We start from the raw sequence: 288,358 nt of genomic DNA on the forward strand, positions 1-288,358 counted from the left end.
GCTAGAGTGGTAGGTGCTGCAGGGTTCTGTGTCTTGGCCTGGTTTCATGACTGGCGCCCAGTCATATAACCCGAGGCCAGTGTTAAGGAAGATGGGGAAATGTAGTTGTCCTGTGTGTAAATCAAGAGAGCCATAATGATTTGTTGCACATATGGCATTGTCTTTACCACCAATGGACAATTTGAATGAATGAATAAAGGATTGAAAAAAATTGCAAATAAAGTTCATGCATGGGGGTGCCTGGGTGGCTCAGTGGGTTAAAGCCTCTGCCTTTGGCTCAGGTCATGATCCCAGAGTCCTGGGATTGAGCCCCACATCAGGCTCTCTGCTCAGCAGGGAGCCTGCTTCCTCCTCTCTCTCTGCTTGCCTCTTTGTCTACTTGTGATCTCTGTCTGTCAAATAAACTAATAAAACACTTTTAAAAAAAAAGTTCATGCACGGTTCCATCACACAAACAATCGTAACAAAATTGTGGGTGTGTGTTTAAAACTTACCTGACTACAATAGTGACATGTTCTTGGTGGATTTGGAAAATAGTTGAAAGCACAAAGAAAACAGAAGTTGTATATGTTCCCTACCAATAACTTAACTGTTGTTTTGTTGGTTTATTTTGGTGTGTACATTCCTTATCTCTCTACTGTTCTATAGTCTTTAGCCTCTGTTACACATCATAGACACTTTTATGTATCATTGAAAATTCTACGTTTTAAAGGCTGCATTATATTTATGTAGGTGCACCATAATTTTTTAATTTAATTTAATTTTTTTATTTATAATTTTTATTTTATTATTTTTTATTTTATTTATTTATTATTTTATTTATTTCATTTTATTATATATTATTATTATTTTATTTATATTTATTCCTCAGTGTTCCAAGATTCATTTGTACCATAGTTTTTTAATGCGTATTCTCTTACTGATAATTTTGACATTTTTGCCAATAAAAACACTTTTAATAAGCCTTTATACATATATCCATGACTATTTCGATCTGTTTTTGCAATTTTTCCTTTTCTATTTGATCTTCAAAAAATTATTCAAGTTATAGATGCAAATAGAAATCAAGTACTATTAAAGGAACTTAAAGAAAAAAAAGAGGCAGTCTCCCGTCTCCTTCCCTATGTCCAGATCATACTCTCCTGTTAATTCTGATACTGATTTCTATTTTTCTCCTCATAGGAGCTTTTCCACTCTCCAGTACAGGGCAAAGATGTTGCCTCTCACCACCTCTTCTCAACATCATACTGAAGTCGTCATTAATACAAGGAGACAAGAATAGGAAATAAAAAGTACAGACTGGGAAGAAAAACTTAAGAGATATTAAAGATAGCATTACAAGTATGAACATTTACATATATATATATATGTAAATGTTCATGAGAGTTGTGTTGCACATGGGGAGAAAAAAAAAATTTCCAAGCCCCAAATTCTTCCCTGGCTGAACTTCTGTTCACCACTTAACTGTTTCCTAACCTCTGCTTCCTGGTTTGGTGAATTTCATGTGATCTGATGGCCCTGCTAGAAACTGTCCTCTTTCGGCCTGTTCCCACCCCCATTCCCACAAGCAAGACACTGAGTTAACTCCCACTCATCCTTCAGATCTCAGATTAAAACATTTCTTCAAAGAGGCTACCATACTTCTTTCTTTTAACTCCCATGTTGCTTCATTATCTGTCTCCTGAAACCTTCTGTGAGACCTAGCGAAGTTTGTGCACCACTCTTTTCTCTACCTGGCACATAATAATAGGTCTTAACATGGAATGAAAAAACAATTATTCATGGTCAGCTGTAGCTAGGAAAACAAAAACAGTTCAATATCCACTCATTAAAGCCAAAATATTTATTTTTTGGCAGAGGATCTTCAGCACTTGAATGGGCCATGTTCAGTTAATAATGTGCTACGTTTTGTGGATCAGTTCATTCAGCTGGTGAGGGCTTTACTTGGAGGCTGCTTCACCCTGGTGGGCTCACGGTACAGACACAGCCTTGTCCTAGATAAAATGTGCTATGAGGGCCATATTAAGGTTTTGTAGGATGGAAGTAATAACACACTATTTCTCCTCAAATGTTATAAACCAAGATTGTTTTTTTCCATGCCATGTCATTCCATGGAAGTTGAGGCCAGATTCTTCCATCTTCAAAAGGATACCAACATGATTTTTGGCCCAGTGGTTACCAAAAGGGGTTAGAATTAAGTTTTTTAAAGGTGGGCCAAAAAGGAAATAAATAAAAATAAAAAAGCAGGCACACTGCTTGGTTGTCACTGGAGATAGGCTCTTTGTATTTATTGGGTGGGGTCACAGATGCTAAATGACTTAAAAACACAGCAAAGTATTGCCTTGCCTAATTAGTCAATTATACCCCTTCTGGGAAGCACAGGATATTCGAAGAGTTTCTTGAATACCGGGGATAAAGGCACCCATTAAGCCCTTGAGTCTGTAAAGCAAAACATAGTTTTCAATTTGGGCGTGAATATGGCGGTTTCTTCAAATATTTTTTTTTTTTAAATAACAAAACATATAATTAGCCAAATACAAGTTTAATAGCTAAACTCCACATATCTAGTTTTAATCAACTCCAGAGAATATTACACTCTAGCCAACCCATAATTACCTGATACCTAACTCCTGTCACAAATCCAGCTGAGGCATGAGGGAGCGTAAGCCTAGGAAATCTGAGAATCCTCTATTTCTTGGGAGTGAGTCCAGATTGTATCTCTGCAGCCAGGGCACTCTAGAAAACCGAATACCTTCCTTTAACTCCCTGTAGAAATGCCTTCATAGAACCGTAACTCAGTATCATCCTCTTGACTTCTGTTGAGGACTGACAGAAAAATCAACCAAAAATGGTTCTGCTTTTATGGAAGTCCTAGTGAAGGTATTATGTAATATCTAGTGTTTCTTACCTAAATACTCTTAAATTTGGTGTTAGGAAAAGTTTTCTCTTCCGATACACAGTAATACTAGATAATAGAGCCAAGCAGTTTGTTTCCCTTTTACATTGGTGGCTGGGAAACTCAAAACAAAACTTAGATTTTGCTTTTAGCCTAGGCTTTCCTGTTATATAACCTTTTCAGTAGCTGGCTCATGTTTTGTTGCATGTTTTAGATAGAATTTACATGTGATAAAATGCACATGTGTTCAATGAGTTTTAATAATTTTGTATGTGTTAACAATGATCAGAACTTTTTCGTCACCCCAGAAAGTTTGCTTGTGCCCCTTTGCACTCAGTGTTCACTCTTGCAACTACTTTATGGTTTCTGCGGCCATAGGCCAGTTTTTGGCTGTTCTTGAACTTTACTTGAATGGAATCATTTTAGTCTGGCTTTTTCCACTTGATATTGTTGATATTCTGTGCAGTTGCTTGAATCAGTAGTTCTATTTAATTACTGAGTAATAGTTAGCTTTTAAATATACTTAAATTTGTTTATCACTTCTGCATATGGATATTTCAGTTTCCAATATTTGGCTATTAGAATAGTTCTTTTGAACATTCGTGTGGATTCTTGGTAGACAGCTCATACTCATCTTTATGAGAAGAGTGGATAAATTATAATACATAACTAAAAACACAGCAGGCTCCTATGATTAGATTTATAGTCATTAACTTATAACACTAAAAAAACCCTGCAAATACCAACTTCCCATTGTTTTTAGTATATGCGCTGCCAAAGTGAGCATGATCTCCCATTGTTTTTAGAATTGAAGGCCAAGCCAGATACATAACTTATCCCTTCAAACAAACTTCTGCAGTTTGGATAACTTCTCATTTAGATCCCTTATAAAGTATAGGTTGCTCAGTCTTTTCATTCAAATCCCCATTTCCCTTGTCCGGTAGTCATACTAGACACCGTATTGAAAGCCAAACTTGATTTCCTTCTCTAAACCTAGCCCTCCATGGCTTCCTCATCTCAACTCTTTTTTCAGTTGCTCAGTCAAAAAAAATGTCTCATTCCTGATGGCTCTCTTTCATAAACATCACATGGAATCCATCAGCGAATCTGGTGTACTCTGCCTTCAAAATGCAGATTATTAGCCATGCAGCTTCTCACTCTTCCTAACGCTAACATGCTAGTCAAAGCCACAATCATTTCTTGTTTGTATTGGTGCCATAGACTCCGAACTGGTCTTCCTGCTGCCATCTTTGGCCTCTAGAGCCTATTCTAAACAGCTGGGAGGGATTCTTACTCAATCTCGGTCACGTCAGCTATGCCTGCTCAAAACCCAACATGCCCATTGAGAATAAATACCAAAGTTCTTACAGTGAGAACCTCTCCTCACATCTCTGACCACTCTGCCCCTTTCCTGCTCCCCTCCAGTCACACAGCAGCCTCATTTTCTTTTGCACTGACCAAGAGCAATCCTCCCTTAGGCATTGCACTTGTTTCTGACTCAGGATTCCCGCTCCCCTCTAGCCTCTCCATATATCCCAAGGCGCAGTGTCTTACTCTGTTCTCTGGACTCAATGGTCTCTTTATTCAATAAGTCTTCCCTGATCACCTTTCTTTTTTTTTTTTTTTTTTAGATTTTATTTATTTGACAGAGATTACAAGTAGGCAGAGAGAGAGGAGGAAGCAGGCTCCCTGCTGAGCAGAGAGCCTGATGCGGGGCTCCATCCCAGGACCCTGAGATTATGACCTGAGCCTAGGGCAGAGGCTTTAACCCACTGAGCCCTCCAGGTGCCCCCCCACCCGATCACCTTTCTAATGTGAGTCCCACCTCCCACCCCAAAGCCAGCTGTGTTTATCTGTATTACATTCTTATTTAGCACCCCCCGCCAAAGCCAGACCTTGAAGACTGCTTCAAGTTTGAGGATGGGCAGAAATGCTGATGAGAACTTGGCCCAAGTTTCCTGAAGCAGCTACTACCCAATGCAAAGAATAACAGAGTGGTTGAGGATACTTTCTCATAGCCTCCCTTGTTTTCTCATGGAGGTTCCTCTGGGATTTGATGGTCTCCACAGCCCCCACATGGAGTGAGATGTCCACCAGGGTAGGGAAGCATAGAACTGCGGGCTCCGCCTTGTCCCTTCCCTCCCTCGGAGCTGTTCAACAACCAGAAACAACCAGTTCTATCTTACTGTGCTGCACAGGGAGTCTCATCAACAAGGCCTTGTAGCTACGAGTCCTTTCGGCTTTGACAATCGCCCATTATCTATGCCTGCACTCCAGTAGGCTCTAAGAGTTTTGCAGTCTGCCCCCTTACGGCCACTTTTGGCCATAACCTACCACAAAGCCTTATTTTCTCCATGGTGCTTATCATTATCTGACCTATTACAAAATTTATATTTTGTACTTGTTTATTGTCTGTCTCTCCAAGTAAAATGTAAGTTCCCTGAGAACACAGACTTTTTGTTAATAGAATAGTACCTGACACATAAATACTTGCTGAATTAACTTTTGTTCAATGTATTTAACGTGGTTTTATGTAGTCTCTGTCTAAAAAATTGGCATCATTTTATATAGATTTAAGTGACTACTAATGTCAGACTAAACCAACCTTCCCTTTTTGCTTTTCTCTTTACTTTTAGTTTCAGAATCTTTCTTTTTTTATGATTTTATTTATTTATTTGACAGACAGATCTCAAGTAGGTGGAGAGGCAAAGAGAGAGAGAGGAGGAAGCAGGCTCCTGAGCAGAGAGCCCAATGTGATGCGGGGCTCGAGCCCAGGACCCTGGGACCGTGATCTGAGCAGAAGGCAGAGGTTTTAACTCCCTGAGCTTCCCAGGCACCCCTTAGTTTCAGAATCTCATTTAGAGGTTGGAACGGCCACGGGAATGCAAGTTGCATATATCTCAGGTTTAGTACAAGTTTTGTTGGGGTGTTAAAGGGAGCTGGGAATTGTGTTTTCAGTAGCTGGAGTAGAAAAAAAAAAACCCAAAACCCTAGTCTTATGTTAATATCTGAAGTTCAAATTCCCTCTAATGTAGGGATCTCTTGAATGTGATAATGCTGAATCACAACCAGAGAATAAAAGATAGCAAAGACTGGGTTGAAATTCAGATTGATTCACAAGTAAACACCTCTTGGAAATAACATTCTGAGGAAGGTCCTGCTTCTTTGAAAATCTGCATGTTTTGGGGTCTGGATGTGTGCCTTGTACTGAGATTTGAAATAGAAATTGTAGATTTTTATTAATTTGTTCCAATAAATAATTTGATCAAGTGTTTAGAATATCAGATCCCTCAAATATGTAATCCTAATTGTGATCTGTTTTTTCAAAAAGTCAACATTGTTTCCATAGTAAAATATTTTCTACTAGATGACCCGGGAAATCCAACTCCCTAGCGGTCAATAAATAATATTCATTGAGTGCCCATATGTACAGATTACAGCACTAAGCTCTACCCTAAAGCAGTTTGCAGCAGTTTGCAATTTCTGTCTGCCCAAGGGTCTTAGTGGTTGAAAGGAGAATTATAACTAAGTTTAACTCTTTCTCACTAAGTCTCACTGTACTCTCTTCCACAGTAAGTCTCACTGCTTCCAGTGGAAGGAAGAATGTTGACTAATAAACTTTTCTAGGTCATTTTCTTTCAGTAATGTGGAAATGATTAAAATATGTTTTGCAAATTTTGAGAGAATATTTGATACTGACATAATATCAAACTGACTATCAGTATGTCAGCTGGGTTTGTGGTGGAGGGTGGGGCTTGTGCTTGGGAGGGTTGCAAACCTTCTATTATTCTCCCCCAATACTCAAAGACCATGGTCAGGAAGATGGCGACTATGACTCCTGCAAGAACAAGGGCATTCCACACCAAATTCTGGTCGGAAATAATAACTATGGAAGCCATAGTAATCACCTTTTAAAGAAGACACATATACATAAAAACAATCTACAAAGACAAAAATTCATGTGGTTCCTGTGAATTACTAAGTTAAACAAGTTTGGTTTAGGACTATGCAATGAAGCCTCTGTAAAACCCAAAAAGACTAGGCCCAGGAGCTCTCTGGTTGGAGAACACGTGGAGGAGTAGGGACAGTGGCACCTCTGGAGAGGGCATGGAAGCTCTGCATCTTTTCCCCACACCTGGCTCTACACATCTCTTCATCCAGCTGTTGATTCCTCTTTGTATTTGTTAACTCTTAGTTTGGCATTTCCCTGGAAATTCTGTGGGAAAACCAGCTTTAACATTTGTAGTTGCTTCTCTCCAAAGGTAGAAAGGAGGTTGGCAGAGGAGTAGGGGATCCTAGGTTCATCTGGTCCCTGGAGTTCAGCTAGATAGCGATCAAATCATTCTGAACACCTGTGAACTCATCTGGAGATTTAAGAAAAGAATTGCTGCAATTCTACAAATAGAAAAGCGACTGCTTTTTGCAAGAATGACAAATGGAAAAACTAAACTCGAAAAAGAGAGCAACAAGGGACCTAATCATTACAGATATAAATAAGAGGTTGGAACTAGAGGTCAGAATAACGATTATAAAGATAATAGCTAGGCTTGAAAAAAGCATAAAAGATAGAAGAGGATCAACTTCTGGAGAAATAAAAGAACTAAAATCTAATCAGGTTGAAATAAAATAGGCTATTAATGAGATGCAATTAAAAAAATGGAGGCTCTTCCTGCTAGGATAAGAGAAGCAGAAGAGAGAATCAGTCATATAGAAGATAAAATTATGGAGAATAGGTACCCCTGGGTGGCTCAGTCAGTTAAGCATCTGCCTTTAATTTAGGAGTTCATACCCCCTGGCTCCACCATTCTACCATTTGCTGAATGAAAAGATGGGTCTTGTGTCCTACAGAATTACCCAAACTTTTGTTTTTTTCTGATTGTGTTTCCATGATGCCATTTAAAATTTTTCCTGTATGCCCCGTATTTTTTGTAAACTGATAGTTAGATCTGGAGGAGGAATTCAGTTCAGGTGACTGACTCATTGATTGATTGGTTGATTGATTCAGGCAACAATACTCATTGGCTAATAGCCTTCCTATTGCATCTCATTAATAGAAAGAGATATTTAGCTTGATTAATGGGTTCAGCTAGATTTGTATGTTTATTTAAAATTCTTAATTCTGAATATAATATATTCACTGTAGAAAAACTGAAAAATACAAGAGCACCTGGGTGATTCAGTTAGTTGAGCATCTTCTGCCTTTGGCTCAGGTCATGATTCCAGGGTCCTAGGATCGAGCCCCACTTTGGGCTCCCTGCTCGGTGTCTGCTTCTCCCTCTTCATCTGCCTGTGTCTCTCCCTCACTTGTGCTCTCTCTCTCAAATAAATAAAATTAAAAAAAAAAAAAAAAGAAAAACTGAAAAACACAGCAATCTAGAAGAAAATAAAAAGCAAGAGTATTCCTACATTCTAAGGAAAACTATTATTTAAATTTGGTGTACATCTTCCCTGGTTTCTTCTGTTTTGGTTGATGAGTCTTGAAACTTTCTCCTTTCTCTCCTTTATTGGACTTATGCAGCTTTTACAGTATCATCCAGTAAGTAAGTCCTTTACTTAAGTAAGTAAGTCCTTTTGTAAGTAAGTAAGTCCTTTTGTAAGTCCTCCAGTAAGTAAGTCCCCAAATATTTTGGGATGCCTGTTATGTTTTTGTGATACTAGAAAGAAAGAAGAGAGGAAGGTAGGGTGGGTGCCATTTGAGCATCTGCTATATGCAGCGGTTGCTTGTGCATTAGTTTTTACATATCTTCCCAATCACCTTTTCAGAGAGGTATTATATTCCTATTTTGTGAAAGAGGACATCAAGAAATCCGTGGAAATCAGACCACTTGGAATCTGTAACTTTGAGTCCAAAGAGTCTTAAAATCTGTTGATTCCAAATCCAAAGTTCTAACATTAATTTTCTTCCCGAATTTTTTGGGAACTGGTCAAATAGGACCATTCTGTCTAATTGGTTAAGAATGTACTTGATGGTCATGAAAAAACTTCTTAGTTGCTTAAAATCTCAAGAGATTTTATTAGAGAGTCACCAAGGCAAACTCAATTAGATGTATGAAAACCAAGTACAGAAAGTTCTCCATTTTTCAGAGATTATAAAATAGTTCTACAAGTTTTCCATGTTCCATTTCATCTTTACTATTTTTCTTTTCTTGGTGTACTGGCATTTAGTCTTTAACTTCATATAGGAAAAGGAATGAAAAAGAGGACAAAAATCTGTGTTGGAGGAAGTTAGGGTTTTGGCTCTCTATAAATTCTGTGTCATATCAATTCTTCATTGCATGAATTAATTAAAACAAGCACAGAATTTTAGACCTGGAAAGTATTTTAAAGATAATCTTCTAGAACATTCTCAATATTAACGAAAAGTCCAAAGCCCTAATGGGTTCAGTGCCTTTCCTCAGGTGACTCAACTACTTTGATATCAAGGCATGGGTTGAACTCAACAACTTTGACCTTCAGTTATACATTGCCATTATGAGAGAATTTCCCTGGATGAACCAAAGTAAATGTTTAAACCATCCTTTTGTTATGCTTAGAGTGAGTACTGATTTTATCAGACTCAGAAGCATGTCCTACAGTCATAAAATATGTGCCAAGAATGGTTTCCTACTATTGTTAGAGCTGAGGGCTGGGTTACAAAGAGGGACTTCAGACAGGGAGAGAAGACACATTTGAAATAAGGCCGTGATTATATTTTCTAGAATTTCTTTAATCCTCTGCAGGAACAATTTAAATAATTGTATCTTTTAGAACCACTGAATAGTTTCATTCCAAAATAAAGGTAGGAGAATAATAAGCTTGTTTGTAATATTACTGGTCATGCTTTTTTAAAAGTGGAAATACTTGCATATAGAAAAGTACTAATATGTAAAACTCATTAGGGAAAACTGAAGCAAAATCTGTCACTATGCTAACTTAAAATGCATATATAAGAGTCAGAAATAAATGGCAGGAAAGAGCTAATTGTTCACTGAGTAATAAGCCCTTGGGACAACGGTTTAAAGCAGCTAGATGATGTGTTTAGTATCCAGTTTCCTACCATTTTGTACAAGCATTGCTTCTCTATTTCCTTCGTGGATAAATTTAACCTGAAAATCAGTCTCAGTGTCTCCAGTGCTGTCCTGTTTGTAGGGCAATAATCAGTCCACAGGTTTTTGACACTTTGTGGCTGACAGGATATCCTTCAGCAGACAGACATGTGCATTAGTCATCCATTTTCTGATGATATTTCTGGACTGCATACAGGGACTGATGGTGCCATGTGGTATATGGCTATTTATTCTGGCTTCTAAGCAATTGGAATGCAGGGAACTATTTAGTTCCATGGTACTTGACAGAAGGGAACAGATTTGCTAGACAAGGTTGAAAACAAGCATGTCACTGTGGGCTGAGAATAAATTGGCATAGATGTACTATCCTTCCTATATGCATAGGGACTAGTAAAGAATACTATCAGATACCATTCACATTCAAGCCAAAGGCATCTTTAAAAAATACATAATGGAGGAAAAGGAACTCTGAAGCACCCATCAGTTAACCTCACAATTATCAACAGATAACTAATCTAGTTTGTTCCTATCTACTCCTTACCTCTGACTATATTAAAGCAAATTCCAGATTATCAAATTATTTTATCCACAAATATTTTAGTATTTATCTCTAAAAGACATGGACTCTGTAAAAAAAAAAAAGAAAGAAAGAAAGAAAGAAAGAAAGAAAGAAAGAAAGAAAGAAAGAAAAGACGGGGTGCCTGGGTGGCTCAGTGGGTTAAAGCCTCTGCCTTCAGCTCTGGTCGTGATCCCAGGGTCCTGGGATGGAGCACCAAATCGGGCTCTCTGCTCAGCAGGGAGCCTGCTTCCCCCTCTCTCTGCCTGCCTCTCTGCCTACTTGTGATCTTTCTCTGTCAAATAAATAAATAAAATCTTAAAAAAAAAAAAAGGACTACCACTCTACCATATCACATCCAACAAATGGATAAAAACAATGTAATTCATTAAATACACAGTTAAGATTGAAATTCCCCAGTGTCTCATAAGTGTTTTTGTTTCTTTTATTTTTAAGTTTGTATGTTTGAATCAGTATGAATCAGTATCTGTACATTGCCATTGGCTGTTTATGAAATCTTCTTTTTAATTAACAAAAATTTCTAAATTTAACTGTGGTAAAATTCACGTAACATAAAGTTTACTACCGTAACCGTTTTTCCATGTATAGTTCAGGAGTGTTAAGTACCTTCCCATCTCCAGAACTCTTTGTATCTTGCCAAACTAAAACTTTATGTGCATCAGACAACAATTACCCCATTCCCCAGCTCCTTGGCAACCACCATTCTACTTTCTGTCTCCCTGAATTTGATCACCCTAGGTACCTCATATTAGTGCAATCATACTGTATGTATTCTTTTGTGACTGGCTTATTACACTCAGCATAATGTTCTCAGAGTTTTTCCATGTTATAATATGTGTCAGAATCTCATTCCTTTTTAAGGCTGAGTAATATTCTATTGTATATATATACACCATATTTTGTTTAGCTAGATATCTTGTTGGATGTCTCTTGATTCCGCCTCTTACTTCCTCCTCTTGGTTGCTGTGTAATGCTTCTATGAACATGGATGTACAAATATATTTTTGATACCTGCTTTCAATTATTCTGGATGTATATCCAGAAGTGGAATTACTGGATAATATGATAATTCTGTTTTTATTTTACTTTATTTTAAGGAACCACCATACCATTTTACATTCCCTGCAACAGTGCACAAGAGTTCCAGTTGCTCCACAGTGTTGTCAATTCTTGTTGTTTTCTGTTACTTATGGGTTTTTATTTGTTTTAATAGTAGCCATAATAATGGGTGTAAGGTGGTATCACATTGTGGTTTTGTTTTGCATTTCCTAGTGACTAGTGAAGAGCATCTTTTCATGTTTGTTGGCCATTTGTATGTTTTCTCTGAGGGATATTCATTCAAGTCCTTTTGCTCACTTTTTAAACAGGTTGTTTGGATTTTGTTTTTATGTTATAGGAGTTCTTTTTCTTTCTTTCTTTTTTAAGATTTTAATTTATTTATTTGTCACAGAGACAGAGCAAACAAGCAGGGGGAGTTGGCAGGCAGAGGGAGAAGCAGACTTCCCACTGAGCAAGAAGCCCGATGTGCAGGACTCGCTCCCAGGACTCTGGGATCATAACCTAAGCCAAAGGTAGACAGTTAACCCCTCGATAGATAGAGGGTTAAGACTAACATAAGGATGAAAAGGCCAAGTACCACCCACAACATGCACACACACACACCTCAGCATAAAAATAGCAACACTACTATCAACAACATGATTATTGAAAACAGTTCACAAAATATTTTCATAGTTCCCTTGTCCTTAAAGTATATCTCCCTAGTGTGGAGATTCCTCAAGAAACTAAAAATAGAGCTTCCCTATGACCCTGCAATTGCACTCCTGGGTATTTACCCCAAAGATACAGATGTAGTGAAAAGAAGGGCCATCTGTACCCCAATGTTTATAGCAGCAATGGCCATGGTCACCAAACTTTGGAAAGAACCAAGATGCCCTTCAACGGACGACTGGATAAGGAAGATGTGGTCCATATACACTATGGAGTATTATGCCTCCATCAGAAAGGATGAATACCCAACTTTTGTAGCAACATGGACGGGACTGGAGGAGATTATGCTGAGTGAAATAAGTCAAGCAGAGAGAGTCAATTATCATACAGTTTCACTTATTTGTGGAGCATAACAAATAGCATGGAGGACAAGAGGAGATGGAGAAGAGAAGGGAGTTGAGGGAAATTGGAAGGGGAGGTGAACCATGAGAGACTCTGGACTCTGAAAAACAATCTGAGGGTTTTGAAAGGGCGGGAGGTGGGAGGTTGGGGGAACCAGGTGGTGGGTATTAGAGAGGGTACGGATTGCAGGGAGCACTGGGTGTGGTGCAAAAACAATTAATACTGTTAGGCTGAAAAGAAATTTTTAAAAAAAGTATATCTCCCTAAGAATGTACAGTTAAATCGTTCAACTTGTCTAACTTTCAAGTAGCAGCTTTGTTGAGATAAAATTTGCACATTATACAATTCACACATATCATAAAATTCAGCAGGTTTTAGCATATTCACAGTTGTGCAACCACTGTAGCAAAATAATAAATTTTAAAACATTTTCATTATGCCGAAAAGAAACCCTGTATCCATTAGCAGTCAGTTGCCCTCCTGCCTCTAGGTAAACACTAATCTACTTTCCATCTCTATGGATTTGCCTAATCTGCATATTTTACAGAAATGTACAATATGTGTTATTTTGTGTTTGACTCCTTTCGCTTAACATAATGTTTTCAAAGTTCATCCATGGTGTATCTATTAGTACTTCATTCCTTTTTATTACTCAATAATCTTCCATTGTGGTTATACCAGATTTTTATGTACCTATTCATCAGTTGATGGACGTTTGGGTTGTTTCAAATTTTGCCTTGTATGAATAATGCTTCTATGAGCATTTGTGTATAAGGTTTTGCATAAACATATGGCTTCATTTCCCTAGGGTATATACCTAGAAGTTGAATTTCTGGGCCATAGGGTAACTATGTTTAACTTTCTGAGGAACTGTCAGAATGTTATCCATAGCAGCTGTATCATTTTATTTCCACCAGCATTGCACAAGGGTTCCAATTTCTATCCTTGTGCTAACACTTGTTATTATCTGGCTTTCTTATTTTAACCATCTTAGTGATATTTTATTGTGACTTTCATTTGCATTTCCCTGGTGGCTAATGCATGGTCTAAGTTTCATTTTTTCTCTTCCAATATCTGAAGGTGGATGTTTAGGTTTTGGCTTCAGATTTTTATTGTTTCTTTTCTTCTTCTTTTTAAAATATAGGCATGTAAAGCTATAAGCTTCCCTCTAATCACAGCTTTTGCTGCATCCCATAAATTTTGGTATGATATGTTTTCATTTTCATTCATTTTAAAGAATTTTCTAATTTTTCTTATGATTTCTTGATATATACACACACACACACACACACATACCTTTGACTGGTATTGTTTAATTTTAGCATCTTCAATTTCTTTCTGTACTGATATCTATTTTCATTCCATTATAGTTGGAAGACAGTTTATGTGATCTCAATTATTCTAAATTAATGAGTTTGTAGTATAGGGCCTAGAGTATGATTCTGTTCTGTGTGCTCCTGAGAAGAATACATACTCTGTTGTTGGATTGGATTCTATAGCTGTCTGTAGAACTAAGTTGGTTTACAGAGTTCTTCAAGTCTATTTCCATCCTGAGCCTCTATCTAGTTGTTCTATTTATGCTGAAAATGGAGTAGTGAAGACTCCAACTATTATTGTTGAGTTGATTAGGCCTCCTTGTAATTCTGTCAGTTTTTGCTTCATGAATTTTGGGGCTCTGTTATTAGAAGCATACAGGTTTTCAATTACTAAATCTTCCTAATAGATTGACCCTTTTATCATTATAAAATTATCCTTTTTATCAATAGTGAATAATTTTGGTTAAAGTCTCTTTTGTCTGATACTAGCATAACCACCCCAGCTTTCCTGTGGTGGTGGTTTGCGTGATGTATCTTTTTCTATCCTTTTACTCTCAGCCTATTTGTATTTTGAATTGAAATTGTCTTGTGGACAGGGTTTGGCTGAACTTTGATTTTTATCTGATCTGGCAGCCTCTACCTTTGACTAGTATAGTTAATCTACTCACATTTAGCATCATCAATATAGTTGGATATACATCTGCCATTTTATTTTTGTTTTCTATACATCTCATGTCTTTTTCCTTCTTCTGTTCCTCTTTTACTACTTTCTTTTGCATTTAATGTATATTTTCTACTGTAACATTTTAATTCCTTCAGTTTTTTCACTCTTTTTTTGAGTTATTTTCTCAGTAGTAGCTCTAGTGTTTACATATCCTATTAGAACCTACTTAAAGTATACACTAGCTTAATTCTAGTTCTATAAAATACATAAAGATATAAGACATTACTCTTATAAAGTTTGATTTGTTCTCCCATTTGGGCTATTATTATTAAACATTTATTATGCGTGTTACAAATCCAGTGGTACATTGTTATAATCATTACTTCATATGGTTTTATGTCCCTTAGAGAAGCTCTCATTTACTGTTTCTGGTTCTTTTCATTTATTCCTTTGGATTCAAGTTCCAGCTGGTGTCATTTCTTTACTCCCATACACTTTGCTCCTACCCACCTCCTCTGTGATGTTACTGTCAAGTATATTTCTGTGTGTTATAGACTCAACATTATATTCATATATATATTGCTTTATGAAATTTTAACTCAAGAGAGAAAGGGAAAAGAGAGATAATTCTGTTTACTGCTACTTTTTTTTTTTTTTTTCTGTGTGGATTTTAATTACTGTCTGTTGTCACTTGCTTTCAGGCTGAAGACATTTTTTTTTGAGATTTTATTTATTTATTTGTCAGACAGAGAGAGAGTACAAGCAGTGAGAGCAGCAGGCAGAGGGAGAAGCAGACTCCCTGCAGAGCATGGAGCCTGATGTGGGACATGTTCTCATGACCCTAGGATCATGACCCTTAACCGACTGAGGCACCCAGGCGTCCCTCAGCCTGAAGACATTCTTTTTTTTTTTTTTTTTTAAAGATTTTATTTATTTATTTGACAGAGAGAAATCACAAGTAGATGGAGAGGCAGGCAGAGAGAGAGAGAGAGGGAAGCAGGCTCCCCACTGAGCAGGGAGCCCGATGTGGGACTCGATCTCAGGACTCTGAGATCATGACCTGAGCCGAAGGCATCGGCTTAACCCACTGAGCCACCCAGGCGCCCATCCTGAAGACATTCTTTAGTATTTCTTGAGTGGTGGTCTGTTAACAAGGAATTATTTCATTTTTACTTATCTAGAATTGTCATTAATTCGTCTCCATATTTGAAAGATAATTTTGCTGGATATAAGATCCTAGGCTCACATTTCTTTTTTCTTTCAGCACTTTGAATACGTCATCCACTACCTGCTGGCTTTCAATCAGCTATTAATCTCATTGAGATTCTTTTGTATGTGATGACTCATTTTTTCCTTGCTGCCTTCAAGGTTTGTTCTGTTTTTGGCTTTCAACATTTTGATGTCTGGGTGTGTGGGTCTCTTCGTATTTATTCCACTTAGATCTCATCTGAAAAAATTGTTAAAACATAGACCACCCCCAGAGTTTCTCATTCAGTAGGTCTGATGTGGGGTCTGAGGATTTGCATTTCTAGTAATTCCCAAGTAGTGCTGATACTGCTGGTCCAGGACTATACTTTGAGAACACCTGCCATATAGCTTTGAAGATTTGGGAAAAATTGGGTAATTTTTATCAAATCAAAAAATAATAGAGCATGTGCTGTTACTTTAATTTTACTAAGTTTATTTTAAATAACAGATGTGTAATCTAAAAATCAAACATAGAAATATATACTCAATTGATGTTTCCTACTGTTATGCATGTACTTATTTATGCTATTTGTCAGACAATCATTGAATCAGGAGTACTAATAGCTACAAATCAATTCATGGTCTTTGTGGAAGGAAAAATTTAAAGGTCCTTTATCTCCCTCTAGCCTCTAACTAAAATTTTGCAGGCTGGACATTTGCCAAAAAAAAAAAAAAAAAAAAAAAAAAAAAAAAAAAAAAAAAAGGCAATTGCAGAGATTCTTAAAATTTAGCATTGACTTATGGGGTAGAAACTAAATAAAAGGCCATTTAAACACATAAATATAAAAGCTGATTCAAATGTGGTACATATTAGGGAATACTAAAGCACCTTGAAAGGACCCAGGGAAGGAAATTAGACAGAAGAGTTCATTGTGTCATCTATTCCATCCCCCTTCTTGATTTCACATTTAATTGAGTCCTCAGTAACAGGTGGGTTTTTAGAAAGGTGTTGATCTCTTTTCTAGATTTTGGGTTTTATCCAAATACCTACTAAGTAGATCTCTTTTATTTTTCAAAACAGCTGGTGTTTTAAAGTGGCTAATCCAGTTGAGTCTGGAGGGTAGGCATGGAGAATTAAAATAGTTTCGTGTTTGCTCAAAGTCCACCTTTGCTCAGACTGTTCTGTAGAACTTGTCTCAGACTGTTCTGTAGAACTTGCTTCTTGGATAACAGACTGCACGTGCCACTTGCTTCTCTCTATCATACTTCTCTTTCCATACTGTCCACTCCTCCTTCTTGCTAGGACTTATGCCATTTGCTACATCCTAGGTTTCTCCTGGATAAAACTGGAGGGTCTAATCACATATCTAGGTACCCTACATACTGGAAAAATCTCTTTCACACAAAGAAAAGACTTGTCGCCAGGCTCGATGGTTTTGACACAAGGCTTCCCAGCTGATCCACTAACAACTAAAAACTATGGAGAGTTCTAAGCAGTTGGATACTCCCAGATTCCTTTATTTAGCTAACAGGTGGCCCTGTATCCTACAGCTGTGGCCAAAGCCTCACATATAATTAGTCTTCTGTTGGAGTGAAAGGAAGATTGTGGGCTGCCTATGGACATAACTACAGCCCCTAATAGAGTGCTTTGCTTAGGTTTCTCAAGAGACTGATAAACGGCCCATAGTTTCATTCCCCAACATTCTATAACTTCCGTCTGCACCCTAACAGAGGTTGGCACAAACTTTACTATGTGAATAATTTTTAAATTTTATTTTATTTTTAAAGATTTTATCCATTCACCCGACAGAGAGGGATCACAAATAGGCAGAGAGGCAGGCAGAGAGAGAGGAGGAAGCAGGCTCTCCGCCGAGCAAAGAGCCCAAAACGGGGCTGGATCCCAGGACCCTGAGACCATGATCTGAGCCAAAGGCAGAAGCTTAACCCACTGAGCCACCCAGGCGCCCCCTATGTGAATAATTTCAGGAGTAATTCATGGATCCCATCCACAGCAGTGACAGTGACTCCCCAACTTAACCAGGCAGTGAAATCAGCTAGAGGGAAACTTTGATATCAGTTCAAGTTTCCTTCATTTAAGGATCTCAAGTACTCAAGACTGATATTCCTACCCCTCTATCTCCAAGGATTCTATCCGTTAAACCTGACACCCAGGATTGAGTCAGTAGAGCCCAGCACCATCTCTCAGAGGAGGCCCAGCTGTGTCTCTATCAAATGGTCTCAGCTTCACTTACAGGAGTCCCTATCTTATTTCTAGCCATTTCATCTTAAGCACTGCATTTCCTATAATCCATTAGCAGAACTCTCGCATCCCACACAATTCATCAGAGATCTGAGTGCACCAGGGGACTTCATTGTCCTGCAAGACTGCCTGCTAGTGAGTATAAGGACTGACCTGGTGTCAGGGGGAATCCCCCGAAGAACTTTCTCCTGCTGAGGCCATACTCCATACGTTGGTATTGGAAGTCCAGATGAGAACACAAAGATGCTCTTATCACATCTTTTAGTTCCTTGAATGCCATGTTCCCTTCTGCCTTGAGCTTCTCCATATGCTGTTCTCTTTGACTCTTCAACTTACTAATTCCCACTCATCTTTCCAAGCTTGTTCAAATGTCATTTGCTCAGGAAGCTGTCCTTGAAGCCCCAGAACAGATGCACTCTCCCATTATTTTCTTTATAGCTCTCCATCCCATTCATTCCTCATTTATAATACTGAATAATCTTGAATGTCTTCCTCCTAACTGGCTTGTAAGCATCATAAAGGCAGAATCTATGTCTGTAAATGTTTCCCCTAGATCCTGAGTACCCAAATGGTAGGGGCTTAATAAATATTGACTAAATAAATAAATTAATGGAAATAAACATGAAATGTTTCTATCATAGGCTCCAACAGCTTAGGAGTACAGTTGTAGTTCAGTAGCTTCCTGCACTTTCAGTAGTTCTGCCATATGTGTAATACCTGAGAATTTTTTTCCTTCTATGTGACATATAAATATTCTCTATGACAGCTGCAGGAGTAGGCATCTGGATTCTTCACATCCAGGTTCTTCTCCCTCAATCTCTCTCTTTTTTGCTCTAGCTTACCTAAAATACTCACCAGATGTGTGTGGACACACACCAACATACACACACGTGCACACATACACAGGTATGCACACAACTTTCACACAGCATATAACTGGCAAAGGTAGCTTTAGAACTCTGGATTCTTGAATTCTACAAAAATGTTTTTTTTCCACCTTATTTATTTAGTGAAATCTATTAGTTGGCCTGGTTCTTTTTTTTTTTTTTTTTAAAGATTTTATTTATTTATTTGACAGAGAGAGATCACAAGTAGGCAGAGAGGCAGGCAGAGAGAGAGAGAGGAGGAAACAGGCTCCCCGCTGAGAAGAGAGCCCGATGCAGGACTCAATCCCAGGACCCTGAGATCATGACCTGAGCCGAAGGCAGCGGCTTAACCCACTGAGCCACCCAGGCGCCCAGTTGGCCTGGTTCTATTAAAACATTATGTTAGTCAGAAAATAACCTAACCCTTCTTTAAGATTCACCAATTTCTCAAAAGTCTCATTTCCTAGGGATCTTAATAAAAACTTCACACCACCTGGATTATTTTCTAACAGCACATCTTTCACTCAAAGTCCTTACTGGCCATTTAACTTTTCACTTATGTCTACATTTTGTTTTCTAAAAAGATCATAAGCTACTCGAGAATAGAGTTTATGGGTCTTCTGCTTTATGTTATCCCCAACCCATATCAGTACATAAAAGTGCTCAGCGCAGAAGGAGGAAAATGGCGAAGGAGTAGGAGACCTAAATTTCATCAGGTCCCAGGAGTTCAGCTAGATAGTTCTCAAACCATTCTGAACACCTACAAACTCAACAGGATATAGAAGATAAGAAGAAGAGCAATTCTAGGAACAGAAAAGCAGCCACTTTCTGAAAGGTAGGACGAGCAGAGTAGTGAATCTGAGGCAACATTTGGGAAGATAGACCATAGGGGGAGGGTCTGGCTCCCAGCAAGCAGTAGAGCAGCAGAGCACAAAAACCAAACTGCCAGCTGCAGAGATGGAGCCGAGGAGGGGGCTCTCAGGTTGGGGTTACCTTAAACTGTGATCTGAGGGACAGTCGGGCAACTACTCTTCAGGCAGGGACCTCTCAAGTAGCAGACCTGGGGAGTCCTCTTCCTTCTTCCTCCAGGAGAAGCAGTGCGGGAGTGCCTGGCAGGAATCTGCTGGGTTTGGAGACTCCAAATGGGGCCGTGCACCAGAGATAGAAACAATTGGTCACAGGCTGGGTGAGCTCGGAGTGCAGCCAGAGACCAGGGAGACAGGACGGGTTGCCTGCTTTTCTCTGAGGGCACACTGAGGAGTGGGGCCCGGAGCTCTCAGCTCTTCTGTGATGGGGATTAGGAGGCCACCATTTTCATTCCCGCCCTCCAAAGCTGTACGGAAAGCATTCAGGGAACAAAAACTTTTGAGAGCAAAACCGAGCAGATTACTTAGCATGGCCCCTGGCAAGGGCAGTGCAATTCTGTTTCAGGCAAAGACATTTGAAAACCATTGCAACAGGTCCTTCCCCCAGAAGATCAACAAGAACTTCCAGCCAAGACCAAGTTTACTGATCAATGAGAACTGCAGAACACAAGTGTTAGGGGAATACAGCACATAGAATTCATGGTATTTTTCCCATAATTCTTTAGTCTTTCAAAGTTAAATTTAAAAATTTTTTTTCTTATTCTACTCTTTTAAAAATCATCCTCTTTCCTATTTAACCTCTTTAACTATTTTATCTTATTAATACCTTTTTAAAAATCTTAACTTCCTTTGTTATATTCTATCCCCTCATTGTATTTAACCTTATTTTTTGTATACATATAAGTTTTTCTTTCTTTAAAATTTTGGGATAGAGTTTCTTTTAACAGATCAAAATATACCCTAAATCTAGCATTTGGCTTTGTTCAAGGCTCCAGCCTGATCACATTCTCTCCTTTTATTCTTCTTTCAGCCAACTTCTTATCAATTACTTTTTAAAAATATTTTTAAATTTTTATCTTTATAGTAATATTCCATCCCTTCATCATGTTTACTCTTATTTTGTATATATATATATATATATATATATATATATATATATATATTTCTTTCTTTAAAATTTTGGGAGACATTCTCTTCTAACAGACCAAAATACACCCCAAATCAAGTGGGGTGGCTCTGTTATATTCATATATATATATATATATGTAATTTTTTCCCCTTTCTTCTCCCCCCAGTTTTGGCTCTCTTCTGATTTAGTTAGAGTATATTTTTCTGGGGTCATTGCTACCCTTTTAGCATTTTGTTCTCTCATTCATCTATTCTTCTCTGGATAAAGTGACAAGGCAGAAAAACTCACCTAAATAAAAAAAAAAAAGAACAAGAGGCAGTACTGACACCTAGGGACCTAATCAATAGATACATTGGTAAGTTGTTAGAACTAGAGTTCAGAATGATGATTATCAAGGTGCTAGCTGGGCTTAAAAAAAGCATGGAAGATACTAGAGAATCTGTTTCAGGAGAAATAAAATCCCTCTCTGGAGAAATAAAAGAACTAAAATCTAACCAAGTTGAAATAAAAAAAGCTATTAATGAGGTGCAATAAAAAATGGAGGCCCTTACTGCTAGGATAAATGAGGCAGAAGAGAGAATTAGTGATATAGAAGACCAAGTGATGGAGAATAAAGAAGCTGAGAAAAGGAGGGATAAACAACTACTGGACCATGAGGGGAGGATTTGAGAGATAAGTGATACCATAAGATGAAACAATATTAGAATAACTAGGATCCCAGAAGAAGAAGGAAGAGAGAGGGGGGCAGAAGGTATATTGGAACAAATTATACTAGAGAACTTCCCTAATTTGGGGAAGGGAGCAAGCGTCAAAATCCAGGAGGCTCAGAGAACCCCCCCTCAAAATCAATAAAAATAGGTCCACACACCATCATCTAATAGTAAGACTCACAAGTCTTAGTGACAAAGAGAAAATCCTGAAAGCAGCTTGGGACAAGAGGTCTGTAACATACAACAGTAGAAATATTAGATAGGCAGAAGACCTATCCACAAAGACCTGGAAGGCCAGAAAGGACAGGCATGATTATTCAGGCTGAGAAAAATATGCAACCAAGAACACTATAACCAGCTAGGCTGTCATTGAAAATACAAGGAGAGATAAAAAGCTTCCAAGACAAACAAAAACTAAAAGAATTTGTAAACACCAACCAGCCCTACAGGAAATATTGATAGGGGTCCTCTAAGTCCTAGCCTCAGCAATCATACAACAAAAAGAAATAAAAGGCATTCAGATTGACAGAGAAGATGTCAAGCTCTCACTCTTTGAAGATGATAGGATACTTTATGTGGAAAACGCAAAAGACTCCACTCCAAAACTGCTAGAACTCATACGGAAATTCAGTAAAGTGTCAGGATATAAAATCAATGTGCAGAAATCAGTTGCATTTCTATACACCAACAAGACAGAAGAAAGAGAAATTAAGGAGTCAATCCGATTTATAATTGCACTCAAAATCATAAGATATCTAGGAATAAATCTAACTATAGAGGCAAATAATCTGTCCTCAGAAAACTATAAACTACTCATGAATGAAATTGAGGAAGACACAAAGAAATGGAAAAAGCTTCCGTGCTCATGGATTGGAAGAACAAATATTGTGAAAATGTCTATGCTACCTAGAGTAGTCTATATATTTAATGCAATTCCTTCAAAATACCATCAACTTTTCAAAGAAATGGAACAAATAATCCTAAAATTATATGGAACCAGAAAAAAATCCCAAATAGCCAGAAGAATGCTGAAAAATTTGGCATCACAATTCCACATTTCAAGCTCTATTTACAAAGCTTTAATCATCAAGACAATATGGTATTGGCACAAAATCAGACACATAGATTAATGGAACAGAAAAGAGAGCCCAGAAATGGACCCTCAACTTAGGGTCAACTTATCTTCAACAAAGCAGGAAAGAATGTCCATTGGAGAAAGACAGTCTCTTCAACAAGTGGTATTGGGAAAAATGGATAACCATATGCAGAAGAATGAAACTGGACCATTTTCTTACACCACACACGAAAATATACTCAAAATAAATGAAAGACCTCAATGTGAGACAGGAATCCATCAAAATCCTTGAGGACAACACAGGCGGCAACCTCTTCGACCTCAGCCACAGCAACTTCTTCCTAGAAACATCACCAAAGGCAAGGGAAACAAAGGCAAAAATGAAGTATTGGGACTTGATCAAGATAAAAAGCTTTTACCTGGCAAAGGAAATAGTCAACAAAACCAAAAGACAATCGACAGAATGGGAGAAGATATTTGCAAATGACATATCAGATAAGGGACTAGTATCCAAAATCTATAAAGAGCTTATGAAACTCAACACCAAAGAACAAAAATCCATTCGAGAAATGGTCAGAAGACATGAACAGACATTTCTCCAAGGAAGACATCCACATGGCCAACAGACATGTGAAAGAGTGCTCAACATCATTTGGCATCAGGGAAATACAAATCAAAGCCACAGTGAGATACCACCTCACACCAGTCAGAATGGCTAAAATTAACCAGTCAGGAAAGGACAGGTGTTGGCGAGGATGCAGAGAAAGGGGAACCCTCTTACATTGTTGGTGGGAATGCAACCTGGAGCAATCACTCTGGAAAACTGTATGGAGGTTCCTCAAAAAGTTGAAAAATAGAGCTACCCTATGACCCAGCAATTGTACTGCTGGGTATTTACCCTAAAGACACAAATATAGTGATCCGAAGGGCACGTGCACCTGAATGTTTATAGCAGCAATGTTCACAATAGCCAAACTATGGAAAGAACCTAGGTGTCCATCAACAGAAGAATGGATATTCCATTGTGTGTGTATATATATATACACACACAATGAAATACTATGCAGCCATCAAAAAATGAAATCTTGCCATTTGCAACAACATGGATGGAACTAGAAGATATTGTGCTAAATGAAATAAGTCAATCAGAGAAAGACAACTATAAGGAATTCGAGATATAGGGATATAAGGAATATAAGGATAATATAAAGATATAAGATTATATATAAAAGATATATATAAGGATAATATAAAGATATAAGGATAATATAAAGCTATAAGGATATAAGGAATTTAAGAGGCAGGGCAGGGATGGGTGGGTCGTGGGGGAAAAAGAGGGAAAAATGAAACAAGATGGGTTCAGGAGGGACACAAACCATAAGAGATTCTTAATCTCAGCAAACAAATTGAGGATTGCTGGGGGGTGGAGAGGAGGGTTAAGGTGTCTGAGTGATGGACATTGGGGAGGGTATGTGCTATGGTGAGTGCCGTGAATTGTGTAAGAGTAATGATTCACAGACCTGTACCCCTGAAGCAAATAATACATTTTATGCTAATTTAAAAAAATTTTTAAAGTACTCAGCACATTTCTCCCAATTGTTTTCAGAAAGAGAACTTAAATTGAAAAGGAAAAGAAAATGAACTAACCCTTCAAACTTATTACAAAATTGTACATTCTCTAATTGTATTTCATGTCCTGGGACAAAGAAAAATGAACACTGTAGGCAACAAGGTAAACCTGTATTCTAGCTGGTTGAAAGAAAAGCCATGTTAACTGAGAAAGTAAGTTACTGTTCATAATTGGAAAGAAGAGAAATTCAGAAATTATCTTTTTAATGGAAAATTATTTTCACAAACTGCTTTGAATTAAAAAGTCTTTGTGGCTTAAGCATTCTATAATGGCCAACTTGAACTCATATATGATTAACATTTTTTAAATTATCTCATTGAATTTTATATACCCTGTGAGGAGGTCTTAGGGCATATGCAATTGTGTAGAAGCAGGTAATATGAATCAGAGAAAAATTTCCTGACTTCAGATGCAAGATTCTCTGGGTTGAGAGGAAAGGACATATCCAGATGGCAAATGAACAAGAACAGCACTTATCCTAGCAGATCACTGAACAGGGAACTGATCTTGCCCTACTGGGGAGAAACAAACTGACAGAAGCACCAGGTAAGTTTGTGGGAACTGAAAGGAGAGACAATCTAGATGTGTTCTTAGATAGAAGCTCACGGAAACCCAAGATCTTAGGGACTAAAGCCTGCATGGCAGGTATGACTGTCGGACAGCTTTCAGAGTCCCACGTGTCACAATGTGGCCTACAAGCAGACCGATGGATCTGTGGCCTGAGTGCACCCCACTGCACGCCAGTTTCCAAGACTCGGCCTGGCAATGGGATGAATTTTTGTATACCCCAGAGTCTATACAGAAATTAAAATATTAGTTGTCAAAACTACAGGGGCCTATTTAATGGGATCGTGGGGATGGTGCAGCAGTCACCTGTATGTAAACAAATATGAAACAGGATGAGGGGCTAAATGAAAGCCAAGATGAGGACAGACAGTCAAGGAGCAGACGTCACATCTCCCAGTGCTTTAACCCTCTCCAGGCACCCCAGAAATTAAATGTATTCCTTTGGTATATATTGACTAAATTTATAATTTTTACCATTTAGAGGGCAGGGTCTCTAAATAGAAAATAAGGTAAAAGAAAATAAGCTTTCTGTTTCTTACATAGCTGGGGTTGTGAGCTGAAAGTGAAACCCAAACATAAACCTTTTGAAATGCCAATGTCCTGCATTCACATACTGTAATGTTTCTTTGTTTCATAGCCATCCCCTCACCTGGTTTTGAACTAGCAGGAGAATATAAGGTGTTTGGGAAAGGAGAAAGGAGGTAGGAGGGTCATTGTGAAAGGCCTCTCTTTCTAATGGGAGGAGAAAAAGGGGGGAAATTAAGACAAAAAGAAAGAGAAGAAAACAGGCAAATGAATATCCAACATCTCTTTTGTTGTCCTTATGATATTCATACTGAATTTTTGTGATTTTCTGTTTCTCTAGCATTTTCACTAAGGACACTTTAACCCTGGTTACTGAAATCGTAATGGTATATGAGGTGTGAAACAAGCAGTGCTGCTAGGTTTAATATCACAACCCAGATTTGTTTATCACTTGTGTGTGATAAACTTGTGTCACTTGTCACTTGTGTGTGACTTTGGACACTATCTTAACCTATTTGAACTTCCTTTTCTTCTGTTGTAAAAAGGGTTTTAATATAATACATCCCATTGAGTTACTGAGAGAACTGAGTCATTGCACATGAAAGAGATTTGTAAATGGTACAAAACTGCACAATGTGGGGCATCATTTTGTGGTGGAGAAGACAATGGGGAGAAATGATGCAGGGGGAGAAGGCTCGTGGAGCTGAAGGGTGCTATTCTGGAATCTCGGAACAAACAGTTCAACACAAGGACACCAGGCATACTGGAATAAAGAGATCCAGAAGAGAAAAAGGAGGAAAGGAGTTACATAGGCATCAAAGACGAACCCAGATATCCTGGCTGGACGCTTAATAATGACATCAAACTCTGTTCACTCACCCTTAGCTGTAGAGTCTCTTGTTCATTTGCCTTAGAGATCTACTTGTAATAACTATAAGGTAGACTGTACTTTGAGTTCCAGAATGGGACAATCACTTCTCACACCTTTAATATAAGAAATTAATGGAAATTGGGAAGGGGAGTGAGGGGATGGACAAAAAAGGTGAAGAAGAGTGGGAGATACAGTCTTCCAGTAATGGAATGAATAAGTCATAGTATAAAAGGTACGGCACAGGGAAGAAGTCAATGAAGTCAATGATATTGTAATAGTATTGTATGGTGACAGAGGGTAAGCACCGCATAATATAAATACTTTTCAAATCACTATGTTGTACACCTGAAACTTATGTAAAATTGTGTGTAAATGCCACTTCAATTAAAAAAAGAGAGAGAGAGAGAAAACAAACAAACAAACAAACATAGTAATTGGGGCTTGAGGAGCCAAGAATTAATCTTTCAACCACTAGAAATCCTTCTTAGGTGTTGTCCTTACCAAGAAAGCTCCTGGATATTATTAGTTCAGCTAGTTGTTCTAACCTTCTGACATCTCTGGAAGTTTTGCACTTCTGAGCGAAAATCTTTGTCAGTACTCTTTGAAAGCTGAGAATTAGGAGTAGGCTTTAAATCTCGCTTCAGATGACATGCAGAAAAGTCTGAAATAGCAGCAATCTTTTTGATTTAATACAGTGCTTGAGTTGTGAAATGAGATGAAAATTCCATTCCATAGAATTCTTTTGAAGTCGTGCTTGGTAGGAATATTTTGTTATGCGGCCTAGGCTGTGGACAATATCCCATAAACAGCTTGGTTGTACATGATGGTCACTAGATTGTCTTCTCAGGAGTGTAGGCCCAATCATCTAGAGCCCTCTGGGTTTCACTAAACAGTTTGGTGGGTTTAGGATTGTGAATTTGGGTGTAGAAGTCAAGAAGAGGTAAATGCTTTGTATAAACAGAGGAAATGTATTTGAAGTGGAAGAGAAAGACAAATCTTGTGTCAAACTCCAGATCCATCAAAGATGGAGCAGTATAGGGAAGGAGTATTAGAGAGATCTCTTTTACTGGGGAGTCAAGGGGGGGATGCCAGAGAACGGATATGTTAAGGGAGAGTCCCACAAACGTTTTATTTTGAAAAATAGCAAAACTTTAGAAAAGTTGCAAGAATCGCACAACAAACACTGGTGTACCCCTTACTTATACATATACATGTATACAGAGGGACAGAGAGTATACTTTTTTTTTTTTTAAAGATTTTACTTATTTATTTGACACAGAGAGAGAGATCACAAGCAGGCAGAGAGGCAGGCAGAAAGAGGAGGATGCAGGCTCCCTGCTGAGCAGAAAGCCTGATGCGGGGCTCGATCCCAGGACCCTGGGATCATGACCTGAGCCGAAAGCAGAGGCTTTAACCCACTGAGCCACCCACGTGCCCCAGAGAGTATACTTTTATGAAAGTGTATTGACATTTTGTATATAGATAGGCAGATTAGAAAAAGCAGATACAGAGAGAAATGTGTGTGTGTGTGTGTGTGTGTGTGTGTGTGTGTGTGTGTATTTTTTTTTTTTCCTGAACCATGTGAAAGTTGTTTGTAGGCATTGTGAAACTCTATTGCTAAATACTTCAATATGTGTCTCCTGAGAATAAGGCCATTCTCCTATAGGACCACAATACAACTATCCCGCTCAGGAACTTAAGCTGGATATAATACAATATCTAATACTTAGTGCATCTTCAAATTTCCCCCACTGTCCCAGTGATATCCTTATAAATCTCCAGTTTAAGGGGGATTTTAAAATTCTTTTCTGTGTTCAACATAAATGCCTTTTCCATTTTCCCCGCAAAATCATCAGAAACAACCACATTTTTTGTCAGTAATTATGGGGGGAACTTACAGATGTCCAATGTCCAGATTGGCAGGGAGTGAAAATAGAAATAATAGCAGCTGCCAGAGGAAAGGTTGGTTGGCATGGATTACCTCTGAGCCAGCTATTTGGAGGAGAAGAATGTTGGAGAGACAGTAAGTAACAGAGACAGACTGAAGCCATCTAGACTGTTCCTAGGATGCTGCCCCTTTTCCTCCCACCCATGTTTTGAATCTGTCCTCTCTTAGTTGTTAGTATGCTTCTCAGATCCTACCATGTACCTTCAGCTTGCTCTCATAGGTCTTTAAAAACAATAGATTCAGAGTACCTGGGTGGCTCAGTGGGTTCAAACATCTGCCTTTGGCTCAGGTAATGATCCCAGGGTCCTGGGATCGAGCCCCGCATCGGGCTCTCTGCTCAGCGGGGAGCCTGCTTCCTCCTCTCTCTCTGCCTGCCTCTCTGCTGACTTGTAATCTGTCAAATAAATAAATAAAATCTTAAAACAACACACAATAGATTCTATTTTTAGAGAAGTTCTACATTTACAGAGGAATTGAGAAAATAGCAAAGAGCTCCCATGTATCCCCTCTCCCTCTGCACACAATTTCCCCTATTAATTAACATCTTGGGAGGGGCTGGGTGATTCAGTCAGTTAAGTGTCTACCTTCAGCTTAGGTCATGATCCTGGATCCCAAGATTGACCCCTGCATTATGCTCTGTTCTCAGCGGGGAGCCTGACTCCTCCCTCTGCTCTCCACTGTTTGTGCTCTCTCACTCTCTCTCTCAAAAAACAAAAAACAAAAAACGAAAAACAAAACTTACATTAGTATAGTATGATACACCAGTATTCACACGTTAGGATTAATGAGGGCCATACTTTATTTTGATTTCCATAGTTTCGTGTTCTTTTTTAAGATTTTATTTATTTATTTATTTGTTTGTTTGTTTGAGAGACACAGCGAGAGAGGGAACACAGTAGGGGGAGTGGGAGAGGGAGAAGCAGGCTTCCTGCTGAGCAGGCAGCCTGATGTGGGACTCCATCCCAGGACCCTGCAATCATGACCCAATCTGAAGGCAGATACTTAACCGACTGAACAACCCAGGCACCCCAGATTTCCATAGTTTTTAACCTAATGTCCTTTCTGTTCCAAGATCCCATCCAGGAATCAAAGTTACATTTAGTTGTTATTTCTCCTTAGACTGACGGTTTCTCAGACTTTCCTTGTTTTGTTTTTTCCTTTTTTTTTTTTTTAAATGTTTATTTGACAGAGAGAGACACAGCAAGAGAGGGAACACAAGCAAGGGCAGAGGGAGAGGGAGAACCAGGCTTCCCCACTGAGCAGGGAGCCCCATGCAGGCTCCATACCAGGACCCTGGGATGGTGACCTGAGTCCAAGGCAGAGGACTTAACGACTGAGCCACCCAGGTGCCCTCAGACTTTTCTTGTTTTTTATGTCTTTGACAGTTTTGAACTCCTAGGTTTTTTGATAATTTAATCTCCCCGACAATGCTTGGCAGTGCACCACAACAAATATTATGTTGAATTAGGTAAAATCTCTGATAATTGGTGAAGATCAAATCGTGTTTGAAGTGGCTGTATGATAAAGATGATAAAGTTATTTTAGCAGCCTTGTTTGTTTTGGGTCATATTATGACTACTTATTGATTATATATGGCATATAGAGTTCACAGCATTCATTGGGTTGGATGGTCTTCTTTGGGTGGATTGAGTCAATGAAGATCCAAGCGCAAAGATCTTCTGAGAGAGAACCATGCAGAAGGTGCCTTTTCCTCTGGAAACGTGTGTTGTTACAGACTACACATGGCAGATATTTTATGCTTTTCTTTATCTTTGTAAGAATCATGGGGTAATTTTCCTTGAGACATATGCTATCCTTTACCAAGAAAGTATTTCTCTTATCCTTAAATTTTTAAAAAATCAAAGTATAATTTATATATGGTGATAGGGCAGGGATACCAGAAGGCAGGGATTAAAGGGGACCACCTTAAGAATATGTGTATCATATACGTCAACCATAAACAAATGAGTTTTGGTTGCTTCTCATCTTTACCAATATTTGCTGTTGCCATCTATTTAATTTTAGCCATTCCAGTTGTTGTAGAATATGCCGGTGTGGATTATTTTTATTTTATTTTGTGAGTATAGTTGACACAATGTTAGTTTCAGGCATACAACATAGTGATTTGACAAGTTTGTATGTTATGCTCTGCTCACCACAAATGCTGTCATCTGTCACCACAAAATGCTGTTACAATATCACTTACTATATTCCCTATGCTATGCCTTTTATTCCCATTGTGGTTTTAATTTGCACTTCTTTAACGTCTAATGATACCAAACATTTCTCCATGAGCTTTTTGGCCAATCATACATCTTCTTTTGCGAAATGCCTTTTCCTTGTATTTTGCCCATTTAAAAGATTGTGTTGTTTGTCTTTTTATTATTGAGTTGGAGGAGTTCCTTATATATTTTGGATAAAGGTCCTTTGATAGCTATATGTATTATAAATATTTTCTCTCTGTCTACATCTTGCTTAGGTTTTTCTTTTCCTTAGCAGTGTCCTTTGATGAGCAGATAGTTTTAACTTTGATGAAGTTTAATTCACCAGTTTTTCTGTGATGCTTAGTGCTGTGCTGGTAAGAATGTTCCTCTCTCAGTAATTGATAAAATGAGTAAATGGTACATTTTTAACATAAGTTGTGATCCAAAGAAGAAATCACAAGGGAAATAAAATACCTTGAACTGAATGTTAATAAAAATACACCATATTAAACCATCTTATATTTGTGAGATACAGCAGCTGAATCATTGCATAGAAGGGAACTTATAGTCTAAAATGCTTACAATTCAAAATAAATTGTTGATGCTTCTACCTTACAAAGCAAAAGGAAAAAAAGAAAAGTAAATTAATCCAAAGGAAGTTTAAAAAATATGAAAAATCAATAAAATAGAAAGTGTATCAACCAATTAGTTCAGGGAAAATTGGTATAGCCAAAATTTGGTTCTTATAAAAGAACTATGGAGGCAATAAAGCTCTATTTAGACTGATCAAGAAAAAAAATGAAAAAAATTAATAAAATTTTAAATGAGTAAAAAATTCATTGATATAATACATTGATATAATAATAATATATTATCCTGGAGAGAAAAAAACCACATTATTACCTCAATAGATACAGAAAAAGCATCTGACTAAATCTATTGCCCTTTCATGACAAAAATACTCAACAAATTAGGAATAGAAAGAAAATTCCTCAACCTGATATGGGCTTCTGTGAAAATTCCCCCAGAGAACATGACACTTACCGATAAAAGACTGGATGTGTTCTACTAAGGAACAGAAACAAGACAATGGTGTTTGTTCTCACCACTTCTATTAAACATTGTATTGAAGTTTCTAAACTGGGACTTTAGGCAAGAAAATAAAATAAAAGTCATCCAGATTGGAAAGGAAGAAATAAAATAATCTCTATTTCAAATGATATGATCTTGTATATTTAAAAAAATAGCCCTAGGAAATTCATTAAAAACAATGAACAATCTAAAAATAAAATAAGGAAAACAAGTCCATTTGCAATATATAAAAAGAATAAAATCCTTATAAATAAATTTAACTAGATAAGTATAATATTTAAATATTTTAAGAACTGTAAGACATTGCTTAAAGAAAATAAAAGGGGTGCCTGGGTGGCTCAGTCATTAAGTATCTGCCTTAGGCTCAGGTCACGATCCCAGGGTCCTGGGATGGAGCCCCACATCAGGCTCCCTGCTCAGCGGGAAGCCTGCTTCTCCTTCTCCCACTCCCCTTGCTTGTGTTCCCTCTCTTGCTGTGTCTCTGTCTGTCAAACAAATAAGCAAAATCTTAAAAAAAAAGAAAGAAAGAAAATTAAGAAGGTTCATTAAATGTAAAGACATTTCATGTTTATGTGTCATATGATTATGGCAAAGTTAAGATGGAAATACTACCCAAATAGACCTACATATCAAAGCAATCTCTATTAATATCTCAACTGGCTTTTTTTGCAGACTGAAACTGACAAGCAGATCTAAAATTTATATGTAAATGAAGTTTCAGAATCATCAAAGAATTCTTGAAAAATAAAGAACAAAGTTGGAGCATTCACACTTTCCTACTTTAAAACTTACGGCAGAACTATAGTAATCAAGATACTGTGGTACTGACAGGGATAAACATTTAGATCAGTGGAACAGAACTGAGAGTCCTGAAATAAACCCTCACATTTCTGGTCAGTTGATTTTCAACAAGGGTGCCGAGACAAAATCAATAGAGAAAAACAAAACAAAACATTATTTTCCACAAATGGTGCTGTGGCAGCTAGTATCCATATACAGAATAATGAAGTTGGACCCCTACCTCTTTCCTAGCTAGATAAAAACTAGCTCCTTTGGATCAAAGACCTAAGTGTAAGAACTAAACTACAAAACTCTCAAAGCAAAACAGGATAAAACGTTATGATCTTGCATAGGCCTTGACTATTTTCTTCACTATGCCACCACAATACAAGCTACAAAACGAAATTAAACTTTTGTGCTATAAGAAACACAGTCAATAGAGTAGAAAGAGAATTTATAGAATAGGAAAAAATGTTTGTGAATCATATATCTAGAACACATGAAGAATACTTACAATTAAAGGAAGAGGTAAAGAACTTGAACAGACGAATAACCAGCAAAGAAATTGACTCCAAAATAAAAAATCTCCCAGCAAGCAGAAGTCCAGGACCATATGGCTTCACAGATGAGTTCCACCAAATATTTAAAGAAGAATTAATACCTATGCTCCTCAAACTGTTCCAAAAAACAGAAATGGAAGGACAACTTCCAAACTCATTCTATGAGACCTGCATTACCCTGATACCAAAACCAGATAAACACTCCACTAAAAAAGAGAAGAGAACTACAGACCAATATCTCTGAAGAACATGGATCAAAAATTCTCAATAAAATGCCAGCAAACAGGGGGTGCCTGGGTGGCTCAGTGGGTTAAACCGCTGCCTTTGGCTCGGGTCATGATCTCAGGGTCCTGGGATCGAGTCCCGCATCGGGCTCTCTGCTCAGCAGGGAGCCTGCTTCCCTCTCTCTCTCTCTGCCTGCCTCTCCGACTACTTGTGATTTCTCTCTGTAAATAAATAAATAAAATCTTAAAAAAAATACCAGCAAACTGAATCCAACAGTATCTTAAAAGAGTCATTCACCAAGATCATGTGGGATTTATTTCTGGGCTTCAAGGGTGGTTTAATATTCAGAAATCAATCAACTTGATACACCACATTAACCAAAGAAAGGATAAGAACCATATGATCCTTTCAATAGATGCAAAAGAAAAAAAAAAAAAAAAAAGCATTTGACCAAGTACAACATTCATTCATGATAAAAACCCTTAACAGAGTAGGGTTAGAGGGAACATACCTCAACCTAATAAAGGCCATATATGAAAAACCCACAGCTAACATCCTCAATGAGGAAAAACTGAGAGCTTTTCCTTTATGGTGAGGAATGAGATGGGGAGGTCCACTTATCACCACTGTTATTTGTTATTTAACAGAGTGCTGGGAGTCCTAGGTACTCTAACTTGATTTTGAAATAGAACAGACGAATTTGCATGGTGTTTGCATGGCAATTTATGTCCATCACTTTAATTTAGCCGTGTCTTCGTATTTAAAGTAAATCTCTTATAAATAGCATATTATTATGTCTTGCTTTTTTTAGTACTGCCTTTCAACTGAAGTGTATTTTCTTTTCAGTTATATCTGCTTCCAGTTTCTTGGAGGTTAGTTACTATAGTGATTATAATATGCAGATCTAATGAATTGATATTAAGCAACTTTACATACAACATAAGAACCTCACAATAGTGATTGTATACATTTTTAAATTATAGATCATATCATTTTTTTATTACCGAACACCATACATAGTACAATTTTACAAACCTAATTTATTGTGTGAAAATAAAATTAATGAGGGGAAACTATCTTTGCATTATTCATCCTTTGCAACCATTTTCTATATGTGTATGCACTTCACTGCTCCTTCTGTGAACCTGCCATCACTCAGTATGAAATACAATTAATTGCTTAGTCTCGAGGGAGCATCTTTCAAGAGGTAATATAAGTGACCATTATCGCAGAACAAGCTTCTGAGAAGAACAAAGAGAATTTAGATCCCCTTGTCAACATTTTTCCTCATGGAAGTTGAATCCCACACATTTCTGGGTTGTTCATGTGTAAGTACTGGCAGGTCCCGCAGCATCTCATTAGTCTTTTTCCAAAAGAAAAACTCCAGGGCAGGAGGTGAGACATAATATTGTTTGGTTATAAGGTGAGCTAACCATCCAGTTGTGCTAATGTGAAGTCTCTTGCCATAGCAGAACAGCCCACCAGGTGTTGGCTGTCACACGTTGGCTGGGACAAAACAAATGGCTACTAGTCCTGAGGCTGATGAGGCCAAGAGCATTAGAGTACAATGTTTGATAAAATGCATCTTTTTCACCACTCATTTTCATTCATGCTTCCCATTATATTCACCCGTATACTGCAATAGAAGCACCGATTTTTGTGAGTAGATCATTCCTTCACTTCCTCCCTCAGGGGGAAAGAACAAGTTCATTTCGTCACAGAGTCCTGTTCAAGATGATATCCAGCCACCATCTCTGGAAAGACTTAAGGCAAGAAGGTTAATGACACAAGGTAAAGTCCCTGCTGGTGAAGATAATAAGGTCATAATTGAAAGTCTTCATGTCTCTCTCCTCTACTCTTTTGTGCCCTCATGTCAGTCTATCACTGGCCAGTGTCTGTCAGCGGCGGGGAGGGGGGGTAGGGATGGGGGTCGATGTCATAGATGAGGCAGCTTTTTGGCTAAGGACAGTTCTCAGTCAATACTCACAACAGCTGGGGGATGAGTGTGTGAGTAGGTAAAGGACATTTAAGCAAAGCACCAACAGCACTCATCCACTAAAAGGGGTTAATCCTACCTCTATTCTTTTTTCCTTGCCCCCTTATATTCTAGTTGCTGGGGAACATAGTACTATATATTAACTGTTGGTTCAGGGCATATACCATATTGTGGAGGGCATTCCTCAACTTTGCACTGTCTGGAGTATTTTGTTATGGGACAAAATCTGGCTAATACAGATGAGTTACGAGGTTAAGACCATTGGCTCCTGTGTTTGTTGTTTCCTCTCTTTTGTCATAAAAGATATTCTCTGGTCTGAGCCATTATTGTGAGAGAAACCATGTCAAAATCTTAGGCTTCCATACATTCTTGAATATTGGTCCTGGCGCTGAGGACAAGGAAGGCAAATTCATGACTAGGTTAGGTACCAGTTCTGATAAGGATGCATTACTGCCTCCCCCAGGGTAGAAGTGTTCCAGTGTAATCAATCTGCTATCAAGTGGCCAACTGGTCTTCTCAAAGAGCAATGGCAATTAAAGGCTCAGTTTTGGTATCTGCAAGTGGCAAGTTGGGAATTCAGCAATGGCCATTAATCTAGCTAGATCAGAATTTTCTGGCCCATGCAATACTTCCATCACTGCCACCATGACGTCTCCATTCATAGATCCTCATGCTTGCTAGTTGATACCACAACACAAGTCATGTCGTTTACCTGGTGCCTGAGAATGCTCTCTTGGGAAATTAACATGAGACACAGAGATACTCTCATCTCCTCAGATCCATTCAAAATTTGTTTTCCAGACCAATCTGTCCCCAATATTTCAATCATTTTTTTTTTTTCAGGTCCTGAATCAATTAGCCAAGCCATTTCGCTCTGCCTAGAAGTTCCTGTATATCCATATCTATATCTTAGACAACTTCTTCCTAAGAAGTCAACAATCAAGGGTATTGCTCACACATCTTCCCAAGGGAAGATTTCCCACCATCACTGTACTGTGGGCACCAGGAGTGCATTTTTTTAATAACACTTACATCTTGTACCAAGCCAAGTGTAAACCAGGTCCAAGTTCTTTCCTTATCCATCTGTTGGTCTTAGAGAATCCCCTTAGGCCAAAGGACTGAACTGAGAGAGAAGTGTCAGTGCAAGAGAGGTTGGTGACATAAGAGTTTACATCATTTGTTTACACTTACTCATGACTTCTTAGTCCCTGCTTGCCTGATCCTGGATGTACCATATCCATTGTATAATGGGTTGATGCTGACAGACCTTATAGCTCAGAGAATAATAATCAGCTGGTGACAGGCTGCTTCTATTGCTTAGGCACTTTGTCTCCATTTGGGTCCTAGTAGAACAAACAGCTGATTTTTCAAAGAGAGGCTAATTCTCTGTTGCAGAAGGTTTCCTTGCTATAGAACCTTAGGTGTATACCACCTATTGGGGCTCGCTGGAGACTCTATGTGTTGCTTATTCACTACAAACACCTCTCATACCATTGGATCTGCTGAATCATACAGCTTAAGTAGCTGGCCAGCTTGTACTGCACTTGGATTTCTTTCCTTTTTCTTTTTTAAAGATTTATTTATTTATTTGAGAGAGAGTACATACACACAGAGGAGGAAGGAGAAGTAGGCTCCCCGCTGAGTAGGGGGTTCAGTGCAGGACTTGATCCCAGGACCCCCAGATCATGACTTTAGCTGAAGGCAGATGGTTAACCAATTGAGCCATCCAGGTGTCCCCAGCTTGGATTTCATTTAGAGATGTCTCCTAATTTGGCACCCACTTGCTGTCTAAGTCACCTGATAAATGGGCTGGGGATATATTCAAAAACCAAAGAAGTCCACTAAGTGAAGAGTCTCTCTCCTAGTGGCAGGAGGTGATATTTTTACATTAAAGGTGATGTTTCCTGTGTTCCCATAATTTTGGAATGCTAAAAATGTCATTGACGTGGCATGTCCTTGGATTGCCTTAGAGTCTATCTTCCATTCTTCATCATGCATGTTTTACAAGACCATTTAGACTAATATTCAAAGTGGAATCTACAGACTGCTGCTGGTTGGTTAACTCTTGGTTACTGGTTCTTGCAAGATGAATCATAAAATTGAAAATCTGTGTTTAGGACATTTTATAGCAATTGACATTGCTGTGACATCCAAGTACATGATCAGAAGCCTCATCTCATTAAGCAAGGTATTGATCATTTTAGCAACTGTCAAACTTGTGTGGTGATTCACATGTGCAGCAAGGTACTTACCAGTCAAATTCAGTGGTGATTTCCAAAAATACCGCTGCAAGACAGATTGGAAAAACAAACAAACAAACAAACAAAACTATGAGAAGCAATGATTTGGAGTACTTGGCCCTTTGTGCCCACTAGGACAGAGAACAGATGGGTTAAAATAGCCCTGAGGCAACTGCCTCTCTAAAGACAAAGTGCTTTTGATCCTTTCTAATGATAGAAATTCGGAAAAGCACATTAACCAGTTAATACCTATATACCAATGCCAAATCTATGTTGATCTGATCTAATGAAGAGACTACATGTAGTATGGAAGCTTCTACTGGGGCTTAATTTATGGTGGTCTACTATCACCTGCCACGATCCCATTTTTGTAAGGGTTAGATAGAAGAGTTGGTTGAATAGAGATATAAAAGAAACCACAAACTCTGCATCCTTTAAATATTTGATAGTGGTATAAGTCTTTGCATTTCTTCCTAAGATGCTGTCATGGTTCTGAATTACTAACCTGACTGAGGGTAATAGTGGCAGTTTTAATACCCTCTATATGGTCCATCCTACATAATGGCAATTGCTCCACAGGTCAGGGGACCAACATGAGGATTTTACCATCTGTTAAGGTCATCTGTCCTAATTATACAATCATTGATTTAACCACAGAATGTGTTCATAGACCTACTGGACTCACAATAAGTTGAAGTTGAGGCAAAACTTCACTGGTTTCCATTCTAATTAGAGAAATATGGTGGTGTCAGTGACAGTTTGGACACTGTATCTAACAATTCTTTTTTTTTTTTTAAGATTTTATTCATTTATTTGAGAGAGAGAGAGAGAGAGCGCTTGAGAGAGATCAGGAAGTGGGGGCGGGGGCACAGAGGGAGAAGCAAACTCCCCAATGAACAGGGAGCCTGATGCAGGACTCAATCCCAGGGCCCTGGGATCATGACTTGAGTCAAAGGCAGACACTTAACTGAGCCACCCAGGTGCCCTGTATCTAACAATCCTTGAAGACTCTGAGCATTTCCTTTTTTCCAGTGCACAGTTACCCTGGCTAATGGCCACACATCCTTTTGGAGAGCCACTTGCTTCAACAGTCTTTGCATGATTTACAGGCAAGAGAAGACTCTTTTCCTCTGGCAAAGTGGAGGTGCTGATTCCGGAGCCAGAGGGTTCAGGTTACTGATAGGTTGGAGCCAGTTCATACCAGCTTATAGGAGCCAATTGTGGGCATCACTTTTTAATTCTGTGTTCAGTGACATTATGTTGGTAGTCTGAAAGCGACTAAGGTGGGAGTGTTTATTCAATAGAAATTGGCTAATGCTACAAATCATGGTCCTTCCCTGCCAACCCCTCCCCTGAGAACTGGCTGCTAATCTTTTCCAGTATTCCACAGGTTCAGGGGAGAATTAGGAGATTCAATATTCTCAGACTCATCCATACAAATATCCCATCCTGGGTCTTAGATCACTTTGCTCCTTCAGGGACCAGATGTGGACATAGGAGACCTTGTAAATCTATGCATTTTGTTGCTTTTTCAGCTCTGCTGCCTTCACAATCAGATTCTGGGCCTGATTTTTAGTATAGTTTGCTCTAAGCTACAGGAAATCAGTCTCTTACTTATTTTTTTTATTGAAGTACAGTTAACACACAATATTACATTAGTTTCAAGTGTATGACATAGTGATTTGACAGTTCTATACATTATGCAATGCTCACCATAAATGTAGTTACCATCTGTCACCATTCAACATAATTACAACAATACTGACTATATTCCCTATGCTGTACTTTTCATCCCTGACTTATTTATTTCCTAACTGGAAAGTCCGTATCTCTTAATCCCCTTCACCTATGTTGCCATCACCCCACACCTCTCCCCTTGGGCAATAACTAGTTTGCTATCTATATTTATGAGTCTGTTTTTTTTTTTTGTTTTTTTTTTTTTTTTGTTTGTTTTGTGTTCTAGATTCCCAAAGAAAAAGGTTTCAGGGTTTTCTATGCTGTACAAAGAAAACCCTAAAGACCTCACCAAAAAAACTATTAGAACTGACAAATGAATTCAGTAAAATTATGGGACACAAAATTAATATACATAAATCTGTTGTTTCTATACACTAATAATGAACTAGCAGAAAGAGAAATTAACAAAACAATCCCATTTACAATTATATCGAAAAAAATAAAATACCTACGAATGAACTTACCAAAGAGGTGAAAGACTTGCTGCATCTGAGACACTGATGAAAGACACTGATGAAAGACCAAATAAACAATTGGAAAAGATGTACTATGCTCATGGATTGGAAGAATTAATATTGTTAAAATGTCCATGCTATCCAAAGCAATCTACAGATTTAATGTAATCTCTGTCAAAATACCAGTAGTATTTTTCACAGAATTAAAACAAATAATCTAAAATGTGTATGAACCTAGAAAAGACTTCAGATAGCCAAAGCAATCTTGAGAAAGAAGAACAAAGCTGGAGGTATCACAATCTCAGATTTCAAGCTACACTATAAAGCTATAGTAATGAAAATAATTTGGTACTGGCACAAAAATAGATCACTGGAACAGAACAGAAAGGCCAGTAATAAACCTATATGGTCAATTGCCTGTGCCATTTAATGGTCAATTAATCTACAATTTATATGGTCAATTAATCTACAACAAAGGAAGAAAGTATATACAATGGGTAAAAGTCTCTTTAATAAATGGTACTGGTAAAACTGAAAAGCTACATTCTCCCCTCGCCCCCCAAAAAAGGTTGAACTGAATCACCTTCTTAAACCATACTCAAAAATAAACTCAAGGGGCACCTGGGTGGCTCAGTGGGTTAAAGCCTCTGCCTTCGGCTCAGGTCATGATCCCAGGGTCCTGGGATTGAGACCCACATCTGGCTCTCTGCTCACCTGGGAGACTGCTTCCCTCCCTCTCTCTCTGTCTGCCTCTCTGCCTACTTGAGATCTCTGTCTGCCAAATAAATAAATAAAATCTTAAAAAAAAACCCCTCAAAATGCAGTAAAACCTAAATATAAGACCTGAAACTGTCAAACTCCGAGATGAAAATCATAGGTAGTAATCTCTTGGATAGTGGCCTTAGCAACATTTTTCTGGGTATGTCTCCCTGGGCAAGAAAGACAAAAGCAAAAATAATTTACATCAAAATTACAATCTTTTAAAAAAACTGCCAATGGAAGACTTCTGCCTTTCACAGCATGCCTTAAGGTGACAGTTGCCTGCCCTGAGGTATCATTTTCTTTTACAAAGGGTACATTTCCGGTAACAGAATCTACCCCAATCCCCAGAGTTATTATCCCCATACTGCTCAAGCATCACAGCCACGACACATTCCAATGTTCCACCTTCTACGTGCACGGCATCCTGATTAGCACAGGTGGGAAGCCTCAGTAGTTATGATCCCACTGTGTGGCCCCACTTACTACCTACATACCATGCTTTGTCTTTATTGCCATAAGACCAGTGATTAAGCCAACTCTAATATCCCATCCTGAATGTCTTCAGGACACTTTGGAGTCAAGTGTTTTAGCTTGGATTCTCTAGAAAATACAGACTGAATGCAATTTGAGAGAAATAGGAGTGAAGGTAAAGGGGAGTGGGCAGGGAAGGAGGCGAAACTAATACAATGATATCATTCCAAACTGGCACCACTTGGTATCAAGGCCATTTGATTGCTCAGCGTCATGGGTACATGCTAGGTATGAGGACACCCTAGCTAGCAGAACATATATAGATCTATTCTCAAGGACATGGCTGGCAGGTGAGCTATGCAGTTCTATAAGACTCCATTTAGAAAGGCATTGAGCTTGGTTTAATGTTCCACACTCACTATCTTGAAAATCTCAATAATTTGTGAAAAAGGGGCCTTGCATTTTCATTTTTCATTTTGCGACTAGCAAATTATGTTATCTGGCCCTGCTAATGTAAATTATAGTTTAGTAGGGGAACCAATCTATAGTCTCTCTCCTGAGGAATGTGAATTAGTGACATGGAGAGGGGATCATTGTGGCAGGAATTATAAAGAGATGAAAACTAACAATGTTCACAGAGGCAGGAAGTATGGGAGTCAGCTAGTGGATGGATGATAAGGTACAGGAGTGTAGCAGGAGGGACTCTTTATTTTTTAGTTTTTTGTCTCTTTTACTCCTCCCCTAAACTAATCAATAATCCTAAATAATTAAGGTAAACAAAATGGATCTCTGTTTCTTGAAATCTGAAAGAATCTAAGAGCATACACATATGGGGGTGATTTAAATCGTGGAAATAAAATACAGCAAATGGAGAAGAGAAGTGAGGACCTCTTAGACCAGTGTTATCTCACACTATCTGTGAAGGGCCTTTCCTTTCTTTTTAATTTCATGAATTGATACTTCTGAAAAATGAAACTTTTTTTTTTCCAATTTTATTTAATTTAACAGAGAGAGATCACAAGTAGGCAGAGAGGCAGGCAGAGAGAGAGGGGGAAGCAGGCTCCCTGCTAGGCAGAGAGCCCTATGTGGGGCTTGATCCCAGGACCCTGGGATCATGACCTTAGCTGAAAGCAGAGGCTTTAACCCACTGAGCCACCCAGGTGCTCCTGAAAAATGAAACTTTTAAAAATACTTTAAAATGAAATGAAAATTAGAAAGGCACACCAATTACAGACTCACATTTTAAGTATTTTAAACAGATACAAAATTACATTTCAAAAAACATAGAACAAAATATTACATAGCATTAAAGAAAAAACTACAAAAACTACTTTTTTCACTGTTAAGTGTGCATATAGGTGATTAATATAAAGAGTTACTAATACATGGTTAGTTTTTAAATAATCCCATAGTCAAAAATCAAAAAGCTGGTAGTGAAGGAGTAATTTCCCATATTAAATGCTATATTTAATATTTAAAATTTGTCGGTAGTTACAGATTTTAACACAAATGAAAATATTTCTTGCCTGTTAAATTATCTTAGCTAGGTTAGAGTGCCGACAATGCCTCTAGCAGGAGATACTGTCTATCTAAACTGTTTTTATGTTTTACTCAGTAACACTCATAGTAGAGAAATTAGTCTCTCCAGGATATGTTTAAGGGAATGGAAGTGATTGGAAGACAATTTCAGCAAGCTGAGGACATTCACTTTTAATTTTTATCCAAAATAGAACAAATACTGTTTTAGTTTCAAAATTCATCTTCCTTATCAGTAATAGTACCGGTTTTTCTTATCAGTTCTAAAAATGTGTCCTATTAAGCTAGAGTTGCATTTAAAGTATACTTCGATTAAACAAATGGATTCTGGGGGCACTTGGGTGGCTCAGCGCTTTAAGCCTCTGCCTTCGGCTCAGGTCATGGTCTCAGGGTCCTGGGATTAAGACCCACATGGAGCTCTCTGCTCAGTGGAGAGCCTGCTCCCCCCCCGCCCCCCCGCCTGCCTCTCTGCCTGCTTGTGCTCTCTCTCTTTTTGTCAAATAAATAAATAAATATTAAAAAAAAAAAAAGAAATGGATTCTGGATCCATGAATTCCCTATGTGTGGAGATTTTTTCATGGAAAATAAAAATGCTACATGTTTTATCAAACTCACAATTAGTTTTCTTATATTTTATATATGAATGCTGATGAATTTTGATGTCTGATGCTTCATCAGACAATTATGATTTTAGTACTTTACTGTGAGTTTTGGCTATGGACTCAGTAGAAGGGGGATGCTACTTCTGAGCAAAAATAGTAAAAACACTTGGATCTTTAATTCTTTAGAATCACTTCTCTGGCCATTGTTTGGGTTGCTACTACTATTACTAACATAGTACTGACACGTGTCTTTTCTTGACAATAGGACAGTAAGGTTTATTTCATCACCTATAATTTAGGGCTAGAAACAAATGACACAAATTTAACTTCCCTAATATAGCTATGAATTTCAAAAACCAGGCTTGATTAAAAATTAAAATGACTGTAAATATAACAAGTTAGAAAAGTAAACAAATATTTACACTTTCACAGATTTGTATTCACTTTGGGGTTACAGTTAATGAACTAACTTTAAAATTTTATTCCTTATAACGTGGTCCTACTGCACAGACCAAGGACACAGCTATGCCACCTACAATCACATAAGTTGCAAAACACCTGAACTGTTCCATATTCTGTTTAATGAGAGGTGTTCAAAGATCATGTGCCTGGATATAGCTGAAATATTAAATTGCTGAAAATGCTGCTAAGCACTTACTCTTAATTTCTGTGCTCATTTCCTTGTAGATGAGACATAAGCAAACTGGCAGTGGTCCAAGGAACACACGTTGAGTCATGCTGCTCTAGGGAAACTGCACTGAAGACAGGGAGAAAACCAGGGAGGAGTTTATAAAGGAACAGAAGGGAGGAGGAAAAAAAGCGACCATGGATTTATGGAAGACTAGGGAAGTTTTAAGAAAGAGGATGTGGTTAACTGTGTTAACTGCAAGAAAGGTCAAGTAGAGTGAACATCAGAAAACAGTCACTGAATGAACAAGTAGGACATGGGTAACCAGAGAAGCTGTTGGCCTGGGCATTTGGAGGTACCTTCAGGCCAGGCTCAGCAGGGGCGTGGGTGTTATCCACCTTCCGGAAAGGAAAGGAAGGGCTGGGTGGTGGCCACCACTGAGCCGGGGCTGGGCCTAAGGGGAGAGCTGGTGCCATCTGCCCGGCTGGCTTGGAGCCCGAGGGCCCACCAACTAACTGCGTTTACATGACTTCAGTGTTGAACCCCGATTATAATGTCTGTGATTTCACTGTTGGAGGAAGATCGGGAAAAGAATCTTTTAATAATCTGTAGAATTTCTAATATTTCTTTGGTTGTGCAACAGAAAGCTGTGTGTGTGGGAGGGGATATAAAACTTCTGATCGACCCAATTGTTCCTGAGTTATGTGTAAGGGTTTTAAATGTAGTGGAGTACATAGTTAAATTAATCCATGATAACGACACACATCCTTTTATAAATTGAGAAATCTCTCTTTGATTTATCACAATTGTGGCAAATCCAGAGGTTGATAACCTGAGCTTAAAGAAAGTCATATCTACATACAGAGTTTACTTCAGTTTCCAGAATTTTCCTCTGCTCTTCTGGCCTCTCTACTTTTAGCAAACAAGCATTTACTGCGTGGCTAACACTTCTGGCTACTATATGTCTACAACGATGCCTAATATTTGGTCTCCACCCTGAAAGGGCTCATTGGACAAATATTATCAGTCATAATGCTTTCTGGTGTAAACAACTGAAAACTCCAGCTCAGTTGAGGTCACCTCCATCATTGGTCAAATCAGAACTGATTTGTCACAGAGGATGCAGATGTTTTGGTATTACTTACTGTAACATCATTAACATTTCTGCCTTATCCTCAGGTCAGCTTGTCTTAAGTCACAATGGCCAGAGTAATTGCTTCAGTGTCACATTCTCATGATAACAGTTAAAGGAAGAAGAACTGTGTCATCTCTGTATCTCATTTATCAGGCTGCCAGCAGACAATCTTTGATCTTGCAAAACTGCATCCTGAGCTCCTGCCTACACTAATCCCTGGCAAGGTGAAAAGGATTATCACTTTGATGCTATTCATTCTTTGCAGCTGGGCTGGGTTTGGGCCCTACTTCCTGACAAACTTTAGGCCCCCAAGAGATGGTTTCTGAATGTAGGACAGACTGGCTGTTGAGTAGGCCAATGACAGCCAACCCTTTTCACATCCTGACATATATATCATGGTATATACAGAAAATGGTAATCCATTGTACAACTGGCCAAGATAAACCCAAGAAGTTTGCAGCCCTGACTTGACTGAAGGGTCCTGCTGCCTCAACCCTGGTCAGCTATTCCAAGGATGAGGGGGTTCACATCAGAACACAGCTATGTTTTATTCACAGTGCCTCAAGTGGCAAGTTCTGACTGGGCAATCCACTGGGTCTGCCGAAGAGAGAAAAACACGTTTTCACACTAGACAATCTATTATTATAGTAAATGTCATGAGAGAAGAGACACAGTTTCTAAACCAATGTTGGATGGTGTTAAGCTCTTCCAGCAAGCTCTTCTCAGAGGTCTTTGTGCCTTTGCGCATGCTCTTTTCTTGGTGCATTCTTCTTCTTCTTTTTTTTTTTTTTTTTAAGATTTTATTTATTCATTTCTCTCTCTCTCTCACACAGACACCCACCCACACACAGCACAAGCAACGGGGAGATGCAGGCAGAGGGAGAAGCAGGCTCCCCGCGGAGCAGTGAGCACTACGGGAGGGGGGCGGGGCGGTGTGTGTGTGGGGGGGGGCTCCATCCTAGGACCCAGGGTTAAGATAGGTAAAATGGCCAGCACAATCCCTGGTACATAGCAAGGCAAACTTGCTATGTACATACCTGGCAAAGTTCTATTCAGGAGCCACGGCTTCTCTGAAGTTGTCCCTTAGACATTTCGACGGTGCTTCCCCTTTTTACACCGCTATTATAACATTTATCAACACTATAATTTTTTCTGTACCCATTCCCCCACTCCCCTTCTGTAAACAGTGACCCTAAACGGCAAGTAATTGTTCTACACCTTGTATCTCCCAGTGATCGTCAAAATTCACTTTTTACGAGGTGTTCCACGAACGTTTGTTTTTGTTTTGGCCGATTCTGCCTAACGGATTGGGCGGGAGGAGCGTGGTGGCGAGGGAGGGCGCCGCCCACGGAGGGAAAGGGGCGTGCCCGCCCAGGGTGCACACGCTTGATATTCCCGGCGGGGTCCGAGTGGCGGCCCCAGATCAGCCCACAGATAAAAATGGGGCCCAATCTCACCCCCCAGACTGTGCGGTGCCCCGTTACCGGCACCCAGGCCTGAAGAGGAGAGTTTCGAGTAGAGACACGTCCGGGCGGCGGCGGCTGCCGCAGGAAGGCTGTCTCGGCCCAGGCCGGGGGTCCACGCCCAGCCCCGCCGACCTCGCGCCCCCGCCCAGCGCACCGCTCCGCGCCCCGGTTCCCTCCCGACGCCGGCGGGCCCGGGAGCTTCGCGGACGTGACGCCGGGGGCGGAAGTGACGTTTTCCCGCGGTTGGACGCGGCGCTCGGTTGCCGGGCGGGGGAGGGCTCGTCCGGTTTTTCTCAGGGGACGTTCAAATTATTTTTGTAACGGGAGTCAGGAGAGGACGGGGCGTGCCCCGACGTGCGCGCGTCCTCCTTTCCCGGCCCTTCGCCACCAGTCACTGGCTCCTGCCCTGGGGGGGAGTCATGCCGCCCAAAACCCCCCGGAGAGCAGCAGCAGCAGCAGCCGCCGCCGCTGCCGCCGCCGCCGCCGCCGCCGCCGCAGCGGCCGCCGAACCCCCACCGCCGCCGCCGCCTCCTGAGGAGGACCCCGAGCAGGACAGTGGCCCCGAGGACCTGCCTCTGCCCAGGTAAGCGAGCAGAGCCCCGGCGGCCGCGGCTAGAGAAGGGCGCCCCGAGAGTGCGTCCGGGCTGGCGCCCCGGCGTCTAGGCGGGGGCGCGTCTCCGCCGGCGGCCGCGTCCGAGCGAGAGGAGGGTGCTCCCGTGTCCCCCACCACCGCGGAGCGCCTGGAGGAGGGTGACAGGGGTCTGGGTTCGGGAGCGAGGAGAGGGAAGCCGGGGAGGGTCTGGGCTCCAGCTTGACAGGTGTCGGGCGGGTGGGGCTCGGGTCCCTGAGCAAAGTGACAGGTGCCGCCTTTCCTCCTTTAGGCGGAAAGGCTTGCAGGCGGCGGGTGATTTCGAGGCCCCATGAAAGGCAAAAAAAGAAAAACGACTGACTAGTGTCTGATGGAGAGTTTGTGTCCTGTTGAGATTTGTAGTTTTTCGGTGGCCGTTTGACTTTCTGTTTTGGTCTACTGCGATGCAACAGCTGGAAGTGTTTTCCTCTGGGCGTGCACTGCATCCGAAGCCCCGGGCTGAGAGAGGCCAGCCAGGAAAGCCATCGGACGTGAAGTGCAGGGTCCTGCCTGTCAGTTGCCCCCAGGGTATTCGGCTGAGGTGTTTTGTGGCGCTCCCTTTTAACCGTGCTTTGGGGATTCAGAACCATCCGTAGTTACTGGGGGAACATAACTTTTGAGAGGAACTGGTGTATGGGAAAAAGTTTTGTAACTTAAAAGTTCCTCAACTTTTTCTTTTATCCCCATTGTATAAAACTCTTGTATATTATTAATCTTCAGGATTTTTCATTTTTGCTTTCATTTTGCCTTTGAGCCAGGAAACAACTTTGTGTCCTCTCGTTTTGTTTTGTTTGGGTACAAAGTTAGTGATGGTCTTGTGCTCACATGACACAACCCCCCCCCCCACCCCTCCACAAGTGGTATCTAAATTTAGGCGAGTCCATGATAATGCAGTAGAACATGACAAGGGGGTATTTATTCCATTGCAACATTCTATTTTTCTTGATTGCGATACTTTTTATGGTTAAGAAGCTAAGATTAAAAGAGTATGATTGCTATTATTATTGTCCGCACTGGTTCTACTTTGAGACTACATATCGATTTCGGGGAAATGGGATTCATTTCTGTCCTTCACCACTTCCTCCCCTGTTCTAGCCCATTACCAAGCCCTGTTCTTTCAACTTGCCAGACACTAACAGAGTTCAGACAAATTGTAAAAAATTGGAATGATCTTTGGGATGGCCTGTGAAAGGCTATTAAAAATACATATATTTAAATGGGTTGTCTTGTGGATTAGTTAAAAATCACACTCACTAAGAAAAAAAATGTCTAGGATGTTCTGGGAGAAGACAAATTTAATTTCAGATTAAACTGTGATGTATCCAATACTTGAAAGTTTTCATTTGGAAAAAGCACTAAATCTACTCTGAAGAATTCCATCTTATCCAGTTATTATAAGGTAACCAGAAATACTGAAATTTTGGCCATCACCTGAGAAAAGAATGCCTTTCTTCCCCACCCCAACATTATGTTATTTACTTGTAAATGATGGAACTATCAAAAAATCTCCTGTAGGTCAAAAACCACACAAGATACCCTCTACTCTTGATTATTCATACCCACAAAAGGTTTCACTAGTATGGGCAATTGAACTCTGTAGATTAGCTGCTTAGCAAGAGTAAAAACTAGTGCCTGGTGATCCAAAGCCTAGCACTTGCTTAGGGATGGATTCAGGGCCCACTCCACCTGCACTTTCAATGACAGAGTGTGTTTCTACTTTGACAGCTGAGATCTTTTTTCTTTTGCATTGTATCTGGCCTAAGTGGTGAAGTTGGAAGGAAAGCCTTCCCTAGGAACAGCATTTCACCTTCATTGTTGACATAATCAAAAGTTAATTATATTTTGAAGGAGGGTTGGCAGTCTGCAATAGTGGTAAAGGGCATGGATTATGGAGTTAAACTGTGGGTTTCCCACTTACTGGCCATGACCTCGAGAGAGTACTTAAGCTTCTCTGATTTGGTACTTATCTGTAAAACAAGGGTAATAAGAGTACTTATCTAATAGGCTGATGTACAAATTTCACTGAAACTATGCATCTAAGGTACTTTGTACAGACAGGGTCAGAGTAAATACTCAAAAATTACTCAGTATTCCTCATATTATTACTATTAGGTATGAAATAGACATTAAATGAATGAAAAAGAATTAGCCAACAAGAAATTATTGACTACCTGTCCTGGGTAAGGAGGACCAAAGGGAAAATCTGATATAAGCATAGCAGTAATTTGTATTAAGTTAATCATCATGTGAGACATTGATAAGTTGTAGACTGCATTTTAGCAAACTCACTGATACTAAATTGAATCTGTAATGTTATATATGGGCTTTCTTCTTTTTGCTGTTATTGTCATCCCAATTTTTCCTATACAGCTTTAGCTATCATACTTTTACAAAGCTATTTTGCTGTTCTGAACCGTATGTGATTCACCAGGCCAGAAACATCTTTCACTGTGTTGTATTTTTGTTGGAAAGATTTTGAGAAAGATAAACATGTTTAAATTCTACCTGTAATTTTTTTCAAAAATAAATAAGATTTTAAAGTATTTATTAATGCTTTTTTCAGGACAGCACTGTTATACACAAACCATTGAAAGAAATGTTTAATCAGTTTGATTTATAAGTCTGTCCCTATTACATGTCTATTTTTATCTGGTAGTCTCGTGTTGGAAGAAACCGAAGAACCTGATTTTACTGCATTATGTCAGAAATTAAAGATACCAGATCATGTCAAAGAAAGAGCTTGGTTAACTTGGGAGAAAGTTTCATCTGTGGATGGAGTATTGGTAAGGATTTCTTTAACATTTTTTGAAAAAAAGTTTTCTCGTTATTTATTTATTTATTTTTAAAAAGAATTTTTTAAAAAATTAATTATGTTAGAGGGAGAGAGAGAAAGAGCCTGAGCACAGGGAGGGGAAGAGGGTGAGAGAGACAGAGAATCTTAAGCAAACTCTGCTGAGCACAGAGCCCAATACAGGGCTCAATCTGAGGATCCTGAGATCTTGACCTAAGCCAAAACCCAAGCTTGGGTGCTCAATCAACTGAGCCACCCGGGTGCCCTCCAAATTTTCTCATTTAAAAAATAATTTGAATTACTCTAGATAATTTGAAAAACATAAAGAAAAGAAAAGCAAATAATAATTTTGTTACCTAGAGGTAAATAATGTACATCTGATATAGCATTAAAAATTTTTAAAAATCTCCACATGTAAACCCCCCAAAGTATTTTACAGTTTTTTAAAAATTTGTTAATTTGACAGACAGAGAGATCTGTCAAATTAACCAGAGATCTGTCAGAGTAAGCAGAGAGGCAGGCAGAGAGAGAGGAAGGGAAGCTGGTTCCCCACTGAGCAGAGAGCCGGACGTGGGGTTCATCCCAGGAACCCAGGATCATGACCTGAGCTAAAGACAGAGGCTTTAACCCACTGAGCCACACAGGTGCCCCCAAAGTATTTTAATGCAAATCTTAGCTATCACATTTTATTCATACATCCTTCACTTGGATACAAAGACTTTTTATAAAACAAAGCCATACCTTATAATTTTTAATATCTTATAATATGTAGTGTTTAAAATTCCTGATTGTTTCAGAATTAGTTTTGTTAGAATGTAGAATCTTTGATAGCTTTGGAACATTTCTTTCCTTTTTTTCTTATAAGTATATGTGTGTATATGTAATATTACTACTACTAATAACACCAGGAAATAATTACTAGGGCTTTATATATACTGGGGGATATTATAAGCACTTAAAAAATAACTCATTCAACAATCCATTGAGATATGAAACAAAAAGTCTCTATTTTACATGTAAAATATAAAATCTTGATTATTTTTTAGAAGATACTGAAATAGAGTGAGGTTAGGTAACTCGATCAAGGTCCCTGGTTCGGTCATTTAAAACAGATTTGGGATCATACATGTAACTTGATGTAACTATAGTTACATGTAATAATTTTGTATCTTGTTTTAAAATTTTTTAACATATCATGAGTATTTTATTATGTTACTGAATTTTTTGGTATTTGATAATGTTTCCAATGGTACTATAATATTTTATACATTAGATATATTTTAATTTGCCAAAAATCTTACTATTATTGGACATTTTTTCACCACAACTTTTTGACACTATAAAATGATGTGATAAACATCTCTCTTCATAAGAATAATGCCTGGCACAAGGTAAGTCCTTGATAGTTTGTTAAATAAATTAATGAATGAATCTGATTTTTGGAATACATTTTTACAAGCTGAATCACTGAGTCAACAGCTATGAACATTTATAAATCTTTTGGTAATTATTGATAAATTGCACTCCAGACAGACACTTTTAATAAATTTACTTTCTTATTAACATTAGCACTATACTATTGTACATGTCTGTCTGTTTTTACTGATCAGATTAACACAGCAAAATATGTTAATGTACCTCCCATGAAAATGTTTAAAACCACTAAAAAAATTCTGGCATCTTAGTCCATTTGGGCTATTTTAACAAAATACCAGACTGGGTGGCTTATAAACAACAGAAGTTTGTTTCTTACAGTTCAGGGGGCTGGAAAGTCCAAGATCATGGTGCTGGCAGATTCTGTGTCTCTGTGAGGGCTCTCTTCCTCCTTCATAGGTAGCATCTTGTCGTTAGCTTTACAAGTTGGAAGGGGTGGGAGTTTTTTCAGGCCTCTTTTATAAGGACACCAGTCCCATTCATGAGGACAGAGCCCTCATGACCTAATCACTTCCTAAAGGCCACAACTCCTAATACCTTTACAATGGGCATTAGGTTTTAAGCATATGTATTTTGGGGGCACAAGCATTCAGTACATAGACTCTGGTAATAAAAAACAGAAAATGAATCCAATTTCAAAGGCCTGAACATAATCTCGAACTCCTTACTTAAAACGAGAGGAATACTGAAGGATCTTGGATGAATGACTTTGGTATTATCTTCCCAAAGTATCTAATGTATACTTCCACTGATTCGGGTACTTCATGTTCAGACCTGTTTTTGTGCATATGCAGTTAGAAGGAGTCATAGCTCCTTCACCTCTTGCTCACAGATGCTAGGCTTTTAGTTTTCAGAAAGTTGGGAAGGAGTTGTAGATTATAGAGAGTGTTGGTGAATACGGGTAGTTTCCAGTTTATGAGTGGGTTATGTTCTCAATCTCTTTGTAAGTACAATATGGTAGTTAGGGTTCCAGGCTGATTAATACAAAACTGTTTTTGTACTGAACTATAATTTATATTATACTGAACTATATATTATACTGAATTATATTATATATAGTATATTAATATATTATTATATAATAGTATGTATTATGTATTTATATTATACTGAATTATATTTGAATGATAATTTATAGTTTTCCTTGGTTGTGGAGGCCGTTTAAGGCTTCAGACTTGACTACAAGTATGAATAAATGTTACTACTTTCTTATTCTATGCTTTTATCCTGGCTTTGTCCTTACCTTCCATAGGAACTGGCACAGTTTAAGTCTTATTTCATAATGGAGCTCATGATGGGACTAGGGGATATGAATTCATTCTTGGTTGTGTGCTGGAGGAAGAAAAGGAAGGAATTACATGTTACCTTTGGGATATTGGGTACCTATTTTTTGCAGGATATGGTATTGTCCTGTTATAATTACCAGAATGTTTATCTAGAAATATTATTTTAAGTGATATTTAAGTTTTTGAGGATTGGCCTGAGAATTTAACCTCTGATTATACAATCATTCCTAAGGGAGAATGTGACAGCTTGTGCAGAGAAGTGAATGTTATGACAAAATGAACTCATTTCTGATGCAGCTTTTCCATTCTAGCTCTTCTAGATAATAGTTGGCAATCTTTTTTTAAACAAGAAGAGAAATGTAGTAACTAAGGTAACTCTTTTTGACAATTGAAAGTAGATGATGTTTATTGGAATAGAGGGTGGGTTAAGAGCAAGGATTTGTCATCAGACTAGACTGACTCAGGTCTTAGTTTTACCATTTACTAGCTTCCTGATTTTGAACAAATTACCTAAAATTTCCAAGCCTCAGTTTCATTATTTGTAAAAGTGACTAACAGTAATTTCTGGATCTTGGAATTAATAGTGTGGATTAAATAACTTCATGCACATAAAGCACTTATTAGTGTAAATGAATATCTATATTAGATCATACAACTAGAATAATTTGACTTAAGAACTACCCTGGATGGGGCGCCTGGGTCGCTCAGTAGGTTAAAGCCTCTGCCTTCGGCTCAGGTCATGATCTCAGAGTCCTGGGATTGAGCCCTGCATCGGGCTCTCTGCTCAGCAGGGAGCCTGCTCCCCCCCCCCCCACCCCGTGCCTGCCTCTCTGCCTACTTGTGATCTTTGTCTGTCAAATAAATAAACAAAATCTTTAAAAAAAAAAAAAAGAACTACCCTGGAAAACTTTATATTAATATAATTTTTAGAAGAACTTGAGAATCAGTTAAAATCCTTGAATTTTTAAAAGTTACTTAAATTCCTGTTAGTTGGTTAATATACAGTGTAATGTTAGTTTCAGGTGTACATTGTAGTGATTCAGCATGTACAACACTGGTCCTCATCACAACAAGTGCCCTCTTAATCCCCATCACCTGTATCTCCCATCCCCCCATCTGGTAACCATCACTTTGTTCCCTAGAGTTAAAATTCTTTTTCTTGGTTTGCCTCTCTTTCCTTTTTCCCCTGTGATCGTTTTGTTTCTTAAATTTTCATATGAGTGAAATCACATGGTATTTATCTTTCTCTGACTGACTTACTTTCCTTAGCATAATACCCTCTAGCTCCATCATGTCATTGCAAATGGCAAGATTTCATTCTTTTTTATGACTGAATTATATTCTATTGTATATAGTCCACACCTTCTTTACCTGCTCATCAGTCAGTGGATACTTGAGCTGTTTCCATAATTTGGCTATTATAGATAATACTCCTATAAACATTGGGGTATCCCTTTGAATTAGTATTTTTATATTCTTTGGGTAAATACCTAGTAGTGCAATTACTGGATCATAGGGTAGTTCTATTTTTAACTTTTTGAGTAATCTCTATGCTGTTTTCCAGAGTAGCTTCACCAGCTGGTGTTTTCACAAACAGAGCAAGAGGGTTCCCCTTTCTCTACATTGTCTCTAATGCATGTTATTTCTTGTGTTGTTGATTTTAGGCATTCTGACAGATGTGAGGTGATACCTCATTGTAGGTTTAATGTATATTTCCTTGATGATGGGTGATGTTGAGCATCCTTTCATGTATTTGTTGACCATCTGTACGTCGACTGCATGTCATCTGTGTGTTCTTTGGAAAAATGTCTATGCATGTCTTCTGCCCATTTTTTAATTGGGTTATCTGTTTTTGGGGTGTTTTATAAGTTCTTCATATATTTTGGATACTAACCCTTTATCTGATATGTCATTTGCAAATAACTTCTCCCATTTCATAGGTTGCCTTTTAGTTTTATGTTTCCTTTGCTGTGTAGAAACTTTTTATTTTAATCAAGTCCCGATTGTTTATTTTTGCTTTTGTTTCCCTTGTCTCAGGAGACATCTAGAAAGGAGTTGCTATGGTCAGTGTCAAAGATGTTACTGTCTGCATTCTATTCTAGGATTTTATGGTTTCAGATCTCGCGTTTTAGTCTCTAATCCATTTAGAATTGATTTTCATGTTTAGTATAAGAAAGTGGTCATGTTTCATCCTTGGCATGTTGCTGTCCAGTTTTCTCAAGACCATTTGTTGAAGAGACTTCTTCCACATTGGCTATTCTTTCCTGCTTTGTTGAAGATGACTGACTATATAGTTGTGGGTTCATCCCTTGGTTTTCTATTCTGTTCCCTTGATTTTTGTGCCTATTTTCATGCGGTACCATACTGTTTTGATCACTACAGCTTTGTAATATAACTTGAAATCTGGAATTGTTATGCCTCCAGCTTTGCTTTTTAAGACAGAATAAAAACTGTATGGTCGGGGCGCCTGGGTGGCTCAGTGGGTTAAGCCGCTGCCTTCGGCTCAGGTCATGATCTCAGGGTCCTGGGATCAATACCCGCATTGGGCTCTCTGCTCAGCAGGGAGCCTGCTTCCTCCTCTCTCTCTGCCTGCCTCTCTACCTACTTGTAATCTCTCTCTGTTGAATAAATAAATAAAAATCTTTAAAAAAATTTAAAAAAAACCAAAACTGTATGGTCATTTCAATAGATTAAAAAAAACCATTTTACAAAGTACAATATCCATTTATGATAAAAACCCTCAACAAAGTAGGGCTAGAGGGGACATAACCTCAACATAATCAAGGCCATATAAGAAAAACCCACAGCTAATATCATCCTCAATGGGGAAAACAGCTTTTCCTCTATGGTCAGGAAAAAGACAGGGATGTTCACTCTTACACTGTTATTTAACAGTACAAGAAGTCCTAGCCACAGCTATCAGACAACAAAAAGAAATAACAGGCATCCAAATCAGGAAGGAAGAACTAAAACTTTCAGTATTCACAGATGACACCTGAAAGACTGCCACAAAACTGCTTAGAACTAATACATGAATTCAGTAGAGTCTCATGACACAAAATCAACCTACAGAGATCTGTTGCATTTCTATACACCAATAATGAAACAGCAGAAAGAGAAATTAAGGAATCAATTCCATTTACAATTGCACCAAAAACAATACCCAAGAGTAAACCTAACCAAAGAGGCGAAAGACCTGTATTCTGAAAACTATAAAACACTCATGAAAGAAAGATGACCCCAAGAAAGACATTCCATTCTTTTGGATTGGAAGAACAAATATTGTTAAAATGTCTTTACTACCCCAAACAATTTACACATTTAAGGAAATTCATATCAAAATACTAACAGCATTTTTCACAGAGCTTAGAACAAACAATCCTTAAATTTGTATGGAACCACAAAGGCCCCAAATAGCCAAAGCAACCTTGAAAATAGTTGAATTTATAAATGTGTGTGTAATGATTCTGATGTGGTAATTTTTCTAAAATTTAAGGAAAGGTCTGTGGTGTTCTGTCTAGAAAAGTGTTTTTTTCCTTTTTGTATAAATGTTTAATAAGTGTGTAATATGTAATTGCTGTCATTAGATTAGATGCTATTCATACTGCATATAGGATATAAATAAGGACTTTCCATTAAGAAATTGGCCAGGAGTACTGTTCATGTTGTGACTTACAATGAATCAGTTGTTAAAATTTTGGTTTTCTTTGTGCATCTTAAATGGCTGTATAGAATGGAAAAGCCTTGGACCTGGAGACAGGAAACTTTTGATGATACTAGTTGCATTTTAGCTATAGGATTTTAGGTAAATTGGTTAATTCTCCAAGTCTCAGTTTGCTTATCTATAAAGCAGAAATGATGTCTGAATGTCAGCCTCTTAAGGTTTTGTGTGTGTGTGTGTGTATATATATTCAAGAACTTTGAAATATATTGCCCTTGATAGAAGCATTTGTTTTTGTGATATGGATCATTATGTTTAGGAAGATAGTTGAAAGGCATCATTTGGAATTGGAGTAACACTAGGCATTCCATGTAAGTTACACAGTACTACAGACATATGACAAGTCTTCATGCAGGGTTCTTCGTGCAGGGCTGAAATTCTTCTTTTGCAAATAACTTCTCCTTTGCAAAAGGTTCTTCTCCACACTCAGTGCACAGCCTGCTGCTGGGCTGAATGTTATGACCCTGAGTTCATGACCTAAACCAAAATCAAGAGTCAGATGCTTAACCAACTGAGCCACCGAGGTGCCCCCAGTGACAGTTTGCTATTATCAAATATCCCATATTCAAAATTTTTCAATTACTTCATGAACTTTTTTTCACATGTTCTAATCAGGATTCAAATAAGGCTCATGTATTATAATTGGTTGACTTGTGTCTTAAATATCTTAATCTATAGATTTTATCTTTTACTTCTGTCCCCCATCCCTTTCTTTTCTTACAATTTATTTGTTGAAGAAACTGGATGGTTTATTCTGTAGAATTTCCTACAGTGTTTACTTTGCAGATTGTGTCTTCTTCATTGTTTAAAATATTTGTCTAATCCTCTGTATTTTCTGGAAATAGATCAGGCCAGAGGCCTGATCAGATGCTGGTTTGATATTTTCTGGAAGAAATATTTTAGAGATATTTTTGTGAATGCCCATTGGGATGCATGTATCTTGTTATGTCCCTTTTTTTGTTCTAAGCAACTATTGATGACCATTGACTGAATCCATAGGGGTTGCTAAATGGTAATATGATACTTTATCATTCTTCTTTCAATTATTAGTTGTAATTCTGTAAAGAGAAACTTCTCTTCATTAACTGTTCTTATTCTAAAGTATAGTTCTTTCAGGAAAGGAAGGATAAGTGCTTTATGCTTTGCTTTTATTGGCTAGTTTTTAAACGAACATATTTGTTTTGTAAGATCCCCCAAAGATGACCAATGATTGTAATCATCATTCCAAATATTATGTTGACAGTACCAGTAGACCAGGTTGTCTATACATATTTAATAAGATTGTTACTTAATAATAATGTGACATATTTTGTAATTTCAAGAATGTTATCTAAGTGGGATTTTACAGTATTTAACCTTTGGGATTGGCTTTTTTCACTCAGAATAAATTCCCTGGAGTGAAACTGTTATCAGTATATCAGTTTGATAGGGCTGCCATAACAAAATACTACAGATTGGGTCGCTTAAACAACAGAAATACATTTTGTCATGTTTCTGGAGACTAGAAGGTCCAAGTTGAGATGTCAGCAGATTTAGTTTCTTTTGGGACTTCTCTGTTTGGCTTGCAGATTGCTGCCTTCTCCTTGCATTCTGGAATGCTTATCCTATGTGCACATATCCCTGGTGGGGTGTGTGTGTGTGTGTTGTGTGTGTGTGTGTGTCCAAATTTCCTGTTCTTATAAGGACACTAATCAGGTTGGTTTAAGGCTTACCAAATGTCTTCATTTTAATGTATTGTTCCTATGTGAGGCCCTATCTTCCAAAACAGTTACATTCTTGGGTACTTAGGGTTAGGACTTCAGCATTTGAGTTTTCAGGAGTTGGGCAGGGGCACAAGTTAGCCCATTGCATTTTGTTGTTATTGTTCAGTAGTATTCCATGGCATGACTGGACCAGTTTGTTTAACCTTTCACTCATTGAAAGACATCTGCCTCATTCATAGGTTTTAGCTGTTAGGAATACAGCTGCTGTGAATATTTGTGTATAGGTTTTTGTATAGATATCAGTTTTAATTTTTCTGGGGGAGTGCAATTGCTGGTCATATGGTATAGTCTATATGTGTTTAATTTTGTAAGAGCTGCCAAACTTTGTTCCAGCTATTCCATTTTATATTCCTACCATTAATATATGGGTGATTCAGTTTCCTTACGTCTTTGCCCACTTTTGGTGGTGGTACTATTTTTTTAAATTGGCCATTCTTCTTGGTATGTAGTGATATTTCAGTGTGATTTTAATTTACATTTTTCTGATTGCTAATTATATGAGATATTTTTAAAATAGACTTTTCTTTTTAGAATAGTTTTAGGTTCACAACAAAATTAAGCAAAAGGTACAGAGAGTTCCCATATACCCCTTGTTCCACACATGCTTAACCTTTTCCATTATGAACATTGTCACAAGAGTGCTACATTTGTTACACTTGAACCGACTCTGACACAACATTGTCACCCAAAGTCCACAGTTACTGAAGGTCTTCTAAATGTGCTTATTTGCCATTGTTTATCATGAACAGTGTGTTATCTTTTATGTTTTTTTTGCCCGTTTTTGAGTTTTCATAGATTTCCTATGTGTACAATTATGTCAGCTTTATTTCTTCCTTTATAACATTTTTCTTTCTTTTCCTTGCCTGTTGCACTGGCTAAGATTTCAATACATTGTTGAGTAGAAGTGGGAAGAATTCCTGCTGTTAAGGAGAAATCATTCTGTCTTTTACCAGTAAGTGCAATGTTAAGAGTAGATTTTTTCTTAGATTATCAGATTCAGGCTTCCTGCTCAGCAGAGTCTGCCTCTCCCTCTCTCTGCTCTTCCCTCTGCTTGTGTTCTCTATTTCACTCTCTATCGTTCAAATAAATAAATAAATGATTTAAAAAAATTGTAGCTTGGCTTTTTCCTGCCAAGTTCCATTGTATTCTAGCTTCCATTGTTTCCGAAGATAAGTCTGCTATCATCCAAATCTTTGTTTCTCTGTATGTAAAATGGTATATTTTATAATACCTTCTCCCTAGTGAATATTTAATGCTAGACAAGTAGTTTGTCTATTTTTAGAGAGAGAAAGAGTGTTACCTTTTCTTTCTCTTGCATTAAGTGTTTTATCAAATGAGTTTGGATTTTGTCAAATGATTTTCTGTGCCTATTAATATAATGTTATATTCTTTTTTTCCTCTCTTATTGGTATTACTTTAATTGATTTTCAGATCTTAAGCCAGAATTGCATTTCTAGGATAAGTCTTACTTGATAATGGTGTATAATCTTTTTTATATGTTTGTGAATTTGGATTGCTAGTATTTTGATGAGGATTTTGGCATATACTCATAGGAGATTTTATCTCTGTTTTCTTTCCTTGTAATGTGTTTGTCTGATTTCAGTATCAGGGTAATACTGGCTTCTCACAGAATAAGTTGGGAGATCTTCCCTTCTAAGAGGTTTTTGTGGAGGAATTTGATGAATTGTTACTAATTCCTCTTTAAGTATCCGGTAGAATTCACCAGTGAAGCAATCTGGGCCTGGACTTTTCTCTGTGGGAAGTTCTAAAATTACTGTTCAATTGCTATAAGTCTATTCAGATTGTTTCTTTTTGAGTCAGTTTTGGTAGTTGGTCTCTCTTAAGGAATTTGTCCATTTCAATTGTTATAAGCATTCATGCTATAGTTTTTTTTTTTTTTTTAAATTTCTGTAAGGTTGCTCTTTATGTCGTTACTTCATTCTTAATTTTAGCTAATTTAAGCCTCTTTCTTTTGTCTTGGTCAGTCAAACTAAAAGTTTCTCTATTTTGGTGATCTCTTAAAAAAATAGATTTTGCTTTCACTGATTTTCTCCATTTTTCTATTTTCTTTCTTAATCTGTTTCTTTCCTAAATTTCCCATCATTTATTGATTTATACTTAATATATATATCAGATAACATTATTAAAGTTAATCATGAACTTTGATCATGAAATACTCATATAGGTCTCACATATAATTATGTGTAGTGTAATTATAATAATATATATATAATTGGGCTGCCTGTTTTAAAAATTGCTTTTCCTTCATAGCAGTTTTCACGGTTGGCCAATATTTTTTACTGCAGTTTACTTTCTTTTTCTGGAGAACCCATACAAGGAATTTAACCTTCATCTTTGAATGAAGAGCCATTAGGCTTCTTCTGAGAACTAACTTATTTAACTTTGTGGTCACTATGAATCTTCTAATTGAGTATTTATTATTTTGGATGCTTATATCCAAAGCATTATAGCATGCATTTTTTTAGATACTAACATTTTTCCTGTTTTTTTTAAAATTATCATTTTTATATTTTGTTTTCAAAAGTTCAGAGAAAAATATATATTCAAAAGTCAAATATGCTTCTTTTTAAGAAATCACATTTTATAGTAATAAAAAATGAATATCCATTGGCTTCTTTCTATTTCTACCTCTATAGAGATAACCATTGTTAAGTTTTCATTTGCTCTCTACCTCCAATCCTTTCTCCTCCCACCTCACCATATAGATCTAAGGATTTTTGTTTTACCTAATTGAAGTCTTATGGATTGTTTTAGAAGTATAAATAAATAATTACTATTATTATTACCATTTATTATTATTGTAATAGGCAATAGATTCATGTGGTTCAAGATTTAAGAGAAATAAAAATTAAACAATGAAGTTTCTCTCATTCCTATCCTCCAGACACATACTTTTTCCATCCAGAAGCAACTAAGAAAAGTTTCTAGTTTTTGCATTATTCTCTACTTTGCTTTTCTCATGTAGCAATGTATCTTGAACATCAACTCATCCTCTGTGTTTAGCTTGATATTTTTAGTGGATGTATTTTCCATTGTATGGACATATTATTTACTTTGTACTCCCCTGTTAAGAAAGATTTAGTTTATTTTTGAATATTTTATACTACAAACAACTGCAGTGAATATCCGTATATCCACATTTAATGCACAAGTAAGAAGATGTAGTGTAGTCTAGAAATGGAAGCTCTGGGTCAAAATTTAATGGATTGTGTCTTTGTTCATAAAATAAAAGTCTGCTCAAATCTCACTCTACCAATGAGATCTACCACCCTGTTTAATACTGTAATCTGCCCTCACTTCTCCCTCAAATTCTCTATCCACTTTACTCTGTTATTTTTGTAACAGTGTATAGTTTACTTATTTATACTGATTTTTGCTTATTGTCTTTCTCTTCCCCCTAAGGTGTCAGCTTCAGGAAACAGGAATGCTTATTTTGTTTACTAATGTATTACTAGCAGTTAAAATAGTGGTCGTTGCTGTAGGCATTTAATAAATATTTATTGTTAATTGAATGAATAAGAGAGGGGTGCCTGGGTGGCTCAGTGGTTAAGCCTCTGCCTTCAGCTCAGGTCATGATCTCAGGGTCCTGGGATCAAGCCCCACATTGGGCTCTCTGCTCAGCAGGGAGACTGTTTCCCCATCTCTCTGCCTGCCTCTCTGCCTACTTGCGATCTCTGTCAAATAAAAAAAAAATTAAAAAAGTTAATAAGAGAATAATGTTCAGAATTATGCTTCCCAGAATGCCCAAGTTCTTTATCTTATATTTTATATTTTTTCTTTAATTTTATTACATATAGTTTCATTAAGATTTTTAAAAAAATTCCTTTCTAGTATATTTTGGGATACAAATTATTGAAAATCAACCATAATGAATTTCTTTTTGAAAAATTACCTCTGCCCCACAGGGTGCCTGAGTGGCGCAGTCAATTAAGCCATTAGCTCTTATTTTTGGCTGTGGTCGTGATCTCAGGGTTGTGAGATTGAACCCACATAGGGTTTTGCACTAGCTCAGAGTCTGTTTCAGATTCTCTCCCTCTGCCCCTCCCACTTATGTTCTTTCTCTCTCAAATGAATAAGTAAATCTTTAAAAAAATTACCCTCCCCCACAATTCCCCACAAACATAGAGCCAGATCTGAATTGTGTCCCACCTAATTAGGAATAGATACCAGAAGGATATATGAAATACTCTTCCATAGGATTGAAATGACCATTGAGATTATTATGGGCTTCCAAGTGTGCTAGGTTGTCAACAGGAGTTGCTTTGAAATAAATGGTTAAATAATCTGTCAGCAAATTACTATTTTTCCTTATTTATACTCATTTTAATTTTAAAGATGTGGTATTCATAATTATTGATGTTCAGGTTGGTAGTTATTTCTCTCTTTTATATTAAGCTATAAACAGATAATCAAGTTTATATGAGACTTAGGTATTTAGGAGAGTTTTGAAGTGAATTATTTTATCAAACATTCTTTATCCTAGTCCTGCTTTAATTTATCTCTTTTATATGTGCTTTGATTTTCTCATCATGCAAACTATTTTTTTAAGGTTAGTTGAATCAGAATCATATTGCACTCAAAACTACCAAACATTAATTATTAGCTTCACCCACCTTGGCTCTGTTTCAGAAAGTCTACCAAACTTTTTAAAATTAAGTTTGTTTATTTTTCCTAATTTTATTCAGACATAAAAGCCAACAGCCAATGCTTTTTATCAACATAAAGGTAAATTATGTTACTATGCTGCATTGAATTCTAACAAAAGTGACAAATGCCCATTCTAACAAGTGTCTTCCTCACAAGGGCATTGTGTAACTGGATGGCTACTTTATTAACTGAGGCTTTATTGAGAGTAGACATATGGGTTTTCTTAAGTTTTTTTAAATATTGAAAAATTTGCCAGATTATCATTTTATGACTTGGAACCCTAGAAACTCCCAGACATAGGACTTTGATGATCAGTGATCTCTTTTGGTTCCCTTCCAATTTGGGATTCTTTTATTCTAATGCCAACTCATTTATTAATTTGATGTTTTCCTTTTTTCAAGTAGAATATGCAGTATTGGAAGAAGGAGTTGGTATGCAAACTTTGGAAGATACCTTTTATCCATAAAATTCAATCTGAGTTGTCAGAATGATCTCTCTTCTCAGTGTATTTTAACCTTGTTCCTAAGAGTGGTAGATATTAGTTTCATAGATCTTTTACAGAAAAGCCAATTAATTAATAGCTGTTTGCATTTGATGGCGGTTTTCTCTCCTATATTGTTATGTCTTCTCGGGATCATCTTTGGGGCTTTGACTCAATAAACTAAGCAAACAGCTTGACCAGAAACCAAGTTCCAGGTCAGTCATCTATCACCTGTTTAGAAAATGAGTTCTGTAGTATCATTTCTTTGTGTGAGTTACTCTTGCTTGTACTCATTAGTTGTTACCAATGTATGAATGGGAGTTGAAGAAACTATAGTAGAACTAGTCTTACCTTATACCTTGTATTGGTGATTGAATTGATGCTTGTTTTTCTGAGCGTACTAAAGGGGAAAAAAAGCTATTCCATTCTATATTGGGGTATAGCTATTAGTACTGCTTTTAAAAAAGAAATACATACTTAATGCCAAGTTAGTGCTGGATACTTCACTAAGCTCTTGGGGGTATAGCAATGAATTAGGTAGAACTGTTTTACCTTCCAGATGTATATATAGACTGGTTGAGATATGGACAAATAAATAAGTAAATCACAGTTCAGTTGAATGTTTAGATATTCCTATCCACTGAGTTCTGTAGAAATTCTTAAGGGAGGAAGCCCCATCTCTTGGGCAGTGGGTCAGGTAAATCTGAACTTGTTAGGTACTTATTTTTCTGGTAGTGGAGTCAACTCTCTCCTCACAAGGGCATTGTGTAACTCCATGGCTGATTCACCTGTTGTTTACTCCTGTGTGTTGTATCACAAATGTGATTGAGTATAAGTAAGATTAGCTTTTGCATTCCTTTTCTTGGCTAAGCCACTCTTGATTTTTACTTCTGAGCACATCAAAGAACGTATTTAACACTAACTGCTGTCAGCCATTATTACACAAGTGAGAGAGGTGGGATTTTCTGACATATTGGTCTGTTATCCCTTTGGTTCCTACATATAACCTTGATGAGGAGGAAATCCAAGAGTAGAAGATAAAGACAGCTCTTATTGCCTCCAGTCCTCTATTATATTATTATATTCCTGTAATATATTTAATTTGTAACCTTACTGTTAATCACTGGTTACAATCCTATGAGTCAAGAGTAAGGACATATCCTACTGACTGTGAGTTAGAAAGTATATTTCTTTTTTAAAAAATATCTTATTTCTTTATTTGAGAGCAATAGAAAGAGAGGGAGTGAGCACACACAAGCAAGGGGGATGGGCAGAAGGAGAGGGAGAAGTAGACTCCCTGCTAAGTGTGAAGCCTGAAGACACCCCCCCCCCCCATCTCAGGACCCTGAGATCATGACCTGAGCTGAAGTTAGATGCTTAATTGACTAAGTCACCCAAGTGCCCAAAAGCATATTTCGTATAGCTTATTTTCATCTTGCCCATGGCTAGTATTTTTTTTTTAAATATTTTATTTATTTATTTGACAGAGAAATCACAGGTAGGCAGAGAGGCAGGCAGAGAGAGAGGAGGAAGCAGGCTCCCCGCTGAGCAGAGAGCCCGATGTGGGGCTTGATCCCAAGACACTGGGATCATGACCTGAGCTGAAGGCAGAGGCTTTAACCAACTGAGCCACCCAGGTGCCCCAATGGCTAGTATTTTTAACTTTCAAAATTCAGTTTAAGGGCGCCTGGGTGGCTCAGTGGGTTAAGCCGCTGCCTTCGGCTCAGGTCATGATCTCAGGGTCCTGGGATCGAGTCCCGCATCAGGCTCTCTGCTCAGCAGGGAGCCTGCTTCCTCCTCTCTCTGCCTGCCTCTCTGCTTACTTGTAATTTCTCTCTGTCAAATAAATAAATAAAATCTTTAAAAAAAAAAAAATTCAGTTTAAATTCATGTTAAGTTACGGTAGGTAAGATAATTTTCTGATGCCACCAAGATGATTTGTGTTACCACATGGTGGAGCTCTTTTGTAAGTTAGTGCATTTTAAAGCAAGTACGTGCCATCATCAACTGGGGGTTATCATTAGGGTGGTTCAAGTGCACTAAACTAAATGCTACCTTAATAGGTAGCCTTTTCAAATGTTGATTGTAGATTTTGATTTAAACTGTAAGATAGGTAATTAATGTTTTAATATCTTTAAGATTTTTCTCTTTAGTATTCCTACTTTTTCTGTTTATTGCTTTGTATAAATTTAGCACTTATTTATTCATTTTTATCTAATTTATTTATTTTTAAGGTTTTATTGATAGAGTGCAGGTGTGAGCACACAAGCAGGGGGAGCAGCAGGCAGAGGGAGAGGAAGAAGAAAGCACCTTGCTGAGCAGGGAGCCTGATGCAGGGCTCAATCCTAACACCTTGAGATCATAACCTGAGCCAAAGGCAGAGGCTTAACCGACTGACCCACCCAGGTGCCCCTAGAACTTTTAAATTTTACTGACTTTCCTACTATAATTGTATTAATTTAGAAAATGTATCTAGGAATAATGAATAAAATGAAAATCATTTGTAATCCTACCATGTAGAGATAATAATTAGCATTTTGATATATTTTTGCTTTCCCTTTTTAAAAATTTTCACAAAATTATAATCAAAATATACTCAGAATTTTGAATTTTGGTAGGGGTTTTTTTCCTCTTAACATATCTTTGACATTTTCCTGTTTCCTTATAATCTTTGAAATATTTTAAGGGTTTTAGATCATTGTGTGATAGAGCTCCATTACAATTTATTTAAATATTCTATTTTAAGATATTTAGGTTTTCCCACTAATTTTGTTCTTACAAATAATTCTTTAAACTCTATTACACTAAATCTTATTTTCATAATTTTTATTTAAATTTTAGTTATTTAACATACAGTGCAGTATTGCTCTCAGGAGTAGAATTCAGTGATTCATCACTTACATACAATACCCAGTGCTTATCACAACAAGTGCCCTCTTTAATACCCATCACCCATCTAGCCCAATTCCCACCCACCTCCCTATATCAATCCTGTTGGTTCTCTAGAGTTGTTAAGAGTCTCTTATGGTTTGTTTCCCTCTCTCCTTTTTTCCTCTCCTCCAATATGTTCATCTGTTTTCTTTCTTAAATTCCATATTTGAGTGAGATCATGTGGTATTTATCTTTCTCTGACTGATTTATTTCTCTTAGCATAATGCACTCTAGCTCCATCCACATTGTGACAAATGGCAATATATCATTTTTTGATGGCCAAATAATATTCCAGTGTGTTTGTATGTGTGTGTTTGTATACACACACCACATCATCTTTATACATTCATCAGTTGATGGACATTTGGGCCCTTTCCATAGTTTGACTATTGTTAATAATGTTGCCAAAAAGATCAGGTTCATGTATTCCTTTGAATCTGTATTTTTGTATCCTTTGGATAAATAACTAGTAGCACAGTTACTGACTCATAGGGTAATTCTATTTTTAATTTTTTTGAGGAGATTCCATGCTGTTTTCCATTTTATATTACCACAAACAGTGCAGGAGGGTTCCCCTTTCTCTGGATCCTTGCCAATGCCTGTTGTTTCTTGTGTTGTTGATTTTAGCCATTCTGACAGGTGTGTATCTCATCATAATTTTGGTTTGTATTTTCCTGATGATGAATGATGTTGAGCATCTTTTCATGTGTCTGTTAGCCATCTGGATGTCTTCTTTGGAAAAGTTGTCATTCATGTCTTCTGCCCATTTTTTTTTTAAAGATTTTATTTATTTACTTGAGAGAGAGAGAGTGAGAGAGAGCACGAACGAGGAGAAGGTCAGAGAGAGAAGCAGACTCCCCATGGATCTGGGAGTCCCATGCGGGACTCGATCCCGGGACTCCAGGATCATGACCTGAGCCGAAGGCAGTCGTCTAACCAACTGAGCCACCCAGGCGTCCCTTCTGCCCATTTTTTAACTGGATTATTTGGTTTTGGGGTATTGAGTTTGGCAAGTTCTTTATAGATTTTAGATACTATCCCTTCATCAGATATGTTGTTTACAAATATCTTCTCTCATTCCATAGGCTGCCTTTCAGTTTTTTTTTTGTTGTTGTTGTTGTTTCTTGCACTGTGTAGGAGCTTTTTATCTTGATGTAGTCCCAATAGTTCAGTTTTGCTTTTGTTTCCCCTGCCTCTGGTGATGTATTATACTAAATCTTGATTAAACTCTCCAGATACTTTCATTGGATAAATTCTTAGATATAAAACTGAACTCCTAAGGATCTTGATCATATTATTAAAATGTCTTTCAATTGTTACTCTTTTAAGGTTCAGTCTTTTCAAAATATGTTTGTTGGAAAGTAGCATTTTTTTCTTTTGCAGAATGCTTATTCCTGTCCTTGCCCATTTATTTTCTTTTGGCTGGGTAAGAATTATTCTCTGCTTTAACCATTTTTGATGTCCTCTTCTAAGCCCTTTTCATAATTATCAACTAAATTTTATAGAAAACACGTAGGTTACAGATTTTAGTTGTAAATTGCTATTGGAAAATAAGCTGTGGATCTTGAGAGAGCAATCAGGGCTGGAAAGCAGGATAAGATATGCTAATCATTTGTATGGAAATGGTAGGGTTTGCTGTGGAAGCAAATGAGATTGCTGAGAAAAACACAATATGGTGGAAAAAAGTCTTTGGAGTTGGGAAACACTGAAAAAGTTGTGAGAGAGAAAGAAATGAGAATGTGGATATTAGAGTGTTTTAAAAGGTAAGAGAAAAAGTTTCATTGCATCAGTGTCAGATGCCACATAGAGGTCTTTGTGGATAAACCCAAAAAAGGCCATTTAGTTTGGAAAGACAGATCTTTGAAGACCTAGAGAATAGCCTCAGTATAATAGTGCCTGTGTAGTTAGCATATGTGTTCAGTGGATGTACTGTGTGTGTCCTGTGAGAGTGTATGGTGAGTGGGTGTGTGAATAGTGAGAAGGTAAAAGGATTGTATGTGAAGGGAGGATGGTAGCTTGATAAGGTCCAGACGTAGAGATATGGGTCATTTTTGTTTTTAAGGTGATACAGGCTTATTTGTAACAAAAGAGAAAGAAGCTTTTAGAAGGAAAACTGTTAGAGAAATTACAAAAGATAGAGGGAGTAATGAAAAAGCCACCAGCTCTTGAAGGAGATGAGAGGCAATGAGATCTGAAAATAGGTGGTAGAAAGACCTTAGAGTTGTTAATTTGAGAGTGGAGGAGAATGTCCATTTGTAAAGATCAGAAGAGAAGAGGAATTTAGAGATGAAGATGCAGAGACATTTTGAAGACTGGGAGATATGATAATTAGAAAGTATTTGATGTAGAGAAGAATGTTGAAGCTTTAGGTATTGTGATTCTTTAACCTTCTAAAATAAAATAAAAATCAAGAATACAGAATAGTAAAATAATTAAGAATACTCTTGGTGGGGTGATAAGATTAAGGATCTCATACTGAAAATGTTAGGAACATCAATGTAGGAATATAACAAGGAAATATTCTCAAAGGAATGGAGCAATACTAAATTGAGTGTTAGGAAACTTGGGTTTTAGTTCTGTGGCTTTGACTGGCTGTATTGCACAAGTCTCAGTTCCAGTCTTTAATTTCTTAATTTGCAAATGAGAGGTGAATCAGGTGACCTTTTCAGATTGGAAAATCCTGAACCAAACTAAAAAAGAACAAAACATGTAAAACCACATTAGTCAAGACATTATAGTATTGTTGAAAAGAAAGACAAGCTGGGCAGTAGAACAGACCAGAGGATCCATAAATAGAATCCACACATATATGCTCAGTCTTTGTATACAAAGGTTTGAAGGTAATTCAGTGTAGGAAGACTATCCCTCTCACCAAGTGATGTTGGAGCAACTGAATGGATATTCACATACAAAGAATGAACTTTGATCTCTGCCTTGTAACACTTATAAAAATTAACTTGATTTAGAGACCTAAACTTGTAGAAGATGACATGGGATATATTTGTTTGGAATTTAAGAAAGAAAACAGATGAACATATTGGAGGAGAGAAAAAAGGAGAGAGGAGAACAAACCATAAGAGACTCTGGTTAAGCAGAGATTTCAAAGATAATACCACGAAATACCAAGATAATACCATGAAAACATCATCCATAAAAGAAAAAATAAATTGAGCTTCATTAAAATGAAAAACTTATGCTTTTTGAAATACATTGTTTGAGAAAATGAAAATACAAGTCACAGAACAGGTGAAAATTTTTGCAAAACACCTATCAAAGAATTTGAATCCAGAAGTATAAATAATTCTTACAGCTTAATAAGACAAACAACTGAATAGAAAAGATTGGAAAAGACCTTTTACCAAGGAAGAGATACAGATGTTAAGTAAGATTTGAAAAAACAGTCAATGTCATTAGTCCTTGGGAAAATGTACCACTACACACATATTAGGATGGCTAGAAAACCAGCAACAAACATTGGAAAAACAGTTTGTTGGTTTTTTATAAACTTAAACTAACATTTAACATAGAACTTAGCTGTTCCCCAACTAGGTATTTGCTCAAGAAATGAAAACATATATCCATTTAAAGACCTATAGTTGAATATTTAGGGTTAAGGTTAGTAGCATTATTTATAACATATGTACTCAAGTCTTAGAATGGATAAACAAATTGTGGTATATTCATACAATGGAGTACATTCAGAAATTAAGTGGAATAAATACTGATAGATATAATAGGATAGATAAATCCTCAGAAGCTTGCTAAGTGAAAAAAGCCTGACAAAAAAGACTACAAACCATATGATTCCATTTGTATGACATTCTGGAAAAGGAATTAAAATCGGTTCAGTGATTGCCTGGGGCTAGGGGTCATTAAACCTTATTTCCTAAACGTACACACACACACACACACACACACACACACATCCATTATTCCCAAGGTTGGATATTTATGGTATAGAGAAGATCAAATAGTGAGTGGTATTGAGACCACTATGGTGTAGTGGAATGAGTGCTAGATTCACTGATAATGGTAATGCTGCTGCTGATAATTAATTCTGATTCAGTAGGTACAATGCCAGGCACCAAACATTACTTAAGAGCATTCTCACTGCTAATTTTTGTGGTGATTCTATGATCAGACACTATTACTGTCATTACTATTTTCATAGAAATTGAGTCTTTATTGGATTTAAACAAGTTGCCCACAGTTACACAACTCAAATATGCATTCAAACTCTTGAGTGTTTGACACCAAAATCCATGTTCTTAAATAAGAGAATGTAAGTTCCAGGAAGATACAGAATTTTTGTTTTTGTTTTTGTTTTCACCATTGTATTCCCCAGAGTCATAACCATGGCAGTTGTATAATGAATATTTCTTAAGAAATTTTTAGAGATGTCAAAATTTGGAGGATACTAAAAAACAAAAAGGAAGTATAAAGAAGCCTATATGAAGGTAAAGATGATTTTAGTGTAGTTTAGTGTTTAAACTGATGCTTTTCATTTAAGCATTTATCATATCAAATGACTTTGTGTTAAATTGTGGTGTCTATGTCCTAATATAATCTGCTGTTTTAAAAAGTGAACAAAGTAATTATAGAGTAGGATTCTGTAGTTAATTCTAATCTTTCTGGCTTTGTAAATTTTTTCCATCTAGCAAATCTCGGTGGCAGCTAGGTATAAGATCAGACTAAGTCAGTGTTATTGGTTATAACTAAACAGACTAAGTCAGTGTTATTGTTTGTACCTGTTGGGGTGGGTGTGTGTGAGTCCAGAAAGTCTACTTCTAGGAGTCTTCTATTTGGAAACTGATCATTTGCTTTGCATAGATACACAAAAATATTTGCTTATAAATGAATAATCTAATTCATCTCATCTGTTATACGGTTCTCTCTGACATATTTAATATTTAATGGTCTGAAGTTTAAAAGTAACATTTATTTTTCTTCCATAGATAAATGTGTATGAAGAAGAAAAAACACTTTATCCAAAAAAGAATTAATTGAAATGTAGCTAGAACAATAGCAACAACAGCAAGCTTTACAAATCTCTCTGAAATAATAGTCATATGTTTTGCTTGTAGGAAAATTCCTTAGGTCCTTAAAAATCCGAACCTATTTATAGAACATTTCATTCAGGCATTTTATCATTTCAGTGAATGTGTGTTGAATTGTGTTGGCTATGTCTTAATAAAATCTGTTGTTTTTAAAAAATGAGCAATGTTCTCCTTTTAATAACTTTACTTCATTTCTCAACTTTTAAAACATTTAAAAAAAATTACAGTTCCTGGAAGTACACATATTGAGGGCAGTTAGGTTTAACAGGTGATAGCCTGAGAGCAAGGAAGCAAACCAAAAATCTAAGAAATTAGCACAAAAAATTATAAAAAGTAATGTAGTGTGGGGGTTATTTATTATAGGGACAAACAACCTTTTACCTCTTAGTTGTTTCTGAGAAATTAACCATATTAATATAAGCACATACACAAAAGTTGATGTTCATTTTATTAAAACATACTTATTAGTCATTGTAACAGTTGAGCTATATAGACTTTGTTCATTTTGAAATAAAGTTATTTAACATAGTTTCAAAAATCAAATTTATTGAAGCATAATTTACAGATACTAAAGTCAACCAGTTTTGAGTGACTAGTTCATTAAGTTTAACAAATGCATTCAGCCATGTAATTACCACCATAAATTAAGATATAGAAATGTTTGGTTACTCCAGAAAGTTTTCTCCTTCTCCTTTGTAGTGATTCTTCACACACCTCCATTCCTGTTCCTATGCAGCCACTGGTCTACTTTTTGCCATTAAAAATTAATTTTCCCTCTTCTAGAATTTTGTAGGAAAGGAATCCCACAGTATACAGGATGTACCCTGTTTTCTCTGGCTTTTTTTTCTCCATGTAGTAATTTTGAGATTTATCTATGTTGTGTTTATTTGTACTTTTCCTTTTTATTGTTGAATAACATTCCATTATATGGATATACCACAGTTTATCTGTTCACCTGTTTTTGAATATTGGGTTGTTTCTAGTTTTTTGGTTTTTATGATTGAAGCTGCTAGTAAGATTCATGTACAAATGGAAAGAATTCCACTTCTCTTGGGAGAAATCCGTCTATCTGGGAGTGGTATTGCTAAGTATTACGGAAAGTGTATAGTTAATGGTATAAGAACTTGCCAAACTTGTTTTTCAGTAGGGTTGTACCATTTCACATGGTCACCAGCTGTGTCTGAGTATTCCTTGCTCTACATCCTCATCAAACTTTGATATTGTCTTTTTAAATTAATAATTTTAGTGGATGTATATTTATAAGTTTTAAAAGATTTGTATAGAAATGCAACAGATATCTGCATATTGTGGAATTTAAGAAACAAAACAGGCAAAGGAAAAAAAGAGACAACCAAGAAATACACCCTTAACTATAGAGAACAAATTGATGGCTACCGAGGGAAGGTAGGTGGGGGGCTGGGTGTGAAATAGGTGATGGAGATTAAGGAGTGCCCTTGTCCTGATGAGCACAGGGTGATGTGTGGAAGTGCTGAATCACTATATTGTATACCTGAAAGTAATATAGCATTGTATGTTAGCTGTATTGGAATTAAAATAAAAAATAAAAATATTTTATTTTTTAAGTAGCTAAAATTAAGGAGAAGTTTAGAGTTGGATAATGATAAACTTTTTGTTGTCAATGAAATTTGATAATCCAGGAACGCCTTGGTGGCTTGGTTGGTTGAACATCTGCCTTTGGCTCAGGTCATGATGATGGGGTCTTGGGATCCAGGCCCATAATGGGCTCCTTGTTTGGCTGGCAGCCTGCTTCTCCTTCTGCCTCCTGCTCTCCCTGCTTGTCCTCACTCTCTCTCTGATAAACAAACAACTAAAAATATTTTTCAAAATTTGATAATCTAGAATAATTTTTTAAAATATTTATTTATTTATTTGAGAGAGAGAGAGAGAGAGACTGTGAGCTGGGGCGGGGGGCAGGGGGAGAGGGAGAGAGAGAATCCTGACCCTGATATTCTGACTTGAGCTGAAACCAAGAGTTGGCTGCTAAACTGACTTAACATCTAGGTGCCCCAGAATAATTCTTTTCTTAAAGCTTATGTATAATTGAGATTTCAAAACAATGTAAATTTGTATCACATACTTTTCAGTTCTATTATAACATCCAATTAAGAGTAAGCAAATTGTTCCAATTTTGTAATAGAACATCAGATAATTTGGTATTTCTTTTATTTTCAATTTAATGTAATCAAATTTTATCTATAAAACATACATATTTAGAAAGTAATACATATTTTTAGGGGAAAAGGTAATGATAGTGAAATTATAATAAAAGTATTTTAATGATAATCATAGCTACCACTCATCAAGTACTAATTATGTCAGGCATTATGCTAAGGGCCTTATGTTGTATAATTACATTTAATTCTTACTAAGTGAGATATTTATTATTATTTCCACTTCACAAAGAAAGCAATAATGGCACTGAGGGATATGAATTTCACAAGGTTAAAAAATACCTGAGTCCATAGATTATTTTAAAAATGAATGAATCAGGGGTGTCTGGTTGGCACAGTGAGTTAAGCGACAGACTCTTGATTTCTTCTCAGGTCATGATCTCAGGGTCCTGGGATTAAGCCCATGTTAGGCTCTGCCATCAAGAGGGAGTCTGTTTGAGGATTCTTTCTCCCTCTCCTCTGTCCCTCCCCTGCTCACATATCCACATGTGTGAGCTCTCTCTCTAAAAATAAATGTCTTTAAGGACACCTGGGCCCTAGTAGCCTAATGGATAAGGCATTGGCCTCCTAAGGGCACCTGGGTGGCTCAGTCATTAAGCATCTGCCTGTGGCTCAGGTTCTGATCCCAGCCCCACATCGGGCTCCCTACTTGGTAGGAAGCCTGCTTCACCCTCTCCCACTTCCCCTGCATGTGTTCCTACTCTTGCTGTGTCTCTCTCTGTCAAATAAATAAATAAAATCTTAAATAAATAAATAAATAAAATAAAAATAAATGTCTTTAAAAAATAGAAGTAAATCAGAGCAAAAAGAGGATAATTATATAAGAGAGTAGCCTTGTTTTTTAAAAAAACAGTATATATAATAAACTCGAAAATCTTTTAAGTTGGCTATGAGGACATTGGATTATTTAAAAATGAAAGTGTTGGGGTGCCTGGGTGGCTCAGTGGGTTAAGCCTCTGCCTTTGATTCAGGTCATGGTCTCAGGGTCCTGGGATCGAGCCCCACATCGGGCTCTCTGCTCAGCCGGGAGCCTGCTTCCCTTGCTCTCTGCCTGCTTCTCTGCTTACTTGTAATCTCTCTGTCAAATAAGTAAATAAAATCTTTAAAAAATAAGATAAAATAAAAATGAAAGTATTTACTTCAGAGAAGACCCTAAATTTTTCACCGTAAGTTGTAATTTAACTTTTGTGATCTTTTTAGTATTTTTTTTATTTACAATGTAAAATTTAAGTGTTGTTGATTAGTTTAGAATTAAATGCTTTAGAGTATATGCCATCATAAGGATTTAAAAACATTTATTTATATTGAATAAGAAAAAAATTATCATATAGTACAATTTTAATATGGTATCCAGTGTGTGAATGATTAATGAAATATTTGAATTTTTTTTTTTTTTTTTGTACGCAGGAAGGTTATGTTCAAAGGAAAAAGGAGCTATGGGGAATCTGTATCTTTATTGCAGCAGTTGATCTAGATGAGATGCCATTCACTTTTACTGAGCTACAGAAAAACATAGAAACCAGGTAAAATTTCTTATATCAATATAGGCCTCTGCCATCAAAGAAAAGTATTTCTGAACTTTCCTCTTAAATAGAATTTAGGGAACTAGTGAGAAATGCTAAAATTAAATAACACTTAAAGGACTTAGGTCAACCTAAGTCTCCTTCAACCTAAGGCTCATGGAGCCTTAACGAATGTGTTATTTATGATATAGTTCCTCAAGAATTTTGTATCCTGGGAAATTTTTCTTTTTCTTTTCTTTTATTTTTTTTAATCCTGGGAAATTTTTCATCATGTCTCCCACTCTCTAGAACTTTCTAATTGTAGCTATTGAGGAAGTGGAAAAAAAGAGCAAGGGTTTGTAAAGTAGGGTTATTAGATTAAAATTTTTATAAAAGTTGTGGGAGTCTAGAAGAATTTAGTTAACATTTATTAATGTTTAATATTACTTAATGTAACACATGCATAAGTATATACTTTTTGAGACTGTATATCCAGTTGAGTTTCCATAATTACTCAAATAATTGTTGTTGAGCTTATAAACCTTATACTTATAAGAAGAATTTACTAATTTGTTTCCAATAATTCCTGAATGTTATCTTGAGCAGCTTTGTGCAACATCTAGTCATTTCATTTGCAGCATTTTACAAAATGTAACAGTAAATAATTTTACTAGAAAGATAGTAGTATATATTTCTTCTTGGATAAAATTATCTAGAATTAAACATAATTAGTATTTTATTTAAGTGAGGTAAATTGCTGCATTTTTCAGTGACTCTTTCTTACTACCTCTAAATAAAATGTGGAAACAAAGAACTTGTATAGTCATATTTTAGCTTACTGAATTAGAAATAGAATCTCAGAGATTTCATTAAAATTTATACAAGTAATTATATAGGTAAATTTCTGCGTTAATTTATATTATATGTTATATAAGTAATTTCAGTAAATCCTTTTACTGAAAATTATATAAGTAAATTTCTGCATTAATTTATACATTCATGCAGTAGATGTTTCAGTGGCCCAGAGGACTGAAAATGATATGAATGTTTTGGTTAAGATGGAGCGGGTTTAATGGGTATCTGTTGTTTTATAAGCTAAATGACCTAGAGCAGATGGCTTAGCTTTATTGTTTCAGTTCCTCATCTGTGAGCTACTTTATAGAATTATGAGAATTAAATGACTTATAATGAATAGAAAAGTAAGTAGTTCATGTAATCTGTGCTTATAACTTAACCATAGGTACTGATGAGGTCTTGATCTCTTTCCTAGTGTAGACCACCCCTCCATGCCCTTTCCCTGCAAAAAAAAAAATAAATAAATAAAGGAAAGAAAACTTATAGAGCTGTTAGGCTCTGTGATACTGTGCTAGATTCTAATGATATAGAGGTGAGAAAGAGTCTCTGACTTTAAGAAACTCATTCCAGTGGGAAGGGTAAAATTAAACAGATGTCTGTAATACAGTGTTACAAAGCTATTTCTAGATTACTAAATGAATATGACAGAAAGGCTATTACATCTTTTATTTCTAAGATGAAAGAATTTTCCTGGCAAAGTTTTTCCTGAATTTTTTTTCTGAATGGAGCAACAATTATAATTGGGCATGTCATAAATAATCTCTGTACAATAAATACAATAATATATTCATTACAGCTTTTTCTTAGGTCATCTCTTTGTTCTAATAACTATCCAGGAATGGTATCTAGACCACTGCTGCTTAAATGTGCTTTAGTAAAGGACTTTTTTTTCAGTATGTCATGGACTGACATTTAAAAAATAAATAATATAAATTAATTACCAGAAAAATGAAAGAAAAAAATTATACTAACTGCAGGACCAAACTTTTTACTATTATATTCAGCAGGCACGACATTAGTGTTAAATTGCCATAAAAGTTTTTAAATGCTTACTCTGAATTTCTGTACTTACTTACTTGTGGACGGATAATAAGACATATCAATCCATAGAGCAGTACTGTAGAATAAGTAGTTATTTTAGATTTGCGTGTCTTAATCATGGCTTTTTATGCCTGCCTTTCCTCTCTGTAGCCTTCCCTCTTCTCTTCTTTCCTTCAGAGGGGGGCTGCAGAAGGAATAGAGTCTCACTTAAGTTACCCCTAGAAAAAGGTGACTTTGTAGTAATAATTCAGTTTACATGGTGTCTCATAGGTATTGCCATATATCTCATAAAAACTGGAACTGAGCGTGCTTCTTGAATAGATGCTTTTTTGAGTTTTTTTTATTTTTCTTTGAAGGTATCTAGACATTTACTCCATTCTCTTTTCTCTTGTGAGCAGCATCATGAACATCTACTCCATATCATTTCTACTTCTTTATTTGCTGTTCCGTGTAGCTTGTCATGGCTGCCTCAGTCCCTTCTATGTCACAAGTACTTTAACAACTGTCTCTTGGGTTCTTTGTTCACTGCTGATTAGCTGAAGCTTCTATTTTTACAGTTCTTGAGATGAATGTCTGAGTGGTCCCGCCCATTTTTTAGAATGAATCCTATAATTCATTAGTTGCTGGAGAGCATATGGGAGGGTCTGGTGACTACCCTTGAGTTCATTTAGCTGTTTTGGTATAATTCCAATTTGTGTGTGTGTGTGTGTGTGGTGCAGTTGATGATTGCTGTGTTTAGTGCCCTATTTTTTATTAGCAAAAAATGGATGTATTAATATTTCAAACAGATTGATTTTTATAGAAAACAATAAAAAATGATTTAAAGTCATTATTTAAACAACCTAAAAATTTTAATCAGTTTTTCTTTTCCCTTCCCCAATAATTCAGCCCTAAAACCATTAGTGGTTGAAGAAAGTACGTATGTGCATCTGTGGTAGGAGAGAGCATGGGGTGCAGAGAAGAATGTTAGAGCCCAAGTGTGATGAGGAGGGCATTCATATGGATATGGTTGGGGATGAGGGCCCTGAAATGGCCTGTTTGGTGTACAGTGCCAGAGACCAAGCAGGGTGTGTGAGTAGCCAGACCATATGTGAAGTGAATGCAGTCTGGGCTGGGGAGTCAGAACACTACTAGGGTGAGGAAGCTGTCCATATGGAGGGGTCGGGGCAGTCTAGGATGGGGAGTCAGTCTGAGCAGATGAGAGTGCCCACGTTGGAGAGTGGGTAACTTCAGAGATGGAAGGTAGCTACAGGCAGGGTGATTAACTAAGTGAGTAAATAAAGATAAATGGATCACAGCTTTCTCACTGACAAAGAAGAGTTATAGATTTGGAAAGGGAAACAGTATGTTGGAATTGGATAAATTGATGTGAACTTATGGTTTTCAAAGCATATAGGCAGGTGTAGAAATAAATATGTATGTATGTGTCTATCATAACAACCTTTTTTTTTTTGGTACAAATAGATGTAGGCATAGGTATACACATATAGGGTTGAAGGTAGTTGATTTTTACTCTTCAAACTAGTAAAATACAAAAAATAATTCCTTCCAAAGAACACAATAGTGATTTGGTATGGAGCTAATAAACTTCTGGATTAAAATGTCTATGCTTTGAAAATGAAATGAATTTTTTTCAGTTACAGATTCACTTTTTCTATTCCTTTCTTTGTAGTGTCTGCAGATTCTTTGATTTACTAAAAGAAATTGATACCAGTACCAAGGTTGATAATGCTATGTCGAGACTGTTGAAGAAGTATAATGTATTATGTGCACTCTACAGCAAATTAGAAAGGTAAAGTGAAAGTTTTATTAGGATTATGCCCCAGTTTTGCATGTTACTGTCAATTAGATTCCATCTGGGAAATATAGTAAAGTTATTGGTTATTACCTCTTAGATTTGTTCCTTTTGCTATTAGTTTTTTATTGGTTCTTAGCTTTCTTATTTATCTAATCATATGCATTCTGAATGTTTCCTCCAAAATTTTTATACTGTCCTTTCGTATTTCTCATTTGTTTTAACAAACTTTAAGACTTTAATCTTCTCTACCAGAGACTTCCAGTTTTCAATGGAAGAGTGACCTAAATGTAAACTTCTTCCTAATGGAGTTACTTAGTTCAGAAAAAGGAAAGCGTGCTGGAGTAGAAGGTATACACGACCTATACTACCAAGCTATGATTTGTATTCTCAGTGGTAGTTTAGGAGACTTTTCATTACTGTTTAACTGGGAGAAAGATGAAATTCAGATAAACTTGGGTTAGGTTTTTTTTTCTTTTTTTTTTTTTAAGGTTTTATTTATTTATTTGACAGAGAGATCACAAGTAGGCAGAGCTGGGGGCAGAGAGAGACAGGGAAGCAGGCTCCCTGCTGAGCAGAGAGCCCAATGTGGGGCTTGATCCCAGGACCCTGAGATATGACCTGAGCCGAAGGCAGAGGGTTAACCCACTGAGCCACCCAGGCGCCCCAGGTTAAGTTTTTAGTACACTTTTCATCCAGTTCTCCACTGCCACTGGTAAAATGCCAAGTGTGGCATGTGGCTGTTACTTTGTTTATTTTGGAGCTCATTTCACTTGGTTGAGAATATATAAGATTTAATACTTTAGCTAACCAAACAATTGTAAAGAGAGAGAAGAGAAGAGGCATGTCCTTAAATATTCTGGGGAGAATGAGTATGTAGACAGAGCTGGAGACATATACATACATATCCTTCTCAGAAGGATGCTTCTATTTTCCCTTTGCTTCTTTTTGGTTGGTATGCCACTAAAACTTCAGTGGTGTGACAGAGGATAAGAAAAGTGAGAGGAAAAAAATCAAGATTGGCCTAGGGCTTTTGAGGGAATTTTTCTTATTCCTCATTTTTAATTGTAATAAGGTCATATTGGCCATCATTATTTTATTTTGTCTTTTCTTGAGTAAAGTCTATTTGCACAGGAAAAAAAGGATTTTTTTATTATAATAAAAATTAATTTGTACAAGAAATGTAGACTAATTATAAAGCACCTGGAAAATACAGAAAAGCGTATACAAAATATGAATCATCCTAAATTTTAGTACTGGAGATAACTAGTTTTCATGTTTAGAATATTTCTTTCTTTTGGATATTGTTTTATGTAAATTATGTGGTATATATAATTTTTTCCTTCTTTCTTTTTTTTTTTTTAAACCTAACTGGAACTTTTCTGAATGCTTTTTTCCCTTAAAGTTGTTTATGGCATTTTAACTCATATCTTGGAACTTAATCCTAAGAATGTTATCTTAAATACAAAAACACTTTAGAGATTTTTTTTCACAATATTACTTAAACCAATGAAAAGCTGGAAACAACCTATTTATACAGTAAAGAGTAAGATATAAATATAGTCTAAACACTAAGTATTATAAAGGTAAAATAAAATTTGCTGAGGAATATTAACAATCTGCAAAAATGGTTATAATATTAAATATAAAATTTGATGAGGACTAGAACAGTATGAGAAAAATGCTTCTAATGCTGAATAAATAAAGCAGGATATACTGTGCTTATAACTGCAGAAAGAGGTTGTATTTATTGAATAAAGTAATGTATTGACACTAATGTTTTGAATGACAGTAACTAGAAAAGAAGTAAGTACCAAAATGTTAACCATGGTTTTGTATGAGTAACTTACATTTCTAAAGAGGATATGTTACCAGTATAATAAATTAAGCAAAACTGTCTCTAAGCCAATATTTAAAAAAAATCTATTCTGGGGGTGCCTGGGTGGCTCAGTAGGTTAAAGCCTCTGCCTTCAGCTCAGGTCATGATCCCAGGGTCCTGGGATCGAGCCCCGCATCGCATCGGGCTCTTTGCTCAGCAGGGAGCCTGCTTCCTCCTCTCTCCTCTCTCTCTGCCTGCCTCTCTGCCTACTTGTAGTCTCTGTCTGTCAAATAAATAAAATAAAAAATCTTAAAAAAAAAATCTATTCTGTAAAGACTAGTACCTCAAAATCCATTATCATCAGGTTATTTCTAGATACAGAATTTTAGTGAGAATGACTTGGAGTACAGTCCTGATTTTTTTTCCCTGCTGTAATAATTTTAATTAGATACTTCTAGGTTTTTTGCTTCGCTATCTGAGATCAGAAATCTACTTGGATATTTATTTCTGTTTTACCTCTTTACCCTTCATACTTTCTAGTGATACATTGTATTTACAATTCTTTTGGGGGCTAAAGGAAGTTAGAAAAGAAAGAAAGTCAAATATTATATGGGTAATTCTGAAGTATTTGAGTTCTTCCTATCCCCTATGCCCTATGTTTTTTTCTTTAGACCAGTGTAAAACACTGGCTATTTCAGATTAGTAAGTAGAGTTCAGAATTAGAGTTCACAAAAATTCTCTCTACAACAGTCTAGTATGATGCCCTACCAAAAAAGAGCGGCTCTAGTACGGTTTAATGTTGAAGAAAAAGGAATCTTTTGAGTCCGACAGATTCGTATTCTACTCTGGGCTCCAACATATACTGTAAGATCTTGGACCAAGTGAGTTACCTAACTTTAGTGCTTAGTTTTAGTGCTTAGTTTTCTCGGGTGTTAACTGAGTTGATAATGGTGCCTACCCTGTTACATTTTTTAATGTACTAAATGAGATAATGCAGATGGTGCTGAGTCCAGTACCTGTAATAAACAGTAAACTTTCCACTAATGTTTACAGTTTTGTTTTTCTTAAGTAAGCTGTGTGCCCAATGTGGGGCTTCAACTCTTGACCCAGAAATCAAGAGCCACATGTTCTACCAACTGAGCTAGCCAGGTGCCCCTCCAGGAATGTTTATAAAACAAAAAAAATTTCTGGCCCAGTTTAGGAAAATTTACATACTATATCCCCCCTTAAAAATCAGACTGTACAAGAATAAAGAAGCTGATCAAAAGAGGGACAAACAGCTACTGGACCATGAGGGGAGAATTCGAGAAATAAGTGACACCATAAGACGAAACAACATTAGAATAATTGGGATTCCAGAAGAAGAAGAAAGTGAGAGGGGAGCAGAAGGTATACTGGAGAGAATTATTGGGGAGAATTTCCCCAATATGGCAAAGGGAACAAGCATCAAAATTCAGGAGGTTCAGAGAATGCCCCTCAAAATAAATAAGAATAGGCCCACACCCCGTCACATAATAGTAAAATTTACAAGTCTCAATGACAAAGAGAAAATCCTGAAAGCAGCCCGGGAAAAGAAGTCTGTAACATACAATGGTAAAAATATTAGATTGGCAGCTGACTTATCCACAGAGACCTGGCAGGCCAGAAAGAGCTGGCATGATATTTTCAGAGCACTAAACGAGAAAAACATGCAGCCAAGAATACTATATCCAGCTAGGCTATCATTGAAAATAGAAGGAGAGATTAAAAGCTTCCAGGACAAACAACAACTGAAAGAATTTGCAAATACCAAACCAGCTCTACAGGAAATATTGAAAGGGGTCCTCTAAGCAAAGAGAGAGCCTACAAGTGGTAGATCAGAAAGGAACAGAGACCATATACAGTAACAGTCACCTTACAGGCAATACAATGGCACTAAATTCATATCTCTCAATAGTTACCCTGAATGTGAATGGGCTAAATGCCCCTGTCAAAAGACACAGGGTATCAGAATGGATAAAAAAACAAAACCCATCTATATGTTGCCTCCAAGAAACACATTTTAAGCCCGAAGACACCTCCAGATTTAAAGTGAGGGGGTGGAAAAGAATTTACCATGCTAATGGACATCAGAAGAAAGCAGGAGTGGCAATCCTTATATCAGATCAATTAGATTTTAAGCCAAAGACTGTAATAAGAGATGAGGAAGGACACTATATCATACTCAAAGGGTCTGTCCAACAAGAAGATTTAACAATTTTAAATATCTATGCCCCCAACGTGGGAGCAGCCAACTATATAAACCAATTAATAACAAAATCAAAGAAACACATAAACAACAATACAATAATAGTAGGGGACTTTAATATTCCCCTCACTGAAATGGACAGGTCATCCAAGCAAAAGATCAGCAAGGAAATAAAGGCCTTAAATGACACACTGGACCAGATGGACATCACAGATATATTCAGAATATTTCATCCTAAAGCAACAGAATACACATTCTTCTCTAGTGCACATGGAACATTCTCCAGAATAGATCACATCCTCGGTCCTAAATCAGGACTCAACCGGTATCAAAAGATTGGGATCATTCCCTGCATATTTTCAGACCACAATGCTCTAAAGCTAGAACTCAACCACAAAAGGAAGTTTGGAAAGAACCCAAATACATGGAGACTAAACAGTATCCTTCTAAAGAATGAATGGGTCAACCGGGAAATTAAAGAAGAATTGAAAAAAATCATGGAAACAAATGATAATGAAAATACAACGGTTCAAAATCTGTGGGACACAACAAAGGCAGTCCTGAGAGGAAAATATATAGCGGTACAAGCCTTTCTCAAGAAACAAGAAAGGTCTCAGGTACACAACCTAACCCTACACCTAAAGGAGCTGGAGAAAGAACAAGAAAGAAACCCTAAGCCCAGCAGGAGAAGAGAAATCATAAAGATCAGAGCAGAAATCAATGAAATAGAAACCAAAAAAACAATAGAACAAATCAACGAAACTAGGAGCTGGTTCTTTGAAAGAATTAATAAAATTGATAAACCCCTGGCCCGACTTATCAAAAAGAAAAGAGAAAGGACCCAAATAAATAAAATCATGAATGAAAGAGGAGAGATCACAACTAACACCAAGGAAATACAAACTATTATAAGAACATACTATGAGCAACTCTACGGCAATAAATTTGACAATCTGGAAGAAATGGATGCATTCCTAGAAACATATAAACTACCACAACTGAACCATGAAGAAATAGAAAGCCTGAACAGACCCATAACCAGTAAGGAGATTGAAACAGTCATTAAAAATCTCCAAACAAACAAAAGCCCAGGGCCAGACGGCTTCCCGGGGGAATTCTACCAAACATTTAAAGAAGAACTAATTCCTATTCTCCTGAAACTGTTCCAAAAAATAGAAATGGAAGGAAAACTTCCAAACTCATTTTATGAGGCCAGCATCACCTTGATCCCAAAACCAGACAAGGATCCCACCAAAAAAGAGAGCTATAGACCGATATCCTTGATGAACACAGATGCGAAAATACTCAACAAAATACTAGCCAATCGGATTCAACAGTACATTAAAAAGATTATTCACCACGACCAAGTGGGATTTATTCCAGGGCTGCAAGGTTGGTTCAACATCCGCAAATCAGTCAATGTGATACAACACATCAATAAAAGTAAGAACAAGAACCATATGATACTCTCAATAGATGCTGAAAAAGCATTTGACAAAGTACAACATCCCTTCCTGATCAAAACTCTTCAAAGTGTAGGGATAGAGGGCACATACCTCAATATCATCAAAGCCATCTATGAAAAACCCACCGCAAATATCATTCTCAATGGAGAAAAACTGAAAGCTTTTCCGCTAAGGTCAGGAACACGGCAGGGATGTCCATTATCACCACTGCTATTCAACATCGTACTAGAGGTCCTAGCCTCAGCAATCAGACAACAAAAGGAAATTAAAGGCATCCAAATCGGCAAAGAAGAAGTCAAATTATCACTCTTCGCAGATGATATGATACTATATGTGGAAAACCCAAAAGACTCCACTCCAAAACTGCTAGAACTTATACAGGAATTCAGTAAAGTGTCAGGATATAAAATCAATGCACAGAAATCAGTTGCATTTCTCTACACCAACAGCAAGACAGAAGAAAGAGATATTAAGGAGTCAATCCCATTTACAATTGCATCCAAAACCATAAGATACCTAGGAATAAACCTAACCAAAGAGACACAGAATCTATACTCAGAAAACTATAAAGTACTCATGAAAGAAATTGAGGAAGACACAAAGAAATGGAAAAATGTTCCATGCTCCTGGATTGGAAGAATAAATATTGTGAAAATGTCTATGCTACCTAAAGCAATCTACACATTTAATGCAATTCCTATCAAAGTACCATCCATCTTTTTCAAAGAAATGGAACAAATAATTCTAAAATTTATATGGAACCAGAAAAGACCTCGAATAGCCAAAGGGATATTGAAAAAGAAAGCCAACGTTGGTGGCATCACAATTCCGGACTTCAAGCTCTATTACAAAGCTGTCATCATCAAGACAGCATGGTACTGGCACAAAAACAGACACATAGATCAATGGAACAGAATAGAGAGCCCAGAAATAGACCCTCAACTCTATGGTCAACTAATCTTCGACAAAGCAGGAAAGAATGTCCAATGGAAAAAAGACAGCCTTTTCAATAAATGGTGCTGGGAAAATTGGACAGCCACATGCAGAAAAATGAAATTGGACCATTTCCTTACACCACACACAAAAATAGACTCAAAATGGATGAAGGACCTCAATGTACGAAAGGAATCCATCAAAATCCTTGAGGAGAACACGGGCAGCAACCTCTTCGACCTCTGCCGCAGCAACATCTTCCTAGGAACAACGCAAAAGGCAAGGGAAGCAAGGGAAAAAATGAACTACTGGGATTTCATCAAGATCAAAAGCTTTTGCACAGCAAAGGAAACAGTTAACAAAATCAAAAGACAACTGACAGAATGGGAGAAGATATTTGCAAACGACATATCAGATAAAGGACTAGTGTCCAGAATCTATAAAGAACTTAGCAAACTCAACACCCAAAGAACAAATAATCCAATCAAGAAATGGGCAGAAGACATGAACAGACATTTCTGCAAAGAAGACATCCAGATGGCGAACAGACACATGAAAAAGTGCTCCATATCACTCGGCATCAGGGAAATACAAATCAAAACCACAATGAGATATCACCTCACACCAGTCAGAATGGCTAAAATCAACAAGTCAGGAAATGACAGATGCTGGCGAGGATGCGGAGAAAGGGGAACCCTCCTACACTGTTGGTGGGAATGCAAGCTGGTGCAGCCACTCTGGAAAACAGCATGGAGGTTCCTCAAAATGTTGAAAATAGAACTGCCCTATGACCCAGCAATTGCACTATTGGGTATTTACCCTAAAGATACAAATGTAGTGATCCAAAGGGACACATGCACCCGAATGTTTATAGCAGCAATGTCCACAATAGCCAAACTATGGAAAGAACCTAGATGTCCATCAACAGATGAATGGATCAAGAAGATGTGGTATATATACACAATGGAATACTATGCAGCCATCAAAAGAAATGAAATCTTGCCATTTGCGACAACATGGATGGAACTAGAGCGTATCATGCTTAGCGAAATAAGTCAAGCAGAGAAAGACAACTATCATATTATCTCCCTGATATGAGGAAGTGGTGATGCAACATGGAGGCTTAAGTGGGTAGAAGAATAAATGAAACAAGATGGGATTGGGAGGGAGACAAACCATAAGTGACTCTTAATCTCACAAAACAAACTGAGGGTTGCCGGGGGGAGGGGGTTGGGGAGAAGGGCGTGGGATTATGGACATTGGGGAGGGTATGTGATTTGGTGAGTGCTGTGAAGTGTGTAAACCTGGTGATTCACAGACCTGGGGATAAAAATATATGTATATAAAAAATATATGTTTATAAAAAATAAAAAATTAAAAAAAAAAATCAGACTGTACATTTGCAAACCAGGGTTCTTAAAAGTTGTGTATAATAAAATATGTTGAATCTGTTGAATTTATCATTCCCTAAATTATTAGACTACTAATATATGTATATATGTATTTGATATCAATTAACTTCTGGAAATATTATTTTGTAGAATATTCCTTCAGCAATTTTAGGCTAGCTATTAGCTGTTACTGCAAATAAATTAAGAAATTACAACAAGCATTTAACTAAGTGACTCAGCTATATGTTAGTGACATAAAACATCTAGTGACACTATGATTATAGTAAATATAGCAACTAAATTATGTTTTTTAATAAAAATAATGCAGTGATGCATGTGATGCTCTATTGTAGAGGATTCTGTGTGAGAAATAGAAATTATATAGTGTGCAAAATACTGTGTGTGTTTAAGGGCAAGAAGGGTTATTGTGGGGTGCTTTTTTTTTTTTTTAAAGATTTTATTTATTTGACAGAGAGAGAGAGAGATCACAAGAGAGAGGGGGAGAAGCAGGCTCCCTGCTGAGCAGAGAGCCTGATGCGGGGCTCGATCCCAGGACCCTGGGACCATGACCTGAGCCGAATGCAGAGGCTTAACCCACTGAGCCACCCAGGTACCCCTGTGGGATGCTTTTGATCAAGTAAAAATTTTAGGAGAAGGCAGTGTCTGAACAGGTTTAAGGATAAAGTCACCAAACAAAATGTGGAGGAATTGGGACTGAGCTTTCCAGGCAGAGTGATTACATGTGTCCAAAGGCAAAGCAGCAGGATGATGTACTTTGATATTGCTGATGGCTGAAAGGGAGGAAGGGATCCGACTGCTAGGGAGCTTGCTCTTTGTCCTGTAGACAATAGTGACAGAGAGAGAGAGATCACAAGTAGGCAGAGGGGCAGGCAGAGAGAGAGGGGGAAGCAGGCTCCTTACTGAGCACAGAGCCTGATGCAGGGCTTGATCCCAGGACCCTGAGATCATGACCTGAGCCAAAGGCAGCGGCTTAACCCACTGAGCCATCCAGGCACCCCTGAATTTATACACTTTAAAATTAATATAACTTGTTATATGAGATAATTTAGTGCTTATTGGCCTTAAAGTGAATTAGCAGAGTTTTTTTCTATCTTATTTGTACCTTTACTGAAGAACAGTTAGGAAATTTAACTGTGACATCAAAGCCTGTTCATTTCAGAGCAGACTGTGTGTGTGTGTAGATAGAGCAATATGCCATAGTGATTATGGTGACTTTAAAAAAGCTAAACAGATCTAAGTATGAGTATTCAGTCACTTACTGACTGTGTAAGCTAGGGAAATGTTATTTAATCTCTCTAAACCTCAATTTTAATCTAAAATATAGCCAGTAATACTCTCCTTCTAGGGTAATTGTGAGAATTAAGTAAGACGATGTTATTGGTTAGCTCACCTTTCGACACATACTAAGTGTGTAATAAGAACTAGCTTTTTAAGTTTTTATTTAAATTCTAGCTAACACGTAGTATAATACTGGTTTCAGGAGTAGAATTTAGTGATTCGTCACTTACATGTAACACCTAGTGCTCATCCTAAGTGCTCCCCTTAATGCCCATTATCCTGTCTAGCCCATCCCTCACACCCCTTCCCTCCAGCAACCCTCAGTTTGCTTTCTATCATTAACAGTTTCTTATGGTTTGCTTCCCTCTCTCTCTCTATCTCTTTTTTTAATATCCCTTCCCTTAGTTCATCTGTATTGTTTCTTAAATTCCACATAGGAGTGAAATCATATGGTATTTGTCTTTCTCTGACTGATGTATTCTGCTTAACATAATACTCTCCAGCTCTATCCATTTCATTGCAATTGGCAAGATTTCATTCTTTTTGATCGCTGATAAATGGTAGCTTTTAAAGTTATTTTTAGGTTCATTAATGCTGTCACAGAGAAATATAATAACATAAGCCATGAATTTTAAATATTTTGGTAGCTGCATAACAAAAAGTTAAATAAGTGAATTTTATTTTAACATTTTAACCCATATATCCAAAAATATTTCAACATGTATCATTCACACAAAAATTTGAGCACTAATATTTATAGCAACATTATTTATAATATCCATGCTGTAACATGGATGAACCTTGAAAGCATTAAGCTAAGTGAAAGAAACCAGACACAAAAGGCCATATAGTTCATTGTATGAAATGTCCAAACGGACATATCCATAGAGACAGAATGTAAATTTTTAGTGATTGCCAGGCATGGGGAGTACTGCTGTTAAGTATGGGTTTTGTTATGGGGGTGATGGAAATATCTGGAATTAGATAGTGATGGTTGTAAAACAAAGTCAATATACTAAAAATTACTGAATTTATATATTTTTAAGAAAAATTTATTTATCTGGCATAGAGAGTGAGATCACAAGTAGGCAGAGGGGCAGGCAGAGAGAGAGGGGGAAGCAGGCTCCTTACTGAGCACAGAGCCCGTTGCAGGGCTTGATCCCAGGACCCTGAGATCATGACCTGAGCCAAAGGCAGAGGCTTTAACCCCTGAGCCATCCAGGCACCCCTGAATTTATACACTTTAAAATTAATTTTATGTCATATGAGTTTTATTTTAATAAGAACATGAAACTTATAAATGAAATATTTTACTTTTTTTCTCATACTAAGTATTTTTGAGTACTTTGGTGTGTAATTTACATTTATAGCACAGCTACATTTGCAGTAGCCACATTTTAGGTGTTCAGTAGCTGCAACTGCTTGTGGTACCATTTAAGCACAGATTTATAATGAATGCAATTATCTTTTACTGTATGACAGCATTTTATTATGAGTTACATTAAGTTATAAAATAATTTAAAACTGCATCAGACATTAAGCATCTTTTCTATTTAAAAATTCTTTATTGATACTATAAGCTTATTATAAGGTAATTTTCTTCTTCTTTTTTTTTCAGAAGATTTTATTTATTTATTTGAGAGACAGTGAGTGAGAGAGAGAACACTAGTAGAGTAGAGGAGCAGGGGGAGAGAGAGAAGGAGACTCCCCGCGAGCAGAGTGCTCAATGTGGGGCTCTGTCCTAGGACCCCAGGATCATGACCAGAGCCAAGGCAATTGCTTAACTGACTGAGCCATCCAGGCACCCCTAAGTAATTTTCTAATACAAATTTTTAATTTACATATTTTTTGTGACTGGCCCCTTTCCTTAGCATGCTTTTGTGGATCATCCATATTGTAGCATGTTTCAATCCTTTGTTACTCTTTATTATGGAGTAAACCATTGTGTATGGTTTACCACATTTTGTCTATCCATTCATCGGTTTATAGATATTTCCGTTGTATCTTATAAAGTAATTGAGAGTATAGAGGAAAGTGAGTGTATATTTATAGAGTTTGTTATCTTAATTGTCTTATTACCATTTCTTGTTCTTTTCCTTTGTTACCATGGATTTGGTTTACCATCTAGTGTCCTTTGTTTACTCCAATACAGCTTTGATCTTGACTACCTCCTTTGGGCTGGTATTGTCAAATACATCACATTCCTATATGTTATAGGCTTAACAATATAATTATATACATATTGTGTTATACGGTTGCTTTTTACATAATTAGGAGAAGAAAGGAGAATATTCAATTATGCCATCTTTTATCATAACATAATTACCTTTTCCAGTGCTCTTTGTTTTTTCATGTGAATATGAATTACAGTTTTGGGTTACTTGTTTTCAGCCTGAAGAACTTTTTAGTATTTCTTGTAAAGTGAGTCTGTTACCAACAGATTCTCTGCTTTTGTTTGGAAATGTCATTATTTCATCTTCACTTTTTTTTTAAAGGGCATACTCTTTTTTTTTTTTTTTAAGATTTTGTTTATTTGAGAGAGAGAGCACAGGAATAGGGTGAGGGACAGGGGAAGAAGCAGCCTCTCTGCTGAGCAGGGAACCCAATGTTGAGGCTTGATTCCAAGACTCCCAGATCATTAACTGAGTTGATCAGGTATGATCAGGTAATAATCAAGTCAGTTGATTAACCAACTGAGCCACCCAGGCGCTCCTCATCTTCACTTTTGAAAGATAGTTTTGCTGGATGTGATTCTTGGTTAACTTTTTTTTTCTTTCAGTACCTTTAATATGTAATCCTACTGCCTTCTGATCTTCATTGTTTCATGAGAAGTCAGCCGTTAATGTTATTGGGTTCCTTTATACATATTATATCATTTTTCTGTTGTTGCTTTCCTGATTTTTCTCTTTGTCTTTAAACAATTTTACTGTGATATATCTGGGTGTGGATTTCTTTATATTCATCTAATTGGACTTTATATTTTTTGGATGTATAGATTAATGTTTTCATTAGATTTGGGAAGTTTTCAGTTCATTCCTTAAATATTTTTTCTGCTCTTTCCACTCCCCAGCACCTCCCCACCCTCACCCCCAGATCTCTTTCATGTACTCCCATTACACATGTATTGGTGTATTTTTTGGTATCCCACATTTCTGTGAACCTCTTCATTTTTCTTTTCTCTCCCTCTTTGTTCTTCATGCAACATAATCTCTTTTGACCTATCTTCAAGCTTAGTGTTTCCTCATTATGCCAGCTCAGATCTACTGTGTAGCCCATCTAATGAATTTTTTATTTTTGTTATTGTACTTTTCAACCTAAATTTCCATTTGATTCTTTTCAAATAATTTCTCTTTATTGATACTCTCTATTGGATGAGACAGTGTCAGAATACCTTTCTTTCTTCCTTAAGCACGGTTACCTTCAGTTCTTTGAGTATATTTACAGTAGCTCTTTTGAAGTCTCTGTTGAGTCTGGTGCCAGAGTTCTCTCAAGTACAGTTTTTTTTTTTTTTTTTTTTTTGCCTGCTTTTTTCCCATGTAGAGGTCATACATTCCTACTTCTTTACGTATTTCACTTATTTTTGAAAACTGAACATTTTTGATAACACCGTGGTAATTCTAGGTACTGATTATCCTTTCTCTTGGGGATTTCTCTTGTGGTTATTTATTTGTTTAGTGACCTCTCTGTATTATTTCAGTGAGGTCTGTTTATTCCATAGTGTGTAGCCTCTGCTATTGCTCTTCAGTGTAGCCATTGGGTATGCAGCAGTTACTCTGAGGTGAGTCATTTTCAAGGGGTTCTCTTGACAGTCTTGTCCCCTGATCTTATTTATTTTTTTTAGATTTATTTATTTATTTAATAGAGAGACCCAGCAAGAGAGGGAATACAAGCAGGGGGAGTGAGAGAGGGAGAAGCAGGCTTCCCACCGAGCAGGGAGCCCAATGTGGGGCTCCATCCCAAGACCTCAGGATCATGACCCAAGCTGAAGGCAGATGCTCAACAACTGAGCCACCCAGGCATTCCCCCCTAACCCCTGATCTCTTATTAATACCTAGCTGTTACCTTGCACTAATTGCTGACTATTCTGCTGTTTATGACAATACCCCACGTTTGAAATTGCTTCACAGTCTGATCCAATTAAATTTGGCTCCCTTTGCAAGAATAGTCTTTGAGGTTAGTCTTGAGGCTTGTTCTTTTTCCAGGAGAGCCCTTCTTAGCTGTTACTTCCCCTTGTTCTCTCTTTGGTGGTCTGGAATTTAGCTTGTTGCTTTCATAAAACTGTTAGCTTCCTCTTAACTTGCTCACCACCAAAATTTCCATTGTTTTCAATAGCAATTAGCCTTGAAAGTCCCCACACTATGTTCCAAATAAAGTTAATTACCTTGGAGAGAGCTTCAGAACTCCTTTTTCTTGGGTTGCTTGGGTGGCTCAGTTGGTTAAGTGTCTGACTTCGCCTTAGGTCATGATCTCAGGGTCCTGGGATTGGGCCCTGCATAGGGCTCAGTGTTCCACTCTCCTGCCCTCTTCCTCTGCTTTCCTTCCCCTCTCCCCATTCTTGCTTTCTCTGTGTCTCTCTCTTGAATTAAAAAAAAAAAATTCTTATCTTTTTTTTTTTTTTTTTAAATTCTTATCTTTTAAGACTTGCCTCTCCCCCTGGCCATCATTTCTGTGCCACTGCTTGGGAGGTCAGCATGGGGACAGTGTCTTCTTCTTTTGTAATGTCACCCCTGCTTTAAGAGTCTCATTGAGGGGTTGCTTGGGTACTCGTATTGTTAAGCAGCTGACTCTTGGTTTCAGCTCAGGTCATGATCTCACAGTCATGAGATCCAGCCCTGTGGCTGGCTCTGCACTGAGTCGAGCATGGAGCTTGCTTAGGATTCTCTCTCTCTTCTCCCTCTGCCCCTGTGCATGTGCACGTTCTAGCTCTCTCTCTCTCTCTCTCAAAAAATAAATAAATAAATAAACTTAAAAAAAAAAAAAGAGGGGCTCTTGGGTGGCTCAGTTGGATAGGCATCTAACTTTCACTTGGGTCATGATCCCAGGGTCTAGGGATCAAGCCCCGAGTTGGGCTCCCTGCTCAGCAGGAAGTGTGCTTCTCCCTCTCCCACTGTGCCTATTTTATTTATTTATTTATTTGACAGATCACAAGTGGGCAGAGAGGCAGGCAGAGACAGAGAGCGGGGGAAGCAGGCTCCCCACTGAGCAGAGAGCCTGATGCAGGGTTCAATCCAAGAACCCTGGGATCATGACCTGAGCTGAAGGCAGAGGCTTTAACCCACTGAGCCACCCAGGCGCCCTGCCCACTGTGCCTATTATCTCTCTCTCTCTCCTGCTCTCTCTAAAGTTAAAAAAAAAAAAAAAAGTATCACTGAGGAGAGGTAATAGTCTCTGGTTTTCTCAGATTGCCTTTCATGTCTGAAACCTCCGTCCTGTGAATTGACTGGAGTAAGAGAAGTGAAGGCCCCAATATTGATCTGCTGTGCCTGGAATAGAACTTTTGCTGTATACGTGGTAGCTAAGTGGAGGATGGGAGCCCCAGACCTCTCAGCTCCTCCTGCCTGGGATAGACTTTCTACAACTCAAAGCTCGGGGTGATTAGAGGTGCTAGTAACCTTCCTTTCCCAGAGTGATGGTCCTAGGCTGGGAGCAGAGGAGAGAAGGAGTCCTGTGTCTTAGCTGCACCTGCCCAAGTAGAGCTTTATAATGCTGAGCTGGAGAGGAGGAAGTGAGCTTTGCTTTGAATTCCACAATTTTTGTTCTTGCCAGGAGTTAGTATATTTTCTTGAAAAAATATTTCCTTTTTTGCTGTATGCCCTTAGGAGAATTTCCAGAGACTTTAAATGACTTTTTAAATAATTTCAATGAATTGTAGTTATTATACTGGGAAGCAGGTCTGCGAAGATTCTAATTCTGTCATTGTCCTAAACAAATAGATTTTATAGTACTTTTAAGTTGAGTTATTTTAGTGAGGCTACTAGTTAAGTAAGCTTTTATGACCTGATCTGGGATTCTAACTAAATCAAGATTTAATTACAAAATGTATTCTGAGTTACAAATGCACATATGAAATTCAGTCCTTTTGTAATTAGATATTACAAAATGTGTGATATTACAGATGTGTGAAGTGTCATGTATTAGAAAAATTTACTTTAACTTTTTAAAATAATTCTATAATTTAAAAAAAAATGTATACTTTTTTAAAAAAGATTTTTTATTATGGAGAGAATGTGCACATGAGCAGGGGGAAGGGCAGACGGAAAGGAAGAGAATCTCAAGCAGACTCCCTATTGAGCTTGGAGCCCAGTGCGGGGCTCCATCCAGCAACCCTGAGATCAGGACCTGAGCCAAAACCCCAAAGCTGGACACTCAGCAGAGCTACTTGGGCACCCCAAAAATGTATACTTCTTGAAATAAGATGAAAAAAGCATCATAAGATTGATTTTTACATTATGAAAAAAAATTTTAAAGTAACTTTTAAAAAAGCCATAATGTTAATATAATTATTTCTTTGTTTTAGGACATGTGAACTTATATATTTGACACAACCCAGCACTTTGTAAGTAGTTCAGAGCAAGTTAATTTTATCTTTTTGGCGTTTCAAAAGATTTTTCTGGAAGAATCCCAAACATGTTGATAATGCCAGGGTTAGTTTGATTGATTATAGCATGCTACATCATAAATTAAGGTCATAGATTTAAAACCCTATGTAGATTATTTATCTTCTCACAAAGAAAATTGTATGAAATATGTGCCTTTTACTACAAGGAGAACTAATAGGGTGGAAGTAGATTCAGTGCAACGTATCAACAGTTCTGGAAAAAACGTAAATTCACTGAGTTAATCTTTTTTAAGTATCTGTTATTGACATTTTATTAACTTTATTAAGACTAAGAACATAGTTTTTGTGTAAGAGTAAATGTGACAATGTATATTAAAATTTCCAAATTATTTTTTTTAATGTATGATACATGCTCCAACAGTATACCCATGTAAGAGCTCTAGAGGTTTTCTTTGGAAACAGAATGTGTAGTATAAGAGGTTTTCTGCCCCACTGACCTACTACTATTGAAGGTGATTGATATAATGGGAAATTATGTGTTTATTCATTATATTAATCTAGTCCAGTTGTTAATATCAACAGGTTATCAAGGCATAGTATTAAATTGGTAGAGTTGTCCAAACCTCTGTTTTTCTGCTAAAGTGTTGGTTTTAATTAGAAAGCAAGGAGCAGAAAAGTATTAAGTAATTGGAAGCAAAGTACATCATAGTATATAACTTCTTGTGCATATTTTTAGTTTAGAATTGAAATATTCAATATTTCCTTCACAAGATATATACTGTTCTCTGGGCTAAATATAAATATCTTGGTGAAAACACTAATTGAGACAAATTGAGTTACTGTGTAAATTACGCCTTTAAAATTGATTGTATTCTCTTATGCAGTCAGTTTAGGCCTATAATTTAAAACAAGCAAAAAGAAGAGATAGTTGGAAAATTGTCAGTATAAAAATTTTTTCCTGCTTTCTATTTGTTTACTAGGATATCTACTGAAATAAACTCTGTGTTGGTGCTAAAAGTTTCTTGGATCACATTTTTACTAGCTAAAGGTAAAGTCATTATGTTTGTTACATTGTTACATGTTAATGTTTCAAATGTAATAATTTTTTTGGACTAGGTTCAAAAAATTCTTTTCAATTTAATGTTCTTCTCCCACACTCTGCAGTTCTCTGTGCAGCTTTTTAACCTATTGACAAGTTGTTATGGAAGCAACTTTGGAAATGTCTCATTTCATTTCTGTTTGTAGTACCTCTTATCCTTCTTTTCTTTTTTTTTTAAAGAATAATGTTACTATTTTTATAAAAATGGTACATATTCATGATACAGAATTCAAATAATACACCAAATGCGAAGAAAAATTATGCAAAACCTACCCATAAATAAATAATCATTAAAATTAGGTGATTTTCATTTGAGATACATTTTTGTGCATAAAATCTGATAAAAAAAGAATGGAGAAGTGTGCATCCACAAACAGATCTAATTTTTTAAAAATAAAATCATAGGAACGCCTGGGTGAATGAGTTGGTTGGACGACTGCCTTGGGCTCAGTCATGATCCCGGAGTCCCGGGATCGAGTCCCGCATCGGGCTCCCAGCTCCATGGGGAGTCTGCTTCTCCCTCTGACCTTCTTCTTGCTCATGCTCTCTCTCACTGTCTCTCTCTCAAAAAAAAAAAAAAAAAAAAAAAGGAATCATATTACAGTGTAACATGTAGACATAAAAATTAATTTTACTCAAACTTTAAAGAAGAAAATAAATAAGAGAAATGGGAGGAATTACTTAAATTTAGATAAATGTTTTGTCACTTAAACAGTATTATTTCCTAAAATATTTCTCTAAGATTATGAAGAAGCACTTTTAAAAAATTAAGGTTAGAATCTTTATTTTACTTAACTTTGTGTTAGGTTATTTGAGGTTCAGTACCTTAACTAGAATATCTCTTGATTTTTATTATTCCATATTAGTCTTTCTTTCAATACTATATCTCTTTTTATTTTATTTTTTTTTTAAAGATTTTATTTATTTATTTGTCAGAGAGCGAGCGAGAGCGAGCACAGGCAGACAGAGTGGAAGGCAGAGTCAGAGGGAGAAGCAGGCTCCCTGCGGAGCAAGGAGCCCGATGTGGGACTCGATCCCAGGATGCTGGGATCATGACCTGAGCCGAAGGCAGCTGCTCAACCAACTGAGCCACCCAGGCGTCCCCTATATCTCTTTTTAAACTGAAGGTTTTGCTCTTCATTTCAAAGATATCTTAACACACTACATTTTAAAATATTATTCTAGGGGTGCCTGGGTGTCTCAGTGGGTTAAAGCCTCTGTCTTCCGCTCAGGTCATGATCTCAGGGTCCTGGGATTGAGCCCCACATCGGGCTTTCTGCTCAGTGGGGAGCCTGCTTTCCCCTCTCTCTCTCTGCCTGCCTCTCTGCCTACTTGTGATCTCTGTCAAAAAAATAAATATTTAAAAAATATATTATTCTATTCAGGTAGGTATTATTTTTATTCTGTTATGTTTCAGGAATTTAACCGTCTTTAAAAAAATTTTTTTTTCAAGATTTTATTTGAGAGAGTGAACACAAGTAGGGGGAGCAGCAAGCAGAGGGAGAGGGAGAAGCAGGCTCCTCAATGAGCAAGCAACCTGATGTGAGGCTTGATCCCAGCGCCCCTGGGATCATGACATGAGCCAAGGGCAGATCCTTAACCAACTGAGCCACCCAGGTGCCCCAGGAACTTAATTATCTTATGTTGAATTATTTTTGTCCTCCTTCATATTCAGTTTCTTTTCTTGTATTATTCTGATCTTTGGTCTTTTTCTTATGTATTAACTATTTTTGGCTCAAGCCTTTCTTCTCTTTTGAGCTAACCTATGTTTGTAATGGTGTTATTTGGTCCTCACTTTTCCCTTAGCTTTTTATTATTGTTGTTTTTATATAATTTGTTTTTTATTTCTTAGTGCAAGAAGTCATAGGGCGTTTTCTTTTTATAGATTATCTTCTAGATCAGGTTCTCTCTCTGACTTTTCCCCTTCTTACGTAGTGACTCTATTTTTTCTTTTTCTTTTCAGTAGTATGTTTGCGTAATCTCTGGGCTTCTCATTCTCTATCCCCTCCCCATGTTACTAAGACTTAGTAACAACTCTGACCTGGTGTTCTGCTTTCTTTGATGTGGCTGGGGTGTGATGTTCTGTTTTCTCTGATGTGGTATGAATAAATCTCTTTTTACTCTCCTTGCATTTTATCTTTGGCTAGTTGTGTTCCCCAAAGAGCTACAATATGAATACAGGCTTTTTATTTTACTTACTTTTAGTTAGGGGGTGAGGGAGAAAATGGAGAATTCATCTGGAATGATACAAGTCTTTGTCCTTCTGAGATTTTTGTTAGAATAAATTCTAAAATAGAACACTTATAGTGGTAAATACATCCTGTTTCCATAATGGGATTGTGTTGGGATTCATTTTGGTCCCCAATTCAGCATAGAACACCAGAATCTCTGTGTTTACCAGAAAGTTAGCTATCAAAAAAATAAAAACAAAACAAAACAAAGCAAACCCCCCAGAAAAAAAAAAGTTAGCTTTTGTATATTTCCTGTGTTTTACCCTTATCCCATCATCAGCAATTTCTCCTCCCTCCAACTCAGAAGAGGTGGCGAGGGATACTCTCAGTCAGTGTCTCTCAAATCTGTTGTTGGTACTGACACTTAACCAGTACAGTTTTTCCTTTTGTTTTATTGGGTATTGGAAGAGAATTGTTTGATCTGGCTCTACCCTACTGATTTTAACTATAAGTCCTTGATACCATTCTTTACTTGTATGATGTTTCTTTAATTACTTCTGTTACAAACATATGTTTGCACTATACCTATGAGTATTAAAAAATCTTCCTGATGCAGAGTTACTTGCTTTCTCACATAGTTTCTATAATTCAATATTTGTTGGGATTATCAATGGTTTAGCAGGCAGATACCAAGAAGATAGAAAGTGAGCCGAATTAAACTTTGAGAACAACAAGCAAATATATCATAGCTATATTTGATTATGATTTGTATAGCTACACTGTTTTTTTCTCAGATATTTATTATATGCATTTATTTCCTCACAACACTCCAGTTGTATATTTTCTGTACTAACTTTTTAAGATTTTATGCTAAAGAATTACTTTATAGATGACTTTTCAGTTATATGTTAATTTTGTTATTAATGACTTTGGTTATGGTAATATTTTGGAGGGGGGTTAAAATTGAAAATATATGAAGTTTCATAAATAAGTAGAATTAAAGATTACCATGTAGCATACTTCAAAATTACTTTCAGAAGTAATAAATTCTATAACTCTTACCAAAACCAGAAATAAGTTTAAAAAAGCAACAAACAGAATGAATTTAGACATAGGGAATGAACTATAATAATAATTTCTAGATGTCAGATTCTCATGGTAGACTTATATGTCACTGATTTCATAACTTCATATTCTTTTATTTATACTTTTATGTATTTCAGATCTGAGTTTTTGCAAGGCAGAAAAAATGTTAAGTTCTTTAACATGCCTTTATTCTTGAATAAATCAGTATATGCATATGCCCATACTCACGATATTCCCTGATTTAAAGATCTCAGTCTCTGATCTGTTACTTTACATTGTAAACCTATTTTATTTTCAGGGGAAGTGTTGCAAATGGAGGATGATCTCGTCATCTCATTTCAGTTAATGCTCTGTGTCCTTGACTATTTTATTAAACTCTCACCTCCTGCATTGCTTAAAGAACCGTATAGTAAGTATTTTAAATAATTTATGCATCTTCTATATCATTATTCAACAGTTTTTGTTTAATGAATCAAATATGTTCTAGAGCTGAAGGAATGATAAAAAATAAATCAGACATGGACTCTGCCCTCAAGTAGTATAGGATATAGAAGTAGAGATAAGACAAGTAAATAAAGAAGTAGTATATGGCCATTTTCTCAGTGGTCTGGGCCAAAATACAGTAAATGCTATGAGAGTTCAGGAAGCGAGAAAGATTTTCAGCTGGGGAAGACCAAGAAGACCATATAAAAGAGGTGGATTTTGAACTGAGTATTGAAGAGTAGATAGCATTTGAGTGTTTGGGGAAGTTGGAGTAGGATGTTTCTGGTAAAAAGAAAGTTAGGAGGTAAGGCACAGATATGAATGAAACTTGTTGAGAAAGAGTAGCCCATTTTGCTGGAGAAGATCACCTAATTTGTATTATTGGATGCTATGATTATTATGTGACTCATTTTTTTTTTTTTGTATATGAATTGTAATTGATCTACCTCAAGGGGTGATGTGGTTGGAAGTATTCTTAAATGAAAGTAACCGTTTCTAAAAAAAAAATTAAACATAAAAAATAAAAAAATAACTTGCTGAAATAGATAGCATTAAGCAGAGACAAATATATTCCTCTGAGAATGGAATTGCTTCTTTTGGTGCCATCAAGAGTAGGATATCAAAATCACTTATATCATAGAAAAATGTAAACTTAACTAAGGCTGAATTGATTCATTGGTCCTAAAATGATTAAAGAATTAATAATACTAAAAATAATAGAGGACAGATCAAAACATGGAAGTCTCAGTGTTGGAAGTGCCTGAGAAGCAGAAGCCTAATTAATCCTTTTGAACAATAGCTTCATGGAAAATGGAATTTGGAGCAGAATTTCCAAAATGTGTTGAACATGGTTTGACAGAAAAAGGTCACAAGCAGAAACCACCTATAGAACAGGAGAAAAGAAATAGAAAACAAATATATTTTTAAAAATTCCGAATCTGTAAAGATTATATATATTTTTTTCTTCACTTTTTTCCATGTTACAAGTTTAATAAATTGATGTAGGATGTTAATTAGGTTGATAGGCATTGTTCTTTTGAATCATTGGAAAGTACATTTAATTCTCTAAGTGCTGTGTTAAAGAGAAACCAGGATGAGGTGATAAATTGGCTGAGTAAGGTAAACTTATAATTAACTTTTTATTATGGAGAATTTAAAGCATCTACAAAAGTAGACAGTAGTATAATAAACCCCCTGTACTTAAAGTACCTACCTTCAGCATATGGTCAGTCTGTAGCCCCATCTGCTGCCCAGTTGCATCAACTATATTATTTTGAAGTACATCTTCGCATACCATTTCATCCTTATGAATTTTAATATGTGTCTCTAAATATAGTCTTTTTAAAAAGCATAATAACTACCATTATCACACCTAAAAATCACTTAATAACCTACCACCAAGTATCTAGTAAATGTTCAGACTTTCAGTTGTCTAATAAAAGTGATTTTAAAACTTTTTTACAGGTTGACTAAATCAGAATCAAAGATCTATACCTTATGACTGTTTGATACACTTTTGAGACTTTTAAAAAACTTCCTTCTCCATTGGTCTTTTTTTCCTTATAATTTATTCATTAAATAATAGGTGGTTTATTCTGTGGGGTTTCTCATGGTTTAATTTTTTCTGATTTTGCATCCTGTTGTATAGTTTAACATATTTCTGTATTCTCTGTTTCCTGTAAATTGTTGGTCAGCCCTGGAGGCAGTTAATACTTTTCATACTTAGTCATCTGTTATCTCTTTAATAGCTGAATTCATTTTCAGTTTGAATTGGGAATGCTCAAAATAATACAGGAGATTTTTCAAAAAATCACCCTTTATCACATAATATTTAAATACTTTTTTTAAAAAAATTATTTGCTATGATATTTGCTCAAACTTTTAAAATTTATTTAATTTTATACCATGTCTAGCAATTGAGTCCATAATTTTTTTTACTTTTTTTAAGACTCTTTAAGATAGAAAACATTTTTTCCCCTTACAGACTCAGTAGGATACATTTAAAATTAGTTTATAAGTTGGCTATTTCTCTTGCCTTCTCCGTATTTGCCTAATAGCAAAAACTATTATCAGTACACAACTTAAAATAGTCAATAAATAGATGAAACTGTTAGCCTTTTAATGAAGCCTAGTAAATAAAAGTAGCAGAATGTTACTAAGATTATTTCTGATCTCCCAAGTTAGAATACTTCATTATTTTATACAGTGGAATGTGCAATTGTTCTTATCTAATTTACCATTTTTACAGAAACAGCTGTAATACCTTTTAATGGTTCACCTCGAACACCAAGGCGAGGTCAGAACAGGAGTGCACGGATAGCAAAACAACTAGAAAATGATACAAGAATTATTGAAGTTCTCTGTAAAGAACATGAATGTAATATAGATGAGGTAATTTAACTTCATGATTTCTTTAAAATGAAGTAGATTTAGATGTAAGTTCTTCCTATCAGTACTTCTTTCATGACAAGCTTGCTTTCGTACTTAGTGCTAATTCTTTTGCAGCAAAATATTTAGAAAAAAATTTATTTTTCATGGTCAGTTACTTTGATTTTAAAGAGAGTAGCTCCCTTACTCAGGAATCACTGAAAAGTTACATCTTTATGGCAGTAGGTTTCAAGTGAATTTGTTCTTTGATTCCTCTGTGGTTACTAATAACTCCTAATGTTTTAAAATACCCTGCTAAGATACCCTTGTGTTTTGGTTTGATGATAAGTAATATCAGCATTAGATTTCTGTTCAGCCTATATGCTCATTCCAAATATTACACCAGATGTTAATCACTGGTAGAGAATACACATGAACTCCCTGGAATTGTTTATCTTGTTCATAGAATCCAGAGTGTTGGAATTGGAAGGAGTCTTAGGAATAGTGTACTCATCTTCCTCTTAGTAATGAGTAAATGAACTTCTAGAAACTAATAGCTAATACTGAAAGGCTAGACTTTGGTAAATCTGCCACCAGTTGCTCCTTTGAGTGTATGCTATTTCTCTCATAGATTGTTGTCCACAGTTCATTACCACCAGATAGCTGTATGAAATGTTGCATCTTTGAAACTTCTCTGTCATCTCTGGGAAGGAATGGAGTATGATCTCAAAATCTAGTTTAAGAAGTGTTGGAATGATTTATCAGGATATCTTAATGTTAACACTGTGACTTTTGTCAGTTTCAATAAATACATAGATATACACCTGTGGTTCTAGATGTATCAACCTAATACATATGTTTACTTTTTTATTTTTCTAGAACCACAAATAATCTTTGCTAATAAGTTCACAGGTATAGTTGATTTTTTAAAATCCAGTCTGTTGCTAAGTCCTGCAAGATAATGAATATACATAAATTCAGTTTTCTCATTCTTGGTTTTAATTCTCTGAGTTTCATAACTACTTGCAAAATTTCATTTCTAAAATCAGGAATAAGTCATTAAAATCTTTTTTCATTTTAAATAACTCTTTATAATTTAGAATCTTTATAGGAATGATTTTTAAAGTACAGCTTGTTAAAAACCATGGTAGTAATAGACATTAATTGACACTTGATTATTTAGATACAGCATTTTTGGTTATATAACTATTGGTTAGTTACATTAGTGGCTATATAATTATTGTTTAATTAACACTAAATGGTTAACTAGAAATACCTACCTTATAAATACTCCAGTTAAATGGGAGTTAGTTAGAAAACAAAATTAATAAGTTACAGAAGGCTCATTTTTGCAACTTATTTTGAAGAAGATATGAATTGATATTATTTCCATCTTACTAAATGTAGACTTCAAGTTTGGAAAACTTAAATGAAAAAGTAAGTTGTTTAAAATTTTGTAACATATCACAAGTGTAGAACAGGCAGGAATATAACTCCAGATTTCCTGATTAGTCTTTATTATCTATATTAAATAAATGTAAGGTGCTTTTGTATGAAACTACGTCATTTTACAAAATACTGTTACCTGATTTTGGATTGAATTACTGGGTATTCTTTATTTGTGTGAAATTATCTTCTTGTAAAAACAAGCTATTCTGCTGAGTTTATGCTAAAATAATTGCCTTGATATTTCCTAAGCTAACTATCAGCTGATGAGTGTGAAGTGACCTAAAAATATGCTTTAGGGTGAAATTGGAAACAGTATGCTGAAAAGAGAAGAGATGAGTCTTGACTGTGATGATAGATTGGGTTTTAATTCCAGTGCTGCCACTTCCTAGCTATGTAGCTTTAGTCAAGTTGCTTAATTTTTTTGAACCATCTTTTCATCATCTGTTAAATGTAGGATATTGAAGTTGGTTTCAATGGGTTTTCTTCTTATAAATCCTATTTCATTAATAGTTCTCTCCTCCCATTCTAAGACTTGAAATCTGCCTCACATAAATTAAAAAGAAAATAATGTAAATCATAGATCAAAGTATCAGTTAACACTGATGTTAACACTATGTAAATCATAGATCAAAGTATCAGTTAACACTTTCATTCTAGTGTTAATAGTGACAAAGATTAAGTTTTTTTATTTTAATGGCTATGCTGTAACTTTATCTTTTTCAGGTGAAAAATGTTTATTTCAAAAATTTCATACCTTTTATGAATTCTCTTGGAATTGTAGCTTCTAATGGACTTCCAGAGGTAATCTGAAAGAAAACTTAATTGGTAGAAGTTAATGTATTTTGGGACTTCTGGGAGGGAAGAGTAGCTGTCTAATTTCTTAAAATTACTTTTTATTAAATGTTTTTTGCTCAAAGAAGAAAGCTAAGTAGAATTTTGGTGAACCAGCTTTATATAAGTAAGAGAAAAACCTTTTGAATATATTCAGATGTATAAATAAGCAGCATTTGTAATTTGCATTAAAAATTGATTTTTACTGAAATCTTTCAAAAATCAAATTGTAGGCTTTTGAATTTCTGAGTGCCATTATTTTTAAGTATAACTAAATATGCACAATCAAATTTGATTCTAATTTGCTGTGCATCCTTAAGCATAGGATACATGGATTGATGCCATCAACATAATTGGCATTTCTGTATTGTGGAATGTCTCTTTTGAACATTTAAACTACTTAATTGAAAATAAATTCATTCGAAACAGCTATGATTATATTGCAGAAATGTTTTACCTTAATGGTGTGCCATCCATCTATCTGTTTCTTTTCGCATTTTGCCTCAAAAATCTTGCTTTTCAATGAGAACAGAACAACTGATATGTGGTAAGATGAAATATGTGGAGGGAAAGATACTTAGATAAATGATGAAGAACAAGTACTCAGGGATAAAGCAGTGTTTTAGAAGCACCTGGCATTAGTTACCAAGACCAAAAGACATGAAATCAGATAGGTAGTTTGCTGATTCTGTGACCTGAATTGGTGGCTAGTCCTTGAATAAATAAACTTACCCATCCAAAAATTATTTATTGAATGCTTAATATTTGCCAGATATTGTGCTAGATACTATCCATAAGAGCGTTAACTCACAGTCATTTTTGTAAAGTGTTAGTTGGAGAAAAACAAAGAGAACGCTACAGGAGTCTGTAAGGGTCTGGTAGAAGTATACACATTTGCTGTGTCATCTTAGAGGAGGGCCACCAAATTCAGTTTGAGAACAGATGGAAAACTGTTGGAGGTGTGATTTCTGAGATGAGTAAGCTTTATGAGAAATGGGATTTCCAGTGTTAGAAATTATAGATTCACAGGGACAGTGATATGTGATAGTGTGGTCTATTCAGTGAACTCCAACTGATTCATTAAGATGGGGACACAGGGCAGAACACTGGTAAGATAGACTAGAGAGGCAAGAAAAGGGGCCAAATGTTGTATTACTGAGTTTTCTTAACCACTGTACCAAAAAATGGGCTGTTCACAACTCTAAAGAACCTTGGACACTCACTGTAATTCTCTTCCTTTAGAAAGGATTATGGTTTTAATAGCAATCTTAAGATAAACCTTATATTTACCTCTTCATTTTTCATATAGTATTAATGGCTGCCCCAATAAATGATTGATAATTCGTGTCTCACTAAGATTGGGCAGAAACAATGACTAAATTCAATCAATGTGAGTGACTGTTTTAGCTAAAAAACTTACACAAACAAAAAATTTACATTTAACTGGATTTCTTCCTGCCTCTCCTTTTGAAATGCAATTTTAGTTCACTCAGGTTAGAAATCCTCAGACTTCAAAAGTCATAGTAGAAGTCATGCCAAATAGTTGTCTGTTGGGCATTAGTTTTTAAATTATGATTAGAAAATTATGAATCAGTACTTGTAAAAGACTTATAAGTTCTAGCAAATGTAGAAGTATCTGAGATTAGGAAGACATTATGCAGATGTGTTAAGTGGGCTAATTAACTGAGCTAATATTCTTGTCCAAGACACTTAACTAAAGGGAGTTATAGTACCTCAAACAATTTAGAAAAGGTAGAGAGAATATATAACCGAGAGGATTTGTTATATTTGAAAAATATTTTTATATTGATAAGCATAGGGAATGATTAGAAGTGAGGGATGTATGGGATATTTGGAAGATCTTGGCAATTAAATGGTCATAATAATACCTACTGTTTTTTGTTACTGGTGATCATTGTCTACATAAAACCCTAATGAATGGGATGCATGCATAAAATTGGTTTAAAATTAGAGTTAAAAAGTAGCATTTTTTAATAGCACTTTCAGGTATGCTTTATTTTTATTGCATGTGAACTCAGTATATTAAAAAATGAAGTGTATGCACAAAGATTCTTTAAATATGTATTTCTATGGACTGAGAGATGTAATGATATGAAAAAGATAATCAGTAATTTTTTCTTCTGAGGTGGAAAGTCTCTCTAAACAATATGAAGAGATTTACCTTAAAAACAAAGATCTTGATGCAAGATTATTTCTGGATCATGATAAAACCCTTCAGGCTGATCCTATGGACAGGTATTGTACATGGTCTAATTTTATTTGTTGAGGTACTTCTGCTATAGGTTGATTTAATATAGATAGATTAAATAGGTTTTTATTTGACTTCATGATCTTTAAATATCATTTATAATAAGTTATTTCAAATGCCTTTCTATAAACCTGATAATAAGATAAACAGTATTCTAAGCATATAATATATAAACAAATAGAGATTTAATATGAAGTGTCCTCTATAGCAACTATTTTTTTAATTAAGCTGAATTTAATTTTAAAACTGCACTAAAAGAAAATTGTTGAAGTAATTAGTTTACTTAAGTAGTGGTCTCTCTTTTTCCCCACCCTTTTATCTGCTATTACTTGCTTGGTTCTTTTTCTTAAGAATGTTAATACAGAAGTATATTCTCAACATCTAAAGATACAAACTTAATACAAAAAACAGAAGAAAACTTTAGAAGTAATGTAATTAACAACTTTATAGAGATACAGGAGGAGGTTACTAATATAAAAATTACCTTCCAGAGGTGTTGGGTATAAAAAACTTAATAGATGTTCTGAAGAGCAGCATAGACTGCTTGAAGAAAAGAGAATGGACAATCTAGAAGAACGTATTGAAGAATTCTCTAAGCATACAATGCAAATGGCCAAACAGATAATAAATAAATAAAGATCAAGAGACATAGATCCAGAAGTTCAACATCTGTTTGATAGGAATTTCAGAAAAAGATAATAAAGAGAATGAAGTAGAGGAAATAATTAAGGAAGTCATTGAAGAAAACTTTACAGAGCTAAAGGATGCAAGGGTTGAGGTTGTCGCTGCTTACTGAATACCTTGTAAGACTGATGAGAAGATACTCATTCTTCGACACATCTGGTGAAATTTGGGTATTCCAGTGATAAAGAAAAAATCTGAAAGGCTTCCAGAAAAAGAGAAATAACTTATAGAGGAGCAAGAATCAGATTGACCACAGACTCTCGATACTCTAGATGCTAGAAATCAGTGGAGCTATGTCATAAAAGTTCTGCAAGCAAAAGGCTTTACACCTAGAATCCTTTACCCAGCCAAACTGGCATTTGATTTTGAAGGAAAAACAAAGACATTTTTTTGATACTGAAGAATTCACAAAGTTTGTTTCTTGCATACCCCCTTTGAAAGAATTACTGGAAGATATACTTTAGCAATCTAGGATGACTATAAACCATACACACAATATATATTATCTTCCTCCCACAGCAAGAATCAAAAAGGAAAGCAAAATTAAAATGCCACATTTCTACCTAGGAGGATGGACTGTGATCAGTATACTTGGGGAGCAGGTGAAAGGAAGGTTACACATACTACTTAAATGTTGGTGAAGTTAAAGTGTTAAAATTAGTGTTTATCACTCTAGCTTTTGCAGGAGTAGGCTTTCTACACTACTGGGGAGAGGGCGAGAATCTGTCATTGTAACCATAGACAGGGAGAGGTGGGGTGAAAGTAATAGAAAAACACAGGAAAAAAGATGGCAAGATAAGTTAAATGGGAAAAAAATGCAAAAGTTGAACTTTTATCATAAGTATTCAATTTTAGATCATTTATCATGATGTGAATCTTGAATCTCTACATTAAACCTTTTTCCTTTAGAAAAAAAAAAAGAAGTGCATTCTCTTGAATTATCATATAGAATTCTAAAGTAGGAATGATTGAGAGTAATTATAAAAAATTTGAATGATTATAGGGTAATTACAAAAAATTTGAATGATTATAGGTATATTTAATTTTATATCTTTAGCATGAAATCTTTTAATATGTAACTGATAATATATGTAACTTGTAGGTTAAACACAAAATGTTTCATATTTTATTTACATCAAAGTAAGGTTTTGGAAGCCATAATGATTGAAAATCTTGAGCTTTGGTTTGTTTTTTTTTTTAATACTGAAGAGCTTGCTTCGTAATACCATCTAACATCTAGAGATAGCATTTAACTTTTACTTTTAAAAAATTGTTAATGATTGGAGTACCTGTTTTTCATAAACCTAAAAGAAGAAACCCAGCTGAAAAACAATGATGAAAAACACAAAATTTTTATTATTTAAGCAGCTTTTGGATCATCAGTTTCTTATCACTTCTGTTATTGACTTACCATTTTGTATAATGGTAGGAGGCAACAAGTGATATATTGCTCTTTTGACTCATAAAACACAAATAGTGCATTTTCAATATGAATGTCTTTACTTATCATTATTTAGTTTTGAAATGCAGAGAACGCCACGAAAAAGTAACTCTGATGAAGAAGTGAATGTGATTCTTCCACAAACTCCAGTTAGGTATGCATTTTCTCACTTTTGTTTTTTATTGTAATTATTTATTCAGTGACTTCTTTTACTTTAAGTTTGTTCCTTTGTTCTGTTATATATTTATGTATACATACAACCAATATATATTGAGTGCTCTTTGCCTGCCAGGTATTTCACTAGTTGCTGAGGATATCATTATCAAATCTAGTTTTGTCCATCCTTAAGGAATATAACCTAGAATGGGAATGTATTTCATCTCAATAAATAAAAAAAGAAAAAATGTATCATTACCCTTTACTCTGCATACAACTAAAGAAGATAGTTTTTCTGTCCTTTTCCTCACTTCCTGCATCTTACCTGCTAGTAAGTTCTGTTGAATCTACCTTTAATATATCTCTAGTCCATCTCCTGTCCTCCATTAGCACTCTCACCAACTTTGTCCAGATCTCCTCCTCTTTGTTTTGGATTTTTTTATAGTAGCCTACTAACTGATCTTGCTGCGTCTAGTCTCCTCACTATTCCTCTCTCCCCACCACCAGATATTTTCTCCAAAGAGTCCCAGAATAATATTCTAAAAATGTAAGTCAGATCATGTTCACTTTGCTATCAAACTTTTTGACTGCTTCTTTTGTTGCAGTTGAAATACACACTCCCTCACAGTGCTTACAAAACCTTATATGATCCAGCTCTGTTGTCTCTCTAACCTCATCTTGTTTTCCTGCTCATTGTGTACTAGCCAGTTTCCTGAATACTTGAGGCTCCTCTTTTGTACTTGAGGACTTTCACATTTGCTTTTCCCTCTTCTTGAAACTTTTCCTATTTTTATTTTTTATTTTTTTCTTCTGAATTACCAACAGCTGCTCTAACTTTAGGTTCAGGACAAATATTACTTTTTAAAAGATTTCTTTCTGAAGTACTTTCCTTTATTCTTCTTTCCGATAGTATCCTGTTGTTTTCCTTTATAGCGTATATCCCAATTTGTAATTAAAAATTAATTTGTGTGTTTGCTTGTTTTTACCAATACCCATAATAGCCTTTAAGCTTGATACTATTGTGGACCATGACATTTTTGTTCACCATTTAATAATTATGACCTAGGGTAATATTTGGTACATAGTGGGCTATCAGTAATATTTTTCAAATGACTACATAGACATATAAAGATACATTTCTGTATTAGTGTAAATTATAGTCATAAACTTTTGACAAACTAATGAGGTGGCACAGAAGGGACATTATGAAGGGATTTTATTGAACTGAACTTTGAAACATGAAAGTCTGTGACACAGGAGACTGGCATTTTAGGGAGTAGAAATAGCATGTTCAAAGGCGTGGAAGTATAAAATAACAGTTTGTCTGGGGAACTATTAGCAGCTCTGTACTGACTCCCTAAGTGGGAAGATGAAATGGCAGGAGAGGAGGGTGAATACTAGATCCTGAAAGGCCTAATACACTGTATCCATAAGTTTGGATTTTAGCTTGTGCGTGATTTGGCCTGCTGTTATATATGGGTGTTAAATAGGGATAAGGATAAAATTAGACTTGATTTTTTGAAAGTTTATGTGATAGTAGTTTGTGAGGGGATGGACTAAGGAGGACATGGTAAGAAATAGACCTCTCAGTCTGTCACAGTGATTCTTAACCAAGGGTGCAAATTAGAGTAACCTGAGGAGGTTTTTTTCTCAAACTACAAATGCCTAGACCCTACTACCATACACATAGTCAAAATCCCTGGACTGCTCTATTTCAGTAATTCAGTTGAGAAATGCTGAAGATCTGAACCAAGAGTAGGCAGTTGGAATGAAGGAACAAGAACAGGTTTGATAAATATTTAATGAATTCATACTTAGAATATTATTCATGAGGCATTTATGGAACATGAAGAAGTAGTAACTTACAGATTTGAGAATTATCTGGGGAAGTTAAGACCATAAAAATAGATGAGTTTGCCTGAAGTAAAGGTATAATGGCAAGAATGGCTGGCTAAGTCCTAAAGAATGCTAGCATTTATTTATTTAGTTAGTTAGTTAGTTCAGTTAGTACATCATTAGTTTTTGATGTAGTGTTCAACAATTCATTAGTTGTGTATAACGCCCAGAATGCTAGCATTTAAATATTAGATAGAAGTTAAAGAGAACGAGAGGGCACCCAGAGAATGAAGCCAAAAAAGCCAAGGGATGGAGGGAAATTCAGAAAAGAGTAGGTGTTTGAGTGTCACATGCTTCAAGGAAATCAAGTATCAGAACAATTGAGAAAGAACTTTTGGTGTTAGCAGTTAGTTAGTTATTTGTGGCTTTAGTCATTGTGGGCTTAAGCAGATTAGAAGATGTAAAAGTAATAAAAACAATAATATTTTAAAGATGAGGAAGGATATCAGTTGAGAGAGGTATAATAGTTTGGTATAATAATAATGAAGATAGAAAAAAAAATATATCAGTGATGTTTGTCATCTTTTTTCCTAAATGGGAACTTTCACCCAAAGAGGTTAAAAGACTTAAAGCCAAGTTCTTTTTCCAAACTGAACAAATGACATCGATTCTAATTCTTACTGATGTTACAAAAAAGAAAAAAAAATGCTCACTGAACGTGTTTGCTAAGTAATATTTAAGGACTCTTTAAGCCATAAACATTCTATAGTTCTTTGCATCAATAAACCATACCGACAGTAACAATGTACTGCTACTCCAAAATTGGAATGTTAGTATTTACTATACAACACACACACACACATATTGTAAAATTACAGAAATCTTAAGGGACTGACCCAGTTTTATGCTTTAACACTGATGACTTCTAAAATTATGTATGCTTTCATCTCAAGGCCTCTATAAAGAAAAGTCACATGCTGCTTCATTTGAATTACAATATATCCTATTGGTTTTATTTGAAAAACTTTAATGTTTGATTGTAATAATGTTTTCTTAAAAAATTATCATTTTAATACCAGTTTATATGTTTTTTAAAATATCATTAATTTGACCAATTAATGTTTTTGAAATGTAGTTTTATTAATAAATAGATGTAAAATTCTTCAACTTTAAACTTAGTGATTATGAACATGTTCTTTCTTAATGGTTTAAATAAAAGGTAATTCCCTTTTGCAACGATGTGGTTGGAACAAGAGAGTATTCCAAACAAAGTAAGTCCATCAGAGAAAGACAATTATCGTATGATGTTACTGATATGTGGAATTTAAGTAACAAAACAGAGGATCATAAGGGAAGAGGGGAAAAAATAAAACAAGATGAAACCAGAGAGGGAGACAAACCATAAGAGACTCTTTATCATAGGAAACAGAGGGTTGCTGGAGCCGAGGGGAGATGGAAGGATGGGGTAACTGGATGCTGGGCAGTAAGGAGGGCACGTGATGCAATGGGACTGGCTATTTATTATATAAGACTGATGAATCACAGGCCTACTTCTGAAGCCAATAATAAATTGTATGTTAATTAAAAAAAGAATGACAGGAAAAAAATTTAATTCCTTGTAAGCAACAGTATACTGAGGGTTTTGTAAAGTCTTATTTCAAAGAACTCTTTAAACAGAAAATAGGTGAGTTTGAAAGATTCATTTAACTTGTGAAATGGATATATTTTGTTTGTTTTCCTTCAGTGCTTAATATTTCTTCCTGTTTTTTTTCTCTAGGACTGTTATGAATACTATCCAACAATTAATGATGATCTTAAATTCAGCAAGTGATCAACCATCAGAAAATCTGATTTCCTATTTTAATGTAAGCCATAAACGAAACATTATTATTTTATTATCTTGGGAAAGAAATTTGAAATTAAAAGTTAAAATACTGAGAATTTTAAAAAATACCTCCAAACCAACATGTCGTAGTCTGTTACCTTACTTCTTGCTTCTTTGAACCCTTCAAATTAAATATTGGTAGTAGCGTGTTATTTTGGTAGTGTATTTTTAGATTTTTTTTTTTCATGTTTGCTCTTTGCCTTGCTCATCATTCTTTCTTGCAACTTAGACCTCATTTCCTAATTTCATTTCCTTTCTTCTTCAGATAAGTACTTTAATGACTCCTTTAGTGAGGGTTAGTTTGGGGTGAACTTAAAAGGTTTTTGTTTTGTTTGTGTTAAAGTATCTTTACTTTTATTTTTTGTAACATACTTTAGCTGAATCTTCTGTTCTAGATTGATATTTACTTTCTTTTAGATATTTGTAAGTAATACTGTTATGTTCCTGATTCTCCTTATTGCTGTTTAAGAAATCTGTGAATCTAACTTGTTTTGTTATATATCTTTTCTGTCTGCTTTTTAGATCTTTTTGAGTGTGATATTAGAATTCAACATTTGTCATATTTCTACAGTCTTTTATCCTATATTCAGCCCATTTTTATTTACATTTCTTGCCTGGACTTGTGTGCATTGCAATTTATAACTCCTGTAGACCTGAGTTTGACATCTGAAGGGCCACTCCCTGCTATACAAACAATGGAGAGAAGAGATCATGAAAACTAGCATTTGTGTTACTTGCTTGCTTCTTCACTCCTTATTTAAATTCAAATGAGGGTTAGGACTCACTGAAATGCTCAAACAGGGAAATTGGATAAGGCCAGGAAGATTATTAAAATTTGCCTTCTTCCAGTAACTGTGTTTTGTGTAGTTAACATTTTATTTAGTATCATAATCTTGTGGTCTTGTCATATTCTGTTCTCATCATCTTATTTATATGCCTCTCAGGAATTAGTAATTTCTGTCATTGTATTCATAATTGTGTTGGCTCAGAACTGATTTTGTTTGTCAAAGGTCCTCTGCCTTTTAAAAAAAAATTAGATTATTTGCTGGGTTGTATGAGTTTTTCATAAAATTTTGAATATTAACCCCTTATTGAATAAGTGACATGCAAATATCTTCTCTCATTCAGTAGGTTTGGTAGTGATGTCTCTCATTCAGTAGGTTTGGTAGTGATGTTGCTTTTATATTTAGGGTGTTTTTTTTTTTTTGTTGGTGGTGTACAATTGGCATACAACATTTTGCTAGTTCCTTTTTGCTTTGTTGATGGTTTTCTTTGCCATGTAGAATCTTCTTATTTTGATGTAGTCTCAATTGTTTATTTTTGCTTTTGTTGCTTTATTTGTTGTAAAACAGAAAATCAGATCTTGAAGACCAGTCTCAAGGGACATATATCCTGTGTTTTCTTCTAGGATTTTTATGGTTTCAGGTCTAACATTTAGATTTTTAATTTGCTTTGAGTTAATTTTTGTGTATTGTGTAAGATTGGTCAAGTTTTATTCTTTTTCATGTGGCTCTCTAGTTTTCCCAGCACTGTTTTTTGAAGAGACTGTCCTTTCCCCATTGTATATTCTTGCCTCCTCCATGCATAACTGGCTGTATGCACGAGTTTATTTTGGGGCTCTCTGTTCTATTCCACTAATCTGTGTGTCTGTTTTGTGCCAATACCATAAGTTTTTAAAACCGTAGCTTTGTAATATAGTTTGAAATCAGGCTGTATGATGCCTTTTTCTTCCTCAAGATTGCTTTAGCTATTGGGAATCTTTTGGTGTTGCATACAAATTTTTGGATTGTTTGTTTTATTTCTGTGTAGACGACATTGGAATTCTGATAGGGATTGCATTGAATCTGTAGATTGCTTTGGGTAGAATGGATATTTTAACAGTATTAACCCTTCCAATCTATGAGTGTGGGATATCTTTGCATTTATTTCTATGTTATTCAGCTTCTTCCATCAATGCCATATCGTTCATGTACAGGTTTTTCATCTCCTTGCTTAAATTTATTCCTAGGTATTTTATTCTTTTAGATACATTTGTAAATGTTTTCTTAACTATCTTATTACATTATTAGTGCATAGAAACAAACCTGATTTCTGTGTATTGGTTTTGTATCCTGCAACCTTACTGAATTAGTTTATTCTAGCAATTTTTTGATGGAGTCTTTAGGGTTTTTTATATATAATATCATGTCATGTGTCAATAGACACAGTTTTACTTCTTCCTTTCCAATTTGGATGCCTCTTAGTGTTCTTGCCAGATGGCTCTGGCTAGGACTTTCAATACTATGTTGAAGGGGGCATATTTGTCTTGTTTCTGATCTTACAGGAAAATCTTTCAGGTTTTCACCATTGAGTATGATAATAGCTGTGGGCTTGTCATACATAGCCTTTATTATGTTGAAGTATATTCCCTCTATACCTGCTTTGTTGAGAGTTTTATATCATAAGTGGATGTTGAATGTTGTCAAGTATTTTCTGCATCTTTTGAAACGATCATATGATTTTTATCCTTCATTTGTTAATGTGTCACATTTATTTGTGAGTATTGAATGAACCATCCTGGCATTTCTGGAATAAGTCTTGCCTGATTGTAGTATGTAATCCCTTAAGATATTGTTGAATTTGGCTTGCTAATAATTTCTTGTGGATTTTTGCATTTACATTCATCAGGGATATTGGCCTATAATTTTCTTTTCTTATGACATCTTTGTCTAATTTTAATGTCAGGGTAATGCTGGCCTTGTATGTGTTTGGAAGTGTTCCCTCCTCTTTTTTTTGGAGGGCTTTGAGAAGTTTAATTTTTTTTCTTTTTTGAATGTCTGCTAAAATTCATCAGTGAGGTTCTCTGAATTTTGACTTTTGTTTCTTTGGACGTTTTTGATTATTGATTCACTTTCCTTATTAGTAATCAATCTGTTCATATTTTCTGTTTCTTCATGGTTCAGATTTGGTAGGTTGTGTGTTTCTAAGAATTTATCCTTTTCTTTTAGGTTTTCCAGTTTGTTAGTGTATAATTGTTCATAGTAGTCAATTACGATCTTTTATATTTCCATGGTTTTAGTTTGTAATGTCTATGCGACTTTTTTTAATGGGTGGAAAGGCTAACAAATCTGTTCTTTAGCTTGGCAGCAGAAAATTTAGATAAAACTAACATCCTAAAATGGAATTCTTTATGTTCTCCTTATTTTCAGTAGTTGCGTTTACCTAGTTTCTGTAGAAGTGTTTCTATGTTATAAATAACCCAAAGTGAAATTTTTATCTTATAGGACAGAAAATGTTAATTCTGATTAAACAGTATCCTCAACATTGATTTATGTTTTTCCTCTTTAAAGAACTGCACAGTGAATCCAAAAGAAAGTATCTTGAAAAGAGTGAAGGATGTTGGATACATCTTTAAAGAGAAATTTGCTAAAGCTGTGGGACAGGGATGTATGGAAATTGGATCACAGGTAACTTGAGTTCATCTTGATTAGTGTCACTATATGTAAATAACCTCAAATGAAATATATTTCCAAATTGTAAAAATATTATACTGGTATTTGTCCTATATTGGTAGATTCTGTATCTAAGCTACCTGTGATGCTGCTGTTTATGGAAAACTTTATAAGAAAATGCCCCTTACGCCATTACAAAAACCAAAAGTAAACTTGTAGAAAATTTTAGAAAAAATGTAGACATTTAAAAAATATAAGCACAAAAATTAAAATCTTTGATGCCATTACATTTTTTGTATATATTCTTTGGCCTCTGCATATATGAATATTCATGAATGCATATACTTAGATAATGGGATCATATACATGCTATTTATTGGTGATATTATTGAGTGATGTTGGTTTTACTATTGTTATTTCAGAAAATCTACAACCTATATGTTGGGTAAAAGTATTGTCTCTGATTCAGAAGCCTGAGTTTATATCTGCTTCTACCATTTATGAGCTGTCATTTAACTTCTCTGAAATTCAGGTTTCCATATTGCTCTACTTTGTTGTGTGGAATTAGTGAGATAACATAAAAAATATGTTTGAAAACAATAATCTACTACATACATTTATTTCAGTGTAGCGAGGTTATATTTTGATACTGTGTTTTAAATAATAATATTTAGAAGTCTTTTTGGTTGTATATGAAATTTATGCTAATAATTTGAACAAAGGAATAGGGTTTGTGTGTATCTATCTAAAATTTGGTTATTCTTTGAACTAATGGGAACTATTTATTTGGTTAAAACATTTTGCTGATAGTATCAGTTGGGTCATTTTTTGCCTTTGCCAGTTTTATGGACAGAATATTCTCAGTCCTTGAGAGTTTTCTTGAAAATACATGTCCTAGGCCACAAAAAGTATTACATTAGTGTATAAAATGTTTAAAATAGTACAAGGTGTATAAAACATATACTCTGTGTGTGTGTGTGTGTTTCTGTTGAATGATGTAGGCTGAAGCAGAATGAAGGAAAAGGGAAACCAAGTACTGGACCTTCCCTCTTGATAATTTATTGAGAACGTTAACCATCATTTTATATGGAAGTCCTGAATGTTAGACAGGCTAGGTTTTGTGATCTCTTGGTATTCATATTCCTAAAAGTATCAGAAATGTATTTTAAGAGAAACATTCTTAAAAATTAATAATTGTGATTTTCTAAAGTAGTGGAATCTAATTTTTTTTCTTTGTAGCGATACAAACTTGGAGTCCGATTGTATTACCGAGTAATGGAATCCATGCTTAAATCAGTAAGTTAAAAAGAACATAATAGAAAAAAATCCAATGCTGACACAAAAAAGACATTAGCTAAACGTTTTTTTAATCTGTTTTAGGAAGAAGAACGATTATCCATTCAAAATTTTAGGTAAATTCTTTAGTTTTAATGAAACAATTTCTTCCTTTTTTTAATAAAAGTAAATGTTTTAAAATCATTCTTTTCTTTCCTTTAGCAAACTCCTGAATGACAACATCTTTCATATGTCTTTGTTGGCATGCGCTCTTGAGGTCGTAATGGCTACATATAGCAGTAAGTTAAATTTTAGTAAATAAACATTTTAGTTCAGTTTAAAGTTAAAAAAAAAAACTTATCTAAGGTGTGGTGTGTTTTTGGGGGGGTGGAGTTAAGGAGACAATAGCATAATGTAGAACAAGTATATACTGAAGAATGTAAGTAGTCCCCATAAATTACTGTAAATGGGTTATTATCTGAATTATTTCAGGTCATCTTGGAAATAGTACTTCACTAGACTCTTATTCTGGGCTGTCCTTAGTCCAGGAAATATTTCTACTGAAATCCCTTCCAAGACCGGAGATTGTAAATTACCAAAGGAGCATTTACCTATATGGAAACACTGCTTTAGATTCTATGGTCATAAAACCAAAGGTTAGAGCCAAAGTCCACCAGATAAACAGACAGAGGCCACTCATGGTATTTTCTTTTAGATATAATTTTAGACATGTATTGTGTTGCAAATAATGTTGCAAATATTAAGTTTTGTTTGCAAAAACAAAAAATTTACTTCAGGTTACAAATACACAATAAAAGAGAAATATATATGGAAAACTGTGAATCCTCATTTATAACCAAAAAATGCTAACCAAATTAGCAAAATCTTAAAGAAACCTTCCCTCCCCACATCAGGAATTAGTGAGACTGTGAAAATGGATATGCAAATGCGTTGTTGTTTAGATATTAAACTGGTTAGATATTGTTCCTGACATAAGTTTAGAATAGTTAGACCACTGAAAATTTGATATAAGCATGAGCCCTCTATTTAGGAAAAACATGTGCACCTACACTCAGAATTTAGAAGCCTATTTCCTATAAGTCTATGGAAAGAATTCTGCTCCAAGGGTGCCTGACTGGTTCAGTCAGTAGAGCACACAACTAACCATGTCATTATGGTCTTGGGTTCAAGTTCCACGTTGGGCATGGAGACAACTTGAATTTAAAAAACAAAATTTAAAAAATAATCTGGTCTGAATAAAAAATTTTTGTTTAGCTTTTCCACTGTGTTTTAAAATTTTTGTTTCATAAAATCTTTTCAAACTGAAAGTACATAATTGAAGGCTTAACATCTCATACCTAAGTTACATTTTTTCTTTCATTTTTAGGAAATACATCTCAGAATCTTGATACTGGAACAGATTTGTCCTTCCCATGGATTCTGAATATACTTAATTTAAAAGCCTTTGATTTTTACAAAGTGATTGAAAGTTTTATCAAAGCAGAAGCCAACTTGACCAGAGAAATGATAAAACATTTAGAACGATGTGAACATCGAATCATGGAATCGCTTGCATGGCTCTCTGTAAGTAACTAGCTAAAATAATTAAAGATATTAATTTGCAAATGAATAACAATTATATGTTAGTGAGAGGTATTCGTTAAAATTTACCTCAAGAGAAAAGATGCAATTTAATGAAAATGCAATTTCAGTGTATAGCCCAAGAGTTAAGTGGAATATTAAAATGGAGTTTTCTTTTACTTGGGCTCCCCAGACCATCTGATAGGTAATAACTTTAATTAAGAAATGGCACTTTAAAGCAAAACACAATTCCTTAAAGTATTTGAACAGTATATTTAAAATAGAGTTGTCATGTTTGAAATTTAAATGCTGTTAAATTCCAACAAAATGGTAAAAATTAGAATTATGCTATTTAGGTGATTTAACAAAGTACAGTTTTCTGGTTCAATTTATTTGTATTTCTTTTTGTTCTATTATTAAATGTAGTCCAAAAATCTACACTATTGTTCAATTATAGTTATTGTTTATAGCATTATAGAAGCACAAATCATATTCTCTATGTATTCTATTTATAGCATATGAGCTATTGATAAGGCGTTTGTTTCATAAAGTTGGCATTTTCTATGTAGTAATTATTTGAAGTTCCTCTGTGTTACGCTCTTTAAATCTGCATAGTTGGGTAATACTTTGTGACTCATCAGATCTGTAGATTAATATAGAGTTTGTTTCTTTTGAAGCTGTGTTGCATGCTAAGCATATAACTTTTCATTTATGCCAATATATAGAAATGGCAATGAAAACATTAAGACTTTAGTTACACTAGAATTATAATCTATACACGTAAGTCTTAGTTTTAATTTTTTGATGTTCCAAAAACTTAATGACTAAGAGATAACTTACTTCTTAGTGTTTTCTTGCATTGCTGTATGAACAGAGTAGATAGAATAGGGGAGAAGTAGGGGAAGTTGATAGAAAGCCATTGCATTTCTATAATTGAATTTAATAACTCCATTATATAGGACCTTCTACTTCATGGGAAAAGGAGTGCTTAGAAATCTAGGGGATTTCTAGAGGTTTAAGTGAGAATGACAAAAATGAATCAATGATAAATATAATAAGTAAGAGGTATTTTTCAGAGGCTGATGTGTCCTCTCCTAGACATTGAAATCAAGACATGACTCTATCATATGAAAGTGACTGTTTTTATTTGTTTAGAGAGTTTTTTTTCCCATTAGTATGCATCTGCAGCATGGCTTGCATTGGGGTAAACATTGTAAAAATACAGAGAAGACATGGGTTCTGACAATTGTGGAGGAAATAGAAATTTATTGTTTATAAATTGCTTGTGCTCAAGTCTGTTTAGTAGAGTTACTGGTGTTCTAGAATTATAAACAATATCCCTTTATTCTTGAGAATTTTTGGAGAAAAAGTGACATGCCCAAAGTCAGGAGAAATATATAATTTATTAATAGGATGTGGAAGTCATAAGCCTCTACATATAAATTCTAAATGTGGTTGTTGTCTCTAGGGGATAAAATTATAGATGATTTGTATTGTCATATATTTTTAATGCTTGAACTTTTAAAAACTTCTTTTACATTTAAAATTTTTATTGTTTTATTTTTATTTATTTTATTTTTTTAGTCATTAAGGGAATAGGGTAACTGTGAAGATAAGTCATACCACAGAAATAGAATACTATGAATTTCTCATGTGAGAATAATTGACATTTTAGAGAAGGGTAGATACCATAGATATAGTTGAGCTTTCACAGACTTTTTTTTTCAACTGAAGTAAAACATATATACAGAAAGCTATATATTACAGGTTTACAGTTTGAAGAATTTTTCATAAATTGAACACACTCCTGTTGCCAGCACCCAGATCAAGAATCAGAGCAAACTTTAATAAACTTTTGATTCTATATGGCAATAAGAATTTTTCATTTAACTATAGATTCAAACAGTATTGGTTACTTAGGGAAATATCAAGGGAGGCTCTACTTACTTTTCCCCCCAATAATTTAATAAAAGAAAGAACATCATCATGTTTTTAATGGTTACATGGAGAAGGGTTCCAGTATCTTTGCTTAACAATCTTGAGAAATAATAAATCAAGAACAGAATAACTTGAAGGAAAAAGCATATCTTTCTTTGTTTTGATTCCAAAGAGATTAATAGGCCATATATAAGTATAAAATGCTAAACAGTCTGTTGAAAAACCTGGTAAAATCTTGTTCCCTGGAAATTTAAAGGAATTAGAGGTGATTTAGAATAAACCATACCTAAGGGTTAGATTAAATGACTTCCAGATGTTTAGGCCTTTTAAATCTATTAAGCAGTTTATAATGCCAGCAGTTATGAAGTGAGATTTATATATATTACTTTTAGTATGCTCAAAATTCATCAGATTTTTCCTCAGTTAAACCTTTATAAACCAAGATACACTAGGTTCGTTCATTCTTTCTTTTCTTCCTTACCTTTTCTTTTCTTTCTTTCTTCCCTCCCTCTCCCCTTCCCTCCTTCCTTCTTTTCTCTTTCTTGTTTTTGACAGAGAGAGAGAGAATGAGAGAGCAGGAGCATGAGCAGGGTCAAGAGCAGAGGGAGAGAGGGAGAAGCAGACTCTTTGTTGGGCAGGGAACCCAACGCAGGCTGATCCCAGGACTCTGGGATCATGACCCGAGTTGAAGGCAAACACTTAACAGACTGAGCCACCCAGGTGCCCTGGTGCTTTATTTTCTAAATGGTCTCTCTTCCTGGGAATATTGTGGACTCTTCCTATTGATCTCCCTGCATCTCTAACTTCCTTAAGACTATTTTTCTGGCGGCAACTAGAGAAATCTTTTTTAAAATGCAAATATCATGCTAACTCAAATAAAAACCTGTGAGGCTCCTATGCATCTGGTAATGGTGGAGGACGACTTAACAACATGACTCCCCTCAAAAAGACAGTTATAAAACCTCTGCATGATTCAGAAAGCAACTGCCTGAAATTCCTGGACAGGAAGAATAGACGGACTCTTCAGGAAAGAAGAGAAGCTCTGAGCCTGGGAAGGAAGCTTTCAGCCCAGGGCTAAGTGGAAAGTGTTATAGGACGGGTAGGGGGTGCCAGTGAGAAGAAAACTGCAGGCTTTCTGGCCGGGCCAGGGAAACTAAAAAAATAGAAGCTGGGGAAACCTTGGCTGCTGAGGAGAGTGGACAAATCCTATCTGCCCATTTCTTTATGTGAAACCTGAATTATTGCACTGTATGGATTAACAGCAGCTTAATGAAGGAAGATCTGAACTGAGACAGATGCTGCTACCCAAATAAAAAGTTTACAGTTCAGGTTCAGTGAAAATAATCACATGCTTAAAAACAAAATGAAGCAATGCTTATTTGAGAAAAAAAAATAACAGAATCCAGAAATCTTTACAATTTAACATTTATGATGTTCAGGACACAGTTTTAAAATTACAGCATATGAAGAGGGTCAAAGGAATCAGGTCCAGGGTTTTAGAATGGGAACTTTAGGTCAACTATTTGATGCCTCAGGGCTCTCTTTTGGGAGTTTTGTTGCCTCCCTTTTTCTTCCATCAGCAGTTCAAAGTGTCTCCCTGGTGTCCCTGCAACCATTTTAGGGAATCTGCAAAGTTAAAGAGTATTTTTATACTATTAAGATGTTACTTATCTTTTTTACTCTCTTGACATTTATACTGATGATGTAAAAGTGTTAGCACCTTTGCAGGTATCAGAGCAATAGCATCAAGCTGGCTAGTTGTCCTTGTATTCTTCACCACCACAAACTCTCCGTTAAAATACAAAACAGAATATGTCAGTTTCATTTAAGAATGCCATTGACGCACTAGTAAGCAGTATTAATTTTATTGAATTTCTATTTTCAATCACATGTTGTTGAAAACAACTGACAATAAATATTGCCAATGGTAAATTTTTGAGTTTCCAAGGGAAAATTAGAATTTGGTTAAGCTTGTACTGAGAAGTACAGCTTCTCAGGACTTCAGAGACTTCTGATGAAATCAGTGGTATATTAATAAATGTGACTTTCTGATATTGTAAAGGAGATTTGTCAGTGTTTGTAAGGTCTCCATGATTCAATATTTCCAATATTTCCAAAAGACCAGTGAATCATGTCATAAAGTCATTAAGAAATTTATTCAAAGTTTAAGGTAGATCCATAATAATTTTTTAAAACATTTATAACATAAAAATTAATAAAGTTCAAGATAGAACAACAGATTTTAATATCTCAGAGTATGAAAAGTTTTTGTTAATTGATATATTGATATTGTTCCCAATTCCACATTGTAACTAAGCTTTAAGGAGCTATAACTTGCCAAGTTTTAGGCTAGTATAAAAAAAAAATCCATTACTATTTTTTTTTTTTTTTTTTTTTTTTATAAACCTGGTGATTCATTACTATTTTTTTAAAAAGATTTTATTTATTTATTTGACAGAGATCACAAATAGGCAGAGAGGCAGGCAGATAGAGAGGAGGAAGCAGGCTCCCCACTGAGCAGAGAGCCTGATGGGCTCGATCCCAGGACCCTGGGATCACGACCTGAGCTGAAGGCAGAGGCCTTAACACACTGAACCATCCGGGCACCCCATAAAAATCCATTACTATCTTAAAGCTCTATGATTTATTACATTCTTAGAAATTTTCTTTTTTTTTTTTTAAGATTTTATTTATTTATTTGAGAGAGAGAGACAGAGATAGTGAGAGAGAGTACAAGCAGAGAGGAGAGGGAGAAGCAGGCTCCTCACTGAGCAGGGAACCCAATGTGAGGCTTGATCCTAGCATCCTGGGATCATGACCCAAACCAAAGGCAGATGCTTAACTGATTGAGCTACCCAGGTGCCCCTGTTTTAATTTAAATTTAAATTAAACTTAATTTTACTTAAAAATTACTAATACAGGGGATCCCTGGGTGGCTCAGTGGGTTAAAGCCTCTGCCTTCGGCTCAGGTCATGATCCCAGGGTCCTGGGATCGAGCCCCACATCGGGCTCTCTGCTCAGCAGGGAGCCTGCTTCCTCCTCTCTCTCTGCCTGCCTCTCTGCCTACTTGTGATCTCTGTCTGTTAAGTAAATAAATACAATCTTTAAAAAAATTACTAATACAGTAAATATTGATAGATATAATTCATATGAACAAAAACTTTTGGGCCTTGAATAATTTTAAGAATGTAAGAGAGTTTATGAGTCAAATGTTTGAGAATGCCTGCCTTCTATTCTCTTCTCCATTTACTCTTGTCTTTTCTTGTAACTCACACAACCATGTTTTTTTTTTTCACCTGTCCCTGAGTCTTTGTTCACTTCGTAGGCCCCACTTAAAATACTTTCTTCTGCCTTTGTACTTACCAGAATTTCAGTTCTACTTCTACTATGTTGTTCATGACCATCCTAGTTTATAGTCATTCTTCCTCCTTTACAGTCTTACAGTGTTTATTACTAACTACTTACCAGTCATTTATAAATTTTATATCTTATTCTATGTGTATATGTGCAACTCAGGTTAATTGAGTTACTGTATATAAACCACTCAGAACAGTAGCTGACATTATGTATGTGGCAATTAATTACATAAGTGGAAGTGATGGATAAAGAGGGGTCAACTAATGATGACATATAGTAGTATCATTCATTAAAATACCGGGATCAGATGAGATTTTCTTGGAAAGATGAGTTTCATTTGATTATGTTGAAGTGCTTGTAGGTTCTTCAAGTAGAGGTGTCCTATAGCAGTTGGATATGTGTGTCTGGAGCTAAGGAAAGAAATATTAGGTATTTTCTAGTATATAATACTAGGCTAGAAATATGAACCTGAAAGCTGCTGGCACATATATAACAAAAGTTTCCATCCTTATTGACAGTTTATTTTGTGCCGGGCCTTGTGGTGAGTACTTCTTGTAGTATCTTTAGTTTTTATAATTTATGAGGTCATATTCTAGATGAGGCAATCAGTGCTTAGAACTTTAATAACTTGTCCAAACCACACAAGCTAAATGGCAACTCTGTGGTTTGAACCTGGGTCTGCCTGGCTCTGAATTTGTTAATCTACATGTTTTTACCAAGTAACTAAAGTTTGGGGAATGGATGAGATCGCCTAAGGGGAGAATATAGCACAGTAGTTCCATCTTATCCATGTCTGATGTGTTCCAAGACCCCCAGTAGATGCCTGAAACCATGAATAGTATTGAACCCTTTATGTTCTGTTTTTCCTATATATACTTACCTGTCATAAAGTTTAATTTATAAATTAGGCACAGTGAGAGATTAACAATAATAACTACTAAGAAAATAAAACAATTATAATAGTATCCTGTAATAAAAATTATGTGAATGTGGTCTCTTTCTCCTCTCAAAGTATTTTATTGTACTATAGTTACCCCTCTTCTTGTAATGTGAGATGACAAAAAACCTATATGATGAAATGAAGTGAGGTGAATGACATAGCTTTAGGTAAATGAAGTGAGGTGAATGACATGACACATTAGAAGGAGAATCTTCTGCTTCTATACCGCAGTTGAGTATGGGTAACTGAAACCATAGAAAGCAAAACTGCAGTCAAGGGGGGCTACTGTATAGCAAGAGAAGGTGGTTAAAGATAGAGGCTTGAAGTGTTCTGACATTTAAGAGGTAGACAGAGAAGAGAAGCCTACAAAAGAGATTGAAATAGAACAGCCAGAGAGATAGGAGGTGGTGTCATAAAGAGAAAGCATTACAAGGTCTGAGAAGGGGCTTGGTGTTTAAGATAATGTAGGAGCTACCAGTAAGAACTGAAGAGCATTCATTTGAGCAACAAGGAAGCCACTGGCAGTGGTAGCAAGGACTCTTAATAGAAGTCGTGGAGGCAGGAGTAGATTGCAGTGGGATTTTTTTTTTTTTTTAAGATTTTATTTATTTATTTTGACAGAGAGAAATCACAAGTAGATGGAGAGACAGGAGAGAGAGAGAGAGAGAGAGAGAGGGATGCGGGCTCCCTGCCGAGCAGAGAGCCCGATGCGGGGCTCAATCCCAGGACCCTGAGATCATGACCTGAGCTGAAGGCAGCGGCTTAACCCACTGAGCCACCCAGGCGCCCCTGCAGTGGGATTTTGATGAGATGTGAATGAGGGATAAAGTGGAGACAGTGATTGTGGATAGCTTTTTGCTAGAGTCTTGTCTGAAGGGAAATAAAGATATAGCTGCCAATTGTGTGAGGTGGAGGGAAGATTATATTTTTGAGATGGGAAAGATAGGATTAAATGTGGATGGAAAAGAGCCATTCATTATGAGTGTTCTCTGTTGCAGGATGACACATCAGTGGCTTAAAACAACCATTTTATTTTGTTCATGATCTTGAGGGATTTAGGAAGAGCTTGACTGGGCAGTTCATCCTTGACTATATGGTGTCAGGGGCAAGATCTGCTTCCATGATGCTTCTACTTTTTGTTTTTCCTTTTTAGAGGAAGAGAGGTTGGGGGCAGAGGGAAAGAGATTGAATACTAAGTAGTTTCCATGCCCAGTGCGGAGGCCAACATAGGGCTTAATCTCCCAACCCTCATAATATGACCTGAGCTGAAATCAAGAGTCAAGCACCCAACCAACTGAGCCACCCAGGCGCCTCTCCATGATGCTTCTTAACTCACAAGTCTGGCCCCTCATTGCCCCCCAGTACATGGTCAATTTTTCTTTCCCTTCCCTTCCTACTCTGAGTGCTCTCATCCTCCTGGCCTTCTCATATGAGAAGGTATGCAACCCACAGCATATTGGTTTCAGAATACTCATGCATCTTACATAGTAGCTGGCTTCCAAAAGGCTTCTGAAAGGACTGTAGCTGGAAGGTATGTTCTGTTGGTGAGAGCAGTCACAGGGCCTGTCCAGTTTCAGGGGGTTCCCTTGAATAGATGTCGTCTCCTGTTTGAGGAGAGGATTGGAAATATTGTGCAGCAAATGGAAAGAATGGAAGCAGTTACAAGTTGAGGTATGTGGGTACCGTGGTAGAAAATGGGGGACTTTCCATCTAATGGCCTTATTTATTTATTTATTTATTTTACAAAATAGAGCTGAGGTAATTTGCTGAGTGTGGGTTGGTGGGTTGGGATAGGGAATGCAAAGTGGTATAGTCAGAAGTTTGAGGAGAGTGGCCACAATTTTAAATTTAAAAAAAAAATAAAAAGAAACAGCTTTTAATTAATTAATTAATTAATTAAGAAGTTTATTCATTTGACAGAAACAGAGAGAGCACAAGCAGGAGAGAGGCAGAGGAGAGGGAGAAGTCAAGTCCCTGCTGAGCTGGGAGCCCAAATCAGGGCTCAATCCCAGGACCTGGGCATCATGACCTGAGCCAAGGGCAGATGCTCACCTATCTGAGCTGCTCGAGCACCCCTTAAGAAACAGCTTTTAATAAAATTTAATAGAAAGAGATTTTAACTTTATATTCCGGAGCTAGAACATTTTATGTAGTTTACTGTATTCTAAGAAATAATATTGGGAGCACATGTATGATTTGGAATGGAGATGAAAACCACTGGAAATGAGGTGGGTCAAGGAACCAAGAGGCTGAGAGATGAAGTCACCTGGACATGTGGTAGAGAGGAATGTGGACTAGGCACCAAAGTCTTCAGTGCTTGATGGAAGTGACTCTGAGATCAGAGGTTCTAGGAGGGGCAGAGAGTTCCTGAAAAGAAAAGGTCCTGTCTAACTTCTTAAAAAAATTTTTGTACAATACCTAGTTCATTGTCTTACATATAGAATTTAAGTGCAAAAACAACTAGAATTATAATGTCTTCTTGATTAATCTACCCCTTAATTTATGAACTGACCCTCTTTATCCCTTGTACTATTCTTTGCTCTTAAAACTGCTTTGTCTGGTCAGTAAAACCACCCCAGCTTTCTTTTCTTTAATATTAGCTTGGCACGTATTTTTCCCCATTCTTCTACTTTTAACCTATTTGTGTCTTTATACTTAAAGTAGTTTTCTTATAGGCTGCATCAGTGTTCTATAGTTTTCAGATACAGATCTTTCACCTCTTTGGTTAAGTTTATGCCAAACTATTTTAGTCTTTTTAGTATAATTTTAAATGGAATTGTTTTCTTAATTTCTCTCTCTGCAACTTTGTTATCAGTGTATAGAAATGCATCCAATTTTTTGGTATTAATTTTGTATCTTGCAACTTTACTGAATTCATTTATTGTGCTAATTTTTTAGTGGAGCCTAGGATTTTGTATGTATAGTATCATGTTATCTGAACAGACCAATTACTAATAATGAATTTGAATGAATAATAAAAAAACTACCGACCAGAGAGAGTCACAGGTGAATTCCACCAAACACGTAAAGAGTTAATGCGTATTCTTCTCAAACTTTACCAAAAAACAGGAGAGGAAGGAAAGCTTCCTAATGCATCAGCGAGTTTAGCATTACCTTGATACCAAAACCAGACAAAGACACTACAAAAAAAGAAAACTATGGGCCAAAACCCCTAATAAACATAGATGCAAAAATCCTCAAAAAAATATTAGCAAACCACATTCAGCAATATATCAAAAGGATTATGGATTTGTGAACTTTATAGGTTTCATCAAATTTGGAAATTTTTGTCTATTGTTTTCTTAAAATATTTTAGTTGACTCCTCCTAACTCTCCTTTCAGGGATTCCAGTAACTTGAGGTTACCTAATAATCTGTTACTCTTTTTATTTTTTCCCCAGGTGTTTGCTTTGTTTCATTTTAGATTGTTTCTATAGCTGTGTCTTCAAATCATTAAGTTTTTCCTCTGAAATGCCTAATCTGCTATTATTTTTCTATCTACTGCAATTCTTAATCTTAGACACTATATTTATCAATTTTAATTTTTATTTGAATCCTTTTTTACATCTTCTGTATCTCTCTTTAACATGTTAGGCGAGAAAACATGTTTGGGCTTTCCTTTACCTTCTTGAACATATGGAATATAGTTATAATAACAGTTTTAAAGCCCCTGTCTATGAATTCTAACATCTTTGTGTTTAGGTCTGTTTTTATTGACTGATACTTCTCCTATTTATTTATTTATTTGCCCTTTTGGGTTTACTTTGTAATTTTTTTATCAGGTGCCAGACATTGTGATTTTTACCTTATGGAATCCTAGATATTTTCATATTCCTTTCAGTATGTTTCATTTGTGTTTTGGTACACAATTTAGATTCTTAGAAATAATTTGATCCTTGTTAAGGCTTTTGTTGTTTTTGGACAAAGCCCAAGCAGTCTTTAACCTATGGCTAATCTATAACACCCTTCTGAGTACTCTACCCTATGTCACATGTATTAAAAGGTTTTTCCACTCTGGTTGGTGGAAATCAGAACTTTTCTTGGCTCTGAGTTAGCTTCTGAAATGGTTCTGCTTTTTCCAGTGTTTTTGTTTGTTTGTTTGTTTTTGGTTTTGTTTTTGTTTTTCTTTCCTTTGGCTCTGGATAGGTTCTGAGAGGTTCTCCTCTGAAGACTTGAGCATAACCCTCTACAGATCTCTGGAGCTCTCTCTTTGCAACTCTTTCCTTTGTGTGTAACTCCTTCCTCTGGTATTCTGTGCAGCTAATTTTAGCTACCTTGGCTTCCTTGAATTCTGAACTCTGTTTTCTGCCAGGGATACCAATGGACTTTTTCTTCTCTTTGCTTTGTAGCCTGGGAACACTTTCCATGCAGTAAACTGAGGCAGTGGTTGGATTTACCATTTGTTTTCTTTTTCTCAGGGATCACTGTCCTTTGCTACCTGTTGTTCAATGCAGAAATCTATTGTTTCATTTATGTTGTTCAATTTTTTAGTTGTTTAAGACAAGTCCTATTTGTTCCTTCATCATCATGGCTGAAGGAGTTATGCATAGTATTTACTGATAAAATTTTTATAAATATGTATGTTTAAGGTATCCTAAGTATTTTATTTCTATTTTCCTATATTAAATATATCATATCTTCTGAATAATACTGTTTTGGAGGGGTAGTTATTATATGGAGATCATAGAAGTACTAGTTATTAACTATTGTTTTAATTTTAGTCACAAGAAAGTTGAGTATCCTTTAATTGTTGTTAAATATAGCTGACTCATTAAAATGGATTCTGTCATACTACCTTTCTGTAGTCACCAAACATTAGCAAATTTCTTCCTTTAGCATTTTACATAGAAAAGATTAAAAACATTTCTTTTATTATTTTTCCACATTTTAAAAGGGCTCTTTTACATACCAGCACCATTATAACGAAAAGCTTATATTTTTAGAGTCCCAATTTGATGAAGAAACTATAAACAAATTTTTAAGCTTCTTTGGTGTCCTTTTGAAATGCCAAATTTGATAGGAAGTGAACACAAAAGGCAGAAAAGCCTGTGGCTTTGAAAAAGCCAAAAAGGATATCTGTTCTATATTTGTATGGTAGATAATTAACCTCTGGTGCACATTACAGAAGGTTTTAGTATCTACCATGAGACATTGTTTTTTTTTTTTTAAAGTTACATTTTACTGAGAACTGTGTCTCAGGAAAGTGAGTGAACTGTAAGATAATGATTAAGTCATTTATAACAGTTTTCTAAGAATATGGGTAAGGATGATGAAATAATGTGATATTTTGTATTGATATAATAGCCATGTTATTATAAAGGAAAATATTTTATGTTGGGTTTTTAAAAAGTTCTTCATGAGATTTTGCCAGCAAGAGAAAACATTTATTTTAACTTTTTAAAAAAGATTTTATTTATTTGAGAGAGAGCGAGAGAGAGAGCAAGAAAGAGAGTGACAGAGGGAGAAGCAGAATTCCCCCTGAGCAGGGAACCCAATATGGAGCTCAATCTCAGGACCCTGATATCATGACATGAGTTGAAGGCAGATCTTAACCGACTGAACACCCAGGCGCCCCTGTTTTAATTTTTTACAAATCTGATTCTTTCTTAAAGTATAGCTTAAGGCTTTAACCTTTCTCACTCTGACCCAGTGTGTTCCTGATTTCTTGCCCTTACCTCCCATAACTAACTAAGTAGTTTCTTTCTTTCTTTTTTTTTTTTAATGAAAATGTAGTCTTTTTTTTTTTTTAAGATCTTATTTATTTATGTGACAGAGAGAGAGAGATCACAAGTAGGCAGAGAAGCAGGCAGAGAGAGAGAGGGGGAAGCAGACTCCCCACTGAGCAGAGAGCCCGATGTGGGGCTCGATCCCTGGACCCTGATATAATGACCTGAGCCGAAGGCAGACGCTTAACCCACTGGGCCACCCAGGCGCCCCTAACTAGTAGTTTCTTAAGATTTAAGAGACTTCATTAATCAAAACTGAAATTATCTTTTTTGTTCTAAGTACAACTTTGCTTACCAATATTTATGTTTTTACATTACTTTTCAAGTTAGCCAGGCTTGAATACCAAGTATTCAAGAATCTTACAATTTAAAAAAAAAAAAAAGTCTCTTAGATTTATTTTATTAATTTTTAAATCTTATTTTCATTTACATTTAGGCTCCTTTTTGATCTCCCAGCTTTGCCACTATCCTCCATTTAAACTTTGGTGCTGAGTTAATATTTCTAAATATTTATGTATGACTTTCTCCTGTTCCAAAAACTTACAATAGCTCCCTGTTGCCATTTAGAAAAATTTAACCTCTTTTCTCTGGTTGTGGAATCTGACCCTTCTTGGCCTCACTTCGACTATTCCTCAAACACTTACTACAGCCAGAGAGTTCTTTTATTTGTGGAACAAACCACATTTATCCAGTGACAACTTGCCTGATGTGGAAACAGAAGACCTGTTTTAGGGGCACCTGGGTGGCTCAGTGGGTTAAAGCCTCGGCCTTCTGCTCAGGTCATGATCCCAGGGTCCTAGGATTGAGCCCTACATCGGGCTCTCTACTTAGCAGGGAGCCTGCTTCCTCCCCTCTCTCTCTCTGCCAGCCTCTCTGTCTACTTGTGATCTCTGTCTGCCTAATAAATAAATAAAATCTTTAAAAAAAAAAAAAAAAAGAAAACCTGTTTTAGGTCCTCTTTCATGTGCAAGTTAATGTTTTTGTCTTAGATTTTTGCTCTGTAAGCTGAGATAGACCAAAAGATTTGAGTTCTTCTAGTTCAAATATTTTATATTTTTATAAAAATATTTAAATGTTAAAGGACTTATTTGCCAATACTGAATATAGATCCATATTCCTTTAAATTGCTTCACAGTTTATAAAATATTAAAGGAAGATTCTTTCATAAAAGGGTTACACAGAGGTCTCATTTCTGTGTTCTCCTTTAGCTCAATTTTTCCCAGTTCTCTTTGGGCCATACCTAGTATTCCATATATCAGATATTTGAAAGAAATTGTACTTGCCCTTGTGAGATATATAATGACATAGAAAATAGTCCTTAGTCTTAAAGGAGCTTCCTTGGTACCTGGTAGAAAAGTAAATAAGGTAAGCCACAAGGGTCAGAGAAGGGAATAATCATATGTTGACAGGAAAAGACCTGCAGCAGATGTAGGAATACGGGAAGACACAGAAGTAGGAAAACCTGGAATTAGACACATTGGGGGAAATTATGGCCTAGCTTTGGCAATGGTAGATGAGTACTTGTTTAGTACTCATCAAGACTAATTTATTCTTAAAAGTTCAAGGTTTTTTTTTTTTTTTAAGTTAGAGTTTTTAACCTCGTTAAAAATGGAAAGATAGTTCTGTTAGTAAAGGAAATATTGTGCAAATGTAACAATTCTATACACTAATTAAAAATGAAGTGTGTGTACACCAAAACTGTTTGTCTAATTTAAATCTCACAACAATCCTTTGAAGTTGTTAAAACTATTTTCATTTTATAAAAGTGGAAACAGGCTTAGGAAGGTTACCTAATTTGTCTAAGGTCACCCAGTCAGCCTTTTACCCCATCCTGGTTTTATTCCAAATTCCGTGTTCATCTAGTAAAGTGTTCCTGTCATTGTTCCCTTTTATTGATTCACACTGTTTTTATTACCACTATAACATGTAGTCAAGCATGTGGGACATTATAAAAGGCAACAGTATAAATAGTTAATTTTATTCTAAGTGAAAATATAATATATGTATTTTTTTATTTTGAATAACGAGGTAAGTGTTTTATCTAGAAGCTAGTTCATAATAGGAAGGGAAGAAAGTACCATTAGGGAACCAGCTCCTATGTGCAGTGCACTGTCATTATTGGTCTGCTGGATCCTTTAGGAAGAAAAGATTAAAAGAAAACTTTACAAAAAAGAACAAATTATATTTTAAGAGAAAGTACTTAGTGCCCATATGTGTTTGATTTATACAATTCTTAGAAATGAGATTTTAATATATATACTTTTAGAATCCATTATAATTTAGGGTTGATGAAATTAGGTATTTGAATCAACAACCTCAAGGAGATTGAAGGGAGGGATAATAATGAAGTGAATTTTATTTATTTATTTATTTATTTAGTATTTTATTTATTTATTTGACAGACAAAGATCACAAGTAGGCAGAGAGGCAGGCAGAGAGAGGAGGAAGCAGGCTCCCAGGACGCTGGGATCATGACCTGAGCCGAAGGTAGAGGCTTTAACCCACTGAGCCACCAGGCGCCCCTGAAGTGAATTTTAAAATTAGGTTTGTTTTCATAGGCTGAAATGTTACAACTGAGTTTTCTCTTAGCTTTTAATAAAAGATCCCAGTTATGCCTAAAGTCTTCTGTACGAATGAAAAAATATAGGGCCTGAACAGGGAAAGTGAGGAAAGGCAATATCATAGAAATAAAATTTCTGATAATATCCTTGTTTTCTATTAGTGGGCTAGTATAGAGAAAAATAAAAAAAAAAATACAGTTCAGAAAAGCACACACAAAAATAAGGATAATAATTTAGTTAATCTGAATGAATTATCCACTGAAAAATGAATAGATGATTATTTTAAAAGATCTGAATATAAACTCAATTTAGTAAAATAATTCCATTTCTTCATAATTTTTAAGAATCAGTGAGACATTAAAATGGTTTTTTATATGGTTTCTCATATGTTAAAAAACAATAAATGGGAAACCCAAAGTAACTGAGATGGCTATTATAAATTAGTCCAAGTCTTCTTCTGTACTAAATGCTGGTATGAGCCTGAGCTCTTGATCCAGATCTATTTATGGTTTTAAACAGAAAATTTTTTCCTATCTAAACCTTCACTCAGGTGCCTTCTAGTCTTGCATGCCATGTTTGACTATTCTTTTCTCTATGCATTTGCCTCCTTCTTTAATCTTTAGAACACTCTGATATACATGAGTAATTGGTAGTGTTCACTGTGGAGGAGACTTGTCCATTCATGTCTCCCTTTCTTCTCTCCTATTGTCCATATTATATGTTTTCCTTATTCATGAATTGGTACAAGGACTAAAGAAATCTAGGCATGTTAAAAAAAAAATTAATAACTCAGAAATGTCCCTTAGGTATAGCTCATAGAAACTTGCTGTAGGAAGCAGTGCTTTTACAAAGCTCATCACCAGCTTAATTCTTTGGAATTTTTCCTGATCATCATACAAACCAGGATCAAAATGATCCTCACTTATGCATGTAACATTGCAGTGTAGAAATCTCAATAGATAATACTTTTGCATGTGTGCAGTCACAGGCACTGTTAAAAGTGTAATATGTTAACTCTTTTACTTTGCAAACTCTGTGAAATAGATAATGTCATTATCACCATTTCACAGGTGAAGAAACTGAAGCACAGAGAAATTGAGAACCTTTTCCTTATAAAGATGTAACTGAACTCTAGCATTGTTAAATGTGCGCAGTGTTTGCTATTATACTGCAGGTGGAGTTTGTTATATTGCAGGTCCACAAAACTAAGTGACTGGCAGAGCCAGAATTTTTACTCGGGCTATCTGATTCCAGAGACAGTGTTCTTAATCTCTGTGCTCCCTTATGGTGTATATTAGCTTACTGTTGGATATACTCAGTGTTGTGATTGGTTTCTTAATTCATGCTTTATCTGTATTTGTATCTTTCTCTCTGTGTGTCACTGTGCTGCAACAGAAGGAACCTGGGCTTTAAGTTACCAGATCTCAGTTAGTTTTCACAGAAGGTAAATAATGCCATTCCTATTTTACAGATAAGAAAAGCTGAGGTTCAGAGAAATTATGTAACTTGCTTTGGTGTGATTATGAACATGTCTCTGCATTTCAGGTTTCCTTGTGTGTAAAATGGGGATAATTGTATTTACCTTTCAGAATTATTGTGAGGAATAAACACTTATGAGAATGGTACATTTTAGAAACAGAAAGATTAATTATTAGTTTTCTTCATTCCCTTTCTTCTACTTTACAGTGATATCTTAAGAACAGAGAACTGAGAATACAGTTAAACAGTATTAGATCTGTTTATCCTTTCTTACTAGAAGCATTTAGAACTTTTCTCCTGGGGTGTTCCCCTCCCCCGTTGCCTTTTCAAAATGGAAAAAGTTCAGGGGAAAAAAGTGTAACTGAATTCCAGTATTGTTAAATGTAGGCAGTGTTCACTGTTATACTGCAGTTGGAATTTGTTATATTGCTTTAGTTATGAATCATGTCAGTAATTACCTGAGGGCAGTGTTAGTCCATTATTCAAGTACAAACAAGAAGGAAGATAGCAATTGTAGAAGAAAGCTCAGAAAGAACTTTTGTGCTTATGGACCTCTGGAAATGGAAGCAGTTGTACTCTTGTTCAGAGCGTCTTCTACAAGGTCATGATGTTAGGAAATTTCTTGAATATAATCTTAGAATTTTCAGTTTCTAAACTTGTAGTTATATCCTGTATAACTGTAACTGTAACTGTAATAGTGAGGAACAGTTCTGGAATGTGAAGGTGAAAGAAACAAAAAGTAGAAATATCTTATGAGATAATCTACTTTAATTAATATAGTTTCTAAATTCCTTCAGCAATATGAGAAGCTATTATTATTAATCAGTTTAATAAAATTTTAGAAAACACTCTGGGGCGATTGTTCCTAAATCATTTAATTAAGCTCTGTTACTTTTCATAATAAAATAGGACCAACTTTTTGATATTTATCTTTTCTAAATATTTATGACATGTTCTTGAAACTGAATGGTCACAACCTAGTCTGTTTCAAAATGCAGGTCAGTGACCCTTGTGTGTTTGGTTTTATTAATTTACTGTTGGTTCTTCATATTTTCTACTATTGTCAGAAATAGCCAAATATCAAAAGAATTTATAGTATCTTTCTGTAATTGTGGATGTAGAACTGATTAGGAAATGTAGAATAGGGAACAGCTGGATTTGTTTCTCTTTCAAAAACTTTATATTCTTCTTGCTAAGTTTCAGTTTTTCTTGCCTCTGTTAAAATGTAACGTAATTTCTCTTTAAGATTTGATTATACTCCAAAGACTAACAGAAATCTGCCTTGCAATCTTGTATTTAAGTTCATTTCCTTTTTAGAGTTTAATATCTGATCATTTTTATCCTTACTAATAAATTAATAAAAACTTATTTTTATTAATATGTGATCATTATCCTTACTCTTTCTATGTTTTAAGATAATTAAAAGTTTTTTCATTTTATATTAAGTAACACTAGTTTTTATAACTTAGCTTTGTCATTTTGTTTTTTTCTTTTCAACATTAAAAATGAGAAAGGTGTAAAAGTAAAAGGACTCCTTTCTTACCAATACATGAGTCAGTCCTAAATAAAAATGAACATAGGATTTCCTAATCCAGTACTGAACTCATAAATATATAAACTTGTTCTTAAAAATATAAAGTTTTGTATTGTCTTTGTAACAGGCAAACTGGAAACTTTCAGTACTATGTACTTTTTTTTTTTTTTTTTTTAGTACTATGTACTTTTAAACCAGGATCTAACTCACATATTTAAACAAGTTCTTTTCCACAGTCCAGTTTCAAGTGAAGAATAAATGGCATGAGTGGTTGGAGATTGCCTTGATAATGCAAAAATGATATACCTGATCTTTGTGATTATTTCTGGGGGAAGAACAACAACTTTTTCCATAATCTCTTACAGACAAACTATTTATAATTGTCCCTTTTGATTTTTTAAACACATGTCCATATTTTTCCCTTCTCTTTATATCAAAATTGTGTGTGTTTCAGTCTAAAAAAGACTTATAAGAGTACAACACAAAATAAAGCTATTTTTGCCCAACACTTTTGAAACCAGTTATGTTGGCCATCAGCAAAAATCACATATGTGACATTTAAGCCAAAAGTATAATTTTTAGTGCTGTTTTAATGTGCCGGAAAGCCTAAATTTAGTCCAGTATGAATATTTTACACTCATATAATGAAATGAAAGTTCTTTATTTTAAAATAAAGAATTGTAATAAAGTGATTCATAAATTTTTTGACCTATTAAAATGTGATCTAACAATAATTGGTTAAATAGTTTAAAATATTAGCATTTTTTCAAGAAAGTAAACGAAAGTTATGTTGTTCATAATTAATGGATTTGCTTTGTTTTGATGAAAAAGCCCTTTGAATATTATTTTTCAGCAGGAGTAAAAGGGTTTAAGTACTATAATGTTTTCTTGTTTAATTTATATAGTGCACTTTTATTATTTATTTATTTATATTTCAATTAGTCAACATATAATATACCATCAGTTTCAGATGTAGTGTTCAACAATTCATCAGTTGTGCATAACACCCAGTGCTTATCACATCATGTGTGAAATTGCTTTTAAAAATGAGAATATTTCTGGTTCGAAATAGCAAACTGACCACACACCTTTACCTGCTTCCTCCCCCCAAACCCCTCCAAAAGTTACAGAAAAAAAAAATAAAAAGCACATGTGGGGGTGAAATCCTGCAATACTGAGATGATAAAGTAGAAAAACTATGGAGGGAAGTGAACAGTTGATTCAGGTTTGAGGATAAAAAGTAAATGACGGTTATATTGAAGGATTGAACAAAGTTGATAAAACCACAGCTTTGAATACACACAGGAAAGGGCTCTGGTGGAAGTGGGAGTCTTAGCCTCCAAGCTCAAAGTAGCAGTTATAGAGAGTAAGGCAGCAATCAGGAGAATTTTTTTTAAAAAGTGCTGTCTGCCAGTAGCTCTCAAACGAGCATGCATCAAAATGAGCTGGAGGGCTTGTTAAAAACACAGGTCACAGATTGCTAGGTGCAACCCCCAATTTTTTGGGTAGTGCCCAAGAATTTATATTTCCAACATGTTTCTAGGCAATGCTGATCTTGCTGCTCTGGCCACTATATTTTGAGAACATTGGTCCATGAAACATTTGGACCAGTCCCCCACCTCAGTCCATGCCAGACTATAAGAATCAGGAAAATGCACATTCCTTGGTATGAATGAATTAGAAAAAGATGCCCCTTTGGATACAGGTACCCCTGATTTGGTATGCAGAATTTATGCTGAAGCCCTGTGCTTTTGTGAAGTGTACAAGCTATACAAATACATGTCTGACCCCACCCCAACTTTTGTGTATTCACACACACACACACACACACACACACACAGTACCTACAGCTTTCTGCTGAGTCTATAAGAGAAGCAGAGCAGAAAAGTAGGTAAATCTATAAATTAGGTAAGTTAGGTAAATTAGATAAATCTATAGACTTCTGTAACAGATTTGAAGAAAAAATGATATAGGAAAGATAATTCTCCTTAAGACGAAAATGCATCAAATTACTGTGCTGTGAGGTTATGTTGCCCTAACTTTGGTATTTTTTGGATAACCTCAGTTAATATCCATCGCCAAAAGAAAGATCAGATTAAAAAACAATAACAAAACATTTTCAAAACCAGAAGGTCCAGTGGAAAGTGTTCATAGGTCCAAGTGGGATAAATGAATGTGGATACATCTTGATGAAAAATTTAGAATTCCAAATGTAGTGAGAAAATCATAAAAGCTTCCAGCAAGAAAAAAGTAAGCTATTTACAGTGGAGTAAGATCCAGATCAGCATCACTGTTTTTAGCAGGAGTACTGATATCTGATAACCTAGAATTCTATGTCTAACCTACATGTCAAACCGGAGGGTAAAATGAAACAATTCTCAGACATCTAAGACTCAGAAGGTCTATCTTTTGACTATCCTTTTTGAAATAAAATTACTAGGGAATGGGGCGCCTGGGTGGCTCAGTGGGTTAAGCCGCTGCCTTCGGCTCAGGTCATGATCTCAGGGTCCTGGGATCAAGTCCCACATCGGGCTCTCTGCTCAGCAGGGGGCCTGCTTCCCTTCCTCTCTCTCTGTGATCTCTTCCCTTCCTTTCTCCTACTGTGATCTCTGTCAAATAAATAAATAAAATCTTTAAAAAAAAAATTACTAGGGAATATGATTTAGCAAAGTAAAAAACAAAACCAAGAAGGGAGAAATTATGAGATCTAAGAATTAAACAGGAGTGCAGAGAGAAAAAACTGGGAAAAATTGTAGGATACAACAGGTCTAGAAAATAGTTGTTCCAGAAAAGAAATCCATAGTTACATAAAGAATGTCTTAAATAACACAGTGGTTTCTTTTAACAACTCTGTAACCTCATCTAAAGGTGGGGATTCAATAGTAACGTTTAAGGTAAATCAAATTTATGGTGATAACTGCAAGAGTTGAATTCTTGTGTCATCGAGTAGTATTAACAAAGAAAACTATTCTCTTTCTTGGGCTTTTGAAGAATTAAGTGTACCATACATGATTACAAAAGGCAGCCTTTATTTTCTTTACATTTTGTGTATAAATATAGGACATTTATTAGAACTACACTGACAAATATCCAGAGTAGGTACTATAATAAGTAAATACTTATTGGTTATTAAAAATTAACTTTCAGGGGCACCTGGGTGGCTCAGTTAAGTGGCCAGCTCTGATTTTGTCTTAGGTCATGATCACAGTGTCCTGGGAATAAGTCTCATGTGGGGAGGGGTCTGTGCCTAGTGGGGAGTCTGTTTAAGGATTCCCCTTCTGTCGCTCTCCCTTGGCTCTCCCCCCTGCCATGCTCCCTCTCTCACTATAATAAATGAAACTAACCTATGTTAGATGCTATAAAGAATACAAAGAAGCACAGAACGTAATCCCTTTCCTCAAGGAGCTTGAGGTGTCAGGAAGATAAAAATATAAGTAACAAAGGTGGAAGAAAAAAAATACCAAATACATGATACAGACAATAAGCATTATCAAAGAAGATTTTGTTTAGGAGTTGAACTGGCCCTTAGAAAATGAAAAGGATTTTATCAGAGAAGAGGGGCACAGTGAATTTTATTGATTAGGGTAGGGAGTGGGACAGTTAGTGTGTCATGTGCCTAAATGTCTAGAGCCAATAAAATTCCAGTTAGGAACACAGGGCATGTAGTAGACCATCCAGGAGTGGAGGAATCTTATTTGGGAGAGAGAAGATACACCAAAAAATTGAGAGGTCAGGGTTGTATTTTGGAGAATGCCAAACTTTGAAACAGGACTTTCCCTTTCAAGCAATGGAGAATCTTACAACTTTTCAAACTGGACAGGGCGCCTGGGTGGCTAAGTCCCCTTGGGCCTCCAAATCTTGATTTTAGCTCTGGTTATGATCTCAGGGTTTGTGAGAGCAAGCCCCACTTCATGCTCTGCACTGGGCACGAAGACTGATCTGTCCCTCTCCCTTTGCCCCTCACCCCACCTCTCCTTCCCTCTCTAAAAAACAAACAACCCACCCCTCCAAAAAAAACTGGACATTAAAGTGATTGGTATAAAGTGGTGATTTTTTTTTAAAGATTTTATTTATTTGACCAAGAGAGATCACAAGTAGACAGAGAGGCAGGCAGAAAGAGAGGGAAGCAGGCTCCCTGCTGAGCAGAGAGCCCGATGCAGGACTGGATCCCAGGACCCTGAGATCATGACCTGAGCCGAAGGCAGCGGCTTAACCCACTGAGCCACCCAGGCACCCTAAAGTGGTGATTTAATAGGTAAATCTGGTTGACCTGTCCTGGATGGTTGAAGGGAACAAAACAAGAAGCAGACTGAGGGGGTGCCTGTGTGGCTTACAAACCTTAGGATCCTGGGGTTAACCCCTGTGTGGGGCTTTCTGCTCAGTGGGGATTCTTAGTCTCCCTCTCACTCTGCCTCTGTGTTCTCTTACTGTCTCTCAAATAAATAAATACAGTCTTTAAAAAAAAAGGAAGCAGGCAGAGGTTGTAATTGTAGTAGTCCCAATATAACATGGTAACAGTGGTGACAATGATTATTTAAAGGGGGGGTCTGGTAGGGAGTAGGGTGGTGGGGGGAGGGTGGTACTTGGCTGGCTCAGTTGGTTAAGTATCTGACTCTTTGATTTCAGCTCAGGTCATGATCTTGGTGTCCTGAGATCAAGGCGCCCCCCCTACCCACTAGAACTCATGTCGGTCTTTTAATAGAATTTTAAGATTCATTCATTCAACAGGTGATTGAGAGCTATTACGTGCCAAGTACTAATTATGGATGTAGTTCTAGGTTGGGTTTGTTTTTTTCTTTACCATCCTTGTTGGCTTTAGTTTTTTGACTATGTGGAACAAGAAGTGGCACATATATCTTCCAGGCCAACCACCTGATTCTGTAGTTTTATTGGAACACAGCAACACTCATTCAGTTATGTTTTGTCTGTGGTTGATTTTATGCTGTAAGGCAGAGTTGAGAAATAGCAACAGAACCTTATAGCCCATAGGCCTAAGATAATCACTATCCAACCCTTGAAGAAAAGAGTTTTCTGATTCCTGATGTGTAACGTTAACATGTTTCCCAGAATCTTACACTCAGGTAAGTGTCATAACCTTCCATGTCCTTTCTATGCTGCTCCTCACCCCTATTACTTGCTTTTTGGTTTATCTTTCTTATATTTCTTTTGATGAAAATAAGCAAATATATGTATGCTGTCTTATTTTGCCTTTTGTTATACCAAAGATAGCATACCATAAGTATCTTACACTACTTTTTGCACTTACCACTTCCTGGAAATCTCGGCATACCAGTTCATAGAGCTCTTTCTCATTCTTTATTACAGCTTCATGGTACTGCATTGTATATGTGCTGCAGTTTATTCAGCTTGGACTTCTAGGTAGTTTCCAATATTTACAGTTTCAAATAGTGTTGCACCTTGTACATGTGTTTTTACATTATTGAAATTATGTCTTCAGGGTACACACCTAGAAATGAGAGTGCTGGCTTAAAGAGTAAATGTGTATGTGTGTGTGCGTGTGTGTGTGTGTGATATTGCCAAATTCTTGTCCATAAAGGTCATACTATTTTCTGTTCTCATTAGCAGTGTATGAATGTACCAATTTCTTCACAAGGGTTGCTCATTTAATTTTATAAAGTGATGACATTAAAATATTCTTGCCATCTTTCATCAGCATCATTTCAAAAAAGAAAGGCCATTTTATAAGGGAGAAAGAATATAAAATAAAGGTTTAGAACAGCTCTTTTAGTTAAAATTGAATAAATATATCTTTCTTATTGTGACAGTTTTCGTTTTGCTGAAGACAAATGCATCTCTACCCTGTAATCAGAGGAAGCTTTTTGAAATGCAAATCTATCATGTCTCTCCTAACTGGAAATTCTTCAGGGCTTTCCACATCTCCTCAGATCTTAACATGGCTGTACTATGGCCTATAAGTACATGTAAGGTCTCAGCCCTCTATCTCCAGCTACTTTAGCTTTGTTTTAGTTCTTTCAGTATACCAAGGGTCTTTGCATGTGCTGCTTCCCTGAACACCATTAAAGAAACAGATGAGTCAAAAACAAACAAAAAACCCCAAGTTCTTCTCCTGGCTCTACCTTAACTTGTTATGTGACCTTATGCAAGTTATTTAGCCCATTAATTCTTCAGTTAAGATGAGCTGTAGGCTCTTTTAGTTTTAAATTGTGAATTTACCTGAAGTCATTTTGATGCGAAGGTTAATAGAACTCAGCACATACACCCTATGGTTTTTGGTTTTTTTTGTCTTAAGATTTTATTTATTTATTTGACAGAGATCTCAGGTAGTCAGAGAAGCAGGCAGAGAAAGAGGAGGAAGCAGGCTCCCTGCTGAGCAGAGAGCCCGATGAGGGGCTCAGTCCAGGATCCTGGGGTCATGGGATCATGACCCAGGCCAAAGGCAGAGGCTTTAACCCACTGAGCCACCCAGGCATCCTATGGCTTTTAACTATAATTTGACTTTAAGTATATAATACATACTTGTTTCTCATTCTTACTCTTTACTTAAATTTTAATTATTTTTAAAAATTAGTTGATGAGTTGATGCTATATGAGTAAAGTAAGGTTTGAGTTTGAAGAGTGGTTATTAAGTTCATGAATTATCTCTGCTTCTGGGGTCTTATGTCTTGGATTCTGTTTTTGCCACTGTTTTTAGCACTTGAATCACAGTGTGATGAGAGATCATTTTATATCCTTTTAAGGAGTTACTGGAGTAAATCTTTTTTTTTTTTTTTTTTTTTTTTTTTTTAAGATTTTATTTATTTATTTGAGAGAGAGAGAGAGACAGAGTAAGAGAGCATGAGAGGGGAGGTCAGAGGGAAAAGCAGACTCCCCATGGAGCTGGGAGCCTGATGTGGGACTTGATCCCAGGACTCCGGGATCATGACCTGAGCTGAAGGCAGTCACTCAACGAACTGAGCCACCCAGGTGCCCTGGAGTAAATCTTTTTTGAGAGCAGGAGGAAGGGGGAAGACCTGATAGAGAAGTTGGCCTGGAGTTCATTTCATACTATTCTATTATCCTGATCAGTTGCCCTGTTTAATTGATAATTCTTTGTATTTTTATAAAATTGACTTTCAGAAAATGGGTAGCAGACATCAGGTAAAAAGGTTGAAGAAAGACTAAATAGGTAATTAAGAATTTGTGATTTTAGGAAAGGTGTATGTTGATTTCTGGAAAATGTTAAAATTAAGTATTGTGGACCATTAAATAGTCTGGTCTATTTAAAGATGTTTTGTGCCCTTAACTTTGTACATTAGTTCCTTTTATTTATTTATTTTTTTAAAAGATTTTATTTATTTGACAGACAAAGATCACAAGTAGACAGAGTAGCAGGCAGAGAGAGAGAGTGGGGGAAGCAGGCTCCCTGCTGAGCAGAGAGCTGGATGAGGGACTCGATCCCAGGACCCTGAAATCATGACCTGAGCTGAAGGCAGAGGCTTAACCCACTGAGCCACCCAGGCTTCCCCATTAGTTCCTTTCAATTTAGAATTTATTTCTTGGAAATCATGTTATAAATGGATAATCTGATTTCCAGCCCAGCCCAAAATAGCTTTTTAAAAACATTTTACTTTAGGATTATGTTAAGATTCATCCATTAGTAAGCACTTTTAAAATTCTGTATATATTTATTCACAACTAAGAGCACCAGGTTATCTTCCCTTACTTGCATCTGGGCTGGATTGACATGTAAATACTAAAAAATTTTGGGTGTTGGGAAGTAGTAAAGATTCTGCTAGGCAATAGTAAATTAATATGTTGAGATATATAATAGATTACATATCAGGTTCATTCATTAGGGGTCCAAAATTACAGAACCAAAAACAGTTGCTTTAGATACAAGTCATAAATTAAATGTTTCTCAGTTGGGATATGAAGTTTTAGATTATAATAGTTTATATCCCTCAAGTGAGTGACTAATCTTTAAATACCAGCATCTATAAATTTATACCTCAAATCTACTTTCAGTATTTTGAATGCAGAATATAGTCAAAACTCCTTGATGAAGTAGTGTGTCCAGTTTCTTTAATTTTTTTGTATATATATTATGTATAGCACATATATTTTCATACATTCTTTTGATAAAATAGTTACTTAATTCTTATTTTCTCAGAAAAGGTCATTTCTGAGTTTAGAACCAGTCATTAGGATCCTAGAGAGCTGTTTTCCATACCTTAAAAATGTTCTCATCTTTTGTTCCTTTGAAGGGCTTTAAAGTGGAACAGAAGATCAGTTAAATCTTTTATAAACATGTTAAAAACAGTGGGCATAGTTTTTTGAGAGGGATGACTTTGTACTATCACTTTTAAGTAAAAGGAGTAAAATTCTCAAGTATTCTCAAGAGGTTTTCTGGGAAAAGAAGACAGAGAAAATTCTGAGTATGTAATTTACCATAACGTGCAATGCTAACAAAGGAAAATAACTTTAGTACACTCAACTACTTAACTACACTGTCCGTGTAGTTAAGCTTTACCCAGGATTTTAAAGTTCAAGAGAATACTAGTATTTGTAATCTGTTAGCTATTACTTTGTGAAAAATCTTACAAAACTTTTGATTCATCTTTCTGTTGACAAGAGGGCAACAAAAATGTCTCCGGTAATCATAGTAACAACAATTATCCAATAACTGTTTTGCTTGTACTTTAAAGTAATATCCATACTTTGAGATCTTGCTCACAGATCTTTAAGCCAGGGAAACTGAGAGAAATCTCTGTTACAAATTCTCAGCCCCTTTTTTCTACATCATTAAGTTGTTACTTTTTGAAAGTGCTAGGTTTATTTGTTTTCTAAAGAGGGATATCAAATAAAGGTATACTATAGGGCCAATTGAAGACATTACGGATTTATTTTGCTTTTGGTTTTATCTAAAGGAGACCATGACTACTTAAATAAAATTCCCCCTCCCCCATTATTTTATTGAAAATGGATTACTGATCTAACAAATGACTATGATTTGTCTGAAATCATTGTAGCCCAAACCTAGAGAACAGCAAAAATCAAGTTTAAATTAAGAGTAATTGCCCATGGCAACCCTGTTGGGACCCCTCTCACTCTTGAGAGCTTCTTCTGTATCTTTACTTAATAAACTTATATTACCTTTAAAAATTTACTTAAAAAAAAAAAAAGTTGTGTTCAAGACTTGAAAGATTAGATGTAAAAATCAAAATACATTGAATGCTGAATTTATTTATGTCATTTTTCTCAAATAAAAAGCATTCTTTTTTAGTTAACTTTGGAGAACTGCTTGAATTTGGAAGAAAATACATGTTAGAAAATGAAAAAGTTTTAGTGTAGTTGGTACTTAATATCTACTAAATTATAGCTCAAATCAATACCTTTTCTGTGTTTAAGAAAATGAAAATGTAGTTGTACTGAATTATTTGGCCCTGTAGTTTTGCTGCTTTTTACATAAGGAACTGTTTTTACTTTATAAATTATTTTGTTATACATTAACATTTTGCCTAAGTGGAAATATTTTCAGCTGTTCAATATTTCACTATAAATGGTAAAAAGAGAAAAGGGTGTGTGTAAACCTGGCGATTCACAGACCTGTACCCCTGGGGCAAATAATACATTATATGTCAATAAAAATGTTTAAAATTAACAAAAAAAAAATTAAAAAAAGAGAGAAGGGAAGTGTAATATTCATTGATCACTTTCTAAGCACCAAGTCTTGTATTTCACTATCTTACTCTCTGTGGTATTTCTGACTTAAGGTGCATATACAGGTTACTTATATACAAAATATACCTTTAAAATGTACCTCCAAGTAGTATTTTTTTTAAATGTACCTAGCAAAACAGCATTTTGTTAGCTTCTTCCCTCTCAATTTTGGTGGCATATATTATTTTGGGATTGAGTGCTGTTATATCTAGAAAATAGATCAAAATAATAATTTTAAAGCCTACATACTACATGGTTAGGTAGCACATGGTTCTTATGAATTGTCTACAAAGACAAAAGCCTGAATATTATCTGTAACTGCTTGAGATCCCCACTATTTGTGTGTTGTTATTCTAGAAAAGAGATTTTAAGCTGTCTTTTTCAAAAGACCCTCCAAAACCACTGATTATTTCAAATTATTCTCCTTTGTCATTTATGTTATAGTTCAAAAAACATGATTAGTAGTTTCAATTCAGATTGAAATAGAAATTAGATATATGTTGAATAAAAATATTAAGTACACAAAACATTTATTTTGTGATAAATCATTTAAAATTGCTAAGAAATTAAACAGTACACATGGTCATCACATGATTTAAGTCAGAGTCACTTTTAGACTTTGAACAAGCCTTTTAGGGATTTTTTTTAATGAAGAGGAAGGTACAGGTCAAAATGGCTCAGAAAAATAAAATGGTATGTATACAAGAATAGAATACATTTTAATGCTTAACACTTTGAATACAATTTTTATACTAATAACTTTAAAATGTCCACGTGTTTATTTTCTTTCAGAGGTGGAGAAATAGTTGTCCAAGAAAACACTTCTCACAGTTGAAGGAACTTAGAGATTCTCAGTGTAGTCCCAGTGATTTCATTTCTGGCAGTTTATATTGTAGATTCACTGTCAAATATCTTACTTTTTAAGGTCTGTAGGTTATGTTGAATAAAGTTCTCTGTGTTGTGAACCTCAGAGAATCTCAAGTCACTTCTCCTAGCAGACCAGTTTTTCATTTTTATTGAATTCTGAATAGTTTCCGACGTGAAGTAATAAACTATAGGGTCAAAGCAACAGTTTGAAACAGCAATGCAGAGAGTGATTGGGTACATGGTCCTCACTGCTGCCACCGCTGAGCAATTTACAAATGTTTGTGTTCTCATAAGAGAATATAAAATAAGGTTGATATTGTAAGGCACAAAACAGAAGCAGAATATGACCAAATGTACAAAAATCATTCTTAAAACTTTAGTTTTGTTTATTTTGCTTCTACTTAATGTAACAGGTTTATTCAAAGTTCTAAGTACCACACTAGAACAAGTTACATTTAAAATTAGAGGAATAAAAAATCCAACTATTTCAATGAAAATTACAATCCTTGAGAGATACGTTTTCCATGTGGCTTCTGGAAATTTTTCAAAGCAAAAATGAGAGTGGGTGGATGGAAAAAAAACTGCTGGTGCACTTCCTCCTATCACAGTTAGCCATACAGCAATGCACACGAGTTTTGCATTTCGTTTGGTTCTTAAAGTCTTTGACTTAAATGGGTGGACAATTGCCAGAAACCGATCCACACTAATACAGGTTAAGAACAGAATGCTTCCATACATGTTGGTATAAAACAGCATCACTGAAATTTTACAAAGTACATCTCCAAATGGCCAGTTCTGTGTTGCAAAGTAAAAAATCCTAAAGGGTAAAGTAAAAACGAAAAGCAAATCTGACATTGCCAAGTTAATCATGTATGTTGTGGTTTCGTTTCGTACTTTGAGGGTGCAGATGAAAATGTATATGGCAACACAGTTGGATATTAACCCAAGCACGAACACCATGCTAAACATGCACCCATACAAAGTGTACTTAAAGGAGTCATCATAGGAGCAATTGGAGCTGTTATTGCTTACCATTATAAAGGCACGTCCAATTTACAGAATTGAAGTCCTTTGGTCAGCTACAGTCTTCTTTGGTATTCAGATTGTGATCACTTTATAACTTCCAAAGTATGTGCAAATTCTTTGTATCTTTAGATGGTTTTATAAATATTTCCTTTTTCTTTGAAATCTCAGTAAGAAGCATGAAATTCCTTGCTGTAAAGTTTCCACTTGGTTCTTCAACAGGAAGATATTCTCATTTTCTAATCCAGAAAATCCATGAATCCAGGGTTTAGGTAACCGACGAACAACTTTTGAGAAAAATGTAGTCAGTGAAGCCAACCTGTTGATTATGAATTTAAAGAAAAGCCGTGTTCTGAGATGGGAATAAATCTACTCATCTGGTAAACTTGTATTTCAGTAGTCAAGATGAATATTCCCAAAATTAAAGTTTCTTTACGCTCCAGAATATTTAAGATGAAGGTAGCAGTCTTTTTTTGCTTTCAGTGCAGAGTTTCAGAGACTTAAACATTGCCAGTTTGGTCTCACTTGTTGCTCCTTTTACATGAAGGTTTCCTTGTTAATATTTCTGCAGTGGATTCCAGATGCTGGTAAGCAGAAGAGTCTTTAAAAGTTTCCGAAATAAATTCCTAAGCGTGTTAGCTCTTGCTGAATTGAAGCCTTTTCCTCCGTTGCCAGATGTATTGTGAGATGGGCTTTCTCTGAAGTGGAAAAGAAAGGCTTGCTAGATTTGTAGTATGACATACAGGAAGAAGAGGCTGGGCTTGGACAAAGAAAGGTTTCAGCCCCGTTTGTTTACTGTGCCTTTAATCTGATAATGTGTCTTCTGGGAGTATACCTAGGAGGCTTGCAAATGGTCACTGGCTCTGGAGCTTAAGCCTCTGCCCTTTAACTCTTTTTATGCAGAATTGCTTCTGGGATTTTGGCCACCTTCTTTCCTTTTATTTCTTTCTATTTGGGAATAAGAAATCAGTATTAAGCCTATTTTCTCTTATTTGATTGCTTTTGTGTTTGGAATATGACTTTTTAAATTTCTTTTTTAAAAGAAATAAAATGTGTATAGTGTTTATAAATTTAAATTGTGACATCTTAATATAGCATTGAAAAAAAACTGTTTAATGACTTATGAAAAAGAGAAATTTAATCTTTAGGTGTAAAAGATATTTGACTGACTGGTGGTGATTTTGCTTCTGGCTTCTGTTTGCCATAATTGCTCCTCAAGAATTAATTGGTATAATTGTGAATGGCTCCAATCCTGCATCTCTTCTGTTTTTGATAAGCAGTTTTCTAACATTCTTTCCTCTTTCCTTGAAAATTGAGTTAATATTTTAGAGCACTTTTGACTTTTAAATAACTCACTTTCACCAAAGAATAAATTCAGGACTCTGCCTGCCTCTCTGCGTACTTGTGATCTCTGTCTGTCAAATAAATAAATAAAATCTTTAAAAAAAAAAAAAAAAGAATAAATTCAAGAATGTTCATTTCTTTTGTTTGGCGTAGTATTTATCTTACTTACGCACAGAACTAAATTGCATCTTTTTAAACAAACTATTTTTTTCCCTAAATCGATTGAAATAAGTTTTGGAGAATAAAAGTTATACTACTTGGCTAAATTTTAGGATCATTATTTTATTTTCATTACCGCCTGTCTCTTACCCTGTTAATGTGACATTAACTGTGTATGGCTCCGATTTTGTCTTCATTTAAAAGCTCCTATGAGTTGTTTCTGAATATATTTATATCTAAGGGATACTCATTTTTTTAAAGTCCAAAGAACTTGGAAGAATAAAGTATGTTCAGGATGGAGGTAATTGAATATGGATGTTATTTCCTCGAGGACTGAAGATACCACAACCTCTGGACACATACATGTTTTTCTTGCTCTAAACTACCATTTTTCAGAAAAGGATAGATCCAATTACTGTTCACTGTTGCTATTCTCTAGTTTCATTCAGTTTGGGCCAAAACTCTGTCTTTTGAAGTATCTGTTAGGAAGATTTAGGGAATTGAAGAGTGATTTGTTTTTTCTTCCTAAATTACCTAATTTAAAAGTAATATGTTGCAGTGATATGGTTTATGCTGATTTTATACCTTTTTAATTATAAAACTAAGTTCAGCAACTTCTGTTGTTTGTTGATGAATCATGCCTGAATTATATTCTGTGTTCTTTTTTATTGTTTTGACTGGGAAATTTATAGTCAAGTGACACCAAAAAATGAGTATTATTTATAACCAATAAACTTAAACGTTAAGGGCTGAATTCTTTGTGTATTGCACTGGTGTGCAAAAGCGGTAGTGTTCATATTAGAAGGCAGGTGAATAATAATGAAATAAGAAGTAGTTAATACGCTTGTATTCTTACTGAGAAGAAATTTCTATTATAGTTTCTTAGTAATCTATTAAATTGATAAGGTTTTGGGTCATCATTAAATAATAAGTAGTCATGTGCCCTGACCTTGTTTACTTCTGCTTTCATTTTGACTATGGCATTGTCTCAAACAAAGAATTAAAATGTATTAATTCTACATTGGAATATTCTTATATATATTGATGTTGTTATTCACTGGACTAGATATTCATTTCTGGTTTTTCATGTTTGAATTATTGCTGCTTTTAGAACACTATTTGTTGAATTAAGCTTTTTGTTATTATCAGTATATTAGTATATGTTTGTATCTCTAATTCTTATACAGTGTTTGACCCTTAGTGGTACTCATATGTTTGCTGATGAATGAATCACGATCATAAACTTTACTTTTGAACACTGTTTCTCTTAAGGAAAAGAACAGTACCAGAGCAGCCATCTGCTTCAGGGAAGATTATTAAATGCTGGATTTTTCAAGATATTTCATTTGACTTCTAATTAAGGAACCAAAGTGAAATTAGACCTTGAAAATTCCTTAGATTAAGATTTGAAAAATACATAGTAACTGCTTATAAAGTGAGTTAAATAAATAGAGGGAATGGAATATATTTAATAGGTGCTTCGTATTTGATAGCCTTAGACCAAACTGTTATTTTAATATGAGATTTGTACACTTCTGAAAGGTAAGTCTGTGAATCAACTTAATTCTTTTTTTTTTTTTTTTTAGATTTTATTTATTTATTTGACAGAGAAAGATCACAAGTAGGCATAGAGGCAGGCAGACAGAGAGAGAGAGGAGGAAGCAGGCTCCCCGCTGAGCAGAGAGCCCGATGCAGGACTCGATCCCAGGACCCTGAGATCATAACCCGAGCCGGAGGCAGAGGTCTAACCCACTGAGCCACCCAGGCGCCCCTGTGAATCAACTTAATTCTTGAGTGGAACTTAAGAGGAGGCTGAAAAAACATATGCCACTGAGTTGAAATTTAGTTATTCTCACTATGTGAGTCTTCACTTTTCAAATTTTAATTTTATCATCAAGAAGCCAGGTTAAGGGGTGCCTGGGTGGCTCAAGTGGGTTAGAGCCTCTGCCTTCGGCTCAGGTCATGATCTCAGGGTCCTGGGATCGAGCCCCGCATCGGGCTCTCTGCTCAGCGGGGAGCCTGCTTCCCTCTCCTCTCTCTCCCTCTCTCTCTCTCTGTCTCTCCCTCTCTTTCTGCCTGCCTCTCTGCCTACTTGTGATTTCTGTCTGTCAAATAAATAAATAAAATCTAAAAAAAAAACCCACTATTAAAAAAAAAAGAAGCCAAGTAAATAGCCAGCTAGCCTCTAAAGTGGATGTTTTATTCACTACCAATGATAGTATAAAACATTTAGTTGTGGAACTCCTTTTTTATCATGTTGAGAGAGAGTATTCTTGTAGTTAAGTATTAGAAGTTAAAAGATTGGACAACTTGTGAGTTCTTGACTGAATTTCTGCTACAGCTATGAAACTGAGGAGGCAAGAATCTGACTTTTTTATGCCTGATTCAAAATAGGCTTATAATAGTTTGTTGGATGAATAAATAAATCTTTAATGGACACTCACTATAAACAAATAATGTGTAGAGAGGCTCCTCAGCCACTTTTACTGTCTTTTCATTTTCATAGTGGTTATTTTCTAACTTTGATAGCAGTATCATTTTTATCTTGCCCTATTTTTATTCTCACTGCCACCTTTCTGGGCTAACCCTGTCACTCTTACCTCTATGGTTGTTATAATGCCTTATCTTGTCTTCTTATTCCCTGTCTCACCCTTGTCCATTTTCCCCCTGGTAGCCTGTCACTGATCAACTCATGAATGAATCAACTATTTATTCACTTATACCCTTCTTGCTTCCAAAAAGCATATAAAGCAGATGATAATTTTAAAATTGTCACAACTGATGGAACTAATAAACAATTACCTTAGTATTTTATTACATGTAAATGATACCTAAACTTTAAAAGTTTAAAAAGAAAATATAGAACAGTTAAATTTAAATGTGAGAAATTTTTCTATGTATTAGTCATTTTCATTCTAAAAAGTATTCATTTGAACACAATAAATGTTTGCAAAAGGTAAAAAAATCTTAAAACACAAATTCATAACACATTAGTAAAAGAATAAAAGCCAAGGAGCGAGATGGGTGGGAAGGGGGCCAAGATGTGAAATAATGATGTTAGAAAAATCTAGGCTACGGGAAGCTACTGCATTTGAAGCAAGGCAGAAAAGGAAAACTTGGTGGATTACATTGCCTTCATTTAATGAAAGAAAACATTACGCAGTGTCGAGGGAGAAACTTTGGTTTGTTTTATCTCAGAACTACATTGTGAGTCTTTACATGTGAACCATTAAATGACTATAGGAGGTTGTTTCCTAGTGGCAGAACATACATTTCTCATTGGCCCTCAATATAAGAAGAGTACTCAGTGTCAGATTATGGTTCTGAGAAACATGTTGGTAGATTAATATAGTCCATATATATGTGGTGATTTTGGTTTAATGCCGAGGAAAGTTTAATAGTCTAGTGCAAGGGATCTCCACCTAAAGACCTTGACATTTATAAAATGTTTATTCATTCTGCTTTGATGAGATTCTGTGACTAAAAAGAGGTAAGAGACCATGGATCTAAAGAATTGAAGGGTTAGCAAGTCCTGAAGTCTGCTTCTCTGAAATACCTGGAAATCTCTGAAATATTTTGGAAGCTTTTCTTTGTAGATAGACAAGAAGGAAAAAGACTTTGCCTAGTGCAGGTTCTTTATGAATGAAGTACAGCATTGTGTATGTAGGCAATAAAATGTAAATCTGTAATTTTTTCATTTTAATAGGGAAGTAGCAAAGTGTTGTGTAAAGAGCACAGGCAAAGAATCTGAGAAGCTTGTTATGCAACCATTTGACCTTCCTGTGATTCTGGCTCCTTGGCTGTGAACTGAGGGGGTTGGACTGTTAAGAGGTCCCTTCCTGCTTCTGTATCTGATTCTGGTTTTTTTAATAGTTCGAATGCTTAAGCTGCTAGATTTTTTTTTTTTTTTTTTTTTTACTCTCAGATATAACAAATCAAGGAGTCTCTTTCATTTTTTTATGCTTAAGGATTTCTAATTTTGAAAACAGTTTGTACAAGAAATATGTACAAAAAATATTCTTTGTTTCAGCCAAGAGTCTCATAAGGGGTATTTTGTTAACATTTTGTAATACTGTAAAGATTTCACATTGAAAAAAAGGCTTTACTTTGTATTTCTATGGCATTCTTCTTTAAAAGATTTTTCTGGAGCTCCTGGGTGCCTCAGTCAGTTAAGCGTCTGATTTTTTATTTCAGCTCAGGTCATGATCTCAGTGTCTTGAGATCAGGCTCTGCTTCAGGCTCTGATCTTGTGGGAAGTCTGCTTAAGATTCTCTCTCTCTCTCTCCCTCTGCTCTTCCCCCTATCTCTCTCTCTCTCTCTCTCTTTCTCTCTCAAATAAATAAATATTTAAAAATAAATAGGTAGAAGATTTTTCTTTCCAAAACACAAATAAGATGCCATGTTTTTACTATAAAATTGATCAGAACTCTAATTTCTCATTAAAAGTTTAGATGGCCATAATCAGAGTTGTACCTAAAATAACATTGAGAATATGAGATTTGTAAAACAATTGGATGGGAGTGTGTGTGAAATTTAAACTGAAAGCTGTTCAAGTTCAAAATAAAGTGTGGAATAGTGAAAATTTAAAATGTAAGAATAATACTCTAAACTTTTTGTTTTGAATGCAGCAAATATTTGTTGTGATGAGAATGTGACTCTTAAATGTTCTCTTCCATCTCAAATTTACACTTATTAAAAATGTTTTCTTACTCTTCTGAAGCCTATTTAGATAATTTTTTTAGGATAAATTTTTTATTTAGGTTCAAACATAAACAAAATTTTCAATTTGAGAAATGAACATTTGTGATTTATGTCAATAGATATATTTAATAGAAAAAGATCTTTTAATTAAACAAATTTAGTATTACTGTGTGTTGATATAATTTGAAAGTGGTTTACCTTTCCTCATTATTGTAAACATTTTTCACTTTTTGTTACTCTTTACTGGAACATGAGTCATCTACCCAAGTTGAGAGGGTTGAACCAGCTTGTAGGGTTGGGTGGAAGGAGAAAAAAGATTTAAAGGGTGATGATTTATAGTAATACTTATAGTAATTTATACTTCCCATCAAAGTAGATGGGAATGGTGCTTGAAGCAAGTTCAAACAAAGAGATAAAGGAAATTAAGAGGAGCAAGGATATTGTTGTGGTGTAAAACTTAAAACTTTAGTAAATATTTATCGCTGCCAACACTTTGAGTTGTCCCTTCTTCCTTTTTTCCTATCCCTACCTGTTCCCCATTCCTTCATCTCTGCCTCTTAAAATCCTATCAGATTTTTTATGGAGACCTCAGTTTCATCATTTTTTTTTTCTATTCTTCAATAGTATTTAGTCTGTCTTCCTTTTAAGACATATTCTTTCAACTCAGTTATGATTAAAAAAAAAGAAATAATCACAGTACAGAGTATAACAATAGATGTTTATTCAGAATGGAGATAAGAGTCAACCAAGTCCATTAAAGGGCCTTCAGAGGAGGTAAAGTCTCAAGAAGGCAAGCCTTCAGTTGAATAAGAGTTTCAAATTTAAAGTCTTAAAGGCTAGAGCCATGCCTGGTAATAATGTCTTAGTAGAGTACTGTTAGTATAGTAATGTTGTCTTTTTCAACCAAAAACACATAAAATGATTTGAGTGACAGTTTTCTCAATTCTTTCAAGAATGTTACATAATTAGTTCCACTCTAAATTTCTAGAAGTGAAGTTAATTCATCACACCCAAAGAATGCTTGGGGGGCATAAGGGCTTAATTTGGTCATAGAATCTAGTTGAGGAAGGTTATAGGTTGGTTGTGGTTTTTAAAAGTCTTTCACCTACTTTAGAAGCAAGAAGATAGAGTGTTAAAAAACCAGTCTAAGTGTTGAGGGACCTAGATTCTTAATTCCACCTGTGCTATTAAAATTAATGTGACATTGAGAAAATCATTTAACTTCTCTATTACATATTTGTAAAAGAAGAATATTGAACTAGATCTTTAGAATCCTTTTCAGACCTTACATTTTTAATTTAATCTTCATACTAATTTTGAATGGTACAAAGAACATACTGTCTCCCAAGAAAGTGAAATTCAGAGAAGTTGTGGTTTGTGTAGAATTACATGTGATTAAATGATGGAGAATCATGAAGCCAGAACTAAAAACCAGGTCCTCACTGTTAAGTACCCATCACAGTTCCTTGTACTTTGTTGTTAAGTTAGAGAATGCAATTCAATGAATCTTCGGGGAGTTGGAACTAGTATTCTCGTTCCTTGATGTCTATATTTCCTGATTTCCTGATTTCCTACTATATAACAGATGGATTCCAACCTTACATTTTCTTACTGACACAAAATAAGAACTTTGGTTCATAGTTTCGGTGAATTTTAAGCAGAGAAGAAGTTTATTTTTATATGTGTAAGCTATGTAGACTTTTTGGGAAAAGATTATGGTCTAAAATTTTTTAAAAAGGTTGGAATTGGGAAAGTATGCACCAAATTTTATATAGATCGAAAGGAAATATTTCTTTTTCCCTCAAATAATTAGAAGAAAGGTTTCCTATAAATAGTAAATTTAACATTTTCCAGCAGTGTTTATTATTAGAAATCCAGGTACTCTAGTTTATTTCAATAAGCATTTGTTGACTTTATCGTTTAGTAAAGTGTGGAGATAGGGAAGGATTACTCTTTTAGGATACTCCTAAAAAGCTAAATACTTGTGGCTAGAAAGCTGCTTTGATACACCTGAGTTCTTTTGTTCCCAATAATGAAATTATGTTTTAGGGAAACCCAGTTTGGTGCTTTGGGGTGACTCAAAGGCAAGTTGCTGAAAATACATTGTTGAGTTAGATGTGTATATCTGTAAAAGGTTCTTAGAGGATACCATAAGGAACTAGAAGGATTGATTCTCTAATCCTCAGATGGCTTTGCAAGAGTCTTTATGTTTTTACTCTATATACAGTGTAAATCATAGACACGTATTGTTGATGTGGTTCATAGGAGAAAAACAACCTGGAACTCTACTTAAAAAAGAGCCTACATAAAGAGAATTTTTTAATGAATATACATGCTATATTTTTGAAAATTCAAGTAAAATGTTTTCATATATATATATATATATATATATATATATATATATAAAATCTTTTGAAAGATTTTATTTCTTTAACAGAGAGAACATGAGTTAAGGGGGCAGGGAGAGAAGCAGGCATGGTCCCAGGACCCTGGGATCATGACCTGAGCCAGAGGCAGACCCATAACCCACTGAGCCACCCAGGCACCCCAGCTTTTTGATTAATTCTCATTAAATAAGACAATTCCTGCATCAGCAGTAATCAACTAGAAAATATAATGGTAAAAAGATTCCACTTATAGAACAAAAAACAGGATCTAGATGAAAACAAAAGACCAAAAGCTTAAATGAAGGCCATAGAAAAATTTTTGAATATGTGACATACAGTTTTAACTGGGACAAATCTGTAAGTTTAATGCTATTTCACTAAAAATCTTTGGGATTTTTAGTGAATGTCCTGAATAAAATGGTATATATGTATATATACACTATGCCATATATATATATATATATAGTGTAATTATACATATAGTGTACAAATATACTATATATAAGTGGCAAATATACTGTACATGTAGTGTAATATACATATATAGTATAACCTCATGATTTTACTTCCAAAAATTTTGTCTTTCCTTCCCATTCATGTTTCTATCAGTAATACCTATTTTCTCACACCCTCCTCTAAACCAGATTATTATAAGCCTTTTAAACCCTTCCAAAATAATAGGTCAAAAGTGATATCTCATTTAATTTACAGTTCTTTAGTTCTGAGTGATTGTGAGCCCAGAAATAGACTATAAACCTGGGGAAATATAATAACATTTCGAATCAGTAGAGAAAAATATGGATAGTTCAATAAATGCTTAATGGGTCATCAGAAAAGTCATTTTAAAAAGTGTACTTTAACTTTTTTTTTTTAAAGATCTTATTGATTTGAAAGAGAAAGAGCAGGAATGAGGGAAGAGTCTGAGGGAGTGGGACAAGTGGACTCCCCACTCCTCAGGGAGCTTGATGACCCAGGACTCTATCCCAGGACCCTGAGATCATGACCTGAACTGAAGCCCGATGCTTAACCAGCTGAGCTACCCAGGTGCCCCTGGACTTTAATTTTTTATACCAAAATAAATGCCAACAAATCAAGTATTTAAATGTAAAAAATTACTCCATTAAAAAAAAAAAAAAAGACTCCATAGACTTCTGGGAAAAAAATTGAGTGTACTTAAAAATAACAATAAAGTAGTAAAATCTTTAAGTATTATATGAAGTCTTTAGTTTTAAAGGAAAAGATACCTTTGACTAAATAATTTAGTTTTGTTGCTAGAATTCGTAGAGTAGGAAGAAAATGTCAATTTATCATACTGTACTTAATATAAGAATAAAACTAATGAGGTGAGGGGCACCCTGTGTCATTTGGGAGACCATGTGACTCTTGGGGTCATGAATTGGGCATAGAGTTTACTTAATTAAAAAAAAAAAAAGCAAACGAAAATTAACAATTCATTCCAAAAAATGGGAAAAGGATCTGAACGTGACTATTTTTTTCTTTTTTTGAAGATTGATTGATTGATTGATTGATTTGACAGACAGAGATCACAAGTAGGCAGAGAGAGGAGGAAGCAGGTTCCCTGCTGAGGAGAGGGCCCTACTCAGGGCTTGATCCCAGTACCCTGGGATCATGACCTGAGCCGAAGGCAGAGGCTTTAACCCACTGAGCCACCCGGGTGCCCCTATTTTTTTCTTTTAACTTAAATGTGATTTGCTGTTTTTGATATCGAAATTAATATTTTTACTTTTTTTAAGTTTTGGCCTTCAAAATAAAAATGAGTATACATAATTTAGAATCCTCTTTTTTTCTTTTTCTTCCTTACAATGACAGATGTTTAAGATCTAGTTCTGTGGGGTGCCTGGGTGGCTCAGTCGGTTAAATGTCTGCCTTCAGCTCTGGTCATGATCCCAGGATCCTGGGATCGATTTCCACATTTGGGCTCCCTGCTTAGTGGGGAACCTTCTTCTCCCTCTGCCTCTGCTCTCTGTTTCTCATGAATAAATAAATAAAATCTTTAAAAAACAAAAAAGATCTAGTTCTATGAACGCTATTGCAAATACAATTAACAGCAGAAACGTATTTATGCAGATGTTTTGCTCTTAACTAGAATTCAAAGAGACAGGCTCTTTTAACAGATACTGATACTCAGGTATATGGAAGAATTAATCAGTAAGATTCTAAACTACAGTAATTCATTCCCAGACCGAAATTTTTTGGTTTGCTGTTGTGATTATTTTAATCAACTGATTTCACATTCTTGGAAAACTTGAGGGTTTCCTATCAATACCAGATGTCACCAGTGCTGCCTCAGAAAGGTTAGAAACAAAAGACCGGAAGGACTGACCCTACAAAAGGGCCCCTTTTAAAGCCCAGCTTTTTGTTGTTGTTTTTAGTTAACAGGGACTGCTTCAGCCAGACCAAAGAACAGTTGCAGGATTGTTGTCCTGGTTATATAGATAGGGAAATAGGATAGGCACATTTAAATTTTTTTTCCTTCTTATGTTATCTTTAATCTTGGATCTACTGATATGTATTTGTTTATTCAATAGCAAGTATTTACTGCCTGTGAACTGTATGCCAGGGACTCTTCCAGTTGCTCAGAATATAGGGAATATAGCAGGGTAAAAAAAATTCCTGAGCTTATATTTTATTTGGAGACATGCAATCAATAAGTAATTATGTAATTGGTCATATGGTGGTAAGATCTCTGACAAAAAATACACTTAGGAGGAAAAGGAAAGTGTTTTAGGAAGGACTTGCTGATAAGGGGACATTTGAACAGAAATGAAGGAATGAATCATGTGGATGTCTTAGGGACTAACATTTAACTGATAAACAGTCTTTAAAAACACCCTTCCCAATTTCTATTTCCAGCCTCATCTTCCTTAACTCCACTCACCAGGTTCTTGTACAAAATTTTCATGGCAATTGGAAACTTCCAAACAGCATTTCAATTTGATAAAATTCTACTTGTTTACTTCTGATTTTTGTTTTGCGTGACAACTTATAAACTTGGTTTGGTTTGGTTTTGGCTACTTGACAGCATTCTTGAAACTAAGTACTTCTAGGAGAGTACCTGTCTTTCATTAAAAGGAGCCCCAGGGCAATAATTTCATTTCAAGTCAGATCCTACCCTGACTTCTGCCTCCCTGTGCAGTTATCAGGTTAATCTTCTGCTCTTTGTTACTTTGGCCAGCACCCTGTTACCTCAGAGGTAACAGGGTCCAGTTTCCCTCATTGCAGTGACATCTGACAGACTATTACCACTTTACTTCCTAGACTCCTGTTAATTATCTGCCTTACTTATGCCTGAATGAGCATTTGGGATTAAAAGTACTTATATATCACAGTTGTCTTTTCTCCATCATAACAGGGTATCCTATTTGGGATCCACCTTTAAATTTTGTGTCAGTCCTTCAAGGAATCAACTCTTTCCTTACTCTTATGTTCTGACACAACTGTTACTTAGCCCTGCTCATTTTTGGAACTGTGACTTCACTTTTCTGTGACATAACTTGACCAATTTCTAGGTACATATGACTTCATTCCATGAGGTTGATTTTTCAATAATTTTTCCCAAGAATAAATTTATTATTTATAATGTGGGAGAGATTTTTAAAAAAGATTTTATTTATTTATTTGATAAAAGACACAGCGAGAAAGGGAACACAAGCAGGGTGAGTGGGAGAGAGAGAAGCAGACTTTCCACTGGTCAGGGAGCCTGATTCAGGGCTCAATATCAGGACGCTGGGATCCTGACCTGAGCCGAAGGCAGACGCTTAATGACTGAGGCACCCAGGCGCCCCTGTAGGAGAGATATTATTAAGATTCTTAAAGAGTAATAGAGAAAAAGTAGAAAGAGTAAAGGTAACAGAATTCTACTGCTATAATAAATCAGCTGTCATTTTCTAGTGTTTTTAAAAAAATGTATATATATTAAAGTTTTATTTAAATTCCAGTTAGTTAACATATAGTGTAATATTAGTTTTAGGTGTACCATATAGTGATTCAACACTTCCATACATTACTCAGTGCTTATCACAGGTATACTACTTAATCCTCATCACCTATTTAACTCTTTTCCCCACCTACCTCCCCTCTGGTAACCATAAGTTTGTTCTCTATAGTTAAGAGTCTTGTTTCTTGGTTTGTATCTCTCTTTTTTTTCCCCTTTGCTCGTTTGTGTTGTTTCTTAAATTCCACACGAGTGAAATCATATAGTATTTGTCTTTCTTAACTTATTTTACTTGGTATAATACTCTCTAGCTCCATCCATGTTATTGCAAATGGCAAGATTTCATTCTTTTTTAATGACTGAATAATCTTATATTGTATTTATATAGCGCCTCTTCTTTACCCAGTCATCAGTTGATGGACACTTGGCCCTTTTCCATAATTTAGCTATTATAGATAATGCTGCTATGCACATCAGGGTGCACGTGCCCTTTTAAACCAGCATTTTTGTGTCCTTTGGGTAAATACCTACTAATACTATTGCTGAATAGGATAGTTCTATTTTTAACTTTCTGAAGAAACTCCATGCTGTTTTCCAGAATGACTGCACCAGTTTGCATTCCTGCCACACAGTGCAGGCAGGAAGGTTCCACTTTCTCCACATCTTCACCAACCCCGGCTGTTTCTTGTATTGTTGATTCTAGCCATTCTGATAGGTGTGTGGTGATCTCTCAGCACAGTTTTGATTTGCATTTCCCTGATGATGAGTGATGTTGAGCATCTTTTTTATGTGCCTGTTAGCTATCTGTATGACTTCCTTGGAAAAATGACTATTCATGTCTTCTGCTCATTTTTAAATTGGATTATTCATTTGCTACATGTTGAGTTTTAGAAGTTCTTCATAGATTTTGGATACTAACACTTTATCAGATATGTCATTTGCAAGTATCTTCTCCCATTCTCTAGGTTGCCTTAGTTTCGTTGATTTTTCCTTCGCTGTGCAGAAGGTTCTATTGATATATAATTGACATATAACATTATATTAGTTTTAGGTGTACAATATAATGATTCAGTATTGTATATATTGTGAAATAACCACCACAAGAAGTATATTTAACATTCATCACCAAACATAATTACAAAACTTTTCTTGTGATGAGAACTTTTAAGATTTACTATCTTAGCAACTTTCAGATATACAATATACAATATAGCTATAGTCACCATGCTGCACATTACCACCTCCCCATGACTTATTTATTTTATAACTGGAATTTCCTAACTTTTGACCCCTGTATCCATTTGGCCCAGCTCTCCACCCCTCTGGGATTCATCTTTGTTCTCTGTGTCTATGAGATCAGTATCTGGGATTTTTTTTTTAATTCCACATATAAATGAAGTCATACTTATTTGTTTTTCTCTGTTTGATTTACTTTACTCAGCATAATGCCCTTATGGTCTATCCAGCGCATTTCCTTCATCCATTCCATCAATGAACACTTGGGTTCTGTTTTTGTTTTTGTTTTAAGATTTCATTTTTAAGTAATCTCTATACCCAAGATGGAGCTCAAACTCACAACCCTGAGATTAAGAGTCACATGATCCACCATCTGAGCTAGGCACACACCCCAAGATTGAGGTTTAATTTAAGTCTTTGCTATTATACTTACATAGCTGAAATCAGAGAATAGAATCTTTAAGGTTTAGAAGGGAACACTGCTTTTTCTTATGTCCTATTAGATAAAAACATTTTCTATTAGATAAAAACATTTTCTTCTTTTTATTTATTTATTTTTTGTCCTTATTTTTTTGTCCTATATTTATTATTTTGTCCTATACAAATAAAGTTTGTATACTGGCTAAATGACAAGAGTAGAGGCAGAAAATATATTGTAGTAAAATTCTTATATATCCTCTCATATCATTATTATTTTTTTTAACATTTAATGTATTATTTATTTTAGGAGTACAGGTCTGTGAATCATCAGTCTTACACAACTCACAGTGCTCCCTGTACCACATACCCTCCCCAGTGTCTATCACCCAGCCACCCCATCCTCCTACCCCCCTCCCCTCCAGCAACCCTTAGTTTGTTTCCTGAGATTAAGAGTCTCTTATGGTTTGTCTCCCTCTCTGGTTTTGTCTTGTCTCATTTTTCGCTCCCTTCCCCTATAATCCTGTCTTGTTTCTCAAATTCCTCTTATCATTGAGATAATATGATATTTGTCTTTCTCTGAATGACTTATTTTGCTTTGTGTAATACCCTCTAGTGCTAGCCACATCATTGCAAATGGCAAGATTTCATTTTTTGATGACCGCGTGATATTACATTGCATATATATGCACCACATCTTCTTTATCCATTTGTCTGTCGATGGATATCTGGGCTCTATCCATAGTTTGGCTGTTGTGGACATTGCTACTATAAAATTGGGGTGCATGTGCCCCTTTGGATCACTACCTTTGTATTTTGGGGGTAAATACCCACTAGTGCAATTGCTGGGTCATAGCAATTGGGTCGTAGCTCTATTTTCAACTTTTTGAGGAATCTCCATGCTGTTTTCCAGAGTGGCTGCACCAGCTTGCATTCTCACCAACAGTGTGGGAGGGTTCCCCTTTCTCCACATCCTCGCCAACATGTGTCATTTCCTGTTTTATTAATTTTAGCCATTCTGACTGGTGTGAGGTTTTGGTTTGTATTTCCCTGTATTTTTTGTATTTTGTATTTTAGCCACCCACTATTTTAAACAATATGAAAAATAAATAAGCCGATTCCTGGCACAAACATATGTATATAAACTAGTAAAGTCTCAGTACCCTCCGTTATGACATATCTGAAAAGGAATCTTTTAGGAATAGATTGTCTTTCAGATTTTAAATTTGGGAAAAAAAATGCATCTGTGCTTTTCTGTTTATAAAAGTATACTTCGGTTAATTAGAAAATGGGAATTTTAGGATGTTTTAATAATAAGATGTTTTAAAACAAAGTCATTTTATATTTACTATACTTGTAAATTTAAAAATAATTGTTGGTCAGATGCAATAAAATTCTTATCTAAGATTTATACTATCTGAAGGAGAGAGTTGGGATTCTGTTGTCTTCCTTTCTAATATAGAGAGGGCTTTTTCAGGTACTCCATCAAAGTAGTATACCTTCTGGAGATGAATCTAGCAAAAATTTTTGTCAAAGAATTTCTGCCACCAAATGAGCCTAAAATAAGTATGCTACAGAAGTCAGACTTTATGTAAAGTAAACCATTTAAAATCATAGTCAGAAACACTATCAAAATTTAATTCTTATTTGATAAAACTCTTTTGCTGTTAATGAAAATGCAGGGTTTTTTTTTTTTTTTTTCTTTTTAGTAGCTGTACTCTGCATTACTAAACACTGATATCTTTGAGAAAATTTTTAGCTGAACTAGAGAAATGGATAGTTTGGTTTGTTCAGATTTGTTTCATTCATCACTTTCAAATTAGTTTCTTCTTGAGAAGGAGCATGTCTTAAAACTTTTATCTGTTACCTCCATGTTACTTAAAGGTTACTTGAAAATATATTCTTAAAATATTGATAATTAGAAAAAATACTCTTTAATAATAATGCTTTGCATTTGGCTACACTATAAATTAAAATTTCATCATTTAATTCTCTACTTCGGTGAATCTGAAGGGAACAAAGAAGACGATGAAACAAATAGATGGAGTATTTAAACTAACCATTATCAGTAACTACACTAAATATAAATGGTCATTTATAAATACAAATGGTCGTTTATAAATATAAATGGATATTTGAGTATCCATTATGTGCTAGCCCAAAAAAAAGGCAAAGATTGTCAAAGTGGTTAAAAAAGAAACTCTGTGCCATTTATAAGACACCAGTTTTAAATATAAAGATATATATATATATATATATATATATATATATATATAATTAATCTCCAAAGATTAAGAGCCTGAATAGAACTGAGGACAATTCCAAGATTTGTACTGTCAGTGGTCAGGTGATTAATAACACAGTCAACCAAAGAGGATATTGAAGGAGTGATTGCTGATTGGTGATGAGGGTAATGAGTTCCTGTTAATGTTTGAACATGTGAATACTTGACGTGTTTGCCACATATCCATGTGGAGATCTGAGATATCTAGTTGGAAATAATGGATCTGGAACTTGAATAAGTACATTTAGTCAGAAATGTAGATTTAGGAGAAGTATAGCTATAATTAAAGCCATGATAGTGGCTCAACCAGCATATATATTGGCAAGAATATCCTAATGTATATCAATATTAAAGAAGTAAAATAAAATGGGAAAGAACTGTCAGAAAGGTCAAGGTCCACCCTCTATTTTATATTTGAGTTTCCTTTGTTAGGGTAAAATGATCTTATGATTTGGTTTAGGATAGTACGAAAACATTTCCTGTAACATAAGTCCAATAATATTCCTTAAAATACCCAGAAAACAATAGCAATTCCCGTCTTCCACTTCTATTATTAATTTTTTCTACTAGCCCTAGAGAACTTGTGCTTACTCAGATAATTAGAATCTCTTTAGGAACACCTTGACTTGATAAACTTTAAGTCTTCAACTCTCTGGAAAAATTCATACTTGCTTTAGAAATGTATATTAATGATGAAATACCACGTAGAATAAACTTACTTCTGCCTTTTTATGCATATCATTTATTCAGTGAGATATATATACTAATCTTGCTGGTAGAGTCTGGTTTCCTTTACAAGATTAAGTGGCAAAACAGAGTGAAGTGTTGTCCAGAGAGTGATCATGCGACAGTTAATTTAGGTAGATAAGTAATGACATGAGAAAGCTTGCCTGAGTCCAAGAGAAAAGCTGCTCTTTGAGTCCAGGACATAGTGCTACAGATATAAATATGTAATTTTCAAAAGTTAAGTATTCCACTAAATATTTTTTATAGTCCTTTAAAAAAATCAATTTCTGTGTTAATTACCTATTTGCTGTGTAAGAAATTACCGCAAGATGTGACAACTTAAAATAACTAAAGTTTGGGGATGCCTGTGTGGCTCAGTCAGTTAAGCATATGCCTTTGGTTCAGTTCATGATCCCAGGATTCTGGGATCAAGTCCCACATTGGGACTCAGCATTGGGACCCACATTGGGACTCAGGGGAGTCTGCTTCCCCCTCTCCCTCTGCTTGCTGTTCCCCCTGCTTGTGTGCATTCTCTCTCTCCCACAAATAAATAAATAAAAACTTTAATAAAAAAAAAAGTGAAGTTTTATCTCACACAGTTTCTGAAGGTCAGAAATCTGGAAGTGGCTTAGCTCTGTGGTTTTGGTTCCTGTTCACTCAGGACAGACCTCAAATTGTCAGCTAAGGATGCAGTCATCTTAAGGCTTTGCTGGAGTTGGGAATCTACTTCCGAGTTCACTCACATGGTTGTTGACATGCCTTCTTCTTCACTGGTTGTTACCCAGAGGCTTCCTTTGTTTACCATGTAGACCCTTTTCCATGGGACTTCCAGGAGCCTAAATCTGCAGGTTTTTTATAAACTAACTCAGAACCGACATGCCATCACTTCTGCCATATGCTATTGACCAGACAGACAGATTAACCCTGGTATAATATAGGAGTCATCTTCACAAGTATATAAATAACCCAGTGGTAGGGATTATGGGGGTGATCTTGTAGGATGGCTGCCACAGATGATATTTAATGGCAATTAGAAAGCACTTTTCTTCTTAGTGCTTTACTGTATTTTAATTTAACCCTTGATATGTCTATGTTGTATAACATTCTAGAAATATTTGAGTATCCATTATGTGCTAGGCACTGGGATTTTATTTTATAGCTGTCTAAAAAGTCCCATCTGGATCCTGTTAGTCTCCTGCTTAAAATCTTTTAATTGGTTTAATTCCCTACTCTTTCCTTGTTATAAAATCTATGTTTCAGCTTTATGTAATGAATCATCTCAGTCTTAAGGACTTATGCCCCGGTGCCATTCTGAGTACTTTATATTTACCATCTCATTTAATTGTTATAACAACTAACCCTATGAGGGAGTATTATTTTCCTCATTTTATGGGAGCTACATGAAGTTTCTTTAGGGCCATATTTTCATAGTTTCTGAGCCATCTATTCTGCTTTCCATTTGAAATGACTTCTATTTTTAAAACTCTAATCAGGCTTAACCTTCTTCTAGGATGTTTTCCCCTAATGTACCTAATCTAGATTTGATATTCTTCTCTTGATTTCCAATGTATATACCCTGTGTGTCCTTTGATTATGGAATTTACTGCTCTGGATTGCTATTTTTTATTTACTTATCTGTTTCCTTCATTAGACTAGAGACTGTAGCATAAGGATTAAAAACCCGGGCATTGGAGTGAGAAAACTTGTGGCCAAGTCCTGGATCTACCACTTTCTAACTGTGCCTTTGGGTAACTTAATCCTAGCCTACCTTTCATCAGTTGTAAAATGACGTAAAAAATAGTACCTTCCTCTTACAGTTTTTTGTGGGAAGAAATAAAGTACTCGGTGCTATGGCTGGCATTCGGTAAATCTGTAAACTCTTTAAGGGCAGAATTAATGAATGCTTATTATGTGCCATGTACTGTATCAAACCCTTTGTGTTGTTTATTTAATTCTCACAAAAACCTTATGTGGGTAGGTACTGTCATTAATGTTTTATTCTTCTCAGTGGCTATAGTGCCTGTCATAGAACATGAGTATTTGTGGAATGAATGAATAAATGGTAGATGGAATTATGGGGAGTAGAGCTAATCGTAGGGGAAGACAACACCATGGGAACGCAGCTACAAGTATGACAGGCACAAAGAATAAAGAGAAAATGGGCAAATGAACATGATTTACATCATAGTGTAGGAGCAAACAGCACATGCTCTTGAAACAGACTTGGGTTTAAATCCCGGCTCCACCATTCATTAGCCATATGACATGGGGCTGATTTCTTAACTTCTTGTTTCAGGTTCTTTACCTATAAAATGGGGATAATAAATAGTATGTATTTGATAGATTTACTATGAGGATTACATGAGATAATGTTTGTAAAATACTTTTGCATAGAACTTGGCATATAGCCAAATATAGCTATGGGCGCCTGGGTGGCTCAGTGGGTTAAAGCCTCTGCCTTCAGCTCAGGTCATGATCCCAGGGTCCTGGGATCAAGCCCCACATCAGGCTCTCTGCTCAGTGGGGAGCCTGCTTTCCCCTCTCCACCTGTTTCTCTGCCTGCCTCTCTGCCTACTTGTGATTTCTGTCTGTGAAATAAATAAATAAAATCTTAAAAAAAAAAAAAAAGCTATATAAGAAAGTAAGCATTTACCTTATAAAATATAATTGAGTCGTTCTAAGGATGATCTAGGCCACTGATGGTCCAGACTTGATTAATGATTAGAGATTCTGCACTCTTATTACACTTAAAGACATACACAATTTAACAGTGTGTTTGAATGCACAGATTTTAAAGTTTAACAATCAGTTTTACTTTGTAGACTTTTTTCATTGAAATTAAGTACAAAAATTAAGTTGGCATGGTTATACTCATGTGCTGAAACTAAGCTGTGCCTGTAGAACCTTACATTACATTTAGATGTCAAGTTATTATTGAGCCCATGTTTGGCCAACCCTTATTTTAAGGCTTCAGGATAAGCATGGCCAAGGGGTTTCCAAAGCCAGGGTAGGTGTAGAAATAATAAATGTGTATATCAACAAAAACTGATTGCAGGAAGCCTAGGCCCAAGCCTATATAATGACTTGGATCTAGTTCAGTTTCAGATTGGAAACTTTAAGGATTATGAAATTTCTGAGAGCTCAAGAGTATGTTCACCTAGAGGGGAAGCAGCAAAGCCCAAGACCAGTGAAATTCCTCTATAGTGTTGGCTTAAATTTCTAAGTTTGTTTTATTTTCTTGAAAACAATTCAATGTCTAGTCATTAAATAATTTTTGACGCAAAACTTTGGTGCTATGAATAGGTTAAACCTGCGGCAATATTTCCCGTCATGGAATAATATATATAGGTAAAAGGTACTAAGTACATTACCAAAGGTAAAAATCTGGTGATTTTGATTCTTTGGTAGAGAGGCCCTAGTAAAAGCAGGAATCATTTGGAGAAGAATGACTTTTCTTACGATTATTCAATCATAGGATATGTATTTTTATTCTTTTACTTTTTTACCAATCTTTGTCATCAGCAGTATTAATAGATAATTTGGTGATTCCTCACTTCAGCATGGCAAACATGTTTGTTCCTCACCTTTGAATTCTCATCCCTCCATCTTGTGCTTTCCTGTTCAGTCATAACCCTCTACTTCTTCCAAGTTTGACAAAACATCCTTGAGTTCATTATATTTAGACATGCTAGTTTCCTTTTACAAGCTTTCATACCCAATTCCTCTTTTATTTATTTATTTATTTATTTTTAAAGATGTTATTCATTTGTTTGACAGATGGAAATCTCCCCATCGAGCAGAGAGCCCGATGTGGGACTTGATCCCAGGACCTGGGATCATGACCTGAGCCGAAGACAGAGGCTGAGCCACCCAGTCACCCCCCGATTCCTCTTTTAATGTCCATTTCTCATACTGTTATTTCCCTTAATAATATTCATTCTGCCTACTGTATGAATTTTTATTCATTTTGCAAATATTCATTATAGATTTTCTTATGCTTTTGGTTAGAATAAGATTTCTTTGGGTTAGGAACAGTAACTTTTGCTTAGAATAAGATTTCTTTGGGTTAGGAACAGTAACTTTCCCACAGTATTTAAGGTAAATTATACAAATAATGACTCTTCAACACAATTTTATCACAAGGACCCTCTCATTGGATATACTTGCTGTGGTCATTGAAGCTAGTACTGATGGAAGTGGACTTTTGACTCCTGTAATATTTCATTTAGAAAAATGGCTCTCTTAGTTTAATTGCATAAATTTTGCATTTCCATTTGGAGCTGCCTACCCAGAGCAAATATGTCAAACATCTTCAAGTAAACCCTGACCCGGTTTTAGAATTCTTAGCTAATTTTGAGTTAGGAATTCCTTTCTTTAAACAGGATTTTAAAATTAATACAACAAACGCAAAAATAACATATTTTGTGTGTTACATTTTTTAAAAAGGCTTCAAATAATCCACAATATCACAAAATAACTTAATTTGAAATATAAAAAATAGTATCTACCCAAATTGATATACTTCTCATTGTTTTTGAAAAAGTTGATGAAGATATCGATTTAGAAAATACTTTTAAAAATACATTTTAGGGTACCTAGTTGTTTGGAATATTTGTGTGTGTAAAGTTGTACATAATTGACATAATAACATTACTACTTTAAAGTTTTCAAGTTCTTAAAAATATCTGCTTTTAGTCTATGATTTAACAAAGGGGTTGCTGTTTTGAGAAACTTAAAAAACTGCTCTCAATGATCACTTTCAATGAAAATCTAGTTAGAATTTTGGACCTCTTTTGCATAATTTCTAATATTTAACAAATAAATATTTTTTTCAAAAACAGTGCTTCTAACTAAACATTGTTCAAACTGGTTATAATATAAATTGTCTAGCATTGCCAAAATTTGATTCATAGTTCATCATTGTATTGTATTACCAAACAGTTAACTTGGAAAGGAAACTAATATTTTACGTAAGCTCTCACTGTTTGGTAAATTATATAATTATGTTAAGCAAATACTGTAGAAGTTGTAGATAGTCATCTCTGGTTAAATAATTAAATATAACTGTTGTTTTCTGCTAGAAGAATGATTATCAGGAACATTTCACTTTATTAAATAGTGCAATACCAGGATTAGCCTTGGTAAAATTAATTCTTGGTAAAATTAATACTTGCTTAATTGCTCCTGGTTTTTATACTAAGAAATTAATGAAAATTATAGTTTAGTCAGTGAGTAAGAGCTCAGACCAGATCTGGAGCCTGGCTGCCCAAGTTCAAATCCTTTTGTTAACCTCATTTTCTCTGTCTCTCAAGTGGGGATAATATACCCATAGGGCTTTGTGAAAATTAAATTGTGTACATGCAGTAAGCATTTACTAAATGGTAGCTGTTCTTGTTAATAGTGGATGTTAATATAGATTTCTTTTTCAATAAATCCTTTGGATAAAGATGGAAAACCATAGTTTAATTAATAGAATATTTTTAGTAAGTCATATTCTGACACTTGTTCTAGGAAGCTACTCTATTCCTTTTTTATTATTAAAAAATAGCTTTAAAAGTTTTGGTTTTTATATTTATAAACTCAAATGTTATTACTCTATACTCTGAAAATAATTTTAGTGCATAACAGTATATAGTATGCAGCCATAGTTTTCTAAAATAGCTAAGCTTTGTGATCCATGAAATGAATAATGATAACACTTAATTCACAGATTTATTGTGGGGATTACATGAGATAATACATTTGAATTGACTTTTTCTGTAAATTGAAAGTGCTTTAATTCTTGTCTAAGCAAACCACAAAAGTGATATTTCATTCTGTTTTGCCAAATGTATCTTAAATTAACTAACTTCATTATCAGTTTAGTGTTCAGTGCCCCAAGGGGCAAAATTTCATGGTAGGGTCAATGCAAATACAAGTGAATGGCTTCTTAAATTTTGCATCCTAGATACCTCTCTTGCTTTACCCTAATCCTGGCCCTGTTTCATACTGCTTATACACATTTTTTTCTTGAAGAGAAGATAGGCTGAAAGACATTTTGGCTGATAACATACTACTGCTGAAATAAAAATAACCCAGAGTATGCTGGTAATTTCATATTTTTGGCTCAGCTTATAGTGAAGCTAAGGACTTAAATTAATGAATAGTAGGCTTTTCTTTTTTAAATTTCAGATCAATTGCATTAATTCCTGAGTTATATGCATATGACTTCAAAGTTGTTTGCTCTCATTGAACTTGGTACTAAACCTGCCTGGCACATTCTTCATGCATGTTGGAGCTAGGAGGTTGGAAATTGATAGGATATTCTGCCACTTGAAACAAAGCTAAGGCAGTATGGGTTATGGTGACCTCTAGCACCTGGAATACATTCCTGAAAGCAAACAATAAATCATTTAATTATTCAGCAAATATTTTTAGAACTCCAGTTCTATGCTAGGAATGCATATGAATATATATAATAGGAAGCAAGACACAGTTGAATTAGCTATATCTATATTAATGATTTGTGACAAGAAAATTTCCTATCCTAAAATACAATTTCTATTGTAATAGATGTCCCATTTCTCTTAGGTTATTCAAATTTTTTAGCATGGTCTTTATAATTTTGGATCATCAGGCTGCTGTTTTCCTTTGTCTCTAGCAGCTTCTCCATTAGTGCACCACCACTTTACTTTAGTACCAGTAGCCTCTTTTGATTTCCTAAAATAATACCAGTTTCTCGGCACATTTTCCTTCATCTTGGGAGACTTCTGCCTGTTGCTCCTCTCAAAGCACAGCCTCTTTATCTTCTTTCAAGTCTAAGCATTTGTGTTACCTTCTCAGGTATGTCTTCCTTAAATCACCTTCCAGGGTATCCATTTGTACATTCTTCATAAGAAATTCTGTTGTTTCATATAATTTTTCTGAATCTGGGGCACCTGGGTGGCTCAGTGGGTTAAGCCTCTGCCTTCAGCTCTGGTCGTGATCTCAGGGTCCTGGGATCGAGCCCCGCATCGGGCTCTCTGCTCAGCAGGGAGCCTGCCTCCTCCTCTTTCTCTCCCTGCCTCTCTGCCTACTTGTGATCTCTATCTGTCAAATAAATAAATAAAATCTTTAAAAATTTTTTTTTCTGAATCTGTCATTAGCTACTTATTTCCTTGTTTGTTTGTTTAAGATTTTGTTTATTTATTTGACAGACAGAGATCACAAGTAAACAGAGAGGCAGGCAGAGAGAAAGGAAAGGAGGCAGGCTCCCTGCTGAGCAGAGAGCCCGATGTGGGGCTCGATCCCAGGACCCTGGGATCATGACCTGAGCTGAAGACAGAGGCTTTAACCCACTGAGCCACCCAGGCTCCCCTCCTTGTTTGTTTATTGACTGCCACTTCCCATGGACTCCCCATGTAGGGAGGAGCCATATCTGTTCCTAGGAAGGAACATCTGTGCATAGGAAGTATTCAATAAATGTTTGATGCTTAGTGGATACAGTTTTTACAGACAAAACTAATTTTTAGTTTTACTGCAGATTGCCTAAATGTTCCATTATACTCCACTGCACTTCACTTTGAAAAAAAGTCTTCTAAATAATAGGCATTCTGAAATAATTTTTCATGTTTTTATTTTCTTTGAGTAAAGTAAACATACATATGTGTTTGACTAATGCTTAAAGGAAAAATAAGGGAGAAAGGAGTAAGTAAATATTTTATTTTTAAAGCATCCAGGTTATATATTAGGGCAGAATTAACCTCAAAGAACTTTAAACACTTTTACCTGCTCACTTTTCATTTATCAACAAATGTTTATTGAGTTCCTACTGTGTGCCAGGCAATTTTAGACATTTGGGATACTGTTGTGAACAGGATAACTGTAGGAGACAGTTAAACATGTAAACAAATGAATACATAATCAATTTCAAATAATGATCAGTACTGTGAGGAAAATAGAGCAAAGTTGAGAGTAGCAGGAAAGTGGGAATTATGACTGTCTTGGACAGGATGTTCAGAGAAGGCTTTGCTGAGGAGGTACTGTCTGAGGATACAGCATGAATAATAGAATGGGTCAAGTATGGGAAGCTCTGGTAAAGAGGATTACAGACAGAGGAAACAGTAAATACAAAAACTGGGAGAGGGAGAATCATGCTGTGTCCAAGGAACAAAAAGATGATCTATATGGAAGAAGTAAGTAAGGAAGAAAGTAGTAGAAAGTGAGGCCTGAGTGGGGGCCAGATCTCAAGGCACCCTGGCTTACAAAGCCAGGATAAAGAGTTTGGATTTATTCTAGTATAGATGGAAAGTCATTGGAGGGTTTTGAGTAGGGTGGAGGGTGTGAGCAGTAGTTCATCAGCTTTATTGAAAAGACTGGAAGGCAGCAAGAGTAGAAGTATGAAAAGCAGTTGGAGGATGCCTTTGTGGTAGTACAGACAAGAGATAATAATGGCTTAGACTACAGTAATGTTAGAGATAATGAGAAGTTAAACTTGGGATGTATTTTGAAGTTAGAGTCAACATGACTTCCCAGGATTGGATGGTGGAGTTTGAGGGAAATAGTAATTAAGGATGACTTTTTTTTTGCTTTGGACAACTGTATATAAAGAACGATAATGATATGGGAAAAACTAGAGGATTGTTAAAGTTTATTTTACACATAGACATCAATTGAACATTGAGTTAGGAGGAAGAGGACAGATGCCTCTGAAATGATTCTTTAAGTCCACCGATCTCTGGCAGTTGGGGGATTGTTTATAATGTTTAGCTCCTACCATAGAGTGTCTTATAGAGTAGACAACAAATATTGGGTGGAACGTGGAATGTATGAATGTGTGAGGTGGACATTCATACATTTGAGCAGATACATTGTCCTTTGTATAAAGGCATTTATTTAGATGCAGAAGTAAGAACTTGACCATAATAATTTCAAATGTTTCCATAACACTTGTGCCCGGCTCTGTTGTAAATGCTTTACATTTATTATTAATTCACTTAATTCTCACAATACTGCAATTTAAGTATTGTCATTACTATCACCACTTTACAGTTGAGAAAAGTATCATAATGTGTTTAAGTAACTTGTTCAAAGTCATGCAACCAATAAGGGCCACGATGTGAACCCATGTCTTATGACTCCAAAGTCTCACAGCTGTCTACTGCACTGTATCTCCTCCTATTATCATGACATACTCATTATCATAAACTTATTTCTATATATCTGTGTGACCGCTTGGGTTGGGGGAGATGCAATAATAAAAGTGATACTTGACTGAAACATAAAGACTATTGGTTAAAAAAAAAAAAAAATACTACCTTAATCCTTGGAGGAGGCGTTCACTTTAGTATAATCCTATTGTGCTAATCTGAAGAGAAAGTAAAATGCCTGATTTGTAGCATACCTGAATCCTCTAAAGGCTCAAGTTTATTTACATTTCTTTGTCTTTTTTAAAAAAGTTTTTTATGAATGTATAATGTATTATTTGTTTCAGGGGTACAGGTCTGTGATTCATCAGTCATACACAACACCCAGCACTCACCACAACACATACTCTCCCCTGTGTCTACCACCCAGCCACCCTATCTCCTACCCACCTCCCTTCCAGCAACCCTCAGTTTGTTTCCTGAGATTAAGAGTCTCTTATGGTTTGTCTCCCTTTCTGGCTTCTTTCATCTTTTCTTTCTTTGTGAATCTTAGGGTCTCTTAAAATCTCATTGAAAGAAAAATGGGTTTAGGCCACTTCTGCTGAATATATGTGGATTTATACCCACACTATTTTCATAAAAAAATATATTTTGTATATAATTTGTCAGTGGCTAGAAAATATAAAACACTGACTATGACATCTAAGGGTTAGCTGGTGTTATTAACATTACTTTACTCCAATGAAAATGCTTACTTAGATTGTACTTCAGAGTGCCCTTAATGAAAGGAAAGACTAGGAAAGAATTATTTGATAATAAAAATTACATTGTATGGCACCTGGGTGTCTCAGTCAGTCAAATATATGCTTTCTGCTCAGGTCATGATCCCAGGGTCCTGAGATCGAGTCCCTCATTGGGCTCCCTGCTCAGGGTGGACTCTGTTTCTCCCTCTGTCCCCCCACCCCTGCTCATTTTTTCTCTCTCTCTGTCTTTCTCTTGTCTTTATTTATAAATAAATAAATAATCTTTTAAAAAATTACATTATGGGAGTTATAGGAAAAAAACCCCAGTATTGCTTATTTTTCGATTTAGCTTAACCTAGTTTATTGTGGTTTTAGTCAAATAGAAGTTTTTAGCTAGACCAATTCATCTTTTTCTTTTTGACCTCTGGGTTTTGGTCAAACCCACAAAGTCCTCCCTTATCAAGAAGTTGTAAAGATGGGGTGCCTGAGTGGCTCAGTGGGTTAAAGCCTCTGTCTTCGGCTCAGGTCATGATCTCAGGGTCCTGGGATTGAGCCCCACATCAAGCTCTCTGCTTAGCAGGGAGCCTGCTTCCCCCTCTCTTTCTGCCTGCCTCTCTTCCTACTTGTGATCTCTTTCTCTCTCTCTGTTAAATAAATAAAATCTTTAAAAAAAAGTTGTAAAGATACTGTGTTTATTTCTAATAATTTTAAAATTTTGTTTGATAGAAATAATTCATTTTCTATAACTTGTAAAGTTATAATCTCTTCCTTTCAAATTACTGAGCTTTTCAACACTTTATTGAATGAATTTTTTTGTGTGTGTGCGTGAAGATTTCATTTATTTGTCAGAGAGCGAGAGAGAGTTTGCACAAGCAGGGGGAGTGGCAGGCAGAAGGAGAAGCTGGCTTCCCAGTGAGCAAGGAGCCTGATGCAGAACTCAGTCCTAGGACTCTGGGATTATGACCTGATCCAAAGGTAGACGCTCAACCCATTGAGCCACCCAGGCATCCCTGAATGAACTATTCTTATATTTTTACAAAACCTACTTATTTTCTACATTGCTTTGTGTATATACTTACTGTTGTACCACTTTCCCTTTTGATATAAACCCAGCATTTTGGCAATCTCTCTGTTTTTTTGTTGTTCTTAGGTCAAGGATTAAAAAAGTAAAACATGGATGGGCTCCCTTTTTATGAACTTATAAGCAATCACCTCCAGAAAATCATAAATTTTGAATCAGTGTTTTGGTGAATTTTACTGCTAGTCTTATCTTTTTATAAATGGTACTTTAAAAATTAGACTTTCAAGCTTTTTGCTTGATATATAGAAGTGTAATTATTTTTCATATTGTGAATAATGGTATTGTCATTTTTTTCATTTAATACTTTAATCTTTTATTTCTTTTCATTGTTGAGTTGGCTGGAACCTCGCAGTGTTGAATAGAAAGCTCATATGATAATAGGCATCCTTTTGTTGTCTCTGATTTTTTTAAGGGCAATGATTGTAATGTTTCACCATTACATATGATGTTTGCTGTGGGTTTTGGTACATTTGTATATGCCATTTATCAAATTAGGAAGTACCCTATCATTCCTGGCTGAATAAATTTTCTCCCTCCCTTGCTCCTTTCCTTTCCTTTTCCTTCTCCTTTCCTCTTTTTTAAAAAATATTTTATTTTATTTGTGTGTGTGTGTGTGTGTGTGTGTGTGTTCCGAAATTCATTGTTTATGCACCACACCCAGTGCTCCATGCAGTACTGCCTCCTTAATACCCACCACCAGGCTCACCCAACCCCGCACCCTTACCCCTCCAAAACCCTCAGTTTGTTTCTCAGAGTCCACAGTCTCTCACAGTTTTTCTCCCCCTCTCGATTTCCTCCAGTGCACTTCTCCTCCATCTCCCAATGTCTTCCATGTTATTCCTTATGCTCCACAAGTGAGTGAGTGAAACCATATGATAATTGACTCTTTTTGCTTGGCTTATTTCACTCAGCATAATCTCCTCTAGCAATGGCCACAGTCACCAAATTGTGGAAGGAACCAAGATGCCCTTCAGTGGATGAATGGATAAAGAAGATATGGTCCATACATACAATGGAGTATTATGTCTCCATCAGAAAGGATGAATACCCAGCTTTTGTATCAGCATGGACTGCACTGGGGGAGATTATGCTGAGTGAAATAAATCTTTCCCTCCTTTTAATTACAAATAGGTTTTAAAATGAGAACTTATTCCTTCATTGATTTTGATAAGATTTTTCACCTTTGACTTACTTATTAGTGAGGTGAATGCCATTATAGATCTTTCCATGTTGACATGGTTTTGCAACATGGATAAACTCAACTTTGGTAATGATATATTCTCTTTTTGTCACTGCTGATTTGAGTTACTATTATTTCTTGTTTAGGATTTTTACATCTCTGTTCATGAGTAAGAATGGGCTATAATTGCCTTTTTGATGCCCTTGACAACTTTTAGTATCACTGTTGTACTAGTCTCATAAAATGAGATCAAGAATGTTTCCACTTTTCCCATTCTCAGAAGAGTTTGAGTAAAAGTGGAATCATCTGTTCTTTGAATGACTGGTAGATTTAACTGGTAAAACCAATGGTGCTTGATATGCTTGATATCCTTATAGGAAGATTTTTAATTACCAATTTAGGTTTTTTAATAGTTTTGGGGAGTATTGATACTTTTTAATTTTTTATTCATTTATATCTTCTGTGGAATTTTCCATTTGGTCTAAGTTTTCCAATTTATTGACATAAAGTTATTCATAGTAATCCCCTATTATCTTTCTAATTTTTTTATGATGGTCCTACTTTTTGCTCCAAGGTACTGTTTATCGGTCTCTTTTGTTTTTCTCAATCTGACTGGAGGTTTGTTTAATACAATTAATTCAGAGAACTGATTATTAGCTTTGTGATCAAACTCTATATTTTATCTTTGTTTTTAGTTTCATTAAATTATGCTCATGTCTTTATTATTTCTGTCTTTGTACCTTCTTTGGGTCTTTTCTGTGTATAACATTTGAAGTTAAAGATTTTTCTAGTCCTTTACATATATAGAACAAAAATTGGCAATTAGTATTTTAAGTGGAGAAAAGGATCTCATCTGAATTCTAAATTTCTGCTGTCAATTGTAACTAAATTTGTAGTGCTTTCCATGTCAGACAAAATGATTTTGATAAGTACATGGGAAAATAATACTTACCAATGTGGTTTTAATGTCATCTGGTTTGATATAGGATTCACCTTTATTTGATTTGATTAAACAAGCAAAAGACCGAGAAGGACCAGCTGATCACCTTGAACCTGCTTGTACTCTCAACCTTCCACTCCAGAGTAATCACACTGCCGCTGATATGTAAGTAGAATGTATGATATGTTATTCATTCAACCTGCAATTACATTTTGAACATGGTATAAGGCACGATACTCTATAGAAACTATAGGGAATAGAATTTTGAATAAGATATTTGTTTTGCTCTGAAGAAGCAGGAATATAAGGCATATGACCCAAATAAAGATCATATAAAGTGGTACAGAGTGCTGTTGAGATCACTTAGGGTTGATGTAATGAGGATAGTTTTTATGGTGGAGATGGCAAATTAATTAGGCCTGAAAGATGGAAAACAGGATTTCTGTGTGGAAACTGGAGAGGAAGGAGGAGACACAAAGTGTTCTAACAGTCAGAAAAGTGTAAGGCCAGGAAAGCAGGAAACATTTTCAGGGAGTACAGATCAGTGCATTTGGGGTGAAGCATAGGATAGGCATAGGAACTAGAATGGGACATCAACAATCAACATCAACATCAACAATTAGTTGGTAAGTACATGATGATGATGATGATGATGGAAGAAGAAAGCAAATAGCTAATATTTCTTGAGGGTTTACTGTGTGCTGGACAGTTGCCTAAGTGTTTGTGATTCTTTTATTTTTCCATTTAATCTTTATAACAGCCCTGTAAGGTAGTAGATTCTGCTATCAGCCTCAGTTATCTGTAAAATAGGAATTAGAGAGGGTAATGCGCCAAAGTCAACAGAAATCAAATCCAAGCAATCTGACCCCAAAACTCATGTACTTCAACATTCCAACTACTGTGCCTTTCACAATTCTAGGAATTGACATTATAATGTTCTGTGATTAGTTCAGGGTCTATTTTCCAGAGATGTCCTTTCCAAGCTAACTTGTACCCAGAGTATTTCTAGCATAGGATGCCTCTGCCTTCATATATAGATTTGTCTGTTAGGTTATGCACTAATATAAACAGGTCAAGACTTACCTTCTTCTAAGTGCCAGGATGTTTTCTAGACACTGAGAATAAAAGGCGAATAAGATGAACTAGGTTCTTCCTCTCATAGCACTTAGGTTATGGGGGAAATAAACTAATATGTGATGTGTTTTTAGAGTATACACTAAATTTGGACATCTGGTTGGCTCAGTCAGTAAAGCATGCAACTCTTGATCTTGGGATTAGGAGTTCAAGCCCCATGTTGGGTGTAGAGATTACTTAAAAAGAGAGAGAGAGAGAGAGAAAAGAAAGTATACCAAGTACTGTAATAGAAATAAAGTACTGTGAGAGAAACTGAGAGTGTAGGGATGCTTAGGGAAGCTTTTTCTGATAAAGTGATATTTGACCTGAGACCTCAAGGACAATTGGATGCTGGCTAGGCACACATCTGCATCATGTACATTCCAGATAGAGCAAATGGCAAGTACAGTGGCCCTAGGACAGACCAAACTTAGCTGGTTTGAAGAACAGAAAGAAGTTCCAGTGTGGCTGGGACTTATCAAGTGATAAGAGGAGGTTGGAGGTACAAGATAAGGTTGGAGAGGTAAACTGAGGCCAGACCTTGTAGAGTTCTATGAGCCATAGAAAAGGTTTTAGATTTTAGCAGAGAATGGAAAAGCATTAAAGTTTTAAGTAATGATGCAGCTTGCTATACTTTGTATTTTTAAAGGGCTATTTTTTGGCTGCTATTTAAAGTGCAGGTGGGTTTGGAGGAGGGAAGAAGTAGGAAGACCAGTTTGGAGACAGTTTTAATAGTCCAAGTGAGAGATGTAAGTGACTTGATCTAAGATATGTCGGTAAAGATAGAAAGAAATGGAATGATCCAGAATGTATTTTAGAGGATGATTTAATAAAACTTGGTTTTGCATTGAGTTTGAAGAATTGGAAAAGGGAGAAATTAAAAATAGCTCCTAGGTTTTAGATTTTAGAAACTGGATGTAATGTGGACTCGTTTATTGAGATGGGAAAAACAGAGGGAAGAAATCAAGACTTCCCCTTTGGCCTTCTTAAGTTTGAGATTCAACTAGTGATGTTCTATAGGTAGTTGAATATTTGTACCTAGAACTCCAGAGAGACCAACTCCTGTCCAAGTTTAGTTTGTCTACAATATTGTGAATTAGAGAATTGAAGGGAAGTTCAAGATTGGAAGTAGACTAAACCCTGGTACTTAAAAGGTTACAATGGTGATTCCCTTTTCCTAGTATACTAGTTAAATACTACATATAGTAGAAATATCCACAGTAAAGTACAAATCCTCTTTCCTGCTTAGAATTATTTCTTAGCTACTAAAACAAAATTAGAATATAGATCTGAATTATCCTGTGAAAAGCAACACAAGGGTGGTAGAATGTCAGAAATTGAGAGCGAATATTTATTAATATCTCTGTGTAGATTTATGTCTGACACGTTTAGTATACAGGTATAAATCTTCCTTGATAATATATCTGAATACAGTATTCTATACTGTGTGGTATTTGTTTTATCATACATATGAACCATAGTTATCAATGAAACATTTTTTTAAAGATTTTATTTATTTATTTGACAGACAGAGATCACAAGTAGGCAGAGAGGCAGGCAGAGAGAGAGGGGAGAAGCAGGCTTCCTGCTGAGCAGAGAGCCCGATGAGGGGCTCGATCCCAGGACCCTGGAATCATGGCCTGCGCTGAAGGCAGAGGCTTTAACCCACTGAGCCACCCAGGCACCCCTCAATGAAACATTTTTAAGAGGGAAATCAGAAACATAACAGCACTATTTTGGTACCAATAACTTGTTCCTTTAACCTGGAGTTATTTGATAATCTCAATTTCACTATAATTATTAAAATTGAACATATACACTACGCAGCTATTTTTTTCTTCAAAAAAAACAATAACTCTCAGAAAAAGCTATTTATTAAAATAGTTAGAAATAATAATGTCAAGCTTAGTTTTCCTATTAGGCTGTATCTTTTCCAGCTTATGTTTAAATAGCTTGCTGAAACTGGTGTAGCCACACTGGCAAACAGTGTGGAGGTTCCTCAGAAAGTTAAAAATAGAACTACACTATGATGCAACAGTTCCACTGCTAGGTATTTACCCAGTGGCCACAAAAATACAAATTTGAAGGGGCACATGCTCCCTGATGTTTATAGCAGCATTATCAACAACAGCCAATCTATGGAAAGAGTCCAGATGTTCATCAACTGATGAATGGATAAAGAAGATGTTGTATGCATACACACACACACACACACACACACACACACACACACACAAAATGGAATATTACTCAGCCATCAAAAAGAATGACATCTTGCCATCTGTAACAACATGGATGGAGCTGGAGTATATTATGTTAAGCAAAATAAGTCAGAGAAAGACAAATACCATATGATTTCACTCATGTGAAATTAAGAAACAAAACAGATGAACATAGAGGAAGGGAGAAAAAAAAAAGAGAGAGAGAGGGGAAACAAACCCATAAGAGACTCTTAATGATAGAGAACAAACTGAGGGTTGGTGGAAGGAGGTTGGGGGGGATGGGTGATGGGTATTAAAGAGGACACTCGTTGTAATGAGCACTGTCTTATATATATGTGATGAATCACTGAATTCTCCTGAAACCAATACTGTACTGTATGTTAAATAACTAGAATTTAGATAAAAATTTTTAAAAAATGTTTCTTTAGAGAAGGAATTTGGTATAGAATAACAGATTAAATAGATATGTTTGGATGCATGTGTACAGCCGTGCGTGTGTGAGAGAGAGAGAGAAAGAGAGAAAGAGAGAGACTCTTAGGGAACTTCAAATGAAGGCTTCTTCTTTGAATATGTTTAGGTATCTTTCTCCTGTAAGATCCCCAAAGAAAAAAGGATCAACTATACGTGTAAATTCTACTGCAAACACAGAGGGACAAGCAACCTCAGCCTTCCAGACTCAGAAGCCATTGAAATCTACCTCCCTTTCACTTTTTTACAAAAAAGGTTAGTAGATGATTATTTTCAAGAAGGACTCTGGAACCTGGCTGTGACTGGGTTCAAATCATGGCTCTTCTGCTTACTAGGTATGTCCTTGGCAAAGTCACTTAATAGCTCTATGCCTCAGTTTCTTCATCTGTAAAGTGGAAATGATAATAATAATTTATTTTGTAATAATAGTAATCTACCTTATAAGGTTTTTTAGTTAATTAAATGAATTAATACATAAAATGTTTCAACAGTGTCTAGCACATAGTTAACACTCAGAAAGTATAAGATGTTGTTACTGTTACTGCTGCTGCTTTTGTCAGGCTTTCAAATTTATGTTTGGAAATATTTAACCCTGACATTACTTTTGCTGTTCAGGTGTGTATGTGAAGTTAAGATTGTACAGTGTTCTGTAGTCTAATGTAGGCACATTTCCTGGTAATTAGGCTGAGTAGCATTCTCTGACTATGTGTGTGTGAGGTGGAGCAGGGCTGTCTGTACGTGCATATATAGAGCTGACCTTTGAACAAGGTGGGGAATAAGGGTAAATAATCCCCCCGTGTAGTAAAAAATCCACATTTAGCTTTTGGTTCCCTAGACACTTTACTGATAGCCTACTGTTGACTAGAAGCCTTACCAACAGTGTAAACAATTATCACATATTTTATATGATATATGTATTAAATACTATAATAAGCTGAGAAAAGAAAGTGTTATTAAGAAAATCATAAAATACATTTATAGTACTGCCCTGTATTTATTTATTTAAAAAAATCCACGTATAAGTGGACCCTCTTAGTTCAAACCCATGTTGTCTTAGAGTCAGCTGTATGTGCAGGTGCACACCCAGTGAAGCTCTCTGAAGGGACATAAAAGGCCAGATTCCTCTGTGATAAATCTGTTTCTGATTTTATTCAAGTCAGAAATATACTCAAGTCAGAATTTTATAACCATGTTGTAAGATAACCCTTAAGTTAGAACAGTGTTTCCAGAGTGTGTTCCCCAACCAGCAAAATCCACCTCACCTGAAAAGTTGTAGAAAGGAAAATTTTTGTTTAGGCTCCACCTTAGAACTCCTCAAACAGAAACTCTAGGATGAAGTGGGGGAAAAAAAATTCCTTGTTTTAACAAGCCTTCCAAAGCTAATCTGATGCATGCTAAAATGAGAACCACCAGGATAGTTAAAAAATTCTGATTCCTTTATGCAAGTCTCTGAAAGGTACATTTAAAATAAGAGTCATTATATTTAAAGTAGATGGAAAAAAATTAAATTTAGTAGATTTCTTTTCTCCAGGCCTATGTCCCAGTAATATTTTTATAGACTTCGTAAATAAATCTTATGTTAGTATTCAAGTATTATTTTGCCTTCTATTTACCTAACTCCGTACTAAGACTAGTGGTTATTTTTTCATAAAGAAAATAGTGGTAGAGGTAAGGTTACTGTTAAGGTGCTGTTTATTATTGGTGGAAATACAAGCTGGCACAGTCACTCTGGAAAACAGTATGGAGGTTCCTCAAAAAGTTAAAAATAGAACCATCTACAATCCAGCAATTGTACAACTGGTATTTACCCAAAGGAGACAAAAATACTAATTTGAAAGAATACATGCACCCCAGTGTTTATAGCAGCATTATCTATAATAGCCAAACTATGGAAACAGCCCAGGTGTTCATTGATTGATGAATAGCTAAGGAAGATGTGGTATAAATATGCAATGGAATATTACCCAGCCATAAAAATGAATGAACTCGGGGGGAGGAGTCAAGATGGAAGAGAAGTAGCAGGCTGAGATGACATCAGGTAGCCGGAGATCAGCTAGATAGCTTATCTAATCATTGCAAACACCTACAACTCTAATGGGAATTCGAAGAGAAGGGCAGCAACAATTCTAGAAACAGAAAGTCGGTCACTTTCTGAAAGGTAGGACCTGCGGAGAAGTGAATCCAAAGTGATGGGAAGATAGACCGCGGGGAGAGGGCGATAGCTCCCGGCAAGCGGTGGAGCAATGGGGCACAAAATCAGGACTTTTAAAAGTCTGCTCCACTGAGGGGCATCGCTCCAGAGGCTAAACTGGGGGAAAGCCCACACAGGGTCAGCGTAACCCCAGGTTCTGCAGGGTCACAGAAGGACCGGGGATGTCTGAGTGACGCAGAGCTTGCAGGTATTAGAGCAGGGAAGCCAGCTACAGTGACAAAGCTGAGGAGTGAGCTCTCACTAAACAAAATCTAACCAAGTTGGGGTTACCTTGAACCGGGCACAGGCTGGGTGAGCTCGGAGCACAGCCGGTGACCAGGGAGACGGAGTGACTGAGCACTTTTCTCCAAGTGTGTGGCTGGAGGCCAGGGAGACGGAAGCGCGAGCACTTTTCTCCAAGCGTGAGCGGTTGAGCGCTTTTCTCCAAGCGCAACCAGAGGCCAGGGAGACGGGAAGGATTGGGCGCTCTTCTCTGAGGATGCACTGCTCCTCCAGGCGGGAGATTAGGAGGCCACCATTTTCATTCCCGTCCTCTGGTACTCTACGGAAAGCATTCATGGAACAAAAGCTCCCCAAAGTGAACCCAAGCGGATTACTTAACCTGGCCCCTGATAAGGGCGGGGCAATTCTGCCTCCGGCAAAGACACCTGAGAAACACTACAACAGGCCCCTCCCCCAGACGATCAACAAGAAACCCAGCCAAGACCAGATTAATTTACCAAGGAGAACAGCAGAATTCCAGAGGAGGAGAAAGCAAATCTTATCTGGACAAAATGACAAGGAGGAAAAACTCACCACAAAAAAAAGAACAAGAGGCAATACTGAAGGCTGGGGACCTAATCAATACGGACATTGGTAATATGACAGATCTAGAGTTCAGAATGATGATTCTCAAGGTTCTAGCTGGGCTTGAAAAAGGCATAGAAGATATTAGAGAAACCCTCTCCAGAGAGATAAAAGCCCTTTCTGGAGAAATAAAAGAACTAAAATATAACCAAGTTGAAATCAAAAAAGCTATTAATGAAGTGCAATAAAAAATGGAAGCTCTTACTGCTAGGATAAATGAGGCAGAAGAAAGAATTAGTGACATAGAAGACCAAATGACAGAGAATAAAGAAGCTGAGCAAAAGAGAGACAAATACTGGACCACGAGGAGAGAATTTGAAAGATAAGTGACACCATAAGATGACACAACATTAGAATAATTGGGATTCCAGAAGAAGAAGAAAGAGAGAGGGGAGCAGAAGGTATATTGTAGAGAATTATTGTAGAGAATTTCCCTAATATGGCAAAGGGAACAAACATCAAAATCCAGAAGATGCAAAGAACGCCCCTCAAAATCAATAAAATCAATAAAAATAAAATCAAAATAGGTCCACACCCTGTCACCTGATAGTAAAATTTACAAATCTTAGCAACAAAGAGAAAATCCTGAAAGCAGCCTGGGAAAAGAAGTTTGTAACATACAAGGATAAAAACATTAGATTGGCAGTGAACTTATCCACAGAGACCTGGCAGGCCAGAAAGAGCTGGCATGATATATTCAGAGCACTAAACTAGAAAAACATGCAGCGAAGAATATTATATCCAGGTAGGCTATCATTAAAAATAGAAGTAGAGATAAAAGGCTTCCAAGACAAACAAAAACTGAAAGAATTTGAAAACACCAAACAAGCCCTACAGGAAATATTGAAAGGGGTCCTCTAAGCAAAGAGAGAGCCTAAAAGTAGTAGATCAGAAAGGAACAGAGACAATATACAGTAACAGTCACCTTACAGGCAATACAATGGCACTAAATTCATTATCTCTCAATAGTTACCCTGAATGTTAATGGGCTATATGTCCCAATCAAAAGACACAGGGTATCAGAGTGGATAAAAAAACAAAACCCATCAATATGCTGCCTACAACAAACTCATTTTAGACCCGAAGACACCACCAGATTTAAAGTGAGGGGGTGGAAAACAATGCACCATGTTAATGGACATCAGAAGAGCGCCAGAGTGGCAATCCTTATATCAGATCAATTAGATTTTAAGCCAAAGACTATAATAAGAGATGAGAAAGGACACTATATCATATTCAAAGGGTCTGTCCACCCAGAAGACCTAACAATTTTAAATATCTATGCCCCTAACATGGGAGCAGCCAACTATATAAACCAATTAATAAGAAAATCAAAGAAATACATCGACAACAATACAATAATAGTAGGGGACTTTAACACTCCACTCACTGAAAAGGACAGATCCTCTAAGCAAAAGATCAACAAGGAAATAAAGGCCTTAAATGATACACTGGACCAGATGGACATCAGAGATATATTCAGAACATTCCATCCCAAAATAATAGAATACACATTCTTCCCTAGTGCACATGGAACATTCTCCAGAGTAGACCACATCCTGGGTCATAAATCAGGTTTCAAATGGTATCAAAAGATTGGGATCATTCCCTGCATATTTTCAGACCACAATGCTCTGAAGCTAGAACTCAATCACAAGAGGAAATTTGGAAAGAACACAAATACATGGAGACTAAACAGAATCCTTCTAAAAAATGAATGGGTCAACCAGGAAATTAAAGAAGAATTGAAAAAATTCATGGAAACAAATGAAAATGAAAACACAACGGTTCAAAATCTGTGGGACACAGCAAAGGCAGTCCCAAGAGGAAAATATATAGTGGTACAGGCCTTTCTCAAGAAACAAGAAAGTTCTCAAAAACACAACCTAACCCTACACTTAAAGGAGTTGGAGAAAGAACAACAAAAAAAGCCTAAACCCAGCAGGAGAAGAGAAATCATAAAGATCAGAGCAGAAATCAATGAAATAGAAATTTTAAAAAAATAGAACAAATCAACGAAACTAGGAGCTGGTTCTTTGAAAGAATTAATAGGATTGACAAACCCCTGGCCAGACTTATCAAAAAGAAAAGAGAAAGGACCCAAATAAATAAAATCATGAATGAAAGAGGAGAGATCACAACCAACACCAAAGAAATACAAGCAATTATAAGAACATACTATGAGAAACTCTACACCAACAAATTCGACAATCTGGAAGAAATGGATACATTTCTAGAGACTATAAACTACCACAACTGAACCACAAAGATATAGAAAGCCTGAACAGACCCATAACCAGTAAAGAGATTGAAACAGTCATCAAAAATCTCCAAACAAACAAAAGCCCAGGGCCAGACGGCTTCCCGGGGGGAATTCTACCAAACATTTAAAGAAGAACTAATTCCTATTCTCCTGAAACTGTTCCAAAAAATAGAAATGGAAGGAAAACTTCCAAACTCATTTTATGAGGCCAACATCACCTTGATCCCCAAACCAGACAAGGATCCCATCAAAAAAGAGAACTACAGACCAATATCCTTGATGAACACAGATGCGAAAATTCTCACCCAAATAACTGGACAATAGGATCCAACAGTACATTAAAAGGATTATTCACCATAACCAAGTAGAATTTATTCCAGGGCTGCAAGGTTGGTTCAGCATCCACAAATCAATCAATGTGATACAACACATTAATAAAAGAAAGAACAAGAACCATGTGATACTCTCAGTAGATGCTGAAAAAGCATTTGACAAAGTGCAGCATCCCTTCCTGATTAAAACTCTTCAAAGTGTAGGGATAGAGGGCACATACCTCAATATTATCAAAGCCGTCTATGAAAAACCCACTGCAAATATCATTCTCAATGGAGAAAAACTGAAAGCTTTTCTGTTAAGGTCAGGAACACAGCAGGGATGTCCGTTATCACCACTGCTATTCAACATAGTACTAGAAGTCCTAGCTTCAGCAGTCAGACAACAAAAAGAAATTAAAGGCATCCAAATCAGCAAAGAAGAAGTCAAACTATCACTCTTTGCAGATGAAATGATACTTTAGGTGGAAAACCCCAAACCACTCCAAATCTGCTAGAACTTGTACAGGAATTCAGTAAAGTGTCAGGATATAAAGTCAATGCACAGAAATCAGTTGCATTTCTTTACACTAACAACAAGACAGTAGTAAGAGAAATTAAGGAGTCCATCCCATTAACAATTTTACCTAAAACCATAAGAAACCTAGGAATAAACCTAACCAAAGAGGCAAAGAATCTATACTCAGAAAACTATAAAGTACTCATGAAAGAAATGGAGGAAGACACAAAGAAATGGAAAAATGTTCCATGCTCCTGGATTGGAAGAACAAATATTGTGAAAATGTCTATTCTACCTAAAGCAATCTACGCATTTAATGCAATCCCTAAGAAAATCCCACCCATTTTTCTCAAAGAAATAAAACAAATAATCCTAAAATTTATATGGAACCAAAAAAGACCTCGAATAGTCAAAGGAATATTGAAAAAGAAAGCCAAAGTTGGTGGCATCACAATTCCAGACTTCAAGCTCTATTACAAAGCTGTCATCATCAAGACAGCATGGTACTGGCACAAAAACGAACACATAGATCAATGGAACAGAATAGAAATAGAAATAGAACAGAAATAGACCCTCAACTCTATGGTCAACTAATATTAGACAAAGCAGGAAGGAATGTCCAATGGAAAAAAGACAGCCTCTTCAACAAATGGTGCTGGGAAAATTGGACAGCCACATGCAGAAAAATGAAATTGGACTATTTCCTTACACCACACACAAAAATAGACTCAAAATGGATGAAGGACCACAGTGTGAGAAAGGAATCCATCAAAATCCTTGAGGAGAACACAGGCAGCAACCTCTTTGACCTCAACCGCAGCAACTTCTTCCTAGGAACATCACCAAAGGCAACAGAAGCAAGGGAAAAAATGAACTATTGGGATTTTATCAAGATCAAAAGCTTTTGCACAGCAAAGGAAACAGTGAACAAAACCAAAAGACAACTGACAGAATGGGAGAAGATATTTGCAAACGATATATCAGATAAAGGGCTAGTATCCAAAATCTATAAAGAGCTTAGCAAACTCAACACTCAAAGAACAAATAATCCAATCAAGAAATGGGCAGAGGACATGAACAGACATTTCTGCAAAGAAGACATCCAGATGGCCAACAGACACATGAAAAAATGCTCCACATCACTCGGCATCAGGGAAATACAAATGAAAACCACAATGAGATATCACCTCACACCAGTCAGAATGGCTAAAATTAAGAAGTCAAGAAATGACAGATGCTGGCTAGGATGCGGAGAAAGGGGAACCCTCCTACACTGTTGGTGGGAATGCAAGCTGGTGCAACCACTCTGGAAAACAGCATGGAGGTTCCTCAAAAAACTGAAAATAGAGCTACCTTGTGACCCAGCGAGTGCATTACTGGGTATATATCCTAAAAATACAAATGTGGTGCTCCGAAGGGGCACGTGCACCCTAATGTTTATAGCAGCAATGTCCACAATAGCCAAACTAGGGAAAGAACCTAGATGTCCATCAACAGATGAATGAATAAAGAAGAGATGGTATATATACACAATGGAATACTATGCAGCCATCAAAAGAAATGAAATCTTGCCATTTGCGATGATGTGGATGGAACTAGAAGGTATTATGCTTAATTAAATAAGTCAGTCGGAGAAAGACAACTATCATATGATCTCCCTGATATAAGGAAGTAGAGATGCAATGTGGGTGGTTTGGGGGTAGGAAAACAAAAAAAAATGAAAAAAGATGGGATCAGGAGGGAGACAAACCATAAAAGACTCACTCTCAAAAAACAGACTGAGGGTTGCTGGGGGGAGTGGGGATAGAGGGTGGTGGGGATATGTACACTGGGGAGGGTATTTGCTATGATGAGTGCTGTCAAATGTGTAGATTCACAGACCTGTACCCCTGGGGATAAAAATACATTATATGTTTATTAAATAAATAAATTAATTTAAAAAAATTAAAAAAAATAAATGAAATCTTGCCATTTCCAATGATGTGGATAGAGCTAGAATGTATAATGCTAAGTGAAATATGTCAGTCAGAGACAGACAATTATCATATGATCTCACTCATATGTGAAATTGGAGAAACAAAACAGATGAACATAGGGGAAGTAAAAAGGGAAAACCAAAAAACAGACTTACCTATAGAGACCAAACTGATGGTTACCAGAGCAGGAAGTGGATGAAATAGGTGATGGGGATTCAAGAGGGCACTTGTGAGGAGCACCGGGTGTTGTATAGAAGTGATAAATCACTAAATTCTATATCTGAAACTAATATTACATGGTATATTAACTACCTGGGCTTTAAATAAAAACTTGAAAAAAAAACAGGGAAAAAATGCTGTTTAATAGAATTATAGTTACAGCAATTTAGTATTTTGAAAAATTCACTTGTTGAACAGTAAACCTAAGTCCCCTTATCTCTGCAGTGTACCGACTAGCATATCTTCGACTAAATACCCTGTGTGCACGCCTTCTGTCTGACCACCCAGAACTAGAACATATCATCTGGACCCTTTTTCAGCATACATTGCAAAATGAGTATGAACTCATGAGAGACAGGCATTTGGATCAGGTAAGAAAATAATGCACTTCACTACTCTTCTCCTACTCATTTGTTAACTGTGCACTGATTTCTTAAAAGATTAGATTCAAACAAGAAGCTAGATCAATTTAGCAGACTTAATATATATGCATTCTTTTGCTTCCTTTTATAATTTTGCTATAGTTCTTAGAGCTTTAGAGCTCAGGAGTATTTCAGTGACTTTTTTAATGACATAAAAGATCTTATTTATAAAAATCATTGAAAAAAACTGTTTATTAAGAGTTTTTCTGTCTTGTAGTAAACTAGATATCATGTTAGTAAGGAAGAAGTCCAAGACTTAAGAACAAGTTGATCTAAAACAATGCCTATTGAGTGAATGAATGAATGAATAAAAAAATAAATGAATGACAGTTTACAGAGAATGATCTTTCATATCTTCCTGTTTTTTCTCTTTATGCATAATAATAATATTTTTTGGTAGCAACTTATTGAGATATAATTAACATGCCATACAAATTACCCATATAAAGTGTACAATCCAGTAGTTTTTAGTATATTGATAGAGTTGTGGAACCATCACCAAAATCACTTTTAAAACAGTTTTATCATGCTAAAAAGAAATGCCATACCATTCAATACTCATCATCTGTTCCTCTACTTCTTCCAGGCCCAGGCAATACTGATCTTTCTATGTCTGTAGATTTGCCTCTTTTGGGACATTTTATATAAATGGAATCATATAATATGTTGTATTTTGTGTCTGGCTTCTTAGTGTAATGTTTTCATTGTTCATCTGTGTTATGCCTTGTATCAGTACTTCATCCCTTGTGTTGCCAAATAATATTCCATTGTATGGATATACCACATCATATTTATCTGTTCATTATTTGGTGTACATTTGTTTTCTACTTTTTGGATACTATGAATAATGTTCTGTGAACATTTATATACAAGTTTTGTGTGGATATATGCTTCCAGTTCTCTTGGATATATACCTAGAAATAGAATTGCCAGGTCTTGTGATAACTTTATGTCTAACCTTTGCAGATAGGCCAGATTGTTTTCCAGTATATCCACACCATTCTGCATTCCTATCAGAAGTGTATGAGGTTCCAGTTTCTCCATATCCTCACCAGCCTAGTGGGTATAGAGTAGTATCTATAATCATCCTATTGGGTATAGAGTAGTATCTCTTTATGGTTTTAATTTGCACTTCTCTGATGGCTATTGATATTGATTGAGAATATTTCATGAGCTTATTGGCCATTTGTATATCTTCTTTAAAGAAATATCTTCTCAGATAATTTGCATATTTTTTAATTGAGTTGTCTATTATTGAGTTACAAGTGTTCTTATGTAGTCTACATAAAAGTCCCTTATTTCATATGATTTGCAGTTGTTTTCTCCAGTTCTCTTGAGTTGTATTTTCACTTTCTTGATGGTGTCCTTTGTGGCACAAAAGTTTTTCATTTTTTTTTCTTCTTTTTTTTTTAATTTTTTTTTATTATTAATATATTTTTTTATTTTTTATAAACATATATTTTTATCCCCAGGGGTACAGATCTGTGAATCACCAGGTTTACACACTTCACAGCACTCACCAAAGCACATACCCTCCCCAATGTCCATAATCCCACCCCCTTCTCCCAAACCCCCTCCCCCCAGCAACCCTCAGTTTGTTTTGTGAGATTAAGAGTCACTTATGGTTTGTCTCCCTCCCAATCCCATCTTGTTTCATTTATTCTTCTCGTACCCACTTAAGCCCCCATGTTGCATCACCACTTCCTCATATCAGGGAGATCATATGATAGTTGTCTTTCTCTGCTTGACTTATTTCGCTAAGCATGATACGTTCTAGTTCCATCCATGTTGTCGCAAATGGCAAGATTTCATTTCTTGTGATGGCTGCATAGTATTCCATTGTGTATATATACCACATCTTCTTGATCCATTCATCTGTTGATGGACATCTAGGTTCTTTCCATAGTTTGGCTATTGTGGACATTGCTGCTATAAACATTCGGGTGCACGTGCCCCTTTGGATCACTACGTTTGTATCTTTAGGGTAAATACCCAGTAGTGCAATTGCTGGGTCATAGGGCAGTTCTATTTTCAACATTTTGAGGAACCTCCATGCTGTTTTCCAGAGTGGCTGCACCAGCTTGCATTCCCACCAACAGTGTAGGAGGGTTCCCCTTTCTCCGCATCCTCGCCAGCATCTGTCATTTCCTGACTTGTTGATTTTAGCCATTCTGACTGGTGTGAGGTGATATCGCATTGTGGTTTTGATTTGTATTTCCCTGATGCCAAGTGATATGGAGCACTTTTTCATGTGTCTGTTGGCCATCTGGATGTCTTCTTTGCAGAAATGTCTGTTCATGTCCTCTGCCCATTTCTTGATTGGATTATTTGTTCTTTGGGTGTTGAGTTTGCTAAGTTCTTTATAGATTCTGGACACTAGTCCTTTATCTGATATGTCGTTTGCAAATATCTTCTCCCATTCTGTCAGTTGTCTTTTGATTTTGTTCACTGTTTCCTTTGCTGTGCAAAAGCTTTTGATCTTGATGAAATCCCAATAGTTCATTTTTTCCCTTGCTTCTGTTGCCTTTGGTGATGTTCCTAGGAAGAAGTTGCTGCGGTTGAGGTCAAAGAGGTTGCTGCCTGTGTTCTCCTCAAGGATTTTGATGGATTCCTTTCTCACACTGTGGTCCTTCATCCATTTTGAGTCTATTTTTGTGTGTGGTGTAAGGAAATAGTCCAATTTCATTTTTCTGCATGTGGCTGTCCAATTTTCCCAGCACCATTTGTTGAAGAGGCTGTCTTTTTTCCATTGGACATTCCTTCCTGCTTTGTCTAATATTAGTTGACCATAGAGTTGAGGGTCTATTTCTGTTCTATTTCTATTTCTATTCTGTTCCATTGATCTATGTGTTCGTTTTTGTGCCAGTACCATGCTGTCTTGATGATGACAGCTTTGTAATAGAGCTTGAAGTCTGGAATTGTGATGCCACCAACTTTGGCTTTCTTTTTCAATATTCCTTTGACTATTCGAGGTCTTTTTTGGTTCCATATAAATTTTAGGATTATTTGTTTTATTTCTTTGAGAAAAATGGGTGGGATTTTCTTAGGGATTGCATTAAATGCGTAGATTGCTTTAGGTAGAATAGACATTTTCACAATATTTGTTCTTCCAATCCAGGAGCATGGAACATTTTTCCATTTCTTTGTGTCTTCCTCCATTTCTTTCATGAGTACTTTATAGTTTTCTGAGTATAGATTCTGTGTCTCTTTGGTTAGGTTTATTCCTAGGTATCTTATGGTTTTGGGTGCAATTGTAAATGGGGTTGACTCCTTAATTTCTCTTTCTTCTGTCTTGCTGTTGGTGTAGAGAAATGCAACTGATTTCTGTGCATTGATTTTATATCCTGACACTTTACTGAATTCCTGTATAAGTTCTAGCAGTTTTGGAGTGGAGTCTTTTGGGTTTTCCACATATAGTATCATATCATCTGCGAAGAGTGATAATTTGACTTCTTCTTTGCCGATTTGGATGCCTTTAATTTCCTTTTGTTGTCTGATTGCTGAGGCTAGGACCTCTAGTACGATGTTGAATAGCAGTGGTGATAATGGACATCCCTGCCGTGTTCCTGACCTTAGCGGAAAAGCTTTCAGTTTTTCTCCATTGAGAATGATATTTGCGGTGGGTTTTTCATAGATGGCTTTGATGATATTGAGGTATGTGCCCTCTATCCCTACACTTTGAAGAGTTTTGATCAGGAAGGGATGCTGTACTTTGTCAAATGCTTTTTCAGCATCTATTGAGAGTATCATATGGTTCTTGTTCTTTCTTTTATTGATGTGTTGTATCACATTGACTGATTTGCGGATGTTGAACCAACCTTGCAGCCCTGGAATAAATCCCACTTGGTCATGGTGAATAATCTTTTTAATGTACTGTTGAATCCTATTGGCTAGTATTTTGTTGAGTATTTTCGCATCTGTGTTCATCAAGGATATTGGTCTATAGCTCTCTTTTTTGGTGGGATCCTTATCTGGTTTTGGGATCAAGGTGATGCTGGCCTCATAAAATGAGTTTGGAAGTTTTCCTTCCATTTCTATTTTTTGGAACAGTTTCAGGAGAATAGGAATTAGTTCTTCTTTAAATGTTTGGTAGAATTCCCCCGGGAAGCCGTCTGGCCCTGGGCTTTTGTTTGTTTGGAGATTTTTAATGACTGTTTCAATCTCCTTACTGGTTATGGGTCTGTTCAGGCTTTCTATTTCTTCCTGGTTCAGTTGTGGTAGTTTATATGTTTCTAGGAATGCATCCATTTCTTCCAGATTGTCAAATTTATTGCTGTAGAGTTGCTCATAGTATGTTCTTATAATAGTTTGTATTTCTTTGGTGTTAGTTGTGATCTCTCCTCTTTCATTCATGATTTTATTTATTTGGGTCCTTTCTCTTTTCTTTTTGATAAGTCGGGCCAGGGGTTTACACAACAAAGGCAGTCCTGAGAGGAAAATATATAGCGGTACAAGCCTTTCTCAAGAAACAAGAAAGGTCTCAGGTACACAGCCTAGCCCTACACCTAAAGGAGCTGGAGAAAGAACAAGAAAGAAACCCTAAGCCCAGCAGGAGAAGAGAAATCATAAAGATCAGAGCAGAAATCAATGAAATAGAAACCAAAAAAACAATAGAACAAATCAACGAAACTAGGAGCTGGTTCTTTGAAAGAATTAATAAAATTGATAAACCCCTGGCCCGACTTATCAAAAGTTTTTCATTTTGATCATGTTCAGTTTATCTATTTTTTTCTTTTGTTACTACTGCTTTTGCTGTCTTATCTAAGAAATCATTGCCAAGTCAGAGATCATAAAGATTTATTCTGGTGTTTCTCCAAAAATGTTATACTTTTAACTCTAACATTTACATTTTGATTCATTTTGAGTTAATTTTTCTGTATGGTGTGAGAAGGGGTCTAACATCACTCTTTTATATCTGAATACTACTTGTTCCAGCACCATTTCTTAAAGTCTTTTCTTTCTGTGTTGAGAGAAATCAGAACTAACTGTATATGGATAAAAGTTCATTTCTGGTTTCTTAATTGTGTTCCATTGATCTGTATGTCTTCTCTTATGCCTGTACAGAACTGTCTCAATTACAAAGCTTTGTAGTAAATTTTGAGATAGGGAAGTGTGGGGGCATCTGGGTGGCTTAGTCAGTTAAGCATCCAACTCTTGATTTCAGCTCAGATCATGATCTTAGGGTCCGGATCCCAGGGTCCTTTTCAGTAGGAAGTGTGCTTGATATTCTCTCCTTCTCCCTCTGCCCCTCCCCCACTCACGCTCACACTCTTGTGCACGCTCTTTCTCCCTAAAATAAATAAATAAATAAATCTTAAAAAGAAAAAGAAATAGGGAAAAAAATTTGTTCTTTTTCAAGATTTGTTGTACTGTTCTATAGCTTGCATTTCCATATAAATTTTAGGATCAGTTTGTCAATTTTTGCAAAGAAGCCAACAATGATTTTGATAGGGATTATATTGAATCATAGATTAATTTGAGGAGCTTTCTTATCTTAATAATATTAAGTATTCTAGCCAATGAACATATGATGTCTTTCCACTTATTTATTTATTTATTAAAGATTTTATTTATTTATTTGACAGACAGAGCTCACAAGCAGACAAAGAGGCAGGCAGAAGGAGAGAAGGAAGCAGGTTCCCTGCCAAGCAGAGAGCTCAATGTGGGGCTCGATCCCAGGACCCGGGATCATGACCTGAGCCGAAGGCAGAGGCTTTAACCCACTGAGCCACCCAAGCGCCCTTTCCACTTATTTAGATGTTAATTTTTTTCAGTTATGTTTTAACATTTTCAGAGTATAGTCTTTTTATATTAAATTTATACACCTCAGTGTTTTTATTCCTTTTAATACTATTGTAAATGGAACTATTTCTTTAATTTCTTGTTTGCATTATTCATTACAAGTGTATAGAAATACAATTAATTTTCATATATTGATCTTGTTAACCTGCGGTTTTATTGAAGTACTTTATTAGTTCTAATAGTTTTTAGTAGATTTTTTAGGATTTTCAATATATAAGATCATATTGTCTTCAAATAGAGATAGTTTTACTTTTACCTTTTTAATCTGGATGACTGCTACTTCATTTATTTGTCAAACTGCTGTAGTGTAGTACCTCAAAAACAATGTCGAATGAAAGTGGTGAGAAGGGACATCCTTGTTTTGTTTCTGCGCTAGGGGAAAGCATTCAGTCTTTCACCATTAAATGTATTGTTAGCTGTGGAGTTTTTGTATATGCCCTTTATCAGGTAAAGGAAGTTCCCATCTATTCCTGGTTGTTTTTATCATGAAAGTGTGTTGAATTTTGTCAAATGCTTGTTCTATATCTATTGAGATGATCATTGGGGTTTTCTCCTTTTATTGTATTGATATGTAGTATATTACATGAATTGATTTTCAGATGTTAAACCAATCTTGCATTTCTGGAATGAATCCCATTTGGTCATAGTCTATAATACATTTGATGTGCTGCTGGATTCAGCTTGTTTTTGTTAAAAATGTTTACATCTATAACCATAAAAGATAATGGTAATTTTCCTCTCATATCTGGATTTGATATCAGAGTATTACTATCCTCACAGAATTAGTTGGGTAGTCTTCCCTCCTCTTCTAATTTCTGAAGAGTTTGTGAGAAATTGGTATTGATTCTTTTTTAAAGGTTTTGTAGAATTCACCAGTGAAACCATCTGGGCCTGGGCTTTTGTTTGCAGATAGTTTTGGAGTATTATTTCAAGCTCATATTTTCTGTTTCTTCTTTAGTAAGTTTTGGTGATTTGTGTTTTCTCTTAAAAATTTTCTTTCCATCTTAGATATCTATTTTGTTGGTATGCAGTTGTTCATAATGTTCTCTTTGTTTCTATCAGTTCAGTAGTAATGTTCCCAGTAAGAATGGTATTTTCAGGGGCGCCTGGGTGGCTCAGTGGGTTAAGCCTCTGCCTTCAGCTCAGGTCATGATCTCAGGGTCCTGGGATCCAGCCCCTCATTGGGCTCTCTGCTCAGTGGGGAGCCTGTTTCCCTCTCTCTCTCTCTGCCTGCCTCTTTGCCTACTTGTGATCTCTGTCAAATAAATAAATAAAATCTTTTAAAAAAAGAAAAAGAATGATATTTTCAGCAAACCGTGAATTAGTGTATAAGGATATAACTTCCAAATATGTATATCTTTCTAGAGTATATTTGGGTGTATAAATTCTAGTATGTTGGATTTTTAAAAGTAGGCACTCATTGCCTTCTATTTTTCTACACTAGTCCTAAGGATTTCTAAATCCTAAGTCCTAAGGATTTCTAAAGAGATTAGGTATATGAAATCAAGACTTTTGCAGAGAGTTACCTTAAGAAGAGGTAGGAGAAAAATATGAATTAACAAAGAAGATATTAGATGGTGTTCTGAGTGGGAAAAATAGAATTGGGGCTGGTAGGATGCTGAACAAGCGGTGATGAGTAGATATTCTTGGCAATAGTAGATATAAGCAAGAATGTTGCAGAGATATAAGTACTTAAATTTGGCAATAAAATTCATACAAATGAAGAAAGTTTGATTTTTTCATTCTGTAAGGAATAATTTCAAATCTTATTTTTACATTAAAAATGTTTTTATTGAAATAGAACATGCATATAAAAGCATCCATATATCATAAGAATACATCTTAACGCAAATTCATAAACTGAACTCATCTGTATAACCTGCTTCCAAATCAAGAGCATTACCTGCAATATAAAGACTCTCTCCTGCCCCATTCCAAACTCCTTACCACCATCACCAAGTGTATTCAATTTTATTTTATCTGATAGTTTAAACCTTTGACATATCTGACCTTTTTTTTTTTTTAAGTGCTAGTTACACAGTGAACTGATTCCAATTTCAACCTTTATGGGGGGGGGGGGGAACACCTAAGGAACAAAGGTCAAAGTTAGGGTTATTTACAAACCAGATGATCAGTTCTAATAATCAAGGTCTGATTTTTACATTTTGTTCTTTAAATACAATTTGGGTTGAACACTTCACATCACCTTTCAAACTGAGCTTAGGATGGGAAAACATAATCCTGTAGGAACTTAGATTTCCATTTTTTGAAGCTAAAAGAAAGATAACAGTACTTTTTAGAGCACAACTATGTAACAAAATTCTGATTTTTTTATATTGCATTGACTTACTAGATTATGATGTGTTCCATGTATGGCATATGCAAAGTGAAGAATATAGACCTTAAATTCAAAATCATTGTAACAGCATACAAGGATCTTCCTCATGCTGTTCAGGAGGTAGGTAATCTTCCATAGTAAGATTTTTTTGGATATATTCATATCTATAAAATGGATAATTTAAGTCATTAATTAGATCATATATTATGACATTATATAAATTTATGTATCAGTTTTTTTACCTTTATATTACTGGTTAATTATTTGTGCTTAAAACAGAATTGGAAAGTTAAGGCACTATAATATCCAAATTCATGTTATAAAGTTAATAAGCAATACTACATCTTTGCAATAAACAGGATATTTGTAATAAATTTTTACACATGTGTATATATTTTTTAAAAGTCTGTGACATTTCACTTCTGGTAGAACAGTTATATACCAAACCTAAGAAGACTTTTCTAGATTATTTTTTCCTGTATAATATGTGATTCTTACTGTTAGAAAATAATATGAACTATTAGAAAAAAAAATCTAAAGAGATAAATTTCCAGATTCATTTAACAGGTGTTTTTATTCTTCTTCTTCAGACATTCAAACGTGTTTTGATCAGAGAAGAGGAGTATGATTCCATTATAGTATTCTATAACTCGGTCTTCATGCAGAGACTGAAAACAAATATTTTGCAGTATGCTTCTACCAGGGTATGTTGGAAGTATCCTTTGATTGGGAAAATCTAATTATAAAGTGGAGCTTACTAAAACATTAAAAAAAATCTGCTTTTTGTTTTTGCCCTAGCCCCCTACCTTGTCACCAATACCTCACATTCCTCGAAGCCCTTACAAGTTTTCTAGTTCACCTTTACGGATTCCTGGGGGAAACATCTATATATCACCCCTGAAGAATCCATATAAAATTTCAGAAGGTGTGCCAACGCCAACAAAAATGACTCCAAGATCAAGGTTTGTATTTTCTCTTTAGGGAAAGGGCAAAGAATAAGAGGGGATTATTTTGATCCAAGTACAAAAATATAAAGCTTTCTTCACTTAAAATATATTTATTTACATTAAGTAACATGATAGGAATTTGGTAGGTAAGAAAGATTATCTTTTTACTTAAGTGGGTTTGCAAGTTTAGTCTTCAGCTTTCCTGGGTGCTAGGGTTTGTTCTTTTGTGAACAAAGAACAATTTTTGTAGTAGGTTTAAAATCACTTTCATACTTTAGTAAATAACCAGTCTGCTAAGTAAAGTAGATTACTTTTGGTTAAGATCTGGGTGGCTCAGTTGGTTAAGCAGCTGCCTTCGGCTCAGGTCATGATCCCAGCGTCCTGGGATCGAGTCCCACATCGGGCTCCTTGCTCCGCGGGGAGCCTGCTTCTCCCTCTGACTCTGCCTTCCACTCTGTCTGCCTGTGCTCGCTCTCGCTCGCTCTCTCTAACAAATAAATAAATAAAATCTTTAAAAAAAAAAAAAAAAAAAAAGAATTTTTATTCTCTAGCTTTACTGAATGTCCTGTAAACTCTGTGAACCTGTTTATCTTGCTTTGTTACAAAAATGTAGATGACTGATTAAATGTACATAACTGCAAATTAAGTCTTTAGAAGCCCATCCTTAATTCTGCCTGCAGCTTCCTTATATTACCTGGGGCAGGTGTCACTACTTCGGAAGGGTGCTGTGGATTAGGGAGATGATGAGTATGAAGCTGTTTTAAATTCCTAGATGAAAGTTTCTGTGCAACTACAAATCATTACATTATCTTCCACATCCAACCACAAGTGCTTTGTGACTTTGAAGTGCTTCCATTGCCTTATTATATGTTATCATGGGCTGTTTGAAAATGACTTTATTTGTACAGAGTGGTAGGCAGATTAGCTAGTACAGTTAAGGTAGTCTCATCTCCTTAAATTGTCAGCTCATAGAATTGTACTTAATGGGCAAGAAAAACAAAAGGGAGAAGGGGGAGATATTAGCCATCTAGAAAACATTTGTGTGGGGTGTTTAATTATATAAGTAATGCACACTCATGGTAAAAATTTGTAACTCTACAGGAAGAGAGAAAATAGAAACTAGTTGGCAAGTGATATAAATCCTCTTGTGCACCCCTGTACCATCTTTTATTTGCTGTTCTTATAGTATCTGTGTACAATATCTACAACTTATACTGTAAGTTGCTAAGATAATACATCATGTATATTTAATTTACACAGTCCCACATTGCCACATGAAAATGTGTACTTAGGTAATGATAATTGATCTGTATTATTCTTATGATATCTATTTACTGAACTTAGTGAAATCACTTCTCAGTTGAGGTCATATTCTCAAAATCTTGATCAATCATTGATCAGGCATTAAGAGAGCATCTTCACATTCTATTTATCAAGCATATTTAGGTATTCTGCTTAATCAAATATATATATATTCTGCTTAATCAAATATATATATATATATATTTGTCCACCTATCAAGGAATTGGAGTATAATAAGACCTATCTCCTAGTTCCATGTGCATATGATCATATCCTTGTTATGTGAAGCTAATACTGTTTTTCACATTTATTATAAAAACAAATTATATGGTTCACTCATGGCAACCACAGATTCAAAACCTGTGATATATATACAAAAAATAAAGAGAAAGCCAAACAAACGCTAAAGAAACTCATCAATCCCAAAGAAAAAGAACAAGAGAAGTTGAAAGAACAGAGAATAATTACAAAAACAACCAGAAAACAGGGGGAAAAATGGCATCAAGTACATACCTAACAATAATAACTTAAAAAAAAATAATAACTTTAGATGTAAATGGCCTAAATGCTCCAGTCAAAAGATACAGAGTGGTGGAATGGATAAAAATACAAGACCCTTCTATATGCTGCTTATAAGAGATTCACCTTAGACATAGAGACACAAACAGACTGAAAGTAAAGGGATAGAAAACCATTTACCATGCAAATGGAAGCAAAAAAGAAGCCAGAGTACCAACACTTAGATCAGACAATAGACTTTAAAACAAAGACTGTAACTAGAGACAAAGAAGAGTATTACATAATGATTAAAGGAGCACCCCAACAAGAGGATGTAACACTTGTAAGTATCTTTATACCAAACACTAGAGCACCTGAATACATAAAGCAGATATCAATGGAAATAAAGAGAGAAATTGATGGTAATACAATAATAGTGAGGGACTTTAACACCCCACTTACATCAATGGGTGGAGGATTCTGGCAGGAAATCAATAAGGAAACAGTGTCTTTGAATGACACTTTGCAACAGGTAGACTTAACAGATACATATAGCACATTCAATCCAAAACCAACAGAATACACATTATTCTCAAGTGCACACGGAACATTCTCCAGAAGGGATTACAAATGAGGCCACAAAACAGCTTCAATAAATTTCAGAAGATTGAAATCATTCCATGCATCTTTTCTGATTATATAGCAGTATGAAACTAGAAATAAAATGTAAGAAAAAAAATGGAAAAAACATGAGCATGTGGAGATTAATCAGTACGATACCATACAACCAGTGGGCCAACAGAGCAATCAAAGAAGAAACAAAAAATTCATGGAGAGAAATGAAAATGAAAACTAAATGGTCCAAACTCCTTCGGATGCAGTGAAAGCAGTTCTAAGAGGGAAATACATAGCAATAGAGCCCATAGCAAGAAACAAGAAAAAGCTCAAATAAACAGCGCCTTATACCTACAGGAACCAGAAAAAGAAGAACAAACAAAGCCCAAGTTGAGTAGAAAGGAATAATAAAGATCAGAGCAGAAATAAATGACATAAAGACTAAAAAAAAAAAAAAAGTAGAAAAAATTTAATGAAACCAAGAGCTGGTTCTTTGAAAAGATAAACAGAATTGGTTATTCCTTAGTTAGACTCATCAAGAAAAAAAGAGAAAGGACCCAAATAAAATTGGAAAGGAAAGAGAAGTAATAACTGACACCACAGAATTACAAAGGATTACGAGACTACTGCAACAAATTGTATGCAAACAAATTGGACAAATTTATCCTGAATGGATGAGGTTCTAGAAATATAGAATTTTCCAAAACTGAATTAGGAAGAAAGAGAAAAATCTGAACAGACTGATTTTTATTAATGAAATTGAATCAGTAATCAAAAAAATTACCAAAAAATAAACATCCAGGCCAGAATGCATTCACAGGTGAATTTTACCAGACATTTAAAAAAGAATTAATACCTATTCTCCTCAAACTATTCCAAAAAATAGAAGAGAAGGGAAACTTCCAAATGCATTTATAAGGCCAGCATTACCCTGATACCAAAACCAGAAAAACACACAAAAAAGAAAACTACAAGCCAATGTCCGTGATGAACATATATGGAAAAATCCTCAACAAAATTTTAGCAAACTGTATTCCACAATATATCAAAAATATCGTTCACCATGAGCAGGTAGAACTAATTCCAGGGGTGCAAGGGTGGTTCGATATTCACAAATGAGTCAATGTGATACACCACATCAAAAAAACAAAGGATAAAAATTATACGATCATCTCAATAGATGTAGAAAAAGCATTTGATAAAATGCATCATCGTTCATGATAAAAACTCTCAACAAAGGTTTACAGGGAACCTCCCTCAAGATAGTAAGGCCATATATGAAAAATGCACAACTAGCACCATATATCCCACATGATAACATCATAGTGAAAAAGTGAGAACTTTTTCTCTAAGATCAGGAATAAGACAAGGATTTTCACTCTTATTACTTTTATTTAACATAGTACTGAATGTCCCACCCATTGCAATCAGAGAAGAAAAAAAAAAGGCATCCATATTGGTCAAGAAGAAGTTAAATTGTCACCATTTACGGATGACATGGTACTATACATAGAAAATCCTAAAGACTCCACCAAAAATCTACTAGAATAAATGAATTCAGTAAAGTTTCAGGATACAGAATTAATGTTCAGAAATCTATTGCATTTCTATACACTAACACTGAAGTAGCAGAAAGAAAAATTAAGAAAACAACACCATTTACAATTGCACCAAAAAGAAGAAAATAACTAGGAATAAACTTAACCAAAGAGGCGAAAGACCTGTATCTGAAAACTATAAAACACTGATGAAAGAAATTGAAGATGTCACAAATAAATGCAAAGATACTCCATGTTCATGGATTGGAAGAATTAATATTGCTAAAATGTTCATGTTTCCCAAAGTAATCTACAGATTCATTGCAATCCCTATAAAATACCACCATCATTTTTCACAAACTAGAACAAATAATACTAAAATTTGTATGAAACCACAAAAGACCCCAAATAGCCAAAGCAGTCTTGAAAAAGAATAGAGATTATCACAATCCCAGGTTTACTAAAGAGTTGTAGTAATCAAAACAGCATGGTACTGGCATAAAAATAAACCACATAGATCCATGAAACAGAATATAGAGCCCAGAAATAAACTAATAATTATATGGCCAATTAATCTATGCCAAAGTGTAAGAGGGGAAAAGATAGTCTCTTTAATAAATGGTGCTAGGAACACTGGACAACTACATGTAAAAGAGTGAAAGTGGACCACCTTTTATTACCGTACATGAAAATAAACTCAAAATGGATTAAAGATTTAAATGTGTGATTGGAAATCATAAGACCCTTAGAAGAGATCATAGGTAGTAATTTCTCTGACATCAACCATGGCAACATTTTTTTCTAGGTATGTCTTCTAAGGCAAGAGAAATAAAAGCAAAAATAAAAAGGAGAACTACATCAAAATGAAAAGCTTCTGCACAGCAAAGGAAGCCATCAACAAAATGAAAAGGCAGCCTAGTGAATGGGAGGAAATATTTGCAAACCACATATCTGATTAATTAATTTTCAAAATTTGTAAAGGACTCATATAACTCATTAACAAATAAACAATTAAAGGGTGAGCAGAAGATCTGAATAGATATTTTTCCAAAGAAGACATATGAATAGCAACATGCAAATGAAAAGATGCTCAAAATCACTAATCATCAGGGGAATGCAAATCAAAACAATAGTGAGATATCACACCTATAGAATGACTAAAAAAGGACAAGAAATAAGTGTTATTGAGGATGTGGAGAAAAAGGAGCCCTCATACACTGTTGGTTGGAATATAAATTGCTATACCCAACTATGGAAAACAGTCTGAAAATTCTTCAAAAACTTAGAAATACCATACGATCCAATAATTCCACTATTGGGTATTTATCCAAAGAAAATTTGACACTAATTTGAAAAGATATATGCACCCCTATGTTTACTGCAGCATTATTTGCAATATTTAAGATATGGAAGAACTCTAAGTGTCCACTGATGTATGAATGGATAAGAAAAATATGATTTATAAGTATAGATATACATACATACATACAAGGGGATATTACATAGTCATTAAAATGTATAAGATCATGCCATTTGAGATAACATGAATGGACCTAGAAGATATAATGCTAAGAGAAATAAGTCAGAGAAAAAAAATTCCAAGTGATTTCACTCAAGTAAAATCCAAAAAAATTAAAAAAAAAAAATCAGAATTAGACCTATCAATACAAAGAACAGACTGATGGTTGCCAAAGGGGAGGGAAGGACGGACAATATGGATGAAGGTTAGTGGGAGATACAGGCTTCCTATTATAGAATGAATAAGTCACGGGCAATAAAAGGTACAACATGAGTAGTGATACTAGTGGTAATAGTCAGTGATACTGCAGTAGTGATGTATGGTGGCAGATGGTGGCTACCCATGTGAGCACAACATAATATATAAACTTGTTGAATCACTGTGTTATACACCTGAAACTAATGTGACATTGTGTGTCAGCTATGCTCAAAAACAAAAAGAACATAAATTATTTGGTTCAAACAAGGACAGGCAGACTAATAGATTTCCAAATCTAGGATATACGATAAGTAGAGATCTGAATTAGAATTCTGATTATTATTTAGATGTAACTTTTTGCCAATTATGTGAATTTTTAATGAGGAAGTGTGAAATTTTAATTATTTATCAATTGATTTATGAAGAAGTAAGTGTGAGTAAACTTAAAATTTTCCTTTACCTTCTTTAAAAGTGGACAGTGGCAGAATATGTTCTTTCAGAAATGAAATTCTTTAAAAAAATCTGAGACCAGCCCAGTGCATGATTAGATTAGCACTGTTAGAGTAAGCCCCTAACTGTAATTTTGTTGTGGTTCTAGGGTAGAGCAGACTTTAGATTTGGTATGTCTAATAGCTCAAAATGATAAATGTTCATCTCTGCAAAGTTATATATGATCTTCATTATTAATTTGTGTTTTATCTTAACAGAATCTTAGTATCAATTGGTGAATCATTTGGGGTGAGTATTTTCTTTCTATGAAATATAAGGGAATGTACTGTAACTATAAAAGAAATTGCAGATATCTGTGACTTGAATTGACATATATATAATTCAACACCTCAGCAAGGCATGTTGCATAGAATTTAGCAGATTAATAGCAGACTTATTTTCAAATCAGATTTAATTTCAAGTTTTACTCATAATCGGTGAATTTCAAAGCGGTTTTCTAAACATCCTTCGAGATTATATAATATCTTACATATATTTTTCCAGGCCATCTGTTTCTTGTCACTTTAGCTTCTCCATGGAGCCACTCATTACTCACAAATGGTGTCTTGCTTCCCTCCGAGCAAGAAGAGAGAGAGGGAAAGTGGGAGGTACAGAGTAGAGCAAAATGAAATCACAGTCTTTTTGTAACTAATATTAGATGTGATAATCCATCACTTTTGTCATATTTTTGTCAGAAGCAAGGTAACACTAGGTCCCACCTACACACTCAGGGAAGAGAGGATTACATGAGTGTAAAAACTAGAAGATGAGGGTTAGCGAGACCCATTCTAGAGTCTGCCTATCCCACTGCCCCAAATATAACCAGAGAAAGATAATAGTTTGTATACTGAAAGAGCGAATGTTAACAAATATATTACAAATAGTAAATGCTGTGACATTTAGCTCAAGGTAGGCTGCAGCTGTCAGGTTTCACAAAGGACAAGTTGTGGGACCACATAAGAAGGTTTGGATCTGAATACGTATAGAGTTAGTGGTCCTCAAACTCTTCTGCTTGCAATAGCCTCTAGAAGAATTGGGAAAATGTTATATGAACCTACATGTTTTAAAGCTGATAACTAAAAATCTTATCATAAATTTAATACATATACAGGAATTTAGTTTCATATTATATATGTGCTCTAAACATATTTCCATCAAAACCTGTTTTTGCATTTAATGTTTAGAAAATTACCTCATTTAGGGGTACTTAGTTGAGCATCTGACTCTTGATTTCTGCTCAGATCCTGATCTCAGATCCTGATCTCAAAGATTGAGCCCCGTGTCAGGCTCCATATGCAGCTTGGAGTCTGCTTCAGATTCTCTGTCTTCTGATCCCTCTGCCCCTTCCCCTGCTCATGAGCATACACACTCTCTCTATAAAATAAGTAAGTAAATAAAAATCTTTAAAACAAAACAAAACACACACAAAAAAGAAAATTGCCTCATTTAATTTTTGGAAAAGAAAGATTAATTAGTAAAGCTAAATATCACTGTCAAATCAGTCAGTCAAGTCAGACCTAATTTCTACCAATAGTCTGGTTTCATTTTTTAGTTCAGATGAACAGGTTCATACACATCCCTGAGGTAATCCCCTCACTCCAGTTCTAAAGTAGATAAATAAGAAATAGAATTTTTCTATGTGCTTGTCCTTGGATAAAATAAGTTATTACATCCCCTTTGATATTTAGTACCAATGCTTTCTTTACTTTGCTGTGACAATATTCTCCCTCAAGAGATATAGATCTCAAATCATCTCTAGTAATAATGAATGGACTCGAAATCTTTTGATTTTTTATGTATAAAACTGTGAGTTAACATTTTAATAAATACTGTATCAGTAATGGTTTAAAATATATAAACTATATACTTGTCTACGTAATCTTCCTAAAGTGAGTCCAAAATAATGATTGACTAGACATTTCAGTTCTTACTAGATTCTTGTGTTATTCTCTCTGGTTATGCCCTCAAACAAACAACAAAACCCACAAGGTTCTAGAAAGCCATTCCAACTTTACATGCTTCTGAGAAGTAGTCCTGGTTTTCTGTGTGGTTCCAAAAATGAGGAACCAGGAATTTCAGAGTGGTAGTCAGAGTTGTTGGAGGAAGGAGGGGAGCCTCATAGGGAGAGTCAGGAAGATATTTAATTGGAGCAGAGTTAGGTGTAGTACTGATTCCAAGAATTTTCCATATCTCATTTGGTACATACACTAAAGCAGAAAATTAAAATGTATGACCTCTGCCTGATTTTTGATACCCCTTAACTATAATTAAGGGTTGCTAACTATGAAATGCTGGCATTTAATGATTTAAAATAAAGAATTTTGTAATTTGTAGACTTCTGAGAAGTTCCAGAAAATAAATCAGATGGTGTGTAACAGCGACCGTGTGCTCAAAAGAAGTGCTGAAGGCAGCAACCCTCCTAAACCATTGAAAAAATTACGCTTTGATATTGAAGGATCAGATGAAGCAGATGGAAGGTAGGAATAGTTGTAGAATGTCTTTCAGTAGCTGAGCTGGTGATGTGGAGAAGCCAGAGCGCTGGCTCTGCTCCTAACTTCCACCAGACCCTTTTATACCAGTTTTATTTGGAAATTGTGAAGATTGCTTAAAAAAATACAAATGTATCCCAAAGTTAACACCATTGAAATCATATACCATCTACTGAAATTCAGTGAACATATCAGATATTAACAATCTGATCTTTTTTTGACCTTTTAAAACAAAGCCATTGATAAAATTTTGTTATGATTAACATTAGATTTTTAAATGCTTACCCTTGAAAAAAACTACTGTGTTTTATAAAAATCACAGACAAAATGCAAAAGATTATAAATTTTTGATGGTTTATAAACCTCTGAAATTAAAAGCTACTCACTAAAATAAGAGTATAAAATAAGTCATTGGAACCACCATAGTTATTGAAAATTTGAGTTTTGAACTTATGCATATATATATGAAATATCTTCCCTTTTTTAAATCTGCAGTAAACACATCCCAGGAGAGTCCAAATTTCAACAGAAACTGGCAGAAATGAGTAAGTACTTATCATCTCACCCTACATAAATGAAACCATGTTTGTATCGCAAAAAACCTTTTCGTGTTTTGAAGGAATAAATACATATAATTCCCTAAATTAGCACTTAAAGTGTAATCCAATCAAGAATATAGTATTTACCCACAGACATTTGTGGATTAAATGTGTGATGCAAAATGAAATCTTTACCTTTTCTAAAATCTTTAGTGCAGGAATACTAAGAAGTGAAACCACATCTTCAGCATGAATGGCTATGGTTTGCTCAAGGGAGCAAAACTATAATGAGAAGCTCTTTAAGAGTGTTAGATATAGGGAAAGGGTTTATAAAATTAGCATATAGGAACATCATCTTCCTCATTTGAAAAATAACTTTTTATTCTATTATTGAACTTCTCTAATTTGTGAGTTTTAAAAACAATGTCAAACAAAAGTTTTCCATTACCAGAAATCAAAATTTTTATAAAGAGCGCCAGATCATTTTCCAAGTTATGCAGAGTGACATAGATTTGGAATGTTAAGGCGGATGGGATTCTATCCTAAGCTACCCTAAGTCTATAGAAGATTAACCCAAGTAGAATAGTTGGAAAGTACTTTCAGAAGAAGCAAACACGTACGGACTGCTCCCGGGTTATCCCAGGGGCAGAGCTGTGGTAGTGAGTGTGACGTTTGTTGATCGTCTGCTGCCAGACCCATCGGCAGTATGAACAGCTTGTACTGGGAAGAAGACAAGTCTTTTGGAGACAATGAGGACTCAAACTCTTAGTCTAGGCTATAGGACTTATCAGTAAGAGCTATACCAGTTGAACGTGACTTTTAAAAATCAGGGGCGTCTCTAAACATGTGCCCGTAAATACGAAGTATTTAAAGTATAAAGTATTGGGGCACCTGGGTGGCTCAGTGGGTTAAAGCCTCTGCCTCCAGCCCAGGTCATGATCCCAGGGTCCTGGGATCGAGCCCCACATCGGGCTCTCTGGCTAGCGGGGAGCCTGCTTCCCTTCTTCTCTCTCTGCCTGCCTCTTTGCCTACTTGTGATCTCTGTCTGTCAAATAAATAAATAAAATCTTTAAAAAAAAATGTATAAAGTATTTAAAAGAATGCTTTTGATTTTTTAAAACCCTCTCTTTTTATGTATGTTCTTTTGAAGAAAACAATCAAACTAAATATACCAAGAGTTTAAATGTTTTGGTTATAAACAAATCTCTGTTTTGGATTTTACATTGGCTGCTCTACTTCTGTTTGAGCTGTGAATTAGTCGGTGGCATTTCTGCTCAGTACATGAAAACAGACAAAAAGCTTTTGACCAAAATGAGGCCTTGAAAAGGAACATTTGGAAGCATTTTGAAGCTCACAAATACACATCTTTAAAGGAGCAGAAAGCCGTAAAGATATGTTTTCTTAGAGGAGAGTTTAGTTGCTGTGTTGGGCCCATTTCCCAGCGTTGCACTTTGCCAGGTGGTGAATTTCAGATGCCAGGCTGGAGTTCTGGGTCTTTATGCGGCTGCAAATTGGAAAGAAGCAGCAGGAGTTTGAACCCCTAGAGCTAAGGAATTCTTCAGTTTTCTTCAAAGAATGACATTCGGAAAAGACCATCACACAGTGCTAGATTTCTCAGAGGGGGAAGACTTAGTCTTTTCTTTCTTTCCAAGTGTGAATTTGTGCTTCTTTGAAATGAAGAGCCTCTTCCCACTACTAAAATCAAGTTAAGAATTTTTAAATAACTTGGGGCGCCTGGGTGGCTCAGTGGGTTAAGCCTCTGCCTTTGTTTGGCTCAAGTCATGGTCTCAGGGTCCTGGGATCCAGCTCTGCATAGGGCTGGGCTCTCTGCTCAGCAGGGAGCCTGCTTCCCTTCCTCTCTCTCTGCCTACTTGTGATCTCTGTCTGTCAAATAAACAAATAAAATCTTTAAAAAAATTGTTTTTAAATAACTTAAAAGAGGTTTTTCTGGTTTTGTCTATATTATAATTAATACTGTACTTTTAAAATGTTCATGTCGAAATCAAATGAGCCATGAGCTGATGTCTTTGCAAGGCATCTCTAAGCACAAGGGAGTTGCTTGTGTTGAGAAGAATACCACTCACTTCAGCAATCGTTCTGGGCCAGCCCAGCATTCTGCTCTGCTGCAGGGCCACCCTCAACCTCCGCATCTCTGTAGAAGTGGTCTGCAAAGTTGGGCACCGTGAAGTGTATGAGGCCACCTTTTGGTACAGAGAGAAAACATTACAGTCTCTATTTTTAGCTCATCTATTCACATTTGTTTGGGTCATGTGTGTTTTATAATTTAGACACAAACATAAATGGAATGCATATACACACACAAATGTAGTGGTACGTGCTTGGAAAAAATTAACATGATAAAAAATTTGGAAACCACTGCTTTGCCAGGCCCGGCACTCCATCGATTTGGCACGAGAATAACATTTATGGCAAGCCTTTGTCAACCTTACCTAGTAGCACCATCAGTGCTATTAACATCTCTTCATCCTCTTTCCAGCATCTACCCGAACACGAATGCAGAAGCAAAAAATGAACGATAGCATGGATACCTCAAACAGGGAAGAAAAATGAGGGTCCCATGACCTCCGTGGGCACCGAGTACACCTCTGGCCTCATGGTCTCTCCCCGATCCCACTGTGTGACTCTCCCAGGTTCTGTTTACGGCCGCATTGAATACCTGTCTTCAGCTCTTCTGCTGGAATCCAGTGTGCGCACGCGCTTGCGCGGGGTGTGCGTGCAGGGGATTCCTAAGCCGCTTGCAATGTCATAGTAGAATATACTTGTTATTGCACAAGATTGAAAATCTTGTGCAAATACTGCCATTTAAAAAGTTGTAGCAGATGTTTCCAAAGTATAATTGCTGTGCTCTACAAATGGGGAGGCTGCCCTGGGAGTGGCGGGCCAAACAACCCGGGCCTGTTTGAGTACTTTGTCTTCTCTTGTGGCATGTATGTGATGTTTGCTATTATTTTTATTAATTTATATTTATATATTTTTTTTAATTTAACATGAATGCCCTTAGAATATGTGTCTTGTCTTCCAAATGCAATTTGGCTGACTACTCCCCCTTCACCCAAATGATCCTGAGCTCTTCTGCTAAAACAGATATTAGAAACTAGAAAAAAAATCACTAATTTTTACACATTAGATTTTAGTTTACTAATGGAATCTGATGTACTGTGTGCTTGTTTTTTAAATTTTAGTTTTTAAGCACAAGCAGAAAACAAAGTATAAACAAATGATGTCATACTACTGATACAGATTTCATACCTCAGGACTTGTAAGAATTTATTGATCCTTTTCTTCATCCAACTCATGCTTTAAAAATGAGGGTTATTAATAGTATTCTTGGTTTCTATACCATTCAGATCACTGAATTTATGAAGTAACCATATAGTACTTGGAAAATCAAGTGTTCAGCTAGAGCTTTGCTACAGAGGGCCCTAAGACAGTATATCCCAAGTGCACTTTCTAATGTTTCTGGGTCCTGAAGAATCAAGATATAAAACAATTTTATTCCACAAACAGACTGTTAACTATAGGAGCCTTAATTTTTCTTTCTTAGAGGTTTGTCTAATTGCATCTCAGCAATTATTCTGCCCTCCTAAATTTGGGAAGGGGTATTTTCTCTGGAATTGTAAATGTCTTCCATGTATCTTTTGAACTGGCAATTGTCTATTTATCTTTTTTTTCTTTTTAAGTCAGTATGGTCTAACACTGGCATATTCAAAGCCACATCATTTCTACTCCAAAATTGCAAGTAATCAAAGGTCTTTGGGTTAGGTATTCATGTTTCTATCTGGTTTTGTGCAAAAGCTTCAAATGAAAACAGCTGTGTTAGAAAAATAGGCATTTTCCCCCAACACCTAAAGGTGTATTTAAACTATCTTGTGTGATTAACTTATTTAGAGATGGTATAATTTAAAATAGGTGATATTTAAGGTAGCATCAGCTAGCTTTTAGGAAAATCACTTTGTCTAAACTCAGAGTTCTTTTTAAAAAGAAATCTGGTCTTATTTGTTAGAAAATGAAATTTTATTTTGTGCTCAGTTAAGTTTCAAACTTATTTTTGGCAGTTATAACAAGGCACTAGGAAGCTTTCTCCCATTTCCTCATTAATTTTTGCATGAATATCATAAAAATCCATTAGCTTTTAGGTCAAGGGCTACCATATTTCTGGATCTTTTGCTAATGAAAGTTCACATTAGTTAGTGCCAGAATTGTAGGAACTTGAGAGATCTTGTATTGAGATTTCTTAAGTAAGGCTTCAGATACTGCTTTATCGCTTTTTTGTATTGGTTCAAACTGTACATTTAAAATTGCTATGTTACTATTTCCTACAATTAATAGTTTGTCTATTTTAAAATAAATTAGTTGCTAAGAGTCTTAATGGTCTGACGTATTCTTTGTATCAAGTGCCCTGATGTTCTCTTCTATATCTGAGTTCTCTCCTGGTGTCTTATCCATTCTTAACCTTTAATTGGATTCATATGCTGATGATCCCCAAATTTATTTCTCCAGCCTGACCTCTTCATGGAGGTCAGAGCCCTCATAGCCAATAGAACTCTTGATTCTCGCTCTCTTCCCCTCACCCCCTGAATTCTCAAAACAGAAACCAAAATCGAACAAAAGTACCTTGTTTCTACCCTAGTCTTTCCCCATTTTACCAGCCACTTACTTGGTCAAGCCAAAACCCTAAGAGCCATTTATCTGCTTTTGTTGAGATCACCATTTTAGACGTCTAACTGGTCTTCATGTTCCCTCTCTTTCTACTTTACCTTTCAATTTAAGAGCAAAAATGACCCCTTTAAATTATAAATTGATTCACATTGCTACTCCGGTATTCAAACTTCCTCTCATGGCCTGGGAAGTGGCCTCTCTCCGCTTTTGCATCCTCCTCTCATGCTACTTTCTTCCCGCTCACTGTGCCTTAGCCACACTGACCTTCCCTCTCATAATACCAACACTCTCCCTACCTTAGGCTTTTCTACTTGCTGTTCCTTCTGTCTGCAGTGCTCTCCCCTGAGAATTTTGCACAGGTGGTTCTTTCCTTTCAGAGCTTATCAGCTCAGAGGCCTGCCTTGACCACACAAGCTAAAACCCTTACTCCGTATGGTCATGTTACTCTCCTTCAAAAATGTAACAGCATTTATCACCATCAGAAATTGCCTTGTTTAACATGCCTGTTGCCTGTCTATTCATCCCTGCATCAATCTCCCTCCTCGGATGGGAAGCATCCATCTGGTTGGTCTTAGAGCTCTAGCATCTAGAAGAAGCCCATATGTAATCCAAAAGAAAAAAAAGAATGTAATTTGCATATTTTTCCAAGTATATGGGAACAAATCATATTCTTTTTCTCTTTTAATATGTCACGTACTGAGTACCTACTGTGTTCCAGGCACAGCACTATGTGTGAGGGATACAGCAATGAATAAACAAACCTAAGATCCCCATCTCTATGGAGCTTCCCAAATGATTGTAGTTTCAGGGATGGGAGCAAGTGAATAAATAAATAATAGTGTGTCTGATTGTATTAAGCACTGTGCAGAAAAGCATAGCAAAAAGGATAGGGAGTGCTGATCAGAAAGGAATTTAAGAATGTAAAATAGGGTGGTCAGGGAAAGACTCCCCGAAATGATCTTTGAACAAAGCCTGGAAAAGGCCAGGAGTATGTTGTTCAATGATGGGAAAACAGTCCACAGAGCAGAAAAGTCAGTTGCCTAGAGGTGGGACCATGCCTGGGTGCTTGAGGAACCATAAGGTGTCAGAGAAACATGGACAGTTGTGGGAGAAGGAATGGGGAAGCAAGAATCTCTGTTCATCTCATGCAAAGTTTATATATTAAAGGCCTTTCCTCCCAGACATCCCATATATATGTAGATATCACACGTCTGCTGTCTTTTATTTGCAATTCTGAGATCTAAAAAGCTTAATAACCCAAGTCTGTGTGTTTGGTGATAAAAGTCATGTGATATCAAAAGCATATCATGACATAGAACTGTTTACAGCCTTTATCCCACTCAGTAGGAATATTCTTGTTTGACTACAAAAATATTAATACATTGATTTTGGGAATCTAACCTAGGCCCTACTTAGGTATTACATATTATGTGGTTTATGTACCATATGTACTAAACTCCAAAAAAAAAAAAAAAAAAAGAATGAGATGTATCTGGTACCAAGGAGTTCTCAAAAACAGTGTGGAAAGTGAAATTCTCTCCTCTCAGAACAGCAGCCTCTTTGTTCCTGAAGAAAGAAGGGCAAAGAACCTAGAGCAGGAAAAGCAGCAAGCGTACCTCAGCAGACTGTATTTATGTTGGATGGGAATCTTACATGAAATGCATCTCTTAGGGCAAGGCGAAATCAAGAAGCCTTTATAACACTAGAGGTTTTCAGTCTGGATGATAGAAAATTAATCGCTCCCAGAGATGTAACATTCTAGCAGTTATAGCTCTTTACAATAAAAGGAACAAATTCAAATTCATTTATTTATTTACTTCTCATTATAGTTTGCTGGTGCACATGGGGGAGAAAAGCCTATGTCCTAGCTCTATTACCATCTGGATGATTTCAAAGAAACTTGCCTGTTAAAGCATATTTTTGTTCCTCATTTTTGGGCTAGCGTCCATGGCATTAGTAATGATTCATTCAGTAGAATTTTCCTTTGGACTAAATATGTACTTTACGGGACAACAGGAAAACTTGCCTTTAGGAATAGCTAATTTGTACCACGAGTATAGCATCTTACATATAAATATATCTTGGCAACAGTGTATAATGTCTGAATGGAATTAAAACAAGCTCTTTTAATGTGAAGCTGGGTATTTTTGGAAATCTTTTTCTGTATTTGTTATTTTGGGAGTATGCTTATATACTAGCTTTGGCATATAAGGTAATGACAATTTAATATGAAAATTAAATTTATGCCACAGACCAAACTCACTTATTTCCTCAACAGAAAATGTCATGATTTCAACGGAATTTAGTGAGAGAAAATCAGTATGGTTTATGTCTTTATGCCTTGGCAAAGACTGAATTAAAAATAACAGGTATGATTTTTCATTTTTCTTTGCAATTTTCCCAACCTGTCTGTTGTAATAATAGCATGGGGAGGGCTAATAAAATAGACCAAAAAAACCCAAAACAAAACAAGACTATGTAGTTTATAATTGTTTCATTATCACTGGTCAGGAATCCTGCTTCTAAGTAAAAATCATGTTTGGTCCAGAATAACTGGCAATTTCTTCAGGTCTCAGCTGAACCTTTTGTTTTAAAAGGTTGTTTTGTTGTTTTGTTTATCTTCATAAACCTCTACCAACAAGACAACAGTATTCTTACAAAATCTTAACCCTTCTTTGTGTAAACTGCATAGGAATTATACTAGAAGCACTTAATGATTGTGAACTTCCTTGTGTGAGCAGGAGGAAACAAAATTTAAGGATACAAAAATCTAAGATGAATTTATGTAAAGGATTCATTAATCTCTGGTGCAGTGTCATTATGAAAAGTATACCTTTCCTTCACATATCCCTAACTGATCAGCAAGGTTTCTGAGGCTCTACAAACACTCATCTGTTAGAAAGTGTTGTGATCCTTCCTATAGGAGTGTGGATGGCAAGCCTATCCTCAAAGACCAGAGAAAAAGGAATGTATTTTTCAGGGATATATCCACAGGACTCAACTGCCATCTTTCAGCTGGCCTATTTAGCACTTTCTTGTTTGGAATCCCAGATTTTAAGGGTTAAATGGTGATTTTCATACTTGGCTAAACATCAGAATTACTTGGGGAGCTTTTCAAATGTACTGAATTACAATCCTTAAATCTATATTTTGTAGATGTTCCATTGATTGTTCTGCTGTACACTGAGATAAAGAAGAACTGAGAGATATCACAGTGCAAGCTTTCACATAGCAGAGCTTAGGAAATCTGGGTAAAAGTCCATGCAACCCTTCTGAGGAACTGGTCCTCTGGGAGCACAGCCTTGACCCACTGTGGCACTCTGTAAAGAGCAGGCCATTTTTCATGCCTAAATAATGCACCTGTTCCCTTTGAGTGTTCAATTTTTTTTTCTGAAATCTTATTTATTTATTTGACAGAGAGACAGAGAACACGAGCAGAGTAAGGAGCAGAGTAAGAGGGAGAAGCAGACTGCCCCCTAACCCCGAGCAGGGAGCCTAATGCAGGACAACCTCAGCTGAAGGCAGATGCTTAACCAACTGAGTCACCCAGGCGCCTTGAGTGTTCCAATTTTTACATAAAATTATTTCATAAAAGAAAGAGGCATCAAGAAGTTTCAGAAGACCCTGTCAAAAATAGACAAGAAAGGAAGAGGTTTTGGAAGCGCTTATGAGGATGTAAAGGCATCAGTCATTGGCGGCCGGCACAGGAGGGTGAGTGGGGAGAGTCAGCTCTGCAGTCTGCAGCTGTCCAATTGCCCAAGCCGATAGCTGTGGCCAATCCCATGTCTGGATGTTTCTTTGATAGATAAAATAGCACTTCTATCAAATAATGAAAACAAATGGTATATACGGCTTTAAAAAACAAATAGCTGAAGACTATATAATTCCAAAAACAGATTGGACAACTAGAGACTTCTAGGCCACTCTGCCTCTAACAGCTAAGGTCTGCAAAAACAGATAAAAAGAAACTAAGGATTCAAAAGTGACCTCGCTGGGGTACCTGGGTGGCCCAGTCCATTCAGTGTCTGCATTTGGCTCAGGTCTCATGATCCCAGAGTCCCGGGATCAAGCCCCATGTGGTCAGGCTCCCTGCTCAGCGGAGAGTCTGTTTCTCCCTCTCCCTCTGCCTCTCTGCCCGCTTGTGTGTTCATATGTGCTCTCTCTCAAATAAATAAAATCTTTAAAAACAAAAACAACAAAAAAGTGACCTCACCAATAAAGAACAGTCACATTCAATAATATGCACAGTATGATGTTGTTTATGTGCCATCTAGGTTTTAGGATGGGCTTTGCTATGATACCTTATCTGAGTAGCTGCTTCCAAAAATAAGCTTTTATTGAATGGATTTATGTAAACTTAAGTGGTCAGGTTGATATAATTTTGCTGCTGCTTAGGGACTAAAATTTAAAAAAACCACATATTTGTCTTATTATCTCCAAATAAGCACTTTATTATCAAATAGTTCAGCATCAGAACAAGGTTTCTAATTCCAAAAGAGTTTTCTTTACATAATATATTGAGAAACACATATCATATTGTGAAACACATATTAGAGGGATCTGACACTACTTCCTACATCCTGTTCCAGTTTCTCTCTTGCAGTTGGGTAACTTGTTTTGATCTAAAAAGTATAAATTTATCTCATTCTTGTTAATGCTGTCCATGAAATATGAGTTCCTTTTCAGCTAGCACTTTATAATTTTTTTGTGCCAGGTTAAGAGAACTGTTTTATAGTGACATAAAAGTCAACTACAAGAGAAACACAGAATCATTTTTACTTACATAAGCAAATCTCTCTTAACACAAAAGGAAAAGACATAATGCAATTATGTAAGGCAGATAAGCCCAGAAATAACATTCATTCAGAGACAGTACTTCATATTCAATAATCCCATATGAGAAATTAATGACTCAGAGTAAAAAGAAAATTAAAATTAGCCCTTGGGACTTTGACAATTAAATTGCCAAGGCTGTTTGTGAATTCTAGTTAATGTTCGATGTTAGCCACGATGACTCAGAACCAGTTACCAGAAGAACATGACCCTCAGATGTTACAGGCTGTTTAAAATTTGTTTTTGTGCAAGTTACTCCTTTATCCGGTATCCCACATATAAAGCTGTTCTCAGGCATCCTTCAGATTTATAAGAAATTAACTGAGTGCCTACTTAGTATGCAGGGCGCCGTGCTGGGTGCTGACCGTGTGGTATGACAGCATTCCTTGTCAAGCTCTCTATGTGATATCAGCCTTTGGAAGAATGGAAATTTGGCCAGAATAGCATATAGTTAGACCGATGTACCAAAAGTGTCCCAACTTAAGTGACTCAAAAGAGGAAATGGTAAATAAGATGTTTCCGTTGTTGTTTTTTTCTTTCTTTCTTTCTTTCCTTTAGCTTAGTCACATCTGATCAGAAAGCACTGAATGCTTTCTGCCGTCAACTTCAGATTTCAGCTGATGGGGCAGACTGACCACTGCTGCCTTTTGATAGAATATAAGTATTCAGTCAAGTGTAGCTCATCATAAATACTATTAAGGAGAAGTTATTCTCTGGCTGTTGCAGGGAAAAATGGAAATGCTAAAAATTCTTTCTTGCAGGTGGGGATCAATTTTTAAAGGCTCCAACTCTGCTTGCCTTGCTGATGAAGTTCTTGAGAAGATCATGGTCCATTTCCGCAAAGCCCGAAGTCTGTGTTACTACAGTCAAATGGTTTATGCAAAACCTGAAGCAAAATTCTTCTAAATCCTAGGAATAACAACAAAAAATGTTTTAACAAATTTGTATATCCCAATGCAATGCAACAGCACATGAAAATTCCTAAGACACAGGAAGGAAAAGGATTTGAGAGCCAAGAGGAAAAAATGTTGGTACAGCTGTACCTAAAGAATAGTTCTAAAACTGTACAGCTAATGTGAATCTATGCTTTCAAAAATTTTACATGGGGTAAAATATTCAAGTTCCTTCATGCCAACCCACACAAAGAATCTTTTTCTTCTCAGGTAACTATGTGTATGAATTCTGTACCTTTCTCTTGTGACAGTATTTGCATTGTTCATCCCACTTTCAGTACTTGTTAAAATACCCCACTTTTATATTCCCCTATAGGATCTGAAATGTTTCTACCTGAAAAGAGTTTCTCCTATGTGTTAGGCACTATCCTCAGAGGTAGGCATAAGGTTATGAGCGAAACAAAGTCCCTGCTATTCCTCAAGGAGTTTACTTTCTAGAACAGAGAGGGCCAGAAGGTAACAAATAGGGACTACGAAGAAGCCTTGAAAATGAAGCCTCGTTCAGGTGGAAACACTGCCCACTGCCCCATCACTTGAGAGAGCGCACCAGCCCCCAGGATTCTCCCCATGACTTTGAAAAACTTGAGCAAAGACTGTGTATAGACACTGCCTAGCCATGAAGCATTTTGCAGGTCTGAAGTGTCCAATATGTGATTAGGTTGGTGAAAGACATTCACTACACTTTAAAATGTGAAGGTTTCAAGGTGGGTTAAGATTTTGTAAAATGTTAACTGAAAAAAATCCAGTGTTTAGAGCCATCTACACCATGTGACCCAGGGAAAAACAGAAGGAGCTATATAAAAATGTTAATATTCTCTGACTGATGAGTCATCTCCGTCCTCATACTTTTTAGATTTTCCAAATTTTCTTTAATCTTATTTATTTATATAAGCAGAAAAGAAGTTATAACCTTTTCTTCTGCCCACCACTAAATGTTCCTGTTTTTTTGACCAAAGGAGAGGATATCCTTATAACAAAAGGAAATCGACTGCAAGAAGTATGGCCTGCTTCCTAAAGATTTAGCTCTAAGACAGGTTTTCTTTCCTTTCTTTATTATCAAAACAATACACAGGCACTGTAGAAAGTTCAGAAAAAACAAGCAAAGATAGGAAATAAACTCATCCATAATCCCACCATTCAAAGATGACCTTTGATGGTCTTTTTTTTCCTATGTAGATAATGAATCTCAGTGTTTTTAAATTCAGCTACTTATGCATTTATAAAAAGGGGGGGCATCATTTTTAATTAATGATACATTGGAGTAGCTGTATAATTTTATAGTATTAACATTCTACAGTTGAAACAATCTTCCACTGTTCCTATTGGCTTTTTCTAATTTTTTAAAATTATGAACAGTGCTGCAATAAACATCTTTGAAGCTAAGTCTCCATCCGAATCCATGATCACTTCCCTATGATAAATTCCTACAAGGGGATTCCTTAAAGAATTGAACGCTTAAGGCTCACTCTCAGTACATTTGGTACCGATCGCGCCTCACACGGCTACCCCAGTTCACAACTTCAGCGGCCATTCAGCAGAACGCCAGTCCTCCTGAGCCTGCATTACCTCTAAGAATATGTTTATCGGTGGCACAGGTGAAAAATTATACCTTATTTTCACTTATACTTTCCATTTATCTATAAACCCATTTTGTTCTTTGGTCCATTCACTTCCATCAAACTGCTCATGTTTTCTTTTTGTTTTCCAAGAACTACGCATTAACTATGGTAAACGTTCGTCACGACATGTTGCAGATATTTTCCCCATTTACTTTCTCTTTTTTTTTGGTGATATTTTTGATGTATAGACTTTTTTTTTCTTCCTGAAATCAGATTTATCAATCCTTTCCTTTATGGGAGCGCTACCCTAACAATATATAAATGTTCACTTTTTCTGGTACTTCTGGTTACTTCACTTGTTTACATTGAATCTTTGATCTCTCAGAGTTGATTATATTTAATGTATGGACCAAACACATAACATCTTCCCAGAAGGTCAGCTAGTTGAAAGCATGCTTTTCTGACCTGAGCATCATACTTCACGGCAGCCGAAAGCAGTGCGATGGCATTCTCCTCACAGATTCCTTGCTTGATAGTTTGCTGGCAGAGCTTTTTCAAACGATTTTCTCTATAAAATGTAGCCAAATCTAGCAACCCTGGTGGGAAGAGATGTTTATTAGGGGGAGTGATTTCAAGCATCCGGCTTAAACTCAGAGTTTACTTGAATATAATCCTTGGGGAAGAGCTGTGTAGGTACAGACAGATGCCGACTTACATCCTAAGAGTGGCTCCACCAGGAACGCAGCCGAACGGAGAAAATACAATACCCAAACAAGTAGCAATGGAAAAGCTGGAGCACAGTGAAAATGGCTTAAATGTTTTTCCTAGAAAGGCTGCTAGGAATGTCCTTCTCCCTGCATCGTGACTGGTCCTCCTGGGTCACTTCCCTGAGCACATACACATGCTGAAACAGTGCCCAATTTTACAAAAGGAAAAAGAAAAAACCTTTCCTGGTTACATGTGTGCCTCCCATCAGTCTCCATTTCTCTACAAATCCTGACAGATGCCCTCTCTTGCTGCCTCCACGTTCTCACTTCCCATTCTCCCCCCATGCCATTCTAGCACAATCCCATCCCCTGCATGCCCCAATGCCACAAATGCTTCCATGGACCCAGACCCAAGGGGCCGTTCCCCAGTTTCATTTACTCAACATTTACACAGAATTCCATGTGGTTGGTGACACTCATCTTCTTGAAACACTGTTACTTGCTGGTGTTTTTCTTCTCCCTATTTCTCTTCGGTCTCTTGGCTGGGCCATTCTCCCTAACTTCCCAATGTTTGAGTGCCCCAGGGTTCAAGTCTCAGTGACCTCTAGCACCAACCTCCTGACCCCCAGCTTAAAATACCATTTCATACATACTGATGATGCCGGCTGCAGTCTCTCTCTGTAGTCTCTCTGTCGCCTACTTTCACATCAGTCACAGTAGAATGGGAAACCTATGTAAGCCAAGGATATGGCTCTCTAAATCCATGAGACCATTTTTTACTAGTATCTGGGATTTCATCAATCTGACAACATCAACTGTTTCTCCATCTCTCTGCTACTGAGTTGTGTGTATGTGTGAGGAATGGGCTGGAAACCTGTTTTCGTTGTAATGTGACCAGTACTATCAAAATTACAGAAGAAGTGGGCGCCTGGGTGGCTCAGTGGGTTAAGCCGCTGCCTTCGGCTCAGGTCATGATCTCAGGGTCCTGGGATCGAGTCCCGCATCGGGCTCTCTGCTCAGCAGGGAGCCTGCTTCCTCCTCTCTTTCTCTCTCTGCCTGCCTCTCTGCCTACTTGTGATCTCTCTCTGTCAAATAAATAAATAAAATCTTTAGAAAAAAAAAAAATTACAGAAGAAGTGCTAAGTGCCCATGGAGGAACTGAAATCTTTTGGAATCATGGGAGCTATGATGGCTTTACTGTTTTTGGTCAGTTCTCCAAAACTCCCAAATTCCTACCTATAGCCCCACAGCCTCCTGAACTTCAGAATCACGAAAATGCTGCCCTCAGAGAAGACCCTGCCCTGCGCCCCCACTCAAGACAGCCCGGATCTGCACCTTTTCCCAGTACAGTCCTCCCCACAGTGGCCAGGGAGCCAGGCATCCACTCCTAGACCTCGCTTAGGTTATCAGGAACTCTGGAATTCCCTACCTAACTGGCCCCGAGGCCACAGAGGTGGATATTTCCTCCCCTCCAGACCATGCCACCAGTGCAGATGCCCAGCCCAAGGGTAGCCCAGGATGGGGGTGGAGGGAGCTTGTACGTGCCCGCTGGGAGGCCCACACCCGCCTTGCAATGCCTCCATGTTCTCACTTGGAGGTTGTAGCTGGTGGTGGGTAAAGAAAGATGGCAGGTGGCAAGCTGGAGGCCTGGATCTGTCCTTCCTGTGTATTCCCATAAGGAACTCTAAGGAGTCCTAAAATTCTAAATTCCAACTAAAACTCAATGAAGGTGTATTTTTCCAAGTACAAGGATTGAACATATTTCATCTGAAAGATATAACTCTGAATTTTTAGACAAATGTACAAGGGCCTTTATCTGGACTCTCACCCAGGGCCCTGCAAATGCTGGGAGTGGGCCTCTAAAGTAACTGCTGTGCACATGTCTAAGAAGCAACTCAAACTCCTTTGACCTTTTCAAACTCAAGGGCAAAACCTGTCACTTTCCATCTTCCTCATATTAGTAAATGATAAATTCCATTAGCCCAGCTACTCAGGCCAAATACCTTAGAGCAGTGATCTTTCTCTCTTTTCCTCACAACCTACATGCCTTCCGTGAGCAAATCCCATCAGCTTCATCTTTAAAATATAACCAGAATTTTATCTCTTCTCAACACCTCCATTGCTACACCACCCTAACCATAGTCACCTTGCACCTAAGCCATCATAAGTACTGGTCTTTTAACAAGCACATGAAAAGATGCTCAATATTCCTCAGCATCATGGAAATGCAAATCAGAACCATAATGAGATACCACCTCACACTTGTCAGAATGGCTAAAATTAACAACATAGGTAACAACATGTTGGTGGGGATGTGGAGAAAGGGGAACCCTCTTGCACTACTGGTGGGAATGCAAACTGGGGCAGCCACCGTGGAAAACAGTATGGAGGTTCCTCAAAAAGTTAAAAATAGAACTACCTTCTGATCCAGCAATTCCACTACTAGGTATTTACCCAAGTACAGAGAAATACAGATTTGAAGGGGTACATACACCCTAATGTTTACAGCAGCATTACCAACAAACTATGGGCAGAGCCCAAATCACAGAGCTAGAGTTTGTTATGCTAAGCGAAATAAGTCAGAGAAAAACAAATACCTATGATTTCACTCTGATGTGGAATTTAAGAAACAAAACAGAAACACATAGGAAGGGGTAAAAAAAGAAGAGGGAAGCAAATCGTAAGAGACTCTTAACTATAGGAGTGCCTGGGTGGCTCAGCAGGTTAAGTGGCAACTCCTGATTTTGGCTTTGTCTTGATCTCAGGGTCCTGGGATTGAGCACTGTGTCGGGCTCTGTGCTCGGTGAGGAGTCTCTCTCTCTCCCTCACCCTCTGTCCCTCCCCCTGCTCCCTCTTAAATTAAATCAAAGATTTTATTTATTTACTTGAGAGAGAGAGACAGAGAAACAAAGAACATAAGCAGCGGGAGGTGCAGGCAGAGGAAGAAGCAGGTTTCCCAGTGAGCAAGGAGCCTGATGCAGGACTCGATCCCAAGACTCTGGGATCATTACCTGAGCCGAAGGCAGACGTTAACGGACTGAGCCACCCAGCCATCACCAAAAAACAGACTCTTAACTATAGAGAACAAACCGAGGGTCGCTGGAGGGGAGGTGGGTGAGGAGATGGTCTAAGTGGGTGATGGCCATTAAGAAGGACATACGTTGTGATGGGCACTGAGTGTTAAACGTAAGCGAGGAATCACTAAATTCGACACCCGAAACCAATCTTACCATATATGTTAACTAACTAGAATTCAAATTTAAAAATTGGAATAAAAAAATAAAATCATACTGCTCCTATTGTAGATGCTGCTAGTTGCCTTGTTCCCCCCCCGCCCCCCACATACACACAGATCCATTCTTCCTTTCTTCTACGACCACTTTCCCCAGCCTCTCTTGCAGCTGGGGTCCTGTCCTTGGCCATCTCTGGTCCATGTTTTGGAACAAGTGGAACTTCCAGGACTTTTTCTTATGAGACACTGGGACTTGCTCGTTGCCCCTTCCTCATGGGCCCGCCATCTGGCTCCAGGTAATGCAAAGGCAATCTTGGACCCTGAGCTAGAAGCCACACCTAGGGATGCCCTGCACTGTCTCCCTGTGTGAAAGAAACTGTCCTGTTTAAACTTTTTTTTTTTTTTAAATATTGCTGTTAAATACTAAATAATGAAAGCCTCATGCTCAAAACCTCCCAAGGCTTTTCAACATACCAAGAATAAAAAAAGCTCTTCACCATGGCCTGCAAGAGCTAGCATGTTCTTGCCCACATCCTGCTGCCTGACCTAATACTTACTACAGCAAGTGCGACTTCACGACACCCACCCCGGCCTTCTTCCTCTTCCTCCACAGGCTAAATCTGTTCCTGTCTCAAACCGCTGCCCTCACTGCTTCTCAGGGTTAGAAGGCTCTTCCCTTGGGTACTGCTCACTCGCTCTTGCTTCCCCCAGCTCTCTGCAGCACACACTTCCTCACAGAGGCCTTCCCGGCCGTCCTAACTGACCACCTGGATCGACTTGTTCAGGACATGTATTCACCCAAACAGCAGCTCCCCAGGGTAGGGCCAGAGCTGTGGCACATACTGGGCACGGGCACTAAAGCATTTGCGGAAAAAAGGAAGGAAAATTAAATGCTGATCTGGTAATGGTATTGGATGTATACACGTGGAATGAATATTTTAAAATTTGGGAACTGAATTCTTTTCTTTAGTTTCTTATGGAAGTAATTCTTTTAATTCTCTGTGCCTCTGGACAACAATACTGCCGACAGTTGTAAACTGAGATGTAGGATGCTTTTCACTCTGTGCCGGTTTGATGAGCTGTATTGCTCTTTTACCGTCCCACCTGGGCTGTGGTGAACACCACACACCAGCTTCAGGACAGAAGGCCCCAGAATGCCCACAATGCTCCGTACCAGAGCCATGTGGAGGGAAATTCCTGGCTGTGGAGACCAGTAGGGCTTCCTGTTACTGCACATTTTATCTTGTTTATAGGGCTGGCCATGTGACAGCTACAAAGTCACCCTTTGTATGAAGCAATAATAAAGGAAAAGAGTTTGGGTCTAATACCCAGCAAGAGAACTCTGTCTGTGGTTGCCCTCACAGCCACTTCCGCCTTGCCAGTTACTCAGCATGTTGCCCCGATCTGGAAAAGTCTGGTAGCTGTTACCTACTGCCTCCTCAGGCGAAAGGCTGATGCTGTCTGTGTACAGGTATTCTAGGAAGGCTCGGTAAACAGGGTACGAAAATTCACTCATTTCTACGATATCATCCTCATTGTCTTCCAGTGAAGAACGAAAATGCTCACACCTAAAGGAAGAGAGAAGCACGTGGAGCCCTCGCTTCTAGGGAGAGCAGACACCCCCAGGGAGAGACACGTCCTTGTAGGGTTCACAAGGGGAAACCGACAAAAACAAAGGGAAAATGCAGCACGGTGCCAGATTCGCTTCCCGGATTCGCTTCCCGTTGCACACCTTCGTGTCCCTGTCCTGGCCCCTTGCTTCCTTTGCTGGCCAGGAAGCTCACTCACCAGTACTTGTGGGACAAGACTGCAGGTGCAGATCCCCCGAGGCAGAGAGCCCCACCTCTGACCTCCATGAGGCAAACACAAGGCTGGACTCCCAGGCTGAGGTCCTGCACCACAGCTGATGAGAAGCATTTATGGAAATCAGGTGGGGTTAATTTCATGAACACTGAGTAATTTTGTTTCTTTACCTCCTCTTCTCTGTTGAATTGTATCCCCCCAGATTCAGAGGTTGATGCCCTAACCTTAGAATATAACAATATTTGGAGAAAGCACCTGTACAGAGCTCATTAAGTTAAAATGAGGTCGTTAGGGTGAGCCCTAATCCAATGTGACTGGTGTCCTTATAAAAACAGGTAATTTGGACACAGACATGCACATAGGGAGAGCCCCATGGAAAGACTAGGGTGATCCTGCCCTAAGTCAGGGAATGCTGAAGACTGCCAGCAAACCACCAAAGGCGTGAAGTCTCCCTTAGGAGAAACGCACCCTGCCAACACCTGGATCTTGGACTTCTGTCTGCAGAACAGGGGAGAATACATTTCTGTTGTTGGAGTCATTCGATGTGGGGCCCTCTGATACAGCAGCCCTAGCAAACCAAGAGCCCCCACATTTTCCATGCATGAGCTGTGGTGAGAGTGTACAAATGCTGTACGGCCTGCCCTAACTAAGAGGTGAACCTGAGACTAAAAATGCCTTGCTGTTTGTGACTCATCGTAGCAGGATTTAAATATCTGGCACACGACAACATAATGATTTTTAAATCATTATGCTAAGAGAAAGAAGTTGGGCACCAAAGATTACACACTGCCGAATTCCATTAACATAAACTTCTAGAAAATACTAACTGATCTAAATGACTGAAAGAAGATCAGAGCTTGCCCCAGGCTTGGGGCATGAGGGACCTTTGAGGGCTGATAGAAACGTTCCATATCTTGATTTAGGGCAGTGGTTTCACAGGCATAAATATAGACGTCAAAGCTCCTCAGATTGTACACTTCAAATGCAGATCATTGCTCAAAAATCATACGTCAGTAAATCTGATTTTTATCATCTGTGTTAACTTCATCCCAGACCTCATTGTCCTGTAAAAGCCTCACCTTCTCCTTTTTCCAAGCAACTCAAAGGTCACTATCCCACAACTGATGACAACCCGCATGACAAACTCAGCTCCTAGGCAAGGACATGGCCCAGGCGGTGCTCAAAGCCCAGAACACATTCGCCAAGCACCAGTCGGCTGCTCTAATGCCCAGGTGCACAGACCACCGGGCAAGGTCTCTAAGAAGCTGATAGTCCTCACTCTCTGACGGCCCACCCTGCCCTGGATACTCACTATACCACCCCCATTGGTTCTCGGCTCTCGTGTCACGTGTACCATGTTTCCCCAGCTGCACTGTATGCTCAGCAGCCTTACCCAGTAGAGTTCTGTGAACACCTAGAACATAATGAGTGTATTTATTTCAGTTCTCAAAATCAATGACTCCTTACCTAATTTTGAGAAGGACTTTATGTGCATAAATGTACTTTCCATCCACCAGAAACTTGAGGTCGGCCGTGTTGGGGTTGTCAAACTCCCTCTTGAGGGACTCGGCCACTGTAAGATGGTCGTCGGGTTCTGAGAGAGGAACACCAAACATTTCTAGGGTTAATGGCAGACATATAGAAAACGCAGGCCAGAATATAGCATCGCTCTGGGGACCCTCATGAAAATACCCGAAATGACCAACTGAGCAATGCTTTTCTCCCCTAAATGTGGATTTTCACATCTCTATCATCATTTAGGATAAGTACCTCACACACATCTGCTTGGAAAGCTGGCAAAACGACAACTAAAAGCCCCAGGCAGCTCCACTCCATGAAATTTTTGCATGTTTCAGTAAATAGACTGGCTAAAAATAAAAGATACAGTTTCCCAGGAAGATTAAAACCATCAAATAAAATTGCTTTTAATGTGGTATGTGATGTGCGTTTCTGATACTTTCAGGAAAAATTAACCCACCAAATTAGTCTCCTCTTAAGGAGCCCATGAGAGAAAAATAAGTTATATGATACTACACCTAAGAAAGTCCTTACTATCACCACAGAAAGCACCAGAGCTCTCTTCCTAGTGTTCAGGCCAGCACCCAAAGGGACAAAGACGGCTCACCCACGGATAGGAGGCGCCACGAGACGGCAGGCGTGGCAAAGCAGGCGAACACATCGTCGGTGCAGGAGAAGTGGGTGAGGTGGGGCAGGGTCACCGACTGGCCCCGGCACTGGCCCCACATGTACACGTGCCCGCCCTGGGTCTTGGCCGCCGACGTATGCGCTGAATGGCAGGCTGCAATCTCTATGATTCTAAGTTCACAAAAAAAGACCAAGTGAACATGACAAACAGGAGAAGAAACAAGTTGATTTCTCTGTCCCATCACCTTAACTGATTTAAACCAAACAACGGAAGACTGCATTGCCTAAGTATTCAGGCACCAAACAGTGATTTGCATTTTAGCTCTCCTTCAGTGGCACAAGTCAGGAAGATCTGCTTGTTACCCCTTCCAACCAGTAGGCCTCCAAACATATGTATCCCATTGTGAAATGCAAGTACCATCCAAGCAAGGGTAGAGACCGAAACAAACAAGTAAACCAAACAGTGATCTAACTTTTTTCTTAAAACAGGACTTAGTGAATTACGTGGAAAGACCTGGGCTATTTAATGCAGATCTTGACCCAATATCGAGAAATATTTTCATCAAAATCTCATCAATTTTGGTGTAAGATGGAACATGCTGTGGGCCACCCCGACTCCCACTACAAACAGTAAGGTCAATAGTTCTGAGTCACTGAACTCGATCTTCAAGAGCCCAAGAGAGCAGATTCCAGAAACTGACATACACTAGACCTTAAAGTTCATGAAGGCCATGGAGCTGGTTGACACTATACCTCCTGATGGAAAACCCTGTTTTTGTTGATTTGGAGCTAACTAATTTTCCTAAAGAATAAGGCACCATACAGATTCAGAAAACACAGTAAGCTATTTTACCCTAAGTGAGGTTGCCATCCTGGTTTTGCCACAACAGGCCATGCCACCAGCATGCTCAGTGACCTGGGCTCAGAACTTCAGAGTCATCTTTGACTTCTTCTCCCTTCTCACCACTTTTTTCCTGATATCCAGTTGACAAATCACACAGAATCTCTCTTTGTAATTTCTCCCATGTGCCACCACCCTAGGTCAGGCACACCCTACATGTGGACCAAAGTAACGACCCCTGGTGTCCCCTGCCTTAGACTCTCTCTTTTCCGAACCAAATTGCACAAGGCTGGCAGGTTAACAATCCTCCGGGTAACACCATTCTCTTCAGGGCTTTCAAACCATCAGTGGCTTCCCACAAGATAAAATCCTTCCATAATTTGTCCTCTACCTATAGCCAGCCCTCTTTCAAATCACACTTGCCTACATACCCTATGCTCCGATACACAGATATACTCACTGCCCCTCGATATTCTTATTCGTTAAATCCCTTGTTCAAGAATGCTCTTTCCTTTCTTTCTGCCTTAGAAATCCTGTCCAGCTTTCAAGACCCAGCTCAAACAGCCCCAAAGCAAGAAGTCTCTTGTTCACCCCAGACTTGATACATATCCTGTCTATATCACTGCAGTCTGGGACGTTTGTCTTACCTCTTCAGCTAGATTATAAGTTGCTGGCAGGCTGAATCACTGGCTTATTTCTCTCTAAGTGTGCTTCTCTCCCTAATGTGGTATCTTACTAAGCAATTTACAGGTCATTTTATTGACTAATTGGGAAAGAACAACACAGAGTGACTGAGGGGTGGGAAAGACCCCACTGTCTCCCGAAGGATGGAGACATCGCTCTACTGCTTGTTTTAATTGGATGTTTTCCATCGAAGGATGGAAGATGGTCATCATATAAGCTGGAGATGGCTCATCTCCAAAGGCTGAAGTATATTTTTTCATGTGTGGCCCAAGCAATTTTACTCATTTATTCGAGGGCAGCTCTCAGCTCTTGAAGGCAGGAGTACTAGAAATGAGGCTACGATGTGCCACAGTTAAGTGCCTAGACATTGGAGTCAAACAGACCTAGGGGTGCATCCCAGCTCCACCACTAGGCCATGTGACTGTAGGAATGTTCCTGAGCCTCTAGGAGACTCAAGTTTCATCATACTGCAAGGCTAGTATGTGAGAATTAAATGATAAAATGTCAAACACCAAGCACAGTGTACAAATAGTAGCTAACGGTAGAAATTTCTTTACAGAATTACTACCAAGCGTTTTTTAGTGGCAAAGTCTCCCTCATATAGAGACTACACATTTCTAAGGGTCAATTCAGACAGTGAGACCTTTCCTACCCGCATGTTTAAGTCAGTGAATGGGCCCAAACCTCTACTGTGTGCTTTACAAAAGAACATTCCTTGCCCGCACAGGGAAAATGGCCAATCCTGCTTGGCTTCTCTTTTCAACAAATAAAGAAAAAAGGGGAATGAAATAGAATAAATACATTTATTCAAAAAAAGGGCCCCTACTATTACCATCTACCCTCACATGGTACACCAACCAAATGTGAGGACAGCAACACACTTCATATTACAGGGCTTGAAGCAGATGGGCAGGGGGTCAGACAGCAGCCTGTGGAGCCAAGTCACTTAGACTCTTATCTATTTTATCGTCTTTAACAAAAAAAAGAAAGGTGAGGGGAGCAGAAGATAAGGTAGCAGTCATTTCACAGCCTTGTGGTGAAGAGTAAATGAAATCAGCTACTCAGCACAGGGCACATGTGAAACCATTCTCTTCTGGTGACTCACGTGTTTACAGTGGCTGCAGGAACTCTCGGAGACCACCTAAAATCTCTTTTCCCTGATAATGTCCTATGAAAAATGTAACTGATGGAAACACAACACTGTCCTTCCACCCAACACCAGAAAACCAAAATAATTTAATTCCTACATTTGCTTCTGACATTTCCTTATGAGCCTCCACGGAAAGGGAGTAAGGAGCCTTTGCCCTTACAAGAGGTGGGAACACGGCTTGGTGGAGAAAGGGTGGAACAGACATGGCAAAGGGGTTGGGGTACAGAAGGCTGCAGAGTGCCAGCCTTCCCTAAGCATGGCCTCGGGACGTTTACCTGGAACACCTAGCAGCACTCGGGAAGTCAGGGGTGGGGCACGGGCTTGGCTGACGGCAGCAGCTGCTACAGGAACAAGAGTGGAGAAAGTTTAAAGGGAACCATCAGGTCTAAGTATGGGACCCAACCAATTGCCAAGGCACCCTGCTCTGGCCTAAGGTGATCAGTTCTTAAATCTGATTCACACCAAGAAGCAAATTCTGAAGCTCAGATTTTCCAGTGTAATATGCAACACACAATGACTGAACCAAGCTAACCTTCCCTGGCCGGATATCTGGCATATTTCACATTTTAGTTTGTAGCCATGTGTAATGAAAAGAAGGTATGACACGTTCCTAATAAATGAGTTTTGTGTCACCTCCACAGAGGTGACACAGCTTTATGGCTGTGGCACTAGAAATGAAAATGCAGGGAGTGAGGAAGAATGAAAACAGAACACAGTGAGGAGAGAAAAAAGGTACTTTGTGAGTGAGAAGAAGAGTGGAGAACAAAGAATGATAATAAAGGGTCCAGAGCAGTGACTCCCAAGCCTGGCTTTGTAAGACGCCAACATATTACCAATTGTTGCAAGGTGTCACAAAATTCATGAAAATGCAAGGCAAACTTAGCTTTAAATCAATTTAACTTCAAATATGCTTTTATGAAACTTCAGGAACAAAGACAAATGCTGGTAAATCAAAGTACTGAGACTTCAGAAAGATTGGGAATGACTAGATTAGAGAGAAGGTAATCACTTGAGTCATTAAAATTACTTTTACGTGAACATAATTTGCTAACAAATGTTATTAGCATTCTTCATCAGAAGTAGACCTCTGTGGGAAAATTTTTAAAAGGTTTTTTCCTTGGATTGTCATTTGAGCAAAGGATCCAGTGTAGACAGATTTTCACTTTCCACTTCTGTGAACAGGTAACTGGGACCTGAAGATCCACCCCACCCTAAATTTAATCCTTTTGTTTCTCATCAGCCAAACTTCCCTGAAATGGGCCCCAAGAATCAGAAGTGAGTTCTTGAGAGAGCAGTCATAACATATCTGTGTAAGTTTCAGTTGCTGAAAAGGGTAGATACGTGCAAAACAAGTCCCAGCAGAATTACAAATTCCTCCCTCGCAATACTCATATGATGGAGAGCCTGCAAACTCAGGGCGGACCACAGCGCATTCAGGCATGGAAAGAGAAAGGCAGGACTATCTCTTTCAAAACATTCATCCATGATATTTATTTATTTATTTAAAGATTTTATCTATCTATCTATTTATTTATTTATTTATTTGACAGAGATCACAAGTAGGCAGAGAGACAGGCACGGGGCGGGGCGGGGGGGGGGGCAGGAGCAGAAAGCCTGATGCGGGGCTCGATCCCAGGACCCTGAGATCATGACCTGAGCTGAAGGTAGAGGCTTTAACCCACTAAGCTACCCAGATGCCCCTCATCCATAATATTACAGCCAAAATAATGATTATGTGGTCAACAGCAATCATGCAACTGTTTAGCTATTTCCACTTTTTTTTTTACATTTATAATTCAAAATTTGAAAAAAGTTAAAAAGATTTTTTTTTTTAATTGGATTTTTTAAAAACAGACAACAAAGCAATACTCTCAGGTACCAGGTAAGGAGCTGGCACTCCAAAACTCCCATGCCCTGCTTTTCTGCCTCTCCTGCCTTCCCCACCAAGCTGCCCTATAATCCATCTGGCCCAGTGGGACTAGAGTCAGAAGACCTGGCGCTCAGGCTGGGGCGATCGGGGACCAGCAGCGAAATGTGGGGCAAGTTGCTGGCGAACACATAGCAATGGACTTGGCAAGTCCAGAAGCAGAAAATGCAACTAGCACGGCTGTGTGCACGGACGCACGTCCACTGGTTCCTGTCCTCCAGTCCCCCTTCTCCTTCCCAATCCTTAAGAGGTCCGGGGTCTTATTCTAAGATTTTGGGGAAAGAAACCAAGAACAGGTCTTTTTTTTTTTTTTTTTTTTTTTTTTAAAAAAAAACTATTTGACACAGGTTAAACAAAATTAGCCAAGCTTATAACAACTGAAAATCAAGGGGGTTAAAAATGACAATTTGGTTCTTTGCTTTCATTGTTAAATATTCCAACAGGAAACTATACAAGAACTGGATACAAAGGAAAGATCATCTCTGTGTCCATATTTTTACTTTAAAATCAGATGTAACCAAAACTAATATTCACTATAAAAAAAAGGAAATAGCAGTATTAATTTCTACAATGATTGCAGCCCTGGTTTAACAAAAACACTAATGAGATATTTTTGTTCCATTTTAGTGTGTCAAAAGATGTAGAATGAAAAAGTAGTGAGATAGCCATGTCTGAGGCACTCAAAAGGCTTTCAGCAGGATAATGTAAGGAAATATTCTGGATTTGCTAACTACTTAACACAACCTTGCAAACAAATGGGCAAAACTAAGTCTTGATTTTTCTCACCATTTTGTACTTCCTCACAGTGATAGCTTGGGAGCTAAAAGAATAAGACAGTCCTATCCTTTCAACTGGCACATTTATAAGTAGCAGAGTAAATAGCTTTGTACCCTACCCCATCTGAGGTACTTTGGTTTTCCTAAGCCACAGAAGATTGACCTCAAACATTATTTAACTTCCTCTTAAGAATACAAAACAGAAAACAATAAGGAAGAAAAGGTAATTTGTGAGGGAGCAGAATAAAGCGGGATATTGCAGGTTTAGTCCTTGTCATTAGTGTAGAGCAGCTGAAATACAGGTTAAGTACAAAGTCTAACAACATCTAACGTCTAACACACAAACTCTCCAACAGTTCAAAAGCCAATTTTATTTTACCTTTTTATTTTTAAAAGATTTATTTATTTGAGAGAGAGAGAGCGAGCACAAGTGTGGGGAGTGCCAGAGGGAGAGAGATTCCCCAAGCATACTCCTTGCTAAGCATGGAGCCCAATGAGGAGCGTGATCCCAGGACCCTGAGACAGTGACCGAAGCCTTAAACAAGAGTCCGCTGCTCAAACAACTAGCCACTCAGGCACCCCCAAAAGCCAATTTTAAAAAGGAATGAACGCTCTCATGAAAGAATATTCTAATATTAGCAGCAAGTTCCCCACAATTCTATATCATGTCTACATTCTGTTTTATCGCTAAAGAACATGCGTGTTATTTTGAAAATGCACATATTACCTGTCCTTTTCCACAACGACAGGTGCAGGATAGGACTGGTTACTTTTATTGCCAGTGCCCAACTGGCCATAAGAATTTGCACCCCAAGCATACACTTGGCCTTCATCTGTTAACACTAAAGTATGTGCATAGCCACAGGCCACCTGGAAACAGAGAAACCAAATCCACTTAGGCCTGCAAATATGCTTTCACAAGATAGGTTAAGAATCAAAGATGCAAAAAAAAAAAAAAAAAAAAAAAAAAGGAAAAAAAAGAAGAAGAGGCAGCCTGCTCAGAGAGGCAAAACATTAAGGTAACTGGTACTTGCCCAGAACTAGCTTGGCCTATGTGTGGCCAAAACTGCAATAAGTTCAACACGAGTCCTGTGGTGACACAAGTCTGCTTTGTTCAGCTTTACTATGGCATTCATTATGCTCACAGAGATCAAGGGGTATGAAGTGAATATGGAACACACTTTTACTTTTTTAAGAATTTTTCCCTTTTTTATTGTAAACGTAAAAACGTTTGATGTGGAAAGAAATATAGAAAAGCATAAATATGAAAGTAATCTCAAGATCAGGATTATTTTTCTACTTCTATACAAAATAGGGATATGTACCATGCCTCCACGCATCATATCTGTATCTTTATTTCTATTGACATCACATAACACTATTTCCATATCATTAAAAACCATTTGTAAACATCATTCCCATTCATACAGATTTAGTATAATTTATTTAACCATTAATATATTACTTGACTAAATTATGCTATATCTATTATTTATGTTATTTATTGAAGTTAACATTTTTTTCTTTTTTCTTTCTCTTCCCTTCTTTTTTTTTAAACCTTTTCCACTAATTCCAGAAGTCTCTTTCTTTTTGCTTCCTTAAGATAATACCCTAGAAATAAAATTATAGAACAAAGGGTATAAATATTTCCAAGGCTCTCGATATATACTGCCAAAGTTTCCTTGGAAAACATCGTAACAATTTATGTTCCAACAGCTACATGTGAGACTGGCCTAGAAACATAAATTTTCTGACGAACATCTATAACTTAAGTCAGGGAAATAGAGCTTTAGCCTTTACTTCAATGAAGAAAAACATCAAGCAGCTAAACTTTTCATCAGCCAAGAAAACTGTGTCCATTGGCATCTTTGCCACTAAAGACTGAAAAACAGGCACTCATAAACGAGTGGCGGACGTACCCGCTGGACACGAATGCCTTGCAGAGCTGCTATCCTACAGGGAGTTGGCTGGTTGCCGCTACTGCCAAGTCCAAGCTGCCCATTTCCATTGTAACCCCAGACATAGACCTAAGGGAAAAGCAGAGACTCAACGCCCATGAAAAATAGAAGCAAGCAAGCACTCTATTGAGAAACATGGTATGTCAGTATGACACCAATAAGGCAACTGGGTTTTTTTAAACAACATACGAAACTACTTTCTTACCTCCCCAGTGTTCACCACTGCCATTGAACACATCTGCCCACATGCTATGTTCACAACTACTTTATTCTGCAGGCAGCCTGTGACTCTTCGAGGGATCAGCTGATTGGCTGTTGATCCAGATCCTACCTGCCCGGAGTTGTTATAACCCCAGGCAAATACCTGGGAATTGAAAAATGAAACATGCTAATTCATAAAGTGTCTCAACTGGGTCTCCTCTTTGCTCTCAAATTCTCTGCTCACACCACAGGTAGAGAATTTTTATAAAATTCATTCTTACAAAATACGTTACTTCATAAAATTAGATTATTGGTACTATCTACACAAATAGCAATAATTATTCTCAGATATCACATAATATTATTAAAATATCTACTTTACCTTAACCATATTTTCCAGCATTGTGGGATTTTTCCTTTTGCAGATAAAACCTTTGAGCATAGTAATATAGAAGGAACATCAAAGCCTTTTAAATTTTGCAGTTATAGAATTACCTACTACATAAAGGTACACTTCATGATATAACCACCACGACTATGAATTGCTAATAAGACTGAATTTGAGGAAGATGGTTATTTTAATCAAATGATCCAATTTCTAAGACTGCTATAAGAATCTATATAAACTTACTGGAAAAAAAATCAATGAGATTTTTGCTAACTAGTCTCACCTCTCCATCAGATGTTAGCACCAAAGAATGGTAAGACCCACAGGCAACTTCGGTGACTTGCTTGTTTGACAAATTAGTAGAAATATGACAGGGCACTAAACCATGATTAGTTGTCCCATTGCCCAGCTGGCTATAAGCATTATGACCCCAGGTAAAGACTTCTCCTTCTGAAAATAAAAAGAAATACGACCAGCGTTCAAAACATCTATTTTATTATATGAACGTACATATTGCACACCTCCATGAATGAAAACTAAAAATTCATGTGCAAAAGCACCAAACTCATTCTAGAAAAGATAACATTTGGAAAGTATAAACTATATTCTATCTCAAAGCAACAAGATGAAATTTAAATGGATGCAATTATAATAGCTGGAAGATAGGTTTTTTAATAAATGGCAGAGAAATGCTACTAAGACTAAGAGGAAGAAACGTTAGATTGAAAGCCAAAGGATAACGGGAAGATCATTTAACTTCTCTGGGCCTATGTTCTTATCTATAAAATGATCAAGTTAATTTAAAAATTGTTGTTATTATATTATTTATTGTATAGTATAATACATATTCAGAAAAATCCATAAAATATATATGCAGTTTTATAAATAATTATAAAACACACACCCATATATTACCACTCAGGTCAAAAAATACAACCTGATGCTCACTCCAAAAGTTCCCGATATATATTCTTGAATAAGAGAATTCAGTTTTCCTGTTCTCAGACTTTAAATAAATGGAGTCATACAGTATATACTCCTTTTGTCTGTATTTTCTACCATATTATCTCTTTGTGCTACATTCCAGATAATTTCTTCTAATCTTCCAGTTTATTAATTTTCTTTTGCTGTGTCCAAACTGCTATAAAACTTGCCCACTGACTTTTTCATTTTGATAATTATATTGTTTATTTGGTTCTTTTTCATATCTTCTTTGATCTCTGCAGGTATCTTCAAGATCACTTTGTACTTTCTCAAACAATAAATATATATAGTAATAAATAAAGCCATCTTGTAACTGGTATCTGACAGTTCTAATATCTGATACTTAGTGGTCAGTTGGTCAGTTTTTGCCTTTTTTTTTTTTTGCTGGTTCTTATTCATGGTGTCTTGCTTCCTTGTGTACCTGATTATCTTTGACTGTGTGCTACTAATTGCCATTGAACACTAATTTTTCAATGGCATTATAGTTCCTCAAGCCTAGGATGAAGTGAAAGTACCTTCTTGCAGAAAGGACCTACATTAACTTCTGTTAAGTGCCACTAAGGCACTTAAAGATAATTCTTTAATAAATCTAAGGCTTGAGATTTCTTGGACTGCCCAGTCTGATGTGAACTGGAATACAAATCCATGACTGTAACCCTTCAGGGAGGGGTTTACTTGCTTTTCTTTTTTCCTCCTTTTTTGATCACAGCCAAGGGTTTTTCTTTTCAGTGCCTTAGAAATGGCAGAGCTAACCCATTCCTGTCCCTAGACTGTAGCCCTTTGTGGGCCTCGCATAACCTATTAGATCTGTGACTCATGATCCCTTCTACCTCGTGAGGACATCAACCAGAACACCATTTACGTGGAGAGGCAGATGCCCTAAGGTAAAACTAGCTTTAAGTTCCCCTTTAACCTTAGTTCACACTTTCTCTTAAATATGATCCAATAATTTCTCTCAGCCTTATCAGTGCTTTGATGCCTCTATGAAAAAAAAAAAAAAATTCAACATTTTCTTAGAATTTTTAGTTGTTTCCAGTGAAGAAGTGGTCCAAAAAACCTAGCCTATTACTGGCAACCAAAATTCCCTAAAATTTGTGAAATTAGTTTACAAAAGAGTGTTTATAAACTTTATTTTCAGTTCAAAGAGTAACTAATAAAAAGGAATACTCAGCTTAAGAAAAATGCTAAAGTATGATTTAATTATAATGTCCTATTAGTGTGAATTCATGAAACAGCCATGAGACTATTTAATTCCTTAAATTACTACTATCAAATATAGTCATTAGTCACTGTTGATGGTCACAATCTCAGAATGCTAGAAGTTAGAGGGCATCTTGGAATTTAGCTCTAGTGTCTTAATTTGTAGATCAGGGATCTCAAGTTCAGAAAGTCCAGAGTGAATTCAGCATTTTAATGCAATAATAGTTCAACTTTTAAAGTATAAATAAAAGGGGTTTACTGGGCTTACAGCACTGTCATTTTCACATAAAAAATGCCAATAGTTGCCAGATTCTCTCTGCTCTATTACTCTGATATTCAGATATGTTCATATTTCATGTTACCCAAGGGAATGTTCACAGGGCAGAGCCAGAAACTCCTATCCAATCAAAAAGTATGTTCTCGATTTAAGGGGTGGTCCTAAGTCTTGTTTACCAATAAATAAGTCAGTAGCTAAAATTCTACACTGTGTCCCAAAGTTACCTGTTGTTGCAAGGACAATATGGGGGCCACTCCCATAGCTGAGACAGGCTATTTTTTTGCCATTTAAAGACTCCAGTCTCCGAGGTTCGATGGTACTCTGGACATCACCTAATCCCAAACAGCCACAGCAGTTTGTGCCAAGCACAAAAATCTGAGGGAAAAAAACAGTTAGTTCAAGCACTTCTATTTCTGACAAACCCATTATTATTGTTTCATTGTATAACATTATATAATAAGTAAGAATCCACCCTCCATGCCTTTTTAAAAACCTAATTCCTTAGTCCCCCCTCCCCAAGATTTTCAACTTAGCAAATCCATTACTGTAAGTGTCTGAATTTTTTCTTCAAAATTTACCTCATCAGGGGCGCCTGGGTGGCTCAGTGGTTTGGGCTGCTGCCTTCGGCTCGGGTCATGATCTCAGGGTCCTGGGATCGAGCTCCGCATTGGGCTCTCTGCTCCGCAGGGAGCCTGCTTCCCTCTCTCTCTCTCTCTCTCTCTCTCTCTGCCTGCCTCTCTGCCTACTTGTGATCTCTGTCTGTCAAATAAATAAAATCTTTAAAAAAAAAAACAAAAAAAAAACCCCAAAAACAAAATTTACCTCATCATTTACAGTAGTATATAAAACTTCATTGCCAGCACTGCCGAAGACACAGGCTTGACGAATTAACTGCAGTTCTTCCTCAGAACAAAGGGAGAAAATTGGCCACTTTCCCACATCTAACATCTTCAAAGATGATGGAGTAGCCCCGACTGGCTGAAAAGGAAAAAATTAAAAATAAATAATAAATCAATAAAGTTAAAAAATATACGTGTGTACACACACACACACACACACACACATTAAGACTATTAAGTTAAAAATATATTTTTTTCCCTTCCCCTTTGACTTCTGTGGAAGTCAGCACCGGCTCAAGGAGGGCCCGTTCTTTCTAGTCTTGAGAGGCCCCTCCCAGCTACAGGAACTGTCATGAGAAGCCCACTGCTTCAGTCCTGCTCTCACAACAACCAAGAGCCTGAGACCCCGGCTGGGACCAGATCTCACCTACTAATTTTCCTCAGGGCCACAAGAACCATCCAAGGCTGACTTCTGTACTTTCAGTGCTATGTCTTAAATGTAGCTCTGGAAACTAGGCTGGCTGGAAAGGCAGGAAAGGCAGGAAAAACTGAGAGGGCACGGGGATTTCATCAGGCACCTAAGTCTTGACAAAATGCATTCCTGGAAAAGAACGATGCTGAAGGTGACACCAAGGAACCAGTCCAGAAGTTTCGGTTCTTGGGTCCATTCTGATTGTCAGTTGAGCAGTTAGTGGCTTCTCTCATCTATCCCCCACTCTACCCCTCAGGTTTGGGGATTGCTAGGAATATACACCCACAAAGAATGTATTTGTTTGCTTGGGCTGCCATAGCAAAGTACCACAAGTTGAGAGGCTTACACCAAAGAAACTTATTTTCTCACAGGTCTGGAGGCTAGAAGTTCAAAGTCAAGGTATCTGCTAGTTTGGTTACTCCTGAGAGCTGTGAGGGAAGGACCTAGGCCTCTCTCCATCTTGGCTTGTGATGGCCATCTTCTCCCTGTGTCTTCATATCCTCTTTGCTGCATGCACGTCCTTTTCTTGACCCAAACTGCCCCTTTTCATAAGGGCACCAGTCATACCAGAATTAGGGCTCACCGTAATAACCTCAGCTTAACTAATCACATCTGCAATTACCCCATTTCCAAATAAGGTCACCTTTTGGGGTCTTGGGGTGTCTTAGTGCATTTATGCTATTCTAACAGCATGCCACACGGGGTGGGTTATAAACAGCAAAAATTTACTTCTCATAATTCTGCAGACTGGGAATTTCAAGATCAAAGCACCAATACGCTCATATTCTGATGAAGGCCCCCTTCCTGCTTCAGAGCCACTGCCTTCTCACAATGTCCTCCTCATGGGATGGAAGGGGCCTCCTCCATGGGATGGATCTCTTTGGAGACCCTTTTATAAAGCACTGATCCCATTCAAGAGGCTTCCACCTTCATAACTTCATCATGTCCCTAAGTCCCACCTTCTAATAACCCCCACCTTTGGGGGTCAGTATTTCAACACAGAAACTGGGGTTGGTGGGGGGGGGCAATTAAACCCATAAAAGCATACGTTAAGATCATAAGCTCCTGTGCTCTCATAAGAGCATACTATGTGGACACTGCAAAGCTGTTTTAAAGAGAACTTTTATTTATTTGCTCTACTGGAAACATTTTTACATATGTGCTTTCCAGCTTTCAAAAATTTGACGATTACAATAAGGTGCATAAACAGCCAATGTGTCCTTCAAATGGCCTATCACCATACTCCTGCTTAATTTAAAGGAGCGAAGGATTTTCTGAGGCCTGTCTTTCCCCTCAGCTATTAAGTCAACCTTACCAGGAAAGAATTCTGGTAGAAAGCTGATTGGACTAGCTACTTATTTTCTGCAGATCTGAAAGCATATTTGTCCCACCCACTTTAGGAGTCAGGAGAGTGTATGCGTATGTACACACACACATACACACACACACACATATTATGATGACTAGGCTCACAAGATAAAGGAGACTCAGAAATCCCATGATCTCCATCTGCAAGCTGGAGACCCAGGAGGGCTGGTAGCATAATTTAATGAACCCAGAAGCCTGAAAACCAGGGGAGACAGTGATGTATATCCCAGTCTGAGGGCAGGAAAAGATGAAGTGAAGTGACCCCTATCAATCAGTGAAACAGGGAAAAAAAAAGGGATGAATGCTTCCTTCCTCCCTTTTGTTTTATTCAGTCCCTTAGCACTGTGGATCATACCCACCCACACCGGGGAGGGCAAACCATTTATTGAGTTCCCAATTCAGAAACTCTTCTAGAAACACACACACACACACAAACACACACACAGAAGCAGCATTTAATCTGGCACCAGTGGCCCACTCAAGCTGACACAAATTAAGCAACACACCATGCGAAGGAGCCCACATGGTCACAGAGGCAGAGACTGGAGCAATCACCTCCAGGTCCAGGAACCCCCAAGAACTGACAGAAACCTCCAGAAGCTGGGAAGAAGAAAGGAAGGCTTCTTCCCCAGAGCCGTCAAGAAGTATGGCCCTGCTGGTCCCTTAATTTTAGACTTTTAGTCTCCAGAACTATAAAAGAATAAATGTCTATGGCTTTAAGTCACCCGGTTTGTGGTGAAGGCAGCCCTAAGAAACGAATACAGAGGGCAGGCAGCCTGTAACTGTAAACAGCATCTTCCTGAGTTAATGGCAGTGCCTGAAGCAGGATGAGCTCCCCTGATACCAAAGCCAGACGCTGCCCTCAGCATGCCACTCAAGCTCTAAGACCCTGTCTGGAGAATGAAGTCCTTCGTTATCTTTTGGGCAGCACCCAAGGCCACTATTAGGCTAAGGGCAGGATCTCTCATTATGTTAGCTTTTAGTCAAATCTACCATAAATCACCTACCTCCTTACATCACGAAGGAATCTTATCTTCTCTGGGGTCTGCATTTTTTTTTTTTTTCCTATTTAAGTCTATAAATTTCAAAAAGAACAATGTTTGGGATGTGGCATCAAATATTTATAGATGAACTAGTGTGCTAGTTAAAAGAATTCTTACATATTATTTCTAATCTTTACAAATACAGGGCATAGATATTGCCATCCTCATTTTAAATACAAGGAAACTGAGGCAGAGAAAGACTAAGTAATCTTCCAAGATCACTTGCTTCTAAAGACTGCTTTCCATATAGCACATGTTGCAGAGAAAAAAAGTTCACATATAAAGTTATACCACTGGAAGATCTAGCCTACAATTGCAAGGCTTTGGCTATTCTCATCCAGTCCTTAACGAACAAGACAAGAATACACACTGTGGGCTACCTTCCGTGAACAGGGCGGACAGCAATATACAAAGAGAAAACAAGCATTCCCACCTCATTTTCTCCTTTCAAGCAGATTTTTGGATTTCAACCTACCCTGCTACAAAAATCCAGTGGTTTTCTGAGATGCCTAGAAGCAGGTGGTAAATCCAACAAGCTCCTAAAACATCTGTCTACAAATCATTGGTTCTGAACTTTCTTTCTGACTCACTTGTACCAAACCTCTAGTACCCACCCCATGACTCTACTAACCACTGGGATTTTAGTGTGTGCGTGCATGCGTGCGTGCATGTTGAAGTGTTACCTGCAGTCATACATCCATTAAAAGTCAAAAGAACATTAAAGTCCAAAGAACATCAGGTGTGACAGTATCACTGATCATGTATTAAGGGCCAGATACGAAAGGTATAAAAATGCAACACAATCGCTCCCTTCAAGGAGCTCACAATTTAACAGAAAACGAATACTTACAATATAACCTGGGTACAACGGAGGTGTGAATACACTGCTTTTAAATGTCTGTCAGAAAGCTGGCTCCTGGAGGTGAATCATCAAAAAAAATTTTGTTTTCTAAGTCTTGTGGGGGAGTTATTTCTTGGAAGAACTTATGACTTAATTTGTAAAAGGCATACATTTACACTTTTCAGAGATAAATACTTCCTATCCATCTCAAGGAACTGTAGCATCTGTGTTCTCAGAAGAAAAATATTTCTCTACAACACACTCATGAGTGTACATCGCTGTACACATTACATATATTGCAAACATATACATATATTGTATGTAATGTGGAGACTTTGTATATATAACAAGAATGGAGGTGACATAGGATTCACACAGAGCTCCTAGGGGAGAAACAACCACCCTGCATGACAATAGCCCTCTCTGCAAAAGGCACCCAACCACCTTTGTGCCCAACTGGTTAAGTAAGGGACCCACTGAGCCAGAGCCAAGGGCAAGCAACAAAAAAATCTGCATGGGGAAAAAGCACTACTAGGGAGTGAGAGCTTAACAGCACACACGATAAGTCTTCAAGACCGTAGCTCTAGAATTCAGTCCTAATTTGGCCCAGGTAACCCTCCTTCCTGCACGTCCTACTACTATAGGCAGTAACTACTCCCTGACCAGCTTTCCTTCACATCCAGCCTCTCTCCCCCATCTTTCACTGGCCTCTGTTTGAGAAATGCATAGTGGCAAAATTTTAATATTAGCTCAAGGAAAATATAAGTAAGGAAACACAGCTCCATAAAATTAGAGACCAAGATGCGTTTTATTACTCCTTTGAGTATGGGCTACCTATAGAATTCTGCTTCTCCACCCAAATGAAGAACTGAACAGATTATGATACTTCACTCAACTCTAGACAACTAAGTTGTCACAATTACATTTAAAATACAGCACATAGAAATAGAACCAAAAGTACCTGTTGAGCATGACTAACAAAGAAGTTATTTTAAGAAACCCACCAACACCTTGCCTTTGGAGGACTTTCTGGCAATGCAACACTTTATATGTAATAGTCATTTCATCGCTAATTCTGTTACTCTCTTGTATTTTACAAAATCTGTTCTTCCTGGGAAAAATTAGGAATTTTTCTATTAACATTTTAGAAGATTCTCAAGTTCTATACATTACTTTGTAAGCTAATTTTCTATTTTGCTTTAAGGGCTCATAAATGAACACTTCAAGTCAGCACACGGTAATGCTATGGTTTGGTTTCAGATGTTGTGCCCTCTTTGTAAACTATGTTGGCTTTTTGTAATTATTTACATCTTTCATTGTGTTTTGACCATATAATTATTTACATCTTTTATTGTGTTTTGACCATACTTTATTTAAAAACAGCAGAAAACAGAAAAATGAAAATTAATAGTGGCTAACAGTCAAGAACAGATATTGTGTCAATTTAATAAAATTAACGCAAGACAGAAATCAATATGCATGCTGAAAGATGTGAAATTTTAACATGAGTAGGATACACAGGAGTTAAGCTGGTTGACTGTAATGTTGAGCTGTGAAGGAGAAGGAATAAGTCAAAGAATATCTATGATGAATTAAGACTATGTCATCTAAGATTAGGTATTTTATAATTCTGTTAAGTCTCTGACAATGAAGTAAACATTATTCAACTCAGATCCTTTTGCAGGACAGTGCTATCTGTGAAAGCTCCAAGAGCACCATTTCTGGGAACCCTGCTCTATCTCTCAGCAAATACCCACAGCTTTCTGCTGGCCCCTGTAGCATGCTATATTACCCACGATAATTATCTGTTTGCATCTGAGCCACTATATCGTGAGCCCCTCAAAGACAGATGCTATCTCCCTCATCTTCCTGTTGGGTGACCAGTAGATGTTTGATACACGTTTCATGCAACAGAAAGTACACATGCCAAAGGCATGTTTGTATGTTTTCTTCTAACCTTGCCACTTTCTCCACAGGAAAGGGAAAGCTCTTCTTCCATATGGACTCAGTCTTGTGCAGTCCCCTAAGGAAAAAGTATGTCAGATGAAACTAGGCAGGTTAAAATGATTTTTCTTCCAATTAACTAAGAAAATAAGCTAAGCTCAAATATGGTGAAGGGGTGATAAGAAAATTAAGGTTTAGGCATGAGAGTTAATAGCTAAAGGTGTTTTAACTGTTCTGGAACTATCATATGGTCTCTTATGGGAATCCTCCTGCAGAGGTCTGGATAGGTAATCCCAGGATAAATGAAGATTCTTAAATCTATAAGGAAATAAGTAGAAAATTTTCTTTTTACAGTTGACCTACTACAGATAAGAAAAAATAAATTTTAGACCTTGGTCAAATTTCCTCTGGGATTGGAAAGTTCCAAATCACTGTGAAGAGCAGACTTATCAGTTCTCAGCTCCACTGAAGAGTATATGATTTGCTAAACTGAGGGATGTGGGGTGAGGAATGAATGAAAAAATGAAAGGATGAAGAATGAATAGAGCTTTGTTTATCCTAGACCTTAACAACAAATCTGCAACAACAGCCATCAAGTTTGCAGCAGCAGCACTCAATGTTCTTGCCTTAATGAATCATCGCTATGAAGATTACTTTCTACCACATAAAAGTAAGCATAGAAGAAGCTCTACCAAAAGAGCCACGGCATGGGCTCTCTCTTTGCTCAAAGGATTCCCTTTAATATTTCTTGCAGGTCAAGTCTGGACTGTGATTCAATCATTACCTAGTTGACTATCTCATCCCTAAAAATAAATATAAATAAATATTCTCTCTCCTGCCAAAAGCAATTTAATGAAATCTTATTTAATAATTTTGATATCCCTGGGGCACCTGGGTGGTTCATTGGGTTAAAGCCTCTGCCTTCGGCTCAGGTCATGATCTCAGGGTCCTCGGATCAAGCCCCACTCTCTCTCGGGCTCTCTGCTCAGTGGGGAGGCTGCTTCCCTTCTCTCTCTCTCTCTCTGCCTACTTGTGATCTCTGTCAAATAAATAAATAAAATCTTTAAAATAATAATAATAATTCTGATATTTCTGATTTATTAGTTGGGGTTCTATTTGCTCAAATACAATCCACATTTCAAGGATTAACATCAGAACATTTTATTTTGATATTATCTACAGGCAATTAGAACCTTATAATAAACAGATAAAAACAATAATCAATATAAGGTCAAGTCTTAACAATGTTCCTTATCAGTGTTTTATATATCCATGAAGATACTGGTAAAATTTTGTTTTCCTCAGCTATAAAAAGTTCTCTCAGAATATAAGGAATAATAATATATTTAGAATAATTATAGCTCAAACTGTGGCAACTGATACAAATCATTATTTATTTCTTTTTAACATTTATTTATTTACTTATCTATCTATCTATTTACTTAGAGAGTATGAGCAGGGAGAAGGGCAGAGGGAGAGGGACAGAATCTCAAAAGCAGACTGCACGCTGAGTGAGGAGCCTGAGGTGGGGCTCGATCTCACCACCCTAAGATAATGCCCTGAGCCAGAATCAAGAGTCAATTAATCAACTTAGCACCCAGGTGCCCCCAAAATCATTATTTCTAACGTCTAGAAAAGATATACTTGTTTTTAAAAGAATTACTTGGACTTTTCTCACTTGTAAACCTATAAAACTTGATCTAGTTCCAATATGGAAAGATAATTTCATGTGACAGTTATCCCTACATGATCTGTCTTGTCTATTAATTTGCAAGCTGTTTGAGAGGCAACCATGACTCATTCACTGCTCTAACCACCGCAGGACATGGCTTGGAGAAGAACACAAGACTATATATTGGTTGAAAGCATTCTTTGAATACAGCTTTTTGTATTGAGGTTCTTTTCTTTCTGTTTCATCCTAATTGGACCGACATTTTCCACATCTACTCCAGGTTTACTAGAACAAGAAATAAAAGGAGGGGAGGGGGAAAAATGAAAGTAGAAGAGAAGAGGAAAAAGAGTAGAAGAAGGGAAGTCAAAGGGAAGAAAAAAAAAAAGGAAATAAATAGGAAGAAAAGGGACCAAAGATGAGCTGTCACTGTCCCTTATTGTAATGTAGGCCATTTTTGTTCCTAGGAGAAGGGAAATCTTGCTAATACACTAAGATCAAAGGGAAGTCAAAGGGAAAAGAAAAAAAAAAAGGAAATAAATAGGAGGAAAAGGGACCAAAGATGAGCTGTCACTGCCCCTCATTGTAATGTAGGCCATTTTTGTTCCTAGGAGAAGGGAAATCTTGCTAATACACTAAGATCCTAGAACAGCAATCCTGGATTATTGTTTCCCTTCCCATCGCCCTACCATTACTGGTTTCTGGTTTATTCTTATTTTTTCTTTTTCCAAAACTAGGCAGATGGGCGCCTGGGTCTGCCTTCAGCTCTGGTCATGATCCTAGGATCCTGGGATCAAGCCCCACATCTGGCTCTCTGCTCAGCAGGGAGCCTGCTTCTCCCTACCCCCCTGCCTACTTGTGATCTCTGGCAAATAAATAAACAAAATCTTAAAAAAAAAAATAGGCAGATACGTGTCTGTGTTTTTATTTCCTAATTCTTCTTTACACAAAAAATAGCATACCTGATATACTCCAGCAATTTGTTTTTGTTTTTGTTTTGTATTTTTTAATTTAACAATATCTCCTGGAAATCAGTCCTTATCAGTTAACAGAGTTTTTTTTCTTTAATCAGTTGAATATCCTGTTTTTTGTTTTCATTTTAAAATCCTGGTTTTAAAAAATTTTTTAATTAAATTTTTTAATTTAAAATTTAATTAAATTTAATTAAATTTTTTAATCCTGTTTTTTTATTTAAAAAATAACATTTCTAAAATTCAATTAAGGCTAAATATAACATTAGTATAATTTCATCTTTATTGGCCAGAATGTTGTTGAAGATTTAAAAATTATTCAAGAATAATTACTATTGTACAATACTATGAAAAAACTGTTGAATTCTCTAGCATTATGGAAAGTAGCTGGATTTTTTTTTTCTAACATCATTTCAATGTGATCAAACATAATAGCGAAAACTAGCTTCTCCAATTTGCACAACTTGAGAAATACAGTTTATGGGATATATATAAGGATTATAGTTATCTTCTCCTGTTATCTACATGATTTTACCAGGCTATTATTATTATTACTGAGAGAGAGAGAGTATGTGTGTGAGCAGGGGAAAGATAGGAGGGGCAGAGGGAGAGGGAGAGAATATTAAGCAGAGTGTATGTGCTGAGCATAGAGCCTAATGCATGGCTTGATCTCACAACCTTGACATCATGACCTGGCCGAAATCAAGAGTCAGATGCTTAACAGACTGAGCCACCAAGGCATCCCTCACCAGGCTATTACTAATATCAATGTTATAGCAGTACATCAACATACACTTCTTAAAAATCCACAATATACATAAAGAATACCACATCTATAAACTCTAAATAACAGCAGCAATAATAATAACAGTTAAAATAAATAGTTAGCCTGTATGGACCCTCCCCTACAGTGCAGGGATATTTTAAGCTTTCCTGTGTACCTTCCAGTTTTATTTTGTACTGACCGGCTGGGACTGTTCCATCCAAAATTTTTGTACCTGATTGTTTTAAATTTCTGGAGCCCTGTATTCAGTCATCTTTAATCCTGCTCCTTCTAGATCCTTGTAAAGTTGTCTTCTAGGATAAAGTTAATGTGACTGAAAAACATAAATGCATAAATAAATTCTATTACAAAAAAACAGAAAAGAAAAAAATATACCATCTTGCAACTTTAAAAAGATAACATTATAGGTATATAGTTCAAAATCCTATTAGCTCTATTATTAAAAAGTAGCAATAGAGGTGCTCAATTATTAAAAAGCAATTATTTCACATTATAACCCTTATATAACATTTATAACTTTATGTGGTAAGTTTTAGGACCATTCTTCAACAATTTGGACACTGTAACGTATGAAAAAAAACACATACTAAAAAAAATTTGTAAGCATACTCTTTGTTGTTGTTGTTGGAGAGAGAGAGCACAAGGAGGAGCAGCGGCAGGCAGAGGGAGAAGCAGGCTCCCCACTGAGCAAAGAGCCCAAAGTGGGACTCAATCCCGGGACCCAGCGATCATGACCTGAGTCAAAGGCAGACACTTGACTTACTGAGCCATCCAAGTGTCCCCCAAAAAAGTTTAATTTGTAGTATGACAATATAGAAAATGTAAAGGAAGTCATCTTGAATGTAAAAAAAGCAAAACTTTGAAATTTTTGGAAGAAAGTATAGAAAACATCTTTGTGACCTCAGGGCTGGGAAAGATTTCTTAAATAAGATACAAAAGCATAAACCACAAGAAAAGACTGAAATTTAAAATAAAAGACTGAAAAAAAAGAAATTTACTACATTAAAACTTTAGAAATATGGCATACTAAAAGACAAAATGAACAAAGGGAAACACGTCACAGAATGGGAGAAGGTATTTTCAACATATATAACTGGTGGTTCGCAGAGGATTTGCATCTGGAATAGATAAGAATACCTAAAAATCAGTAAGAAAAAAACCCAAGCAATCCAATTTAGAAATGGGCCAAAGACAAGACAAGTCACCGAAATTACTAATAAACATATTAAAAGATGCTCAAATTTACCATAGAAATGCAATCACAATGAAATAGATCTCACCTGTCACATCTGCAAAATTAAAGGGACAATTCCTAGTGTTAGTGAGGATGCAGATCAATAGTATACCCATCCTGCCATAAGAAACATAAACTGGTGTAGTCACTTCAAAGAGTAACTCAACAATATTTAGGTCAGAGCAGTGTGCCTTTCATTCAGTCTTTTTTGACACATACATGTACCTGAAACAAAAGTCTCACAAAATAATTCTTAGCCGTATTGTATGAGGTGCTAAGGGATATCTTCTTTTCTATTTTTTCTATCTTACTCTATTTTATTCTACCCTGACTCTGTCCTATTTTATCCTTTCCTATTTCATTTTTAAAAGACAATGCTGGTCTCAACCTACTAAAATAATTTGAGGATCACTAATAAGCCCTGCCTTATAGCTTGGACAGTGCTGACTGATGAATGGGTAAAGAATATGGGGTATATATATGCAATGGAATATTAGTTAACCACAAAAAGGATGAAATCTTGCCATTTGCAATGATGTGGATGGAGCTATAGAGTATTATGCTATGTAAACTTAGAGAAAAACAAATACCATAAAATTTCACTCAAATGTGGATTTGAAGAAACAAAACAAATGAACATAATGGCGGAAAAAGAGAGGCAAACCTGAAAACAAACTCTTAGCTATAGAGAACAGTTGCTGGAGGGAGCTGGGTGGTAGGATAGGGTTAAATGGGTGATGGGCATTAAGGAATGCACTTGTGATTAGCACCGGGCGTTGTATGTAAGTGAGAATCACTAAATTCTACACCTGAAACTAATATTATGCTGTTTGATAACTGGAATTTAAATAAAAACTTGAAAAAGAGGAGCACCTAGTAGCTCAGTTGGTTAAGTGTCTGCCTTCGGCTCAGGTCATGATCCCAGGGTTCTGGGCTGGAGCCCCACAGGGCATCAGACTCCTTGCTCAGTGGGGATCCTGCTTCTCCCTCTGCCTGCTGCTCCCCCTACTTGTGCTCACTCTCTCTCTCTCCCTCCCTCTCACAAATAAATAAAATCTTTTAAAAAGATGGTTGGTTTTTCTTGTTCTTTCTTGTGACGAGAACTATCCTGGCAACATTTAAATATGCACCCACGATATTATTGACCATAGCCAGCATGAAGCACACCTTGACCTACTCATGTCATACCTTGAAGTCTACCTCCCAAGCCCCTTCACCCATTTCATCCTTCCCCCAAATGCTCCTCACTCCTGGCAACCACCACTCTGTTCTCCATATCCATGACTTTTGTTTGTTTCTTCGATTCCAGATGTCAGTGAAATCATACAGTTGTTGCCTTTCTCTGATTTACTTCACTTAGTATAGTGACCTCTAGGTCCATTCATATTGTCACAAATGGCAAGATTTCATTCTTTTAATGGCTGAGCAATATTCCAATATGTATATATATACCACACCTTCTTTATCGATTTATCCACCTGTGGCACTTAGGTTGTTTCTATATGTTGGCTATTGTAAATAATGCTGCAATCAACATAGGGGTGAATATATCTTTTCAAATTACTCTTTTTATTTCCTTTCAGTAACTACCCAGAGATGGAATTACTGGATCATATGTGATTTTAATTTTTTGAGAAACCTCTGTTTTCCATAGTGGCTTTACCAACTGACATTCCCAATAAAGCACAAGGGTTCCCTTTTCACAACCTTGCCAACACCTGTTATTTCTTGGCTTAGTGGTTTTTTTTTTTTTTTTAAAGATTTTATTTATTTATTTGACAGACAGAGATCACAAGTAGGCAGAGAGGCAGGCAGAGAGAGAGGAAGAAGCAGGATCCCTGCCGAGTGGAGAGCCGGATGTGGGGCTCGATCCCAGAACCCTGGGAGGCTTTAATCCACCAAGGCACCCAGGCGCCCCTCTTGGCTTACTGTGAACAGCCATTCTAACAGGTGTGAAGTGACATGTCATTGTGGTTTTGACTTGCATTTCCCTGACGATTTGTGATGTTGACATCTTTTCCTGTGCCTGTTGGCCATCTGTATGTTTCCTTTGGAAAAATGTCTCATCAAATCCTGTCCATTTTTAATTGGATTGTCTGTTTATTTGCTATTGAGTTGTAGGAGTTCTTTATATTTTTTTATATTAACTCCTTATCAGATAAATAATTTGCAAATATTTTCTCTCATTCTATAGGCTGCCTTTTCATTTTGTAGATGGTTTCCTTTGTTGTGCAACAGCTTTTTAGTTTGATGTAGTTCACTTGTTTATTTTTGCTTTTACAGTCATATGCCAAGACCAATGTCAAGAGGCTTAGGGCCTATGTTTTCTTTTAGTTTCATGGTTTCATGCTTTACATTTTAGTTTTTAATCCATTTTGAGTTGATTTTTGCATATTGTGTAATATAAGTAGTCTAGTTTCATTCTTTTGCATGTACCTATTCAGTTTTCCCAACATCATTTATTAAAGAGGCTGTCTTAATGACCATTGTATATTCTTGCATCCTTGTTGTAAATTAATTGAACATATATACATATGGCTCTCTATTCTCTTCCATTGATCTAGGTGTCTGTTCTTATACCAGTATCAGACTGTTTGATTACTATGGCTTCATAATATAGTCTAAAATCAGAAAGCATGATACCTCTAATTTTGTCCTTCTTTCTCAAGGTTGCTTTGGCTATCCAGAGTCTTTTGTGGTTCCCTACAAATTTTAGGATTATATGTTCTACTTCTGCGAAAAGTGCCATTGGGACTTTGATAGGAATTGCATTTATCTATATATTGCTTTGGGTAATGGGGACATTTTAGCAATATTAATTCTTTCTACCCATGAGCATGGAATATCTTTGCACTTATTTGTGTCTTCTTCAATTTCTTCCATAAATGTCTTATAGTTTTCAACACATAGGTCTTTCACCTTCTTGTTTAAATTTATTCCTAAGCGTTTTTTGATGCAATTGTAAATAGGATTTGCTTAATTTCTCTTTCTCATAGTTTGTTATTAGTGTATAGAAATGCAACAGATTTTTGTATGTTGATTTTATACCCTGCAACTTCACTGAATTCATTTATACATTCTTTTTTTTTTTTAAGATTTTTATTTATCTATTTGACAGAGAGAGATCACAAGTAGGCAGAGAGACAGGCAGAGAGAGAGAGGAAGGGAAGCAGGCTCCCTGCTGAGCAGAGAGCCCGATGCGGGACTCGATCCCAGGACCCTGGGATAATGACCTGAGCCGAAGGCAGAGGCTTTAACCCATTGAGCCACCCAGGCGCCCCATTTATACATTCTTTATTGAAATAAAAAACTAGAGTTTTTTGGTGGTACCTTTAAGGTTTTCTATGTATAAAATCATGTCACAAATTATGAAAGGCTTACATCTTTCTTTCCAGTTTGGATGCTTTCTATTTCCTTTTTTTGCCTAATTGCTCTAGGACTTCTGATACTATGTTGAATAAAAATGGCAAAAGTGGGCATCCTTGTCTTATACCTAATCTTAAAGAAAAAGCTTTCAGCTTTTCACCATTTAGTACAACATAAGCTGTAGACTTGTCATATATGGCCTTTATTATGTTGAAATACATTCCCTCTATATCTACTCTATTGAGAGTGTTTTTCAAAAACAGATGTTGAACTTTGTCAAATGCCTCCCTGCATCTGTTGAGATGATCATATATTTTTTATCCTTTATTTTGTTAATGTGGTGTATCATGTCAATTGACATGTGAATGTTGAACCATCCTTGCATCCCTGGAATAAATCCCATTTGATCATCGTATAAGATCTTTTTAATGTACTGGTGAATTCATGTTATATTTCCTAATATTTGCTAATCTGTGTGCAATATTTGCAAATATTTTGTTGAAAATTTTTGCCTTTATGTTCATCAGGGATACTGGCCAGTAATATTCTTTTTCATGTGTGGTATCCTTGTCTGGTTTTGGTAAAATCATTTGGAAGCATTCCCTCCTCCTTAATTTTTTGGGAGAGTTTAAAAAGGTCAGATATTAATGGTAGCATTCACCAGTGAAGCCACTGGGTCATGAACTTATATTTGTTGGGAGGTGTTTGATGACAAATACAATATCCAGACTAGTAGTCAGTCTATTCAGATTCTCTTCTTCTTCATGATTCACTCATAGAAAGTTTCTGTGAATATCCATTTCTTGATTGTGCAATTTGTTGGGCTATAATTCTTCCTAGTAGTCTCTTTTCGATCCTTTGTATTTGTGGTATCAGTTGTAACTGCTCTTTCATTTCTGATTTTTTTTGAACCCTCTCTTTTTTTTTCCTTGATGGGTCTGGCCAAAGGTTTATCAATTTTGTTTATCTTTTCAAAGAACTAGCTTTTAGTTTCATTGATCTTTTCTATTATCTTTTTAGTCTCTGTTTATTTCCACTCTGATCTTTGTTATTTCCTTTCTTCTACATTCGGCTTTGTTTGTTCTTCCTCTAGCTTCTTTAAGTAGAAAAGTTAAATTGTTTGAGATTTTTCTTATGTCTTTAGCTAGGCATGAATCCCTATGAAATTCCCTCTCACTACTACTTTTGTTGAGTCATATATATTTTGTAAGTTATATTTCCATTTTCATTTTTCTCAAGGTATTTTATTTCTCCTTTGGTTTTTTTTGATTGGCCCATTGGTCAGTAGCATGTTGTTTAATCTTTACATGATTTTCTAACACTTTCTCTTTCCTCCTTCTGGGACCCTTATAATGCTAATGTTATGCCACTTTATGTTGTCCCATAGGTTCCTTAAGCTAGCTTCATTTTTTTAATTTTTTTTTCCTTTTTGTTGCTCTCTTTGTGTTCCACTGCCCTGTCTTCTTGATCACCAAACATTTCTTCTGCTTCAGCCAGTCTGTTGTTGAACCCTCATCTAATATATTTTTCAATTCAGTTATTATATTCTTCAGTTCTGTGACTTCAGTTGGTACTTCCTCATATACTCTTGCTGCTGAAGTTCTCGCTGTATACATTCATTCTTCTCCCAAGTTTGGTGAACATCTTTTTGGTTATTATTTTGAGACAAGCATAGACCCTGCTGACCTCTAGACCAGGCAATGCGGCAGTGTCCCCTGGGTGACAGCTGTCAAAATTGGGACTTCAGACCAGTGTATAAGCTTCTTTCTGGAAGGTCCTGGCAAACTGTAGTGAGGCTGAGGGAAGGCAAAAAGATGGCATCCCACAGCCTATATTCCCTGAGAGCACCTTTGTAGCCTCTAGATGTGTGGCAGACCTGAAGTCTGCCCCTTGGGCCAAAGTACCAGGAGACGTGAATAGGCGTTTTTCACTAATAGACAGGGGGTCCAAGAACTATCTCTCTGTTCATTACAGTCCCATGAAACCCAGGAACATAGGCATGCCTGCCCAAGGTATCAAGAGGAAGAGTGCAAAAATGGCATCCACCAGCACCTCTGTCCCCACAAAAAGTTCCAATCAGCAGAAGCTTTAAGGTTAGAAAATAAATCTTCACATATAGTCTAGGTGCTTTTCAAACTGCTGCTTTTGTTCTCATTCCCAAGGCAACTGTGTCTACATGCAAGCCCATTAAGAGAAATATCTCAGTTCTCTACAGCCTTTTGGGTCTTCAGGATGTAAGATCCATTGGTTTTCAAAGCTAGATGTTTGGGGAGCTCATCTCTTCATTGCAGGTTCCAGGGGTTGGGATGCCTGATGTGGGATATAAACCCCTCATTCATCAAAGAAGTTCCAGATTTGTGAAATGCTTCCCAACTGTGGGTTGCCACTCTGGCAGTGGGGTTTTTGGTGAAACCGTGCATACATGGCCCTTTTACTGTTTTGTTGTGAGGTAGCTATTCAGCTAGTTTTCTGGTCTTTTTCAGAGGGAATTTTTCCATATGTAGCTGTAGATTTGGTATGTCTATGTGAGAAGGTGAGATTAGGGCTTTTCTAAGCCATTTTGGACCACCCCTTTCAACATTTCAACCGGTTATATCTGTTTTCTTGAACTTGTACAGTTCAACAATTTATTTCCAAATTATCCCTGTTTGGAACAGATAACTCCTTAATCTTGCAATTTGTATTTTGAGAGTTTTTCTTACACTCTTAATAGCTATGCAGTTGGAGATGGTGGATAAAAAGTCAGTCTTTTGATAACTGAACATGAGAAACATATCAATTCACAACAGGTCAAGTTATTCAGTTCCCTACACAAAGTATATAATAAGCAGCCTATACAAAGTATTGTTGGTAATCAATGTTAATCAGTGTGTTTGCTAATAGGACAATGTGTTATGTTACTTGGTAATACCTCTGACCCAAATAAAAAGTTAAGCTGATTACAGGACATACATTCATTTGCCTAATTTATTCAACAGATGTTGAGGTGGTGTCTGCAGTAGGTACCAAGCTGAAAGCAAACTTACATAAGAGAAAAAACAAAATAAACGTGGAGCAAAAAGATATCCACCTCCCAGGTGCTTATGTCAACATTACCCCAACACAACAGTACTTGTGGGCCTTAAGATTTAATAAACTAGACATACTGTATCTATGAGAAGAAAGCATCTTCCATGGAAACTGATTTTTACAATTAACCAGGAACTTCAAGTGCTAATAACCATTCTTTAGAAGTAATTCCTATGGTGAAAAAAAATGGTAATTTCTGCAAAGAAAACCCAGTGTTTTACCTATGTATATATACATATATATACACAATTATTATATATAAATATATTCTTATATAAACATTATTTTATTTGGTATATTATACAACATATTGCAACATTACATTACATTATTATAGAAAATAATTATCTATAAATATATAACTAATTCAACTTAATAATATGAGGTCAACTCTAAAGCCATGCTTGAAAAATAAAATACATAAAAAAATTTTCTTGCAATATAGAACTCAATGCTTTTTTTTTTTTTTTTTTTTTTTTTTTTTTTAAAGATTTTATTTATTTATTTGACAGAGAGAAATCACAAGTAGTCGGAGAGGCAGGCAGAGAGAGAGAGACGGAAGCAGGCTCCCTGCTGAGCAGAGAGCCCGATGCGGGACTCGATCCCAGGACCCTGAGATCATGACCTGAGCCGAAGGCAGCGGCTTAACCCACTGAGCCACCCAGGCGCCCTAGAACTCAATGCTTTTAACAAAATTCTCCCATCTGGGCAATACCGTTGATGCCACTTTTATAAACAAAGAAATAGGACATTAAAGAAAACTAATGTCTTTTTGGATGCCAGCACGGTTTACAGTAACAGTATGTTAATGAGGTCCAGACCAAGTAAATGTCAGTGGGGTAATGATGATTCCCAACATTCTAACTGAACCATTAAGTGATATGTCATCTGTAAGTTATAAATGATAAAAATACAAGAAAACATGATCCCAATTATCACTTGTAAAAAAGGATGATAGCTATAATTTATCTCTACTTGAATGAGAGGCGATAAGCCTACTACAAATAACAGTAAAATACCTGCACAGCTGCTAACTAATGTGAGACAATTATAAACAGGACAGACAAAACTGAAAAACTAAAAAGCACAACTATGACAAAGGTACAACCTCAAAAGAAATTATATTGCCAGGTTTACGATAAGCATCAAACTGACTTAGAACACAGAAACATCACTGTTATTTTAATTATGTTTGTAAAAAGGTTTCTAAATTTCACCAAGAGAGATGAGGCAGATCTTCAGTCCCAAGGAAACTTGTATTTAGTTTGAAGAGATTATTGAGCTCATTAAAGTTAGCCTTTTCAAATATACAGAGCAAAAGTACCTTTTTCAAATATGAAAAATTATCAACATAAACTATACGAATGTTTTTATGTTGTTAAACTAGCTAAAATGAGTTAGTACTTGAAAAAATCTGTAAATCCATTTGAAATTTAGGTCTTTATAGATCTAGTACAATAATAATAATTTAAAAATCCTAACTGTGAAAGATCTTTGTCCCACAACATAAACATTCCCTCAGCATGGTAGGCTTTCTTAGCCTTGGCTCATTTCCATTTGGGATTCATTTTGTTTGGTTTGGTTTTCCTTTTGGGGGGGGATTCATTTTGTTTGGTATCATAAACATTTAATTTAATACAAAATATATTATAATGTGATCGATTTATGATTTACTTACTATCTGGTACTCATTAGCTCAAAATATCTTCCATGGAGAGATATACATCAGCTCAGGTTAGATCAGCAAGTCTGAAGACACTAAGACACACACTTCAGTGTCAGATATATGCTGAAAAAAACTATTATGCCTTAAATTTCCTAAAGACTCTTATATTGTTAAGATGGGATCACCATGTGAACTAGACACATATTCCTTCCAGAGAATGAAAGTTGAAAGGATATCTGCCTTTCACTGAAGGATACTATAAATATCCTTCTTAGAGAGGCAAATTATTTGCTGCTTTGAAGTAAATATCCCATGTAGTCCTCTATTTTCAGCCTCAAACAGGAGTCTTTGATCTCATTCTGCACCACTGATAATTTCACTCCTGGTTTCAAATCTCTCTTGTCTGGTTAATTTTGATTTATACTAATTCAACTCCAGTAAACTTCAAAAGTAGTGGTACCTTAGAGGCATTTTAATTCCATTCTAACCAAATGATAAAACCAAAATTAAATATGACAAACTCCTCAAGGCTTAGACAAACCCCATAGGTACCTTATAGTTATCCAACATAATTTCCAGATTAATAGTTTTTGATATAGTGTTTGTAATCTACTTAAGTAAAGGGCCCCAAAGACACACTTTTCTAAAACTGTTCCTCTCTATCAGCCACTTTCTCTAAGTCTTGTCTGATTTATTCAGAAATCTCTAAGATTAATAATTTAATAACTTATCACATGATATCATACCAGGTGACCTTTCAACATAGTTTCAAATAAAGAAAAGGAACTGACCTCTCTTAGAAAACTAGTTTTCACTAATCAGAGAGACATTAAGAAGAATCGCAAAGTACAAAAATATGTGCAGAAAATATACACTTTTTCTCAACACATCTGTAGTATTCATTTGGCTAGTCCTTTCTACTTAAGAGCCCAGTCTCTTCATTTGATATATTAGGTTAAACCATAAAATTCTGAATAATTTGTACCCAATTTGGGAAAAAAAAATGTTTTACCTATATAAAATAAGGTTTTATCTGTCACAATGGTCATGCTGTGGGCCCCCATCAAATTTATACTGGAGAATGGCAAGGAACATTTTCTCCAGAAAGATAATTTGAAAAACTAGTTCTCTGTCTTGAACATCACCTTCAGTTTATCCTCAGACCCAACATAACCATGCTGTATAAAATTGCAACCCACACCTGTACTCTTAGTCCTCTTTCTCAGCTCTTCTTTTCCATATTTCATAGCACTTATAATTTTCTAAATGATAACCAAATATGCTTACAATCAATCATTCTTTTCTAGAAATGTGAAGCTCCAGAGGGAAGGGATCTTTGTCTATCTTGTTCACTTAAACACCTGAACAGAACCTGATGGAAAATAGTCACTGAGTATTTGTTGAATGAATGAAAGAATGAATGAATCCACATTGAGGACTCAGTACAAAATATTTCTGGAGTCAGATTTTAATTCCCTTTATACACTTAACAAATATCTTCTGTGCTCCGAATACGGGGGAGACAGAGCATACACATAGAAATAGGTATAAAGCCAAAGAGAACAGGGTAAGAGCTTGGAAAGAGAACAGTGGCTATTTTAAATGACCTGAGTCACCTCTCTGAAGTGATAGCAATTGTTTTGAGTCTTGGATTAAGGTAGGTGCCATACGTTTTTGGGTGGAGGGGGAAACTGAGCTTTGAGCATGGAGGAAATAGCAAACGCCTAGGCCCTAGGGTAGAGGCCTACTTGGTAAGCCCAGCAAGCCCAATGAGGCCAGCATGGTATAAGTGGGGTGTGTGAGGTGTGCAAGAACGTATCACTCTAGTTGCCTTTACCTACTACTTAATAACGTTCATATATACACATATCTATATGTATTTGTGTATGTATGTGTGTGTGTGTGTGTATATATATATCTCCGAATGCCCCGGGAAATAGAGATTACCTTTCACCTAGAGTACTCAGATTCCCTGATAATAAGAGCTTCTTCAATTCCAGCCCCCAAATGTCTGTATCAGCACATCATATAAGATTACAAAGCACAGTAATGACATCGTTAAAAACCGCTCCAAGTAGCCTCAGAAGTCACCACACTGACTTTCACTAAGTACCACTGCGCACGAAGGTGTAAAGCCAAGTTCTAACTTGGTACTAGAAGGGTGCAAAGACATGAGGCTCTATAAACATTAAACAGCGACGGTCCTTCTGAGTCTGGGGGAAGGAGCGCCGTCCCAAAGCAGTTCGTTAACTCCCCACTTTCACTCAGCTCTAAGACTAAGCCGCCAAGAGCTGTAGGCGGCAGCTCTGTGACATGCATTTTGCGACAGTCCTGGACGCGCACTGCTCCAGCATTTTATGTAACTTCCCAAAGAACAGAAACAAAAGTTCGCTCTAAACTCGCCTTCCAACTCGGGCCAAGGCGGAGCACTTGGAAAGTTTTCAGCGTCTGAAAACCTCTGTTTCCGGGGCTGAGCAGAGCAATACCCTCGGGCTTAAAATAAAGGCTTAAGGCGACTCCTCCCCTCCCTCCACAGCGGCTACGCCCGGCTTAGCCAAACTTTCCCTGCCTTCCCTCAACCACAGCAACCAGGGTCAAAAGCATCCTACAGAGTGAGGGAGCAGGTTCGGAGCCAGGAGCTAGGTGAATGGGTTTTCCCGACGCCAGCCTAGAGTCGAGGCGACAGAAATAAAAACGGCAGCAGCCTACGCGAAGCGAAGAATGAGGAGAGGAGAAACTCTTAAGGCAGCCGCCGCCCCCGCAGGCCGGGACGACGCCCTGCCTCGCGTGCGGAAGGCGGTGAAGGCTCCGCGGTGGCGAGGCCAGCCAAGACCCTCGCCCCCGTCACGACATCCGCCCTCAGGCTAGCGCATGCGCAGCGCCGCCTGAGCCGGCGGCCTGGGTGGGGGGACAATCTCCAGAGTCGCGCACCCCGCTGCCCCCCCCCTCAGCGGGTTTGCGCACGCGCGGCGACGCCTCGGCCCTAGGCCTGGGCGGGGGTGTAACCCCAGGGGCTGCTTGTCGGCCGTCGCTGCGTCCCGGAGCTCGGAGTGAGGGGGCGGAGAGAAATGGCCGCTTGCTGGGGGCATCTGAGAGTGGCCGGCTTCGAGCCTGGCGTCCCCTCTTGACTTCCTACGCCATCTTGTAGCCTTACCTCAGCGCAGGCTCGAGCCGCATCCGCTCCGCCTTCTGGGTCGCCGTTACTGCTCGGTTGGGGACCCGGCGCAGCGACGAGTTGGCGCCTCCCCCTGAAGCAGCCCGGCCTCGGCGGGTTGCGCTCGGGTGCCAGGCCGGGGACGGAAAGGGAGGGGAGCGCACTCGAGGGGAGGGGGCCGGCGACAGCGCCTCGCCCCTCCTCCTCTCTCCCGGCTGCCCACTGCCGCCGCCGCCCCTTCCCCAACTACTCCCGGTCTTATCCGAGCAGACCCCAGGACTGCACCCCGCCTCGCCCGGGGAGCCCATCTCCGCTCTGTGGGATACCCCCACTCTCTCCAGGTTCTGGGCCCCAAAGGCTTGAGAATTTGGAGATGCCCCACCCGGAAGGGTGAGGCGCGCATATAGTGCGTGGGCAACCTTTTCTACAGTCCGCGTCCCCCAGCCTCTCGGCTTTTTTCTTGTGGTGGTCTCTCCACCAGGAAGCTCAGATCGCGTCTTTGCACGCTTTCCGCCTGCTTTTCACCTCACTGCTGTGGGGCCGAAGTCGTGTACCCTTCAAACAACGAATGTTGAAATAATGAGTGATTTGCCTTGAGGGAGTGACCTGAGCTACCCCGGGATCAAGGTCTTTTGGAACAACTGCACTATCCCTTTACTAATTTAGTAATTTCTTGTATTACACTGCACTTCTGTTGGCCTTGCTAAATTTTAGTAAAATGCGCCATAGCTTTATAATGTGCAATAATTTCTTCCACTTTACTGCACTTAACGTTGACTTGAGTGGGTTTTGGTAAAATGCTTCACAACTACAGTCACTAGCTGTTCCTGCGAGGTAAACTGAATGCTTTTAAATGAGGACACGGATTCAACGTCTAAGTGATTTGCCGTAAAGTAGCACAGCTGCGTAGACTGAGATGTCAACCCACGGGGACCATGACGGTGTTGTTTGGCTATTATCACAGAATGGCTCCATTAAAACCCAGAAGGAGGCTTGCATTTACTTGACTTTGTAGGTTATGAGCAGGGCAAGAGTCTTACATGCATGGCATTGCCTAAGACAAGCTTTTCCTCCTGAAACAATCAGTTACCCTTTGGCCTTTTAATATAAAAGGTAAAATAACCATAACTGAAAGGACAGCCTGGGTTTTTTATTTGAAAAGGTTAATTAGGAGGAACTTCCCTGACAGTATTTATCTAAGGGAGAAGGTGGTCAGACTAAGGAAGGTAGTGCAATAAGATGGGGTTAATCACTAAACATACCTTCCTATTTGTGATTTTTATATCTCACTAGATTGTGAAATTCTTGAGAACACAAATCATGCCTTATTTCTGTACTGTAAACTGCTTAATAAATGTTTGTGGAATCGAATTGCATTGATTACGTGCCCTTTCGCTACTCAAATATGCTTCCATATGTCATTAAGATACCTAAACATAAGCATTAATCCATGGTGTACTTTCATTTTGGATTATTTGTGCCAGTTCTCCTGGGCTTGACCGCCTTGATAAACGGACTTCTTAAGAGTGGTTCATACCTAATCCAAAAAGGCTTTATGTCACCTTTTCTTATACCCTGATCAGCTCTCTACTTCCTCTCCTTGTGGCAAAGCTGCATAACACTGAGTCTGCATAAAGAAATCCACTGGGCGCTTGGGTGGCTCAGTGGGTTAAGCCGCTGCCTTCGGCTCAGGTCATGATCTCAGGGTCCTGGGATCGAGTCCCACATCGGGCTCTCTGCTCGGTGGGGAGCCTGCTTCCCTTCCTTCTCTCTCTGCCTGCTGTGATCTCTCTCTGTCAAATAAATAAATAAAATCTTTAAAAAAAAAAAAAATCCACTGACTTTTCTGTTCAGGAAAAGGCTTTTCCTCTGATGACCACCAAAGCTGAAATTCATCATTAAACAAGTTTAGAGTTGGTTCATTACACAGGAATTTTTTCTAATTCGAACACTCAAGCCACATTTTTCCTTTATCCAGACTGTTTTATATTTAAGGCATTTTAAAAGTCACTATTAAGAAAGCAAAATTGTAGAAAACCACTTTCATACAGAATGTAATTAATAATTCAAAAATCGACCTATTTAATAATTCTTTACGTAAAGGTATAATACTCCTTTACGCATTAGTATTTTAAGATTTAGGTATTTTAAAAATAAAATACTTTTTAAAGATCCTGAAGTTCTTAGGACTTTTTAAAGGCACTAAGATTAAAGGTACTAAATGATAAAAAAACAGACATGGGATAGACTTTCTCCAGGTTCTACCATGAATCCTATTGCTAATGGAGGACGTAGTGTTAATATATGATTATAGCAAGAATGATCAGAACAGAGGATTCAACAGATATAGTCTGAAAATATAAAAGTGGAAATTTCTTGTAACAAATCTAACCTCTAGAGCAGTTGGGAAGAAGCTTTTAGAGTTATCTCTATTTTTATCTAAATTAAGAAATCAAACTTTACTAATATTTAATATGTAGATTGATAACAGTGCATATTTTTTGTAATCTAAGTACATGACCAAAAATGTTTAGAGACCACTTCTTTTTTTTCCCCAGTGATTTCTTGTCATTACTAGTCTATAACTGTTTTTTTTTTTTTTTTTTTTTTTTTTTTTTAGAGAGAGAGAAAAAGTGAGAAAGATCATGAGAGGGGAGAAGGTCAGAGGGAGAAACAGACTCCCCACAGAACAGTGGGCCTGATGCAGGACTCTGGGATCATGACCTGAGCCAAAGGCAGTCGTTTAACCAACTGAGCCATCCAGGTACCCTAGAGACCACTTCTCTAGCGTACCATTAGTTTGGGAGGCAGCATCTGATTTCACTACATGTTTTGACTCTGTAATATTTTAAATCCAATAATTTGGATTTATACAACATTTTAAGTATAATAATCTTGAAACATATCTAACATTGAAAATTTTACCTTTATTATACTATGCAATAAGTAGATATTTATTCCTTAATCACTGTTAACATAAGATATTTATCTGATAAATTTTGGTACTTTATATAATGTTTTTTTGCATTATCATAGAACTGGGAGATTAAATATAAATCCTCATTTTATAGATGCCCAGATTATGAAGTAATTTGTCTCAAGTCTTTAGATTCATCATTTCAGTGCTTTTCCCAATGCATCAACCCACTCATAGGACAAAGAGCAGAATCAAATTATCCATCAAATGAATGATAACAACAGTGCCATTGCACAAGGTGGGAAGATGAGCTATTCCTCCTGGAAATATTTTTTAACCTTTTTAAAGAGGAAGAAATTATTTTTTAACCTTTTACTTTAAAATACTTATGGATTCACATAAAGTTGCAAAAATAGTACAGAGTGTCCCATGCACCTGCCTCCACTTTCCCTAACTATGCTTAAGATAATAATATATTGCAAAAAAAAAAATAGTTAAAGCAAAGACTTGGATTGAATAAGCTGACCAAACTCAGGGAAAACCAACTGGCCAGAAGCTAAAGGTTGAAAAGGATGGTTTTGGGGCAAGGATTCTGAATGAGGGAGCTATTCTAGAGAAAAGGAGGGAAAGGGGGAAGAAGATCATTAAACACAACACATTCCTTGGTCAGAAGAGAAGTGGTAGTCTCTATACCAGGTAGACATTTTTGTGCTCTTTTTTTCTGTCTATTATTTCATCATTTATCATTTCTCTTAAAGTATTCCAGAAAATGTCCTTGATATCATAACCTATATCCCTACAGATCACAGCCAGATTGCAATAAAAAATAAATTTCTGGCTTCATCATCTAAGGGCAACCTCTAGGAACATTAGCCCTCCTTAAAGTCCATAGGGGCGGGACGCCTGGGTGGCTCAGCTGGTTGGGCGGCTGCCTTCGGCTCAGGTCATGGTCCTGGGATCCCGCATCAGTCTCCTTGCTCAGCCGGGAGCCTGCTTCTCCCTCTGCCTCTGCCTACCACTCTGTCTGCTTGTGCTCACACTCGCTCCTCTCTCTGACAAATAAATAAATAAAAACTTTAAAAAATAATAAAAATAAAATAAATTTAAAAAAAAAAGAAAAAAAAAGTCCATAGGGGCTGGAAAGATGGAGTGTTCTAGTATAATTCTGTAGACACCATGTAGCATCCTCCATCTTTGCTACTCCTGAGTGAGGACAGGAGACACTCCTGGGGTCCTGGCTACTGCCAGTTGTGTAGGAGACAATATGTGCCCAGGCCACTTTGATGTGGAAGGCACAAAGGCAGCACTGCCCAACTCTCTGTATTTTAGAGAGATATCAGTTACCCTGTGGCTTTACAGACCCTTCTTCCTTTTTATCGTGATATATGGCATGAGGTATCCCAGCAGGGTGCTAGAATGCAAATTAATGAAGATGGTGTTACTATGGCAATAATGAGAGATCAGCAAACTACCCAAAGGAGGTCAGGAAAGGCTTCCCAAAAGAAAAAACTTTGGTGTTAAGTTTTAAGGATGTGCACAAGTTAGCTATGAGAACAAACGTTAGGGATGAAGATGCTGGGGAAGGGAAGCATTCCAAGTAGAATAAGAAAGAATATGATGTGTTTGAGAATTGTAAGCTGCTTAATAAGGCAGAACAAAGGGTATGTGGAGGAGATAGAGTAATGGTAGAAGATTAAAGTAGCAATAATTTCTTGAGTGCTTTCTTGGGTTGCATTCTTTATAGTACATTATCTTAATTAGTCCCTACCATAAACTGTAACTTAATTCTGGCTCTGTTTTTCAGATGAAATAGTAGAGACTTAACTAACTTGCCTAGGGTCACATAACTAATAAGAGGTAGGGCTAGGACTCAAATCCATCTCTGATTCCAATCTGGAGCTCTTTCCATTTGACCATGGGGCCTCTTTCTACATGAAGTAGAAAGCAAATGGGCCAAATAATAAAAGGCCTTGGCAATGTAACTGTAAGATACATCATAGGATCCAACAATGGATTTTAAGCAAGAGGATGACATAATACCCTTTGTGTTGAGGTGGCCCCTTGTTGTGCAGTGAGGAGGATAGTGAGCCTGGAGTCAGGGACCATGTTAAGACTATCTGATCAGCCCAGGTGGGACATTAAGAGTCCTTGAACTCAATGCAACAGTATGATGGGCTTAAAGAGAAAGAAGATGATTTTGAGAAAATTTTGATTAATTTTGAGAAAACCTTAATATACTTCTCCATAATAATAAGTTAAAGAAATAGAAACATTTTAACTGATGCTGGGAGCATGTTTGATAAAATTCAATATTCAATATTCATTTTTGATAAAAAATTTTAGTAAAAGGCTACATCTATGCACTGGAAGCTAGCTTTGTGTTTAATAATGAAATTCTAAGAGCATGTCCATTAAATACAGGAATAAATACATACTTAATGCTCCAGTGCTATTCTAGCTAATGCACCTAGATAAGAAAGTAAAGTAAGGAATATGAAGACTGAAACAGATGTAGAAAACTTATCATTACTCATAAACTGTGCAGTTAGATTTGTGGACTAAGGGACACACACAGTTCCTTTCCCCTGTTGCCTACCTCCATTCCAATTTTGGACTGATCAAGTTCAAAGACATTTTATAGGTACCCTCCCAAGGGAATGGAGCTATTCTCTGCCATGGTAGCACATTGTCCAGTGGAGTTAATGGGAAGGGCTCTTCTGACTCTTTTAATAGGGCTTTTAATAGGGCTGAGGAAACAATGTCTTGGGAGATAGCCAACATATTAACTCCACTTGTGGCTTTTCATTCATTGTGCCTGAAAGGCAAGATAAGCCCAGTGATGCAGTCTAACTGCCCCAAGCTTTGGAGCAAATAATTTTTTGCTCTTGCACAACTTTCTCCTGGCCAAGTACATTGCAGGGGCAAGAGCCAAGATTGAGGACAGGATTCTAAGGTAAAAATAAACAGAGAAGATTTCATGGCCTGCCTTCATTCTAAACCAGGCAAGCATACAAAGTGTACTGTGTGGCCTAATTTGCTGAGTTCAACATGAGATCCCAGGGCAACTCATCAGATAATAGTGATCATTTCCCTTGCTCTGGTTTTTTCATTTGGTTTGGTTTGGTTTTTGTTTGTTCATTTTGTGTGTGTGTGTGTGTGTGTGTGTGTGTGTGTGTGTGTGTGCTTGTGTATATATTTTTCCTGGGAACTTAAGAGAAAAGAAGGTCAAGAACAAGATTTGGGTGTTTCTGGATTTCCTTGTCAACCATCACTTTAGTTTTTCCCGCTTTGGGCATGACCTATGTATACCTCAAAGACCCAAGAAAATATACTGAAAAACTTAGAAATTATAGAGTGTAGTGATGCAGCCAGCTAAAAAATCAGTATACAAAAATCAATGTGAAAAAAACTAGAAAACTATTAAGATAAAAGAAGGCAAAATGGAGAAACATTCTATTTGTAGATAGGAAGACTCAATAATATAAGGATGCCAATTTTCCTAAAATTAATTTATAAGTATAACATCTTAATAAAATTCTCACTGATTATATTTAAATAATTCTAAAATCTTGAAAATGTAGTTTGGGAGAGCCTTTTGGAAGGCTTTGACTTTAGGTATTAAATTTGTCATTTGACTCAATAATCCCACATTTAGGAATTTATTAAGTATGAAAAGATATATGCAGAAAGGCATATAGCATTTTTATAATTGGGAAAAGTAGAAATCAACCTATATATTCTATAACAAACTAGTCAGATAAATTAAAATATGGCAAATACTGTTGATTGTCCACCTAAAAGTACTCTCTATTTCTTGCTCTTTTCCTTCCTCTCTCTCTTCCTTTCTTTTTTACTTTTTATTAGGGAAAACTTCAAACATATACAAAAATAGAATGATTAATAAGCCCCTATGCACCTATCATTCAGCTTCATCAATTAGCAATTCAGATCCAAACTTGTCTTAACCAAACTACCATATTATTTTGAAGTATCTTATCATTTCATCTGTAAATATTTCAGTGGATATTTCTTAAAGATAAGGAGTCTCTTTTGAAAAACAACCAAAATACTATTATTATACTTTGAAAAACTAACACTAATTCCTTGATCATGAAAGATCTTTTCAGAGTTCAGCATACACACACACACACACACACACACACACACACACACACACATATTTTAACAGTTTGAGTGACTTGGAATTCAAAGTATATACATTGCAATTGGTTGAGATATCTTTTAAGTTTCTTTTAACTCTCTAGCACTTTTTTCCTTGCAATGTATTTGCTGGAGACACCAGGTTCTTTGTTCTCTAGATCTTCTAAAATCTGGAATTTCTTGAGGGCAGTCTCCATATTTCCCACAAATTAGTGATCTAGAACCTTGATTATATTCAGGTTTTATTTTTTACTTTTTGGCAAAATGACTTCTTAGATGGTGTTGTGTCCTTCCATCAGGAGGAATAGAATGTTGTATTGTTTCTGCGTTAATAGTTGTTGATACTCAATGCCTATATCCATGCTATACCGAATATGATACACTGAATTAGATGCTAATGTAGTTCAGTAGATGTTTTAAATGGTGAAATTTTAACTCTATCATTTCTTCATTTATTAGCTGGAATATGTCTATAGAGAGGAAATACTTTCCTCAATGATTTTATTTCCCAGTGATATAGGACAAATATGATTCTTTCTCTTAATTTGCCAGTTTTCAAAACAATGAGTTGTTTCACTAGTGTGCTCCAGTGGTGACCGAATGAGTTTGTTTACTGGTGTCATTGTGAAGTCATGGATTTAAACTTGCTTCTTATATCTCATCTCCTTTTTCTTACTCACAGAACCCTGTTCTTGTTTAGATAGTAATGCAATCAGTCACAGAGAAGAAATCTCAGATTGGCTGGCTGTATCTTATCAATTCATTCTCATTTGGTAGTGTCTAGGATGGGCATATGACTAGTCCTGACTGTAGACATATATGAGGAAGATTACTTCCAAGAAAGACTCCCTCCACCCACTCAGATGCTCCCTTCTCCCCCATCCCTCTGATCCAGCTTTTTTCATATATCACATGAGGACTTGGTGTTTGGAGACCTGCTACTCAAGCTAGGAACATCCCAGTGGATATATGTGATATATAGGCACAATTATGAACATTAATACTGTAGATCTAGACTTATTGACAGAGAAAGATATCTATGATATGTTGCTGATATAGTAGTTATTATTAAAACTATTTACATAAGCTTGAACACAAGCACATATATTTACACTGAGACTCCCTGGAATTAAGTTCATTGAAATGTTATGAGTAGTCATTTCTGACTGATGAGAGATTGGTGAATTTCCACTTTATTTGCTATATTTTTCTATAAGATATAAGGCTTAAATTTTTATGTAAATAATAAACTTTTTGCAAAGTATGATTCTGGGCAATTCTCACGTCCCTCGTGTTACTTATAATGAATTCTTCTCAAAAAAAAAATCCCATCATAAAAATTCTTTTTTATAAGACCCCATAACTGGCATCACATCACATGATTTTTCTCTGAAGTATAATCGTCAGACAGGAAATGTTTTGATTCTGGAATAACATTTCCTGATAAACATTTTTTAGAAACATTTTAAGCATTTCCTGATACAAAAATTTTTGTGACTTTTTTTTACCCTTTGTGTATCTTATTGTTATAATCAACAATACTGTCTAGCCCAGTGGGATGTAATCTTCCTGTTGAAAAAAAAAAAAAACTTTCAGAAAAACACGTTTTATTAGAGACATTTTCTAGTCACCAAGAAAATACAATTGGCATAATTTTCACTTAGTAGTAAAAATAATAAGTAGTCTCCCTTTAGCCTACATTTAAGAAATTTCAGTCTCTTTGGTACATTTAATCCTCCCAAGAAACTGCGTATTCTTAAAACCAAAAATATATTTAAAAAAAAAATCTAGGCCTCCAGAGTAAAATTGAAGAAGGGACTTTTTTTCTATTGTTAATTACCCTATATGTGACTGGTTCTGCCAATGCATCAGCACAGGAAGCCAGGGCTATGCCAACCACGAGAGTAATCAAAAGAAATAGAACTAACAATTCTCTATGGCTCATGTGTTGTACACCATGTGTTACCATAGTTACTGGGACGACTTCAGTGAAGGAGACAACCTTGCTCTCTTGGACCTCCCAGTCTTCAGTGAGAAAATGCCCTGAACACATGTGGGGAGATGAGGCTGCAGATGAATCTGGAAAGGTAGTTCCTTGAGGACATTGATGAATTTTGAACAGAAATCAGATATAGTTGCCAGGATGGATTGGGGTGGGGGTGGGGGGAAAAAGGATGTAGAGAAACAACTGGAGAAGTGACTGCGCAAGTCCAGATGAGACAATGCAAGCTGGAATTTGAGCAGTGATTTTTGGGATGGAGAGGAGAGAAGAAAGAAGGGAGTAAGTAAATACTTTACATAGCCTCTCTCTTATTCTCTCTTAACATCAGTGGAGTTTTCAGCAGGATTTACTTAGTCTTAGCTGGGTATGGGAAGCTGAGAACAAGGTTTCTTCTATCCACCCTTGGGTCAGAGCTCTGAAGGAGGAATAGCTTGCTCCTCCTCGCAGCCAGCATGGAGGTGATGAAACTCTGTGCCAAGTCTGATAGATCCAGCCACTCCCCTGATGATTGAGAGTAGGACTTACCTCCCACTACAGACAGGGTTGTGACCTTGACCCTAGTGTAGATATAGTAAGCTGTGGATCCCAAAGTCATATAATAGCCTTTACATATTCTCCTTCTTCTGGCCTCAGAGTCTTCAGTGAAGTGTTATTCCTCACACACTTACCTGGGAGTGTTCTTATAGCTTCTAGGGTGGACCTGGTCATTTATAGCCTTCCTGTGTGATTGGCTCTTCACCCAAATTGCCTTTGAGGGAACAGACTGTCTTGAAGCCTAGTCAAAGTTCAGACAAGTCCTCTGACTTCTGTGCAACAATAGGAACTCAAAATCGATGTTGCCCCTCCAGCCTGAACCAATGATGGTCTGAGAAAATATTGTAGCATATCTGCAACCTGGAGAGAAAGATTGGGACTGTTGCCCTGCCAAGGCATTCAAGAATCAGGGTCTTAGATCTGCTCTAGGCCAAAAATGCTGTCCCAGCCAGTAAAAATACAAAGCATGGGTCAATGAGAAAGTATGAATACCACCTAGAAGAAACTTTGTTGAGACTCTACTCTTTAGAACTTGTGTCTATTTAATCCTACCCCTTCTGATATTCCTATCTGGTGTCTTAGTTTCTAGCCAGGGTTTCATGTCATAGATCCAAGTCACTAGAGAATGCTTGGAAAGAATTCATTGTCTCATTTTTGCAAGGCTTGATGTAATGTTTCTAAAGCTTAGTAGTACAGTCTGAACTGATGATGTCATGTATATCACAGTGAAATGAGGAACAAAATGAAATTTCTAACTCTTTTTGTACATTGAAATAATTGCCTGTATCATGAGTTAAGGTAAGGCCACCTTCCCGGTTTGTAAAATTAAAATTAGTAGAGAGGACTATAGAAAAGTTCCCACCCTGTTCTCTAGAACTACCTAGCCTGGTATATGGACTATGTACTGAACCCTTGTCCCAACATCACTGCTCAAATGGCTATCAATTCTATTCCCAGAGGACTTCCCAAGCAGTATATAGAAGGAGAAATAAAGAGCATGACTTTAGGCAAATGAAGAATCAATTATTAATCAATGGTTTACAACAGGGCAGCAAGTTAGCAGGACATACACCATCAAGAAGCCAGGAAGATGTGACAAGATGCTGCCCAACTGTGGCTCTACTCTACTTTCTTATACTCATCTCTTACCTCAACTCACTTCTATTCCAATCTCTTTCCACAGGACTTGACAGAGCTTTCTTTTGGACTTCTCTATGATTAGGATTTGACAGTAGCTCTTCTCTGGCTCAACTTGGGGCTTCAGTGTCCTTTTTGTCTCTTCATAAATCCTTGTTTCCAACACTTCCACCTCTTGTCATCTCAATCGGTGACCCAGGACTTCCTCCTACTTCATGCATCAGAACGTCCAGGTCCTAGTTTAACCAGTCTTCCTGGTTCCCATGGCCTCACCTCCTCCTTTTCCTTTTCCATGTGGGGCAACTCAAACTAGCTCATGGTTCAGAGGCGTCTCTCTCACCTCTCTAAAAGCTCAAAGAGATCCCTGCCCCAGACAGTCCTCAGGAAGCTCACTGGTTCCCTATTTTGTCTTTAGTGTTTGGGACTTGAAGGTGATTGATTATTCTCACAATGCTTTCCAGCCCTCACTGGAGGATACTGGGGATCCCTGACTGCATACACCCCAAAATGGAGAATTGTGTTTTGGCACTAATGCCAGAAAGCCAACACCTCTGAGCTGTCCATTTCTGTACTGTTGGAGTAGGGAATCAAAATTATTTTCAGACAATTATTGATATTTTTGGCATTGCCCCCCAAGCTACTGTCAGCATATCTCATTTGCCCTGAGTTGATTTGACTTTAGAAACAAATTAGCAATAGGGCACGAATGATGGGAAATGATTTGATGTGTAGAACTATGGCAGCAAGGAAAAAAAGAACTAGCATTTATTGAGTACTGGCAATGTACCAGGTACAAGGCACAATTAATCATAATCATAGTCATATTTACTGTAAGCATATCATATGTAAGGCGCTGTGCTAAACCCCTACAAATGACTTAATTTAATCCTCACAACAACCCCATGAAATAAGCACCATGTTACTGGCCTTATTTTGTGAATGAGAAACTTAAGCTTAAAGAGGTCAGGTAACTTGCTAAAGATGAGCTGGGTTTCAAGTCAAGGCTTGTCTGAATCTAACATCTACCAAGTTTTCTCTCTCTTGCTCTATTTCTCTCTCAACTTTCTTTTTATTAGACTTATCATAGGTTTGTCTGTTTTATTGCTCTTTTCAAATAATAAGCTTTTGGTATTGTTAATTGAGTATTTTTCTTCCTGTTTTAATATTTTCTGCTTTTATTTTTATTGATCTGTTCCTTCAACTTTTTCTGAATTTATGTTGTTCTTTTTCTAGCTTCTTGGGTCAATGCTTAAAAAATTTCTTTTCTAAAAACATGTGCTTAAGGCTATGAGTTCTCTTCCGAGTGTTATTTTGACTACAACCCACAGGATGTTTGCATTTTTATCATTTCTGAAGTGTATACTTTCAATTCTCATGTCTTTTTTAGCCCAGAAGATATTGAGAAGTAAGTTTAAATAACGAGATTTTTTTTGAGGGAAGGAGTACTTAACCTTTGGTTAATAGATTTTACGTGAGTACCTTAACAATTAAAATAGCAGTCTGTTTCTGATAGTGTGAAAAATATGAGTATCTTATTGCTACACTGAATTTTGCCATTTTCATTTATGTTGTTCTTCATTGGAGGAGAAAAGCCATAAAGGAAAATATTGGTAGCCAATTTCTTTATTATTTATATAATTATTTACTTTTTGGGGAGCAGGTGGGCAAATGTCTTTCTGCCAGAAGGAAAATTCCATGAAGGCAGGGGCTTTGATTGACACTAATGAATTTTCAATATCCAGAACGGTATCTGGTAAGCACTCAGTCTATCAATCAACCTATCAACCTATCTATCAATTGCTATGTATACAACTTTAGTGAGGTGTAATATTATCATGTCTATGTATAATATATATGTCTATGTGTGTATATATGTATATGTACAGCTTTACTGAGATGTAATTGACAATAAACTGCACATATTTAAAGTGTACAGTTTGTTGAGTTTTAACATATGTATACACCCTAGCAACTATCACCATAATCAATGAACATGTTACCCCCAAAAGTTTCCTCATGCTTATTTGCAATCTTACCACCCCATCTGTACTCTTCCTTTTTCCAAAAAACTACCTACCCTCTGTGAATTCTATCTTGTAGATATTTATAGAGTGATATTACATAGTATGTACTCTTTTTTTTAATCTGGCCTCTTTCATTTAGCATAATGATTTTGGGATTGAGCCATGTTGTTGCATGTATCAATAGTTCCTTCCTTTTTATTGCTCATTAGTATTCTCCTGCATGGATACAACATAATTTGTTTACCTGTGCACCTGTTAATGGATGTTTGGACTGTTTCTAGTTTGGGGCTCTTAGAAACAAAACAGCTGTGAACATCTGTGTTTAAATTTTCATATAGATATATAATTCCTTTTCTCTTGAGTAAATTCCTAGGAGTGGAATGGCTGGATCACATAGTAGGAATAAGAGTTGTTTAAATCTTTTCCAAAATGGCTGAAGCATTTTACATTCCCCTGAGCAATATATGAGAATCCCAGTTTCTCCACATCCTCACCAAAACTCAATATGGTCAGTGTTTTAAATCTTAGACATTCTAATACATGTGTGCTAGTAGCTAATTGTGGTTAATTTGCCTTCCCCTAATAACTAATAGTGAGGTGTGGGGAATGGGCACTTTTATGTATCATTGATGGAACCATACAATGGGACCTCTCTTTTTTTCATTGCAACCTGAATTTTGGTAGTTTATTAAATATGAATAAACACTGACATATTAATCCTATTTCTAGAAATCTAGAAACCTATTCTGTTATGAACTGGGCATAAAAGCTATCAGACTAAACTCCATTCTTTCCATTATTTTCTCCTGACTCAGAAGTGGTATTCTTAGACCTCCTTGCTCCTCAATTCTATTTGTCCACACCATGCATTCAACCCTTAGACAGTGGTTGGAGTGTATGAATTGTTCAGTCCTTCCTTGGTAATTTAATCTAAAATGCAACTAGAAATCTTAGTTTAAAGATGGAAAACATGATATAGTATAGTAGATTGGAGTTTTTCTTTTTTTCTTTATTTCATTTTTTAAATTTATTTTATTTATTGTATTTTATTTAGTTTATATGTTATGTTATGTTATGTTATGTTATGTTATGTTAAGTTATGTTATTTTTGCCTGCACAGCACATTTGGTTGCAGCACTCCCTTTCTCTTGGGGAGTACTTTTCCAATTACATATTTGGGACTATCAATTGTACCGCTCTCTGGCTGTGGGGTGGTCACATGGCTGACTCATGGTTCATTATATGTTTGGTTTGCTGATTGATCTAGGAACAGACACGCAATTCAGCAGGAGAAGTGTTTTCCTCTGGATTGATATACAAATGTGAGGAGCCAATTGCTTTTCTGCTGGGTTTGCTGTACTGGGAAAATGTGAATCTGGTGCTGTCAGTGAATGTCTTCTCTAGCTGAATGGAGGAAGCCTGTCTTTAGTGGAAAGGAAAAGAGACCAACAGAGAGGAGAAAGCAGAGGCAGACATGGAAATGAAGAGAGATAGAGATGAGGGGGTGGTGAAGAAAAAACAATAACACTTATTATGCCTAAATCCAAAATTCATTCCTGGACTTCCCGGTTTAATAAGCCAACTGACTTTCTTCTTCAGTCTTCCTGTCTCTTCCTTGAGTTAGCTTGTCTGTCTTGGGTTTCTGAACTTGCAAGTGACATAATACAAATTGTCACTTGTTGTCTCATCTTTGAGCCCCATCATGAGTCTACTCATACATACCTTTGAGTACAATGTAACTTTCTAAATATTTCATAGAAGTGAAAAAAAAGAGGAGGTTGACAAGATATATCCACAGCACAGAGCCTACAAACAGTCATAGGGGTTTTTTTTGTCTCTCCATTCCTAATCAAGGTGGTTCCCTTCTGATTCTCCCACCTCACAACCTCCAGCTCCTTTGGCTCCTTCTGTTACATAGAACAATTTAGCTATCATCTTTTTTTTTTTTTTTTTTAAGATTTTATTTGTTTGAGAGAGAGAGAGAGAGAGCATAAAATGGGAGAAGGTCAGAGGGAGAAGCAGACTCCATATGGAGCTGGGAGCCCAGTGTGGGGCTCGATCCCAGGTCTCCAGGATCATGACCTGAGCCAAAGGCAGTTGCTTAGCCAACTGAGCCACCTAGGCACCCTCATCTTTTATCACTTGAGTGTTTTCTTGAGGTTCTTATTTCTATTCCAAGTACTTTCTCTTTAAAACTAAAATCAATGTATCTATTTTGTCTTAAATATTAGTTGGTCTCAAACTGTAATTATTAAGGCATGACTTCCTGGTTAGGTAGAATGGAGTATGTGATTCACACCCCCACGTATGGCCAAAGCAAGCCACCAGCCAACTGCTCCCATGAAAACAGTGAAAGTGCTCAAACATTTGTAAATGAAGAGAAAGGGACCAGAGATAGAGATACTTGGGTCATTCCTTAGGCCAATATTTATCAGTTTACCAACTCAGCTATACGCAAGGAATAAGTGGAGCAGATCATCCAAGAAAGGGCCGTATCAGTGCACACATGCATTAAGTCTTTTATTGCACAGTTGTCTGCCCAAGAGTAATCATGACAGGATGAATGCTGGAATCAAATTAGTATTCTCTCAGGTGGAGGAGAAGAGGAAAGGATGAAGATGGTATGGCAGAAGCTTCTGGTTATCCCTACAGTATCAACTCTCTTCTTTCTCAGTAATCAAAGCCCTCAAACTTAGATGGGCTCTAACCACCTAGAATAAAAGCTGTATTTACCAGCTGCCCTTGAAGCTCTGTGTGACATATGTCTAAGTGCTAAATAATGAGATATAAGCGTAAAGTGATAGGTATCCTGAAAGTGTCCTTAGAGATGTGGGATATTCCTTCTCCTCCATTTTTCCTCCTCCTTGTTGGCCAGCGTGCAGATGTAATTGCAAAATCTGGAGTAACCTGTTGGGCCAGAGGTAGAAGTTACATGTTTAAGATGACAGAGCAACAAGTTAGAAGGAACCTAGGTCTCTGACAATTGTAGAGTTTCCACTGAAACCTCTTTCTTATGAATCTTCTGCATACGGTAGCTGAACCTATTTTAGCTGATACAAATGGAGATATTACCTACTTTATTGAGGTAATATCAAGAAGGCCTTGAACTCTGAGAAATTTAGGGTTTTTTTTTTTAAATATATGATGAGGAACAAATAATGGATTTTAGATATGAAGGAAAGTTCATTCACATTTGTGATACTCTTTCATTTTCCCTTTATATCACCAAGAATTAGAGCACAACTTTAAAAATTTCATGCATTGATCATTAGCCACAGGATCAAAGAAAAGAAAAGGAAAAATAGAGGTGAATTTGCCAATCTTAATCTTCACTTATGGCAAGTTTAGTATTGATATGATATACATAGGAGTTTCTAAGAAGTGAGTGGAGAATGTTAGAATAAAATTTTCAGTTAATCTATTTTTTTCTAGCTCTGGAGATTTACTGGTCTTCTGTATAAAATTGCTTACTCTCTCCTCTTTGAATTAATAATCAGTAATGTATCACTAGTAAGTAAGAAATAAATTAAAATAAAAGTAAGGGACTGGGATGGTATAATGGACATTTGTAATTTTTGGCTACCCAGGGCTCATTCTCTGGTTCTAACAGTACTGTGGTTTCCTGTAGAGGAACTTCCTCTTTCAATATGAGTGTAAAAGGATATGGTCCTCAACAAGTCCTTCTGTCAAAGTTCTGAATTTTTAAGACCCTTCTCGTTGTTGTTATTTGTAGATACTCTATTTTAAAGAAGTTGATTTTTGCCTGAGTGTGCTTGTGATCATACCGTATATTTCAGCATGGATTTTCCCCTCAATATTTTTGAGATTTCTCCCTGGTGAACCATTTTAACCTAGTTCATTCATCTTATTTATTTGTTTGTTAATTTTTATCTTGTTCAATTAGCCAACATATAATACATCATTAGTTTTTGATGTAATGTTCAGTGATTCATTAGTTACTTATAACCCAGTGCTCATCACATCATGTGCCGTCCTTAATACCCACCACCCAGTCACCCTATCCCCCAACTCCCTTCCCTTCTGTAACCCTCAGTTTGTTTCCTTGAGTTCAGAGTCTCTCATGGTTTGTCTCCCTCTTTGAATTCTTCCCATTCAGCTTTCCCTCCTTTCCCCTATGATCCTCTGCACTATTCCTTATATTCTATATATGGGTGAAACTGTACGATAATTGTCTTTTTTTGCATGACTTATTTCACTGAGCATAGTCCCCTCTAGTTCTGTCCTTGTTGATGCAAATGGTAGGTATTCATCCTTTCTGATGGCTGAATAATATTCCAATGTATATCAACCACGTCTTCTTTATCCATTCATCTGTTGAAGGACATCTTAGTTCCTTCCACAGTTTAGCTATTCTGGACATTTCTGCTATGAACATTGGGGCACACATGCCCCCCCCCTTTAACTACATCTGTATCTTTGGGGTAAATACCTAGTAGCCCAGAAATGGACCCTCAACTCTATGGTCAACTAATCTTTGACAAAGCAAGAAAGAATATCCAATAGAAAAAAGACATTCTCTTCAATAAATGGTTCTGGAAAAATTGGAAAGACACATGCAGAAAAATGAAACTGGACCATGTTCTTACACCATAAACTCAAAATGGATGAAAGACCTAAATGTGAGACAGGAATCCCATCAAAATCCTAGAGGAGAACACAAGCAGTAACCTCTTCAACATTAGCCACAAGCAACTTCTTGCAAGACATGTCTCGAAATGCAAGGGAAAAAAGCAAAAATGAACTATTGGGACTTCATCGATTTAAAAAAAACACTTCTGCACAGCAAAGGAAATAGTAAACAAAATTAAAAGGCAACCCACAGAATGTGAGAAAATATTTGCATATGACTTATCAGATAAAAGGCTGATATCCAAAATCTGTAAAGAACTTCTTAAACTCAACACCCAATAAAATAATCCAGTCAAGAAATGAGCAGGAGACATGAACAGACACTTCTCCAAAGAAGTCATACAAATGGCTAACACACATGAAAAAATGTGTGGCTAGCTCCACATCACTAGCCATCAGGGAAATACAAATCAAAACCACAATGGGATACCACCTTACACCATTTAGAATGACAAAAACTTACAAGACAGGGAACAACAAGTGTTGGTGAGGATGTTGAGAAAGGGGAACCCTCTTACTCTGTTGGTGGGAACGCACACTGGTACAGCCCACTCTGGAGAAGAGTATGGAGGTTCCTCAATACATTAAAAATAGAGTTACCCTATAACCCAGCAATTGCACTACTAGTTCATTCATTTTAGCTCCTACTTAATATTCAGTTTTATAAATTTATTAGATTGAACCACATCAAAATGGCTGAATAGTAGCAATCTCATATGGTTCAACCAAATACCATGATTATCTTTTTTCAGTGATGAACATTTAAATTATATTTAATATATCATTATTGTAAGCCATGATGTAATGAAAAGCCAGTTATATATCTCCTTAAGTACAAGCACAAAAGTTTCTCCAGACTATCTATTGAAAAGTAGAATTGTTAGCTCTTAGAGTATGCACAACTTCTGTTTTATCAGACAATACAAAAGTATTTCTCAAAGTGTTTGCATCAATTTCCACTTACCAGCATTTATGAGAATTTTCTCATCCTGACCAACACTTGGAATCATCAACAGTCTGGTCAATCTGATGGACCTGAAAAGATATTTCTGCGTTTTAATTTGCATTTCCTTAATTACTAACTACTTTGTATTTATATTTTATATTATGTTTTAAAATTTCATTAATTAGCCATTCAGGTCTTCATTTCTCTGAATTTACTCTTTATATTATTCCAGTTATTTAATAGTTATTTGACTTTTTTTCCTCTTGATTTTGAGAAGTTCTTCAAATAATTTGACCCTTGAATCGTTGTTAAGTACATGCATTGTATCTTCTCCAAATCCCTGGCCTGTAATTCAATGTCTTTTGTTTTACAGAGGTTTTAAATCTGAAAACACTCTAATGATATTTCCTTTGTGATATGTGCTTTTTGAATCATGTATAGGAATTCATTATACCTTATGGTCATAAAGACATTCTTCTACACTACCTCTTCCAAGTCTTGAAGTTTTGCTCTTCACCTTTGAGCCTTTAATCTCTCTGGAGTTGTTCTTGTATAGGGTACAAGGTGAAGGTCTAATCTTTTCCCTCCCTATGGTAACAATTGTTCCTGTGTCATTTATTGAAGAGACATTTATTACACTGAGTTGTAGTGCCACGTCTCTGAATGTAATGTAATGCCACACTTGCAAAGTCTTTCTCTGGGCCTTTTTTTCCTGGTTAGTTGGTCTATTTTTCTATTCCCTTGCTAATGCCACTTTGCTTTTCTTTATTTATTTTTATAGCAAGTATTGCTATCCGGAAAGGTATCTTTCTATGTATTTTTTTCTCCTTTCTTATATTTTTTCCTTTCAAAATTTTCTTAGCTATTCTTGGCCCTTCCCTATTTACTTAAAGTTTAGACTCAGTTTGTTAAAGCCCAAGGTAAAGTCTCCTGAAAATTTCTTTGGATTTCCATTGAATTTGTAGATTAATTTAGGGGAAGAACTGACATCTCTCTGACCCTGAGTCTTCCCAACCATGAGTATAGTCTATATCCTCCATTTAGTTAGGTCTTCTTTTATGTTACTGTGTAATACTTTATAATGTTTTCTCAAATGTCTTTCGTATCTTTCATGTTAGTTGTACTCTCATGTTGCTTTTGTAAGTGGAATAATTTTTTAAATTACATTCTAATTGGTTGTTGCTAGTGTACTAGAATACCACTGAATTTTTAATATTGCTCTTGTAACAGACCACCTTACTAAACTCTCTCTAGATTCTCTTGGATATTCTTTACAGACAGTCCAAATCTCTGAAAATGATTTTTTTTCCCCCTTGAATTTCATTTATCTTTCTCATGTCTGTCTCTGGCTAAGACCTCTAGAACTAAGTTGAATGAAACTAGTAGTGGTAACATCCTTGTGATGTTCCTAACTTGAAACAAAATGCTCTGTTTCACTGTTGGGTATGAGATTTGTAGTACTTTTTTTAAAAGATTTTATTTATTTGTCAGAGAGAGAGCTCAAGCAGAGGGAACAGCAGGCAGAGGGAGAGGCAGGCTCCCCGCTGAGCAAGGAGCCTGATATGGGACTCAATCCTAGGACGCTGGGATCAGGACCTGAGCCCAAGGCAAACGCTTAACCAACTGAGCTACCCAGGCATCCCTTTTAGTATATTTTGGATATATGTCTTTTATCAGTTGAAAAGTTCCCTTCTCACCCTAATTTCTGAAGTGTCCTTCTTTTTAATTATTTAAAAATTTTGGGGGCACCTGGGTGGCTCAGTGGGTTAAGCCTCTGCCTTTGGCTCGGGTCATGATCCCAGGGTCCTGGGATAGAGCCCCACATCAGGCTCTCTGCTTAGCAGGGAGCCTGCTTCCCCAGCCCCTCTCTCTGCCTGCCTCTCTGCCTCCTTGTGATCTCTCTCGTCAAATAAATAAATAAAATATTTTTTAAAAATAAAAAAAATTAATAAATATTGAATTTTATTAAATTTGGGGGAGCATATGTGAGATTACATATATATTTTTTCTTATCAACATATAATGTATTATTTGTTTTAGGGGTACAGGTCTGTGATTCATCAGTCTTACAAAATTCATAGTGCTCACCATAGCACATACTCTCCCCTAGGTTATATATTTTTAAAAATGTATTAATGTGGCAAGTTACATTAATAGGATTTCATGGCTTAAGCCATCCTCATATTCCTAGAATGAGCCCTTAGTCATGTTAATTTTTTGTACACATTGCTGACTTCAGTTTCCTAGTATTTTATTTGCATCCATATTCATACCTAAGCTTACACACAAATCTTCCTTCTTATACTTTCTTGCTTATTTCTGATTTGGGAAATGATTCCTTTTTTTCTATTACCTGAAACATTTTGTATTAGAAAAGAGTTACTTGCCTCTTAAAGTGCTGGTAAACCTTGCTTGTAAAGTCTTCTGAACATGAGACTTTCTTGGTGTATAAATTTTTGACTTCTGATTTAATTTCTTCAACAGATATGATTTGGATTGATAATAATTTAGTATGCATGTTAAGTCTCTATCAGTTATTTTTAGCAACTGTCTGTTTGGACTTGTGAGTTGTCCTTTGGTTTTACTGCTTATCCTATACAAATTGTCAAATATTTTAAAATATTACTCCTGGGTATAGATCTATTCCACTTTTTAATTTCTTCTTGAGTTAATTTAGATGACTCACATTTAACCTAAAACTCTCTATTTTATCTAAATTTTAAAATGTATTATTATAAAGTTTTTTAAAATGTTAAATTTAGAAAATCTTTATAGTAGTTCTTTCATTTCTAATATGGTTTCTTTGTGCCTTCTTATTTTCTTGATCAGTTTGGCCAGAGGTGCTTAGACTATATTAGTCTTTACATAGTTCTAATTTAGAGGGGTTTACTCTGTTGTTTTTTTCCCCAACTTTTGATAACACTCATTTATTTTCAATATTTTTAAAAAATGTAGACATTTAAGATTATACATTTTCCTTAAGTATCACTAGCTATATCTCACAGGTTTCAATATGCAATAACATCAGGTCTAAATACATCTTAAATTTAATTATGAATCTTTTCTTTTCAGACTACTTTTTTTCTCCCCCCCCTTTTCCTTTTTTTTTTAAATTTAAGTTCAATTATCCAACATATAGTAAAAACATGATTAGTTTTTGATATAATGTTCAACAATTCATTAATTGTGTATGACACCCAGTGGGTATAACACCCAGGCTCATCACATCAGGTGCCCTTCTTAGTATTTTCAGGCTACTTTTGAGTTTCTAATTATATTGCTTTGTGGTAAATGTGGTCTATATGCTATTGAATGTTTGTACCTTTTAAGACTTACATTATGGCCTACCTGAATGCTAATGTTTTTGTAAATTCTCTATATGTGTTCAGAACTTTAATTGTTGGGGGAAATTTCTCCTATACTCTTATATTAAGCCTTTCAGTATTCATATTTTCTAACATTTTCCTATTGTCTTAGTCTTCTCTTTCACCTATTCCGGTATTTTATCAAAATTTCCTTTAAAAAAAAATGTTCTTAAGGCTATGTTGTTGATTGTGTAAAGACTATTATCTCTTCTGATAAATTATGTCTTTCTATCATTAAGTACCAATCATTTTTATCCTTAAAACTAAAGTTTGATGTAGTCTCTTTTGTCTGACGTTGCTATATATAACTGCATCTCCTTTGTTTTGCTTGGTATTTGCTTGGTGTATTTGTCTGTCTTTTTCTTCCTCTTATTGTCGACCTGTCCATGTCCTTATGATTTGAGTGTGTTTCTTACAAAAAACATAAAACTGGATTTTAAACATTTTCCTCAGTGAAGCTCTGGTATTTAATAAGCTAGTTTAGGGGTGGCTAGGTAGCTTAGTCTGTTGAGCATCCAACTCTTGATTTCAGCCCAGGTCATGATCTCAGGATTTGGGGATCTGGCCCCACACTGAATTGTGTGCTCAGCAAAAAGTCTGCCTGAGGATTCTCTCTCCCTCTGCTACTTCCCCTACTTATGTGTGCATGCACTCTCTTTTCTCTCTCAAATAAATAAATAAATCTTAAAAAAAAAATAAGCTAGTTAACACCATTGTATGTATTGTAAGTACTGATATAATTGGTTTTATTTCTGTTGCCTTATTTTATTTTGTATTGACCTTGCTTTTCTTCTATACTCTCCTATTACTATCATTTTTCTCTAATATTGGATGATTTCTTCATCTTTCAACATTTTGGTTTTTTTTTATTGCTTTAAATTTTTAGCACACATAATTGACCTAATAAACTCTGAAGTGATCATCTGTTTAATTGAACTTTGCCTCTCAGTATTCATGATCTTGTGCAGTGTCCATCCCTGGAGTCTGGGATTATCTTTAACCAACTGAATATGGCAGAAGTGATGCTATGTTAGATCCCAATGTAAGATTTTAAATGGCCTGGTAGCTTCTACTTTAATACTCTCAGGAGCCCTGAGCTTACACATAAGAAGTCTGGCTGTCCTGCTGGAAAGCCACATGGAAATACCAGTTGGAAAAGCCACATAGAGAGGTAGAAGCCTTGAGATTACGAAGAAGAGAACTGTGTGGATCAAGGTCCCAGTATGTGACCCCACTTAAGTGGGCCAGCCAGCACGAGGCAGTTGAGCCATACCAGTACAGGTCTGGACAAGTGAATGAAAAAAAAAATCTACCCACAGAACTGTGAACAAATAAAATGGTTTTTGTTTTAAACCTCTGATATTTGAGGTATATTGCTACATAACCGCAGATAACTGAAATATTAATGAAACCTTAATCCTCATACAGAACGACATACCATTCTTCTGCTTTAATTCCAGTTTTCTCCCTGCTTGCCAGTCTTTCATGTTGCGATCTTTTGTGGTTCTATATTCCTTTCAAACATCTCAAAATGCGTCATTTTTAAAGATTTTATTTATTTGACACAGAGAGATCACAAGTAGGCAGAGAGGCAGGCAGAGAGAGAGAGGAGGAAGCAGGCTCCCTGAGGACCCTGAGATCATGACCTGAGCCGAAGGCAGCGGCTTAACCCACTGAGCCACCCAGGTGCCCAAAATGCGTCATTTTTAAAAATAATTTTTGAGTTAATCATTCATGGATATACTGACGATCTTTCCATCTCTTTGATTCTTGTATCCCCATAGTCCAATTTTTTTCCGATGTAATTACATCCCTTAGTTGATCACTCAGTAACAACCTGTGAGTAGTAAGCTCAATTTTTATTAGTTTCAAAGCCTCTTCACTTTGTCCTTACCTTTTACCTTTAAATCATAGTTTAGATTGATATAAAATTATATATTGGCATTTACTTTTCTCTGAGTACTTTGAAGATAATATACCATTGTCATCTCGTTTCTATTGTTGCTATTGAGTCATGTGCTATGGGTTTAAATTTCATATCTTCTTTCGAATATGTATTACCTTTCAGGTTGTTTTAATTTCTTTTCTCATTACTCTTCTCATTATGCAAATTTACTATAATGTAGGAAATAACCATTTTTTTTCCACGTCAGAATTCATACTTGCGGTGCGTGGGTAGCTCAGTGGGTTGAGCCTCTGCCTTCAGCTCAGGTCATGATCTCAGGGTCCTGGGATTGAGCCCCATATCAGGATCTCTGCTCAGCAGGGAGCCTGCTTCTCCTCTCTCTCTGCCTGACTCTGCCTACTTGTGATTTCTTTCCTTCTGCCAAATAAATAAATAAAATCTTAAAAAAAAAAAAAAAAAAACCTCATACTTTCACAACTTGAGAGTTCTTTCATCAGCTCAGCTCTTTTTTAATTCTGAAGTGATATTCTTTTCACCTAACCGGGTTTTTAATACACAATACCCACATTTCATGGGCGGTATGCAACTGCAGACATTCTGCATTATTCACAGTTCATATAAGTCAAGACTAATCCTTGCCATAACTTGAAATGATCTTAGAAATAGTAGGAAAGGAGTACCTGGGTGGCTCACTCATTAAGTGCCTGCCTTCGGCTCAAGTCATGATCCGTGGGGTCCTGCGATGGAGCCTCACATCGGGCTCCCTGCTCAGCAGGAAGCTGATTCTCCCTCTGCCACTCTCCCTGCTTGTGTTCCCTCTCTTACTGTATTTCTCTCTGTCAAATAAGTAAATGAATAAAATCTTAAAAAAAAAAAAAAAAAAGAATGAACTAATAGGAAAAAGAAACAACATGGATTCTTTTAAAAAGTATATTCAGTTAAAAAGAACTGTTTGGGGCGCCTGGGTGACTCAGTGGGTTAAGCCGCTGCCTTCGGCTCAGGTCATGATCTCAGGGTCCTGGAATCGAGTCCCGCATTGGGCTCTCTGCTCAGCAGGGAGCCTGCTTCCTCCTCTCTCTCTGCCTGCCTCTCTGCCTACTTGTGATCTCTCTCTGTCAAATAAATAAATAAAATATCTTAAAAAAAAAAAAAGAATTGTTTGATCATCAGATGTGAAACTGCTATGTGTTTCACAAAATGTGAATGGTCTCTGTAGTCTAAGATTTCATGAAGAAGTATTTTTTCAGGTTGGAAAATGGTTTCTGGGTCTTGATCATCCCATGCACTTTCAGATTTCTTGGAAATTAAAAATGGAGACTATTTAATTGTTAATGTTTATTTCTCAAAATATACCAAATATTTTTCTCAAAGTTCTATGCTTGCTGAATTCGTGAACTAGTATATGAACAGATTAAGAACTAGGTTAGATTTTCTGACTCAAAATACTTTACTACCCCTTATTAAGTATTGACAGAACTACTAAAATGAAAATCATCAGGACTAAAGATGATATGAGAAAATCAAACAACAAGATCTAATTGACATATATAGAACACTCGGCAAAACAACAACAGAATACACATTTTTTTCCAGATAGAAATAATTCCCAAGATAGACCATATCGTGAATAGTAATAATGATAGTAAGAATAATAATACCTCAAAAAATTTAAAAGAATTGAAATCATATAGATTCTTTTCTCTGCTCATAATGGAGCCAAACTAAAAATCAATAAAGAAAAACAACAGGAAAATACCTAAACGCATGGAAATTAAACAATGCACTTCTAAATAATATTTGGGTCAAAGGGGAATTCTCAAAGGAAGAAAACATGTAGAGCTGAGTGAAATGAAAATATAACATTTCAGTATATGTGGGATGCAGCTAAAGGAGTCCTGAGAAGAAAATTTCTAACACTAAAGGCTTACAATACAAATCAGGAAAGTTCTCAAATCAATATTTTAAGTTTTTACCCCAAGGAACTAAGGAAGATGAATATAAACCTAAAGCAAGCAAAAGTAAGAAAATATTTAAAATAGAAGCAAACATCAATGGAGTACGAAAACAATAAAGAAAATCAATGAAACCAAAAGCCGAATCTTTGAAAAAAAAATCAATAAAATTTATAAATTTCTGGGAAGACTGACCAAAAATTAAAAAAGTAAACACAAATTAACAAAATCAGAAATAAAATAACAGATATCACTACATATCTTTTAACTATTAAAAAGTTAATAAAATATTACTAAAAACAACTTTATAAATTTGACAACTTAAATAAATGGATCAATTTCTCTAACATCACAAACTACCAAATCTCAACCAAGATAAAATAGATAATCTGAATTGTTATAACCATTACAGAAGTTGAATTCATAATTTAAAAGCTCCTGAAAAGTAAGTCTGCAAGTCAGATGTCTTCACAGCAGAAATTCTAACAAAATAGAGAAGAATTAACACTAACTTTATATAATCCTTTCCAAAAAACAGAGGAAGTGGAAATACTTTCCAACTCATTTTATGAGACCAGTATTATCCTGACATTCAAACCTGACCAAGACAGTAATTTTAAAAAAGAAAGAAAGAAAAAAGGAAATTTATAGGCCAATCCTGTTCATAAATTTAGAAATAAAAATGCTTAACAAAATCTAAGCAAACTGAAATATAATAGTGTATAAAGAAATTATACTCCATGACCAACTGGGACTCATTTCAGGAAAGGAAGTTTGGTTCCACATTCCAAATCAATCAATGGTATATCAATAGGTTAAAGGAAAAAAATGTGTGATCAAATCAATTCATAGAAGAAAACCACTTGACAAAATCCAACACCAATTAATTCTAAAACAAAACAAAATGAAACAACAATAACAATGAAAAACCAGGCTCTCAGCAAGTTAAAATAAAGAGGAATAACTTCAAATTGGTAAAGAGCATCTGTAACAAAGCTACAGCTCCCATCATAGAATTCTCAAAACTCAGCACTAAAATATAAGAGAAACAAAGATGGACAAAAGTTGTGAAGAAACATTTTACTGAAGAGGTCATATAATTGGCAAATAAGTATATGAGATGTTCATCATCCCTTGCCATTTGGGAAATTCAATTAAGACCACGATGAGATATCATAGTACACCAATCAGAATGACTAGAATAAAAAATAATGACAAAACCAAATGCTGGCAAGGATGAAGAGAATACAGATCACTCCTACATTGTTGGTGGGAATATAAAATGGTATGGCTACTCTGAAAACAGTGGCATTTTCTTACAAGACTAACTAGCACAGTTACCATATGATCTAGCAGTTGCACTCTTGGGCAAATGAAAACATGTAAATTGTTCATAGCAGTGTTCTGTAATAGTTAAAAGCTGGAAACAGCCTAGACGTCCTTCATCAGGTAAATGATTGCATAAACTGTGGTCCATATAGACCATAGACTACTACTTAGCAATGAAAAGGGATGAACTACTGACATACATAATAGCTTGGACGAATATCCCAGGAATTATGGCAAGTGAAAGAAGCTAGTTTTAAAAGGTTGCATACTGTATGACCCCCTTATGAAAAATTTTTGAAATGACAAAATTTTAGAAATGGGAAACAAATTAGTGGTTGCCAAGAGTTAAGAATGGAGGGAAGGGATGTTGTTATAAAAGGGCAACAGAAGAGATCTTGTGGTAGTAGAATGTTCTATATGCTGACTATGCTGATGGGTATATATGAACCTGCATATGTGATAAAATTGCATAGATCTAAATACTCACAGAT

The 288,358-nt window shown here is 36.5% G+C and overlaps 3 protein-coding genes and 1 long non-coding RNA gene across 10 annotated transcripts; 1 reads left to right on the forward strand and 3 right to left on the reverse strand.

Moving 5' to 3' along the window:
• Window positions 1–32,997: 32,997 nt before the first annotated feature.
• Window positions 32,998–41,923, reverse strand: LOC131813950 (uncharacterized). The gene is made up of 3 exons (XR_009347054.1): window positions 39,545–41,923; window positions 37,356–37,389; window positions 32,998–36,226 (listed from the first exon to the last, which is right to left on the reverse strand). It is a non-coding gene; the product is annotated as an uncharacterized LOC131813950 (long non-coding RNA).
• Window positions 41,924–46,326: 4,403 nt separating this feature from the next.
• Window positions 46,327–212,616, forward strand: RB1 (RB transcriptional corepressor 1). Its single transcript, XM_059144350.1, has 27 exons — window positions 46,327–46,718; window positions 49,420–49,546; window positions 74,495–74,610; window positions 78,158–78,277; window positions 93,933–93,971; window positions 94,955–95,022; window positions 98,629–98,739; window positions 101,062–101,204; window positions 103,353–103,430; window positions 105,607–105,716; window positions 107,931–108,008; window positions 111,624–111,711; window positions 115,061–115,177; window positions 116,402–116,458; window positions 116,543–116,574; window positions 116,660–116,736; window positions 117,825–118,021; window positions 177,427–177,545; window positions 181,293–181,438; window positions 189,756–189,901; window positions 198,108–198,212; window positions 198,683–198,796; window positions 198,891–199,054; window positions 205,417–205,447; window positions 207,533–207,675; window positions 208,183–208,232; window positions 210,724–212,616. The coding sequence occupies exons 1-27, from the start codon at window positions 46,555–46,557 to the stop codon at window positions 210,795–210,797; spliced, it is 2,814 nt and encodes a 937-aa protein (XP_059000333.1). The 5' UTR covers window positions 46,327–46,554; the 3' UTR covers window positions 210,798–212,616.
• LPAR6 (lysophosphatidic acid receptor 6) lies at window positions 145,747–147,846 on the reverse strand. Its single transcript, XM_059144358.1, has one exon. The coding sequence runs from the start codon at window positions 147,133–147,135 to the stop codon at window positions 146,119–146,121; it is 1,017 nt and encodes a 338-aa protein (XP_059000341.1). The 5' UTR covers window positions 147,136–147,846; the 3' UTR covers window positions 145,747–146,118.
• Window positions 212,617–217,325: 4,709 nt separating the features above from the next.
• On the reverse strand, window positions 217,326–261,222 carry RCBTB2 (RCC1 and BTB domain containing protein 2). 7 transcript variants are annotated; one of them, XM_059144351.1, is made up of 15 exons: window positions 260,945–261,031; window positions 248,670–248,768; window positions 245,045–245,110; window positions 239,347–239,502; window positions 238,749–238,899; window positions 236,347–236,513; window positions 235,680–235,838; window positions 235,436–235,543; window positions 234,244–234,386; window positions 231,089–231,154; window positions 228,119–228,309; window positions 227,461–227,587; window positions 225,619–225,758; window positions 220,717–220,847; window positions 217,326–218,648 (listed from the first exon to the last, which is right to left on the reverse strand). In XM_059144351.1, exons 3-15 carry the CDS (start codon window positions 245,084–245,086, stop codon window positions 218,508–218,510), a joined length of 1,722 nt encoding a protein of 573 aa, XP_059000334.1. In that variant the 5' UTR covers window positions 245,087–245,110; window positions 248,670–248,768; window positions 260,945–261,031; the 3' UTR covers window positions 217,326–218,507. The 7 variants fall into 7 exon arrangements, with proteins under 7 accessions (XP_059000334.1, XP_059000335.1, XP_059000338.1 ...); XM_059144352.1 differs by lacking the exon at window positions 248,670–248,768 and having other exon boundaries at window positions 260,945–261,077; XM_059144355.1 differs by lacking the exon at window positions 245,045–245,110.
• Window positions 261,223–288,358: the final 27,136 nt, after the last annotated feature.

This window comes from Mustela lutreola, chromosome 13 (genome assembly GCF_030435805.1).
Source record: "Mustela lutreola isolate mMusLut2 chromosome 13, mMusLut2.pri, whole genome shotgun sequence".
In the NCBI taxonomy this organism is placed as follows: Eukaryota; Metazoa; Chordata; class Mammalia; order Carnivora; family Mustelidae; genus Mustela; species Mustela lutreola.

What these genes read in the sequence shown, in the direction of transcription:
- RB1 (XM_059144350.1), top strand. Translation starts at nt 46,555, where the DNA reads ATGCCGCCCAAAACCCCCCGGAGAGCAGCAGCAGCAGCAGCCGCCGCC. An exon ending in CATCTGTGGATGGAGTATTG is followed by an intron (nt 49,547 to 74,494) that starts GTAAGGATTTCT and finishes TTTTGTACGCAG; the next exon opens with GAAGGTTATGTTCAAAGGAA. An exon ending in ATCTGATTTCCTATTTTAAT is followed by an intron (nt 111,712 to 115,060) that starts GTAAGCCATAAA and finishes TCCTCTTTAAAG; the next exon opens with AACTGCACAGTGAATCCAAA.
- LPAR6 (XM_059144358.1), bottom strand. Translation starts at nt 147,135, where the DNA reads ATGGTAAGCAATAACAGCTCCAATTGCTCCTATGATGACTCCTTTAAG.
- RCBTB2 (XM_059144352.1), bottom strand. Translation starts at nt 245,086, where the DNA reads ATGGAAGAAGAGCTTTCCCTTTCCTGTGGAGAAAGTGGCAAG. An exon ending in GTGGCGCCTCCTATCCGTGG is followed by an intron (nt 227,588 to 228,118) that starts GTGAGCCGTCTT and finishes TTCCTCTCTCAG; the next exon opens with AACCCGACGACCATCTTACA. An exon ending in AAAGTCCTTCTCAAAATTAG is followed by an intron (nt 225,759 to 227,460) that starts GTAAGGAGTCAT and finishes CTCTTCCTTTAG; the next exon opens with GTGTGAGCATTTTCGTTCTT.